Source organism: Brienomyrus brachyistius, chromosome 17, assembly GCF_023856365.1.
Source record: "Brienomyrus brachyistius isolate T26 chromosome 17, BBRACH_0.4, whole genome shotgun sequence".
NCBI lineage: Eukaryota > Metazoa > Chordata > Actinopteri > Osteoglossiformes > Mormyridae > Brienomyrus > Brienomyrus brachyistius.
This window is the reverse complement of record NC_064549.1, coordinates 13,157,588-13,445,945: the sequence shown is the minus strand read 5'-3', so window position 1 is coordinate 13,445,945 and position 288,358 is coordinate 13,157,588. Positions and strand designations below refer to the sequence as shown.

At 46.2% G+C, this 288,358-nt stretch overlaps 8 protein-coding genes and 1 long non-coding RNA gene across 27 annotated transcripts; 5 read left to right on the top strand and 4 right to left on the bottom strand.

The window, feature by feature from the left end:
* Window positions 1-308: 308 nt before the first annotated feature.
* esamb (endothelial cell adhesion molecule b) lies at window positions 309-23,597 on the top strand. Of its 2 annotated transcripts, XM_048980428.1 has the most exons (8): window positions 309-760; window positions 12,890-13,035; window positions 13,828-14,029; window positions 14,446-14,601; window positions 19,345-19,389; window positions 21,209-21,331; window positions 21,409-21,541; window positions 23,179-23,597. In XM_048980428.1, the coding sequence occupies exons 1-8, from the start codon at window positions 700-702 to the stop codon at window positions 23,588-23,590; spliced, it is 1,278 nt and encodes a 425-aa protein (XP_048836385.1). In that variant the 5' UTR covers window positions 309-699; the 3' UTR covers window positions 23,591-23,597. The 2 variants fall into 2 exon arrangements, with proteins under 2 accessions (XP_048836385.1, XP_048836386.1); XM_048980429.1 differs by lacking the exon at window positions 19,345-19,389 and having other exon boundaries at window positions 311-760.
* Window positions 23,598-24,742: 1,145 nt separating this feature from the next.
* LOC125711497 (V-set and immunoglobulin domain-containing protein 2-like) lies at window positions 24,743-27,857 on the top strand. Of its 2 annotated transcripts, XM_048980431.1 has the most exons (7): window positions 24,743-24,830; window positions 25,174-25,337; window positions 25,521-25,725; window positions 25,824-25,982; window positions 26,486-26,605; window positions 26,974-27,112; window positions 27,266-27,857. In XM_048980431.1, the coding sequence occupies exons 1-7, from the start codon at window positions 24,770-24,772 to the stop codon at window positions 27,384-27,386; spliced, it is 969 nt and encodes a 322-aa protein (XP_048836388.1). In that variant the 5' UTR covers window positions 24,743-24,769; the 3' UTR covers window positions 27,387-27,857. The 2 variants fall into 2 exon arrangements, with proteins under 2 accessions (XP_048836388.1, XP_048836387.1); XM_048980430.1 differs by having other exon boundaries at window positions 26,974-27,857.
* A 447-nt stretch (window positions 27,858-28,304) lies between these two features.
* On the bottom strand, window positions 28,305-33,339 carry acad8 (acyl-CoA dehydrogenase family, member 8). Its single transcript, XM_048980426.1, has 11 exons — window positions 33,177-33,339; window positions 32,326-32,426; window positions 31,979-32,148; window positions 31,749-31,858; window positions 30,755-30,831; window positions 30,537-30,674; window positions 30,084-30,219; window positions 29,862-29,959; window positions 29,213-29,365; window positions 28,813-28,915; window positions 28,305-28,611 (listed from the first exon to the last, which is right to left on the bottom strand). The coding sequence occupies exons 1-11, from the start codon at window positions 33,313-33,315 to the stop codon at window positions 28,556-28,558; spliced, it is 1,281 nt and encodes a 426-aa protein (XP_048836383.1). The 5' UTR covers window positions 33,316-33,339; the 3' UTR covers window positions 28,305-28,555.
* Window positions 33,340-33,599: 260 nt separating this feature from the next.
* On the top strand, window positions 33,600-37,390 carry thyn1 (thymocyte nuclear protein 1). 3 transcript variants are annotated; one of them, XM_048980434.1, is made up of 8 exons: window positions 33,600-33,672; window positions 34,302-34,345; window positions 34,844-35,028; window positions 35,114-35,182; window positions 35,261-35,353; window positions 35,680-35,775; window positions 35,990-36,140; window positions 37,006-37,390. In XM_048980434.1, the coding sequence occupies exons 2-8, from the start codon at window positions 34,312-34,314 to the stop codon at window positions 37,050-37,052; spliced, it is 675 nt and encodes a 224-aa protein (XP_048836391.1). In that variant the 5' UTR covers window positions 33,600-33,672; window positions 34,302-34,311; the 3' UTR covers window positions 37,053-37,390. The 3 variants fall into 3 exon arrangements, with proteins under 3 accessions (XP_048836391.1, XP_048836390.1, XP_048836392.1); XM_048980433.1 differs by having other exon boundaries at window positions 33,601-33,759; XM_048980435.1 differs by lacking the exon at window positions 33,600-33,672 and adding an exon at window positions 33,766-34,098.
* On the bottom strand, window positions 36,825-45,867 carry LOC125711498 (junctional adhesion molecule 3B-like). Its single transcript, XM_048980432.1, is given in 10 exon segments — window positions 36,825-38,937; window positions 39,115-39,169; window positions 39,633-39,762; window positions 40,977-41,076; window positions 41,184-41,386; window positions 41,601-41,691; window positions 41,693-41,754; window positions 42,051-42,164; window positions 42,286-42,351; window positions 45,741-45,867. Coding segments are annotated over 10 exon segments (906 nt in total). The 5' UTR covers window positions 45,790-45,867; the 3' UTR covers window positions 36,825-38,901.
* Window positions 45,477-86,067, top strand: igsf9ba (immunoglobulin superfamily, member 9Ba). Of its 4 annotated transcripts, none has more exons than XM_048980424.1 (18): window positions 45,477-45,945; window positions 68,247-68,444; window positions 69,676-69,822; window positions 70,606-70,757; window positions 71,583-71,700; window positions 72,000-72,141; window positions 72,705-72,850; window positions 75,585-75,727; window positions 76,125-76,265; window positions 76,504-76,623; window positions 77,030-77,180; window positions 77,522-77,645; window positions 79,199-79,371; window positions 79,478-79,704; window positions 80,567-80,651; window positions 80,882-81,043; window positions 81,152-81,197; window positions 81,841-86,067. In XM_048980424.1, exons 2-18 carry the CDS (start codon window positions 68,387-68,389, stop codon window positions 83,207-83,209), a joined length of 3,504 nt encoding a protein of 1,167 aa, XP_048836381.1. In that variant the 5' UTR covers window positions 45,477-45,945; window positions 68,247-68,386; the 3' UTR covers window positions 83,210-86,067. The 4 variants fall into 4 exon arrangements, with proteins under 4 accessions (XP_048836381.1, XP_048836380.1, XP_048836379.1 ...); XM_048980423.1 differs by lacking the exon at window positions 45,477-45,945 and adding an exon at window positions 58,755-59,423 and having other exon boundaries at window positions 77,522-77,633; XM_048980422.1 differs by lacking the exon at window positions 45,477-45,945 and adding an exon at window positions 58,755-59,423.
* Window positions 86,068-87,223: 1,156 nt separating this feature from the next.
* On the top strand, window positions 87,224-116,578 carry arhgap32a (Rho GTPase activating protein 32a). 6 transcript variants are annotated; one of them, XM_048980416.1, is made up of 23 exons: window positions 87,225-87,526; window positions 96,611-96,733; window positions 98,537-98,618; window positions 99,135-99,220; window positions 99,323-99,407; window positions 100,649-100,735; window positions 101,151-101,288; window positions 103,556-103,648; window positions 103,999-104,121; window positions 104,241-104,318; window positions 107,031-107,112; window positions 107,498-107,647; window positions 107,772-107,874; window positions 108,489-108,633; window positions 108,915-108,997; window positions 109,331-109,438; window positions 109,805-109,950; window positions 110,040-110,241; window positions 110,339-110,481; window positions 110,824-110,898; window positions 110,983-111,633; window positions 112,062-112,804; window positions 112,909-116,578. In XM_048980416.1, exons 1-23 carry the CDS (start codon window positions 87,282-87,284, stop codon window positions 114,769-114,771), a joined length of 5,634 nt encoding a protein of 1,877 aa, XP_048836373.1. In that variant the 5' UTR covers window positions 87,225-87,281; the 3' UTR covers window positions 114,772-116,578. The 6 variants fall into 6 exon arrangements, with proteins under 6 accessions (XP_048836372.1, XP_048836373.1, XP_048836374.1 ...); XM_048980415.1 differs by having other exon boundaries at window positions 87,224-87,526; window positions 99,135-99,407; XM_048980417.1 differs by lacking the exon at window positions 87,225-87,526 and adding an exon at window positions 87,533-87,940 and having other exon boundaries at window positions 99,135-99,407.
* Window positions 116,579-153,280: 36,702 nt separating this feature from the next.
* cadm1b (cell adhesion molecule 1b) lies at window positions 153,281-287,937 on the bottom strand. 7 transcript variants are annotated; one of them, XM_048980486.1, is made up of 12 exons: window positions 287,797-287,921; window positions 199,553-199,573; window positions 195,395-195,541; window positions 192,330-192,482; window positions 190,885-191,022; window positions 188,847-189,005; window positions 185,934-186,030; window positions 185,448-185,620; window positions 179,063-179,122; window positions 172,872-172,904; window positions 157,486-157,614; window positions 153,281-157,403 (listed from the first exon to the last, which is right to left on the bottom strand). In XM_048980486.1, the coding sequence occupies exons 1-12, from the start codon at window positions 287,870-287,872 to the stop codon at window positions 157,285-157,287; spliced, it is 1,305 nt and encodes a 434-aa protein (XP_048836443.1). In that variant the 5' UTR covers window positions 287,873-287,921; the 3' UTR covers window positions 153,281-157,284. The 7 variants fall into 7 exon arrangements, with proteins under 7 accessions (XP_048836443.1, XP_048836444.1, XP_048836445.1 ...); XM_048980487.1 differs by lacking the exon at window positions 199,553-199,573 and having other exon boundaries at window positions 287,797-287,937; XM_048980488.1 differs by lacking the exon at window positions 172,872-172,904.
* Window positions 176,230-178,935, bottom strand: LOC125711520 (uncharacterized). The gene is made up of 2 exons (XR_007383029.1): window positions 177,271-178,935; window positions 176,230-177,164 (listed from the first exon to the last, which is right to left on the bottom strand). It is a non-coding gene; the product is annotated as an uncharacterized LOC125711520 (long non-coding RNA).
* Window positions 287,938-288,358: the final 421 nt, after the last annotated feature.

Below are 288,358 nucleotides of genomic sequence, written 5' to 3'. Positions count from 1 at the left end.
AGTTCAAGACACTTCGATTTGTATCGCTATATGTATCATTAGGTTCATTTATGATTTCATCGCCGACATTTGAACATTTACAGGGAGCCTGTGGTTAGGAAAGAAGGACTTATTTTTAAACGATGTCAGTTTGATGTCATGCATAGTCCACATAACCCCGATTTGGAAGATGCAAGTGCATTTCACTGATTACTCTGAAGTTGTTAAAAAAAAACTAAAATGCGTGTCCTTCGTTTATTGAATTAAATGTATTTTCTTTGTTTTACAAAGAACAGTCACGATCGGCCCTATGCACCTGAGTGAAGGGCATCTTCAGCGGTCACAGGTGGGTAGGTGGGCGGTCCGGTGATTAGTGAGGACTCATACTGCGAGGTGAGAATCTCATTAAAAGAGGGGTTACTATAGACAGGAGAAAGTGAAGGAGACGCGAACAGTCAGTCGTCTGGTGGGATGAAGTTCATATCCCGAGCTGAACAAATGTGATCGAGCAGAGTTCAGTCGTTTGCGAAGCTGGAGGTGACTTCGGAGCCGTGCGCGTTTGGACCTTTGACGATCTGAACGCATTTCATTTGGCGCTGTTTGGGATGACTGATGCACGGTTGTTCGGGTGTTGAGAGTGCCTGGGAATAAACTGGACAGGCGGTGCGTCCGAAGGCTGCGATCCGAGAAGCGCGGCGGATTGAATGCTGGCTGACAGACATGCCGACTTCTGGGAAACTTGACGCTCTCGTGGTCCTGACTCTCCTTTGGGCTTGTCCAGGTACGTAAGGTTTGCAGAGGTTTACACCCTAAATTGCATCCACAGGTTAGAAACTGGGAACGATTTCAAGATAATGTACCGATCGTCCTTAACTGCAATTTGGCATCATCTACATCTACTTCATGATCTTGAGCGTCCTCAGTTACAGGGATCCGAGGATTTTCACCGTGTGTTAGACAAGTAATCCTAAGCAGTATCAGTTTTATAATCAATTCCTTACATCTTCTCCTACAAGAAGTATGTTTTTAAATAGCGCAGTTTAATGAATGTGCTATGATATGTCTTAGTCACGGTCCTTTATTGTATCCTAATTTTTAAACGCCTTATAGTGCGTTCATGTTTAACTGTTACAACTACCTGAAATTTATGCTTGATTTTCAAAATGATTTAAAGCTTGTGCAATGGCAAGATGTAATTGTACCTCTTCATAAAACGGCATTCATTAATTGTAAAATATCCCGTGTGAAAAAATAAGGGTTTCTACACATTTTCAGTGGGCATGATACCCCACATTTACGTCGATCGTTTTGAATTGTGTCGGACATTTACCAGTTGTAGACAGTAGGCAAAGCTGAGAAGGAAACGTAATGTTTAAATTTAATGGAAAGACGAGAGAGACTAGTGACTTGAAGGAGGTTTGTGGTAATGCGGGGGGGGGCATGTGCTTTGATTTTAAATCTTTCCTTTCTTCAGAGGTGTGTGTGTTGGGGGGGCGGTTCTATATAATATGGAACTGCGATCGTTTTCTAAGAAAAAATTGAAGAATCATCAATGTCATTTGATGAAGCTTCACAGCTTCGTTTCATGACTTCAGAATTGGGCAAATGTTTTTGTGCTTTCAACAGGCTTTGCATTTAATAGTAGATTCAGTCCCAATTGAGTTCGTCATTAATAAACTATTTGCCTAACCATTGCAACTTAAAATATCCAGTAAAATGGGCATATTTAGTCTGGTTGCTTCCCCCGAGTCCTCTCATTTGTTCAGTTCATTTTGCAAATGACCTGTAAAACGATACACTGCAGTTTTTGTGATATTGCTGTAAGGTGTTGGTCAGCTTCAGAAAGGAAACTTGCTTAAGTTATTGTTTTTCTGTGATGATCTTGTTCGCATGTCTCCAGAGTCCACCTCTCAAAGTCGGCAGCCTGTCCTCCTCCTGGGTTTACACCGTAAATGCTGGTTGTTACATATGCAGACAGGTGACTAGTTTTTATTCAGGTGGAAGGATGACTGATTTCTTGGGTTATTTTGGGCAGTGGTGGCTTAATGGTGAGGGAAGGGCACTCGTAATTGAAAGACTGCAGGTTCAAATCCCCAACCAACAAGGCACCATTGAGGTACCCTGCGCAAGGTACCGCCCCCAAGCACTGCTCCTCAGGCACTGAATTAGCTGCCCCCTGCTATGTCACGATGTCACATACAGGTTAAATGCAGAGGACACATTTCGTTGTTGTGCATTGTGTGCTGTGGCATGTCAGCAGTGACCGCTGACCACTATTCTTCTTCTTCTTTTTGAACTAGAGGCTGCTGTGTAAATATGTGATCCCATCATTCAGAACAACGGCCAAAATATTCCTTTGACTGTATTGGATAAATGGTTAGATGAATGAATGCTTCACTGTTTTGCTTAATGATGATTCCATGCGTCGGTTAAAGAATCATACGTAATGTGATGCATAATGTGCATGCTTTAACAGGAGTGGTTGTGGTTGGGGCAGGTTTTTTTTAGGTATTGTTGGCTTGTTCCACCTGCATGGTTAAAGCCGATTGTGAGAGAGTGCTTGCTATATGCTAGTGAGTCTCTAAAGACCCCGGGGAAGCTGCTGACCGCTAAACAGGATCTCCTCAGAATTAATGCCAGATTTAGCGGCTTGTTTGACTAACCTCTGATTAAAAACAAGCACCAGTGTGACGTCTGTGTCTACAGCTCTGGCTTTGTGCGTGTGTGAGTGGCTCCTTTAAACCTACCATCTATATGCAAGGACTTTAACTGTATTCTGACATCCTGAATGCGGAATCATCTTGGCTTTTCCCATAATTCTCCCTTTAACTTTGTACCTAAATAAATGTAACTATAGTGTACTAGCCAATCACTGGTGTCGCTTAACTTTAGCAAATCAATACTCCTGTACGCAGTGATTTCCAGGTTTTAATATATATATATATATATTTTGTGAAATCATATTTTCTGTCTTGTAATAAGTCTGTGTGATGCAGGGCTGCGCTGTGGCCTCATGTCTGCCAAGGGCGGGGAGTTCGAGTCTAACCGGCACAGCCTTCGTGGGGCTTTCATGTTCTCGCTAGGATTTTGTTCCTTTCCACTGTCCAAAACTGCGCTTTCAGTCAAACCTTTATGCCTTTTAATTCACCCACAGTGATTGTGCCTCTTGGAATAGGCTGGCATTCAGTACCCGCTGTCCCCTGCCTCATGTACCATTTCTCAGAGTTCCACCCTCAACCAGCCCCTGAACTGGATGGTGATGGAAGGAAAAGGTGGAAGGAAAAAAGCTGCAAGTTCTGATTTTCTTAGTATGGATGTTTTGTGTCTTCGCTCGCTCCCATTCTTGGGGCAAACGTATCAGAGTATCTTAGCTTGCCCCCGTGTCCATGCCTTCCTGTGTAATGGCATTAGCTGGTGTTCCCTGACATCGCTCTGTCTGGATGGGCTGGGTGGAGCCTTGCTGGGCCCAGGTGTGGGCTGGTCAGCGCTGGGGATTTGCCGGCTGTGACCCAAGCTGAACGGCAGAGCCGGGTCTGGTCGTGTGAGGCTAATGTGGGGTCCCTGGGTTGATCCAGCCCAGGACCTTGAGGAAGGGGGGGCATGCCTAGAGCAGCTGTTCATATCTCACAGATTAACGACATCATCTTCCCCCCCCCTCCACCCCCACCTTCCAGTGCTCCCATATTTAACCAGCTGTTGACTTGAGTTACCGTGGAGAAGCTCAGTCTGGCTGGTCTGCTACCCCAGCAGGGGCTCATTCCAGTCCCTCATGTACAGCCTTGATCACACAGCTGTGCTTTAGCCCTGCCAGCTCTACATGCTCCTGTTATAGCATGAAATTGGTCTTCACATGTATCCTTAAATTAGGCCGCCTCCTCCCTTGGGCAGAATTAAAAAAAAAAAAAAAACGACCGATTTTAATCATTAACAGCTCTTCATAAGACCAAATTTGGCTTCTTATGCAGTTGGAATAAATGTTCCAATTCATTTTCTAATTACAATAATACAATAGACGTAGTTTAAGTACTGCAAAGCATTTCAGTATGACCGTAGAAAGGTGTTTCTCAGCTTAGTGTCAGTATATGAGCATAGATTGAAAGTTCGTTTTTTTTTTAATCCACCCCGACAAATGTGAATGTATCTACATTTTAAATCCCTGAGCTGTGGAGTGGTAGCTCCTGTTGCGTGACCTGAATGACCTTGGGGGTGACTCTGTAGTATAGCACTGGTTATCATAATTAAACTCGGCCGATCTTCTAACATTTTCCTCAGTTTTTGTATTAAGAGCAGATTTGGTGGCGTAGACTGAGCCCTTTATGTCACTCAAGCCTCTGGGAAGGTTCGGGGCTCCCGCGGGGCCTTTCTGGCTGTATCGCTGGCTCCTGTACACATACAGCATTAAAGTGTTTGGGTTTTCCTATTTCTGGCCGTAATCATGCAGCTTCTAGTCTGTGGGAGTTTATTTTTCAGTTTTAATTGCTTGCTACTGTTTCAGAACAATCAGCATTTGAACAAATGTGAATCAAAGGTTATGTGCAACTAGACAGAATGGGCTCAGGAAGATGCTGGTGTGGATGAGATGGTCTACCTTCGTGTGTGTGTGTGTGTGTGTGTGTGTGTGTGTGTGTGTGTGTGTGTGCGCGTGTCTAAAATTAGATCAGAAGTTGGCTCCAGGTGGCAAACACGTGGAGACAATGTGACATTCGGCTTAAAATAAATGAAATCCTCACATGATTTGAGTTCATGAAAACGTGCCTTGTTGGATGTCATTCCTAAAGAATGCCTCACATTCTGTGTTGGGCTTTTAGGGAATTCCTCAGCTTCCCCCATTGATTCTTGAACCAATATACACTGGCAATGGTACAGGTCATACTCTTCCTTTGCTTAATGGTTAACCTCTTCTTCAAATGCATGAAGTACAACTTAAATCATTAGACATCAATGTTGCCGCCCAGTGCAATGTAGAGAGAGAAATGCTTCTTGGAACTGTTTAGCAATTTGCGTGTGTGTGTGTTTGTGGTGGACCCCCCCACCCCACCCCACCGTAATCCCCATGTGCCAAGTGCTGTTGAACACTCAATGTGGTAAATTAGCAGGCAGAGTGTGATTGGTGTGTTGACCGCATGTGGTAGCTTCTGAGAGAGAGTGACTGGCCACTCCTTCAATGCTTGTTTGGGTTTTAGGGGGGGTCAGATTTAAGATGCCTACCCACTCGAGCAGCTTTGTAGTCTCAAAGGCAGCTTGGGGGTTATAATAGGATTGATGGGTGGGGAGTCAGTTTAGCGACCTAGCCTAAGAAATATCACTCACTCGCCCCCCCCCCCCCCCCCTCACAGGAAGGGGGTGGCTGGGTGGAGGTCAGGGGCAACAAAAGGTGGAGGAGGCATACTGCCGAAGCTCATTTGACAGTCTTCTGTCACGCAGCAGAGCCGTTCCACAGGAGTCGTCCGTTCACGGTGCTGCTACCCGTCCAGCCCATTCAGCCATGTGTGGTACTTCCTCTCTGGATCCTTGACACTACCAGCCTCCTGGTCATTTGTAGCTTATTTAGCAGATATCATTCACATCTGCTTCAGTAAACTGCTGTGATGAATGGATTTCACAGTAACAACAACTTTATGTAATATAATCCAGGGAAGGGCAGCTATTGGAGGGCAAATTTTCCCTCCCTCATTTCATCTGATGAATCATTTGATTCAGAACGCAATTACATCTCTAATTAAGGAATAGAAAACCCACAACAAAAGTAGCGTGCCAAAACTGTTTTTTTCAGCAGACAAAAAGCTAAGTCTCTGGTAAAATAACACAAGTCCTGCAACTGAATTATTCATCAGACAGGTCCTGATACCCCTCCACAGTTTAATTTAAGCCAACCCAGAGGCTCGCTGATACATTAAGTGTGCGCTGCCGCTCTGATCTCTTATCAGTCTGTGGCTGAGCAAGATTAATGCCTTGTCTTCCTTATCTTGGATATTGACTTTTTTTGTCCTTCAAGGAGACAACCGGAATTCCATAGAATCTATGGGAGAACCTTGAAGAGCTGTTTAATTTTTCATCGCGGCTGCAGGTGGGCATCGGGAATTCAAAATGAAGCATGCTGGAACAAACACAGTGGACTCTGAAAGTGTCGTGCTCCACTGGGAGCACACACACATACCACACACACACACACGACATACACATACCACACACACACACGACATACACATACCACACACACACGACATACCACACACACACGACATACCACACACACACACACACATACCACACACACACACACGACACACACATACCACACACACACACACACGATATACACATACCACACACACACACACATACCACACACACGACACACACATACCACACACACACACGACATACACATACCACACACACACACACCACACGACACACACATACCACACACACACACGACATACACATACCACACACACACACACCACACACGATATACACATACCACACACACACACATACCACACACACACACGACACACACATACCACACACACACACACGACATACACATACCACACACACACACCACACGACATACACATACCACACACACCACACACATGACACACACATACCACACACACACGACATACACATACCACACACACGACATACCACACACACCACACACACATACCACACACATGACATACACATACCACACACACACCACACACACACCACACACACATACCACACACACACGACATACACATACCACACACACCACACACACACATACTACACACACACGACATGCACATACCACACACACACGACATACGCATACCACACACACATACCACACACACACACTCCACACACACACGACATACATACCACACACGTGCATGCATTCCCAGGTCTGAGATTTGGGGGGGGAGATGCGTGTGTAGTCAAAATCTTATCAATCCATTCAGTTTTCTTGGATCTTTTTATAATAATTGAGCATCAACCTTAATTAGAAACTTGAGCAAAAAGACAAAGCAGCCTGGGTACAGTGAGGGAGATGCTTTTTGACTTTGTGCTGAATTCTTAAATTGACCCATTAATAAAGAAATAAGTTTGTAGTTTCACTGGTAGATTTAACAGCAACAGTTTTTGTTGATAATCGTAAATCATTATGCAGCAGTTACAAGCCAATTTGTCATTTATCTAGGGAAATTAGTATTTCATCGCTTGGAACACATGCTTTAGTACTTTGTGGAATAACCAGTGTTTGCAAGAAGAGCTGTCAGACGTTTCTTGTAGTTGCTCACCAGGTTTGTACACAGCTCAGCAGGAATTCTCATCCACCCCTCTTTGCAGACCTCCTCCAGACCTTTAAGGTTTTTAGACTGTCACTTGCGCACATGAAGCTTGAGTTTCCTCCATAGGTTTTCTGTAGGATTAAGTTCCGGAGACTGGCTAGAGCCCCCCATGACTGACTTTAATATGCTTCTTCTTGAACCGCTCCTTTATTGCTTGGGCAGTATGCTTATGGTCATCTTGCTAGAAGCCGCACTCACAATGCATTTTCAGTGCCCTAGCAGAAAGAAGGAGGTTCTCATTCAAGATTTTACAGTACATGGCCCCGTCCATCTTTCCTTCGATGCAGTGAAGCCGTCCTGCACCCTTGGCAGAAAGACACCCCCAAAGCATAATGCTTCCACCTCCATGTAGAGATGCTGTACTTTTCCCTCCAAACAAGGTGAGTAGAGTTGATGCCAAACAGCTCGATTTTGGTCTCATCTGACCACCTCACATTCTTCCAACCCTCACTGGAATTATTCACTGGCATACTTCTGAAGGGCCTGAACATGGGCCCTCTTGAGCAGAGGTACTTTGTGAGCACTGCAGGATTTCAAACTATAACTGCATAGTGTGTTACTGATGGTTTTCTTGGTGACTGTGGTCCCTGCTGCTTTGAGATCATTAACGAGCTCCCCCTGTGTAGTTCTGGGTTACCCCTCACTGTTCTTAAGATCACTGACACTGCATGAGATTACATCTTCCTTGGGGCCCCAGACTGAGGGTGATTGACAATTATTTTGTCTTTCTTACATTTTCGAATAATTGCACCAACAGTTGTCACTGTCTCACCAAGCTGCCTGCTGATGGTCTTGTAGTCCATTTCACCTTTTGTGAAGGTCAACAGTCTTGTCTCTGATGTTCTTAGACAGCTCTTTGTATTTCCCATGGTGACAAGGTTGAAGATGTAGACAGGCTAGTGACTCAAGAACACTATTTAACAAAGTGATGCCATTTAATAAGACTGCTGGCTTGGAGTCTGTTTAATACTTAAGTACTATTTGTGTTGTGTTACTGCACATGTACAAAAGATTATTTCCCTAGATAAATGAGCAATTGATTTGTACCTGTTACATAATGATTTTTCTTGTTAGATTGTTTTTAAATCTTCTGATGTTAAAATAAACCTTCCATTGAAATTATACTCATTTCTCTACAAATGGGTCAACTTAGGAATTCAACAGGGGGTCAAATATTTTTTTCCCTCACTGTAACTGTAGATCTCCACTGAAGTACAAGCAGGCGTGGCATAGTTTATACTCTTAACCATAATGCTTTTTAGCTGCTAATTCTTTTTTTCAGTTGGCTAGGATTCATTGATGTATTTGCAGCTTCCACAGGGAATCGGATTAAATGTGATCTGAATCAGACCAGCAAGGTACTAAAGCGCAGCACCTTCCACATCATGGTGAAGAGAACCCCCACCCACTCGATGCAGGAACTTAATAGCTCATTAATTTCAGCCTCTAGCCTCCAGTGTGTGTGCGTGTGTGTGGCGGGGGTATTGTGTGTTCTTTTATTCTGCTTTAACATGGCCAATGGGAGGGATTTGCACTAAGAGACATAGTAGTGTCCCCCCCCCACTTTGCCTCTCCCTCTCACATCTATAACCGCGGTGCACACTGGCTATAGTGAGCGTCTCCATGCCGTTTCTCTGCCCCCCGAGGCGGTCCTTACCTCGTTCAGCCACGTCTTGCGGAGCGTGTCTGTCTCTCTCCTGGCTTGCGTGTCCTGGGGACTGTTTGGCAGACACACGCCGCAGCCCCTCTGTCCAAAAGTGCTGCCAGTGAAGCCCCCCCGGAATTCATTTCAACAGAAACAAAACTTTAGCAAGGATTTGAGGGCCATCTAATGAGACGGAACATGCAAAATGGCTGAAAATAACTGTCGAGATTAACCTCATGTAATCCAATTTAAAGGAGCCTCCGCAAATATTCTATATTTAAATGTTGCCTATAGTATGATTATTTTGTGGGGGCAGGGGGTAAAACCACTAAGGGGGGGGTGAGGTTGGAGGATAAGCTCATGGGATGGAAGCACAGATGGATCCAGGCATTTTTCTCAAACACACTAACAGTCATGGTTTTGTTTACAAAGCGGGCAAATTTGCGGGCAAGTGCCGTGTTAATACTTTTGCAAGATTTTTTCTGCAAGTTCTCAGTCTGTGATTTAAGGCTTTGGAAAGGAAAATCTAAAATGTAACATTCATCCTCAATTTGAGCTAGAACCTGATTGGAGACTGCTTTAACAAAGCATATGTTGGTAGCTTCATACCAATCAATGCTATGCAAGCTAACAAGGAAGTATACAAGCATCGCACAACATCCCAAAACGGAAGCGTAAGGTAAAACGCAATGCCAAGACATTAGCTGGGCTAGCTTAGCAGCGTGCTAGCCTGGAGACTCTAAAATTGTCTTACTGCTACTGGTCTGGGATTCCAATGTCAGGTCAGTTACACAATTCACTTTAGCCACGGAGCTTTAAAGGAGCTTTAATGACTTTCAGCGAGCAAATTTGGAACTTGACTTTCTTTTGAAGGTTTGCTGCCCCCTCTTGTTTGTTCTGGAGTTCTGCAGATAAGTTTGTCTTAGCTCCACATTTACGAGTTGTACTTTCCGTTGAATGATCTTCCAGCATTGTGATGCTGGTTTTTGTAGTTTGCAGAATGCTCCATTTCAGTTGTCAAACTTTTGTTTGGAGGGAGAGTGTTGACTGGGAGTTGTGGGTATTGTATTGCATATCTTTGGTACGAACCTCTCAAGATGGATCTCTTTCTTGTACCTGATCTGCTGTGACTCTGCTCGGAGTTTGATTTCTACTTGTCAACACTTCGGCCATGACTCCAGCAGTGTCCCTACGTGTGGCTTCTGCATTCCAGCTGCACCATCCTGCTGTCCTGCCACAGACTGTGCCAGATGAGGTCTGGGGGATTAGAACAGATTTTCCTTGATTTGTTTATTAAATCTCAGTGAAACGGTGCTGCAAGTTAAACCTGGCAGTAGAAGTGCAGAGAGCCAGGAACACGGCATGTCTAACCATTTTACCCTCCCTCAAGGGCAGGCAGGGCCTCTCTCACAGCGAATGGGAAAACCTGACTCCCTCAGCCTGCCTGAATGCAGATGGAGGAATGGCTCTGTGAAGATTTTACTCCTGGAAAAGATTAGCAGGGGACAACTAAGCACCCGGAAGTGGAAGCAATGTCGTCATCTTACAGTCACTGCAGCAGGGGCTTGATCCTGTATCTTCTCGTCTCATTTGATCATTCAGAGGAAAAGCAGGACATGACTTTAAGACACGGGGATGTTCACCAGCTGAGTGAATGCGTGCTAATTTCATGTGTATGAGATGGAGCTGAAGGACTTGGGGAGCAGGACTCGAAACATTGCCTGCAGTGATCGAGGAAGCATCACCACTTAAAGGCCGTGTATCTGCTGGCCCCATTTTAAGCCCAAAATGAGAAGCTTCTCCCACGATCACATTTGCTGAGCAGGGAGTCCAAAATCTATCCGGAAATCCAGGAGAAATCAATGAATGGGTTTACAAAAATGTTTGAGGGGGATCTGACACAAATGGGGGGTTCTAGAACCACCTATGGTTTATAACATTGTTTCCCAGCCCATTCCTGGGAGACACCACAGATCCCCAACCTGGGAGGAAGCAAAACCGTGGACTGTCTGGGGCCCTCAAGGACCGGGTTGGGGAAGTGCTGGTTGCTGCAGTTAAGTGGTTTACATACACTACCATTCAAAACACACATGATATGAATTTGAATAGGAAATATAGCTAAATAGTCATTGACAAAACTAGAAAATAATTTTTTAAATTAAAATAAGTGTTTTTCAAACTTTGCTTTCGTCAAAGAGTCCTCCATTTACAGGAATTACAGCCTTGTAGACCTTGGCCATTCTAGATGTCAGTTTGAGGTTATCTAGCAAGATTTCACCCCCTGCTTCCTGAAGCATCTTCCACAAGTTCGATGGGCTTGATGGGCACTTCTCACGTACCATTCGGTCAAGCTGCTCCCATAACCGCTCAATAGCATTGAAATCCGATGACTGCGCTGGTCACTCCATTATACACAGAATACCAGCTGACTGCTTCTTCCCTAAATAGTTCTTGCATAGTTTGGAGCTGTTTGGGTCATCGGTCTCTTGTAGTACGAAACTGGCTCCAATTAAGCGCCATCCACAGGGTATGGCATGGTGTTGCAAAATGGAGTGATAGCCTTCCTTCTTCAAGATCCCTTTTGCCTCATACAAATCTCCCACTTTACCATCACCAAAGCAGCCCCAGACCATCATACTGCCTCCACCACGCTTGATGGATGTTGTCGAGCGCTCCATCTTTTCATTGTGATCCGCATCTCAAACATTCTTTGTGATCTGGACACCTCAAACATAGATTTATCTATCCACAGCACTTTATTCATATTTTCCTCTCTCCATCGTCTGTGTTCATTTGCCCATCTCTGTCTATTCTTTTTATTGCCCATTCTGAGATACAGTTTTTTCTTTGCAAGTCTGTCTAGAAGACCAGCATCCCAGAGTTGCCTCTTCACTGTTGACGTTGAGACTGGTCTTTTGCAGGTACTATTTAATGAAGCTGCCCGTGGAAGACCTGCGATCTGTCTGTTTCTCAAACTACATACTCTAATGTATCTCCTCTTTCTACTATGGTTAGAGCCTGTTTGCGCTGCTCTTTGAAGGTAGCAGTACACAGCATTGCACAAGATTTACAGTTTCCTGGCAATTTCTCTCACATTCTCAAATAGCCTTCATTTCTCATAACCAGAATAGACTGGTGAGTTTCAGAAGACAGTTCTTTGTTTCTGACCATTTTGAGCTTGTAATCGAATCCACAATTGCTGATGCTCCAGATCCTCAGCTAGTCCAAAGAAGGTCAGTTTTATTGCTTCTTTAATCAGCACAACAATTTCCATCTGTGCTAACATAATTGTAAAAGGGTTTTCTAATGGTCAGTTAACCTTTTAAAATGATCAACTTCCATTAGCAAACGCAACATTCCACTGAAACACAGGACTAATTGTTGCTGATAATGGGCCTCGGTACACCTATGCGGATATTCCATTAAAAACACGGCCATTTCCAGCTCTGTCATTTACAATATTGATTAGATAGGCCGTGTAGACATTATTAATCTTTTTTAATGGACAAAACTTGCCTTTTCAAAAGCAAGGAAAGTGCCCCAAACTTTTAAAAGGTAGTGTGTTTTTTAGAATTACTTATCAGAATCGCTGTGTATAAACTTAGAAATCTGAAGTAGGATTATGACATGCTGGATGAGTTTCGGAAAATGTCAATGTGAATATAATTTGTCAGTGTGAACTTGGGTATATGGTTAAAGTTTAAATGAGTACACAATTTGATTTGACTCTTATCTGCCTCTGATCAGATCCTAATTGAAGGTCTAACAACTACGTAGTTTGGCCCCTAGCAACCTGTCTTCTGGGGCTTTGGTGTAGACTTTTCCAATGATGTGCTTCAGCCAGTGGCAGTAGGGTGAAATATAGCCTCCTGGAGAAGCTCTTCTGATTATAATCCATTATACTCCACAGGTGATAGCCAAAGAGTAGAGATGCCAAGAATGGATGTGGAAGTAGTCAAGGGCCAGATGGTCGTCCTTCAAGCCTGGTACAGTCCCACATCCGACATCAGCAAGAACACTGTCATCTGGAACTTCATGGCCAACGACTCCAAGCAGGTGAGTATGAAGCTTAAGTAGAAATGATGGAGCATGTTAAGTTGGCTGAAAATGGGACAGACCTTACCTCCAACATCTCAGGAGGCCAACCATCAAAAGCTAACTTGCAGCTAAAAATGAATGGTAGGCATTTTCATAATTTAAGAATAATTTAATCCTAATTTAAAATGCTAACCTTTTAGGGACATGCAAGCTTTCTTGACATAGCTATGCCAAAATCTTAACAGCAAGAAGGGTATTCTGTATGGAGCTTCTATTTCTTTACACTGCTATGCCTTTTTGCTATCAAATTCAACTCCCAATGCTCAGGTTTGTGCAAAACAAACAAGTGGAAAATCTATTTCCCCAGGCTTTAGCCTCCAGGACAGACGCACCTTATTCCATGTCAGGTATCCTTTTTTTGTGAGGGGGACTTTCTGTTAAATCTTTCAGGATTGTTCTATAAAGAGCAAAGGACCAAATTAGGGCCATATATCATGAGGTCATTCTTAAAAGCAAGGTGGTTACATCCACCTTAAGCCTAATTTACATCTACATTTTCAGTGAATGAATAAATTTCTCACTTGAATTCAAGCAGTAAAAAAATATTAAACTGAATGATTGGTGTACAATTTCGTTCATGAAGATGCCTCGATCATCCACTTTTATTTACTCTCAATTACTTCAATTAACATCTATTGAATTTCACTTTCTCCATGGTATCCGCATCAGTGTTATATGCAGGTTTAAATTTCAAGCACCACTTTAACTGATGGTATATTCGTATATTCCCCACGCGACCCTGCTCTTCAGGTCATCTCATACAGCTCTGGCCAGATCGGCATCGGGAGTCCGGACTTCAGAAGCCGAGTGGGCTTTGCCCTCTCCATGCCCTCCACCAACCTGTCCATCTTCATCAACAACACGCAGGAGGCCGACACTGGTCGCTATCTCTGCAACGTCATCGTTCCGGGGGCCCCTGGCCTTTCTGGCGAGCTCAGCCTCAACGTCAAGGGTACCGTTCATGATTTTTAATATGTGTGGTTATGTGTCACTTAACGCCATTCCGCACAACGTGCAATTCCCATGTAAGGTCTCATACGGTTAAAATGGTTGAAATATCCTGATCACCTTACGGCATATGGACGTACGCGGCCGTAGGGCACCACGTGTAGCCAGTGTGAACAAAGTGACTGCACTTCCAGTCTTGTAACAGTGCAGAACATATCTAACTTAATACCTGTAACACCTGACAGTGACATGCATTTACTGTATTTGTTGATACTGTAACATCTTGATGTCATTATGAATATTTGACACTCTCAGGGAAGGGTTTTGAACATGTGAAGATCCTAGAGTCCTATAATGATGGTAGTCATGATGTAGATGCTCCCACAGTAAAGCCCGCACTCCTCTGCCTGGCCTCTCTAGTGCCCCCTTCTGTCCCTGTGTGCGAGATGACAGGCACACCAGTGCTGAGGGGGAACGTGACCCTGAACTGCAGATCCACTGCTGGAAAGCCTGCACCTCACTACAAGTGGACCAAGAGCGCCCCCGTGGCCGAAGTTTTCTTTTCACCCACACAAAGTGAGTATGCTTTCTTCTTCTGCATTCAGGTAGCGTCCCTGCCTATTGTACCCCTCTTGTGAGGAAACGGGGAGCATTTGGATATCCGAAATACCCAACCAATCACAACCGGCCCTCAGCCTAGGCTAGTGTTTCTTAATCCTGTTCCTGATGGTTTTTGGTCAAACCCACATTGCTTACAACCTACTACCTTCATTATAAGACCTTTAACACTAGATTTACCGAGTTTTTATTCTCTGCTGAGAGTCCCAAGGTGTTTGTCACCCCTGCTGTGATTTTCGCAGGTCTTCAGCCCCATCCTCCTCCTGCTTTTGTTGTGCAAACACACCCATTACCTGTGAGGCCTGGCGCATTTGCATTTTTTACTCAGAGTAGCTCAAATCCAAGGCAGGCTAAACCTCTGTGTGTGACATGGAAACCTTCACAAAAGTCTGCCATATCTATACCAAATATCCCACACGCTGACTGACCTGCAAATATGAAAGACGCACATTCACAAAATATATGGAAACACAAGTCTGTGTTATTTATAAAACAAATTGAGTGAAAATAGAATGAAAAGTTGCTAATAGAATGAAATGAATAAAATGAAAACATGCTAACACTTCAGTCTCCAATGCATGTTTGTATATAAATGTCATAAGCTGAGTGAAGTCATGGTCCATGGTTTTTGACATGCTCATACACATACAGAATAAAATGTCATTTCATTTTCATTGGCCATCACTGAATTATAACACCAAAAGTGAATTTTGTTTTTGTGTGATCTCTCCAGCTTTGCATGTTTGGCTGTTCATGTAAAAATTGATGTATCCGTGCCTCAGTTCCAGGTTCATCTCTTCGTCATCTTTCTGCCTTTTGTCTCAGTGGTTACTGTCCCACACAGTCTGTCTATCTTTCAAAGTCTGTGTTTGCAGCGTTTGAAAACCCAGTGACCATCATCCCTGTATTTGGCAATGGAGTTCCTTGGCTAGAAGAATCGGAAACAATCTTCTTTTTCCTTTCCACCCTGTAGATGCTTTGTACAGAACGTAGGCATTCACCGCCACCAAGTCCAGCATGTTGTAAAACACAGCTACTGGCCACTTGCTTGTTGCTGCTCGTACTGAATACATGCGCGCCATTCTAAACACTGACGTGGAGAATTCCTCTCCCTGTGCAGTGTCCTTTGCCAATGGAGGAAGTTCACGGCAAACGTTATTCACCATGCCCACTAAAGTGAAGCAGTCTGTGTGACAGTGACAGTGAGGTGAAGAAATTGTCCATTGTGACATTTCTCCCGTCATCCAGAAATGACTCCATCAGACTCATGACCACGTTCTCTGCCAGCCTTCACCAAGAACTGTGCTGAAAGTTTCACTCCAGGAGAACACATGAACATAGATGTACAGCTGTTCTCGACCAAGGTTCATTGTCCATGCAGTATATTTACATTTACATTTACAGGATTTGGCAGACGCCCTTAGCCAGAGCGACTTACATAAGTGCTTTGAGACTCTGCAATGAATTTCCGATGCTAGCTCAATAAGGACCCCAGCTACGAATACTATCTCTGAGAACGCCATTGAGTAGTGCAGAATTTTTATTTTATTTTATTTTTTTAAAACACACACCAGAAAAAGAGTCGAGTAAGAATATAGAAGTTCTACGTCAGGTATTTCTGAAAAAGAAAAGTTTTGAGTCGTCGCTTGAAGACATTCAAGGATTCAGCTGTTCGGACATCTAGGGGGAGTTCATTCCATCAATTAGGTGCCAGGACAGAGAAGAGCCGAGATGCGTGTCTTCCTTGTGCCTTGAGGGGAGGTGGGACCAGTTAGAGCAGTGCTGGAGGATCGGAGAGATCGTGGTGCAGAGCGGGGTGTGATGAGGTCCTTTAGGTAGGATGGTGCCAGAGAATTTTTGGCTTTGTATGCGAGCATCAGTGTTTTGAATCTGATGCGTGCAGCTACAGGAAGCCAGTGGAGGGAGCGCAGCAAAGGAGTGGTGTGGGAGAACTTGGGAAGGATGAAAACAAGACGAGCAGCTGCATTCTGAATCAGTTGGAGGGGACGGATGGCGCTCAGTGGTAAACCCGCTAGAAGCGAGTTGCAGTAGTCAAGGCGTGAGATGACGAGGGACTGGACGAGTATCTGGGTAGCCTGGGTGGAAAGAAATGGACGTATCCTCCTGATGTTAAAGAGGAGAAACCGACAAGAGCGAGAAAGACTGGTGATATGTGAGGAAAATGACAACCGATCATCTATGGTAACTCCAAGGTTTCTAGCAGAAACCGAAGGACGGATCAGGGAGTTGTCAAAGGAGATCGCAAGGTCCTGGAGGGGGGATGAGTCAGCCGGGATGTAAAGCAACTCAGTTTTACTAGTTTTGAGTTTTAGCTGGTGAGTGGTAATCCAAGATGAGATGTCTGCCAAGCATGTAGAGATCTTAGTGGAGACATGAGTGTCTGAGGGAGGGAAGGAGAGGATGAGTTGAGTGTCATCGGCATAGCAGTGGTAGGAGAAGCCATGTGAGGATATAACTTCGCCAAGAGATTTAGTGTAGAGGGAGAATAGGAGAGGGCCAAGAACCGAGCCCTGAGGGACACCGGTGGAAAGACAACGTGGAGTAGATGTGGATCCATTCCATGTCACTTGGTATATCGCATCCAAGCCGGACAAATTTGGGATCAAGTTCTGGATGGCCACGGATTTGGAGACCAAATACGTCTGCAACGTGTCCCCTAACTTGGGAAAGGACCCCAGTCCCCAGAAAAGGGAGAGGCTGGCAGAGAACATGGTCATGAGTCTGATGGAGCCATTTCTGGATGACGGGAGAAATGTCACAACGGACAATTTCTTCACCTCACTGGCACTGTCACACAGACTGCTTCAGCGCAAAACAACACTACTGAGCACAGGGAATAAAGTTCGGTATGAACTTCCTCCAATTTCAAAGGACACTGCACAGCAAGAGGAATTCTCCGCGTCAGTGCTTAGAAGTGGCAGTGTCTCCTTGACAATTTATGCACCTAAAAAAACAAGATTGTGTGTGTTCTGAGTTCCTTGGACCAAGATGTGGCGATCTGTGAAGGCAGAAAGAGGAAACCCAACACGATAACAGACTATAACCACATGAAGGTATGTGAATGTGTGTATAATTTTACATCAGTGCTACAATGTTTTCTGATATGTACTATACAGGCCTATATAGAAAGAAGGTAGAAAAAAAGCAAATACACTCATGACTCTCTCTCTCTCTGCTGTTATAGTGTGGTGTAAATGTGTTGGACCAAATGGCGCGCATGTATTCCGTAAGAGCAGCAACATGCAGGTGGCCAGTAGCTGTATTTTACAACATGCTGGACCTGGTGGTGGCAAATTCCTACGTTCTGTACAAGGCATGTACAGGGTGGGAAGGCAAAAGAAGATTATTTTTGAGTCATCTAGCCAAGGAACTCCATTGCCAATTTATGCCACAAAAGGCTATGGGGACAGAGGAAGGCTGCTGCTGTGCCAGGACTTGTATGGACAACTCAGTGTCAGGTACAGGAGAACTGCAACAGAAACCGCAGCAGGTTAACCAGTGCAAAGTGTTACAAATTCACTTGCGCCAAATGCAGGGATGATGGTCACTGGGTCTGCAAACACTGCAAAGTTTGAAACACTCAATTTTTTTTATAAATAAAACAGACTTGTGCTTCCATATATTTTGTGAATGTGTGTCTTTCATATTTGCAGGTCAGTCAGCATGTGGGATATTTGGTATAGATATGGCAGACTTTTGTGAAGGTTTCCATGTCACACACAGAGGTTTAGCCTGCCTTGGATTTTAGCTGCTCTGAGTAAAAAAATGCAAATGCGCGAGGCCTCACAGGTAATGGGTGTGTTTGCACAACAAAAGCAGGAGGACAATGGCCCAAGAAACTCTCAGCAGGGATGCTAGTAGGTGTTAGGCCCAGGGAATTTACGCAAATTTGCGTAGATTTGGCAGTTCTAGTGTTAAGAAACACCTGATACTAAGGTCAGACTGCAGTGAAAACCTCCTGGGAGGTGGTTCTCCAGGAGCAGGACTGAGAAACATTGGCCTAAGCATCATGATCAGGACCTGCTAAATTCTGGGCTGTTTTGACAGCAGTCATTATACTGCCAATTTCCATTAAATGATTCATGGCAGAACAGACTATAAAGGTCAATTATAGACCTTTATTGAAATGGACAGGCAATGGCAAGGAGGGAGCGGCAGACACTTGTGATTCGATCACGCCGATGAAATGTAGTGAGCAGAGCCTCATTGCATGTTGATTTGATTCTCAGCTATATTCGAGACCTTGGCAATTGTCTGACCTGACCCCTCCTGAAGAGAGCGGATCGATGCGCTGCAGCTTCCCCGCGGCGGGGGCCTGGCTGGCATTGCTGACAGCAGGCGGGGTGCATCCTCTGTGGGATTAGAAGCTCATTTTTCCTCTTTTGAAGGTCCATCGACAGTTTAATACGTTTCTGCTCCTGGCTTTTGATACCGGAGGGAGAGAGGAGCAAATAAAACCAATCCTTTAAAAAAATCATATGGAGAGGCTTATTTTTTGCCACTCTAAAAATAAGATGTCTTGTACCTTTTTAGCTCTCATTAATCTTTTATCCTTCTGTCCTCGGTGGTACAAACTGGACATAGTGTGGGTCAGTTCCTGTCCCATGATCCTTCACACTCTCCCATTCGCTCGGCTCATGCTCAGTGTCACTGTCGCTTTTGTCTTCTGCGTGCGCACAGCCCGGAGAGCCTGTCCTCAGCCCCTGCTTGTGCTGGGGTATCTGGGTAAGGGATTGTCAGCTCTCCGCCTTCCCACTATGCCTGTGACCACAGCTGCTCTTCTCGGACATAGGGTTTAGCCAGGCCAGCCGTAAATCCTGCCAGGTGACCTCCAGCCGCTGCCCATTTTTCATATTGATTAGCCAAGCAGCAGAAACAATGAGTGTAAAACATGAAATTCAGTGTCTGTATGGTACAGCACTTATTAGTTTTGTCTTAGTGCCTGTGATTGTTGGTGTGAGACCCTGTTAGAAGAGCCAATTTGGGAGCCACTGGCCAGCCTACTCATGTTCTCTTTAGACGCTATGAAACGACCCTGCTGTGTGATCTGTAGAGTGACTTGTGAGTGCTGTTTGCTTTTAAGGGTTTATGCAGCTTGGTAATGAATGAACTTCTACCTGAAATCACTTGCGTGTCCGAGTTACCTGTCCACCCTCTTTCTGTGTGGCTAGAAATGCTTTACACTCCAACACCTAGGCCTGGCATGATAATTACTTTTGTTGGATGATACATTGTCCCAGAAATAACTACAGTAGAATGCCATTTTAACACCACTTTAAGCCACTAATATAATATTGCAAATACATCCTTTGAAAGAGCAATAAACTTAAGAATATTCAGACATTGGAGTGTCAATGTACATATAAAAAAAACTATAAAAAAAAATAGATGAAATGTGCTCTCAAGCTCTAAAATTACTTTAAATATTAAATATTGGCCACTGGGATATAGACAGTCAATCTTTCCTTAACCGGAAATATGCTGCCAACCCAGTTGGCTCAGGTCAACGACCCAAATGAACCTCAAATCGGTCATTGGCCAGAGAAAAGTAACAGGAAAGTAGTCGGACATACTGTACGTAAATGCCTTCTCTGCCCTCTATGATCAGAATAAAATGGCTAGTGGATTTGAAGAGTAGAAAAAAAAATACCAACATTTTATGATTTCTTGTTAAAGGATAATATAGACTCCTAGATGTATACAAGTTAAAATATGTTTGTACTGCAGCACTATACACTTGTGTACATTAGAGGACAGTTATAGTTTTTTTTTATTTCTATTTGAAATCTTATTTTTGGTTGCATTCATTTTTATTATAAAATATGTCGAGTAATTATACTTTACATTTTAGTAATTTTATTTCTAGGGATAAATGGAAGGTTGCAGGACTTTGTTGGCCACTGCACAATGCAGTGCAGTTGGTTGTTTCTATAGTTGAAGTGCACTGCATGAGAGAGATGCAAGGATCAATCATTTCTTCAGCTAAACAGTATTTCAAAATGATAATGGAAGTGTGTTATTCCGGTTGGTTTCTGAAGCAGCATCTTTGTCATTTACTTGCTGTTTTTCCAAATTTATGGAAGTGATTTTGTTAACGATATTGTGCGATAAGCCAATAATGTAATTATCATGACAGGCCTACCAAGACCACAGTTTAAAGCTTCACTATATGTGAAATAGTTTGCGGCTGCATGTGAGCTTCAGCTATCAGGATGAGCTATATTTTACTGGAATTGAAACCTTTTATAGGAGATCTCTGGAGTGTAGTATTGATGTTATCGCAAAATTGACCAAAATTGACTTGTGAAGTGTCAAATCTGAAGCTTGTCCTGTTAAGGGAATCCTCTGGTCTCCTATGCTTAATTTAGTGTAAATCTTAAATGCTAATTATGAACTGGCATGGAAAGCACCACATGGATCAGCTCCCTTGGACACCTGAAACTGCCTATCCCTGCTCCATGCACATGCAGCCTACAGAGGGCGCTATCGCACCAGATTCTGCTGGGCCAGGTGCTTCAGGTGACTCACCGGGGTTTTCTTGCAGATGAGAAGCAGGGCACCCTGCGTCTCAGTAACCTTAGCCAAGCCATGTCCGGGAAGTATGTGTGCCGAGCCAGCAACACGGCTGGGGCCGAGACCTGCTACGTCAACCTGGAGGTGTCTGTCCGTAAGTACTCGCTGTACGCACGCCCGCTTCTGATTGGACGACAGTTTAATCCGAATTATCTTGTGCTGGTGTCATAGCAACCAATGCAGGTATGATTGTTGGAGCCGCTTTGGGATCCATCCTGGGCCTGGTGGCCATCATCATCTTCCTGGTTTTTATTGTGAGGAAGAAGAGGGGGGAAAATGATGACGACATGGCTAATGAAATCAAGTAAGTGCTTGGTCACATGCACAGTGGTGTGGTGTCTTTGTGACTTTCTCCTGCTATATAAATAGTGATGTTCTGACCACCTTGTGGGAAGGAAGCTAAGGAGGTCCAGCAATGTTTCACTCTAGCTGGCTATAGGACGACTGAATCGCGATCCTTGGTTACTGTGGACAGTTCCTCCATCAGCCTGTATGTGCCAGGCTGTCATTGCAGGCTTTTGCACTGTAGATGATTCCTGAAATCTCCTCCCTCTATATTACACTTTATTTTTCCCCTCAGCTTGACTTCACCATTGGCTTCATTTGCAGTTCTGGTTAATATGTTCAGTTTAATAAAGTGACTTTAAAAATCAGAACCATGTGTGTTATCAAGCTCCATTCAAACAAAAGTTAGATAAGTGGGCGGATCAATCTTATTTCCATCAAAATGACCAGCTTTTAAGGAACACATCCATTAACAACTACTGGTCACTTATGAACTCAATGTGACTTTTTAAAGCACTGAGCAACTTTAATTCCCCCATTTGAGGCAGTGAAGACACACTGAGCTGTAATGAATGACCAACCCCATGTAAAAGAAACTTACTGGACTGGGTGATACAGCGAAATACCAATAAAGATAATTATCTCAATATAATGACTTTTTTTACTTCAATGCGCCATTATTGCTTAAAAATTCCATTCAAATAGTCAGATTCAGAACATGAAAAGGTGACAATTCACTGCAAACTGACATCTTTTTATGAAACGTTTCTGTCAGTCTAGAAAACACCAGGTACCTTTCTTTTTGCTGGGTTTCTTCTGTGACCTTCTGCCTTGCTGTTCGTTCCATGGAATGGGTTTGACTTAAGGCTGACACAACTTCTGGCAAATATCACTATTTTCCGAGATTTTCGCAATATTGAAACTTGTCGCAATATTTTAAACTTCACCTGCAGAAAACAGTAACATGACAGGTGGTTTGACTTTCAGATCATGACTGAATTGTTTTACTAAACTATGGAGCATGTGACTGGTGTAATAAAATATGGCAAAAACACTCATGCCTTGATGGGACTTGTGTAAAAATAGTTAAATAGTAAATTAAGGCTATATCACTTTACTCACAATATTCAAATTGTTCATAATTATGAAATTTTATCATTCATATCGATATAATGCCCAGCCCTAAGAAATTACCATAAAAACCTTACTTGCATCATTAAATTAATATTGAGGAGCAGTAACAGAGGCAGCATAACTCTGTACATGTAACACATTCCCATCTTAGTCACTGCATCCTTGTCCATGATAGCTATACATTGGGTGCCAGTTGATATTTTTGCAAAGTTACCAGGAACGTGCAGAAACCCGAAGCAGGAATATGTCAGTACTTGTGGCAATTGGAAGCCAGGACTTCCTAGAATGCAGTGAGTACAGCTCAATGCCCTCTGGTCGTGACGGATAGGGCCAGAACGCGGGCAGCAGCTGTTAAGCTAATCAGTTCATGAGAAGAGCAGCTCATTAACCTCCGGAAGAGAGGACAGGATACAATATGGCACACAACATAAGCAGACTAACGCTAGAAGGCTGGTTAATTAAATAGCAGAAGCAGGACACGGACGCAGAAGCCTAAGCAGATGACTTACCTGTTTCTGTCAGGGAGGACGCTCTGGCTCCCAGGCGAGTCTCCTGGGCGAGAAGCGGAGTGGGTACGGACGACACCTCCAAGAACAGTACCCTGTCCTCCATGGCTGGCAGACCCCGCCCAGAAAACCACTACCCCCACACGCTGGTGTCCAATGGCGGCTGTGTCACGGCGACGGGCAGCTGTGCGGGCTACCGGTTGCAGCTTCAGGACCCCAGCGTGCTGCAGGGCCTCCCGGGGTACACTGCCAGCGGCAGCCTGCCCCGCCTACCAACCCTGGTTCCACAGCACAGCAAGCCCATGCTCAGAACTGTCCCAGCCCAGCCTCAGGCCCCCTCCACCACCATCAGCCACGCAGCCAAGGCCCAGATGATCGCGGTGCCCGTCGCGGTGCCCGCTCGCAGCCAGGCAGGCTCTCTGGTGTAACTTTCCAGCCCCGGCAAAGTGAAAACACAGAACGTTTTGAGGTGACAGACTTTAAGACGGCGAGAGGTACAGAATAGCAAGATTACAGCAATGCAAATTACTTATGTGGTGTATCCTGATTCAGAAAACATTTTTATATTAAAAATGTATGTAATACGGAGTTGTATTATCTTCTTACAAAACACCACTTATTTAACATTACTTACAATGGCTACACTGAATTTTTAAAACCGTGTCCTGTGGAAGATTTGTACTTGCTGTTTTTCCTTGTGAAAAACCAATTTTATAAAACAGACCTATGACGTGAACATGAATGAATTAGGTGTTCTTGTTAAGTTCTTTGAATGTGACATGCTGTGTTTAAGGGAGGAGAGAGGCTCTGTCCAATAGGAGGAGGTTACATGTGAAATATAGTCAAACAACACTGGTGCCAGTCTGTTGCAACCAAAATGTGATTAAATACAACAATCACACTGACTTATAAATAAAATTTCTATTGCTGTATAACACTCACGTCTGTACTTGCAAATTGTATTTATATTGCACACATTATCGTAATTGCACTTATGAAGTATAACAAATTACATTCACATTGTAACATTAAATTAACATTTCATCCTTATTTAAATGAACCTGTTAATGGTGTGTGTCATTCCGTATCTGGAATTACGCAGTACTTTTGTGTGCAGGGTGACACCATTGTACAGAAGTATGCAGAACAAAACAGCAGGTTTATTTAGCGATAAGAGATCATAGCAGGTGGGACTAACAAGAGCTTCCAGTCAGACTGGCCAATCTCCCTTTGGTCACTTTATTAGTTCCCATTGGGTTAAACATGGCCGTCATTCGACAACATCCAGCAGTTCAAACTATCAAAATTTTATCAGCAGATCCCAAGACTTTCTCGACGGACAACTATGCGGCCCGCATGAAAAAGTGCATTTTTTATTATGTTTCTGACTTCATCGCAATAATCATAGAAAGTAAAAATAGCACATGCTTCCCAGCATACCTTATCCAACCATTTTTGATTTCCGAATCACCCAAAAATTGGGAAACCCCCATCATCCTCCAGTCACACCTCTGCTTTCGCCGGCCCCTTTGTCCTTTCGCTTAAACAGGAACACCCAGCCACTAGAGAGCCATTATCTCGATTAGTGAGCAAACAGTTGAAGCACGATGAATGCTCTGCCAGCTCTGTGCAGTTCATGGATCCTGTGGGCCGTCCTCTCCTGCTTCGGTAAGCTACCAAGCCGAAACCGCCACAGAAAAACGAATACGCAGTAACCCCGCTCACAGGTATAAATTTCTGCATTTCTGGGACTTTAGCTGATTTATAACATAGTTCTTCTTTTGCTTTAAGGTCACCACTGGTAAACGTTAAGCCTTGTTGCATGTTAAGGGCACAGTAAGAGCCACAAAACAGTAAATGGTGAAGAGATGCTTTCTCACCTCACGTGGTTAATTTCATCATGACTCTGTGGGGAGGATTTTATCCCACTTTGTGGCATCGTTCACTGGCCAGTGTGTTGTATGACGATGTCCTGGGCGGACCTGCATTCCTCTGTCTCTCCCCGGGGCAGGTTCCGTCTCCGGAGGACAACCAGTCACAGTGGAAAAGCAAGTGTTTGCCCGCACCGGGGAGCCAGCTGAGCTCACCTGTGATTACCGCACTCAGCCTGGCCTGGGATTCACCGTGGAGTGGCGCCATGCCCCGACGGGAACGCCTGCCATCGAGGCCCACAGGGTGAGGACCAGACCCCACAGAGGTCCTGACTGTATTAACCTCCATTCTGTGACATCTTCAGCTCTGGCTCTCATTTTATACCTGTACTCTACCTACAGTCGTCCTCTACCACACCTCTCTGTTCAGGTTACATTTTATTCGGGCTGGAATTTAGCTAAATATTCAGTGTTTTCCTTCATACAGGTGTTCTACTACAATGGGAAGGTGTACTGGGTTGAATCCTGGGAGAACCGGGGAGTGCTGGTCCAGAACCCACCCGTTCAAGGCTCCGCCTCCATCCGCATCCTCAGCGTGCAGCCATCTGATGCAGGGCTGTACGTCTGCGACGTCACCAACCCCAACGACTGGGCGGGAAGCGGCCAGGGACTGGTGAACTTCACAGTGCTCAGTGGGTATCTGCAGACAGCTCCCGCTACAGGTAGATTTTCCAGTCCGTGGCAAGTTGGCCATTCTAAGATCTGCCGCTGATTCTGCCGACTACTGCAGTGCCTCCATCCACACCGACGTGCTCCGTGAATGGAGACGCCTACCCAGGAAATGACATCACGCTCATGTGCGTCAGTTCCCATGCTGTTCCTGCCCCTACGTACACCTGGAGCCGCGAGAAGAACGCCATCCAGTTACCACTGCAAAACCTGGTAGAAGGTAGGGTGCGAAAAAGCAGGGCCATGCAGGGTTACCATACTCCCTAAATCAGGCCCAGGGGAGCCTTACCAAGGCTGGGGACACGTCCCCAGAACCATCGTGTAAGACGTGCAAATGGAGGCCAAGAACCTCCAAAACAAAATTAACTGCATCAGCAGCAGCACAAGTACATGGAAAGTTGGCTAGTTCCAGACCACAGTGCCTTTGTTCTTTACTCACGTTATATAGTGGGCAGGGGTGGCTTAATGCTTAGGGAAGCATTCTTGTAATCGAAAGATTGTAGGTTCGAATCCCCGACCAACAAGGCACCATTGATGTACCCTGAGCAAGGTACTGTACCCTGAGCAAGGTACTGCTCCCTGGGCGCTGCCCCCTGCTGTGTGACATTGTCACACAGAGAACACATTTCATGTTGTGTACTGTGGTGTGTCAACAATGACAATCACTTAATTCTAATTAATAGTACCAGCGATTATGTTCGATGCTCTTCCTTTCTCCTACAGACCAGCAGACAGGCTCCCTGATCTTGCGCAATCTCTCAGCACCCTTCTCAGGCACCTACACCTGCAGGGCCTCCAACGAGCTAGGGGGTGCCGTCTGCACTGTAGTGCTCAGCGTCAGCTGTAAGTACTCTGGGGTGGGCTCCCTTTGACCGCCATGCTTCGCCTGCACTCTGGAGCTCTGGCACACATTCCTGCCCCCATGTCAGCTTGTTTATCAGCTAAAATTAAATTACACAGATGCTAGAAGCTTCTAGCCGTCAACAACTGGCTGCATGGGAGGACGATAAACAAGTGTGGTCATATCTTCACTCTTACAGAGGGAAAGCAGAGGTCAAATGACAGATGGTCTGTTGTTAAACAGACAGTGTAATCTGCAAGTGTGTGTTTCATCAAAGCAGCTTAGCCCTGTGACCTGGTCCATGTCATGCAGTTTTTAAACCAGGGGAGTTGTGTCTGTGTCTATGAACCATCCTGTTTCTCCTTTTCAGACACCAGCAGTGCAATGGTTGCTGGTATTGCTGTGATTGTTACCATCATCCTCCTCCTCCTCCTCGGGGCAGTGATGGGCTACTTCCTGTGGTATAAGAAGAGAAATCGCAAAAGCACCGAGGAGGGCCACAACCCGAGGTGTGTTCTGTGTCTTTACAATCAGACTCACCAGCATGCTCCCTCGCCTAGCCCTAAGTCTGCTGGGGGCCGGGCCCACGTCCTGCCCCAGATATACTCCCGGAGGGTCCACAGCCGCCTCCGTCTGACTGTCTTGTGCTGCATGATCCACAGAGATCCACGGGAGACTGCTTCAGCCGCTCCATTAACACGGAGCCCTGGGGACCGGCCGGTCCACCTTTCGGGGGACGGGGAGGATCACCTCATCCCTACAAAGCCCAGCATCCTAGTATAGAGGAAGGCGGGTATGCAACTCACCATGTCTGACGAGGACAGTGTTTTCCAAAAATTCCAGCATCAATAAAGATTTTCCATGAATCAGTCACATATCATTAATGGCTGGCACCAATATAAGAAAATGTATATAAAAATAACATGGCGTAGGCTCACAATTTATACTGCACTGGATGACAGAGTGCAAAATTAGCAAGGCAATAACATCGTCAGTAATCATCTCTGAGCATACAGCCATATGGCTCTGCCTCATCGCATGACGTCTCGCACGCAGACCTGTGGCAGGGCTTCAAAGCAGATTACTTTGACCGATTAGGTTTGATTTGCTTGTTGTAAATGAGACGGGCCGCAGCAATGCAATTGCAATCAGAAGCCGCAGCGAGAAAACCAGGATATTGTGTTTTTGTGAGTTTTTAATGCTGTTTTCCAGATGCTGGTAACAAAGGTATGAATAAAGATCATACTTAATTGACCTAAGTTTTGACCATGTGATCATCAATATAAACAAACAGCAGCATGCATGAGTGATTATCTTATGGTGTAGAACAAATACGATCATCATATACAAGTACATGTAAGTGCTAGACACTCAACAAGCAATGACAGCCTCACCTTCCGTGTCCATCTCACATCAGTCACAAGCCCTTTTAACCAAGAACTACAGAACCTAGGCATCTCCATCCTCTTACAGCACTAGTAAAGTAAATGTACGCAGATTTCATCTTTTAAATATGGATTAAAGAGACCATAAAACAAGGAGAACAGAAGGTGCACAAACACAATTATGGGACGTGGGAAAGTGTGTGTAAATCATAACACACTATGAACAACTGCTTTCAGAGACAGGGATGAAGTCGATAAAACTGAAAAGGATAGACTTAAGAGGACGAAAGTCAACCGAAAAATGTTGACTAAAATAAAAATTTCGATGATTTTATTGAGAAATGCAGAGGTAACATTTTCGGTTGAAGCGGCTCCAATCCCAAACCCAGCGTCACAGCCGTAGGACCAGGGAAGACTGTAGCTCAGCTTGTGCAAGATTCTTGACATTATTCACCGCAAAACACTGAAGGGACATTTCTATATTTATCACTATATGACAACTGTGAAAACTAGACGTTCCTCCCACACAGTGATGTCAGAGACGGAGTCTTGTTTAGGTAGCACAGCTTACGAGTCCGTCAGCAGGCTCCTGGAGATGATCATACGCATCACTTCATTTGTACCTGAGGGAATGAGAAACCACATGAGTAACCACATGATCTAAGACCAGTCAATAATACCATCTGAACTGAGCAACAGATGACAGGGTACTAATTTACAGACACAAAATCTAACAAGCTTAATGTAAATCAGCAGGCTTCTGCTCAAGCACATCAACGCTCACTAACACTAAGTACGGAGGACGATTCTGGTTGCATTCTTACCTTCCAGAATCTGGTGCACCCTGAGGTCTCGCACGTACTGCTGGACAGGGAAGTCTTTGAGGTAACCATAGCCCCCAAACATCTGGAGAGCTTGGTTGCAGATCTGTGGAATGGGGAATCAATCTCGTCTTTTTAACAGTCACACAAAAGGGAGCAGACAACTTGCATCCGGAAGAGCGCTGCTGAGCATCATTATCTACTGGGTTAGGGAGCCACTTAAAAATAAGAAGCCTTCAGGACATCCACAGGCTACACCGGGAGGGACGCGTCAGCTTATTAAACTTGGGGAATAAAGAAAGTAAGCAATTTTTTTGCTAAAGACGCTGCCACCAATTTATTAGTATATTGGGTGACTGTAAAGTGTAATCCTTGTCTGAGCCAGTCGCCATGGGAACCTCACCGTGAAGCACTCATCCGTAGCAAAGAGCTTAGCCATGGAGCAGAGGGCCACAGCATCATCCCGGCCCTCCTGCAGTGAGGCAGCCGCCTGTCTCACCATCAGTCGCGACGCCACCAGCCGGGTCGCCATCTCAGCCAGGCGGAACTGCAGGAACTGAGGGGTGCCACTCAAAACTCACCCACCGCTCACACAGCCCAGCAGATCCCACCGCACTCGCCCACAATTCACCGCTCACACAGCCCAGCAGATCCCACCGCACTCGCCCACAACTCACCGCTCACACAGCCCAGCAGATCCCACTACACAATTCTACACCATTCCACCCTATCAATGTTGTCTGTTTTGCCATTCCAATTAATGAGGGGTTGATTGCGTCCTTAATTCCCCAAAAACAGTGAGTCAAAGCATGCAGAAAAACATGTTATTCACGAATAAGTACTGAATATAGCAGATTACCCTGAAGAAATTACATAAATTTCAAGCACAACAGTACTTAATATTTATCCACATCTAATTTTTTTTTTTACCATAAGTGTTGTCTATTAATGTTTATATTATAATAAGTTTATACAGCCGGCGCCGCGCGCAGCCGGCGCCGCATACAGCCGGCACCACGCGCAGCCGCCTGCCAAAAGGCCGTGTTCTGTACCTGGCTCTTAGACAGCGTCTCCCCAAACTGCTTCCGCACAGTCAGGTGTTCCCTGGCCAGCTGGACGGAGGCATGGGCGGCACCCAGGGAGCAGGAGGCTGAGGGAACCAGCGACCAACTCATACACATTCCTATCGCAGGGAACACCCCCCCCCCCCAACCCCCCAGACCTGAGCTTGCAGGACTACTGCACCTGCGACCCGGACGGCTGCACAAACCGACCGATGTTAATCCTGCCTCCGTTGAGGCCCTTCATGGCAATGTTGAATCCCTCGCCCTCCTGACCAAGTCGATTGGCTGCTGGCACAGTGCAGTCCTCGAATATGACGGCACGTGTTGGCTGGGAGTTCCAGCCTACCTGTTTTAAGCAAACAGGTTCTATCAGAACGACACATACTGGAGCATAGCATGAACACAGAGTCAACTCTGCCCTCTGGTGGACGTTTCCCTTTAAGTAAACATAATCCATCCATCCATTTTCTAAACCGCTTATCCTTCTGGATTGCGGGGGCCTATCCCGGAAGCTACGGGCACATTGCGGGAAACAACCCAAGACAGGAAAGTCGACATAATAGTTACTAAAAAGATCTGTGCCCTGGATCAGGGGGACAAACAAAAAATAAATGCACCAAAAGTAGTTTTTTTTTTTTTTTTTTAAAACATAAAATACGCAACCTTCTTCTCCTTCTTTCCAAAGCTCAATCCAGGTGTAGACTTCTCCACCACCAGACAGGAAATGCCCTTGGGTCCCTTTCCCCCAGTGCGGCACATGACCACATACACGTCTGACTCGCCCGCACCGCTGATGAAGGCCTGTAGAGGGCAAAGACAGGAGTGAATACAGGGGATAAGGGTCCCAGATCCCAGGTGACCTGTTCCGGCTTCCGCGGTACCTTGGAACCATTGAGGACATAGTGGTCGGCTTTGCGCTGAGCGCTGGTCAGCAAGGAGGCCGCATCGCTGCCACTTCCTGCAAATGCGGAAGGAAGCAGCTGCACGTTAGAGTAGACCTTCCACTTCTCCAGCAAACTCAAGTTTCATGTTTTATACTGTGTTCCATTTAAACTTGGTAGTCGGAAATTTCAAATGGAACGCCCTCTAAAGTCAGAATTCCGACTCTGAAAGTCGGAGACGCTTCTGCAACCCTGACCCTGAGAATTCAAGATGGCTGCGCCCTTCGTCAGCAGAAGTGAAAGCTCTGGTTATATACTGTTTATTAGCACTTAATTCTTATTTGAAGCTCATTAAATTGGTCATACACACAGTGTTGCTACAGTGTTTGTATGTGCAAAACACCACGTAATGTATTATCAGATGGTATTGCTAATAATGGCAAACAATTAACCTGTTTCAGAAAGCACGATTTCTTGCTTAGCCGGAAAACATGTTGGATTTAAGGCAGTCTGGGCTAAATTAAAGTGAATGAAGATAAAGTCCATGTAAACTTGGCTACGTTAAACCCGACAAGTAATCCAGGTACGCAAGAAATCCTGCTACTTGAAACGGGTCCCTGGCATTGCTAAATGGCTTTTCGGAATTGTTGTACTGGAACCAGCATGAGGTTATTCCCAGCTCTGAATTCTGACCTCCAAGGTAAATGGAACGCGGCATTACTGTCAAATGTTCCGAGGAACACGGTGAAATTCTTGCACTACAGTTGCAGGGTAGGGCATCGGGGAACAGAACAAACAGTAGAACAGGACAGGACAAATACAAGAACGACTCATGGGATTCAAGCTTGTGAAACAATCATCTGACACCGGAAGGACACACATCATTACGCAAAATAAACAGAAACAAATGCCTAGCAGCCTCAATGACTTTGTCTGGTCTCCTTTCTCCTTCACGGGGCGGGGGTGGGGGGGGGGGGGGTGGTGTTGTACTCACCAGGCTCAGTAAGGCAGTAGGAGGCAAATTTCTGCATGGAACAGAGATCAGGACAGTACGTCTTCCTCTGCTCAGGGCTGCCGAACGTGTCTATCATCCAGGCACACATGCTGCGGATAAAGCATCCGTCATGCACAGCCATTATTCCTGAGAGAAACAGGTGCCCCCTGAACACGAAAGGAGAGATGCGCCCAAGGTCACATTCAAAGGTCTACAATAAGGAGGCTCACTTGTGGATGCTCATGTAGGCCGTGGTACTGGTGCAGCCCGTGGATAGCGCCTCGAAGATGATGGACGTATCAAGGCGGGAAAGGCCCGACCCTCCCACGTCCGGCTGCACGTAGATCCCCCCAAACCCAAGCTGTGCTGCTTTCCGCATGGTCTCTACTGGGAACACTTCCTTTTGTACAGGGAAGGGGGTGCAACACAGTCATTTTCATATTCACATATCAACATCCAGAGAATATTATTCTATCATGCTATGAAATAAATCACATGCATCGTCAGTGTCAACCAGAATATCACCATTAGAGAGTCCCTACATGGGTCTCAGGACGATAAGAGATAATAAATTTACTTTCTCATCCCATTCAGCCATGTGTGGTGCCATTTCTTTGGCAGCAAAGTCAAAGGCCACTTTCTGGAACTCCTTCTGTTCATCTGAGAGTCCTATTGAAGCTGTAATCAGAAGACACTGCTACAGTCAAACACCTTCAAACGCCAAAATATGACCCTACACAATGCCTGTTCCCTGCACAGCTTTAGATTACTTTATACAAAACGTCAGTTTATGTGATTTAATCAATATACACGTTTACCAAGGTCACACTTGTCAATATTACAATAGGATATTCTTTTCACGAGTACTGTTGGTTTTTCTAAAAGTTTATCACCAAATCACAATAAACAACACATTCTGTGACTGATCCAGATGTAATATCTCGATGTTAAAGGGGCAAGGAAACCGATTGCTTGCTGATACACAACTGATGAACGTGGCAGTTAGTTTCAAAGATTTATTATCAATGACAGGCGGTTACAATACAGCCGACATGAACGCCGAATGGCTTCGCATTTCACAATTTAAAAATAACACACGGAATTTGGGGTTAATTTGCGCAAATATGTGTGCCTAGTCAACGCTATTAAGCTCATTCAGAAGCTGGAGTAAACCAGTTAGTGAAAACTCATGAATTAGCTATGTTGGTGAAACCAGTACTACCCACATACAGAAACAGTACGCCACTTCAATTAGTTACTCTTCACGTAGTTGGTTTATTAAACAACTTAGAAACGTGACATGCGCGTTTTATAAATCCACTTAGATCACGTTTGACTACATGGTCAACGTAAAGTCATTTGACTACAGGACATTTCGTAACCTTGGTTAACAAAAATTCCAAAACGATGTAAAGAAATAAGGCTTACGGTCTATGCACGATGCAATTCCTCGCCTTTGTACGCTACTAAATACTAAACCGATACTTCTACTAGTACAGTGCCTCAACCTAAACCCATTTAACAGCCTTCCAGCTAACGCCATGACTCCCAAGGATCTTTGGCGCATGTTCTGTATTATGGGTAATGTAGTTTCTGTAGTGTTTCAAAGGTTTACGACAACAATGACGATGGTCACCGCATACCCCCTCGGTTATGGGTAATGTAGTCTCACTGTTCAATGCGACAATATCTAGTCCATGGTTTCCCAGTTGCAGTCTTGCAGGACCAATTTGTAACATTTTACAGATTTCCCTACTGAGACACACCTACTAAACATGGTAATTGATTAATTGATAACTGATTAATATGTGTTTCAGCAGTGAAATCTGCCGACCCATGATCTAGCCTATGACGATCTAACCATCAGTTATGGGTAATGTAGTCTACATGGTTAAATTGGTCGATAGAGGGACTAACATTACCGGTAAATTAAATTTGCCCTTTTCGTTTTCATTGATTACAGTTCTTCTTTTAAAAATTATTTTCTCAAAATTCTCTTAGGACTAGCCTAGTAAGTATATGTTTTCCTTGCCTCTACTACTCTCGATTTCATGAGTTATGTTTGTAGATTGAGTCTCGTTGATCTGCGTCGTTTGCTTGCCGCATATTAACAATGAGGAGTGTATTTAATCTGCTTTGCAACGTGCAGTTTCACATTTCACACTTAATAACACCAAATAACAACTGTCTCGTTCTTGTGAATTTGAAAAGCACTGATTACTGCAGGGCTCGATACTTGGACAATTGAACAGTCAGTACAATGTGTTTGCAGCGTAAGAAATGCGTCACGCACGCAGCAACCATGCTTCGCGGAATATGTAGGTCAGTCATGACGCATCATACGTAAAAGGTATTTCTTTTTGGAAAGTGATGTTTTTTTGATCGACCTACATATTGTATGAGGTTTAAGTGAAATAGATTTCAAAATCATCTTAAATAAAACGTCATTACTCGGTTCGTGGTTAATTTGAATTCTTCGAAATCTATCGATGCCATGCCGTAATAACTATAGAATGCAAATGAAAAATAAAGGCCATTTGTTCTGTACAATAGAATATGCAACATGCCGCCTAAGAAGCGTGCTCGAGGAAGACCAGGTAAGTTACTTTTAAAGGGTAACATCCTTTATGGCGTGTTTTAAATACTCGCTTGGTATACATAGCAGCATACGTAGCGCACTTATCCATTGCATAGTGCATACAACGGGCAATTTAGAGATGTCAGTTCACATAGCGCCCTTTTTGCATTGCGGGAGTTTACCCACACAACACGCAGTAAACATGCGAATTCCACAGATGAAGCGGGGCTGTGATTTTAACCCTCAGGATTCAAGGTGTGCAGCTGCTGTGCTACCCAGAGCCACTTAGCTGCTAATATATGGTTTCTCTATATTTAATCAGAGAAGTTTGTAACATTATTCTATATAGTGCCCTAATAACATTAAACTATAGAAATTACAGGAAGGAAGAGATTTTCTATGTATAACTACATGAACGTCATGCACTTAACCAGCATTTATGTTGAATTAATACAAGAAAGCCATTGTTTTATATTTTAAAAACTAAATTTACCTATCTAAAATGGTGAATCCACAGCTAAATCTGCAGAGACCACCCCAGACCAGGAAACAGAGATTAGGAGGAAAAAGACTCAAAAATCCAAGTGTGCTGGGAAGGAGGAAGGGGCAAACAGAGATGCAGCAGTTGGTAAAGCGGCCTACTGCCACTGGCTGATGAAGTCAGAACCGGAGAGCCGCTTTGAAAATGGCGTAGATGTTAAGGTGATCTCCATGCCAACAGACTAGTCAGCCAGTCAGAATGTGCAACACAAGTGTGTCAAACTGTTTGTTTGTTTGGAATCTGCAGTTTGGAATCGAGGACCTCAAAGCTCTTCCCAGTCAGACAGGATGCTGGGATGGAGTTAGAAACTACCAGGTAAGAAGAGGGTTGTTTCTCTCACTTGTGAGGAGTAGGAGTATCCCCTAATGTTCAGTCGGTGACTCCTTCCTGCAGGCTCGAAACTTCATGAGGGACATGAAGGTAGAGCAGGTGGCCTTCTTCTACCACAGCAACTGTAAGGAGCCTGGAATCGCCGGGCTCATGAAGGTGTGAATGAGAGCTGTAATGTGGAGGCACCACACTGGGTTGTTAGACAGGAGAATGTGCCTGGAAGGATGCTGGTCCATCGCAGGCCAGATACTCTGTGCCACCAGTAACGGGGAAAAAATTATAATCATGATATAAATATAATTTGAAAATGGATTTGTCCAGTTATTTAAAATTCAAATCATGCAGCCTGTAACAAGTCTGTGTTTTACTTGCTTTAGGAAATAAACAAACTGATGTCCTAATTGGCCCAGGTTGAAGCATTATTATTTATTATTTTCACAGTATGATTTTAGACTATTTCACAAGCTGTGTTTGTTTTATAGATTGTCAAGGAGGCATATGTGGATCACACGCAGTTTGACAGGAGCGACGCCCACTACGATGCTTCCAGCAAGCTGGAAAACCCCAAGTGGTTTATGGTCAGGATTTTCTGTCTGATTTTATGTAAAAAAAATAGCAGAAAACTAGCTGCAGCCTAAATTGAAGCCATCTGTGTTTTGAGTGCGTGCGTTTTGTGCTTGCTGTTATCCCCCGCGTCTCGTCGGATCCGTCGATACCGGAGATCCTGTCTAGGTGGCCATGTGCCAGGTCCACTTCCACTCATTTTCCACATCCTCCCATGCTGCCATCCAGGTGGACGTGCGGTTTGAGAGGATGACCAAGCGCTTCCTCCCATTGGCTGAGCTGAAGAAGTACCACCTGCAGCATAAGGCGGAGGGCGGGGCCCTCAGGAAGCTGGCTCTCTGCACTAGAGCACGGCTGTCAGTGCAGCCGCTCACTGCAGGTCTGTACCTTAACCTTGTAGGGCCTTTATGTATGCGGTGAGATGTATGATATGTATGATTATCGATGTGTACGATATATAACAGATTTCTCAGTGCATATGTATATTAATTTATATATAGCGTATATACAAATTTGCTCATAATATAACCAATATATATATAATATATGTGTGTGTGTGTGTTTTTTTGTTTTGGGTGATAATTATCGATTGGTCACTTGAGGCACTGAGAATTGTCTTAGATCCACAATAGACCTGTCAAATACAGCTCTGGAGAAAATTAAGAGACCACAGCACACCTTTTTTTTGTTTCACTCAGTTTATGGGTTTGCGCCTATGAATAATGTGGTCCTTCTCTGTTTTCCGTTAACGAAGGGCTTCTTCCCTGCTTTATGGAACCTCAGTCCTGCTTCTAGGACCCTGACATGAGCTGTCCTAGCAGTGCACTTCACACCTGCACTTAATGTTTCCCATTCCTTTTGAAGGTCATTTGATATCATCCTAATATTCTTAAGAAACTGTCCACTCTGGCATTAGAAAGTCACTTCTGTTCTTCCGCACTACTGTCTTTAGAAATTTTGAGCTTGGAAGCAACCTCTTGGTCTCTTAATTTTTTTGCAGAGCTGTATATCTTCTATCCTGAAAGGCTAGAGGTCTATACCCTTCAATAAAGACACACAGACGTTTCGACAGTTGACTGCCCACAGTGTTTAATCAGCGAAGAGTCAACATGGTCAAAATACAAACTGCATTCACTGCACCGGATCCTAACACCTGCTGCACGCTGGCATGACTATTCGACGTGGCTGTAGCATGTACTGCTGCTGGTGTTTCTGATTCCTGTTTTGTTTTTCTGCTTTTTCAGAAGAGTTTGACTTTGTGCTGAGTCTGGAGGACAGAGATCCCATTTAGGGATGCAGGCCTGTTTCCCTCCCCTGGACAGACCGTGTGATGGCATCCCTTCAAGGGCATTTGCACTCTTTATAACAGTCTCTAGCCTGGGTGCATGTGATTGCTTTTTTCCTTCAAACTCTTCTTGTAACACTCAGTCCGGTAGTGTGTTTATTTTCCATGAATCCAAAACATAGCGACCAGTTATAAAGGCTAAAAGCTAGCTCACCTGTTACAGGTGCATAGATCAAATCATCAACATACATTTTCCAATGAAAAAAGAGTTGTAATGCTGCAGAGATTGTTTGCTGAAACCTTGAATGCCACAATTAAAGCACCGGCAGTAAATTTGTCCTGTATTTACTGGGTTGTGCAACTTGATTTTAGCACATTCTGTCTGGTACGAAATTCACTACTCTGGGCCAGATTTACTGGCATGGGCAGTAATATGGTATTTGGTTTGCTCAGAAAACCTCTTATTTTCAAGGACCAGAATTTCAGAAAATTTTCTGCACTGGAAATAAGATTCCATTTGGAATGATTTCTGGAATTAAGGGCTGTTCTCTTTGAAGTTGTTTTGGAAATTGTGAAGGATGAGAGGCATTTAGGAGCTTAAAGCTAGCAAACACTGACACCGTGAGAAGCTTTCATTATAAAATATGTACGCACAGTTTCACCCACAAGGGGGGTGACACTGAGATGGTCTGACCACTGGCAGGACATTCACTGTTAAGGACTGAATACAACAGTGTGTTGGAGAAGTTATACATGATCAGCAATGAACAAAGCAAGTTTTGGCTCCTAAAATTAAACGACTGTTGTAACACTGAAACCTGTAATAAGTATGCAGATCAGTAGGTGTTTGATTATGGCTTGAAGCAGTGATAAATTACAGCGGATGTGCCGAGATCAGAAGGTTATCAAGCATTATGAGCCTATGCATGATAATAATGATGGTGACACGTATGCAACTTATTACATTGCTAAATTGCAAGGAATCCATTGCAGTGATGGAATACAAAGATAAACATTACAGTCTGACTAGCATCCTGTCTGCTTCTACACTGCTTACAAGATGAGCTTGTATCTAAAAGTGGACACTCTATTTGAAGCCAAAGGTAATTAAGATTCTGCAGTCAAGTAAAACAGACAATTTACATGCATTTAAAAATAGACATTTCTCTTGAAACAGTGTAGCCAATGACTAAAAAACAGTCAATGTATTGGCTACAGAGTGCTGATGTTATCTAAAAGATAACTACTGACGAAGTGATAACGAAATCTATTAACCGATTAACGTATACAGAGTATGAAGAATGTCCCGTAGTACACCTGCTCAGTTGTTCATTGGGTAAAGTTTTATAAATATAAAATATAAGCTTAAATCTGGTTTTATAAAAAATACCATCAAAAGAGTCAGACAAGATTGTTGGAAAATTAACAGGCACCACGGACCCGGAGTTTAAGAATATGGTCTTAGAGTCTTGGGGGCAGAGCATCCTGAATTTGCCCAGTATATATATATATATATATATATATAGGTATATAAATGAATAAAATCATTGCTTTGGATACAAGCTTCAGCTCTGCTTAGCCGAAGAATAAAAAGGAACAGCATAATCACTGTCAGCTGTACAAACCAGATAAAAGAACTTTGTGGAAGACATGTTATTGATATATAAAACGGCTGATCTGTAAAAATGATTAGTTCACACAGTCGTAACACGGGAAGAAAACAAATCGTGGAATTTGCTGTGGGTTAGGTCACCTTTTTGGCACTCTGCTGCTGCCATAGAGCCTGGCCACCGGGCTGCAGGTCTACAGGCTCCACCCACACCACCTTCGCAAGCCTGCTTGACCCTCGTCCTCCTCAGATGATGAACGAGGATTTGTGTCGGAAACCGGCCTGCAGAAAGACACGTGAAAAGCAGGCTGTGTTGCTCACTTCTCGTCCCTCTTTCTCTGATACCTTCTGCACATTCTCAAAATGATCTTATCGCACAACTAATACTCGGGCACAAAGTTATACAGTAACATGTCACTTTAATGGTTTAAAATCTTGAGCCCCCTAGTGTTGTCTCACCTCATCTTCCGGTGTGATGCAATCCACCGGGTCTTTGCTCTCAGAAGCTTTGTAGCTGAAGGAAAATTCATCATCGATTGCATCAGGTTAGCATTTATAGCAGACTGTACGTGTCCTATCTGCCTTTCTAGAAAAGATGGATCTATATAAGACTATCGGGGACACAATTTGTCAATCTGCAAGAAATGCTTTAAAAATTCTATTTGTTTTTACATTTTGACGACATATTCAAACAACACAGTGACCCAGTACTAAATGAACAATGTGGAACATGGATGGATAGATAAGCTGTTTAATTCTAGTGTGTTGGAAATGTTAGGATGTTGCCAGAATTATGGAGGGAACCATTTGTATCGTGTGGCATTTCATATGCTATGCTAACCAGGTGTTGGTATGTTGTATGTTAAATAACGCTGTTGACTGTCCCAGCTTCGACTTCAAATGAGCTTTGGACAGTACTGAAGAAAAGAATGCTAACTACATGCACACATCTCGCTCCTCTCACTGTTCTGACTCACTTGTCTCTGGCCTCACTCCTCTGGACAAAATAACCTCCCTTATAGGCGTAACAGAAGCCCAGGGTGACGACCAGCAGGGCACCAACCAGCAGCAGCGCACCCAGAACCTTCCCCACCAAGCTGACTTCATCTGAAAAAGATGCAGACTCAGGTCTTCCCTGGGCATCTATACTGGGGGATTTCGAGCAGCATTTACCCACAGAACCTCTCTGGGCATCTATACTGGGGGAGTTAGACCGGCATTTATCTACAGAACCCCTCTAGGCATCTATACTGGGGGGATGTGAAACAGCACGTAGGCACCAGAACCTCGCTGGGAATCTATACTGGGGGGATGTGAAACAGCATGTAGGCACCAGAACCTCTCTGGGCATCTACACTGCGGGATGTGAAAGAGCGGGTAGGCACAGAACCTCACTGGGCATCTATACTGGGGGAGTTAGACCGGCATTTACCCACAGAACCTCTCTGGGCATCTACACTGGGGGATGTGAAACAGCAGGTAGGCACCAGAACCTCTCTGGGCATTAATACTGGGGGATTTCGAGCAGCATTTACCCAAAGAACCTCTCTGGGCATCTACACTGGGGGATGTGAAACAGCAGGTAGGCACCAGAACCTCTCTGGGCATTAATACTGGGGGATTTCGAGCAGCATTTACCCACAGAACCTCTCTGGGCATCTACACTGCGGGATGTGAAAGAGCGTGTAGGCATAGAACCTCACTGGGCATCTATACTGGGGGATGTGAAACAGCATGTAGGCACCAGAACCTCTCTGGGCATCTACATTGGGGGATGTGAAACAGCAGGTAGGCACCTGAACCTCTCTGGGCATCTACACTGGGGGATGTGAAACAGCGTGTAGGCACCAGAACCTCACTGGGCATCTATACTGGGGGATGTGAAACAGCGTGTAGGCACCAGAACCTCTCTGGGCATCTATATTGGGGGATGTGAAACAGCATGTAAGCACCAGAACCTCTCTGGGCATCTACACCGGGAGATGTGAAACAGCGTGTAGGCACAGAACCTCATCGGGCATCTATACTGGGGGATGTGAAACAGCGTGTAGGCACCAGAACCTCTCTGGGCATCTATATTGGGGGATGTGAAACAGCATGTAGGCACCAGAACCTCTCTGGGCATCTATATTGGGGGATGTGAAACAGCAGGTAGGCACAGAACCTCTCCAGACATCTACACTGGGGGAGTTACACCAGCATTTACCCACAGAACCCCTCTGGGCATCTATACTGGGGGGATGTGAAACAGCACGTAGGCACCAGAACCTCGCTGGGCATCTACATATACCTGGGGATGTGAAACAGCTATGTACACTCACACACTTCCATGGTCTGTGCAGCACACTCTGCGTGCCCAGCTTCATTCTTCGCCACACAGTGATACTCCCCCGAATCCTCCTTCCACACCACCCTGAATGACTGGAGAGGGAAAGCAACATTGTAACATTGCAACATTACTGTAAAGCCTGCCTAGGGCCCACTATCTCTCCACCCAAAAGCCCCGCCCGTCTGCCTCAGCAGCTCACCAACTTGCCGGTCTCCCTGTTCAGCGTGTACGAGGAGTTGAAGAACCGCGGGTTGCTCCTGGGGTCCAGGGGAATTTCCTCTCGGTTTCGAAACCAGTGGTACCGCGACTTCGGGAACCCCTCGCCCTCCGAGCAGCGTAGATCCGCTGGCCGACCCACAGGCACCGCCCGGGGCACCCCACACCTGGGTCCTACTGGTCGCACTGCAGTCCCACACACACGCGCCTCAGCTGAACTGACGTGGCTTTCACTCATGTGGCCAGTACATCTCAGGTTACAAACCTCAGAACAGCTCCTCAACATTTCTATGGTTACCAAAGACGCCTTAACGGTTCAATGCTTTTAAAAATGCTGCTAAAAATAAGCACAATCAATAACAGGAATTCAGTAATTCCAGGCTACAAAGGGTAAAGATACCTCTAACAACCAGGTCAATCAAAACTTCATCAAAGGTCCTCTGGTCCAAGTGGGCTGTGACCTCACAGCGGTACTGGGCAGTGTCCGAGCGGGGTAACATTGGTGATCACTAGAGTTGCAGGTTCTTTGAGGTATGCTCTGTTCTCCAAATCCCCTGCAAGTCAAACATTGAGCCCAACTGCTACTTAGAAGACATCAGCTTGAATGTATGGCTGTGACTTAGACACTTAAACAGATTAACACAACATGAAACGGCATCATTCTAACGTCAAGGTCAACGTGGTTTACAAACACCATGTTAAATTTCATGAGCTATGATGACTTATGTCATAAGCGTGGGGCACCTCCGATTTAAGTGCCACACAGCAGGTCCACTGCACCACCACTGCAAATTTTTCACACAAAAATGGATGCGTACACAAGCAGTGCCTGAAATGGATGTGAACTTACTCGAAATGTGTTTCTCAAAGTAAACATAGCTGGGTTTTCCATTTGTAATTTTCTTCCATTCAATTCTGGGATTGTTAGTGGAGATGGACTCGATCAGACAGGAGAGCTCAGTTGCTGGACAGGGAGAGGGGATGGATCTTATTTCCTCAGGTAATCACAAGCCGGAAACCACAAATGTTCAGTGACAAACATGCCGATTTCCATGCTCAGCCAGAGGCCTGCAGCTCATACTTACATTCATACTCATTAGCCCACAGGCTGCTGCTTGTGGTTCTGAGTATTACAGCAAATGTCGAGATGACTGGAAAAGAAAGACAATTTCAAACCCACATGCATTATCCATCCATGCATAAAAGCACCACTCAATGACAAAGTCTTTTTGCTCACTGCTCACTGGAATCTTTACAATGTATGCAGCGGACAAACTGTGTTGTACTTATTCGCACACTGGGTCATGGAGGCATCAAGTCCACTGTAGGAGACATAAGACTCAAGGGAGGGGACACTCTGGATAGAAAGCCAGTCCATTACAGGACACACACACAATAGCAAAGCACCCAGTGAAAAGCACCCAGATAAGAAGAGCACCCAGTGAAAGTGCATATAGCACAGCCAGAACATGCAAACGCCCAAGCCACCGAAAAGGGTACCGCCATGGAAACAATTTCTAATCAACACTATAATGCCTTATAACAATCAACAGAGATGCTATCATGCTCTATTACTTCTTATACTGACCATTATAATGCATTATGAAGGTATCTGTAGTGCATTATAGATGACAGCTTCATTGGAGCTTATGAAATATGATAATCAACACTATGACACATTATGAGTGTCATTAGAGATGCTATAATGCTTTATTAATTCTTTTACCGACCAATACAATGTATTATGGAGGATCTATTATAGCTCACAGCTTTAAGGTAAGTGTTACTGTAGTTTTTTTTTTTTAATCTCAGTATTGACATTAAAAATAAATGATTCCAGGTAAACTAATCACTCCGTGCTATAAATTGTCATTAGGAGCTACAGAACATATTTTCAATATCAATGTTTATTTTATACCTAGTAATTGTTTTGCGCTGTGATGCTCATCTAAGGGCAGATTCAAATCTTTTATTTGTTCAGCAAGAGCACAGTGTTAACCCACACGGCTGCACCTGGCAGTGTTTCAGATCCATTAAGATCATTTCGGCTCGATTCGATTTTGTTGCGAAGTGCCCTTCCCGAAGTGTGCAGTCCGCCAGACAGGTAAAAAGCATCGGGGTCTGTCTGCATCTGACTGTGTCTGACTCTCGCTGGTCTGGACACAGGGTTCATCCACAAAAAGCCCATAATGGAAATACGAGAAAGGGTAACCGATCAGTGAAACACAGTGAAAAAACAGCGTTTATGTTACAAACACATTATCAGATTGTTCCATTGCAACAGATCCCCAGTGTGGCCTGGCTTACAGACCTACAAGCTCAGACTTCGCAAAAAAGTGATCATTTTTAATATGCTTGGCCTTTCAGAACAACTACACTCTCATTACGGTGCAATTTCAGAAAACGGTTTAGAAAAAAAATCAGACACTGATGAATCAGCTCTTAAAATCAACTCCCCGCTTTCTACTGAACTGGAAAATTGGAACGTCCATCGTGCTCATGTAGAGATCAAAAACAAAAGGCTGAGAATGAATACAGCCCACATTCTGACCACTTTATGCTGGTTAGGGCAGCTTTGGGGACACATGAGCCCCAGTGTGTTGACTGTCAGAGTTAGCTGCTTGCTAGCCGCCATCCAAAGATTCTAACCCTAACCCCCAGGCCCTCCCAGAGAAGGTGGAGGCAGCTTCTGGGGCCAGTAACAATCGCTGAGATGGGAGAAAAAGAAGAGAGGCGCTAAGCTGTTTTACTCCATATTCTGGGGAGGTATTTTTGCATCCTCTTTCAGAGCACTAAAGACAGCTCATTACTCATTATGGGTTTTCAGGACCTGAAATTTCTGTGGATGATTAAACCCCCGGTCACACCACATTTACAATCAGGTTACATTTATGTTAGCGGTTTCACTGCTTCGTCATTGGTTTTAAAAAGTAACTTAAAACGTAATTTTTTTTCTAGAGCATTTCATGTTCAGAAGAAAATTGAGTTTGTGGAGCTGTGAGTTGTTACATGTTTTGTATTTTTATGTTTCGCAGGAGGAAATTCGTACGACAGTTTATACGCACCTTTGCCTTGTATGCTGTGTCCTGATTAGTGTGTTATCGTTCCACACTTGATTGATCCAAGTATTAAAATGAATCATAATGAAATATCATGTGGGTTATTTCAGATATGTGGTGTTTTTACATCTAAACATGGTTCCAGGCAGGTCAGACATGGAACAGATCTGCACAGTGACTGGGCAAAATGTTACTTGCATGTTCGCTCTGTGTTGACATGGGTCGGCTCTACGTACACCTCTTACAGTCCAAACCCATGTAATTGTCATTGGGTGACATCTGCCCAGACAAGGAGAAGCGCAGTCTTATGATAAAGTGGGCTGGGCCCACCCAGGACCCCCAAGGTAGCTGGCCCATGTAACCCATTACACACAACACAATACATGCAAATGTACTGTAGCCTGAAACAATAACTATGACATAAAAGCCCCACAGTATTTGCCTGTGGCCCAAACTGCATCCAGACACAACAACAGGCTTAGAATCTGTGCTGCCTGCATTACAGTAGATTTTATCTTTAGACATTCCCAAATTCAGCACTTTGGGACAACAGAATGGCAGTAGATCAAATCTCTAGTGCATTGTATTCACCAAAAGTAACATTCTTCCCAGTGATGATAATATAATGAACTTGCACAGTAATGAATGAAAAGTCTGAATCTTAAACATAGACAAGCTTCTTCTGCGTTGTCCTTGGCGTTGGTCCACAATGGAGAGCGATCAGTCCAACGCGGTCAGGTTCCCGCTTTCCAAACAACCGGTAGCTCGGATGCTTTAAAATAACTCCCGTCATGCCCTTGCTCATCTGATAATAACTGTTAGCTAGAATAACTATTTAACATACATTGCTAAAAATGAGTGTTCATGTTGTTCATCATGTGACGTTATTCATGACATAACGTATCACACTGAATATATAGCATTTACAGATGAGCACACGTTGGCAAATAGATGAGAAAAAAAATAATCTACAAATATATGGTCCAAATAGGTCCAAACTGATGGTATGGGGTTTGGACAATAGAATACTCAGGTCAGCCTGCTCGTAGTACCTGTCACCATAGTATATACTCAGATGGACACAGATAGACAACGTAAGTATCTGAAACTGCAAAATGCAACATCCACCAGTAAGCGCTAATAACATAATGGACAACAATAATAATAATAATAATAATAATAATAATAAGCAGGTGTGTCTGTTTTACCAGTAAATTGTATATCTCCTTTACCACTGTACTGCTGAATTACCAGCGTATATTAAACTGATTCGTAAACCTTGTTCTGATTACTTTACCAATAAATAAAACAGCATCTGATCCTAAGCTAATTATTTAGCTAGCCTATCCTTTAGCTAAGTGCATAATAATTTGCTATCTTTTGTATAAGTCCTAAATGAACTGCCGTGCACACTGGTGAAAACGATACAGGTACGATACGGATGCGATCCGCACTCCGCGACAAACGCGCCATTGACTCACGGTGCACTGAGAAGAGGATCGCAGCACCGACCGACCGTCGCATCGCCATCTTGGAGGAGATTATCGCTTTATTCCTGGGGTAATATGCGCATGTGGCAGCCGTTTGGGGCTATGGGGAGGATGCCAGGGTGTCCGCAGTCCTGCACGGCCATGTCCCTTTACAATGCATACACTGATGCGTTATTTTGACGGCGGAACAACTACGGTACGTACCTGTTGTGTATATTTTACACCGATTTAGTACTTTAATCATAAACTGTTTCATCAGAAACCATTTACTTATTGCTGCGCATTTTCTATGATGTCGGTACATGTATCCCCGTCCACGCCGTCGTTCTTGATGAATAATGCTTCCCAAATGAAAACATTTAAAATATATTTACTGGTTTGTTTTGGGTTTTATCGTTTGTTTTTTGCAAAATAAAGTCTGTGGCACCGACCTTCATCAAAGCACGATGCACTGTATGGAAACCTGCCTATGTTCAGCCAAAGCTGTTGTAAAACATTCCCTCAATGTGTGTCATGTATATTCTCACAATGCATATTCCAAATTAGCAAACTTCTTCCATCCCTAGTTTTGTTTGATAAATAATATTAATATTTCATACCAATATTTGGAAAATAGATCGAGAGATTTAAAATTAAAACGGAACATTTGCAAAATAAACAAGGGTCGTGGTCATAAAACTAGCAAGTGTAACACTGTTTCGCTTACCTGTTCATAGTCCTATAAAAGCTTATTTTAAGTGAGATTATTGAATTATAAGAATTTTATTTGGTTCAAAATGCAGATTTAGTTACAAGAGACGGTTGTCTGGCTTTCCCGTCACAGTGATGCAGCACGTAGCGACCAGTAACACTGTGTGCAGTCTGAAGACTGCACTACCAACAAGACCTGTACTGCATGTGTGTTTATATGTGTATGAACTGAATGATCAATTCACTGAATAAATTAGTCGAATAATTTTCGAATTGCGTCAGTCATCTTCATGTCAGTCTCACGAAATAATGCAAATAAGAAGTGGTGAAAGATTATGCATCTCCACCGTAATATGTTAGTGTGTGACACAGCCACAATGATTTATGTGTCAACCTGCAGACCCTCCGATAGATGGCGTCATTGGCTTGCTGCGTCACTGCATGACTCCCCTTCGAACACGGAGTGCTGTTAATGCTAATGTTGTGATAAAAAAATATTTACTTTGAGGAAGCAGAATTATAACACATTCACACGTTAAAATTACATAAACTCCGTCTTTTGTGCAGTTTTAATTGGATTCATTTAGCAGGATTGTACAAGACCCACTCACATTAAAGTAAGCCATAAATGTCGTAATTATTAGTTATTTTACATTAGTTATTATTCTGTTTATCAACTTACTATAATATCATGGGAATGAAAAATGCCATGGTACATTAATTGTGTATGCAAGATTTGAGGGTGTGGTGGTGGGGGTAGGGGGTGCTTAACCTTATATATGGCTGGACTGACTCACATCTCTAGTCACACATGTTGGTGTACATGAATCACAGTGAAGTGCACCGTGTTCCCGCCACACGCCCCGGGGGTGGGGGTGACATCAGCTCGCCTCGCTCCCCTCCCACCTCCCAGGTGTTGTTCTGCAGCTCTCCCCGGCCGAGCCCGTCCTTCTGATCCGGTTAGACCCGGGAAACCACGTGACTCGAATGTCGCCGTTCCCGGTGGCTAAAAAAGGAGTCCCTGTCTGCACAGATATTGTGATACGTGATAAATCCTTTCTGGAAATTTGCCATTTGGTTTTATGAATTATAATGCATCCACCGCTGACTGCAAATATACGATTGTTTCTGACTCTCCTTTATGGCAACGTCATTTTCTGTGCAGACGATCAATAATATTGATTAGTTTACAATGGCACGAAAGCATTTTTGGAGGGGTGCATTCAGAGCCACTCTCTTGTCCTGCTCCAAACGTGATTTCGCAGATTCACTGGCTGGTTAATTTATAGCACACAGAAGTTGGATTCTGCCTGGGCTTGGGACGCGGCCAAACCACCATTTAAATGGTGTGGGGAAGTGGAGTGACCGTGACTCCGCCGACGTATGTCGTGATTCTGGATTTAAAAATGTACTGTTTTTAATGTCTGTGTTGTTACTGAGTGCGATCCTTCCCTGTTTGGGACTTTTCATGGCTATTAGTTTAGGACCGGTTTCTTAACAGAGCTGTTAAAGATATCGTTTTAAGGCGAGTCAGATCACATGAAAGTTGTGATGGGGCTACTGAGGGAAACTTGCAAGAAATAGCGACCTGCAAAGGGCTGAGGTCGACGGCAGTTAAATTAAGCTTTCCATTAAGACGCCGGGGAATGGGTGGCGGCAGGGAGGTCATTGGCGTACTCAGGCCGGACACGGAGACTGTTCCTCCTGTTTATCTCTCAAGCTGACATTAACAGATGGCGGATCAGTGGTCTCGCCACATTTCAGCCACCATGCGGATATTTATATATTTATATGTTACTCCATAGCCTCTTCGTTTATCTAAAGCGAATTCATTAATTATAATATTTAAACAGCTGGATATTTTACCGGAGCATTCTAAGGTTAAGTGCCTTTATTGGGGGTATTATAGCCGTGTCCCACCTGGGATTTGAGCCAGCGACCTACAGGAGCGAGTCCTTTGCCAGTGTGCGACGGATCGGTAAAATGAGAAGTAACAGGAAGAGCTTGTTATTCCCGACACAATTTTGGTGGGATTAGACTGATAGTGATAAGGCAGATAAGCAATTTAGGGGAGATATTTTGGAAAAAGTGTTGCTTACGCTGCGAAAATGTTCTTCATGACTGTAAATATAAAAACACAATAAAAATGAAAATAATGCAATCTCCACAATAAAGCAGTGTAAGTTGCACCATTACTCTAATAAGTTTGAGTGCAAGCTGATGCTGTGGGAGGCGGGGGTTTGGGGGGGGGGGGGTTAGTGACTCACACTACATGTCTAATGCAAGTAGGTGGGACAGACCCGCTGCTCCACTGCGCCCCCAGCCCGCTCAGATGAGTCACTGAACATGCAGACGCACCTGTGAGTCAGCATCAGCCCGGGTCAGTTGGTGAGAGCGGGTGACAGCAGCCCAGGACACAGATCGCTCCTAGTCAGAGGACCCGAGGGAAGTGGCGTCCGAGGCATCTTCAGAAGAAGGCGCCGTGAATTTCCCGACGTGTCCTGGAGGCTCTGGTCACTTTACATCTGATGCTGTTACCAGTAGTGTGAGAAGGATGGAGAATCTAAACGATTTAAAAGGGAAGTCTTAAAAGCCAGAGTATACAAATGTTTCACCACCCATCCTCACCGATGTAGCGTAACACTGCCTAATAAACCAGCTAAGCAGCTCTTTTGGGAATAATTCTTCTGATCATCGATGCACAGTTCCAACATGCAATGTTGACGTTAACAATAGGTTTTTGACACATGTTGCAATAATATCTGTGCGATGAGTGATTTGCAAAAGGAAACAGAAGCTCTCGAGTGGGACGTGTAAACTCACGCGCGTGTTGGGTATGATGTAGGACCCCATGCACAGAAATGCGTTTCACGTGGCATCAGCACATGAAGGTTGCAGCCCTTGTGCCGTTACAGGAATATACCGCGGAGGCTCCGTGGATATCCAGAAAGATCGATAAGAGCCAGCTCAGCTGGAAGCAGAGCTAAATTAAATAAATGTCACATCTGACACGATAATTCCACAGAGCACTTTAGTTCCCCTTCAGACTTTCATCCATACAGTAGTGGAGAACCGTTTGCAGTTTGTCGCGCAATTTAGTCAAATTATTATAATTTGTGATTTGGAGCAGGGAATCTAATTTTTGAAGGGTCATTTGTTTTCTGTGGCGTGGTTGCTCAGAGCATTCAACACTACTGCCTAAAGCGTTCGGGTTGGTGGTCTGAATTCTGTACCCACTTTGTGTGTGTATGGGGGGCGTGGGTATGCATATCTATCATATTATGGCAATATGATAATAACCTTTTATTTTGATTTTTCGGGGACCAGTTTTTTTTGGTCCCCACTAGGGGAAACTTAATTTTATAATAATCTGTGACTAGTCAAAAAAATTGCCAAAAGTCTTGTATTTCATTTGGTTAATTATAATTAATGTTAGGGCTGGATAGGGGTTGAGGTTGGCATTGTTGGGATTAGAGTTTTTCTCGTAGAAATGGATGAATGCTTCCGATAATTATAAGAATACGAAAATGTGTGTCCGTGTTTGTTTGGAGAATGCACGTTCTCCCCATATTTGTATGTATTTCCTCCTGCAGTCGTTGCACCAAAACATTCACAATAAGTGGATAGAATATGGATAGATGATAACCTCAGTTATCAGTATTGGCAGCAATTTAAGTGACGAGCATTTAAGAGAAGAGAGCAGATGCTAATCCCACCGATCAGCACACTAACCAATAACGCTCCGTGACACCAGATTGCACGCTAATGCTAACCAGACACAGTCCAAATGGGTTGGGGAAGCGGAAGGGTGTGCATGGAAGCTGAGCCACTGGAGTGATCCCAGGCTGGCAGAAGACAGTTACACAGACCTAAGTCTGCTTTATTGCATAACCACGCTTGCCATTTTTAGCCAAAGGGATGGGGGGAATAGCCCAAGTTTCGGCTGCATGCTGTGTTTCTGAGTTATGTTTCGTTTCGTGACATCATGCCAACGAGCTCGGCGTGGCTAAAATATCATTTGTTAAAATTTGTACCGTTGAACTCCGTGCTGCGAGATTTTATACCGCTGAACGGCGCACCGTTAAAATACCAGTGTACCCTGTGATGTTAAACTGCAGTCAGGCTCTGCGGTACAATCGGGCTGTGGGGTCTGGATGAGCGACCCTGAGCTCCCGCAGATCATTCAGCAGCTGTGTGACTGGACCTGCTGCTGGTTCCGCGCCTGTTCCCGCTCTACGCTTTCATTCAGCTGCAGTGTGCTCTCCGTGACTCATCGTGTCACAGCTCGTGTGGCAGGCAGAGCAGGAGGAGGAACCGCCCACCGCGAGCGCAGAGCACAAGGCCGGCGATGCGGCCAAATGCAGCAGCCTGTCAGAGGGAGGGGCAGGGGCGGGACTTGGTGGCATGTGACTCAGCACAGCGCCCCCATGTCCCTGGAGGTGTCCCAAGACTCCCTGTCAGATTGGGGGGAGGGGGCAGAGGTGGGTGATCTCTGTGGGATGTCTAGGCCAGCCCCCCCAACCCCCTCACGCATAGAGGACTGTCCTTGTACACACTGTTCTAATACACAAATAAACTCACACGCAAACACAGTCATCGGGGCACACGCAATGATCAAAGACACTTTGCACACTACAAATTTGTGTTTTTATGGTAGTGGGGTCAAAACATTTCTTCAAAAAACATAAAAGCACCCCCAACACACACACACACACACACATACATTCATCTTACACAGCTTTAACACACTTTGCCTAAAGTGTGTTAGTAGTTCACACTTGGCTAATTTGGGAGGTGGGCTTCATTTCATATCTGCGATGTGGGATTATAAGAAATATGTGGAAGTTTTGTACTCAGACAAGTCACTAAGTAGAAGAGACATGGAACAGCCTAGTATAGCGTGTCAAGCGATGGAACATATGTATTCACCATCGTATTCATATATGCTTTCTTCAAGTATTTTGGTTCCCTCTTACAGCCCAAAAACACAGTTAGGTGTTTCTTTAATTGCGCCTTATGTGTGATTGTGTGTGACTATGTGTCCTGTGACGGAGTGGCATGCCACCTGGGGTACCTCTTGCTTTGAGTCCTGTGCTTTGCATGCTGGACTCCAGGATGAGGGTGGCCCTGTAGTGCAGAAGCAGGCAATCTTATCCAGAAAGGTCCTCACACCTGGGTTTGAAGAGCTGACCTACAGGTTATCCCAAGAACCTGCAGACACACCGGCCCTTTGCAGATAAGATTGGCCACGCCTGCTGTAGTCAGGGACGGATTATGGGTTGTGTGGCCCCCTGAGCAAAACGTTTGCGAGGGCCCCCCCCACCACCACCACCACCACCACCACCACCACCAGCACCACCACCACAACCACCACAATTCAAGGGCCCTTGGCAGCCAAACACCCTCCCTATAGGGTCAGGGGCCCTTGTAGGCAGAGGATCAAAGAATGTAGGCCCTCTAAAATAGACAAACGAAAATACATTGTTGATAAGCGTTGCAAATTGTTTTGGGCTAGGGGCCCCACAGGCCCCCTGTACCCCAAGGGCCCCTGGGCAGCGGCCCCGCTGGCCCGGTCCGTAATCCGTCCCTGGCTGTAGTGGATACACAGCTATAGAGATGGATGGATGTATTATTAAAGCATCTGTTTTATCTCATTGCTGTTTTTTTCTGTAGTTTTCTCACTGGTTGCGTGGTAAGTGTTGGACTTTGGAAGTTGTGGAGTCCTGAGCCCCTGGGAGGTGGTCAAGTGGCGTGTGACATCAAAGGCTGAGTCAAACACGCGATGGTGGTGTCCATCTGCGGGCCCCATGCTGAGATGGGCTCCATGCTTTGTGTCATCGACGGACGCCAGCAGCCAAGCCTCACACGGGGGCCGCCCTGGCAGCGATGGCACTCCCTTCTTCAGAGTATACCTTGCGGCGGATCTCTGTCCAATGACGGTGCCGCCTGTCGGAATCTTAATGCCACATGAGCCACGGCAATTGCGTAAATGGCTTTGGTGGGGATAATGCCACGGAGTGAATTCATTTTCAGTTGCTGAATATACATCCCACAGATGGCATGTCTATATTGTGTGTTTTAATGCCTAGTGGATAAACAGAAAGGAATTTGAAGAAGATCTCAGAGTCATATATGGAACCCAGCCCATCAATATCTCACATCTGAATAATACGGTCACTTATATTTCCTTAAACAGAAGACAGACAAAATTATTTACGGATTTAATGATTTGAAAATGTTCCAATGGATCGTCGCCTATTATTGTCATACCCATAATCCTCGTCGTCGTCATCATCACTCTGGTCACTGGCATCCCTTCATCACCCCCATCAGCCTCATCACCGCGATCACCGACACCTCCTTCGCCAGTATCTGTACTGTCGTCATCAGAGATCAGATCGGTGTGGTTTTTGCCACTGACTAGTTCATGTTGGAATCGATAATTTAAGGAGTGCGCATGTTACATCACTGTGTTTACAGTCTGGTGGGGTCTACACAGACCGTTTACGTATAATCGATCGAGATCCAAGATTCAGTACTGACGATGTTTTCTTTCCATGAGCAACACCCAGTACAAGAACAACAGTATGCAATGAATAAAGAATAAACAGCAGGCAAATAGACCTTTAATAGCAAAGGGAAGTTGGGTGACACACACACTACTATTCACATAAAGGACAGAGTGCAGTAATATTGTAGTTGTCCTGCTCAGACAAAAAGAACAGAGAAAAAACACACAGTATAACCAGAAAAAAATAAAAATGAGGACAAGCTGGATACAAATTGTCACCGTCAAATTGTCCCCATCTAGCTGGGGCCGGAGCAATCAACACTGCCAATTTAGGTCAGAAGGGGAGAAAAAATTCCTTAAACCTGGTCTACTTCAGGATATTCCCCCCTCTAACAGCAGAATAAGGGCCCCAGACTGGCTTCAGATTTGGCTTGTCTCACACTGTAAAAGCAGAGAACTTTACGGACCTGCTTCTTATAGGTGACATAAACCTTAACTGCAGGGGGGGTTTTATCATAAGTATGCAGCCCTCTCTGCGCTGCTGTGTCTCTTCATTTATTGCAATTCAGCCTTGGTGTAAGCAAGGAATATCATCAGTCAGCTCCTCCTGTCCAGCAATGCGCCGCACACACGTGGACACACACACTGCACACACTCACGCGGACACACACACTGCACACACACATGTGGACACACACACTGCACACACGCGGACACACACACTGCACACACTCACGCACACTACACAGCACACACACAGGCTGCACGCATGCACACTTAACACACACACTGCACACACGCACACCTACACAAACAGTGCATACACACACTATACACACTGCACACATACACACTTCACTCACACGCTTGGACACACACACTGCACACTACACGCACATTTCACATACATACACTGCGCGCATGCATACTACACCCACACACAGACACACTGGCTACATTACACATACACTTCGCACACACACTGCACACACACACACACACGGACACACATATTGCACGTATGCATACTACACACATGCACATTGCATACATGCACACTACACACACACGCATTGCATGCACACACACACAGCATGCACACAGTCACATGCACACAGTCACACACAGGCACAGAGTATGTACAACACACACAAAGCAACTCATCTAAAAGCATGATAGAGCTCAGGGGGGTTGGAGGGTCAGGATGGATCTCTCTTCTTCAGTGCGGGGGTGGGGGGGGGGGCGCAATCCTGGGCTTCTTGGAGATGGTCTGTTTCTAAACAATAATAAACAATAGCAATGACCATCACAGGGACCCTCCCTCACGGCGAGGCCCAACCGACAGCAGACACCACCCTAAAACAACGACAGCACGTATAGCTCTAATCATATCCCTCAGTAACATGCCAGCAGTACATATTAAAGAATAATACTTTCAGCAACATATCGCATGTCACCCTGGAACCGTGGCAATTACAGAGGCTTCAGCTTGGTATATTACACAGGCCCTGCAGAATATGTTACTATGGTTTCAGCCATATACATGACAGTGATTTAGCTCTATATTTAATAACGTTTCCAGACATGGCCCCGTGTAAAGCCCCAAAGCAACGTTTCCCTAGTCATGCACTGCCACTAGATTAAAAAGCTCTATTTACACAATTACGGCTTAAGCGCACTTTCACTCCATTGATTTCGGGTTGGCCCCAGTACCATATAAAACTGCGGACACCCCAGCAGCTGGGCCAGCTAACTAATAAGGCCAACCAGCGTGTGATGGAAATCAATGAGTCTTTCAACAAATTATCAGTCATATATCAAGGAGACCTCACATGAATCTCATGCCTGAAGTCCCACAACATCTATTACTTAGTAGAGATAAGGGCTACCTTGGACGGAGATGATGGACTGCCCATGCTTGCTACCGGCATTGTTCTTAGGAGGAGATAATTAGCCCTTCTTTGCATCAAAACCTGCAGCTCTTGCAAGGGACGAGAAACATGCTGACCTGCAAGAACGATTCACACCCAGGCTGCAGGGCCTTCAGTTCTCTCTAGGAGAGCCTCACCCATCCATCCATTCATCCATCCATAACTGCTAATCCAGTACAACCTCCCAGTGAGCCTAACCTAAGCAGCACAGGGCACCATTCCAGACGGGCTACCAGTCTACTGCAGGACACACAGACGTTCACACATTAAGGGCAGTTTAGAAGTTGCAGTTCACTTGAACTGCATGCTTTTGGACTGCAGGAGTAAACCTGTACAAAGAGTAAAGCATGTAGATTCTTTACACGCTGAAATTTGGGCTGATACCAGCAAAGTAGGTTTATCAACACACTGAAACAAAGATGCATTTGCAGATTTACATTAAGGGAACAATGCTCATATAACATCTTCCCTTATTCAAAAAACTGTCATTGGTCTCTCTCTAATTATGTGCCATGAAATTAGTCAGTTATGGTATGAAAAGGGCAAAACCGTCCCCATATCAGTCTGAAAACCTGCTGGTCTCAACATCCCCGTGAACCAACAGCCTGGTGACTGAGGCACAGCACAAACATGCATCTGAAATGTGCTGTTTTCCTACATTGGGAATAAAAGGAAGAATTGGGAAATACGATATTTGGGCAACAGGATTTACAAATATAAAGAAGAAGGAGGAAGATAGATGTTTTGGGATCATCACAAGGGAAGACACAGAAGAAGACAAAATGCGGGCTGGGCTGGGGAGAATGCAAAGGTGGGCTGCAGGTTTGGACTGCAGGGTCTGGGAGAAGAAGCAGACCTCAGTCTTACTGGATCGTTATTTCATTTTATGGGAACATGCTGGACTGTTGCCACCTGACTTCATTATAATCAGCCGTATCTTAAGGAGACTAAAAAAGAACTGCTTCTTAAAAGGTTTATTGTAAAACAATATAATCCATTTGCAATGGCAAATATAGCATCAGAAGTAATCATTAACCAAAAGGCCGGCGAAGCTGATTCCTGGCTTGGAGTAAATTTTTCTTGTCACACTGGGATTAATGGGAGTTTCCTAAGCCACTGGCTATGGCTTGCAGTGCCATTCATCAGGGACTCGCTGTAGCTGTACTACAAAACTGACTGTCATGACAGTTTGAAAACTACGACTCCGAATATCGATCGACTGCCGCTCCATGACCTAAAAGGATTCAGTGCTGTTTCAGCGGTTCTGGTTGGCTTCCGTACCATCTCAAGCTTACAGTCTTACAAGTGTATAAGATCCAGTTTCCTCTCTGTGACACTGACCAGACACATTAAGACATTCTCTCCGTTACAGTAACTAGACACATTAAGACATCCTCTCTGTTACAGTAACCAGAGACATTAAGACATCCTCTCTGTGACACTGACCAGAGACATTAAGACATCCTCTCTGGGACACTGACCGGACACATTAAGACATCCTCTCTGGGACACTGACCGGACACATTAAGACATCCTCTCTGGGACACTGACCGGACACATTAAGACATCCTCTCTGGGACACTGACCGGACACATTAAGACATCCTCTCTGGGACACTGACCGGAGACATTAAGACATCCTCTATGTTACACTGACCAGAGACATTAAGACATCCTCTCTGTTACACTGGCCAGACACATTAAGGTACCATCTCTGTTACATCATCACTGTTACCCTGACCAGACACAAAATAATATCCTATCTTTCAGAGAAATGAAAGGCAGAAACTTCTGTAACATCCTCCTTGTCACAGTAAGACCTTGTGACATCCGTTCTCCTATAGTGAGCATACTTAGTGAGGCATCCTCTGTTTTATAGTGACATCATCTCCAAAATCACCGTCTCTGTTACCATGACGCCCTCTGATCCTAAGAAAGGACATGCCTGTTACACTGGCATTCTGTGAAATCATGTTACGATAATGATCTCTAGCCTAAGAAATGCTCTCTGCTGGACTGGATGCCCCACAGAACACACACACACACACACACACACACACATACACACACACACACTGACATTCACATATACTGTAACAGCTATAAACAGCACTAGGTATGGTTTCCATCCAAAGAACAGTGCAAAGCTTCAGAATTCTACAGTCTTCCAAAATTCAGCCGAGGGGACAATATCCTTTTGTCATGACACATGTTATCTATATTAAAAAACAACATACAGAAACTAAAAGACATACATGTGGGTTTTATTGGATGAGTATTAAGTGATGTGGGAGACAGAAATAGCCAGGGCTTAATTAAATCCCACATATTGCAGTGATGATTCTTACAGCTAAATTTAAACATAAAGTCAATGTAAGCTACTGAATTTCAGTTCTTTTGCAGGTACAATGAACAAATATTGTGTGTGTTAAAGGCTTTCTTTACTATAAGACTAAATAGGACAATTAGAAGTATATGATTATAATTGAAACACTCCTACACACTTATTGTACCATCATTAAGCAGTTTTGTATAATGGAAGAACTGTATTTCTGATGGATTTATATTTGAAGTCACATTAGGATGCTGTACCACCAAGCAGGTGAAATGATTACATCATAAATTACCTTAAGTGACCAAAGGAGACGTTAGGGAAAATAATCCTAACGCCTCCAAGTCAGTCAAATTCCATTAGTGCTCATGCAATGTCGGGTCACCTGGAGCCGGGAGCACCCTGCACGGGATGGTAAATATTCATTTATACTCATGGGTCTAGGCTTCCAATGACAATCGAAAATCTTGTTGCGACTCTAGAGGATGAAATACTGCAAAAATGTTATCATTACCATCTTGACCGCACCCATTTCTGGATATAAATATTCTTTATGTGACCTCTGCCCACGCCATGTGAAACTCCGCTTTACATCAGACTCTAATTAGAGAAAAGACATTATACTTCGCAAGAACGTCCCATTATCTTAAGAAACGCACAGAAAGGACCGAGACTACGACTCGACGCTGTTCTCCAGAAATGTACTTTGTCCCAAGTGCCGCAACCCAACCCTCCTGTGGAAAAACATGAATGGCAGAACTGAAATATTTACATGACATTTTAAAATACCAGAAAATAAACGATGTAGAGAAACTTAATCTGAATTTCGCATGCGTCCTTACTGCGTTAATTGGACGACTAAGGAAACCTTGCTTCGTGAAGTGACAGCTGCGGACTTGTTCTAATGTAACTAGACAAACTTATTGTTATTCTCAATGTCCTCGGCAGCGAGAAATTTTAGGTGCAATGTCTACAAAAACAATTCATAAAATTATACATTTATAACTTTTATGATATTATATAATATTTTAAATCAGCCACTCCTTATTAAGAGCAACGTTTAATAGATTTGACGGTCTTTAGGCGGGGTTGATCGTATTATACGGGCCACAAATAACAAATGTACATTAAATATTTATCCTAATCCTCCAATTCCATATATTTCATATCAAAGGTAGGCTAATAGAAAGAATAGCAGCTTAACATGAAGTATAAAATGAACCAATACACCACGCAGAACAAAATCTAATTAGAAAACAAATGTAGCTAAAAATAAACTTATAACTGGTAGCGTTTATTGGTGACATATAAGTGCGGTGTAGAAAACGTGTAAATGCTTATCAAGATACAAAGTATTTCTATATCAACTGAGAAAATCATTGAAATGTTTTAATGAGAAGTTTGGAAACTAGGTAATGTCTAATAGTGACGTAGGGTACCCGGTGATGCTACGTATGGCAAAGAAGCCTAGACAGCTGTTTTCGGTGCCGCACCAAGAAGCCGGTGCCTGTTCCTTCTTTTTTAATAGTGACTGCTAGTAATGCGCTTGCGGTGCGAACATAAATATGGGCACAACCGAAAAGTTAAATGTCGTTTATAAACGGGAAGACTGCGTTGCCAAAACGTCTCCACGAACGCAAACGAGTTAATATGCATCGCGGCACTACGACAGTTATCGGACGAGCAGCTGACTGCCAGCGGTCGGCCACCGTCGTGGTCCTGCGTCGCAAACCCGCTCGAGCCGCAGCTAAGGCGCCGATCCGACTCTTCGCTATTGCGCATGATACTGCGGCTCTCGAGGCTGCCCCATCCTCAACTGATCTTGAATCAGAACAGCCTCGGAGCCGGCGACCACGCCCCCGATTCTCACCTGCCGACCAATGGGCGTGTAGCGGAGGCGGACCTAGTCGCTAAATACTCATGCATGGTTTTAGTGGGATTTGCCAACAGCTGCGCGGCCGCTTTCGGGACGTTCCGGTGTAAGTGCTCCGCTACGGAGAGAGCGTACGGATAGGAGGGGATGGTGACAGGGCACGAGTGAAAGGGTGCCACCGGGATCCATGGCCGAAGAGGCTCGGCAATGAAATATCTGTAGAACGGGACACTTTAAGATATGAAGAGGTTTCTTGCGGGTTGGCAATAGTACTATGATTTGGTATGTGGTCGTTTTGATAGCGTGTGTATTCAGCGCCGAAGGATCGTCTAAACAAGGTGAGTTGAAGCGCAATATTTGGGTTCTGTAAGTTGAACGATCGCTCAGTGCGTTTCCCATTAGTTTTGTTTATTCACCCGAAAAAAATGAATTTTCCGTTTCACTATTGTTTGCAGTAAAATTATATCAGTGTTTATATTATATTAAATGTAATAGATAAATATTTATGTTTTTTTCTCTTGGATTATTAATAACTTTTAAATACTAATTTAGTTACAGTTAAATTTACAAAAATCCTCTTTGAACGAATTTCATAATTTGAGGTTTTTTCTTGAAACGTAATAATATTTTCTGAAACGTTTCATAATAAAAAAATATCAGGTGTGCAGGTAAAACCGACAGGGGGATATTTTGAATACGACGAAAATGTACAGTAACTGTAATATACGTATTATTATGTAATTGCAAGGTAATTGTAAACGTTTTTCAGTATTCTTTCAGGTTATGTTCAAAGTCTCGACAACACTACACTACATTTTCCTTACTTACTAAAGATGTTGTTTTATTGCATTGGAAATTAAAGTTTAAATATTGGGATAAGAAAACGACGTGCTAGGATAAACAGAAACATACGTAGAATAACCATATTTAAATGCAAATATTCATGTATACCTTTTGGTCATTCATCCCTTTGAGAGAATATTTTTATAACCCCCGGAACAATTCGGTTGGAAACGTGAGAAGTGTGATACAGTGAAGCGCCGACGTTTTACATTTGACCCCGTCCTCGTGGACTTGCTTACCCTTGCTATTCCACCTTTAGCCAGAAGGGGGAGTATGCTTTTACGGTTACCTATAAGATTACATCAGTGGAGCGCCTCCTTAACAAACACGCAATTTGCTTCTTACGGAGGTATTCACTGCTGAAATATAATGCAATACGTTTTATTTTGCTTTTTCTGGCATTTTGTTAGTGTGTTATGTCATTGCTGGGTGTTTTTGAGGGACGTTATCTTGCTGTGAGGTGTTGAGTTGTTTTGGGATGTTCTGTTACAGTAGAAGCTGTCAGTGTGGGACATCCTGTCATTATAGGGTGTTGCATAATTATGGAACGTTCTGTCCCAGTAGGATGTTCTTTTCCTGAGATGTGAGCTGTGACTTAGGGACGCTCTGAGAGTGTGGGATGACCTGCTATTAACTGTATTAATTAAGAAAGGTTATTTTCCTGTGATGGAAGAAGCACAAGCCACAAGGAACGTCTCAGTGTATCTTGGCATAGGTCACATGTATGCACAGCCTCTGTTGCAAGGGCAGCACACAGACCGCCAGGAAGTCATTTTGATATGACTGAGTGTGAGCAAGTTTCACTCACTAGGGGTGGTGATGTGGATGCTTAGTGGTGCTCTTACCAGAACATGATTTATATGGGAACAGTTCTTATCAGTTTGTCATGCATTAGCACGTTAGCATGCAACAAGACCCTTTCATACCTCATAGTCACCCAGTTAGCTTTAGCACATTAGCATTCTGTAAGGCCTGATAGCATGCCACAGGTGTCCTGTCTGTGGACACAGGATACACTAGCTAATTTATTATATGCTCCAGTTAATGTGGCAATCACCAGACACTGTTCATTTGTGTGATTAATAGATATATATAATAGATAAGTATTTCTTTCTAGATAATTTATTAAAGTGAACTTTTAATTTAATATTTTAATCATTAGCTATATTGGGGCATAAGTAAACTATTCTGCAAATAAATAGCTCGCTTAAAATATTCTTATAAAATGCTATATTAAGGACTTCCTGTTTTTATATTGGCGTATAAAAATTCTTCGGTGTTTTCTCTCATTTGAAGTAAGCCTTGGATCTTCACATCAAACCTAGACGTTCGCTTTTGCGGCAGCTTCCTTCCTCGCGTGTCCCCCGCTGTTGTAGCTGGTCTGCAAGGCCCGGCCACCTTTCCTAAGCCGTATCCAGTGTCCCTGCTTGACGATCTTCTGTGAATCTGTGTGGCACTAGCCAGAACAGCCATCTCAGGATCGATTCTGTCACTGAGTACCTTGGCTTGACAACTAAATAGGATCAAGTTCAATTTCATTTCTTTTCCATATTTTAGCAGTGTCACTATTGTCTGGGATCATTTGTATTTAGCTAGGTTTAATCAATTGCTTCACCAAATACATAGATTGCTCCTATTTGCAGTTAATTGTCTATGGACATACATCCAGTTTCTTAGTTGCTTTTCCAGTTAGGGCCCTCATAGAATGGTGTCTGACACTGGTGTAACTTTACCCATGTTTCTTAAGGCCATCCAGCAGTGGTTTCACTCTTACTGTAAACCCCCCAGTTACTTGCGTATAATACAACGCAGCACTTCAATGTGCTGTAATTGAATAGTTATTTGTCATTTGGAAACCCTTTACAACCACAAACTAGACAAGCAGTTGGAAGATGCATGAATACAAGTCAACTGCAATGTATAACTCGACTAAGTAAGTCAGTATTTTGAGTCTCATTTGACTAAGTACCATTCAGTTGATACTGAGGGATTCTTGGTGCAAAACAGGTTTATTCTGTGAAGCTTACGGAGTTACCGAAAAGTATTTAACTCATCACATTAAATTGTTTGCAGAACACACTTAGCGTGGTGGTCTCGGTTTGTGGCTGTTGATATATTTTTATGTCCCAGTTTTTTTGGCAGGTGGTGTTTTGATGTGCCATTTTAATTGCTCTCTGTGTATGCATGCGCTCAATGTGTTTTCACATGAAACAGACGGAGAAGAGAGAGTGAGCCGCAGTTCCCGTCGAAGCCCTCGTGATGTTTGGAGGCTGTATCGTGTTTTTATTTTTTATTTTTTTACATTTTGTTTCTCAGCCGGTTTGCAAAACGTGGAGACCGGCGCCGTAATGAAGTACCAGGCATGCCTGTATCAGACGGCTGCCGGAAACACACTGCAGCGTGGGGATCAGGCAACAGCCCGTTGCTAAGCACTCTGGGTGTTTCTGAAATAGGGGAGCCGGTGGTGCATGTCTGGGTTCTGGAACTCCCCCTCCCCCTCCAGGGAGCTGCCAGACGAGCCTTGCTGTGTCAGAATGTCTCACGCTGACGTCCCTCCAGCCACGATACGGCAACAGGCCTTTAGCTTTCATGATGAAAGGTATCTGCTTATTTATATTCGTACTGATTTCAGGATGCTTTCGCTTTATTGTATGTTTCGTTTTGGTTGTTTTATGATCATGTTTTTTTTTTGGCACTTAATGATAGACATTCAAAAAATAAATAGCGACAATGGAATCGTATTAAATGTGATAAAATACTCGAGAGAGTTAAGACCTTCAGGGGTTTGCATGTTCTCCTCATGTCGTCGTGGGGTTTCCTCCGGGTACTCCGGTTTCCACCCACAATCCAAAAACATGCTGAGGCTAATTGGAGTTACTAAATTGCCCGTAGGTGTGCATGTGTGAGTGACTGGTGTGTAAGTGTGCCCTGCGATGGGCTGGCCCCCCATCCTGGGTTGTTCCCTGCCTCGTGCCCATTGCTTCCGGGATAGGCTCCCGACCCCCCCTGACCCAGTAGGATAAGCGGTTTGGAAAATGGATGGATGGATGAAGACCTTCAGAGACTTTTGTCTTGGTCTGGTATCTGTGTCTTGGACCTCATTTGAACTTTGGTCGTTTGATGCTTTGCTGGGCCTTCTAAGTTCTGTTCAGCCCATAGTGTTCCAGAATATTCTCAGTTCTCAGGTCCATATTGTGCCTTGTTCTGAACCTGCTCCATTTGCCTTCTTATGCTTGCACTTCTTATGCCGTCATTTCTCTCCTAACTCGTTCTTCAGTAGGATCCTCTGCAGTTTGGAACTGTATTGTTCTCTCGGAACATCCCTACCGTGTTTCTGTCCCATCTAAAGAATAGCTATAGAATCCAATAAATAAGTCAATGATATTAGATCTTTGTCTTGCAAAGAAAAATGAAATCTGCTTTAAAAATGTCTTTCTGATTCACTCCCTCACTCTTCCTTTCTGCCCGTGACTTTGCAGACCCCAGCTGAGTCCCACATTTTGAAAGTTATTGCTAAAGGACAGCTGGGAATTAAGACAGCCAGTCTCCTGACTGCAAAGCTCTGAATAAGAGGATTAGACATGGACAATATTTTGGCAATAATATAGGATTTGCACTGCTCGCTGGATACCAGAATTCCGTAATCCTCGTTTTCCAAAAAATGCTGTACCAGAATAATTTTCCTTTCACGTTATTTATTTTACAGAAACAAAAAGACGTTCAGTTTAGCCGGGGTGACCCGGTTGCAGAGAGGCACTCTGGGGGTGGGGGGGGGGGGATTGTATCCCACTGACCCTGAACACAGCAAGGCGTCTGCTACTGCGTCTCAGCCCGGCTGCCGGTGTGATGCAGAAGGCTGTGCAGAGTCTCAGCCGAATCCCCCTCAGACTCGACTGCTCGCCTCAACCACGTCACGCTTGTTTAAAATAGCGCACAGAGGCCTGACAAGCGCTATCTGTGAAAGCGAGGCCTTCCCGCCGTCTGAGGCCTGAAGGTTGCAGTTATAGACTGGATAGAGTGACTGGGGGCGTCCCAGTGGACTCATCTAAATACTGACTCTGCATATTCTGGGGGTGTTCGTGGACAGCTTGCCCCAATTTTAGGCTAGGTGTTCAATGTCAGTGGTCTGCTTAGCATTTAAATTGGATTTTCAATCCAAATAAATTGCGTGCATGATCTCTCTTTATGGTGGGTTGTAAGATCTGTCGCCGGCGATGATTGGGCCTGCCCTGAAGGGGGCGACGAGGGGCTCTATACATCATAGGAGAATGTAAGCAGGGCTATCTGTACTGGAATTCCAGAGGGGTAGATCTGTGAAATGCTGCAGTCAGCGCGAGCTGTGAATTTATCGCTCTACCCATTGACTTTTTCCAGTTTCCGTTCTTTCCCCTCCTGGGAGTAGCCAGGCAGTCACACAAAAACCAGTACAAAGCAAACTGGTTTTAGTTAAAAAAAAAAAGCAACCTATAATGAATAATTTTTTTAATGGCTATGGCTCCATTAAGAAAACGAGCGTGTTTCGACATTGTGTGGGTGTTGCTGATTTAGCTTTTGTTATAGATCCAGCTCTTGTTACAGTCTCGTAAAAAGGACAGTGTGGCGTTGAGGGTAATACATTATACCCAGCCTGTGTGGTGCCGCTAGGAGAGATCGGTCTTTGATTTACTGTCATGGTGTAGCATGCTAAATGCTAAATTCCCGTCAAACTGGGCCTTATGTGCTCTGCATGTGTCAGACGTTTCTTTAAAATATCGTAGGAATATCATTATTTCCACCGGAATTTCTTGGTGGACGGACAGCAATGGATTGAAATAGGGCGGCATCGTTAGAAACTAATGAGCAAAGCCCAGTCATTCTCTGACGCGAATGTGATGATGTGTTGACATTGATGATGGTGCCACTGACAGCGTAGAGCTGCTGTGAAAATATGTTTCTTTGCCAGGAGAAGATGATCACTGAACACAAGATTCTGCACGAGTTCATAAACAAGCTCAATCTTTATCGCCTGAATTCCCTTGATCACCAACTGGGTATTGTATCTGTGCTTTAAATTTGTTTACCTTTCTGGTCCAGACAGAATCCCTTCAGGTCCTTGTCTTACTTCAGGGCTCTACAAATCTGGATCCCAATTCCAAATTCAGGCCTTGTTTTCCATTCTCCCAGGTAGTTAGTTTAATAATTACTGGGGTGAGCTTTTCGAAGCCTTCTTAACGCTACGTCATTCGTAAGTTCTATCTTTTAACTCACTCTGATTCTGATTGGCCAGAGGCTTCACACCTGGCTCACAGGTAAAATAAGGCTGGAAAATCGGCAGTGCTTGGTCCTTGAGGACCGTGTTTCAAATTGCCCTGGCTTACACTGTATCATGACACTGGAAGGGCCACTGTAGCAGATGCTTTTACCCGATGTGATGCATACTTGAGAAATCAGGGTTAGCCAGGTCTTGGAACAGTTACGGTTAAGGGTCCTTGCTCAAGGGCCCAATGCTGGAATCACTTTGCTGACCATAGGTTTTGAACCAACGACCTTCTGACCATGGGTCTTAACCTACAGAGCTGCACACCACTCCCAGCTGGCATGGGTTTGGCCACAACGTGCTCCTTCAGTATGAATGTTGTTCTGGCTCAGTTAGGTGTGTGTTGGGGGGGGGGGGGGGAGAGCCTGGGCGTTTGGCTCAACGAATCAGATTAAGCACAGGAATGCAGTGGCTAAGGCAGCACCAGCAGCCAGGGAAAAGCTTGGGGGGGGGGGGGGAAGGACGAGCAGGAGCTCAGGCACACTGGCTCGATTCCAGACACTGTGAAAGGTTGGCTGTCCGAGAACTATGTTTATTGGTGCTTGTGATCCGAAACAGAAGAGGAGAATGACTTTCTTCATCGTGAGTCCTTTTCATTTCCGTGTTGGGAAAATGCAGAGGTGATGTGCGTAACTTCGCCTCATGTCTCAGTGAGCATCATGACCTTCATCTTCACGATTTGTCTTTTTTTGGTGTAGATCGATACAGCTCTGGTTGGTGTTGTACTCGCACACGGAAAGAGCGGCGCTTGGGAATGAACCCTAGCCGCGACCTCCAGACGCCGGGCCTCTCCGGTCCCTCCAGTACCACCCCTCTTCACAGAATTAATCTTTTATTAGAGTTTGGCCAGGAATTCAAGACCCTCCCTCCTTTCCAGTTCAAAACAGATCGGCAATCTTGTCCAAATCCGACCCGGTTTCATCGTCCCCTGGGCCCGAGGTACCACTGCCATCTCAGTCTAAGCTGCCTGCCCTGGATCTAAATGGCCTTTTTTGAAAATACATGGAAAGCCTTTAATTCTTATTTTAATGCCTTAAATAATTTTAATTGCTAGATGAATGTCAAGTATATTTTACCAAGCAGATCCATTTGTACCCATTTGTTATTTTTAATTTACAACAGTTTTTTTTTATTAATACCTTTGGTATTTCTTGAGTGCTTAAAGAGAGGTGAGAGATTTGAGGAAAACCTTGTTTTCATTGCTTCTGAAAGTCACAGCATGGCAGAAGGCCGCTCGTGCTAACGCCTCGTCCCACATGACACCTGTCTCAGATCTGACTGGACGACCGTTTAATGGGTGGGCGTTTCTGAGTCATGTGACCAGTCCTCCTCTGACTCTTAATTATTGGCCCATCAACTGTGAACTTCTTTGCTCTGTGGTTATTTCTGAAAGATAATGGATAGTTATTAGTTACTGCTGGATGGGATTAAGCTGCCCTCTCATCTTTGTGTCAAGTAGAAGCTCTGTAACGGATCTGGACTGAGGGGATAATCTCACCGTCTTCACTGGAACTGAGTGATAGGGGACTGAAATTCCATGCAGGTCTGGCGGCATTTCTGTAGGTCTCCGCCATTTGCATATTATTATACCGCGTCTTTTTAACTCGCAAGCACTGACATCATTTTTTTATACCGAATACATGCAAACTATGATAGACAGGTATGCCAGTGTGTCCCCTGCGTCAGCTCCATGGTGTAGACCAGGGGTGCCCAATACGTCGATCACAATCTACTGGTCGAAAAATAGAGGATGGATGACGCATTTGACCGCGCCAGCTGCTGTAAAACTCCAGCAGACTGAGTCGCCTCCAATTAGCCTCTAATTTATTTCTACTAAACTTAAGAAAGGATATAAAAATGAATGGGGGAGCCGGACCAGGTAAGAAGCCAAAAATCTATCACTTCCATACGGAATGGAAGGAGGAGTTTTTTCCCCACAGTGTCACATTCGAAGTGCGTTTGCTTCATCTGTCAGTCTGAAATTTCTATTCCGAAGACGGGAAATGTGGAGCGGCATTTTCGGACTGTTCATAAAAACTATGGCATTAACTTCCCTCTGAAAAGCGAGCTGAGAAAGAGAAAGGTGAAGGAACTAAAATCCCAGTTCAATTAACAAATGCTTTATTCATCCCAAAGGGAAATTACTAATAATAAAGAATAATAATAAAGAATACTAGGTATATTTATAAATAAATATATGTTTTGCATTTTTGTAGTAGGTAGATCATTTTGACTTCGTCATTTATAAGTAGCTCGTAAGCGGAAAAAGTGTGAGCATACCCAGCCTCACTGCGTCTCTGCACTGGAATATAGATGGGTGGGACGCATTTCCAATAAAACATCATAGATAATATGCTGTTTAGTCTACAGTGAAATGCTACCATTGAGAATTTTTTCTGGCTACTACTTTTTAGTTGATAATACCATTTGAAAATGCTGACTTTCTGCAAGATGTCAACAGTAGCAGAACGTTTGGGGGTTAGGGTTAGACCCTGTGGAGATCCAGTGATCGCTGAGGCAAATTGAAAATGTCCTATTATGAGCAGATGGCCAACAGCAGCAGTACGTGATTGGCAGTGAATGGGCTGGCTGGTCGGAACTGGTTTTGACTGGTTAGAACTGCTCTGAGCCACTCTTTTGTTCAGGTGCGATGTACATATACTGTACGTGTGAGTTGTTTCGGCACTGCAAATCCCCAGCTTGTGAGTCCTCTATGACCTCTGCGGCAAAGATAGATGGAGAGGTAGCTGGCTAGGTGGCTGCCAACCCCAGTATGCCGTTTCAGACTGTGTGAAGCCAGACAGTGGGTGTGTGGGCGGTAATGACAGCCTGTTCCCCTTCAAACACTCATAATTACTAACAATAGAATCCCACTGGGTCTCCTGACTGCCATCCAGTGCACCTTTCCTGCAGTTAATGGCATCAGTGTGTATAACCATGGAGTCTCCCACAGTGACCCCAGCATCATGGGGTTCTTGCAGTGACCTCCGTATCTCGCTGCCCCCTTGGTGACCCCCCTTAGGTCCCCGCAAAGCAAGAGAGGAGCCTCGGTTTGTGACAGCGCGTGCTGGTGAGAGCGTGGTGCTGGGATGTGACGTGTCCTGGCCCCTGAGTGGCCCACAGCCTGCCTATGTGGTGGAGTGGTTCCGGTCCGGCGTGCCTATGCCCTTCTTCATCAGTTTCCGCTTCTACCCGCCGCATGTGGACCCAGAGTATGCTGGTAAGTTTTCCTATTCGAGTCTCGAGGCTATTTCAAGACCCCTAGTTTTCCGAGTGTTAAAGAAATCACATATAAGTTGTGTTGCACAGACATGCTAAGTGTTCTCCAGGTGTGCTCTTAACTGCTTTATCGATGGTCTTGTTTGGGAAGTTACTGCACCAGATTCAAAGTCAAATGCGTCTCGCAAGACCTACAGACTCACAAGTCAGAGACTGTTAAGGAAAAAGAGGTGTGATTTCTTACAGTGTGTTTTCTGCCCTGTGTCTGGACAAGATTTTGGTCTCGGTCTCTGTTTTTGATCAAACTGTAAGAACTGACTGCAGAGAGCAGATCCATTAGCATTAATGTCTGTCTATGTCTAACTGAGGGTAAATAGCATCCACATTTGACTCTAATTGTTTACTGAATTTGTTCAATGACATGCTTGAGGTAACTGGATATTGGGTATGGACCATAATTAGCCTGCTAATAGCTATTGTTAATTGGCTACTGAGTAATATCTTGAGCATTTAGCTAGTAAATACAACTGTTTTGTAGCTAAACGGATATTAGATAAACATGTTCATACTACACTGCCCTCCCAACGACCTTCCCACAGGTGGCTGATGTCTAGCAAACTGGTACATTGATTCAGAGTGAGAGACTGACACCACAAACTGCAGTGTTAATAGAGCTAGATGGGCTCCAATAAAGTTAACAGGGTTAACACTGTACCCGGTACATTTTGGGCGCACATATGCGCCTGCTCAATGTGTCGAGGCTGTGAAATTCACTCATGGACGACAGCTGACAAGCCCCTGAAGCTCCTCGCCTGGCATCCGACGTGGGGATTTTCACTTTGTAATCGTGGCGAGATACATTTACGCTAGTGATTAAATTCCAATTTTCTGATACGACACACGGACAGAAGAAGGATGAATAAAAAAGTGTCGGACTCATAAAAACTGTGTCAGATTCGTTAAAATGGCAGTATGGTGGCTCATTGAGTAACCCTGAGGCCTCGCTGGGATAGACTCCAGGCTCCCTGCAATCCTGACAAGCATAATTGGTTAGAAGATGGATGAATGGTATATAGACTACTGTGAATCTGTATGAAATTTCATACACATCTTTATTCTGTACAAAGAGGGTAGATGAAAGTGTGAAGAAAAAAAATTACATTCAGAAAACAATTTCCTAGTGCAGTGCTACTGGATATCAGTGACTTTTAACCTCTGTTCTGGCACTGTAGGTAGAGTCACACTCCAGGGGAAGGCCTCGCTGCGGATCGAGCAGGTGCGCTCTGCAGACCAGGGCTGGTACGAGTGCAGGGTCCTGGTGCTGGAGCAGCAGACAGATCCATTCCAAAATGGCAGTTGGGTACACCTTACTGTCAAAGGTGAGCCAGCTCTGCTTGATGTCATATCTGTGCACCCATTGCAAATAGCGCACTAATTATAGGTGCATTCGGAATTGCGTACTTGTTTGCTATGTAGTAGTACAGAATACAGTATGCAAATTGAGCAGTATGTCCCAATCATTAGTATGGATGAGATAATAGATGAACAGTACCCGGATTACGAGCTGCATTCGGCCACGTTCCAAAGTGTTTAACCGGTGGATGCTACGCTATCCCACAAGGCCACTGCAGCTGCAACCAGAGATGAAGAATGTTGCTTGCTCAGACGTTTATGCCAAGATAGCGGAGGAAGTGCCATGTCTGTACAAAAGTCAGTAGTTACCCAGTTACATAAGTTAACTTGAATATGTATTTTTTTTTCGTTAATAGTTTTTAGCTTTTGTGGGGGTCAGGCTATGTTACTGGTAAACATCCGGGTCAAGTAACATGCAGTATATCCCAGGACATGCATACTATTCTCATGCATACATATAGTATGTACTATTTTAATAGTCAAGTAGTAGGCTTCTAAAGAAAGTCAGTATGTACTGTATAAGTATGTGATGTCATATGTGCCCTAAGTCTTTTAATTCACTTAGTTGATTGAAAGTTAACTCTGTGCTACAGGTACTTCCCTGCCCAATGCAATTAGACGTGACATCAATTTCCGCTAATGATAATGCAGGTAAAGATGAGCCTAGCTAATGATGCTAACGGTGAGTAATTGTACTTCATCTGCTCTCTTGGGCTCTCATTCGTTGACATAAACTCTTGCTCGTACAGCCCCGCCCACATTCACAGGTACACCCCCACAGTATGTGGAGGCCAGGGAAGGTGGCAGCGTGACCCTGAGCTGTGCCGCTGTGGGGAATCCCAAGCCCGTGGTGAGCTGGCAGAGGGAGGGCAAGCGGCTCGGAGACAGTGATAAGTACCAGGTAGCTGAACGGGAACTGTGAATCTTCTTGTAACACCATGTACAGCCCGGCCGAGTCCACCGGGCATGCTTTGCTGAATGCTGACTGAGCTTCAGTCCGATACGGATCTGCTCAGTCACAGATAATGGGCAAAAGTCGCTCATTTGTGAGTGTCTTTGGACCTGCACTGTGTCGAGGGTGGCAATCTTCCAGTGAGATCTGACTTCAAATCAGCGAATCATGGTCCTGTGGTGGCCACATATGACCCTAACACTGTTATCATAATAAGCAAAGAAATCTGTTTTCCAGATGATTTTCTATAAGTTCCTTCAGGTACCGATGATGGATGACTGTGGTTATATCGTAACCAGTCTACCTTATGAATGCCAAAATTAAAATATTTGCATTTTAGCTTCGAGATGTTTGAACAGGGGGATGGACGCGATTTAATAATCTCTCCGTGCACATATTAATTTCTGGGGTTGTGATGTTTGTATTCCATTTCCGGGAGGCGCCGGGAGCTGTTTTCTTTGACTGCTGGGCTGTCAGAGATAATCCAGCTTGTGGTGCCCTTAGCTTGAATGCCTCCTCTCATTTGAAGGCGAATCCTTTCTGCAGTAGCAGCAGCGGCAGTTTAGCAGTGTTCCCCACAAGTGCTTATCAGTGAATTACATCTCTTTTGATCAGTGAGTTATGCAGCCTTGGATTTCTTGGCCACAGATGTGAATGAGCTCCCAGCCCTTTGGTCTGTGCAATTGTAACCTATGCTGTAGATCGGTGACCTTGGAGACTCAGTGTAAGTAAGTGTGTAAGTCAAAGCAATTGTTTTGGCCACCTGCCTGGCAGGTGACCGACGGGCAGCTGACGGTCGTGTCGCTCCTGCGGGAGGACGGCGGTGTCTACGCTTGCCACGCCCACAGCCCTCAGGGGGAGGCCGTTCACTCCACCCACCTCCTCATTCAAGGTAATTACAAGTATGATGTCACTCAGATTGCCATAGAACCAAACTAATGCAATTCGTGATGTGTTTGGGATCTGTCTGTCTGTCTGTCTGTCTGTCTGTCTGTCTGTCTGTGTCTGTCTGTCTGCCTGCCTGCACATTCCAATTTGACAAGATGCAATGCGTCATTTGATCTTCTACCTGCTAGCTATTGTTTTGAAGGCCTGACAGAGTGATGGCAGTGATCTTTATGCAGGCTGTTTGGTGAGGAGTAACATATCTTCATGAAGGGAACCCATGACCATTTTCTGTGTTTTCCCTAGGGTCACCATTTATTGTTACACCACCCAAGAACATAACTGTAAACATATCTCAAAACGCATTCTTCACCTGCCAAGCAGAGGCATACCCTGCAAACCTGACCTACACCTGGTACTGGGAGGAGGACAACGTCTACTTCAAGAAGTAAAGTTATGATCGAGTTCCCTGTACTGCCGTTCATACACTGTTTATGCTCTATAACCCCCCCATCTGTTTTAGCTGTTGTTGTCCAAGTCTGCACTGGCCATTTTTCCCATTTGTCATTCATATCCCCCCAAATGCCCATTTCACATTGGGAGGGGTTGTTTATGCTGTCACCCACCCACCCTTGTTTGTTTATTCTGTGGGCTCCAGGCTTCTTCAAGTGACATGACACATTTCCACGAGAGCTCTACTTGCCTACTTCCACACGTAGCCCTGTAGGTGTCACTGTGGAGCTCCGCCAATTAACTCCTATGGCAGCCAGCTAATGCAACACAGTAGGGATTGAAGCCAGGTCCCAGTGTATGATGCACTTTGGTGTAATTAACATATTTAATTGTTTACTAGGGTTGCAGGGTCACCATATTAAAGCAGAGGAATGGGCACAAAAAAATGGAAATGAATGTACCAAAAACTGCATGCAATTTAGAAGCATTACATTGCAGAAGCTGTACATAGATAAATGCGTGACCGCCAGTGCCTCAGCCTGTTTGCTGTCCCTACAGCGACCTGAAGCTGCGGGTGCGAATCCTGATTGACGGGACCCTCATCATCTTTCGAGTGAAGCCGGAGGACACTGGGAAATATACCTGCAGTCCCAGCAACAGCTTAGGCCTGTCGCCCACAGCTTCGGCACACCTCATCGTCCAGTGTGAGTGGGGGGGGGATCCCCTCAATTTCGGGGCCCCCTGTAGGCCACAGACAGTCACTACACTAAATATTAAGAGGGAAAGGACATTTGTATAGCTAGGAGCAGCCATAGTTGCTGCTACTCAAATCACATATTTACATGGGGCCCCCTGTAGGCCACAGACAGTCACTACACTAAATATTAAATGAACATTCTTTATTTCGGAAATGCTGAAGCAGCATATTCAGCCGACCCATCAGCTGGTTATGATCTTCTGATTGCTCGCTATCTATTTATTCCGTTTTTTAAATATCTGAGTAGGTATGGGGGGTATCAAGTAGGTCCCCAGAAGCAAGAAATCCACCCCTGTGGACAGGTAGGGGGGGAATTCTCAATGGCCGCAAGGTCAGCTAAATGGCCACCCCTCCTGGGCATGTTTACCTTACGGATATCCAAATACCAGCAGGTATTGCACATTCTTGCTTGCGTATGTGTTCAGGTACAAGCATGTGCGTCAGTGACCTCCAGGCTGGCAGTGAGCTCTATAGCGTAAGGCTTCCACCAGCGTGCGAATCCGAGGACCTTCCCGAGTTAGGGCCAGCGGGATGCTCCAGGCCCCCACCCCAGAGATCAGGCTTCTGAGAGAAAGAAGAAGGGCCGATCTGATTCATACTAAATCTGCCTGAGCAAGCACTCTGCGCGAGATGGTGTAGCTGGAAAGCAACAGAAAGACAAACAAAAAATGTCCATTATCCACCTCGAATGTAATATGCAATAACTGCAGTAAACAAATATTAACTGATCGACACACTGCATAGCATAATATTTTAATAGCGAAACTCGTGTAACTGATTTTTTGTTAATTATAGATGTTCTAAATTTATTATTGGTTCACACTTCTCTGTGAAGCTATTTTTGTGGATCAGCTTATGGGCTGGCATCCCTTCCAGAATGTTCCCTGCCCTGTGCCTGTACTTCCTGGGACATGCTCCAGGATGGGTACGACTCTGTACTGGATTAGCTGTTATGGATGAATGGATGGCTGATAACTGAGGGGTGCCTTTATTTATGGATGCGTTTGATGTGTTTACTCTGCTATGGGGAATATTACACTTTCCACACACGCTAAATGGTGCTTGCATTAAACGGCCCTCTGCTAACTCTGTGAAGCTCTCCTCCGTGCCTCGGATGATGTGAAGTGATGGGCCTTTCCTCCACGCGCCAGAATCTTCCGATAATTAACAGTGCACTCTCCGGCAGGTCATTAGCACCCATGCCCCCGCTGACATTGACGTCAGCACCCCAGGCCCTGCCCGCTTGTTTGTTTCGTTTCGATTTCGGGATGTCCGGAAAGCCTTCGATGGATTGCCCTTGCGGAAATCTTTATTTGGAGAAGTATTGCCCCCACTTCTCATACTGGACATGTTGCTGTGGCTGGCTACTGGGTAGACTGGGAAACTGCTCTCTTGGGACTATTGCCAGAGATTTTCAAATAAGACCGAACATTCATATAACCCATGTGTCAACAGGCCGCTGATCTGTAATCAAGCTGGGAATTAGTGTGTCATGAATTACTGTGTTCCAGCAGATGGTCTGGACTAGTCCTCACCGTTATCTGTGATTTATTATTTAAGTGAAGTTACAATTTTGGATATTTTGCTAGATTTAGGTTAGTTAACGGTATTGGAGTAAGATCTCCCAAGTGCCAACCGACCATGTGCATAAACACTGCACTACCTGCTGGCCCAATTCTAACTAATTCTGTTAATGTATTTGTGTGAAGGGGTGTGTTGTCTCGGGGGGGGGGGCAGTCATGTGACCAGGATTTGGCATGGTGATTAATTCCTCCTGTCCCCCATTCCCTGTGAAGTATATAAATTGGTGTGTATTCTTTTTTTTTGGTCCCTGGTCACCTGAATGAAGTCTCAGGACTGTAAACATTTCCTGACTGTGCTGGCATACGGAATCATTCCTGTTCTATCCCCTGTGTTTCCTTTTCATGCTCCTGCCAGAATCTTTCATGTTTATGTGGATTTGTGTTTGCGTTTCCTCACATCCCGCTGTCCTTCCCGTTACTACCTGCTCCCCTTTCCCCAAATAAAGATCTCACGCCCCATACATCCCATCCACCTGCCAGTGCGACTGCAGGCTGTTTCACGTCCTGTAGTTCATACCGGGCTTCCGCCGAATTCTCCTCATTTGTCAGCTTGGCTGCCCCTCACTCTGCTGGTTTGGCATCATGCTCCGTTGAGTTTGAGATGGGATATAACAACCCGGTTCCTGCCTCTCCATCCATTTCGTCTTGTGGTTCCGTTCAGGTTTCTTCAGTCTGTCAGTCAGATCTATTTAGTGAAGCTCTTATAAATGAGCTAAGTATAAAACATGGCTAATTGAGAAATGGAAAAAACGCCAAGTGTCAAGATTAGGAACACAGAAGATTAATCCCTGATTCCGCCAAAGAAGCAATTCACTACAACCAAATAATTGAAAATTTTGTTTATGCTTTGTTTTTTTTTAAATGTAGTGAATAATACTGACCAATAAAACCTATAAAAAAAATTGATTTTGAGTGATAGATACAACAGTCTTGACACATGAGTCGTATGAATGTTGTCTTACTTCAAAATCTCTGGCAATATTCCCAAGAGAACAGCTTCCCACTCTACCCAGTATCAAGGATCAATGACCATACTTCCTTCTGTTATATAAGTTACACTTGTCTCCCCTGTACCTTATTTTCTGCTTTGTCCTCTAGATCCGGCCCGAGTGGTTAACATGCCCACTGTAATCTACGTCCCGAAGAGGATGACGGGTTACATCCGCTGTCCCACGGACGCCAGCCCTCCGGTGACATGGGTGAAGTGGGAAAAGGACGGTTTTCCTCTGAGGATAGAGAAGGTGCTTGACCTTCGTCCTCTGGGGTGTCATGTGCTTCTGTAGGAACAAATATATGCTGGTCAGTTTGGTAGCAAACATCAACAAAACAGGACAGTGTTAACAAGTGAGGCAAGCATTTGGCCAAATTATCACTGCATCACCATGAGTTACACTATTGCTTACCGAGGTATAATTACAGTATTGATGAACTGACACGTTTTATCGCTTTACCGGCAATAGCATGTCCCACTAAGCATAGCAGGTCAGGAAGAACCATAAAACAACATAAGGTCCCCTTCTGGCGTTTTGCCATAAAGGGTGGAAAGTCCAGTTCCCAGGAAGGGTCTGTGATTTCCATCGTGGAATTCGGATGGACACAGAGTCATTCTTCAGCCTCTCCCCTCTGCCTCCCCTCCAGCACCCAGGATGGAGTTTAACAGACGACGGAAGTATCCGTGTCACGGAGGTGACAGAGGAGTCAGTGGGCACCTACACCTGCATGCCTTACAACATCCTGGGTACCACCGGAAGGTCACTCCCCGCTAAACTGATACTAAAGGTATATGACTGCATCCAGCACAATGTGAAAGTGCCGGCTGATGGTTTGCATGAACTGGATAAGAGAGTCTCCAGCCTTGGATCCGGTCTGCCGCCACTGTCTAATTAATTTTGCAGTGCTTCAGTAGTATTCAAGGTTGCCCCGTGTTTCCGGAATAGAATGAGGTTGCAGGGATAAAGCGTATTTAGTTGCATGAATGGTGGAGTCTCTTAGTGCCGGATGCGTCTCTGGCCTCCAGGATCCGCCGTACTTCAGTGTGAGGCCCGGCCCAGAGTACAGACAGGATGCTGGGAAGCAACTGCTTATCCCCTGTGCTGCTTCTGGAGACCCGGAGGTCCCAGCAATCACATGGAGAAAGGTAGGACTGTACATCGGAATAACGATCAGCCCCTGGCCTCTGATTCACCCAGTGCCAGTCAACCTCTTAGTCAACATAGGTGGCCAGCTAGGGCGCCATCTTCTAATGGGGGCTGACTTAGCAACCGCTGGCGTCGCCCCCTCCGCCTCCCCCCCCCCACCTACCCATCCTGGACGACAACCTAAAATTGGGTGATAAAATGATGGTGAAGTTTGTTAAGGATTTCACACAGGCTTCAACCAGTATTGGTTATATCTGTAGAAAGTGAACGATGAAAGCTCTCTTATGCCTGTAGATGGTATAAGAACTCGCCCCGATAAAGGCTGATCCGTATCTAATGTAACACCTAGAGCGAGGCAGGTCTCGCGTTCCGGTGTCGCCCGCTGAGCACCGTGTCCTGTCTCAGGTAGGAAAGCCAAGCGTGAGCAAACACAGCGTCCTGCCCAACGGCAGCCTGCAGTTCCACTCCGTCAGCAAGGACGACCATGGCGAGTGGGAGTGCGTGGCCACCAACGTCGTCACCAGCATCACAGCCAGCACTCATCTCTTGGTGGCTGGTAGGGAGCTCTGCCAGACGTCGTCGCCTCCGGCTCTCAGTCATCTCAGTGATGACTGCACCCAGAATCACTCTGCCTGTGGTATTCGACCAGGAACTGGAAGGTTACTGACTGCCACACGATGGAACAACAGGGTTTATTGAACAAGCAATTAATACAAAATAGGGGCGAGGTCCCATTCGGAAAGACAAGCTTAAACTGAAAGTTACACGTAATATAATTAACTACCCGTGGAAAACAAATTAGCTAAATTAGACTAGTACAAATTGAAGATAAGGAGAATCCATCCTCCTGCTTCCCTTGATTCTCCACCAAAGTCCTCCTTCCCCCATGTCCTTCAGGCACGAGTCCGCACTCCCCAGTCAATCTCCGTGTGTCTCCTGCCATGACCTCAGCCAATGTATCCTGGGAGCCGGGCTATGACGGTGGATTCGAGCAGACATTTTCAGTCTGGTACGGCCCCGTGTGAGTCATCCCAGCATGCTTTGCTTCCAGCTTCTATCCTGTTTTTGAATGGAGCAGTCATGTGATGCCTTTTTGGTGTGGCGTACTTCTGATAATTTTTGTGTTTCTCAGCAAATGCAGCTGTATGTGTGTAGAACTTCTGTTCACCTTTCATATTCATATTTGTATACTTAATTATTTGAACCTGTGGTATTTGAATAAAGATTAATCTTGAGCTATTAATATTATAAAGCAGTTAACCATCGACCTGTAGTCATCGTCATAGCCATTGAATTGGTAGCCATCAGTCATGCTCAGTGTTGTTGTGTCATCTGTTTCATTGAAGTCCAAGATTTTGAAGCATGTTTGTCTTCACTTTTTGAAGGAAAACTGGGTATATATTACAGAACATGTAGAGTAAGTTTTAATATTGTTGTACATGAACTTTCAGCTAAATTGGATTAGACTCAAATTGCATCACACACAAAGTAAATCACAGGCAAAGTAGATCACAGGCAAAGTAGATCATGCATTAGAAGGTCAGGGCAACTGATTCTGCTCGGGTGTCAATGAAAATACACAAACAAAATTGTCTACAAGACAGTTTAGTGTAATTTAGCAACCCTCACAGTTTCATAGACATACAGGCAGGTTCTGTTGGTGCTTCTTGGAGAACCCAGCTGAATTTGAGAATACGTGGAGCACCTGGTGGTGGACCTCTTAGCTTGTGTTGGGCGTGGATCAGTGTGGAAGTTAAAAATAATTGTCTTGTTAGTGTGCAGAAAGGAGACATGAGGCCGAATCCCAACCTTGTTTCAGAGTTACTCAAAGACGACGCAGCTCAGACACAGATAGAGCCTCTCACCTGAGCTGCCAGGGTCGCTTTCACCAGTCCCAGCAAACAGCTAATGGTGTGGCCGAGCGTGGGGTGCTGCTCTGTGCTGAGAGCGGGCGTCATGATCTTGGGCTGGCCGACGGCACAGGGGAACCCTGGGTAACCACCATCATGCACCATCATGCCATACTGTGCTGGATAATTTATCAGCCAGTTTGCATGGTCTCCCAGTGTCTGTGTCGGGTTTTTCCCAGTACTCTATTTCCTTCCCACAGTCCAAAAATGTAATTTAGGTAAATTTATGTCTCTAAATTGCACATTTTGGGTATGAGTGTGTTGTGCCCCCAGTTGAGTAACATGCCACCCAGGGAGCCCTCCTGCCTGGTGCCCTGTGTTTCCTGGGAGAGATGCCAGGATCACGACAACCCTGTACTGGATAAGCAGTTATGGGTGATGTAAGGATGGGTGGATGGATGGATTTCATTGAATATATCCTGAATATTTTGGTAAATAACCCTCACATGCCTTTGGATGGACTGCACAATTGCTTTCGTGTAAATAAATAAATAATGCGCATTTTGAAAGTACATGGTAAAAAAAACCAGGACGTTACCAGTGAGGAGTGATGAAGGAGAGGTACGTCACGCTCCTGTGTTAATGAGTTATATGTAGTATTGATTGATGTTTTTTGCTGTGTCAGTATCTCGTTCCCTAAGAGGTGCTCCTGCCCCCCTCGCAGGGTGAAGAAGGCACGGCTGGGGCCACACGACTGGCAGTCCACTCCGGCTGGGCCCCACACCTCGCTGCTCATTCAGGGTTTGGAGCCCCACATGTCCTACCAGTTCAGCGTGCTGGCCCTAAACAAGCTGGGCACCGGTCCCTTTAGCGAGGTTGTCACTGCCACCACGCTGGGTCGGTAGCCCTCATGGATTCTCCTGGGATGGCATCTGGGGACAATCTTTTAATCGCTTATTCATGGTTGTTGCTGGTTACCCATTTGGGCCACTGTCATTCACAGCCTTCCCTAAGACTACCCCGGAACCACTGGTGCTACTGACTCCACCCAGGTGCCTCATAGCCAATCGGACGCAGCAAGGAATTCTGCTGGCCTGGCTCCCTCCGGCCAATCACACGTCACCGATCGAGCGCTACATCATGGAGCTCCGCCTCGGAGATCGGTGGGAAGTCCTGGACGAAGCGATCCCGGCCGGGGTGACAGAGCTGCTGGCGAGAGACCTAGTCCAGGTCAAGCGCTGTCACATGACGCTGGCAGAGACATGGACAGGGCGGATGTTCCGGAAATAGGGCTATGCAAAGGTCAGGAAAGATTTGTCAGAGAAGAATAACTACCAGCTGCTCCTGATGCATTGACAGATAAGTAGAGCAAACCTAATTCACAGCTGCAGTGTGGCTCTTTGTTTAGGTCCTAGAGCTTGACCATGTGTTCAGGCAGTCATGACTCGGTGAGCCATATTAAGTGAAGAAGCAACATAGTTTGTGTTAAATCATCGTCCGCAGTCCGAGACCCACTTAACAAGAAGCGACAGATAGTGTCTGTTCATTCAGCGCAGCCGCTTGGAAGATGTCAGTTTTAAAAGGCGGTTTTGGGGCTGACATTTGGGGGAGGTTATTCCCACAGCATCGGTACACCACAGGCTGATAGTGGGAAACACTGACCTGTGTTTCGAAATGTCTTTAAAATACGCCTTAATTGAATGAGGAGCACATGGTTTGCAGTACGGAAAGGCCTGGGTGGCTGTAAACACAGCCTCTGTTTGCAAACTGTAACGAGCCTTGGCAGACAGAAAGGCTTTCATCCCACCGACAGTCTGTGCCGTGCTGCGTTACTCTGCGACACAGTGCTGCGTTACGCTGTGACATGGTGCTGCCTTACGCCGCTAAACGGCGCTGCATTACGCCGCAATCAAACGGTGCTTCTCCCGCCGCGCTTTTCATTTACATCCGAACGGCTCTTTCCGTTCCCACAGATATGAACATTTATGCCGGGCCCTGGTTTTCAGCATTTACACGTATCAGGGTTGGTGTATGAGCCAGAAATATTGTAGTGAGGTGCAACTGGTGGATTTCTTGGGTGATCTCGCTGCAGGAGACGTGGTACGAGTTCCGAGTCATGGCCGTCATGGAAGACCTCATCAGTGAAAGCAGTAATGTAGTGGGAGTTTCAAGTACAGGTGAGCAGGTGCAAACATACTGATATGTAAGTCTTTATATGAGTGCATTTTTTACTTACAGAAATCACTCTGCTGCCCCCTGCTGTTTATTTATGAAAAAGTAAAATTTATTTATCCATAAATCTCTTCTGGTGTTGTATTTTAGCTACGTATGACAAGGATAAATACTACATCGTTTACGTCTGGGGTGTTCATCTCTGGCCCCCACCTTTTGTCTTTTTTTCCTGTAGAAATAGTCTTACCTCCAGAAGTAGCCGAGGAGGGACTTGCCCGCCCCGTAGTGGCAGGTGTGGTGGCCACACTCTGCTTCCTGGCTGCCGCGGTTCTCTTCAGCACCCTGGCGGCCTTCTTTGTCAACAAACAGCGGCGGCAGAAGCTGAAACGCAAGCCAGGTGCCAGCCGACAAGCGGGGCCACCTACTGGCTCCCCCGTGAACCTCCCCATCACTTCCAATCTGGGCAGCTATTTATTTTTACTCTCCACTTTTCCTTCCCCTCCAGATCCCCCTCTGTCTATTACACACTGCAGAAAAAGTGTGGAGACTGCGTAAGTAACCTCACACTACACGCCTTGCATTTTCTGCACGTAGCATTTGTCTGTAGAGTCTCGCAGGAAGATAAATTTAACAGCCTGGCCATGCTTTGAATAATTGCTATTTTAGATTTGGGCCCTTTTGGCACTGTATCACACAAGCACGCCACAAAGCGAAATTTAAATTGAATTTTTTTTCACTTCTTTTTATATAATTCAAGCATTGAGCTGCTGTCAGTCTCTACCCAACCGGGATTTCATTTTTCTTAAGTACCTGGAGAATAAATGTTCCTGTGCTTCAGATAATGGGTTTATATGGAATTAAATGGTACTCGGTTTCATGTGTGTTCGGCGAATAATATAATTAATTCCAGATGATCATGTTTAGCTCATGACGTCTACGTCTTGTCAGGTTTGACCAGTGGCACCTGCAGGAATCTATCATGTTTAGTCCATGACTGCTCCATGTTGGACACAAGCAGGGGTCTTGGAGTTAGGATCGAGTCTTTGTTGTGGATGTCATGCCTAGTCCATGTCTTAATATAGTGTAGCAAACATGGCCTGCAGCATGTGAAGAGGAAGATACCTGAAGCATAGAGGATGTAGCTGTATTCTGAGGGGGGGGGGGGGCTTTCTCTCTCTTTCTCTGGGCCTTCAGCTCTTCCTCGGGGAAAGCGAGTCCTGAAAGCCCGCGGTCTGTGGGCCCTCCGGCTGCCAAAGAAGGCCCCGCGGAGCGGGAGGTGAGCAAGCCAGCCGCGGCGGCCAAGCCCGAGTCCGCCCTACCCATCGAGCTGATCAGCCGCGGGCCGGACGGCCGCTTTGTCATGGAGCCACCCTTCCAACCGGGACGCATCCAGGGCTTCCCCTTTGTGGAGGAGTCGGACCAGTATCCGGAGTTCCGCCAGTCGGATGAGGAGAACGATGACCCGCCCCCCATGCCCTCCGCGGTGACCATGCTCAGGCTCTCACCCGTGTCATCCAGCCAGGAGTCCTACGGGCAGCCCCCCGCCTACAGCCCCCACCCCCAAAGCCCCATGACCGGCGTGAGCCTCATCGAGAGCCCAGCGCAGAATGGAGGAGGTCTCCATCCCATAACCCTGCCCCAAGGCCCGTACCGTGCCTACACAAGCAGGCCCGGAGCCCTGGAGCTCCCGTCGTCCTTCTACATGCCGGAGAGCAGCCCGGGCAGTTCCACTATGTCTTCACCTCCCCTGCTTCACGAGGCACGTTTCATCCAGCCCGGCCTTTTAGAGGAGAGATTCGTGGGTGAGATCCAGCACTTCGGTCCCCGCAGCAGTCCCCTCCTCCCTTTTGCTCCTCTCTCGGGACCCCAGTTGTTCTTCCCTCCTCACCAACATTTCCGCCTGTGTCCGGAGCTCCCGGAACCGTCGCTGCCTGTACCCCACATCACTCCACCGGAACATCTGCAGCCCTCCTTCTTCCAGGTGCCTTCATTCCCGGGGCCCATGCTGCTGGAGGCTCCCGTCGGCCCCCAGGTCCAGTCCCCCAGCAGGGCACTGCGTTCGATTGCTCAAGAGGCCCGTGTGCCGGGTCAGCTGAGACACACCAGCAACGGAATGGGCGTGCTGGTACTGCCTTCTCCCGCCCCGCAGCTGGCGGTTGACCTTCCCTGGTGGTCGGCAGCCCGACCTCAGCTCAGCCCCAGGGCGATGCGGCGTGCTGACGTGACCCTGGGTCAGGTGCTCTTGCGGCCCTCGTGCCTCTCCCCGCTCACTCAGAGCCCCTCCAAGTCCCACCAAGCCCCCCCGGAGAGTTTCGTCCGCCCTCGACCCCGGCCAGCCCTGGCCCTCCTTCCCATAAGGCCCGAGCTGGGGACGGTTGCTTTGCCCCCTCCCACAAGCGAATCTCCCACTCCCCCACGAGCCACCCCAACTTGCCAAGCCTCTATGGTGTTAGGAACAAGCTGCCCACCCCAATCCCCATCCCTTCCAAAAGATGGCAGCGAGACATTTGAACAGATGGCGTCCCAGAGAAGGACAGATGAAGAAGGCCAGTCATCAAAATAATCTCACCTTCTGCATTCAGATTCAGGGTAGGAAGTCATCGCTTTCAGCTTCAAGATAGGCAATACTTCTCTGTCGGCCAATATATGCAAACAGTCCTCATTTCTGTAGTATATCAACTGATATCATCAACCATTATGGAATAAACCCTCACAGAGAATATTGGCTGCTAGGTCCAATTTCTCTGTACAGCCACAAGGGGGCGACAACCAATTTCTAGTGCTCTTTGTTTCCATGCCTGGTGTGACCTTCTGTCAGTGAGCTGCCAAGCTGCCCTTTGTGGACTGGAAGACGGAGTCAGTCAGGCACATGCCCCAAAATTGGCCACTTACTTGACCATACTCCCTCATCTCCATTTAAAGTGTGACGATTTTTCTTTCTTTTTTTTTAATCACCATGTAAGACACCCTGTAGAACAGGAGCATTAATTTTGAGGTAAACCCCTTTTTAGAATATATTCTTAATCACATGACCAGTTCAGTTTGGTCACATGACCAAACCTGTCATGTGTTACGGATACATTTACTGTGTTCATTGCTATCTGATGGTTATGATTTTCTTCATTTCTGTGTCACCAAGAAAACACCATGTGCATCACAGGTAACTTCAGGTGGGCTTGCAGGTACAAGACAATTAAGATCCAGGAGCTCTAGGCTTCTCAGGTCCTCCAACTCGAAGAAACTCTACCTCTGCTAGACAGAGAAGGCCAGCCATGCACAGTCCATAGATCTGCTTCCCATTCCTGCTCTACCAACAGCAGACCTGGGAGCAGGCGTCCGCCAAGGACACCAAGTCAATGTGATTGCCTCCAATGGTACGACCCAACAAACAGGCTGGCCGAATAAATATGGCTGCTTCCCCTCAGACTGGCCAACAAACTTTGTGCTTGAGTCAAAATTGCTACATTATCCTCCCTCAACAAGACCAACTTGCCCGTTTTCCTCCATAACCATTGATCCAACATGAATGTCTCCATTAATACTGCCCGACCATCATGAAATCCCCCTGGCTCCCAACAAAGTTAATGATTTTCCCAACCTGTGTAAAGTCTTACTCCAATGCAGAGTTTCCGCTGCTTTGCTCCCTACAGTATATTGTCAACTGGATTCTGTCCTACCTCACAGTGCCAAAGAGTCATACAGTCATAAGTCACAGAATCACGTTATCTCTAATATGCTTCCTCGCGTAAAATTAACTGAAAACGAAGAAAACTTTAGCTGTTATTTGAATTCATGTGAATGATAAATAGGACGTTCCTACATGTCCTGTTGAATGATTTCACATTATGCCTAAATCCATGCCAAGAGCTTGACACCATGAAAGGAGTTGTGATTATTTACTGCACCTGAGAACAAAAAAATATTCATGATTATCTGCCGGACCAGTGGCTTCTTGTTCCTGACACTAAAGGCATGACATGGATGGAGTGGTTTGTGTACGGAATGTCAAAGCACAACATAACACATAAAAAAACACATCATGCTTTAATAGTAACTTCTCCTTGTTCTGGGTGGCAAACCAATGTGGTATCTTAGCTACTAACTATAGTCATGTTCATGCTGACAGACAACTGCGTTTCTTACTGTTAACTTTGTACAAAATTAGTATTGTCTGTCTTGCTTATTTATGATCGGAAGTTCTTCTCTTTAGATGCGTTGGAATAACTCGTTGTGTGCTGGGCCCGTAGAACATGGGAACGATGGTCACTACCCTGGATGTGGAACTCGTGTATAGTTTACAGGCGGAGGAACATTGCAATAGGAATGCCAGAGATCTTCCATTCTATAATATCACAGCTGGTCAGGAATACTCCCTATCGTAGGACCCTGTGGCTGGGAGTCCACTGCTTGGTTCACAGGCTTTTTGCTTTCCTTCGATGGAAAATCTAGAGGCACCTTTTAGAATTTACTCGTATCACTTTTCCACTTCTTTCGATGCATTCATTTTAATTAAATTGCAGCATAAGCGATGTTTCCCTGGAGAAATAACTTCATCAGGATTCAAGCTTGGCGCAGGTGCTCCGAACAATTGTACACTTGGAAACTCGCAGTGTTTAGAGGTAAATATTTCCACATCCGGCGGTTTTATTTTGTACTGAATGCTTTTGTTATTGTATTACTGTTTCTTTTGAATGAGTCCCAGTCATCCCATTAAATGATGCTTCCTGGGTGTCAACTACCCTCCCCTCCCCAATACTGACACAATTGTTACGGATGAAAAAATTTAATAGATTGTTTATTCGGCCTGACAAACCTTATTGAACTTGGATGGCATTTTCTTGGCTGAAGTGGTGCTGTGGACAGAACTTGGTGCTACGTCTTTTTAAGCCTCCCATGGTGCTCTATCTGAATGGAAAATGGACCAGCAGAGCAACGCCGAACAGAGTGAGGAGGTACTACCACTGTCCCAGTGGTGACGTGCTTCGTACAGTGATACAGTGACAATACAGAAATCGAATTGATGAAATCAGAATTGGATGACCGATTGTATTGTTGTACTTTGATTCTGAAACACTGTTCGCTCTTTTGTGTAACACTTGTGCTGCTTCTTCCTCTTTTGGAAATCGGGACAATCACAAATGGGTTTTCTTTCAATCACTCGTGTTTTTTTGCGTTTTGTTTCCGTCACTCCAAATTTTCTGCTATTGGTCCCTGTCAGTCAGAATTCAAATTAGAAGTGTAGTAAGAAAAGTATGTTAACGCTCATGCTAAAACTGAAAGTAAATGCACTGTTGTGTGTGCTTCAAACAGCATGTTTTCATAATGCTTACCTTGAGTATTATTTTAATGTCTTCTGTGATGGCGCTAATGTATTAACGATAAACTTATGAAATATTCATATTAAATGCCATGTTCCACGTGTTACTGTACATTTTTAATTTGGAAAACAAAGTAGCCCTATTTCTGTTCTATTTGTTTCGTATTCGGGTTTCGTCCTTGCTTAAAAGTGTATGCTTTTATGTGCAATATAAAACTCACGGATTACGCTTGTTCCCAAAATTTAGATGAAATGCTAAACAGTGGTGCTTCTATTTTTGCTCACTTTCACTGATCAACACTTTTTCTCCCCATCAGTTTTAGCTCACTCCAGCACTATTGTTTCCAGCCGTTTTCCCGTTTGAAAACTGATTGGAACCATTGCTTTTATTTTCTCTCGATGCAGCACCGTTTGCACCTTTGTTTTTCACCCATTTTCACTCGTTTCAGTGCTGATCAGCACTGTTGTTTTTTGCCAGTTTTCCACCTACTTCAGCCCTGTTCGTGAAGACATTATTAAACACCCTGGATCCAGCTGGTATTTTTTTTCAGATTATAATAGACAAAGAGGCTTATTGTGGAGGTTGTGGATGTTTCCGTAGCAGTAATTCTGACATACAGATGTTTGTATTTTCATATAATAAAAACCATAAAAAATATCTTTTCAAATTTGCTTTTAGTTGAAGAGTTGAAGCTATTCCCACTGCCTTTTGTGCCTTTCCCCCCAAATTAATAATTATAACTTTTATTTTCCAAAATATACAAGAAGTAACGTACTTTCTTTTGAAGCTTGAAGTGAACTAGTTACTGTAGTGGAGGCCTATTTTTTGCACCCAGGCAAAGACGTGATGCAGTTTTAATATTATCCCCTAGATGGCCGAATTGTACATTACTGCAAAAGGCTAATTTGACCACAAGCAAACTTAAAAGGACAGTTCTGCAAAGTATTTAGTTTTTTTTTAGAGAATTGCACCAAATATATATTCCAAAGCGTTTGTGATTAGCAAGTTTAGTGTGTTGCTTTGGGTAAAAGGGTCTCCTAACAAAGTAGTTCTGTAACTCTATATTCTGATAATTGTCTGTAGTATGTCAAATAATAAATATTTATGAAAATTAAATACGATTCCCCTTCCCATTTAGATTCATATTATCTATCAATGCAATTAATGGGCCTATGAAACCACAATTTTTAAACTACATGGCGATGATTCTATTCCAAAAATGCTTACGCCCCACTTTGCAATTTCATATAACACCCGCGCACCCAGAACCGGTGCAATGTAATATTTAATAGTGAGCTACTTAGACTAGACTTATTGATGACTGGAAATATTACCAATATTTCACACAAAACACACGTTCAACAATTATCGGAATGCACAAACTACAGTAAATGTTATAACTTTTGTTTTCATAAGTTTTTCATAATAGGAGATACATATATAGCTTATAGAGTCGTTCACACAGCGTGCAACGCCTCGCTGTGCCACCAACCCACTTGGATCCTGCAGCGCGTGCTCGGGAGCCCTTTGCGCGTTCACGCTGGCGTACACGCTGTGGAGAGGTGAGCGCAGAAATCGCTGCACTGATGTTTCTATGTACAGTTGGGAGAGAGAGGTCCAGTCTACCGCATCCTGGCTTTCAGTCCGAAACACGCTCCCATGTCAACGAATAGAGGAAGAAGTCTGTGTTATTGGCCACGTGTTTTTATCTTGAAGGATTACCGCTGATCAAGTAGCGCCTTTACGTAAACGGATCTTTTTATATATTAAAAAAAGAAGGACGAAGAGGCGTCTTTTGTAGGGATGCATTTTCCCACCGTTCACTAATACATCACTACTTCGTCCAGCCGGGCATTTGTGTGTAGTATTATGCGGGCATCTGGGGAAGGCTGAGCGGGCAGAGCTGCCGCAGCGGCAGGAGAAGATCTAAGGGGGAAAACCACCATTTAAACTGGGAGAAATCCGCAGGTTCTCTGGTAAGTGGAGGTCGCATGCCAGTGATCACTGTCCCGGGAAGCGTATTTTCCTCTTGACAGACTGCACACGTTCTTGTCATTGAACGACTACTTATACAAGGGTATTTCCTGGTAGTTCTTAATGACACGCGTTTTATATTTTCCAAACAGAAAGTTTGATTGCATTTGGTATGTTGGATTTAATAAGAAATGTCATAGATGCTAATCTCAACTTCACCCCTAACATACCTTACAGGTGGCGAGACAGAAACGCAGGCATATAAATTAATGACGTAATAGGCGAAACCTAAAAAGTGACATATGTGTGTTATCCAAACTGCAGATGGGTGAATGCGTCAGACAGTTAGTCGTGTATTAAGTTTCTTTTAAAAATTCGTTAACAGCGATGTCACGTGTATTATGTATTACCAACTGAAGTTAACCAAGCCGCAGGAAATGAGTACTGCATAGTGAGATCAGTGTAACAAGGAACATGGTGTTAGAAAGTGGGTTTGAAATACTGATGCAATGTACGAATGTGTAAATTCGCTTGCGCTCGCCGAAGGGAAAAGGCCAGGAGTTAATGTATGGAGCATGTCTGCGTTTTTTTTTCTGAGGAACCTAAATGTCTTTGGCTGTATAATATGGTTTCATGAGAGCATAACTGGTTGACGATCACACCAAGTGCAAAAAGGTTTTCACTTGGGGAAGCGATTAAACAAATTCACCATAAATAAGAAAAGTTTTCTTTATTTAAAAGTCAACTTTATTCCTCATGTATTTTGTGTGTTTTACCTCTTGTGTTCTTTTAAAATATTGATTACACCACAATATATGTCAGTATAAATACACAATACATAAACAATGTCATTATATATATATATATATATATATATATATATATATATATATATATATATGTATATATATATATATGTATGTATGTATATATATGTATATATATGTATATATATATAATGATAATAAATAAATTATGTGTGTGTGTGTGTGTGTATACACATTTTGCAAATCCATTTTTATTCCAGTGTATCTGTAACAGTATAGTGTAAATTAATTATAGATCATATGTTTTCATTCAAGTTATCACTTTCATTATGTAATTTCTTTTACATAAGGTTCATAGGTAGTACATGTCACACTCGGGAAATGGTAGTTTTTGAAGTCTTTTTACTCATTAGTTGAATGTGCTTTTGCTGTTGTACACATTGGGGTACAAGTCTCTTTCTGTGTGAGCATGCATGAGTTGTCTGTATAGATTACCTGTGTGTAGTAGGTCTGGAAGGTGCCCTTGTGGCATACATTTATTTTTGATAATTGCTTATTCAATGCAAGGCCCTGCTTCTGGAATCCATCCTAAGTTAGAGACGGCAAAGCATGAATGTATGCCTATCCATAGCAGGGCCACACGCACTATGAGAGAGAGAGAGAGAGAGAGAGAGAGAGAGAGACCAGTTTACATAATCGCATGTTCTTGGACCCAGATGCAACCCACACAAACACTGTGAGAACATGTGCGCATACACACAGCGCGCCGGGAGCAGGAATCAAACCCACGACCCTCAAGGCGTGAGGCTACATCGCTACCCAGTGCGCCACCGTGCCACCTCCGTATGACACATTTCTGCAAAGAATTCTCTTCCTGAACAAATTCAGATATTATTTTAGTGCATTCATGAGGTGCGACCAAGAAGTGTGATCTCACTAACAACTTGTTCCTGAAATGTTTTCGTGAGCACAGCAGAAATAGGGCTTGAGGTGCTGGACGCACTAAGGGCTCTGTTGGGTCATAGCCTGTGCTTATTTGGTCATGTGTCCGTGAATGAACCAATCGCACGTAGGTTCAGTTTTTGGGACAAATTGAGGATGCTGCTTCCCTTGCACAGGGGTTTGATTACGAAGATAGATTTCTAATGCCCTTGGGTTGGGGTTAGCGCTGGTCATGGTGCTGATGGTGGGGGAGGGGCTTGTTACCTCTTGACTGCACCGTTCTCAAATTTCCCTTGTTCAGCTCTCCTTGAACATGCGCAGTGTTCTGTGCATCTCAAGCTCCGTGGCTCTGGTTGCGCATCTTCCATGTTCTCGACTGGCCAGAAGGGTAGAAGGAAGTTATGTAATAATAAACTATTACTAGAAAAAACTAAAGACCATCTGCAGACTCCTTTATATATGTACTATCGTAATATATATTGTACTCCTGGAAAAAAAAAGTTTCTACAGAGTATTTGAATAAAAGGTGCAGTGGTGTAAATTATTTGTAAAGTATTAAGGCAGACAGTGATTTGGGGGACAGCAATCAATGAAGGTGTGATGATCGAAGTCTGGGAGGCAGACTGAGAGAGAGCTGGTGAGTCCACCTGGTCCTGCTGACGTGTGGCTTCACCCTCTAATGTTGGCAGACTTTGACGTGACTTCAGATGATCATCGGTTTGCTCAGTCAGATTGCTACTTCTGAAGTGGTAATTCCACTGCTGATAACATGGTGTGGGAGAAAATTGACCCCCCTACCAAGGGGAAAATGAGGATGTTCCCCACCTAACAATTTACAGGAGGCAAGTAATTACAAATAATGACTAGGACAACTATTTAACATGATAGTGTCTAAGCTGTCAGTATTGTAATCTCTACTGCAGTACTGAGTGGTGATTACCTTTGATTTGTGCTGGTTTGATTTGGTCAATTTTGGGTCAAATTTTTTTCCTCTGCAAGTGGATTAGCTGGAGCCTGGAGCATTGGTCGGATTTTACAGCACTTGGAGTGTCCTCTGTCTATATTTATGATCTCACAGAATAAGGACTGTTACTCTTTTATTTGGAGTCCTTGTGACACACGTGTACCTGAGTGGTAGGCAGAATGAAAGCGGTAGGAAAGGCCAGAGGTATGCAAATAAATCATGGTGCATAATGAATTCTTTGAATGAATAGGATGTGCTGCAGATTTATTCCTAAAATATTAATCTCTTTGAATTCAGTTGATTAATATCTTGCATTGTTGAGCCAGGTCTTCCAAATTCTGAATATAAGACAGCAATATGGAGGAATTCTACCTAATTGTTGGCCTCTGAGTAGATAAATGCTGTTTTATCATCAAGGATAATGTCTCAGGTTGGCAGAGATACAAAGTAGGACAGAGTGGTGGTACTAAAAATGTTGCATGCCTGGCCTCATTTGAGTTTATTTCTGAAAATTGTTAAAAGAGTTTAGACCTATTTAATTAGCTATTTTAATTGCATGTGCATGACTGGAGTTCCTGTTCAGTGTTTGACGTTGCCTGCGGTGAGAAAGTTAATGTTGCAGTGACTCCTCCCACATTGAGACTTACGTCCAATAGGTTAGTCTGACCTTACCCGGTGAAATCTCAGTGACCAATGGGCCGCCCTGACTTTACCTGCTGTATTGTCACATCTCATGGGTATGTTTGGGATGAACACCACACGGCCTATCCTTCGTCATTACACGAAAACACATCCACGAGTAAACACTCCCGAGGTTCGTTAGCAGTAATTAAATACTTTGGCTGTTCAGCACATTTTCTTCCCTGGCAGAAGTCAGTTTTGGTTCTGCACTCACAATTTTAATTATATTTCAGGCAGGAAAGGCAGGTGAATCTGAGGAATATGTGCTGGGGGACTCCACGTCGTTTCTGCACTTTCATCTCTAAGGGACTTTCAACTCTTTTTCCTCCTTTATGATTTGTGGTTGTGGTTATCTCCACTTATCGCCTTTTGAGTTATACCAAGGTGTTTCACATCACCTTGCTCTCATGGCTCCTTGCCCAGAAGTCTTTCTGGAAACTGGTTGTGGTTGTAGCAGAGAATCTGTTTCCTTTCCTTGATGTGATTTGAACAAAAAGACCAGTGGATGCTGTTTGGCCTTTGTAAATAGGGCCGTAATACCACAGCCACCCCAACCATGAGGATGAACCCACCCATTCAAACAGTGAAGAGGGATGAGTTTCTGTAGCTCTGCATGTTGGTTCTTATCATATTCAGTTTCCCTTTCATGACACAGTTACGTTTCAGACCTGCTTGCTGCAATATTTCAGTAAGACACTAATTGACCAGGTAGTGTGTACCAATTATAGGTATGTATCACGTAATATCTTCACCACTGAATGAGCAGAGGACTATCCTGACTTAATCTCAGATTCCGCTAACTGCATTAATGCTCATCTTATCCCTAAGACAAAGATACTTTGCAGCTATTGCCGTTGTTCTTGTTAAATTAAACTTCAACAGCGTCATCATATATTACTAGGTTCAAGGTTACTACTGGGTGATCAGCTTTAACTAATTCACACTAAAAGAGGGTGACTCCATTAAGGCAGCTGATATTTAACTAAATTAATGCCTTAGACGGATGAGGCTGTGGAAGCAGATTCCTGAGCTCTGCTCAGTGATCCCAGTCCAAACATTTTTCAGGTATTCCCTGGAACTCATTGCCAAATTTTTCATATGAAAACATTCTTTCTTTCTTTCTTTTTTATATATATATATATATGCAGTCCATCTATGGTGTGTGTATGTGGGGGGGGGGGGGGGGGGGGACTCGTTGCCATGGAAACAGGTGGAATATGTCTGCTGGTTGAAAAAGGCGGCAGTTTCAGAGCAAAGGACTAAGATACAGAGAGGAAGACTGAGGAACACAAAGTACCATAAGGGGCAGCAGCACCACCACAAAGCATATTTACCCTGCAGTGTTTGTGGTATGACTTCCCCCGAAATGCTCACACAAGAGGCACCTGTTACATACAGCTACTCCCCACAAAGACGCAAATAATCTGCCATACATACGTGAATGTTTGGTTTACCTCATTAAAAAAAACATAAAAAAAATAGGTTGAGGTGTTGTATTTTTTGAGGTCCTGGCCTTGTAGCTATGGCAACCCGACGGTACTCTTTCTGCTTTTCTGTAGGCAAATAATACAAGCTTGTCAGGCAGATTGTTAGTACTCTCTGTTCTCCAGGCTCCCAAGCCCACACAGCAGTCAGAACAATCAGCTCTGCTGAATATGAACCGGGACGGGATTCAGGGCAAAGATGGGGCCCATCTAAAGTGAGAGGTGCTGTGGGACTTCTGGATGGTGACAAACCCATTTAAGTAAATTTAGGGTACGGAAGAACCCCCCATCCATCTATCCATCCATCGTCCATCCACCCTGTATGTAGGGAAGCTGCCCTTATGTAAAGCAGCCTATATGTGAAGCACCCCGTATGTGAAGCAGCCCGTATGTAGGGAAGCACCCAGTATGTGAAGCAGCCCGTATGTAGGGAAGCAGCCCATATGTAGGGAAGCACCCAATATGTGAAGCAGCCCGTATGTAGGGAAGCACCCAGTATGTGAAGCAGCCCGTATGTAGGGAAGCACCCAGTATGTGAAGCAGCCCGTATGTAGGGAAGCACCCAGTATGTGAAGCAGCCCGTATGTAGGGAAGCACCCAGTATGTGAAGCAGCCCGTATGTAGGGAAGCACCCAGTATGTGAAGCAGCCCGTATGTAGGGAAGCAGCCCGTATGTAGGGAAGCACCCAGTATGTGAAGCAGCCCGTATGTAGGGAAGCACCCAGTATGTGAAGCAGCCCGTATGTAGGGAAGCACCCAGTATGTGAAGCAGCCCGTATGTGAAGCAGCCCGTATGTAGGGAAGCACCCAGTATGTGAAGCAGCCCGTATGTAGGGAAGCACCCAGTATGTGAAGCAGCCCGTATGTGAAGCAGCCCGTATGTAGGGAAGCACCCAGTATGTGAAGCAGCCCGTATGTAGGGAAGCACCCAGTATGTGAAGCAGCCCGTATGTGAAGCAGCCCGTATGTAGGGAAGCACCCAGTATGTGAAGCAGCCCGTATGTAGGGAAGCACCCAGTATGTGAAGCAGCCCGTATGTAGGGAAGCAGCCCGTATGTAGGGAAGCACCCAGTATGTGAAGCAGCCCGTATGTAGGGAAGCACCCAGTATGTGAAGCAGCCCGTATGTAGGGAAGCAGCCCGTATGTAGGGAAGCACCCAGTATGTGAAGCAGCCCGTATGTAGGGAAGCACCCAGTATGTGAAGCAGCCCGTATGTGAAGCAGCCCGTATGTAGGGAAGCAGCCCGTATGTAGGGAAGCACCCAGTATGTGAAGCAGCCCGTATGTAGGGAAGCACCCAGTATGTGAAGCAGCCCGTATGTAGGGAAGCACCCAGTATGTGAAGCAGCCCGTATGTCAAGCAGCCCGGTGCCAGCACATGTGCGTATGCACTATGCTGCGGTGCCTCCCTGATCGCGACTCGGCTCGCTCCTGTGGGCTCTGCCCTACTTCGGCTGGCTGCTGCTATAAACTGCTCGGTGTGCGAGCGCTGCAACGTGTATTGGGGTCACTTCCTTTCAAGGGAGCAGGTCGAACGCAGTTTTAAATGGTCACAATTTCGCCTAGCGCACCCACAAACGACTATGCTTCGTGTCTCATCACTGTGCCCTACCATTGTCACATTTATCGACTTCTGCAGGCGACAGGTACCTGCCAATGCTCTGGGGTCCCAAAGGCCTGTTCCCTTCCCATTCCATGCGTCTGAGGGAGGGAGGGTAGAACAGGACGTGACTGATTCAGGCTTTATTTGCTGCTCTGGGATTCTCTATCTTAGTCTGCTTGGTCGAGTCTGGGGCTTCTATACTGTTGTGGGACCCTAAGTATTCGTGCTTTAATGGGGAATTTCATAATCTAATGGTCACTGCCACCTTCCTCATCAATGACTTAATCAGATTGTTCTCCAGTTTTTCATTACGACCTTTGTATTTCATCACTGCTAGGCTGACATTCTCTAGTGGGACGAAAACGATCTTACTGCATGAATTCTGTATCGCTTAATAAAGGCCCACTCAGTTCGTGCTCCAAGACACAAGAACGAGACACAGGGGAAAGAAAGTAGAGACCTGAGACAGATGAATCCTCTGAAAGGCTTCACAATCTGTAAACAAGGCCTGATTGCCTTATTTTCACCTTAAGTTTAATCTTACCTTCTGATCTTTTTGACAGAATAGTATCGCTCAACGAAAGTGTATAAAAAATACTGTTTTAAACTCTGGTTCTGACCTTGTCAACATGAAGCCCTCTCTGAAGTGTAGCAGGGTTTAGAAAAAGGTTGGGTTAAACTTTAATGCTAATTAACAACCCGGATGGACCCTCGAGTGACCTTGGGTCTTTCTGAAAACCTTAGGGCTTGAACACAGTCCGTCCACAGTCACCTTAGTCTGACCAAATTTAGTATGTGGGACAGTGTAATAAAAAAGGTCAGTTTTATACAAAGGTTCAGTTGTTATAAGTGTATAGTCCCAGTGGAATTCCGACTTCAGAATAGGATGCAGCAGCCCGGCCATGGAGTTGACGACGGAACACAGAGTGCTGCAGAGGTCCACAGGGAAGCGGATTCTGCCTGGAGCTTCTCCCTGCAAGTAGGGCTGGTGACAGAAGCTTCTGGGAGCCTGCAGAGGGCATTTGTCTCACTCTCATCCTCAAGAATCCTGCTTATGGAGTATTTGTTGAGCGTGCAAAGGGACTTCAGGGGTGCGGTTCCTCAGAGGGGTAACGTCAAGGCCGCATGTGTCCTGGAGAGTTGGTTGGGTTTTCTCTGGGCATCCCTGCTGAGGACCATTGGTCACGTCCCTGAAATGTGGGGTCAGCTTCCCTTCTGCTGAAGCTGCTGTTGGTGCTTCTGTAATAAGGGGGGGGGGGGGTGTTCTCTATTACTGAAGCTGTACCTACTGCTTAAATGGCTGCTGGTCTTCTGTTCCTTCTGTCCAAAGTGTGACCTTCCATGGTGTTTGATATGTGAAGTGCAACACAGCTGCTCACTTCGGCCTGCCGGCTTCATCGGGTTAGTATTTTAATCATCTCATCACCTGCCGCAGTGCTGATCGCTCCTCAGACTCACTTCGCTGAGTAAGACTCCCTGGAATTACCGTAGCCTTCCCAGAATCACTAACACTTAGACAGCAAACACAGCTATAAATCAGTTTACCAGGCACGTGGTTCCCTCAGGCTCCTCCCCTGATTGGACAAGCACCGATGACAAGGCTATTTGAATTTTCGCAGTGAGTAATTAACTAAACTAAGATTGGTTATCTTGACAAACAGCTTTCAGTAAAAAGTATATCATTAATGACATTTAATGCGATGTACTATGCAAGTGCAGGAACACACAATGTTTCTCCTTCCTTTTCTGTCCATTTACAACTGATACTGGTATTCTGCTGACTTCTTTATAGGTCAAATTGAAGTTTCTTATGAACCTGGAGCTCTTCGGTTGAGAGTTGTTCTTTAGTCAGCATGCAGCTTGAATTTGCTCTTGGGTTGTTGGTTGAAGTTCCGTTTGGAAAAATGAGGAATGCAGTCTTTGATTTTCGGTAGTGAGGCGGGGGGGGTAGCAGGGTTGTGGTCATGATGAAGCACGGACTTAAGGCTCAGAGGGGGAAATAGATAATTGACCTGGAAGAGGAGATGACATAATGGAAGAAAGAGTTGGGCTCCTCGTAATTTTTTCAGTCAGAGAATTGCTGCTGTCCTGTTGACCTCTAGAGAACCTTAATTGCTTTTCTTAGTCTATGTTAGTCACTGGGTTAATGTATCTCCTAAGCAATTAAAATATAAAATATTAGCCCACGGTAGGAGACTGAACTAGTTAATGACTGTTCTGTCTCCCTGCAGGAACCTGATCTCCGAATCCAGCCCTCCCACTTTCTGCTGCCCAGCAATGGAGGTAGTCAGTGAGAATGTGACATCACCACTGGGATCACTGGGTGCCTCAGGAAGCCACCATACCCCCAAAAGGTAAGAGAGCCTCTCACTTGGTAAAGTAACCCCAAACAGTCACACAGTAGGCAGGACACCCCGGTAACTAGGCAGTAGTATGTTTTTTTAAACAGGGACCATGGAGGACTTCGTGTTCATGTTGCTCTTGCTCCTTGTTTGATTACTCCTTCTGGGAAGCAGGATACTGCACATCTGCATGGATGCAGTGAAATAAGCTCTAGTGACTGTAAGCCTTTTGAGGTAGATTCTGGGTCTGAGTTACCTCCGCCAGGTTCAGTATTAGCTTTCCTTGGCTCTAGGCCATAGTAACGTCCCAGTGTTTTCAAGGCTTCTGACTGCCTACAGATTCTATACACCGTTACCATGGTAGCCACACCAGAGCCTGAAACCCGCATGAAAGAGAAGGCTAAAGTTTATCTGTGGACAAATCTGTAGTTTAGCTACAAATTCAGGAAAATGTGTGATGTTGCATATGCTGACTCAAGGGCTTGGTTATGCTGCAGTGTGTCTGAGATCTGGATTTGTGGATGCACCAGTGAAATATCGTCAGTATTGACTGTTGTCCATATTTCTGCTTAGAGATCTGTCCTTCATGTCATTGTTAGCATCATTAGCATCATTAGCATGGTCTGTTCTTGACCTTGTTAGTATGACCCGCTCTTTCTGACCACGTTAGAATGATCTGCAGATCTCAGTATGCAATGAACACTTCTGTTTCCAGTCACATGAGGGATTATTGTTAATTTTCTGTCCAACAAGGCCTTGGCGTCACATGAATGTTTGATTTGTGCGATGTTAGCATTGCTCCTTAGAGTAATTGCATTTGTTCAAGTAGTCTAATAGTCCCACTGGTGGCAAATGTTCTGGAAGCTTCCTGTTCAACATGTCAGATTTAAGGCTGACGATTGCCTGTGAAATGAAATGGCTTGGATGCATTTAGTAATGTGCGAGCGCTCTGCAAATGCCCCGCAGAGCGTGGGCAGTGCTATCACTGATTCCTCTTCCAACAACTCCACCAACACGGCCCTAGGGTCGCAAGGCGTCAATTGCGCTCAGAGGGATTTTTTTCGGTTTTAAGCTGTTGCAGTGTTGTTGCGAGATGACTTGTCTGCTGAGTGCAAATTGTCATGGAAACTGCAAAAGGATGAATACTGGTTTTCCATCATGCCTTTGAAGGGGAATACTGAATATGGATTTTGCTGTGCTTGTTGCATAATTCGCCTCTTCGATTGATATCATTCCGGGCGTTTGTTGAAGGCATTGTTGACTGATTTGAGTCGAACCATCTGTATATAGCTGCACGTTACTCTCAGGAAGAGCATTACTAAATCAGTTTCAATTGTTATTCAAAAGGTGATTGTTTCTTCAACGTAAGACAGTCGGACGGTCTCTATACATGCTGAAGACTCCCACATCAGGCTGTGGCTGGTCAAGCCTTAACCCTGACAGGTCATTCATTGAGTCCCCTGACCTTTCACACAACAGCTTGTCATGTGTTTGATCCAGAAGCTTCACACCAACAGCATCCTGCTCTACTTGCTTCCCGTTCCTGTGTCCCACTAAATAAGGATGCCACATCCTGAGGAGTTTAATGTCACTGATACAAAAATACCATCGGAGTTATGTGTGAAGGTGTAGGGTAATGTGAGGCATCACTGATAGTGTTTGCATTGGAAGCTTCTACAGTGGATGTGAAAGAGTGGGTAGAACTCCCGTCCTCCTGCCAAGGTCTGGGAGCTCCGCCCCCATAATCCCAGAATAATTAGAGATGCACACAGATGGAGACTTTATGTTATCTTCACTGACGTGTTTGTCCCCCAGGGAGGATTCCACGGCACCAAAAAGCTCCAAGATCATCCACCCCGGGGTGAGATCTGACTGGGAGGACACAATCAGTGCCATGGTAGGTTCCTATGCTATGCTTGCTATGGCCAGTAGGTGGCGATGATGGGCTGACTGCGATTACAGTCAGTTTTAAAGAGTCTGTTGCACAACACAATACATTGGAACTTTTTCAGGGGGTGTCAGACTATAGAAGTTTAATTTCTACACCCCTCCCCCCCCAGTGTTCAGCTGCAGCTATACCTTCCTCTGGATTACTGGTCAGATGTTTACTGAGCTATACGCCGCTCTTTTTTCCTCAAACCTCCCAGACACATTCTACTAATGCACAAGTATGGCTTGTTATATCAGTGAATGGCAATATTATTCTGTGAGAATTGAGAGTTTTATCCATCATCTCTAACAGGTAAAAAATGTCACTGGTCTTTAGTTGTTTGATTTGCTGCCTGCATTTCCAGTGATGCTGAATATGGGCTTGCTTGGCACTGTCCGTAGATTGATTGGTATTGCCTGAATCTCCATGCCTAGGCATGCGGATCTGTGGATTGATTGGTATTGTCTGAATCTCCATGCTTAGGCACGCGGATCCGAAGATCTGACCAATGAACCTCTCGTTCGATCCGGCATCAGCACAGCCAGCATGAAAGTCAAGACCGTGAGAAAGTCAGTGATTCCAGCTGCCTTGGCTGTCGTGGGTCTTGCTAGTCTTTGGGTGATTCAAGACTGCAGAAGAATGCTAATTGGGGGGGTCTTGTGTTTTTTCAGGCTGTCTATCACAAAGGGCCACTTCCCCAAACTGGCAGAATGTGCCCATTTCCACTATGACAATGTTGAGTTTGGCACTGTGCAGGTAAAGATCATAAATGCATTAACAACGTGAGCACGTCACATGTCCTACCCATACTAATCTTAGTACATCGGCTTCCTATTGTATTTTGGGACTTTTTTTAAAATGCCCATGTCTGCAAAGCAGTGAACGGCTGAGTAGACAGAGGGGCAGGTGCTACAGCGGTGACCCCCCTGGAGATGAATAATGACATCAGATATGAGCCCTTTGTGTTTCTGACTGCACTTAACGGGTCAGTTCTGCTACTGAAAGGTGACTTCTATTGGAAAACAGAATGGAAAGTACATACAGAATCCCCTTCCTGCACTATACCATATTTTTAGTACTTACGTACATAGTATAGTATGACTGTATATTCCAGTACGGCCCTCAGTATGAATATACTCCATTATGCTCTTCTTATTTTGGATATACAGTACTCTGCTATAATTCCCTCAGTATAAATATATTCTGTTATACTTTAAAATATGAGTATAGTCTGTTATGCTTACCTGTATACGGGTATAGCCTTCCATAGCACGCTCTGGTCGCTCTGTGAGACCAGTTGTGAAGGAGGCTGAGGTACAGACAGATCTGTCACCGTACACTGGTGATGAAGGGAGACCAGTAATCACAGCCCGTGGGCAGTGTCTCGTCACATGAATCAGTGTCAGCACGGCCCCTTCTGAAGTGTATGTGCGTGGGGGGAGAGTGTGTACGCCTGCTGTGTGGCTGAAGAGCATTCGTAGGAGGTGCGTGCACAGCTTCTCCTGCTGCCTGGCAACGGGGCAGTAATGGCATGGGATTATGGGAAAGTGTTTCTTTGTAGAATGTGGATAGAACTTTGGGGGCAGCTACCAAAAAAAAAAAAAAGACAGGAGAGGCCTGAATTGGGAGTAACTCTTTTACTCAGGAGTGAGGTGTGATAAAAATATTTATATTCTCCAATTTACTCTGAGGCTTTTAACCACAGGCAGTGAAAAAAGAGCAGAGACAGTGATAAATGTTTTTGCGGAGTGTACCAGACAGCAGAGATTTACCTCCTGAAGACTGTTGTCCTCATAACCGTGGGCCCTGGAACGCAGGGTTGAGTTAGCGTCCTTCTATTATTCACAGTATGTATGCACCTGAACACCTCTCTCTATCTGAACACCTCTCTCTACCTGAACACCTCTCTCTCCCACCCACACGCTCTGCCTCTGTCCCATCCTCTCACACCTTTTCTCTTGCTGTCCTTCTCACTTATTCCCTCCCTCCGCCTACAGCTGGCTCTGGCAGATGAGCAGAAGGAAATGGTACGGAACGGCTTCGAGTCGCAGGAGCTGCTGCATCTGGTCCACATCGGTTGCCAGGTAGGACCGACTCCGTTCCTCACCTCGCCTCCATCCACTCCCTCTCGGCCCGGTCTCTGCCCTCTGCATTTTGAGCTTAGTGCTGATGTAGGATGAGATGTATATTTAGCTGACTGTTAGAGGATTTATTCTTCACAGCAAATGGCAGGTCACAGAAACAACACAAACCATCACAGTTTTGACTCTGACTCTCTGCTTTCTGCTTTCTCGTTATCTTGACTCGTGCTCAGCCTCTCGCCTGCACCCGCTCTGACTCGTGCTCTCTGAGTCACGCAGCCTCTCGCCTTTTACTACTCTGACTCATGCTCCCTGACTCGCTCAGCCTCTGGCATGCACTTAGTCTGACTTGTGCTCGCTGACCAGCTCAGCCTCTCCCCTTCATCTGCTCTCTCACTTGGATACCCTCATTCTCCAGGGTAACAGTTGGGTCGTGAGGCGTACTTACGAGGACTTCCGTGTCCTTGACAAACACCTCCACCTATGCATCTTTGACCGGCACTTCTCTCAGCTCGCAGAGCTGCCCCGATTGGACAGCCTGAAGGACAATCCCGAGGTACGTAACTGCCCTGCACAGGTATCCCCGTCACTGGTGTGCGGCAGGCAGGAAGATAGCCAACAGAAATCTGTGTTGTCTAGAAAACATTGGGATTCATTTCAGGACTGTAAGAACGTTAAAGTACTTCACACTGCTAAACAGACATGAAATAATGTGGCCAAAACTTCTCAGATGCGTCAAACACACCTACTCTACTTATCAAAAAAGGCTTAAAAGCCATAGTTCAGTAAACAAAGAAATAAAAGCAAGTATATCGAGGTTAAAAATGTGATATTTCTTTTGTGTTTAGTTAGCACTGACATCATAAAATTATTTATATTTCTAGTGATCAGATCACAGTCCATCTGATATAACAATATAGACACACACACACACACAGACACACACATACACACAGACACACACAGACACACACAGAAGTGCACATCCTCTTACACACGGTCACACACAGACACAGACAGACAGACACACACAGACAGACAGACACGCACACAGATGCAGACAGACAGACATGCACGCACACACACACACAGACACACATACCCATACGTACACCAATCAGCTAAAATTTGACACCACCATGTGAAGTGAATAATGTTGATTATGTAGTAAAAAAGGGGCATGTCAAGGTCTGGGATGTATTAGACAGTAAGCTGACATTGGGCTCTCATAGTCGACGTGTTGAATGCAGGAGAAATGGACAGGGTGGAGATCTGAGTGACACGGGCTAAATCAATATTGCCAGACAGCAAGGTCAGAGAATGTCGTAAACGGCAGTGTTTGTGGGGTGCTGACGGTCAGCCGTGGTGGGTACTCTGTGAGAGAGGTCCGAAGAGGGGAAAACCACGAACCGCGACAGGGTGGGCAGCTAAGAAGTCATGTTGCATCCTTAATCCCGACCCAGGCCTGACTTTAACCTCAATTAACCAAAACGAAATACAAGACTTCTCGCATTCTTACTTTTTTGACTGCATTCACATATTTTTATAAAATTGAGGTCATCCAAATCGGGACTTGAAATAAGTTTCAGGTTTTGCCACACCGGTGATATTTTGGTTCCGAAATGTGATCTGTGCAAACACACACGCACACACACACGCACACAAGTTGGTCTTCCTATCTAAATGGGGACCGTCCATCCATTTCTATGGGAAAAACCCTAATCCCGATCATGACACCCTTAACCCCCACCCAGCCCCAACCTTAACCATAAGTAACCAATCAAAATACAAGACTTTTGGCACTTTTACTTTTTTGATTGCATTCACAGATTTTTATAAAGTTCAGGTTATCCAAATGGGGACCTGAAGAAGTGTCCCCAAAAGGAAGGAAGTTTCAGGTTTTACCGCATTTTGGGTACCGCACTTCGCATTTTGGTCCCCAAATGTGATCTATGCAACCCCCCCCCCCCCACCCACACACACACTCTCAGACACACACATATATACACACACCTTGAAGTTTTCTAATATTTAATACTGAAATCTGATGTTTTTTACATTTATCTGCAATGTTCTGTTGCCTATGTAGGTGCAGAAAGTTTTACATAGAACCACCAGGAGGTGCAACAAATGAGATACACAGACTGAGAACCAAGAATTTTTCTCTGCATTCAGAGAGAACTGCAGTACCTCCCATAGTTATATAGTTATAACAACAATATATAAAAAGTTGATTATTATCGTACTAGGAACTAGTGTTTATTCACGTTTACCAGTGTATACAGAAGCTTTTCAGCATCATAAAATTGAATTGTTGATGCTCTGTGGACGTTGTGTAATACTCGATGTGGACCATTTATCATTTAGTGCTTTTATCCAGTGAGTCATCGGCTCACTGGATGTTTACGGGGATGAGTGTATTTTGGACTCTGGTTGTAAGAGACTGAGCTGTGTGCCTCTGATCTTTATTTGCTGGGGAAACTGAAACTTCATATTTGTTGTCTGTACACAGAGAAGGGGATTTCTGCCTGCGCTATAATGGGTTAGAGGTTTATAATTAAACTGTAATGATATCTTGCAGTAATGGGGGCTTTGTGGACATTCCTCTGTGTCATTTCTCCTGAACTTCGGGCTCAGGGGCACTGTGTGTTCTGAACTGACATTTTCTATCTGCTTCGTTGTACACTGATGCTTTGTCCTGCATGCTGGAAAGGGCCCTAGTTCCCACGTAGTACATTGTCTCTCTCTGTACTCAGATGGCCATTTTTTGGCTTATGATAAGCATTTTGTTTTTCTGCCTGTCTTTGTCCTTTTCCCTTCCAGGCAGTTTTCCAGATGTTGATTGCCTATCTTTCACGGCTGTCGGCGATCGCTGACAACAAAATTAACTGTGGACCCGCACTGACGTGGATGGAGGTACACCCACCCTATTTTCTTGTCTTATTTTTCTCCACATATATCTGTTGATTCTGACTTTCTCTCATACCTTACTTGTACTACTCTGTCACAATGATATTTTAAGGCAGCAATTTCGCTAACAATTTGCTAACTGCCCCAGCTTTATGGGTTAACTGTGGTTACCAGCCAAGGAACACACAGTGAGGTGTCAAAGGCTGCCCAGTGGGCACCAAGTAGACTGTATCCAATCTTTTTCTACAGCCAAATGAGCAAAAACCATCGTAAAACACCTCCTGTTATCCACTAGGGGGACAGCATTTTGTTATGTGTCCTACCAGCCATCAAGGTTAATGTAATTTTGTTCCCAGATTGATAACAAAGGGAACCATCTTCTGGGGCATGATGAGTCCTCCATTAACGTTCCTGCCATTGCTGCTGCACACGTCATCAAGCGATACAGCGCCCAGGCGGCCGATGAGCTATCCTTTGAGGTGATTGGCTAGGCTCAGGTGAAAAATATCAAACTGGGGTTTACTTGTATGCTTAGTTTAAAATATAGTACAGAACTGTGTAAAAAAACTGGAGAGAACTGACAAAATCTCTTTTTCAGGTAGGAGACATGGTGTCTGTAATTGACATGCCCCCAAAGGAGGACACTACTTGGTGGAGAGGAAAGCACGGCTTTCAGGTGAAACAAAAAGCATGTAACCTGTGGATTATTATTGATCCTGTTTGCATTTCATTTTGGTGAGAATGTAACAGGACTTCCTGTTGGCTCTGTTATCATCCCATTTCTGTGTGAATGTAACAGGACTTCCTATTGGCTCTGTTATCGTCCCATTTCTGTGTGAATATAACAGGACTTCCTATTGGCTCTGTTATCATCCCATTTCTGTGTGAATGTAACAGGACTTCCTATTGGCTCTGTTATCATCCAATTTCTGTGTGAATGTAACAGGACTTCCTATTGGCTCTGTTATCATCCCATTTCTGTGTGAATGTAACAGGACTTCCTATTGGCTCTGTTATTGTCCTATTTCTGTGTGAATGTAACAGGACTTCCTATTGGCTCTGTTATCATCCCATTTCTGTGTGAATGTAACAGGACTTCCTATTGGCTCTGTTATCATGCAATTTCTGTGTGAATGTAACAGGACTTCTTCTTGGTCCTGTTGGTATCATTACATTTCTCTGTGAATGTAAAAGAGTTTGTTTTGTTTATTTCCCAAGTTAATTGTGTTGATTTGTACCCCTGACCCTTGTTAGTAAGTAAAATTTGCTGTGTTCTATCATGTTCAAAAGTTTGGGGCCTGTTCTGCTTATCTTGTCCACCAAAATGATTTTACTTTTTATATTGTATTGTACATGTTCCTCTCTGTCCCCCATAAATCCAGAAAATAAAAATTCTGCCATTCCCGCCTAATTAAACCATCAGACAATTCCTTTGCCTTTCCAGACCAGACTGATTTAAATTTCTTTTATCTGTCAGTGCTCGTATTGGTCTTATCTTGGAATTTCTTTGTGAATGTAAGAGAGCTTTTTATTGGTTATCACCCCATTTCTCTGTGAATGTAAGAGAGCTTTTTATTGGCTATCACCCCATTTCTCTGTGAATGTAAGAGAGCTTTTTATTGGTTATCACCCCATTTCTCTGTGAATGTAAGAGAGCTTTTTATTGGCTATCACCCCATTTCTCTGTGAATGTAAGAGAGCTTTTTATTGGTTATCACCCCATTTCTCTGTGAATGTAAGAGAGCTTTTTATTGGTTATCACCCCATTTCTCTGTGAATGTAAGAGAGCTTTTTATTGGTTATCACCCCATTTCTCTGTGACCGATGCATCATTACTAGATTCTTTGTCAGATTAAAGGTACACTATGTTCCAGTATTCTGTGCCCACTAGGCGGCACTGTTTTCCTTAACAGCCTGGACTGGCATGGCACAGGTAGAAAGGGTCTGAGGTAGGAGCACATGTAGCATTGCCGTGAGAGAGCCACACCAGCCTGGACTCATGGCGTCCACAGAGCATAAGATCTCATCTGCTAACACTGGACTGATGTATCCATCTGTTGTTGCCTGTGAAGGATCAGATTAGAAGAACTATGACAGGAAGGGTAAGGACACGAATAGCCACTGTTTGGTCTTTCTCAGTTGTTCAGCCTCGGGGTTCTCCATGGAGTAAGCGTCTGGGTTCACACTCCATGTGGTTCTTCCGTTTGTGGGATCACTGCATACATTATGGTTTCTAATATATTTATATTTTAGCTTCTGAGATAATAGAGCTGCTACAGTATATCAAAAGAAATATATAAAATGCACATTTAGTTTTTGGTTGTGATGTTTTAAGTAAGCTTTGGTTTTGTTATGTTTTGCTTGCAATAACTTAATCCCAAATTATTTTAAATTATGTAACTTTAAATAAGCAACAGTAACATACAGTTTGCATATGTTAAACAGGGTTATTGTTAGTAATATTTGCGTATGCTAAACAGGTTTAATGCTGTTCACATTTGCAGACATTACAATGGATTAATGTTGTTTGCACACTGAACATATGCTTATCATCCTGAATAGGGACCTTTTGTTTTTTTGTGGTTTTGAAACCTGTGCGAAACACTATACTGTGATTTGACAGCATTGTTTGAGACTACAGAAGCTGCTCCATAACCTCCTGTGATCTGTAAACTGTCATGTACTGTCATACTTTATATCTCAGAATCATTCCTGCCGTTGAGGACCTTTCACCCTTGAAGAGTAGTATTTCTAATAATTCATTAACTAGGCTTAACAATACATGATCACCTTCGGGTATAAATATCACCACATATCACCTACCATTTTCAATATGTAACCTCCCCGACTTCATGAGGTCTGCCATTCATTTATTGAAGATATGGCTGCTAAAAGAATATTTAAAGTATGCAGTCTAGTACCATATAGTACTGAGTAGACTTTCAGCTCCTTGGGTCCTCCTTTACTGAAAGGCATGACATCTTAATAGGCAGCCGTGTCATAAAGTAGCTCCGCCGTGGGACTCTACGATATAAAGCATCTCCGCCGTGGGACTCATCGTATAAAGCAGCTCCTCCATGGGACCCATTTCATAAAGTGGTTTCACTGTGGGGTTCATTCTACAAAGCAGCTGCACTGTAGGACCCACATCATAAAATAGCTGCACGGTGAAGCCTGTGCCATAAATCTGCTCTGCGGTGGGACTCATGACTTATGCATTCTGGTAGTGTCTGAATCATTATCATTCTTCTACTAGCCTTCCATTGTGATATCATTGCCTGGGAGCTTTCTTGCGAAGTTCTTCGTTGGACCACCCAAGGGCTACAATGCTAAATAGGCATTATGTCATCATGCCTCTACTCACTATGGTCTCCCCTATTGTGTGCAGGTGGGCTTTTTCCCCAGTGAGTGTGTGGAACTGATAAACGACAAACTCCCTCAGTCCGTCACCAGTGCTGTGCCAAAACCAGGTACTTCCTCCTTGCTGGCAGATACTGGCTCATAAACAGTGTGCAGCGTGTCTCGATACTCATAAAATGTGTCTCAAAGGCTTATGGCAACTCATATATTTCTTTCAAGGAAAATTAGCAGTTTTAAACTGATCCTCAGATTTGCTAAAATCTGATCTGAGCTATTCTGGTCTGCCACTGTTTTTAGTTCAGGACATAATTTAAGTCAAAGTCAGCTGTACTAACTATCATTCTCATTGCTTTTGGTGTGTCTGTGAGCCTGTGTGAAAAGCAGTAAAATGACTGAGGTGTACCGTAGTAATGGCAAGCTAGCGATGCTCTGCGTTGTCCTGATTGAGCTATCGCATGTCTCTCGCTGGCTGCCACCCCTGTCGGCATCCACCAGTGTGTAAGAAGCACGGGAAGATCATCACATTCCTACGCAGCTTCATGAAGTCGCGACCCAGCAAGCAGAAGCTGAAGCAGAGGGGAATCCTTCGGGAAAGGGTGTTTGGCTGCGACCTGGGGGAGCACCTGCTCAACTCGGGCCAGGATGGTAAGTGTGCTTTCGCCGTGATTAAGACAACCACCGTAACCACAGTAATGACAGCCAGAGAACTGGCCTCACGTCCTATACATTTACCCAAAACCTAGACCCTGCGGGATTTTCCCTCTTTCAGTACCCCAGGTACTGAAGAGCTGCACGGAGTTCATAGAGAAGCACGGCGTGGTCGATGGAATATACCGGCTATCTGGAATTGCCTCCAACATCCAGAAGCTGCGGTAGGACTTGCAGACTTGACCTTTCGCCAAGACAATGCCAGGCTTGCACCACTGAGGACAGGGCTGGGCAGTATAGCGACTTTTCATGATATGTGGATATATTTTCAAAAAATACAGTGCCATTTATATCAATATACGTTCCTTGTGCATTAAAATTAGGGCAGTGAAAAGCGTACACATTAACGTGTAAGTGTTCATTTTAAAGTGACAATGCAATATTTCTTTCATTGCCGTAATGCATGTGGTATTTTAATAGCTAAATGGAAGAATAGCAAAAGCAAACAATTTTAGAATTGCAGTTCTCACAACTGCAAAATCACCTAATGACGTATTTATCAGAAAATATCCCTGTTGTTAAGTAACACACGACTGTATGGATTTTGGTACGTGGAACTACACTACATGCATTATTCAAATGCTAGCGTGGGTGGAGCTGGAGTCTGTGGGACGGAATAGCAAGTCCACTGCACTCCGTGGTTTCAACTAAGGTGTGGGGTGTCAAAGGTCGACAAAGGCTGTAAACAAGTCCATTAATGTATATTGCAAGTGTGACTTTGGAGCTGCCTGTGTGACCTCACTGTGTTTGTGTGTGTTTGTCCCTCCTCTGAATTAAGGCATGAGTTTGACTCGGAGCAGATTCCGGACCTGACTAAGGATGTGTATCTCCAGGACATCCACTGCGTGGGCTCCCTGTGCAAGCTCTACTTCCGCGAACTGCCCAACCCACTTCTCACCTATCAGCTTTATCACAAGTTCTCCGTAAGCCGCGCTCATGGACTGCGTGCACTGCATTCTGGGAATTTTGCTTATCCCCAGCTCACACTGTATGCTGGGATTGCTGTATATTCTGTATATTATCTCACGTTTCATAAACAACATAAAAATGCAAATATAATTCATACAAAATGTACAAATATGTTTCTATAGAGAAATATGTAAGTAATTACTGTGGAGACAATCTGAGCAAAGAATGAAGACAGATTCCGGCTGATTCAGACACCCCAGGTCTCACGATGTCTGACTCACCTGCTCATCTGCAGGATGCTGTGACTGCAGCCACAGATGAGGAGCGTCTCATTAAAATCCATGATGTCATTCAGCAGCTGCCTCCTCCACATTACAGGTCAGTGCTGGCTCGCAGCGCCCTCTGCTGGCCAAAAACAAGAACTGCGAACCCACACATTTTGATTTTTTTTTTGCGTACATTTGAGTAATAACTCTAATGCTATTAATTTGAAAAGAACAGAGAGGCTGAGTAAATTCTCCTCACATTGTGAATGACCTCACATTGTGGTGGTGTGTCTTAAATGGCTGGTAAGTGTGAGATCAGTAACTGAAACCACTAGTTGCAGAACCCGTCCACAACTGGAGAAGAGGGGGGGGGAGGGTTTGGCAGGTATGGGATGACACCGGCAGGCTTTGGTAACTAAAAGTGACTTCCTGTGTTTCTTTGCAGAACCTTCGAGTTTCTCATGAAACACCTGTCCCATTTGGCGACCTTCAGCAGTGTCACCAACATGCACACCAAAAACCTGGCCATCGTCTGGGCCCCGAACCTCCTCAGGTCCTTTGCAGTCACATCTCCACGTAACACATCCATGTTCCAGCCGCTTATGCAATACAGTGTCATTCCGGACCCTGTCACAGACAGTGGGGGACATCTTGGATGGGATGCCCATCCATTACAAAATACAGAAAAAAAATGCATGATGGGAAATTTAAGCAGTGGCATTTCATCTAGCTGTGTGCTGTGAGAGGACACTGGAAAAGCCAGAGAAAATCTGCACAACATGGGGGGAACATGGAAACTGCACACACACACTCAGCAGGGGTCGCATTTACACCCCCCAGTATGTCTATATGTGTTTGTGGACATCTGTGCATGCGACTGCTGGGAGTAATGAACTAGCGTCACACTCGCCCTGCCCAGGTCCAAGCAGATCGAGTCGGCCTGTTTCGGGGGCACGGCGGCCTTCATGGAGGTCCGCATCCAGTCCGTGGTGATGGAGTTCATCCTGAACCACGTGGACTCGCTCTTCAGCTCCAAGCTGAGCTCCGTCATCCGTGAAGGCGCAGGTGCACACCGGTCCGACCGTGTCAGGGCGCACGTACATGTGCCTCGTGTCCAAAAAAAAAAAACAATCCGCTTCTCTGTCCTTCCATAGGTCAGGGCTCCTTGTCCCGACCCAAGTCCTTGTTGGTGTCGTCCCCGTCCAGTAAGCTTCTGACGCTGGAAGAAGCCCAGGCCCGGACACAGGTCCAGATGAACTCCCCTGACCTGGAGGGCAGCCAGTACATTGAAGTGGGAGACGGCCCGGGAGCCCTGCAGGGCAAGTTTCACACCGTCATCGAGCTTCCCACTGAGAGGTAGAACCTTACAACCTTGCTGCTTGCCTGTGCTGCTGCGGACCACATACAGCTGCCAGACAACACAGCGCTTCTGCTTCTGCAATCATCCATACAGGAAGAGGTCCTCCAGTAAGCTCAAGATGTCCCCCGTGGGTGGCTGGCGAGCCTTCTTCTCTCTGGGGAAGTCGCAGGCAGGACGGCGGAAGCCGCGCCGCAATCCCAGCATGCCTGCCCAGACAAAGGGACTGGAACATAGTGGTGAGAGTATGGCTGCCTAGCCGGCATATACATGCTAATCCATATTCACACAGCTGCATATAGCAGTAAACAGACTCATGTCAGTTACCGTATACTCCCTACTATTAGAGCTATGAGAAAATTAAACTATTCTATTATTATTCCATCCATCTTCTACAATTCAGGCTAAGTGCCTTTCTCAAGGGTACAAAAACAAAACCCTTTCCTGGGGCTTTAACCAGCACCTGTCACAGCATGGACTTTTCCCCTTCATAAAGTTATTATGAAGTTAATCGTATTACATATGAGCATTAGAATACAGAATAGGAAATGGCAACTTGCTTACTCCTCTTTGGCCTGTAGGGGGCAGAGCGGACAGGGGCTCTTTGCGATCTGCTAGAAGTGAGGAGTCGCTGACCTCACTCCAGGGCACAGAAGGTAACGGTGATGCTGTGTGTGTTTGGCAGGGGGGGTGTTCTGTGCCTCATCGGCTGTCAGTTTTACCCAGAGTTTTTGTCCCAGGAACTTCAGGGGAGTTTCGATCCCGAAGGCCCCGCTCCAGCAGCGACGCCCCCTCCGCCTTATTCAGCACCTACAACAGCACTACCCAGGGCCAGAATGACGCCAGTAAGGGCCCCATAACGGTGCCTGTCCTCATCTCTTCCCCCTGCTTCACTGATGATGTCGACCTCATCCTCCCCGACATGAGTGTGGGCTCCCTGGACTTTGACCCCATGTCCTTCCAGTTTAGCACACTCAGTCCACGCCCCTCAAGAAGCATGGGCAGTACCAGCAGCTCTGAACTATTCTCGTCCTCTCCCCCAGGACATGCTAGCCCCCTGCTGTCCCTGGACTGCAGCCCAGACCCAAATCTGCCCCTTACCCAACAGTCATCGGATTCTCCCCGTGAAGGAATCCGGCAAACCCTCAGGTCCCCCCTTCAGGGTGCCTCGGAGCCCAAGGCCCGATCCCAAATCGATCAGGCCTCTGAGAGCCAGAGCGGGCAGATTACTTGTCCTGCCTTGACCTCGGCCCGGGCGGCCTTGAGCCCTGGCGTTCTGCGTTCGAGTGAGGAGAGCCAGCATAGTGAGGACAGAGTCCCCACCCCCTCCCAGAATCCACCAGTCACCTGCAACCAGAACTATGCGCCCCCCTGCTGGCAGAATCAACCAGGTCAGTGGTTTAGCAGTGCCGGTGCTAGGCAGCAAGCCCGGTAGCCTCAGCTGGAGCGTCTCTTACTCAGCCCGGTTGGCCCCGGATTACCGGCTAAAAAGTTAACTTTCCTATTCATTAGTATCAATCATGGAAGTGATGTGGGGAAATGGACTTATATCTGGAAGGCTTTGGCCTTAAAGTAATCTAAACAATGTGATGTGTTACAAGGAAGACTTCATTTTGCTCTACAATGTGATGCATAATAAAATATCTTTTAGAAGGGCTATAGTCAACTTGGGATGGGTCAGGTGAGTTTAGAAAATTGAGATGGAACAGTGTGACCGGGCACCAGGCAGTCCTCTCCCTTTTGGCCTCTGCTCAGCCTACCTTTCCAGTCCCTGTCCTCAGTGTCCTTGCCCTCATGCCATTGTTTTGTCCCTCCCCAGGAGATATAGCTCTGGACCTCCCACAAGGCCCTGCTCTTGTTGGCCCAGTAACCCTCCTCCCTCCCCCACCCCTTCCAAAGGGTGCAGCCCACATGCAAGCTACAACTCTGGTCCAATCTCAGAACCGGCCGACCGATACCCCTATGGCCATGCCTCCACCCCGACAACACGCACCGCCTGACACCCGGGATTGGTCATTCCCACCCACCCTACAGCCCCAGAGGCCTGCTGAGGTGGCTAAGAGAAACATAGCTTCTACAGAAGCCTCCTACTCCTTTCCCTCAGCCACCAACCCTGGAGGGGGGCTGTCTATGGTAGCAAATCTGCGCTCACAGTCAATAATCAACAGATCCAGAGGTACAAATGCCAGCACTGTCTTGCCTCATTTTACACAACGACCACTAGCCCGTGTTCTGCCCACACATGGCGTATCAGAGAGGACACAATCCACAAAGACACAAGTCCCAGCTACAGGCCAAGAGCCCGCAACCAGCCATGTCTTTGGAATGGGAAAAGAACCTCTGAAGGTCCGTGTCTTTGCAGTCAGCCAAGAACCTGTGGTAGAACAAAGTAACATCTCTGTAGTTAGACAAGAATCTTCAATGGGTCAAGAACATCCAGTTGATAGGGAACCTACAGTGAATCAAGTTCCTGTAGAAGGTCAGGAACTTGTCTCAGTCGTCAAATCATCTTTGCTTACGCCTACAAAGGAGGCAGGTGAAGTGCAACAGCTAAACCTAAAGGTGAGTGACCTCAAAACAGGCACACTGTCAGTAAGTCCGCTACTTGGAAAACATCTGCTTCACATGCTCCAAACTCTTCTTGTTTTGTGTAATTTTATCTCCAGATGCAGCGGAATATAAACCCACTCTCTCTCACGCACTCAGAGTTTGAGGACAAATCAGCAACACCGACGGAGCATCAAGTGAGAATTTCCCCTGCCCAAGGAGTGTGTAACAGAGTTTGCCCAGTGCAAGAGCCCTGGAACACCCTAAAGCATAATCCCCCTATTGCTGAACCCTCTTCCCCGCGGAATGGCTATGAGACCACACCTCCAATTCCCTCAGCCCAAAGCAAGAGTGCTAACTCTGCATTCATCCCTGCAGAGCCCAGGTGTCTCCTCAGTGTTTCCCCATTCAGGGCCGGAGAGACCTTCACTCAGCCTATGTTGCCGCTGTGCAACCTGCCTTCCCCTTCCCAATGTCCTCCACAACCTGCTGGGAAGCTAAACTACAACAAGCAGTCTTCTCCCACCAGGAGTTCCCCCAAGGTCTGCCAGAGCCAACCTGAGAACATCCCCTTACACGCTTCCTATGCTTCTAAAACTGACCCTCATAACCTTTACATCCTCAGCCCTGACGATAAACTCAGGCTCAGGTCCTTCCACCATTCCATAAAGTTTCGAGACCCTCGGCAGTTGGAACTCCCTTCCACCGTGTACGACAGTCCGGTGCTCAGGACTGGCAGTGGAGTCACAACACACCCCGCCATCCGCCGGGTCCGCTCTCTTCATGCAGCTCCTACAATGCTCCCCAAGGTGGCGGCTGTGCAAGCAAAATTTCCAACAGAGACACCACAGTTCTGGCTGCCAGTCAACCCATGCGCGTCCTTCGAGAAATCTTGCCAGTCGCCCTTCCACATCACAAAGCTGCAGCCGTCGTTTGAGAACGGGAGAGTTCAGTATCACTACCAGCCCTATCGATCCAACGCGGCCCCAGAAAAGGCTGCAGATTATTGTCCTTCACATGATACCTTTCCTGTCAGAAGAGAACACAGCTTCATAAGCCGGGACATACCTCCTGTGCTGGAGTCAAGAGGGCCAGCTGTCCGTGCGACCTGGGACCCCAAGGAGCGCAGCAGCATTAAAATGCAGAATAGTGCCTGGATGAAGTCTAAAGCCCATTTTACCTTACAGTGCAACAACACAAACCCACTGCCACCCGATGACCTGGACTATATGGAGGTCTTGCGGCTGTGTGGTAAACTGGATAGTGAAAAACCCGTAGGTCTGACATCCAAGAAAAAGGATGACATGCTGCCATCGATAAGGAGTAACTGTAGGAGTCAGCCCTCTGATCTTAATGTCCCCATGGCCAAAAAGGTAGAGAGGCACAGTCAGAGGAGCAGGCCGGCTTCACCGCCAAAACTGCCATCCGGGTCTCCACTGCACCGCCTTCCACAATTCCAGTCACCACAAAGGAGTTCAGTTCGGACTGAAGAATGGTCCCCCCCCGCCAAAAGCAAGGTGCCGGACAAGTGGTGGACTGAAGATAATAACAGTAAGAGTGGGCAAAAAACCCAGAGCAGACCGGCTTATTCTCAGAACCCGATCCAGGACCGACATATTGACAGGGTCCGAACTGCTGCTGGTCGCCATGCGGCAGACCCAGCACTGGGGCTGGAGGTGTCCGCCCCTTGTCCGGCTGACAATCACGACTCTCACTCCAGGGGAGGCTACAATTCTCCTCAACACCCGGAGAAGGAAAGCAGCAAGACAAGCATATGGATCAGTCACGTCAGTCCAGACCACCGTCGTCATGTAGAGTCCAAAAAGCTCATGTTTGCTCAAGAAAGCGGCAGCCTTACCCCTGCCTCTCCGTTTGGCTCTCCCCTCAGCACCAAAGTGTATTCCACTGCTTTGGGGCAAGGGTGCTTCCTCTCATCCAGACTACTCATACCAAGACCCGAAGCTGAGGTCCACACCCAGTGACACACCTGAGAACCCAGAGCAGATCCCAGTAAACCTGTGTGGGTGTAAACAGGCCAATCAGCAGCCTCTGCGGGACAGATTGTCTGCTATTTATTTGCTGTTTACTTTATATGTTGTTTTTTATGAAATTGAAACAAAATGGAGAGAACAAAGATATTTTAAAAAAGAACAATTACTGAGAGTGGCTGAAAAAAACAAAATTTTAAAGTAACTAAATGGTTTTTAAAAATGATGACTACATAAGGCGTGCGATTGGTTATATGCATGTTGTAAGCATTTATTTAGTATTTGATTGCTTTAGTGCTGTTTCTGGATATCAGAAAATCACAAGGACGTTTGTGTAACAAAATAGCCTCCCGATTTGTCGTGTGTATCAGGTGACTTGAAGCGTGTACACTGAGTGACATCATGCCCTGTTGATTTCCTGTATCACGTGTCCGTGATGTGTGTACACTGACAAAATGCACTTTTGATTTTCTGTGCCAGCCACTTTGTGGTGTTAAAGATATAAGGGGTGTGCTAAATTTTAAAGTGTTTTAAGCATATAATGCTATTGTGCATTTTTATATGGTATTTTTTAATGGTGCAGTTTTAATTATGTCGCAAGTGCTGTATATATTTTTGCCAAACATTTAAAATCAGTGTTTGGATATCTTTCAAACTGGAGATACCAGGGCTTGTAGTATTAGGAAACTTTCAAACACCTGTATTTCCATTCATAATATTTAAGACAAATATTTTTTCATCTCAGTGAACAGGTGTACGCTACAGAATGTGAAATGTATCGCTTTGTAAGTTTTTAATACATTTTAAAATTCAAAGTGATTTTCTCTGCACTACATAGCAATTAAAATATTTTGTATATTCTACATGAATCCAGATCCTAATCAAAGCAAAATAATGTATGAGTTTAATAAGATGTTAGTACGGTATTGTGTAAATGAGCTGTATGAAAAAAAAAATCAGTATTTCCTCCATTACATATATCAATACGGGCTCCAGTGTCCATCCAGGGAATTACATAATCAGGATCAATGCCATTTTATATGCAGTTACATTGCACATTGAGTCAGTACTGATTTCTGTAATACCAGCCATACTGTTAAATTCAGACGGATCTAACAATTGTAAAAATGTGCCACCTACAGCAAACCAATGATTGGAACATTTCCAGTAGTTAGTACAGAAATAACAAGTTTAGCATTCTGCTGCAGGTGACACAGACTGTACAGAGTAAAGACGGGTAAGGTGCAGCTAACCTGTTAAGTAAATGTGGTACTAGTATGCTGTGGTCAAACTGCGAGCACAGGACCGGGATATATATGCTATATGAAACACCTTCCCAGCAGTACTCTATCATGTCTTTATTAGCTGTACTGCTGTGCCTCGAGTCTGGAATTAAGAAGACATTTATGGATGTATTCAAACACTGAGTATGATACATATTTATTGTCATATATTTTTTATGAGATGTTGGAGTGTTTATCAGAACAGGAAGTATACTTGTACTGTTTAGGTTGCCAGTGAGGTTGAAATAAACGCATTCACCAGAAGAAAACGTATACTTTATTGGGAGAAAATGCATTTGTATATATTTATATAAAGTAAAATATGTATGTCATCCACTCAACCAAAATGAATGTAATAAACAGTGATAAATTATTTGTGTTGTGTTTGTTAAAAATTGTACATGTTAATCTATTCCTTGATGCCTACAGATGTATTAAGAGGTCTAATATAAAGCCCACATCAGGCTTGTGTTCGTTCTTAAAAATTAAACAAAATAAATGTATGGTATTTCATTTAAGGTCCGTCTTAATCTCTTATTTCAGTTTAAAGTAAAACTGGCTCCGTTATATTCGGACTTTAAGTCAATGTACCCGTTTCCAAAGCTTTGTACTGTCAGACATAATCCGCTTTCAAATAAACCAGATTGGTTTTAAAAGCATTTCGCTACTAAATATATCAGACCTTTTCTTTGAATACGTTAATGGTTGTCGGCCAGAGTCGTGCACCACAAACACGCACAGCCCTAATTAAACCCGACCAACCCGTCGACAGCAAAGGACCACCAGACCGTCCGCCTTTAGTACGCTCCCTCTGTGAGGCCGACGCCTGGGCTCGGGGTCTTGAGAGGCTCCCAAAAACAGCAGCAAATCACACCAAAACTACAGAATGACTGGTAAAAAAGCATTTCAAAATCATCAAAAGGTCACACTGACAATAAGCCCAAGTAATTAACCACGTGAAAGAACCACGTGAAAATTAATCTTGCATTGTAGGGCTATACAATCAATAAAATCTACTTGAAAAATAAAACGCCAAAAAAAAGCACAACGTTTGGCTGGTAGATGGTTTTAACATTTAAGAAGGTGATTTTCAACTTCCTCTGACTTCTGTGTATGTCAGGTTTGGACTGGATGCCATGTTAATAAAAATGACGAAAGGTAACTTTAAGCCTTATAGTGTATTCTAATTTCAACAAATTTAGGCTTGTTTAGAGGTGATTTATCGCGTCCGTGTTTTCCAAGATTTTTGTTTCTGGGTAAAATGCCTCCAAATGTAAATCAAGAAATATTATCCTTTATTTTGGGAATCGTCAATATTAGTTTTAGTTTATTTCGGTCTATGTAACAAACTGCCAAATACTGTACTTTAGAAATCGCACGGTAGGGGGCACTGCGGTTCAACTGAATGAAGGCAATGTGTCTCACAGAATTGAAGCAGTTACCTTTCACCCTGTGGTTCGTGTCATTAATCTACTGATTCTTGTATTACAAATGGAATGCTACGAATGTAACATTTGAAGGCTTTATCCAAACTTCAAGGAAGGGAATCTAGCTTAGTACGGAAGCCGCAGTTAACTTCTAGGTCAAGCAACGCTTCCTGTAACATTTGTGTATGGGATATTTGTTACCAACCTGACCGTTATTATAAAAACAGAGAGATGTTTGTCAGAAGAAATATAGTAATAATATAAAAAAGACTTTAACCATTATTTTTCTCATATTCCTTTGAGTCAAGATTCAAAGATGGGTTTTAAGATGTGTCCATTTTTGTGCATTTATGCTTCACGTACAGGAATATTACCTTCTTTTTTCACTGCACTGGGATGCATTCTGAAAGTTCCTCATACATTTTAAGTGCATACGAAGAAGCCAGCGAATGACTGCTTTCGTGTCGCATTTTTTGGATACTTGGAGTGACCAGAAGGATAGGGCAGGTGGATGCTTCAGAAGCTCCGATGGCTACGGTGAGGCGAGAAGCCAACCGTGCAAAGCAATGCTTAAAATGTGCTGCTAATTTATAAACGAGCTCCCCTTGCTGCAGAATCTGTGGCTATTTTGCCCAACCGCCACCTGACTGTATGAATACAGTCTCTATGGCAACAGCCCCTGAAATCTTAACAGATTTCTGCAGGGAGGCCAAGGAGGGCCGCATCTCCTTGATGGAGCGCTCATGCATATAAACAAAAAGTCAGAAAGGCCGCAGCCGGGCCAGGGACGCTGCGCTGAAAGCCGCTAGACTGAGAGGCGGTCGCAGCGGGCGGATGCGGGTGTGTGCGCGGTGGCCTCTCTTTGGCAGTCCGGGCAGTCCTCGTTTATTATTTAGCAGCAATTGTAACCATATAAAACAAAATTGTGCCTCTGACCACTGGGAAGGCGACGGAAAAGGTCGTTCAGTTGCCCTCCCCCGACTTTGGAAGTAAAAAAATATTGTAAAAGTTGTTGGCCAGGTGGGGGTGTGGCAGCGGTAAAATTACTTCAACTTTCTCGTCCACTCTGCAGCACATTGCAGCAAATTAATTTTAAAAAGAGGGGAGAAAAAACTTAACACAAAATTAACACAACCGATGCGCTTTCTAAAAAGCGTTACGCGGACGACTCGCTGGCTCCAAGCGAGCTTCTAGTAGCTCACGATCAACATGCTGGCGAACACTGCTCTAGCGTTTTTGTTTTTCTAATTAAGTTGACATTAAATTGAATTTCTCCCGGATTTCTGAAACCAAAAGCTGGTATGAACGTTTACCTTTATGGAATCATTTGTTGTAAGGAAACAATGGGGCTTTGTGTAGTTGTTGCTTGTTGTGTTAAAATAAGACCTTTTCTTTGTGTGTTGCATTGTTTTAAGTGCCATCTGCTGTAAGATGTCCTTCCAGTCTTTCCTATGCATCACGAACTGAGAAAAAGTATTTAACATTTTAATAGTTATAATAGTATTTTAGGCAGCCAGTTTTGTTGATCATTTTTCATTTGTTGCTCAGAAAAAAACTATTATGAATGCCTGGTCTGTCCAAAGATGCATTTGATCAATTTTAGCCTCCATCATGTCGCCCATTTAGGGCTGGATTAGATGCTGGCAGGCTTGGAAAAACAATTACCTTGCCAGGCAAATCAGGAGAAATGTGTCCTGTCACTTTATGAAACAGCCCTGGAGAAGCCGTCTGCCGCTGCTTCAGACGGGAGTTGACATTCCGGACGTGCTCCGTGAGCCGCTCCATCCTAATAAACAAAGACTTTTGCTTCGTTCAAGGTGGAGTTAGCCTTCCTGTAGTCAGTCTTTTTTTTTTAATTAAAAAAGGTTACAGTCTCTCACTAATTCCAGCTAACATGCAATGTGGGAGAGCTGGATTTTATTCAATTTTTTGGCCTGTAATACAAGTCCTTGTAAACAGATTTAATCTGATCACCGAGGACTGTGATGTAAGCTTCAGTAACGCGGTGTAATCAGCCGTGCCTTTTGTAATGGCTCAATCTGATTTTAATTGTGAGGTCCTCCTTTAAACGGGAGGAAATGATTCTGTCTTGGCCGCATGTGATTGTGACTGCCGATGATGGCAATATGACTTACACATGTAACTGACAGGCGCTGAATCTCTGGAGTGATGTGTGGCTTTTGGTTGAACAAACATTAGCAAGCGATAGCCTTTATCCATTCTGGTGTCTTATCCAGGGTAACAGTTAGGCTGTACACTATACCAGGAGGCATAGAACATAGCTTGGGACACCCTCAATGGCATAACAGCCCATGACAGCGGACAGCGATAACCTTTTTATCCAAATAATAACTCATTACTCAATGCTTTGACATACACGCCCTCCTTTGAGCCAGAGGGTAAATCTTTGCCTTTAGAGTGCAAACAGAGGAGGATTTATTTGTTCAGGAGCAGCACAAAGGTAGCTCCATCAATAGGGTGAACAGCAGCCTGTCATCATGGAGAAGCATGGGCCTGAAGGGCGCCTCACATGGGATGTCATTCCCAAGCGTTCTGGAAAGTTCTCCCCCTGCGAAAAAGCATATGGATGCAGAACTGTGATTCTGCTCAAGGTTGCCCCTGCTTTGGCGGACGCTCAGAAACCATGACACAGCACGACAAGCAGAAGCCCAGTTAGAGTTGGCCCACACTCAGTCCACCAATGAGACGACATATATTTACAGTTGATGGCGAAATATGCAAATTGCCCAACGTAACGAAGTGTGCCTTCACTCTCATGCTGATCTTCCCTCCGGTGTGCTGTTTATTATTCTGAACCCACTGTCACAATGGGAAACCCCATATGTTCGGTAAGGTTGACTGAATCACAGCCTATAGTTTCACATTAGCCTTTTGCTAAAGTTTATATTTGGCATTCAGCTGTCTGCTGCCATCTCTTACTCTGCTGTTTGGGTCTGATGTATTTTTTTATTTAGAGCTATTGAAATGTATATTGCATTTGACAGGACAGCCTGGCTTCGTAGAAATATGATGTCACTAAATATACATATATATAAATATATATATATATGTATATATAATATTCAAAATTTGTCCTGTCCTTTTCGGGACAGGGAACGTTGGAAAAGAACAGGATGTCAGAGACGAATCTAATTACTGAAACAGGCTATTAGGTAGTGAAGTGGCCTTCCTCCCTTCAATTAATCAGATACAGCCAGACTTGTATGCCTTATTTAATTGGGATTTATCAAGGATGGCGTTGTGGAGGTTGGTCACGACACACGACGATGAGCGTGAAATATTCAAATATCACTTTTATCCTCATACAAGACACCAAAAACTGCAGAAAAGATCATTTGTAACACACAAGAGTGGGTGGGAAAATATTAAAATGCTTTGCTTATGCGTATTACGGAATCAGCCACAGATTTTTATCTATCCATCCATCCATAACACTAAAATAAAATTTTGAATGGATCAAATTGTGTCCATGGATAGTATTATGAAAGGAAATATGCATCATTTTCTCAAGGTAAATTACCAAGGGGTTTCTCAAAGTTGTAGCATCCCTGTGTCTTCCTCCAAAAACATTCAAGGTACTAATTAAATTTGTTGAATGCAGTGTGCCAAAGCTAATGGGTCATAGATGATTAACAGCATTCTTAAATATATTCTTAAATGGGGAATGCAGATAAAATGGACAAAGGGGTATCTGTAATGGAGTGTGAAATCTGGCCACTTTGCTACCATGTGAATACATCAATTTGGGTACAAAAATTTTAAAAATTGTCAGAATTCTCGTAAGAACAATATTTCTCTGTCAGTTGCTCCATCGCCTTTGGAAGTAGATGGATCCATTCAGTTTTGTAGTTAAAGTGTTTGAGAATTCCAGAATATTTCCAACAAGGTAATGGGCTCAGTTTTGGGCACCATACAGATGCGGTGTGTCTCCCGTAATTTCCTGGGGTGGGGGCATTACATACTGCCAGCTGTGAAGGTGCTTTAACATGAGCCTTTGTTCCACACATGCTAACGATGCTGCCAGCTGCCTTGTGACATTTCAGTTGAAGGTGGCAGGCACTGTGGACGACCTCAGTTTCCCGCTCAGCTCCGTGCAGGAACTCAGACCCAGGTTTGAACTCATTGCTGAGGCAGCTCGACAGTTTTTCTAAAGGTTCCCCTTTCCTTCGATAATTTTCTAGCCACTAAAATGTTAGAGGGTCTCAAGGGGTTTGGCGTCCCGTTCGTCATCTATGCCGCCATTTTGCTCAGGTATTCTTACATGACATTTGTCATTCAATAGAGCCTTTGATGTTCTCCGTACGTGTTCCCTTTGACGACGAGGATCTACGGACATCTGTGTATCATGAATACTGTCGGCCATTTCATGTACATCCCTTTGTTCTGCGGTCGATTCCTGTTATCATCTGCGGTGTGACATGAGCTCGTCGGCCTGTTTTTTTAGATCAAATGCTAGGCTGTGTATCCATGGAGACGATTTAAAGTAAACGATTACACGTTAATAAGCAGCTAATATGACACTGTAGATTCCTGGAGGCTGTGAAAGTTGTCTGTTCTTTGTTTCCTTCTGAATATGTTTGTGTTGAATTAACAACTTTCAGTTTGACTTGACGTTCTAATTATTTGTAATTTTAGCGATATCCCGCATATTTTAGCAATATCGTTAATGTAAGCCTGGCTGTGTACAGCTGTATCTGGTCACATTTGAGTTTCTCCCTGCATAACCTGCATCCTGTGAGATATCAAAAACGTACAAGATCTTCCCTGTTTAATTAAGAACGATAATTAATACCTTTCAAAATAAAAATGTTTCCATTAAAATGTCTTTGAAATGTACTTTTTGCCACTTTATAACTTCTGTATAGTTACATAATTACAAAACATAAGAATTTAAAAATGTCTCTAAAATTTAACTGGGAAGATTTTTATTATTATACTCTCACTAAAGTCTGTGCTGTATATAGACATGGCTGGGTAGTGGCTGTTCCCCTTGGCTGGAAATGGCTTAATGATGATGATGATTATTATTATTATATGGCAGCATCAGAATTGCATTACATTTGATGTTATCATTCCTTGAGGTGTAAATATTGTTTTAAAATGCTTGTATATTGCACACATGGTGCAGTATGCCTCATCCAAGCCCGGGCCCCATCCCGCTCATTCTTAAACATGAATTTGTTGCTTGAAAGCAATACGTGTCTTTTTGAAACCACGTTAAGTCAGGATACGTCAAAAGAAAATGATTTTTTTTCTGCACTCTCTCTGCAATGATGTCCTTACATTGACTACACAAAAAAAAAAACTTTTATCACAATTACAACAATTCCTTTATGTATAAAAAGTACAGGGAGCTGAGAATGTTCTATAGTGAAAATTGCAGTCTAAGGCTGCAAAGAGACTTTTCTGTTCTGGTTTGTAATGGACATCTATGGCGTATATTAGCCCTGCAAAATGTCAGCATTTCTCTGATCTCTGTACCAGAACCTGCCACATTATTCCTGACTGTCTTCTGTTAGCTGATGTACTCAACGTTTTGAAACATCATTTCCACACTGATGAATGCGATATGTGATACGTATAGTAATGGAAAATGCCTGCGGCCTCCTATTTTTTTTTTATATAATCCCCGTTTCCTTGAATCGTGGGTGCTAGGAACTGCTGAAGGTAGCTGGATAACTGCTTACTGTGGAGTAGTTTGACCCTGGCAGGTACCACCCCTGAACCACTCCCTGATGTAAATTGGGAGACGTAGAAATGCTGCTTGCATTGGCTTTCATAGAACTTTTACCTCGTTAAAGCAGAAGAGGTGTTAGATCCCCTGTTCTCATGACGGGACGCACGGAAGAACTCATATGATGCTTACATTTCAACAGAATCCCACCTTGTAAGGTCTGTTGTGTTTTTTAAAATAACGTATGTCGTAGATTTCCATTTATCACTGATGACTGCATGTGAAGAGCAAAGGTCCATTAAAGCCACGATTAGCTGCCCTCTTTAACACTGATTAGATTAGCGTTTCCGTTAGCGGGGATACATGTTAAGAGCTGAGTGGAGAGGTATTGGTATATTTGTGCCTACTGCTCTATAGTAGTTAATATGCAGTCAATACACCAGCTTTTATAAATAACTGTTGCTTAGAAATTGTCCTTGGATTTCAATTTGCTCTGCTTGAAAGTGGCCTGTGGAAATGGAATGGTTAGGCGCTCCGTCTTACAACGGGGTGTTTTTGTTTTGTTTTAGGCGCGACTGAGATGGTGAAGGTAATAACAGAAATGCATCCCGTTAAAAAGTGAAGCTGTGACTCGCATCGTAATGATACTGGTGGGTCCAGGGCTCCGGTTGCTGAGAGCCATGCGGAATTCTGGGAAGGAGGCGGCCAGCGGTCCAGACAGTTATTGACAAATGCTGGGTTTCCTGCAGGCGCTCTGCATTACTCCCGCAGTCTGAAGAAATGCTGTTAGATGAACTGGCATTTGTAAATTGCCCTGAGTGTATGACTGTGGGCTCCCGCGTCATGCCCACTGCTGCCTAGGATAAGCTCCACCCATCCACCAACCCATGGACGGACGGATGGATGCAAACGGCTTTTCTTGTATATCCTAAAATGCTGTTTGACACTGTTCCCAGAATCGCATTTTTAATCAAAGCACGTCACCCTTTTCACAAAACCATGCAGTGCCTGTCTTGTGCAAATGTTTTCACATGTTCTTGTTAATTTTTTTCTGTTGCTGTATGGTGGTACTTGAAGCTTAGCAGCCACTTTTTGCTTACTCCAAATCTGCAGCTTAGCAAACAAGAACAAAGCACAGATTACCCACAAGTCACATAATAAGATTCATACTTGGGGAAAAGTCTCTGTACTGCTTCTTTTTATACATTATTTTATATTTTAAAATAATGCATGAAAAGAATCAGTGAAGAGGATTTTCCCACATATTAATTTTAATAAGTGACTTGCGAATTTTGGAGTAACGCAAATCAAAGATGTTTCCAGTCGTGTTTTCTCGAGGTTAATAACCTCAGAAGAAAAGCCATTTCCCTGTGAGATACAGAACTAGGGAGGATTCTTGACGTGGGTGGTTCAGTAAAATGTTACCGTGTATGATTTAGTTCTGAATTTCCAAGTCTATTCTGGTAGAATATATTTGCTCACCTTGACATAATTGCATTGAGCAGATCTGTTAAATGTTCGCTTTTGCATCTGACAGCTAAGCAACAGTTTAAATAGTATATTTTGTTATAGCTTATGAATTATGTCTTTAACATGCCAAACGTGCCAATAAATGCCACTTGAGCAGATCATAATGGGGGGGGGGGGGGGGGGTGTCGATCGAAATGTCGCCACGAGGCAAGCGGCTCAATCTAACGGGCTTATAAGGCGCTTTTGCCGTTGATCGGGGCGTCGAATTCTGCGCTTCCTCGGCTCACTGTGATGTTTTTCTTCTTTCCCCTTGAACTTCTTCAATTGCGCAAGACTTGGAGGTCGCCTGCCGTGCCGAAGTGTGTGGGCCACGTAACGGTGTGAGGAAACGGGGGGAGGTAGCGAGGCCAGCAGCTTTCTGCATAGATTAAAAGAAAACATTTTTCTTTTCTCCCCGGACAATTAAATGTCCTGGCCGAGCCGCTTTCTCACGCACTCCGTTTTGTTACGATCTGTATGAGCTCCTCTGTGCCATATCCATGCTCCGCTTTGTCATGTGCATTAGTGCACTATTATCGTATAACTTGTTGCATTAGTGGAGAAAAAAAATCCTAGTGACATACATTGATCGGTGTTTTTTCCCAGAAAATGAAAATTCCATTAAAACAAATTTCTTGCCTAAGGGTATTGTGTTATTCAGTAAAGTCTTATTGTAAACATCAGTCTATCCAGTCTACTGGGGGGGGGGTCAGCACAGGGAACAAGGCTGGAGTGCGCCTTGGATGTGGTGCTAGTCCATCATAGAGCACACATACATACACATAGACACACACACACACACCTACATACAGATGCACACATACATACAGGCTCAATGGACAATTTAGGTACTAATTGCATGCATACAGAGAAAAAGGCTGAAGGAGTCAATCTATGGTGTAGCAGCAGATTGGACAGACCAGGGACATATCCTTAATTTTGGTTTTCATTTTGAGATGAACTGTTTCTGACAGTCGTTTGAAGCCTTGGATGACGCTACTTAGAATTTAAGATCTGAGATCCTCTGTGAGGCAGCGAGGGGTGAGACGGACTGCAGTCCTTCCGCTTCAGCTACACAGCACCCTATTCCATGCCGCGTAATGAGAGCTGTTCCCGGCAGCTCGCTGAGAAATTTGCCTTTCCTCCCCTGCAATCAGCCAAGAGGGCCGGCCGCCTGGGACTCGGAGTGCGAATGAAGGCAGTCGGCTTCGCACACCAGCGGGTTCCCGTCTCACACCCGTGGGGAGCGAGGCACCTGCGGGTGAGCCGAAAGGAGGATGGTGCCGTTTCCGGGGGGGGGGAGGTGTCTGAGTCAGGCGGGACCCCTGCCGGCACCCAGTACCTTGGTGCCCGCATTGTGCTTGAGTCACTTTTGTGCTAGCGTTAAGGCGAGTCAGCCCTCTTGTCAGTGGATATGGAGATATCATAGAAAGGAGCATCGAGGAGATGTGCAGCGGGAACTAGGCAATTTTTGTTTCTTTTTTGTGTCGAACGGTGACCAAGTCATGTAGACCTTACCCAATAGAACCTAATGGTGGTCACTGTAGCCCAACTCCGCCCACAGGCCCCGAAACTCACTGTGATTGGTCAGTCTGCCCTTCCCCACCCATATCATAGCACTGATATTCTTCAGGTATGAGTCTAGAGTTGGCTCCTTTGACTCATTGCCTCATCTCCCGACGTATTTCCCCATTTAACTATGTCAGAACAGAGGCCTAACCAGCGGATTGTCAGTCCGCAGCGTCTGGGATCAAAGTGGTGCTGTGTTCGGCGTTAAGATTTCAGAAAGTTTATCAAAGGACTGAGAAATAGAGAGTGCCGGTTCGCCTTTGCATTGCCGGGGGCCTTGGACTTGTATAAGCTCGTCTTGCAGAAGGCTGGAGTCACCGTTACTGTGTACCTCCTGGGTGCTGGTCTGTTGTTGCTTTACCTTTACGCACATATTTTTACAACCATTATTCTCTTCATGCACTGACTGCTTGAAGCACTGACCCCTTATCATGGAGTAGCAGCTACCATTGAACAAGATTGGCGGTTTTATGTTTTTCTTTATTGATTTCTTTAAATGTAATCATACAGTGCATCGCAGGTAATGAATCGACTACAATTGCAGATGCGGAGGTACGCGTCCACTTCAAAATGAATAAATACGTTCATAAGTAAGCAAGTAGAGATTATCATGATCTGTTTATAAATGGAACATGAAAATATTCCAGCACTATTCATGATGTGGAGGAGGCCGCCTCAGTTTTAAAGTTTAAATAATGTCAAAATAAGCATGTTTAAATTTTGAGAGAATAAAACTTTTTTGTAATTTCTCCACCATACTTTTATTTGAAGAGAAATTAAAAATGAATATGTACAGTAGAATAAAGATATCCTTATATTTATGGGCCCTGACTGTTGATATTCTTCATTAGTGTTAGATGGGTAGTGCGTAGGCTTTTGGATGGCGATTATGACCCAGCATGACTTGTTATAACTCTGTTACGAAGGTGCCATGGTCTCGCTGTCAGGCAGCATTAGCACGCGACATTAAGTGGCGGTTAGCGTCATGTTCGGCCTGACAGTGGAAGGCTTCTGTAGCTTTGATGAATTTCTCTGTGTTCTAAAATGGCACTAATTGCAATTACGGGCCTGCAGTTACTGTCTTTTCACACTGAGCCGGACATGTTTAGTAGGCTTTTATACCAGTGGGTCAACAGGAATAGCTGACAGCCTGCGAAAGTGTGACTCTGCTAGTGCTTGTAAGATTTTCACGCTCCGGCTTTTAAAATAAAATGCGAATTTTAGTTAATATTACATTGCACGTTGATGTTATCGTACCATTGAAGACCATATTAAAGTGAAATATCTATCTTATTCCGAGCATAACTATGCACCGAAATATTGTAAGATTGTGCTATTGACTGTTGAATAATCCATTCAAAGAAGGAATATAATTGTATATTATTATTATAAAAAGGGGTAACAATTAACGTTTTTTTCCCCAGTATGTGATTTATTTATTTGCAGGGGCGGCGTTGCGTCTTAGTGGCAGCCGACCGCCTCACACATCCCAGGTTCGGGATTCGGGTCACGCCTCTGCTCGGTGTGCAGGGTTTGCACATCTTGGCACGTCTTTCCTCCAGATACTCAAGTTTCCTGCCACAGTCCAAATACATACAGTTGGGCTCATTGGTGTCTCTGATTTGTCTGTAGCATGTCACTGTGTGTGTCTAAGTGTGTGCGTGTGCCCTGGCATCCCGTCCATGCTGGACTCTAACATTTGCCTTGTGTACCTGGGGACAGACGCCATATACTGGATCACCGGTTGGAAGGTGCATGGATGGATGGATGTATTTGAAATTTATGTTGTACAGCATTCTAGTGTAATCATTAAGTCTTGCGAAATAGTAATTTTAGCTCTGTTAAACAATTTCTTCCTGATAAATGTCTAATATCAGATTTCTGTTTTTTAAGACCTGAAATGCTGCTGGGTTTGTAAAACATCGACGGGGCTGATTTCGCAGATGAGTGGCTGTTGTACTCTGGTCATTTTGAAAACACAGTCCATCTCATTCCCTAAATGGAACCAGACATGACTTCAGCGTTAAAAGAATCCTGTTATCATTATTCACTGACGCTAAAACGCTGCCTTTTTTGACGTCACCATCGAAATTCCCCTGTGGTCTTCCGACGGACGACACCGGGACACGGTTTGGTGTGGCCAAATAAAACTAAGTAATTACATTTTTAGAAAGCAGCCTTTTCTCTTTTTAAAATAAACTTCAAAAGATCACTGGAAGCTGTGTTTGGTATGAGGGGAGTGAGAGAGCACATTTTCTGTAACTCAGTCTTTTTAATGGTCAAGACGAGAATGTAGCAGATTGCCCTAATATGTTTTGATGCCATTAGATGAAATTGGTCGCCTTTTCGTGTACACATCCCATCCCTGCAGGACTGTGACTCTTTCATCATGCGACTGGCTTCCTGCAGCATGCATGGTAATTACAGAGACATAATGAGGTATTACGTAAGTGTGACACGCTTCAAAAATATTACCCAGAATGCAGTTCTAAATCACTCAGGGTTAGGTTATAGGAAGATTCGTGCATTCTGCGATGCTACAACTAGTCATCGTGTAGAAATTTTAATAAAAGAAAACAGCTAACACAAACCTTACTTTTCCTAATTGAGGTTGGCATTACGGTAACAACTTGCGGTTACACAACGAATGGTATAAGCCAGGTTTTGTAGCTATTTAAAATGCTTTTGTAATCTGTTCAAAATTAGATTCGCTTTGTATGGTGTGTAATGTTTCTTTAGACTGTTGTATCAGTCTCATGGATTCATTAGCTTTAATTTATTTAAGGAGTGGGAGTGTGGGGTCTAGGTGAAATTTTATGTGGTCCTGATGAGAGTGTGTAAGCAGGGTTAGGGTTGAATTCCCTGGCCAGTGAGAGTCTCCCCTTTGTGAATTTCTGCGCAAAAATGAATTTTTACCATTTTTTTAGAATCTTATCCATTAGGACATTAGCCTTCCGAGGCGTCTTAAAAACGTCAGGTTAATAGTGTCCTGTACGGTGTGAGATGCCTTAAGCTTCATGTGGACTGGAACATCACAGCAAGTTCACTTTCTAAAATTAACACTTCAAAGAACCTGAAACTTACTGACTATTGAGAAGTCAAAGAGTAAACTACTACTTCAGATGTAATATTTATGTATAAAAAGTCTGCCAATAGTCACTAATTTTACAAGTGCTTGACTTTATTCATTCTAATGTGTTCCAAAAGGAAAGGTACTTTAGCTAAGTATGGCTGCAGAGATTTTGAAAAGTGAAACATATTTGCTTGTTTTTTTTCTAAAAGACCTATTTGAAGATAAGAAGTAGTGTTTTAAAAGCTGGATATAAGAACAAGTTGATTGATATGTGCACGTTTTGAATGTACTGTTGATTTTTTTAAAATATAAACAGTTACTCTGAGAAAATACTGGAATATTTAGGGCAAGATGCAGAATGATAGTCTGCACTAAATTATGTATCAATGATTCTTAAGACTCGTGTAAGTATGGCATCATGTTCCTAACTACAGAAGCTATGGTTTCTGTCAGAACCATAGAAAAAGTATTTCAGTGCATCTGCAGTTAGTCGCGATTTCTGTGATATGCAAGCAGTGAATTAGGCCTTAAGCCCATGTGTACTAAAAGAAATATACTTTATGAACTGGGTTTCACACTTAAAAATGGGCCCAGTAAACAGTTACTAAATTAAAATATGTGGTGACCGATTATTTTCACTGTTAAATGGGGACGATCCACATTTTTAAAGATCCGATTCCGGTGCACAACAGGCGACTGTAAATCGCTACTAGTTGCTGTTAAAATGGTAAAAACACCCCCATCGCTTCTTATCTTCTTATCTTTGCTACCCACTTGAGTGGCAGCTTTAGCGTTCAGCTTGACTGCCGCAAAAAGCTCGTCTAAAATGAGAAAGAGCTGTCATGTGACTGATTGTACAAACAGATTTAACACAAAATAGGAGCCATGTTTTTAGAGACCGCCAGAAACCAAATGAGTATCGGACGTGAATCGGTCACGTACGGCCGATACCCGATCCGTCATATATGTCTGGATCCGCTGATACCAATGTGATATGTGCATCTCTACTGATAGCATTGACTGCAGTGGGGTGTAATATTCTACAGCATTTCTCAGCCAAGCTAGTGAAAACACGGAGCTCACCTTTGAAGTGCACCGAGTCCTCATTTCACCCACGGCCTATAAGCGGAGTGCGTGTATATTTAGATGTTGTCAAGACCACAGATGTCTTTGTTTCAAACCGTGACCAGATGGTAACAGGGGAGTTCCGTCGTCCTTTTGTGCGCCTCTCACCTAATGTTTATTCAACTGCCTCCGCAGTAATAATTATGATTTAACAATCTATCCATCCATTTCCTGCAACCACACATCATAGGATCACTGCAGCCTGAAGCGTATGCCTTGGGCAGGATGCCAGTCTGTCACAAGGTGTGTGTGATCGGTATTCACACACGATGCTTTGCCTATGGCACACGGCTTTGCACTGGTGGGGGGAGGGAGGGGGGGGGCGTAGGGTGGCCACTGGAAAGCAACACTCGGAGAGAACACGCAAACTCCAGACACAGAGCCGGGAGCCAGACTCGAACCCAAATCCCATGAGGTATGAAGTTGCAATAAGCAAGTAATAAATTATCATGCAGAACGCTTACACTTATGTAACAGGAGTGTAATTCCAAGATTTTTTGTTATATTCAAATGGATTTACTTTGATCTTGTTCACACAAAGTTCAGTTCCAAAAGAATCCTTTTTCCGGAAAGCCTGAGAAACCGCTTCCTGTCCAAGGTATCTTCAGAGGTGCCTAATAAGTAATTAACCAGGGAAACGTTGAGATGGACTGAATTATATAATAATATATACATAAATGTTTGCCCCCGCTCTCTCTTGGATTAAGGCTTATCACGGACAAGGCTGGGGCACACCGTCATCTATCACCGTGCCTCTGTGGGCATTTCTGAGATGCCCGATCGCTTGTAGTAAGTACACGTCTGGTTTGTGGGTGGTAACCGGCATGTCACGAGAAGCACACACAATCTCTACACAAAAAAATAGTTCTGAAAACTGTTAACTGATAATTATTCTTGTTTGCAGAGAAGGGATGTGAATGTGTCTGGAGGATGCAAGCTTTTAGAAAAGTATTTTTATCCGAATCTCCAGTGAATATTCCTTTAATAGCAGATAGTTACCCTTGATTTCCATCGCTAATGCTAAGCATAGGAGTATCATATTCGAGACCCAGTGGTCTCCATGTTTGGATTGTGGATTGTCACGTTTCCTCTCAGCTGTAGTGGGTCTGCGTGCAGCAGCATGGCATCGAGCGCCATTCCATTCGGACTGAGCGGCTCTCCTGTGGGGGTTGTTAGCGCCAGCCACGTGGGCTTCCTGCCCGGGCACAGAGATAATAAGACAGGCTCGCTTTCTGCCAGACACTTGGTCAATATTGTTCTCCGTGCTCGGAGTGAGACGCCCGCTCGCGCGATGGATGCATGGCCTGAATTCGTCTGAGCTGCCCCCCTCCCACCTAGGGGCCCCACAGAAAAAGACAGCAGTGGGGCAGGTGAGGGGATTTCTGATGGAGCGTCTGGCAGAAGGTTTTAAGGAACACTTCAGGAAATGCCTTCCTCCACCCCTGTAACCCTGGAAAGGGCTTCCTTACTGATATGTACGACCACAACGAACAATTAAAAGAATTATGTGATCGACAGTATTAGGTAAGAGAATGGCATAATGAAACAAATAGGATAGATTAAAAAAATAATTCACTCTCCAAACTACAGAAGATCTTTCTTGAAAGATTTTTTTTTTACATAAGATCTGTATTTTAGTTTGTGTGTGCCTGTAGCTTCTATTATTATCTTATTTTTGGACTGCAGGTGGAATAGTGGTCAAAAAACTGGAGTGACCCTGCTGTTTGCGGGAGCCGAATTAGTGTTGCATTCTGAGTAAACTACAATCCTTCCTTTAAATATTGAGCTGTGTGACTAGTAAAGGTGTGGGTGTAGATTCCTATATAAACAAACCTAAATTAGAAGAAATATTCTGTACTGCTGGTTTGCAAACTATGTCTTTCAGGCATGTGGGGCTCCAGCCTCATGCTAAAGGTAATAAGATGGAGCCCTTTGTTCATCAGCTGCTTGGTCAATATTGTTCTCTGTGGTGAAACTGAGCTGCCTAGTTGTGTGGTAGATGTGTGACCTGAATTTGTCTGGGACCAGCCTCTGGGGCCACAGAGAAGAACATGAGGTTCAGCAGCAGGTGTGGAATTTCCTACGACACGTCTGTGCTTAGGAAACCGATGAAGACCCCACCCCCCCCAAAAAAAAAAATTACATATAGCTTACATGTAGCTGCTGTGCAATAGAGGGGTTTTACAACGTCTCGCATTTTTAAAAACACCGTTTTCCATCAAGCAGGTTGGAATCGATGGAGGAAAATGCTGCCTGGTTTGTTTTGCGATTAATTATATGTCATTAAGCATCTCTTTTGTTAGATGAAATCTTAATGTTTTAATTCGTGTCTGTTTAATTAATCTTGTCGCTTTTAATAACCAGTCCAATCAGTTTTACAAGGGGGCAAAGCGGCTTTGAATTGCCAATAATTGCGGACAGAGGTGGCTTTACAGCTTCTGATGTCAGCAAAAACCTAGAGTTTTATTACCTCCCAATTACGTAAATATGGTCTGTCTATAAATATCTGCGATGTAAATAAATTTTATTGGGGCCTTTGGTATAATTGCTACTAAGTAAATTAATACAAGCAATAAAACAACAGCTTAAATGACACAAGAGAGGAAAACGGAAAAAACAGGCAAGTAAAACTGGATAACACTGAATAGATTACAGGTGCTGTGATCTTTTGTTTTATGTACAATATTTAATAATGTAATATGACTATAATGTGGTCAACTCTATTGACTTGCAATTACTCATATTTAAAGAGAGAATTGCAAGCTTGTGTTTATGTAAAGTCATCTGCATGTGTGTGTTTAAACTGTAGTTGTAATGTTTTTGCTAACTTGCAAACCTTGGCTGCTTTAGTAATATTAGCACAGAGATTTGAGTTGGTGGTTTGCAATATGGGCCGAAAAATACATTACAAGAGTCAATAGGGATCGGTCACAAATCTAGATATGTGCACTTGCATAGTGGGATGTGTGCGTGTATTTTCATGTATATGTGGATTATGTTTATATTACATTGAGCGGACCAAATGTTTCCCACAAAGAAATAAGAACCTGTTCTTCTGATGTTGTGGGGACCATTTTTCAGTTCCAAAAATTAAAAATGCCAAAAGTCTCGTATTTTTGTTAGGTTACTTATGGTTAAGGTTAGGGCTGGATAGTGGTTAAGGTCGTCATGTTGGGATTAGAGTTTTCCCCATAGAAATAGAAATGGAGAGTCCCCACAAAGATACAATTAAAAACCTCTGTGTGTGTGTGTGTGTGTGTGTGTGACAGAGAGTGGGTAAAATGGCAGTGCTGGTGCCCAGAGTTGGGAATTGGATTGGTAGCTGTTTCAAGCTGGTTTGGGCCACATCCAGCATCTAAGCCTGATCCGGTCCTGACCTTGTGCTCCACTCTCATACCCGTCGGCTGCTTTGGCACTCCATTCGTGTGCCTGTGTGCGCTTGTGTGTGTCTCCCAATTCTCCTTCTGCTTGATAGCGATGGAGGGAGCACAGGTGAGTGCCGAGGGCGGGTGCCTGTCATGGGCCAGGGGCTCGAGAAGCAGGCGCAGCTGATGGGCTAATAAGCAAGTATAGAGGAGAAGAATGAAGCAGAAATGAGCAGCCGCAAGGGGCCACCCTGAAGAAGGAAAGAAGCAGATGGCAATAACATAAGACGGCGAGGAGGCGAGCGTAGATCTGCGAGCACAGAGCGCCTGGACACTCTTAAGAAGAAAGACACCCAGGGAGGAAATCTTACAGAAATTGCTTTAAAAAATGGTCAATACTTGAGTTGGACTGCATAGCAGAATGGGAGTAAGCTATGGCAGTTTGACTGATTAGCTGGGGGAAGAGGGCCGATCGACAGACTCTGAGGTCAGTTCGAGAATGAAGAATCATAATTAGCCATATAGATTTCTATACCAACAAAAGCGGTGAGTAGGAGAAGGTTTTCCTGACCAGAATGTTTATGTCAGGTGCTCTCCGCACCTGCTGTTCATAACGCAACTCCCTCTGGGACATGTCAGGGGCAATTCTAGGGTTTTAGGGTGGGTCGTATACTAGGGGTCATAAAGTATACAGAGGCTCCAGCCAATGATATGTTTTGAATGTATGAGTGACAGGGGAGGGGCACTCCTGCGGCCAATCAGCTTTCAGCTGGAGCCAGTGCCCCTATGGCCCCCACCCCTATATACGCCCGTATGATTGTACACCTTCATTGTTGAGTTGTGATTTAAAATGGTATATAAAATGTATCCAAATTGCAAAGAAAATGAAAAGCACTAGAACCTTAAAATCTGCCGATGTTCCCAAGTAGGAGGACAGAAAAACAGGCTGGTGATTCAGAACATATCTATTGGAATGACTAGGGTTAGAATGTGTGCTGGACTGTGTGTGTTAGCTTATCTGTGGCACTTTCTTTAACGCTCCTGGTGCTCTAGCGTCATTGCTGCTAAGACGTCCGGTCCGATTCTCTGGCTTCTTCAGACACCCAGCCAAAATCCTCGCTTTCAGTCAGTGGGGCATCTTCACATGGTTATCAGCTGAGTACCATCACAAGGCGCACACCTTTTCTGGCTGCGGGTGGAGGGGAGGAGTTTCAAAAGGCAGTCGGAATAAATATTGTCCCAGCTATTGAAGCTGCCCCTATTAATGCCTTCCCCTAATTTACCTAATGCCATCAAGTCAGCAGAGTCAAACGCTGTAATTAAATTTAATTCCCTGCATTGGGATGCTGTGACCCGTATGTGCAGACATAGTAGGAGGGAATTCTCACACGCCGTGGTCAATGCCAGCACGCATACTAATATTGCCCCCCCCCCCAGGAGCAAATTCGGAAAACCCAACCAACAGTGCCAGCCATTTTCCAGCAGATCCGGATAGACGGCCGAGGCATCCCAAGCCATCGCATCGTCACGGAACTCCACGAGCGGCATCTGTCTGAAAGCCGAAAGGCGTCACGGCAGCCGACTATGAATGATGATGCGAGAACATTTGTTGAGTGTTCATCTACATTTCTGGCTCGTTTAATGAAAGAAGACTTTTCAGCAGCTGCCTGAACGCCTGATTGACGGCAAATTTCTTGCCTTTGTTATGCGTGATTCCATTAATTTGACACTGAGAGCTTTTGTTTTATCGCAGTAATTAACCACGGTCGGCACCATATTCACTTCCTTTCATAAGACATATTCAACATTCTCATGCTGCCTGATACCAAAGCCTCACCATTTAATATCTAAAACGTAATTTTTTTATGCGCTTCGAGTCACGATCTCCGGCAATTGTAAAGAAAAAATTATGCAAATATACAGATGTTTAAGAAGCATGTGAATGGGCGTATCCATTGCTGGGCAGATGCTCACTGTAGTGTTGTTTTGTTCTGCTTGTATGGCCTCCCCAGATACCCCATCCGGGTGCAGCTATTCTGTCCTTATCAGCTTAGACCCCTGCAGTCTTTGCACATCATCAGTAAGACTGCAAGAGCCGCTTTCGCCACAAGGGAACCTTCCAGGACAATAGAAAACTCTACCTGTTATGCTTATTGTTTTCCCAACTTTTTCAGAGTTGATCCCTTATTTTTTTTTTTACTAAACATTGACAGGGAGTCATAGCCGTCTTAGTCTTGGTCTGCACACCCATCTTTATTGTTGATATACTCTGCACCTTACCAGTATCTATACTCATGTCAATTTGCACATCCTCATTCCCATAATGCATTTCCTACAAATTACTGATTGTTCACTTTTTTGCATATTGTATTGTCCTGTATATGTTTATGTTTTTATGCGTGCTTTTGTTCATTAGTGCTACACTTAGTGTGGCCAATCCCATCTTGAGCAGTGACAATAAAGACATTGATCCCTGGCACTGTCTCTCCTGCTGTGCCCTCGTGCACCCAGCCCCTCGCTCTGCAACTGTGGCACAAGAATTTCACTGTGTTCTTCACCAAAACCTACATTCAACAACACATGATCAACCTGAACACATATCAGCTATATTAGTCTTAAATTCACATTGAGAAATTACAACTTAATTGCGGTAAGTATAATTTACTTTATGGCACAATGATGGTCATGCCAGTGACAGAATCACTGTTTACCGGGAAGGTCCAGTTACATACATACACAGTAGTATTGTGTAAACCTGATGACCCTGACTTTCATCATACTGGAAAATGAAATTAAACTGAGTGCTGCATAAATCTCGACTAGAGCAGTGGGTTAAAACACAGATTTCACAAATATAGTCCAAAACAGCACCCAAACTGGGCCATCCATCCACAATGTCAGGTCTCCTAAAGGCAACACAGGTGGACTGCTGCTTCATGGGCAGGTCCGGTACGAGTGGCATGAAGGGCAGTGCAGAGCAACAAGAACCAGGACCCAAAACACAGGAAGGTGGGCTGAGTCACATGACATCCCACTTTGCTGATGAAAATTTGTGTTTTTGTATTAAGTTTTATACACAACATAATACAGAGTGAAATCAAATTGAAAACTTAATTTCAATTTAAAAAAACTAAATGGCCTGAAATGAAAGTTGCAGTTTATATTATTGACTGAGGAAAAAAGGCCTCTCTCACTCAGCAGATACAGCAAACAGGTTTAGGCAAGACTGGTGATGGAAGAACATTTCCTGCTAAGATGGGTCCAACACCTGCACCTCTCTCTCAGCGTGTGAGTGGATTGAGCCTCCTCTGATGGTCAGATACTCCACAGTGACTGTTCCTCACCTCCCCCAGCAAGAATCCTTCCTAGTGTCTGAAAAAAATACTTACATTCATTGCTACTACTACCTGATTTCCCACCATCTGATGGGCAGTGTACTTTTTAGCCAACGCTGGGGCACTTTCACTGTGGATTCGCCCAGAATCACTGGGGTCATGGAGGTAGGCCAACCAGAACTGGCAAAGGCCTGTCATGTCCACTGCGATGTACACCAAGGTTTGTAATTATATCTTTGTGGGGACTCTCCAATCATTTCTATGGGGAAACTTCTAACCCCAACATGATGACATTAACCCCCACCCAGCCCTAACCTTAACCATAAACATAAAAAGCAAAATAAATATGAGGCTTTTGGCATTTTTAGTTTGTTGATTTCAGTCAGATCTTTGTGGGGACCTGAAAAATAGTCCCCACAGTGTCAAAATAACAGGTTTTTATTACATTGTGGTCGACCTAATTCACAGACACAAACATATAAGAGCACATTCTGAAGATACAAATATGGCGGCATTGAGCACCATGTGATAAAATGCCATTGCCCTTTTCATCCATACCTATATTCAAATAGAAAGCTCTGATCTGTACTGCCACTTATATACGCAAAGAGTAATAATATATTAGCAACTTTCAGCAAAGCTTTGTCCAACTTTGGCGAGCAAAGCAGAGAAGAAGAAGGCTCTACACCACCCACTAATCAACTACACCTATTCACCTGCCCCACCCACTGTCTGCATTCACCCGCTCACCTCCACCACTCGCCCCTGCAGTCCAGCTGTGAAGAACAGCTCTTTCATCTCCATGTTGAGAGTGAAGCTGCCCCACACTGGGTTCAGCAGGCCCTGATATAACCTATAAGTGAAAGTGGCTGGGTTCTTGGCACTCAGTGACGGAGATGAGAACTTTACACTTGGTTACTGTGGAGTATCTAGACTGTAATCCCCAGATAACTGGCTATCTTGGCTCTGATATAGGATTATACAGTCAGCTCTCACAGAGGTTCTGTGTTGCCTTATCATGCACCTTCTCTGCAGTCACCTTTTCTGAGATTGAGGTAGATGTACATTAGGGCTTGCTGTCACTGGACAGCTGTGTGTGAGATATCCGGTCAAGCCTACGGATGATTGGTGCTTCATCACCAGCGCTGAGTGACCCCCTCTTGTGTCTTCCTTATCCTGCTGTACGACCTCTGATGGGTTTTAGTATTAAACCCTTACGAAATGTAAAAGAATGATCCTTAAGGTTTGTTCTATTGATCGTAGAATTGCTAGTGGGTTTATCCCAGTTTTGCAGTATTTAAGGTTTTGATCAGTCAATGCAGTCTTGATAGAGTTAACCTGTTATCAAAGTGAAATAAAGCAAGGAGATTGTCTTTGGTTAAAGCTGCGGTTTACTTTGTTGATGGCGAGGAAATGGCCTCGCTCACTCAGCAGCTATAGCAAACACGTTTGGACAGGGTTCTGGATACTGAAGAACATTTCCTGCTAAGATGGGAACGCCATCTGCACCTCTCTCGGGGTACGAGTGGGTCGACGGTCCTCTATTGGAGGAACAGAGAAGATCTCAACCTGACCTGCAAGAGGAAACTGCTGTTAGAATTCCAACTGGCACTCTCTCACACATCCTTAGCCTTTTAAACTACCTGTGTGCCATATTCCACTACAGCGAACTAGAGGATCACAACCCAACATGTAATGTATACTCACCGGGAGCGCTGTGGGTCATATCCCAGGGGGGCGGGGCAACCGTTGATTTCTTCCATCCCTGACAAAGACACATTATGACTATTAGATAACTATGTGTTTACTGCTGAGTAATCACAGGTGATTCATAAATGTAATCAAATGTGTAGTGCTGACTATGGAAGTCTGCTAATGTCAAAGAGCCTGATATATCTTACTTGAAATATTAATTCTTGGGCTGTTTAATGGCTTTAAAGTGTCTTAGTCTTTAGCTTGATCTTTAGGATCCTTCGCAAGAAACCAAATGCTCTGCTCTTGAGTCCATTCACACCATCGGATGGGATTATGGGAGATTTGGTTTTGATGGGGCTACTGGCAATGGCTAAAAAATAAAACATCACTACACTAGCCTTTGCCCGAGCAGCAGGAAATCCTGTCTGAAGCAGACTTTCTCCTCCTGCCAGGTGAAGGAACCGCTTCACATATTTGGCAATGATTACATCGCTATGTGCACTGAGTGTGGGCACCAAGGACGGATGAATTTTTCTGGGGGCCCTAAGCTAACATAGGTAGGGGGCCCCATAACTGAGCCATTTGAGCTGTTTTTTGGAGCTGAAAGAGAAATGAGAGGGAATTAAAAATGATGGAACATCAATAATATGCTAATCAAAGTGCAGGGTGCCAGGGGTAAAACTTACTGATCAGGGTGGAGGGGGGGAGTGATGTCAGTAAAATTAGCCATTCAGTGGGAGGGGGTATTATGCCAATATATTACTATGGATTATAATATTTTAACCAAAATTGTTAAATAAATGGTTTGGAGTGGACATTTGATTTATGTGTTTTGTTGCAAAAAAAAAAAAAACTGACGATCAGCCGGGGACACCCCAGAGTGCCGGGCTCGAGGTTGTTGGCCCCCCCACTAAATTCCCTCGCAGTGGGGTACCCTTTACTTTCGCACTGGATGTTGACAGTGCCCCCAGAGCCGCCTTGGTGGTGTGGCCGATCTGCTTGCTGATTTTATCCTCCACGAAGGTAACCTCAGACTTCGGTGGTATTCTGCAGAGCATAGCAGTGAAGGAGGCGGGACAGGGGGGAAGGGCACGGCCCTGGCCCTGGACCTTGGGAGCACGTCCTCCCGGTTCCCTCTTTCCACCAATGGCTCCTCCTCACTGCTTTCTGTCTGCTGGGCATGTCAGTATATCCCCTTAATCTGACTGGCACAGCATGCGGCATTTCCCCCACAGCCGGATCCAGTTCCACATTGTTGCCCCTGCTGCTTGGTGTGGAACAGTTAGGCAAACACAGTGATGACTGGCTCTCCGAAGGGGCTAGTTTCCTGTCCCTTTCAGACACCACAGCCAGTGACCTGCAATTAAAACAAATTAATGCTCATTATTTCTTACCATAATATGAAGTGTTGCGACGTATGTCTTACATTTTATGCACGCACTTAATATTCAGACCGTCAACAAACAACAAAGAGGCAACTCTGTCCCGTACTTTCGCAGTAGTGGTACTGCCAGAATGCTCCTCTACTCCCCAGGTAGGGAACTGTGAAGGAGGAAAAACGTGCATCGACTGTGGGTCCCCGAGGGTTAAGGCTTCTTTGTCCACAGGTACAATAACAGCAGGAGTATACAGTCTCTCAGTCTTAAAAAACTCTTTTGATCTTTTCAAAACATGAAAGGGTTCAATGCATATTTTGTATGCCATAATTTCAGTACTTATGTTCACATCCACCTTGGAACAGCTGAAATATCATTCTCTGGAAGAAATCGTTTTTAATTACTTACGAGTGTTTAGAATCTTATTTTCACATATGATTTCACATTAGGGGTGGCACAGTGGTGCACTGGGTAGCACTATTGCCTCACACTTCTGGGATCAGGCTCTCTGTCTCTCAAGTCTCTGCTTTGGAGTTTGCATGTTCTCCCTATATCATTGTGAGGCTTCTTCTAGGTACTCAAGTTTCCTCACCACAGTCCAAAAAAGTTAATTGGAGTAACCAAATTGCTCATAGGTGTGAATGGTGTGTGAGTGATTGTAATGTGAGTGATTGGTGTGTGAGTAATTGATATGTCAGTGATTGATATGTTAGTGAATGGTGTGTGAGTGACTGGTGTGTGATTGATTGATGAGTGATTTATATGTGAGTGATTGATATGTGAGTGAATGGTGTGTGAGTGATTGGTGTGTGTGAGTGATTGATGTGTGAGTGAAAGGTGTGTGATTGATGAGTGATTTGTGTGTGAGTGAATGGTGTGTGAGTGAATGGTCTGTGAGTGATTGGTGTGTGAGTGAATGGTGTGTGAGTGAATGGTGTGTGAGTGAATGGTGTGAGTGTGCCCTGTGATAAGTTGGTTTCCCATCCTGGGTTGTTCCCTAGCTTCTGCCCATAGGCTCTGGATTTCACATTAATACAACAGAGCTTAATTTCAAAGGCTCATTCTTTCAACCATATTACTGTACATATTTTAAGGATTTTTGGTGATTATTAGGGATTTATTCATCATTAGTTACTGTGGAACAGCTCTGACACTCCAGATCACCTGTATTCACGTCCATGTTTATTCTGCAAGATTCTCTTGTATGTGGCAGTTCAACATCAGAAATTTCTCCCGCTCTTTCTGAACGATGGAGGAGAATTAATTAGTTTTATCTCATCAGTCTCCCTTTATTACATTCACTTTTTCATACTGTTTCATAATTTCATGCTTCTTTCTCTCAGAGAGAATAAAACCATGATCATATGGAAGCAAATAAAACCATATAGGTCAAACCATTTGTGGCTGCCCCACTTCTCATTATAATAATCTAGTTATAGACAGTCACATAAAGGCAGTCATGTGCAATTTTCAAAAGCAAAGGAAGGGATGCTTGGCTTTGCTGACGAATAATTACTACAGTGTTTATAGGAGCAATGCAGTTTAACTAAATGGGTACAGCATGAAGTCATAAGTACTACAATCAGCTACCGACTATTGTACATATTTTTACATACAATACGTACACTAATTTGTTAAATTGAACCTTGTCTTATGTAAACTGATATACATATCAACATAAAAATATGAAAATTTGAGATAAAAATCCTTTCACTGTTTGCAAAAGGAAACAGTTTTTCTGCTAAAATTGGTGAAAACCAATACCAGCACAAGTCTCACTAGTTTCAGCACAAGTCAGTACAATCGCTTTGCCTAATGCAGATTTTATCTGGAATTCTTCCAGCATTGTAGAAGAACTCTTTGAAATTCATATCATAAACGGAAGTTATTATGAGTATTTGCAGGGGTGAATCTTTCACAAAATCACAAATTTTTACAGCAATGAAATAAAACAGCAAATTGCTAAAAGCAAGTTCTTAACATAACGGTATAAAAACACTCATTGATTTCAAAAAGTGTGGGGAAAATGTTGTTGAAAATGTTATCATAATGATCGACATTTAACATTCCATGTAATATGATGCAATTTGAGACATCTGAGTGAATGTGAATTGAGAGCTTAAGGTTGACATAGAACTTACCTCCTGAATTCATAATGGTGACTTTTGACCTGTCAGCAGCCTCAGTGGCATTTTGACCTTACATGTTAAGGTACTTTTACTCTGAGAATGTGTTACTTGCAGTATCCTAAGCTCTCTTCACATTCCCGCACCAGCAGTTCAGCCTCTTTCCCCAAGCCGTCAGGTCGCTAAACATCTGGTGACCTGCAACCATCTCCCGATTACATTCCCATTTGCACATTACTGTTCATATACCACGTTTATGCACTTTGTCAGCATACTGGTATCAATTTGCACATGCTTATCCTCATACTGTATTGGCTATTTAATGCGCATTTATTGTTCACCTATACTTATATTGCACTACCTTGTCTTGAGGTCCCATGATGCACTGCTTTTTGTCCCCTCATGCACCAATCCCCTACACTGCAACTGTGGCACACAAACACTTGACAATGAAACTTGACACCTGGAAGTGCTGATGATTGCATCAGTCACGGCCAGACCCAAAGCCTCCAGCCTCGGCCTGCCATCAGAAGCGTGACCGCCCAATGGCGGTGAGAACCCTGCTGCTATGGTCATGCTGATGAGGTCCCGTCGACCTTTAATGACCCCCGTCAGCCTGCCGCTCAGAGGTAGCCCTGTCTGGGCCGAGGGACCCGTGGCAGCAGTGGGGCCGGTGAGGTCCGTGTGACCTTTACGGCCGCCTCAGCCAGAAGCCGCGTGAACTTTGATCAGAGGGCCATTGTTCCCAGTTGGCTTTTAGCGGCCCTGATTAACTATGGAGAAGAAGAGGGCCTGACATTCTCTGTCCGTGTGATGCAACAGATCAGCACACTACACAGAAATCGATGTTGATGAGGGATCGTTAATGCAAGGACCACTTTTAATTCATCTTTTATTCTCGTTTTAATAAATTAGGACCCAACAAGAAACTGCAATGATTTTGCTTTATGCAGACACTTTAATTGCATGTCCTTTCAAGGATTTATTTAAGGCGTCGCTTTGTCTGTTACAGTGTCTTTAAGCTGCTTTCCATGACAATCAGCTTATTGTTCAAAAATGTTCAGTGATACGTTGCTTTGTTAGTGTGAAAAATGCCCAGTGACAGAACACTGATCCAGGCTGTTTAGTGTGAAGATTACCCAGCGACAAAATGGTGATCCAGGAAACTGCCCAGTGGCAGACTGCTGATCCTGGGTCACTAATATAAACACGCCCAGTGGCAGAATGCTGATCCTGGATCGCTAATATAAAAACTGCCCAGTGGCAGAATGCTGATCCTGGGTTGCTAATATAAAAACTGCCCAGTAGTAGAATTCTGATCCTGGGTTGCTAATATAAAAACTCCCCAGTGGCAGACTGCTGATCCTGGGTCGCTAATATAAAAACTGCCCAGTGGCAGAATGCTGATCCTGGATCGCTAATATAAAAACTCCCCAGTGGCAGACTGCTGATCCTGGGTCGCTATTATAAAAACTGCCCAGTTGGCAGAATGCTGATCCTGGGTCACTAATATAAAAACGCCCAGTGGCAGAATGCTGATCCTGGATCGCTAATATAAAAACTGCCCAGTGGCGGAATGCTGATCCTGGGTCGCTAGTATAAAAACGCCCAGTGGCAGAATACTGATCCTGGGATGCTATGTAAAAACTGCCCAGTGGCAGACTGCTGATTCTGGATCGCTAATATAAAAACTGCCCAGTGGCAGAATGCTGATCCTGGATCGCTAATATAAAAACTGCCCAGTGGCAGAATGCTGATCCTGGGTTGCTAATGTAAAAACTGCCCAGTGGCAGAATGCTGATCCTGGGACGCTATATAAAAATTTCCCAGTGACATATTGCTAATCCTGGTTCACTAACATGAGAATTGCCCAGTGGCAGAATGCTGATTGTTAATGGGCACAGCTCCTTCTGAGGCATTCGCAATGGTCTCATCCGGCTGAGTTTGTTTGCAAAAGACCATTTACAGCAGGAAGATAGTGCACACCACAGGTGTGTCACTAAATATAAGGTATATTTTAAAAAGCCAGCAGGGAGGGGAAACAAGCATGTAAGATCCAGTTGGTGTTGAAGCAGAGGTTGGATTTAAGATAGAAACCCCCCAGCCCTCATGCTCGGGGTCACAGATCTTCCACTCCAGCACATGTATCCGTTGTCCTTCCGGGTCTTCCTCACCATTTCGGTTCCTTTCTGCTGTGAACGCCGAGAGCAGCACGAGGTTGGGATCCTCTCGACTACACGGAATGCATCGTAATCATCCCCATAAAAAAAGAGAAAGGAGCTGGCCTTGCTGTCTATATACTGAGCCTTGACTAACGTTAGAAAGCCTTAGAAATGCGGGCAGGCCTTTCTCTTGGCATCGCTAATTACTTTTCCACGATAAAAATCATTTTTACTGGGGAGCTGAAGTGAAATAAACCACGAGACGGTTATCAAGGCTGATAAAGATTTCTTAAATGGGCCTATTCAAACACTAGTTATTCCTAATAGTTCCTTCTGTGCCCACAGGCTAAACCGTTGTGTTAGCTCTGGACACCATTAGATTATATTGAGGGGAAAAATGGCAAGATGGTTAGTAAGCGGGTTTCTGGATATATCGCCCTGTGTCCTCATCACATGAGTCGCCCATGAGAGATGTGGGGCAAGGGCTTTACACAATTTTAAATTGACAAATGTAATAATTATGTGCTAGTTCTGTTTCCCTCACCCCTCCTCCACCCACCCCGCAGGTGGAGGTAAATAATGAGAGACATTAAGGGTTTTTTTTCCCACATTAAAGCAGGCATTCATTATGTCTTGGCCCGGCAGGCCCCGTTGTGTACATGGTGTGCTGACAAAGCTGTCCTCCCCCTCCCCCCTCCTGTCCCTCCCCTGCCCATAGGCCAGTTTGACGTGCCCCCCCACCCCCACCTCCTCCCGGCACCTGGCTGCATCGAGGAGGATCATCCGTCTCCCAGTAACTCCCCCCCCCCCCCCTCGCCCCACAGCTCCTTGTAAGAGATTCACAAACAGGTTGCGTCTGATATCCTTAAGTTCACCTTAAAAGCAGAACTGTACTGCTAATATCTGTGTCATATTTTCAAGTCAGCATTGTATTCAAATAGAAGGATGATTTATATATAACACAATATAGACATAATTCTTAAACAGCGAATGGATCACATATTTATTTCTTTTTTTAAACGTGCATGACTAGCACAGTCCCTGAGAGCTAAGATATACACCACACTTGCCGCTGGAATCGGAGGGCAAGTTGAGCTTCTTCTCATAGACGTATGAGCGCCTGTGTGTTTCAGTCAGGATCACTTGACAGCTTAGAGACAGAATGATCTCCCTCTGCTCTATCATTTACTGACTTTCTACGGAACAGTGTTACCTCTCCTTGAGATGTCGGTTCTCTTTGCCGGATCATACAGGTATTAATCTGACATAAGTACATGATTATTATCCCGTTTCCACCAATTCTGTGCTGGTGCTGGACTTTTTCCCAATCTGGAGCTGGTTCTGTGTGTTTCCACCGCAAGAAAAATGACCCCGGGGCCAGAGAAAAGCAGCTCCAGCACGGCACCACGGTGAAGATGGTCTCAGAACTTGGAACCGTAAGGTCAGTGGAAGTGGGACTGGCTATAGCATCCAAATAAACAAAAAAAAAAATCATAGTAATTGCCACAGTAACATCAGTAAAAGTATTTGTTAAAGCATCGTATGAAGGATTCCTGTGGCTAATTCAAATTATGTTACATCACCGTCCAATCAATGGTAAAAAAAAAATGAAAAAGGTTATATGACTGTCATTTTGAGAGCATTCACTGTGAATTATTAATGCTGCTTGATGTTATTATTAAAATCAAACTCCCATCCGTAACTTGTAGCGTCTTTAAAAGTAAAAAAAACATAGATAAAAGCAAAGCATTTTCTTACCCCCATGTCTCCCATGACAGTTCACACCCCCCCAGTTTTTTTTTTTTGCTTTTTTGATTGTGAAGTTGAAATATACAAACAATTCGGCCTCATATGAGAGAAATGATATTCTGTATAAAAGGACACACTATGGAAGAACAAGAGGACACTTCATCTCAGTACGGTACTCTCACTTCCGCCTTTGTAACATTACTGTTCCGTTCTGTTTTGAAACTGGTGGAAATGCGGGCAGGTTCTCAAAAGGCACCAATTGAGAATCAGCCCAGCTCTTTCAGCACCGGGACCAGCTTCACATTGGTGTCATCTCTACTAAAAGACACGCAATTTGAAACTCACATATGTGGTATTTGTCATTCATATACATGTTTCATCGGTGCAAATTGCACTTTGTTACCCATTTATTTGCTGGGACATACTGTGGTGTGACATGCATTTTTCAGCACAAAAGCAATAATTTTTTTGTCTATAATATTGCTTCTGCTCCTCACAGCTGGTAAACGATTCAGTTGTACTTTGAGGTTGATTAACAGGAGTACTTGAAGGTCTGGGCTGAAATGCATGCAGTTGCTTTCTGGTATTAATGTTGGACAATGTTATTTCTTCTCAGGGCAGGCAGGCATGGTAAATTTCTCCCTTGAAGCACATTATAGTCCATAATGCAGCAACTGAATCCTCCATCTCAGGACCATTGAGGGTATTTGAGATTCATACAGCTGCCTTGGGGATGTGGTTGAACTCAGCGGATCACGGTCATCTTGGAGGGCGTTGTGTGTCAGCTTCAGAACCGTGTGAGGCCAGTGCTTTATTATTTGGCTTGAGATTAAAATAAATTTTAATTTTACAGTGGGGGACAGAAGGAGAACATAAATCACCTCGATAGTTTATCGCCAAGTACGTCAGTGGGCATTAATGGCTGACGGTGAGCAAGGCAGACGTGACCAGCGCTGATAAATGTCTGCTATTGTTTCCCAGGACATGGCTAATTTGGGAGTTCTATGTAAAGTACAAGATGCCGATACAAAGGTCTTTAGTCATCTGGCTGGGCTAATTTCTTCTTGATTTCCACTGAAGGGGGAAGCTTTTTTTTCTCTCCTCATTGAACTTTGACAGCAATTATCTAAATTCGGTAGCAAGACATGTACGCTGTCGTGTGAAATAATGCAGCTCGCTGTCAGTTTTATTCCATCTTCTGGTCTTTCCATGTGTGATCGTTTGCTTTTGTCTGATTTTGACATGGTTGACACCGATCTCTATAGACCTGACCAGGTAACCACTTCGGGGAGACAGAGACTCGAGTGTAAAAGTAATAATGTGTAAAAAAAAAACTTTTCTTCACAATTTAGCTAAAACTATAGCAATTAATACTATGCCATTGTACTTGTTCTGTGTGCAACAGGCTGTGAACATGGTTTTGTAGGTGTCTCTCCTGAAAAAGTTCTGGCAGTTGTGGTGAAGAACTTCCTCTGAAGGAGAGGGACGCTTACTCTGGTCAAGATTTTTTCGCACACCACATGCTCCATATTTTTTTTTCCTAATCACTTCTGACCATCTGTGGACTCAGCTGATGAAGGTGACAGAGGTTTAGATTTCTCTCACACTGCAAAAGAATGAGCTGGATTTGTGGATCTGTGGAAAGGATGTGACATTCCTGGTGGTCAGTCGACCATTAGAGGGAGCTCCAGCCCCTGCAAGAACCCAGGTGAGTCAATGCATACATGTGGCATGAAGGTGAAGGAGGGTATGTGCATATCCACGGATTACAGAGGACAGAAGTCGTGAAGGTTTCTAACGCAGGGGGGGCAAGCAGGCCTTGCTATAGCTGACGTAGCCTCAAATGTATGCATGAAGTGCTGTTCCTTTGGCCCGTGTTGCAGTGTGACACCGCAGCCTGTGCCCCACCCTCGGCGTGTGTCTGCATGGTGTGCCAACCCGCCGATCAGAGAGATTAGCGGCACCGTACAGGGCATGCAGGCAGAGTCAGCCCACATCTCCTCCGATGGCCAGTGCGGATTGGGAGCACCGTGTCTGTGTTCTAGGACGACTGCCAGGAACACTTGAAATGTCCCTGCTCATCGCAAGTCCATTGAAATTCGCTACTTACTACTCACTGCAGCCACTTCCTAGAAACCGTGAGCCCTTATACAATGTTTTTCATCATGCCAGCATACTTGAAAATTTGCATTATATTAATATTTTCGAACTTTTACTTTATAAATTACTACTGTTGTCGGCTACAGGCATGTTGATGAATGGTATCTTTACCTACATCCAGAGAACAAATCCTGTCTCTTTACCTCCTTTGGGTTATGCTAAAGCAGGTCAATCAAGCCTTAACATCCTCTGTGAACCCAATGGCCTTTAATATATTGCTTTGCTCAGGTTTTACGCTATATGCAGTGTGTGACATTAAAGGCCTGTTGGGCTTAATGGCTGTCTGACAGATGAACATTTGCTGAAGTGAACTTCTGCTAACTCCTCCAGCTGACAGGAGTACTGTGAACATCCTTCTCCCCAAAGATTAGCAATATACTATGTGACCTACACCCCTAGAGGAACAACCTGCCTGTGAGAGAGCCACTCCCAGAGGACACGCTCCCTGGTATGGGATATCCACTCCCAGAGGACATGCTCACTGCTATGGAATAGCCACTCCCAGAGGACACGCCCCCTGGTATGGAATAGCCACTCCCAGAGGACACGCCCCCTGGTATGGAATAGCCACTCCCAGAGGATATGCCCCCTGGTATGGGATATCCACTCCCAGAGGACACGCCCCTGCCATGGGATATCCACTCCCAGAGGACACGCCCCCTGGCATGGAATAGCCACTCCCAGAGGACACGCCCCCTGGTATGGAATAGCCACTCCCAGAGGACACACCCCCTGGTATGGAATAGCCACTCCCAGAGGATACGCCCCCTGGTATGGGATATCCACTCCCAGAGGACACGCCCCTGCCATGGGATATCCACTCCCAGAGGACACGCCCTACGCTATGGGATAGCAACTCCCAGAGGACACGCCCTACGCTATGGAATAGCAACTCCCAGAGGACACGCAATACGCTATGAGATAGCAAATCCCAGAGGACACGCCCTACGCTATGGGATAGCAACTCTCAGAGGACACGCCCTACGCTATGGGATAGCAACTCCCAGAGGACACGCAATATGCTATGAGATATCCACTCCCAGAGGACACGCAATACGCTATTGGATAGTAACTCCCAGAGGGCACGCCCTACGCTATGGGATAGCAACTCCCAGAGGACACGCCCTACGCTATGGGATAGCCACTCCTATAGGATCACCAGCCCTATGGTTCCACTATCTCCAAAGGATAAGCCAGGGGTTCCCAGCTCCCGGTCTGGTGCTAGTATCCCGCTGGGTTGCTGCAAAACATTAGGGGTTTGGGGGAGGGGTAGGCAAATATAAAGGCAAACTTAATATTTTCAAGTTGCACCTTTATTTTGAACAAACCCTGGCGTTCTCATCACATTAATAAATGAAATTAATGGAAATGGCTAAACTTAGTAAATCTGCCCCTCCCAGTCGACTGCCAGCACCTCATTCCCACCCCTGGTTGAGTTTAACCAGTCTGTGAAGTCTTTGCACAGCACATGGTGGTCCGTGGTCATGGAAAGGTTGGGAACACCTTGGATAACCTACCCATAGGGCCTTTACTAATATGGGGTTGGCAATGAGAAAGCTTGTGGACTTTGGTCAGCGGTGGATTCGGAATAGTGGTTTCCATGGAGACGGCAGTCAGGGCCCGAGAGCATGTAAGTGTCACTTTGAGACATCCGTTCAGTCTAAGCTGAGGCCAGGGGGCAGACGTGTCATCGTTATCAGTCACTTTCAATATGATAATCTCATTCTGGGCTTTTTTTAAGCATTCGGAAAAAATACCTTTTTGTTGATTGGTTTATAAGCACATTTTGAGGGTTTATTGGAGAGTAAATAGTTTAATCTGAGGGGAAAAGTTTTAGATGCAATGAAAAGATTGCTAGGGCAGACCTTCACGCTGACAACAATAGGGTATCTTCGCAGTATGTGCTTGAGAGGTTAAAAACGCCCAAAGATGACAGAAACATAATATAAATCAGTTTAAGGCTTAAGCAACTGTCAGAAAGATCCCAGAAAGAACTGTGTTTCCTGTAATTTGCTCTAAGAGTGAGATATCTCTCATTGTTCCTTGATAATTGGAATAGTGCCATTTCTATGCAGAACAAATTAAATGTCAATCCAGCCCATGATATAAAAACATTTAATTTCATCGCCAGGATAGAAATCAAGTATATCGCCTAAAATGTGAGCCTTCACCAATTAAGGATGTGACTCAAACTACAGTGTAACAATGGTACTCTCCTGAGGAGTGACCCTAGCCTTCCCAAACTCCCTTCGTAAGCCTGTAAGAGCATTAATTAGATTCTAATTAAAACCCTAATTAATTTAAAAACTAATTACAACTTGACAATACTAAATAAGATAAAGGAAAGATATTGGATTAACACAGGTTCCGTTAAGCTTTGATAAAGCATTGGGGCTGTGGGGCCTTAAACTAAGGTGGCCATTTTTCAGGAAGCGTTTCGAATTCCTTGGCCTCCCTGCAAGCGTGTTAGCTGGAGACCGGGGGCAACGCGGCGCAGTGTGCAGTAAGAGGCTCGCGTGCTTCTGCTTAGGGCGTTACATTATTAACTCCTGCTCGTAATTGTCTGGGACCTTTGGTGGCGATATGACATCTCCCACAAATAAGATGAGGCTGGTGTGGCGCCGTTAGGGAGGATAAACAGGGCTCTCGTTAGAGCTGCCAGTCTGCAGCAGTGACGAGGGACGACTCTCAGCTGAGAGAAGCACGCGGGCCCAGTGCTGCTGTCTGTGTGGGTGGCCACTGACGCAATGTGCAAATAGAATATGTGCCGGAAACACACACCTCTAAGCCCGACGGTGCCTCATGGGCCGCTGTAATGGGACCTGCAGGTCGGTACCCCTGACAGCGTCTCCAAGGACACCTGTCGCAGCTGGTGGCCCTAGGTGACGTGGCAGCGTGATATCATCATTCACTACCTTACCAGGACAGCAGGAGTGCTGCCAATTTACAGAACTGCAACCAAGTTACCCAGTCAACCTGTAAGGCGTGATTTACAGAATTTAAACCAAGTTACCCAGTCAACCTGTAAGGCAGGGGTCGGGAACCTGATCCATGGAGAGCCAGTGTGGGTGCAGGTTTTTGGGATGACCTCTCAGTCAGCCAATAATAAAGCAGCGATTCTCAACTCCAGTCCTTGGAATCCACTGTTATTGGCTGATTGAGAGGCCATCCCAAAAACCCACACCCATACCGGCTCTCCATGGATCAGGTTCCCTACCCCTGCTGTAAGGCGTGATTTACAGAATTACAACCAGATTACCAAGTCCAGCCTGTCAGGTAAACCTACAATGCTTCAGGCAGGAGTCCTGGCAGATTGGAAAGCCAAGTAGCAGGACATGTCCCCTCTAAACCATCATGGAACGGAAAGATTCAGGAGGTTGAAATGGTAACCTCGCTGGCTTCATACTGAAACTCGTCTTGTTGTTTTCACCTCTAAGCTGCACTGTAAAGAAAAAATAAAATGGTGCCCCTTAGAGGAGGGTTTGTGTGCTGTGCTTTGTTGGGGTCATGTTTTGGGTCCTTGATGTTACCTGTAATGGACCTGGGCCGTCTCAAGACGGCCGGTGCGGAAATCTGTTTTCACGTATTCTCTATGCGAACGGATCTATAGAAAGTTTTCTTTTTTGTGAGTAGATTTGCTTGCCCACGTGCTGTGGGATGTAGGTCCCAGGGAGTCTGAGATAAGGTGGGTAAATCCCCCAATGGCAGGCTGTGAATTTAGGATATGCTTGTGTTACAGTATGGAAAACCCAAACCAGGCCGAAATGCCCATCCTCCTGCCTTTGTGCGGTTGGGAATGTCGACTAAGTGCTTTTCTGGTCCATTAATGAGGGAAGCGCTGCGCTTTGTGTGCCTAAATTGGAAGCTAATGCTAGCGTGTAGTGTCGCTGGAATGAAAGCCTCACGTGGATTTTTAAAATGTACTTTTTTGTTAAATAAGAATTGCCTCTATAATCAACAAAAAGGTTTTTTGTTGATAGCTCTGGTGCTGAGGTGTGAAAACGGCTTTGTATTTTTTTTTGTGCAAATCAAACTTTTTTTCTTGATGAAAATATACAGACAGGAGCTGTAATTGTGGCTCTTTCACATGCATTTTAATACATTTTTATTTATCAGCCACATTCAGTCACGGTTTCTGACGGTGTCAGACACGGACTCTGTATTTCTGTAAATCATTGGGTTTGTGTGAAAAGCACAATATTATATTTCTGAGCTCTAACCAGCAGTGACTTAAGCATTCACAATGAAAACGTAAGGCTCTATATATAATTTTTGCATGATTTCCTCTTCCTGCCCATCGCCTTCCAGCCCCATGGACGTATCTGCACCAGCTTCCAGATTCAGAGGGTTAATCTGAGGCCTGTGGCCGTTGGATGGGACCAGAGTTAATCACGATGAGTAGAAGCAGGATTTGGTGACTTTCAGAGTGTCTGCTTCAGTCTGTTATTGTCACGACTGCTAGTCTGTCCGATGTCCTGGGGGGTCTACGACCGTTTCCTTTAAATTCACATTTTGAAGCAGTACATGCTGAAAGCACTTTTGACTTGCTGGTAATGGTGTCACTGACCTCCCAGCACCTGGGTAAAAGGCCTGCCAACTGAAGAATTGATGTCCCCCTGTCAGGAAAAGTCCCGGACCCCCCTCCCTGAGTTTCCATTCAAGCACAGACCACAAGTCGCTCTCTCACAAAGAGGGGCCATGAGATGGAAGTCCTGGGACGCAACCACACTCTGCCTGTCCTAGATATTCTATAAATCTTTCTGAATATGGAACTTCCATGCATAGGTGTCTCCCAAGTTGTATCACAGAAAACCCACCAGTTAGTGTAAAAATAAAAAATGGCCAAACAACATGTACTTTGAACATTAATAACTCTTTTATTAAGACAAGTACTCTCTCTTTTTATTTTTTTTTTGTAAAAATGTCTTTTTATGAACCAATACAAAATGTGTATGGGAACATGTTGATATTTTTTCATCATTAATACACAGTAACATTGCCCAAGTACAGCAGAAAGACAGAATCTACCTAAACCTCATCAAGGGCCAACTTTCCTGGGCCAAAAATCCTCAGCAGCCCCGAGCTTCCAGGACGTGGCACCTTTCTAGTGATTGTAGCACAGCAAGCCGGCTTGTCTCTATCACAGAACGACTGGAGTCTTTCTTTTGTGAACTAGGTCTATGCAAAGTAATACTCAACACGTTTAAAACAGTGCACTGTATTCCAAGAACACGTAAACATGTACAACTAAAACCCAGAACTTTTGCCACGTGATTCTGCGATTTCCGTTTCATTGGTGAGTGGGGTGGAAACGTTGCATTCTACCTGAGATGCAAGACGTACTGTTTGAGATCCGTGGAGCTGGCTGAATTGGGGCGGAGGAGATGTGGCACACGGCCGGTCCTCCAGCACCCTGAATAACACCGTTTATACAGAAGGGGAGGGAAGAAACAGTGGAGAAAAAACTGACAGCCAGTTCTGTCATCCGTCTAAATTGTCTGTGGAAAATGTCTGTTTTATAGTCTGTCTTGTACATTGTGGGCTTCATCCTGCTGACTGTTTTCATTTTCAAACAAGCCAATGCTCATTTTTAGTGCAGTGGGCAGAAACTAGTTTCACAACTTCTAAGATCCATTCTGTTCCCAGATAGTCTTGGCTGTGGCTATGAAACTGTTAAATGCAACCAAAATGGGTTTGGTATATAAAACCAAACGTATTCACCCTGTCTGCAGTTGCTATTATCAACAGATCGCCAGCATTTAAATAATGAATACTGTGTTTAGAGAATAAAATCTGAATATTCAGCTTAAGAAGAGACTGGCACACGTTTGACTCAAGACGAATAATAATCACTATGAAATATGTCACATAATCTCAAATCGTATGTGAAAATACCTTTATAGGCTCAATTTACACTGTCACATGTGAACAGAGGAAATGGAGATGGAGACAAATGATTTGTTTTCTTATAGTGTAAAAGCCATGATACATTACTTTTTAAGGCAGTGGCTCCTTCGTTTCAAAGAATTTATTTTGGAAATTAAAAACAAAACAAAAACAAAATAGTGAATGTTACTACATTCCCTTGCTTTTAAGCAGAATGTTTAGAGGACATTAACCTTGGTGTCATGTTTACGGAAGCGGGGAGTCAAGCGGGAGATCCGTCATGGAGACCTACGGGTTCGCCTTCGACGGAGAAAACTAAGCGACAAAGCCCTCCTTCGACACGCTGGAAATGCTGCAAAGGTATTCCTCTGTTTTGTTGGCATTTCTGGCAGTTTAAAATAAAATTGACTAGAGGAAACGTAGGAAGATCCGGTGGCAGCTTGGTATCACAGAAGCACAGAGAGGCTAATCGTGTAGTACAGTAAGGGGTACAGTGAGAGCATGAGGCGTGTCTATGGTATGGAGAGGGCGGGCCCATGACAAGGAGGGGTGTGTTTATAGTATGAAGAGGGCGGGCCCATGGCAAGGAGGGGTGTGTTTATAGTATGAAGAGGGCGGGCCCATGGCAAGGAGGGGTGTGTTTATAGTATGAAGAGGGCGGGCCCATGACAAGGAGGGGTGTGTTTATAGTATGAAGAGGGCGGGCCCATGGCAAGGAGGGGTGTGTTTATAGTATGGAGAGGGCGGGCCCATGACAAGGAGGGGTGTGTTTATAGTATGGAGAGGGTGGGCCCATGTCAAGGAGGGATGTGTCCATGGTATGGAGAAGGCGGGCCCAGGTCAAGGAGGGGTGTGTTTATAGTATGGAGAGGGTGGGCCCATGTCAAGGAGGGGTGTGTTTATAGTATGGAGAGGGTGGGCCCATGACAAGGAGGGGTGTGTTTATAGTATGGAGAGGGCGGGCCCATGACAAGGAGGGGTGTGTTTATAGTATGGAGAGGGTGGGCCCATGTCAAGGAGGGATGTGTCCATGGTATGGAGAGGGCGGGCCCAGGTCAAGGAGGGGTGTGTTTATAGTATGGAGAGGGTGGGCCCATGTCAAGGAGGGGTGTGTCCAGAATATGGAGAGGGCGGGCCCATGGCAAGGAGGGGTGTGCCCATGGTATGTAGAGGGCGTGTTCATGCTATGGTGAGGGTGTGTCTATGTACAGAGAAAATGTGTTTATTGTATGGTGATGGCATGCAGAGAGAGAGATATGTGCATGGGATGGAAAAGGCATACTCATGGTCACCGAAACGTGCCCATGGCATTACAGAAGCAGGAAGGGGTATGTCCTCTTGGTCTTCCTTGCTGAAGCTAATAGAGTTGAATGAATATAGTTAATTACTGTATATATTACTGAACACGTGTGATTTGCAGAGATTTTTGCCAGTTGCAAAGTATTTCTGCTCTGTAGTTAGAAAGCAGGAGAATTACTACAGTAATAAAATTTATGGTATCATAGAAAGGAATGAGTTTAAAGTTGGGAATAATATTCAGTATTTAAGATTTTAACATATTCTGATAGAAACTTTATTTTACATTAAAATATATTACTGTTTTGGCTGTAGTTAAAGAATCACAATGCAACACTAACTCCAAATAAATATATAACAATATATTGCCTGTTTTGTAAAACACATCATAATATTAAAATAATACATTGTATAATTATATTAATAGAGAATGGCGAGGATTACACTGTAAAAGCAGTGTTTTTTAACCTGTTATTCTGTAATTAAAGTGTGCTAATGAGGGGAAAAATCAAGTCAAAATCCTTTATTTGACTTTACTGTTTTTAATGGATTTTTAATTATTTTTTTAATAAGAACATGTCCTGAGGGTTACTACTTTTTGGGAACCTGCTTTTGGTAGCTGTCAAATCTTCAGACTGTCAGTGGTTTCAAATCTGTGTGCAAGTTTTTGATAAAAAATGCCTGTCAGTTAGGAAGACCAATGGAAAAAAATGATACTCAACAATCCTATACAAGAAAGCTGTTTTCCAGTCCCAGGGCTGGTACACATGCTAAAGTAAACACACACAAACACTGCTGTAACCGCAGTGCCTTTGTTAGGTTTCATACAATCTGTCTGAGAAACTGGAACAGCGTTTTTTTTTTTTAGAAAAAAAACATCCAATTTGAACAGAGAACTTCACTGCAGCTAAAACAAAAATGTGGTTATTTCTGTGGTTATTCTGGATGGTGGAAATTGGTAGGACACTTTACACTGGTGAGTCTTTAGAAAAAAATGTTTTAAAAGAGTCCATGTTAAACTGGAGGGGAAAAAAGCAAGAATGTTTGACATGGGAGCTCCTCTGGCCTCCACCATGAAAGCCAATGAGATGTTTTGATGTTAACTACAGCTTCTCCTTAACGCGCCGAAGCCTCTCTGTATTGGATTCAGAGAAGCTACAGCAGTGTGCGACACAGGGACCCAGCTCCCAGCAGAATCTGGTACCGTCTGGCAGGGGGGTGGGGGGTCCACAATGCAACGCACAAGTGTTCTGTAATCTGACTTCACAAGACCAGTAACATGTGAAGGACTAGAGCTTGGGAATTGGCTATAGTGTGATGGGGGAGGGGGGATGATAAAAAGAAATGGGGGGCGGGGGAGGGAGAGAAAAAAACAAGGCACAGAATTTTCTGCAGATGGTTGAACTAAAGAAAACCCGGGCGGGGGGGGGCTGAATGATAAAGCTGTCTATGATGATTTCTGATGATGTCTCTCTCTGTGTTTCCCAACCCTCTTCTTCCCTCGAGTCTAAATTGCCCCCCCCCACCCTTTCCCAGCACACTTTACTTTCTCAGATGCACAGGCTGGAGTTAAAATCGTCAGGTCCGCCCCTTCCCACCCCCAGGACCCTGCTCAACCCTCCCCACCCCTCCCTGCCCCAAACAGCTCAGTGTCCGATATGAGGTGGCCCAGCCGGTCAGATGTAGTACTCCTTCTTCTCGTCTGAGTTGTTGTGGCCACCCTCGGCGTTGATGATGGCCGTGTCAGCGTCTGCAGCGTCGTCCGCCCCTTTGGCCTCGTGGGTGAAGTACGTGCCTGTCGTGAAGGGGCGGCCCCGTGTCAGCCACGCCCCCAGGGAAAGCCTCTCGCCTACGATTGGCCACGGCGGAGCTCTTACCTTTGTGCCTGGCGAAGTAACGGCCCAGCACGATGAGCAGGCAGAGCATGGCGAAGACCACCACCGCCACCACCCCGCCCACCACCGCGTGGTCCATCTTCTGCGGCGCTCCCTCGCCCGCTCGCGAGTCTGAAAGAGCGAGCGGCAGCCGTCACACTGAGGCCTAGTCTCACGGGACGTATCCTGGAAGCTTCCGTCCGAGATTCCACGACAAATCAAAAAGTCACATAGAAATAACCACACATCCTAAATTAGAAAGGAAAAGAATTCGCATATAGGGGGAAAACATTCATGTGGTTATGGTCATTTGATAATTTCAAGGAGGAATGATTGCATGGTTATCTCACGCTACAGAGAATGGGAGTCTCCTGTTAATGCTGGTGTGATCAGAAAGGGTGATTCCTCCATTATCCCTGGCTGAAGACAATCACAGAGATGGCGAAAAGGCAGATGGCGGCACACAGATATGCCACGATGACATTTAGGTGTAAAGCTGAAACAAGGAGCCTGTCAGTATTTCTGACTGCCGTAAAGACTAACTGTAATTCACCCACCACACACTGGAATTGTCTTTCATATTTAATTGCTTTTTCATTTATTTTTAATCTGGTCTGATGTCTATAATTTATTTGGTTTTCTTTTTTTGGGGAGGGGGGGTGTAGGTGACCATGATATCTGTGCTAATTCTCCCCACCTGCTTTCATCCCTAGGTGCAATTCTTTCTGCTGCAGCCTCACCTGCCTCTCTTTGGGTATTATTTTCCATTTTGTTCTTAACTGTTGTGCTGTGTTGGTTCCATCCACACCTCATGCCTATTACTCCTCAAAAGGATGAACTTATACCTGCCATTTAATGCCAGATCCCAGGGTCACGTTTCTGTTTGCCCTCCAATCAGAACACACCTTCTCCCGTCATGTGACATTCTCCCTCCAGCAATCCAAGATAATTTCCCACCTATTTAATTTGTCTGTTCTTGCATTAAAGCCAGACTATTGCATTTTCTTTATATGAACTGCTCTTCCATTTTATTGGAAGCAAAACATTCTTGATGTATTATTATGCATTTTGTCGTGCTTATGAATACTGAGCTGTTGGCTGAAAGACAATGGCAGCGCTTTGCATAGCACCTGCTGTGATATTGTGCTACTTTTACATTATAGGCTCATTATCCGCTCGTAAAGCTGCTTTTGTGTTATATCAGCTCGTACAGCCGGCTTGTGCTCTGCAGCACGGCGGCACGATGCTGCCCCAGAGCCTTTAATGGGAGCAGACCCAGCAACCTTCATGGTACTGAACGGCTTCGCTTCAGATCACCGTTCCCACGTTTAAATGACCCCGGCCGCTTGATGACCATCTCAACAACGAACAGAAATGTGACGCGAATGATGGATGGCATTCAAACTGAGAACGTATGACTCCTGTCGGGCCGAGGATCAAGCAAAACAGGTCATTCTCATACGATTTAGCCAAGCCGCCATTAAAGGGCTCAACACAGAGGTGTAGGGACAGGAGGGGATGGGGGAAGTGTGTACCAGCCCGGTTTTTAATTTGGCTTTAAAAACTCCCCAAAAATGTATTAAGCTGTGTTCCCTTCAATATCAAACTCTCTCATACCATCTTGGATCCACAGCTAAACAGTCTCCCCTTTATGTAGGAATGGGGGATTTGTATTGTGCTTAGTATGTATTTCCAATCTCCCATTGGGTACCTATGGTAAGAGTCTCTTGGGTTTCCTAGTGGAATCTTGTCCATGACAGTTCCATTAAAGTGATGTACGGGGCATACCCTGAAATTTAAACAGAGCGGGGCCTCAAACCGTAAAATATTCGTGCACACCCATGATTTGTGGAGTTATACCGGAAGGTTTTTAGCTTCCATCTCAGACTATAAATCAGCCGCTCTACACTGTCTCCAAGTAAAAAGGGGCAGGTGGGAGGAAAGGAAAAAAATATACATTTGTCCGACTGGTCTAGAACTGGGAAACAGACTCCATTTAAACGAACGATTTATATCCCCGGCACCAATTGTGAGTAGAGCTTTAAAACTCCAGAGCCTAATCATATTTGAAACTTATTGATCAAGTGTAGGTACCCATGATAAGTGACGTTAGAGAGCCAAGAAAGGTGGTGGTCCCATTCTGCATAAAGAATATGTTTATCTCAGTGGTGCTCATCTCCCGTCGACATGACCTGCTTTTGATGGGAGATGAGGGGAAGGCAAGAAACGAGACAGTTCTCTAAAGTAAAATGAATACGGACACAGGCTCCATCAGGATTTCATATTAGCGATGCACTCTCAAAGGCCAGATCTGACAGACTATGATGTATAAAGGGATTGGGGTACAAACAACAGAATAATACCAGCCAAAATCACCAAGAGGCACTCGTGCATCCTGCCACAGCATAATAACCTAAAACACAACCACACGTTAATCTTGCATCCTGCCACAGCAGAGTTCTCCAAATACAACCATGAGTCATTCACGTATCCTGCCACAGCATGATTGCCCAAACACAACCACGAGTTCATCACACATCCAGCTACAGCACAGCCCTCTGAACACAACAATGAGACACTTGCACATTCTGCCACAGCATGATTGCCCAAACAAAACCACGAGTTCATCACACATCCAGCCACAGCACAGTCCTCTGAACACAACCATAAGTCACTCACGCATCCTGCCACAGCATGACTGACCAAACACCACCACAAATCAGTCACAAACACTGCCTCAGCCATTGTGCTCGTCGCTCACCTTTCAAACAGAGATTCCTGGAGGACCTTGAACTAAATGTCATCCCGGCGAATGTCATTCATAATCAAACACATTCCAACAAAAACTCCATCAAAAGAATAACTGAATGTGAAATAGTGTTTGAGGCCTAAATTGACATGTTCTAAATTTCTTTGACGTGCAAGAAGTATTATATTAACATCAACATTTCAATGTTCAATGTGCCCATTTTAATACTTCAAAATAATTAAATACTATGTCCAAGTTTCTTTGGTACACAATTATTTAGCTTTGCGTTCACAGCAACTTGGGGCACAGATCTCGTCAGCTGTCATTATTGTTATCATCTGAGTGCAAGGCCCCGGCTCCCATACGGAGATCTGAAAGACGTCCACGTGATAACAAAGGTCTCTTCCCGCTTCCCTTTCTTATCTGTCAGAAGCACAGTATACAGGCGCGGATGTGTCTAGATTCGAATCTGCGAGTTTAAAGTCTTCAAAACCACCCTTAAAAGTCTCCAACTCGACCCGTGAATCTGTTAAGCCCCTGCTGGTTTAAAGAGCGTGCAGGGGAATTATGAACTAAAGACAATAGGCATCTCAAAGAATCTACTTTTCAATTTAGGAACAATAAAAAGTGAGGGAGAAATCCATGTGACATTTGCTTCAAAGAGCTAAAGATGGAGAGAAGAATCAGTTAAAAGTCTCCAAAAGCCCCCAGGCTTCGGGATTTGGGCAATATGGCAGCACACTGTGCATCCAGACCCACAAGTGAACTGGCTCGTAGCATTTGGAGAATCTGCATTCAGTTCCCTTTCGTTTTGGGTCTCCTGTGTGGATTCTGGATTAAGTTCCTTGCAGTAGGTTTTTGTTGGAACCCTTCATGGAGTTGTTAACTGTGGAGCATAGGAACCTAGTGAAGACAAGCAGGCCAACCATGGTCTCCCACAGCAATGTCCTGCCTGGTCACTTCATCATCACCCAGATCGCGTGCTGGGGACACCTGGGAGTGCCAGAAGACAGCAGGCTGCTCCTCAGTTTTAGAGCTAAAATGCTCATCACTCTCCGCCTTCCCCTTCTTTCAACGTAGCTCAGAAAGTAGAAGATATCCTGGTTATGCGTCTGCTAAGGAGTTTCACATTTCACACATCAGCTTTTATGGTTAGCAGGGGGAAGAAAAAAAAACCTCTTCTATTCCTTTCACCTAAAGCAGAGCTGCCCCAACATCAGAAAGATCCTCGCTACGGTCCCTCTCCATGAGGAGTTGTGTGACAGCGTGCCTCAGCGTATGCTAATTTCTGCTGATGAAAGGACATACAAGATGAGCAAGGAATTACAGTATCTGGACGGGAACCTTTTGACGAAGTGCCAGTTTGGCCGTCTGAAGCCTCACCGCTCCCTCAGCTTGTTTGCCTGTGAAGGGACCCTCCTTTCCAAGTCCCAGCTGAAGAATGCAGAAGCGCTGCTTCTCTGTTCTGCGCCTTAAGTGAGCTAGCTCGTCTGCTTCATCTTGCTCTCAAAGTCAATTACTTCATTTCCTCGGGATAAGGCCGTTGTTGTTTCTAACCATCACTAAGGCGTCGGCTGCCAAGTTCTAATAACTTCCTCAAATGAAACACATTCAGCATCAGATGGTATCCCCTGGTGAACAATTACAATCGTATCTCGCTGGTCTGTTACTCCTTTTTCTTCCCAGCTTGCCTTTCAGCATTTTAAAGGAAATGCTTACAGTACGGTTCCTTGATGAGAATCTTTAGCCGTTAACGTCTCGAACGACGGTGACGCGCAGGAGCAGCTGTGCTGTCAGTTATTGATCTCTAAATAACGGCTCGGTGATACCCGATGCAATATTTTGTTATAAGGCATGACGGTTGCATTTCCTGTCCCATGTGAGCCAGGAGGCGGGAGGGGGGCTGTTTTTATCCTCCAGTGATCTACCCTGATCCATTGGGAACTTAAAGCGTGACGTGGGAGACGATGGCCTCGCACTGAACCTGCCACGTGTCTAATATGAGAAAGGAGGAGAATCCGGTAACTCGCATTAAATCCATAAAAAGAGTTCCACTGCGTAGAATTGGAAATTGATTTTCTTAATGTCCCATTTTCGGTGAAGTGATTCTTTACCCATGTACACGGGCGACGCCTCTCCTGTGGTCCACCTTCTCCCCAGGATCCCTGCATCATCCCGTCTCCCACAGCATTAATTAGTCAGCGATACATCAACGTCCCAAAATTTGCGGCCCTCCATCTGGGGACGGGTAAAATCAGGAAGTGCAGAAAGAGAGAGAGGTGCATGTGGCTGCAAATGCACATCGCGGACACAGTGTCAGGGCCGTGACTACGGGCAGCTACAGCCAGCTCGCTGCTGCGGAAGACCCTGGTGGCAGAAATCAGGAGGTGTCAGCTGGACTGTCTTATCTGCAACTGACCTACCCTACAGGGACCTTTCAGTGATCCAGCGGTTGAGATACCATCTGAATTGTAACAATATTTAAATGAAATGATGCTTCATTTGGCATTCGCACAAGTACATTGGTATGCTTCTTTTCGTACATCCTTCCTTAGAGACACACACACGTACAGGTGAGGGAAGCTTGGGGTCCGACCGCAGGGTCAAGCCTCTTATGTGGCGGCTCAGGAACATTTCGAAGCTTAAAGGCCTTACTTAAGAGCCCAGCGGACATTTGACTATTCTGCTGGGGACAGAAGACAAACCAGCGGCATCGTGTCACAGTCACACATTCCCATTCCAGCGACCTACACCTTGCCGCCCTTTATGATATTATCTCCTGAGTGTTTCTGCAAGTTTGATTATTATGTTATGTACATTAATTAGTACATTTTCTAATAATGTCTGGCTAATTATGATCAATTTAGCTATTTATTATAATTAATTTTCTATTATTTATTTCATTGTCATCATCAGCAGCTCCATCTGGGGATATGAGGCAGGTACCTGCCTGAATAACGGCACTGGTGGCATCTTTGTCCGGGCAAGAAAAAAAAAATATTAGAGGAGTGAAGAAGCTCACCTGTAAAGAGAAGGCAACAGCAGATGTCAAGGGAGGCCAGGGTTTGAGAGAGAATGACCGGCACCGCTTTCAAAGCAGAGAAGAATGGAGAGGAAGGAGATCATTCAGAGCCAGAGCAATTAAGTGGTTGGGAACTTGAAGCAGACGTGCTCTCGAGGAAGGGAAGGTGGACGGAATACGTAAAAACGCAGGCCGAGACCACAGTTTAGAGCGGCAGACCGAGTGTGACGGAAGTGGCTTGAATATATAAAGGAACAGAGTGCAATGACGGAGCCGGCTTCCCATTAAACGCGGGGGCTGCTTTCATCAAATTAACCCAAAGAAAGCAATGGAGCCAGATGACCTTGCTGTAAAAACTAATTAAACACTGAGGGGGAAAAAAATGAATTTTCAAAAACTGACACTGAACATCATGAAGGGCTGGAGCCGGTCCCTCAGAGACCCATCTCCCTGTCAGAGAAATAACAGGCGCAACCTTATTTCCAGCCCGTCAAAAAGTGTATTATTTTCCTTTGATCATCCCTCGCAGCCATAGGTCATTATGTGAATGGCAATGTTAGAATAAAGGAACGTGATTAATTCCTAACTTTCTGTCTTAGGCCGGAAAAAAGCCAAGGCACCAGCAGGAACATCGGTTGGGGGGGGGGGCACAGCACCAGGGAATTGCACTTAAGTTGGATCCTGGGATGTTGGTTTGACCATGTTCTGCTTCTACAGAGCAAAAAACACCTGGTTTCCAAATGTCACGGCATTCGGATCGATGAAGTGCTGCAATTCTCTAAATAAAAACCTTCCGCGATGTTAGAACATGGCTGCTGGCGTGTTTCTAATGGAGGCCCTCCGAGGTAACGACTGCAGGTTTATAAAAGATCTCATGGGCTTCCCCGATGCGCTCGGCCTTTATGGAGTTTGCCGGGATCTAACGCTGAGCCGTCTTCCCGGAAAATAAAAGGCCATAGACAAATCAGCCTGTGCTAGGGAAAGGAGGAGTGATGACTCACAAGGTTAACGTCAAATCCGCCTTTTATTACCCCTTGCTATCCCTTCGTCATGGCAACTGTATCGCCCTTCCCTGCTCTGCGAACATCAGTGCCTCAGAGGCTCCATATTTACAGGCCAAAAGGCTTTGCTCGGTCAGGTGATCAGCCTACACTCAGCATGCTGGGTAAACAGGTTGGATTAGCTTTGTCTGGAAGTCGAGAAAGGTACCTCTCATATGAGCTAATTAACGACACTGTTAATCTCCTTCTGCTGGCTGAGAAACAACATCCTCAGGTAGAATGGGCTGCATGTGGAGCGCCGGGGTCTTGTGCTGTTCTACTGTCCTATCAGCTCTCATCCACAGCACAGAAGCACACAGTCTATTATTACAAAGAGTATCATGAACGGTGTTACAAAGTGAATATCGTGAATATGTCTTTTGAACATTGCCAATACAAATGTTCCCCTTTAGTTCTTCCTCAAGAATTTTTATTAGGAAAATACTACATTTCTGTGGGTTTTGAGGGCATCTGTGGGAATTTCCTTTATTACTACCTCTCCCATGTATGCCAGGATTTTAGTATGCAAGGCCTATTTGGACGTTTTGAGCCTAGGCGTCCGAGCTACCTCCCACTCATCCACACTTTCATTTGCCTCCCTGTCTCTATTCTACCAATTATTAAAGAAAAAATGCACAGATAATGAGCCTTGCCATGTAATTTTCTCGTGCTTGAGACAGTCCTCCCAAATGTCAATCAGTCCAGACAAAACACCCTACCCAAGATGCATCTGAGCGCTGGAGAAGTGGAGGCGAGCTTCGGGGATAATCTGGGTCCTGACAGGGCTGACTCGGATAGAGGGGCAGGCCGTGGCATCCTGCCCCACCACTGTCTGATTCCCCCTGGGCTGTGAAATCGGGAATAATCCCCCACAAGCCCATCCGTCCAAGACCGGCCTCCAGCAGACGACGAGCCATCTTGAGCCACAGGGTTACTGCAGAGGCATGCAGTGGTGACAGCTCATTTAAATGTTGTGCTGTTTGACTTATCCTCTTGCCCGATAACTTAATCGTCTCCAAAGATTTCGGTGTGCTCAGCTGGGCACAGGAGAGTCCGCTTGCCGACAGGGACCCAAGATGTCCATCGGCATGGAAGTGACAGGGACACAGATGGCTCGGTGATGGATAGTGGCGAACGCAGTGTCACACTGCGGAGGAGTCTCTGTGCCCTGGGACAGTCTCATTCTCTGAGGTTTTTGTCATTGCTGTTGGAGCTGTCGCACTGCAATCCAGTGACCTAGTGCTGTCTACTCCACACGGTCACGTGACCTGCTGCTGTCAAACAGCACAGACCCGTGAAGCGTGAGTTTGGTCATGTGACCCGGGGCTGTCGACCCACTGCGGTCACACGGCCTGCTCCTGTCGCACAGTGTGTCCTGTGATCTCGGGCAGTCAGTAGACTGTGGTCACATGACCTGCGAGTGGTGTTATAAACCCCCACTATCTGCTCTTTTCAGCAAGCCCCCGTTTCTAACTCGTCACAAAGAAAAGAAGAAAGAGGCTTGTGCACCCCCCTCCAAAACCTCCGCTCACCCAGAAGCCCCTGCTCTTATGCGCCGCTTGAAAGGAGCTCTTTTAAGTTTGACGCGCTGTGGTATTCACCCTGCGCTGGCTTGCGGCTTGAAGATAGCGCTAATACAGCCTCGGTAACATTCTAAAGGGCCCGTCAGCCGCTCCGAATCACCCCGACGCTCCATTACAAGCGTCACACGGGGGCCCTTCATTTGGCATCCTTTCTCCTGGACGTGGCTGTACGGGCGCGATACTCGGGGCCTTCCTGTGACGATGCCCACCGGCTGGTTCTCTATGTCCCGGTGAAGGGGCCGGACACCTCCATCGCATGGTAGGCAGAAGACACAGCTGTGTGTGCAGGATCCCGGCACGGCAATCCAGCCCCCCCCCCCTTGATGCAGCTAGCTTCCAAGACGGCTTATCCGCACGCAGCCAGTGTGTTTATCTCGGTAAAGGGTGGGACCTCACTGATTAGGCGTCCTGACACAGTGCCACACACCCCCCCAGCCCTGACTTGTGTCACAGCGATGGAGTGCAGGGCGTAGGACAGCTTCCAAACTATCACTGCAGCCCACACAGTTCCAAGTGCTGCCATGCGTCAAATCACGCCCCTGTGCGCGTGCGTACGATGACGCCCGTGTATAATCACCACCCTGCACTGCTGCAGACTATGCCCGCCCGCCGACCTGCGAGAAAGAACACTGTGTCACAACAATGGCCGGACAACGTGGAGGAAGGATCAGGATCCCCTCAGAAAATAATTGAGAAGTAATTCCTCCAGCCAAGAGAAACGGCAAGAAAACAGACTCACGGATGAGAATCCCACACATCTGAAGATTAATTCCTCAGCCATGTGGCTAAGAAATATGTGGGTTAAAGAAAAGAAATCACATACGATGGATTTCCTAAATCACTGTGCCTAACGTAATCCTGCTTGTCCTGCTCAGAATCGAAAAGGTCAAATTTCTATGCAGAGGTATGAAATGAATGTGACCCAAATTTTAAATCCCCTCTTTGCGATGAGATGGTCCACCCCCCAGGCAGAAGACATCACAGAGATGTTTACCAAGGTCAAGAGCACTCAATGGAAAGAGGTAATGGTGTTTCAAAGATGTAAGGTCCTGAAATTGTGATCACAGAGAGCTGGAAGATCGTGCTGGTTCTGGTTTTGAAAGCAGCCTCTGAAATGTCTCCACAGCACTGACCGCGGTCATCAGCCAATATGGAGAAGGCCAGATGAAGGTCACTCGGATGGACCCTCAGTTGCATCACGCATACAAAGCAAAAGAAACACACACACAGAACCTCTGACAATAAGCGGTTTTGTGGGGGGAAAATAGATCCAACTCAAATTGTACTGTCAGGACGGTTGGCACAAGATCTTAGCCTGTAGAGGTCAGAGCAGCTCAAAGAAAGCCATACAGAGAAAAGTGATGCCATAATTACCTAACAGAAGTTACCGTGGCTATAACATCACAAAACTAGCTGAATACTATGACAATCCATGTTTCTTTGTCTGCCTGATGTCACGACACAAAAATCGCAGCATTTCAAAGCTCCCCCATAACTGCAGAAAATGTTTCTATAGGCTGATGATCTGTGGGCTTTAAGAGAGTATTTCACAAAACTGGAAAATGTCTGTTAGCCGGCTGTCTCTTGCTGCATAACCACTTGGGGTTTTTGAGTGGTGGGGCAGGGGGGTATCGCAAAGCCGTATAACCCCAGTTAGCTCGTTGAGACCTTGGAGGAGATACTGCTGTGGGAGATACCCCCACTTTAATGCAGGCATCTGTCATGGGTACTGCACCACATGGGACCTGCCGCAGCCACAGAGAGAGTAACGGCTGGGGGATCTCAAGCAGTGGCTTAGGGTTAATGCGGTCAAAGTGCACCAGGTGAATCTGGAAAGGCTGCCGAATAGCAGATCCGTTGGCGCAGCCACTGCTAATCTATAGGGCTTTTTTAAAGCTTGTGCTTAATGCATGTGACCATTGTTTGTAAACACTGAAGCGAATGTATGAGACTCCCGGAGTGGCATGCAGCCCACATCCCTGTCCTGAGCCAATCGAACGGCAGCCTCTGAGAGTGAGCATGGCAGCTTCCCCGGGCCTTGGCAGGCTGCGGTATCGCCATGGTGACGCTCCGGAGGGTGAGGAGCCCCGGGCGTGCGAAGCAGACGGCCGCAGCGGTCCCAGAATCCTGGATCTGTGCAGGGTCCAGCCTGCCGCTATCACACGCACATCATTCACGACCCGACCGCGGCGTTTCGACACTGCGATGTCGGACAGGTGTCACATTAGCGATCAGTCATCGGTTTGGTTCTCAGGAACATACAGAATCTTCACGTCCAGAACATTGTGTTCGAATATTCCCATCTTCAGACAGACATTTGTAAAACAATTATAAATCTACCCAAAATGTAGTGACGCAACCTACACATCATCGTGACTCTTCCCACGGCAATACAAAATGGTATTCCTGACTTCATTTGAAGCCTTTGAGACACATATAACACACACACACACACACACACACACACACACACACACACACACACAGACCTGTATTCATATCTTTGTGGGGACTGTCCATTCATTTCTATGGGTAAATCCCTAATCCCAACAAAGACAATCTTAACCCCTACCCAGCCCTAACCTTAATCATAAGTAACCCAAACAAGATACAAGTCTTTTGGCATTTCTTGTTTTTTTATTGCAGTCACAGATTTTTATTAAATTGTGGGGACCCACAACTTCTAAATAATAGGTTTTTATCACTCGTGTGACATTTGGTCCCCACAATGTAATGTATATCGGACACACACACACACACACACACACACACACACACACACACACACACACACACACACACACACACACACACACACTACAGAGGGCTCATCACATCATCCTTCTGAAAAGCCGAAAAACCTGCTTAGACCCTCCCCCCCCCATGCACTGACAGGAAAATGCATTATGATCTGCGGAGTCCATCGGCATAGGATCACAGCCAACTGGCTCTGCAGTGGCTACAACCAAACGAAGGAATGGAGGGTGAAATCAAGCTCTCCCTGCTAATCAGAGGCCTCTGCTAACAGGAGAGGAGGAACAGCTGTTTAATTTGCCCCCCCCCCACGTGAGAGCGACGAGGGGGTGGTGCTGTAGAATCGCAGATACTGCAAAAAGACCGACGCGTGACGACGCAGATTAAGGAAGCTCATCAGCATCTGGGCGTTCCCATCCAGCAGGTGACAGAACTGGAATCAGTCAGGGACAGTGGAACACAGGCAGAGGCCCCGGAGCCTTGGGTAAGCTTGGGGTGGGGGTGGGGGGGGTGATGGACACAGCGGGAGCGCCCACATACGGACGCTACTTTTCAGGAGCTGAAAAGCTTTGAGAAGAAAAGAAAAACAACATGAGAGACGTGGCCGAAGGGCCGCTGGTGCCCCTGTGCAGGCGGCAGTGTGCGGCAAACCCACGCCTCCGTACAGTAAGGCCCACTCCTGCCTTGAACCTTTGCCTGTTGCTAGGCTACGCAAAAAGGGTAAAAGGAAAACACTTATCCGTGGATGAAAAAGCCCCAAAAGAGTGAGTGATTCACTCTGTGGAAATAAAAGACTTTATCGCGGCAGGCAATACGGCAACACAAAGATGTGTGTCTGCATGCAAGCGGTGTGACATATTTAATACCAAAGGAGCCTTTCCAAAATGCTGAAAGAGCAGCCTTGAAACATCAGGGACATGGTAGTGCCCCCAAAAAGCCCTACAAAGGCAGGGGGCATTCAGCCTTGTAGCTGCACTCAGGTCACTCTGTGCCTGCGTGGGACTTCTACAGGTGGCTGCAAGCCTACGAGTAATAGCAATGTTCATCGCACATATTTAAACTGAAATGTACACTGTTCCGGACTGTTGATATTGGATAACTGGTTGAGCGTGCTGTAGTATTTCACACAGCTACACATTGAGCATGCTGTAGTATCTCAAACAGCACAGGCTGAGTGTGTTATAGTATATCAAGCAGAAACACGCTGCGTGTGCTATAGTACTTCACACAGCCAGATATTGAGCTTGCTCCAGTATTTCACACAGCCACACACTGAGCGTGCTGTAGTATTTCACACAGCACAGGCTGAGTGTGCTGTAGTATTTCACGTAGCAACACGTTGAGTTTGCTGTAGTATTTCACACAGCCACACACTGAGCGTGCTGTAGTATTTCACACAGCACAGGCTGAGCGTGCTATAGTATTTCACGTAGCAACACATTGAGTGTGCTGTAGTATTTCACATAGCCACATGTTGTATGAGCTGTAGTATTTCACACAGCCACACACTGAGTATGCTGTAGTATTTCACATAATACAGGTTGAGCGTGCTATAGTATTTCACACAGCCACACACTGAGTATGCTGTAGTATTTCACATAATACAGGTTGAGCGTGCTGTAGTATTTCACACAGTCACACATTGAGTGTGTTCTGGTATTTCACACAACACACATGCACTCTGGGCTGAACATGCTGTGTTAACCCACATGACTATAGATGTAATACTGGTTCAAGTGTGTTTGATTAACCACACATGAAAAATGTAGAGCTCTCTCAGATACTGCGGAACACATTTAGGGCTCTCACTAACACTACATAACTCATACTCGGCTCTCACAGACACTGCACAATGCACTCATACTCAGGACTCTGTCAGACACTGCACAACTCACACTCTCATGGACACTGCATAACTCAGAGCTCTCACATGCTTTGCTTCTACCAATGTGGTGCTGGAGCTGGTGCCTGACTTTTTCTCAATCTGGAACTGGTTCCACGCTTTTCCACTGCAAAAAAACTGGCCCTGGGCCAGAAAAAACGGCACCAGCACGGCACCACAGAAAAGCTGGTCTCAGAATTTGGAACTGTCATGTCAGTGAAAGTGGGACAGGATATCGCATCCAAACCTTCTGCATACCCTGAAAATTCAATCCATAAATGATATAGTTTTGTCTAATATCACCGGTGCTGGCAGTGAAACAACTTGCGAGCTTATTAACAGTATAACGTTATATCTTTTTTTATTCTGCGGAAAATGAAAGATTGATTTGCTGGCGAGATTTAATAATAAATTACTAACATGTCGCAGGTCGAATAAATAAAATATTGTGGCGCTAGAGTGGCGAAAAGGTCATAAAAGATGCAACATTTTACCAGATTCTTATTACGTAATCTTTAAAAGGACAGTGGTAAAGCAGCGAAAGAGAATAAGCTTACTTACACAGACAGATGCGGGAGGCTTTAAGGAGACAAAAGTGGATACAGGCAATATAGAAAGAGAACAACAAGTCATACTTTTTTTCAGTTTGGCAGCTTATGAAAACTTAAAATCCGAAACAGATCAAAATAAATTCAAAAAACTGAATACATATGAACCTTTACTCTCAATTCCGTCTACATAAAAAATCCATCCTGTTCTGTTTGAAACAGGTGGAAATGCGGACAGGCACCAAGTGAGTACCAGCCCAGCCCCGGGACCTGCAGGGGCACCAGCACCAGCACTGGCTCCGTGTTGGTGGAAATAAGACACCAGACACTGCATAACTCACACTCAGGGTTCTTACAGACACTGCATAACTCACACTCAGGGTTCTTATAGACACTGCATAACTCACACTCAGGGTTCTTATAGACACTGCATAACTCACACTCAGGGTTCTTACAGACACTGCATAACTCACACTCAGGGTTCTTACAGACACTGCATAACTCACACTCAGGGTTCTTACAGACACTGCATAACTCATATTCAGTGCTCTCAAAGATAATACATAATTTATTGTAAGGGTTCTTGCAGACTGCACAAATGACACTTAGGACTCTCACAGACACTGCATAACTCGCACTCAGGGTTCTCACAGGCTCTACATAACATACTCAGTGCTCTCAGAAACACTGCACAACTCACACTCAGGGCTCTCAAAGATACAACATAACTCACACTCAATGCTCTCACAGTCACTGTACAACTCACATTGTACACATTCAGGACCTCTCACAGACACCGTATACCACATATGTATATCTCTCACAGACAGTTCACAACTCGCATTCATATCCAGGACATTTTACAGACAGCGCATAACTCAACTCAACTAACACTAAGGCCTCTCACAGACACTACCTCATACTCAGAGCTCTAAAAAACACTGCACAAGTCACACTCAGGGCTCTCACAGACACTGCACAAGTCATACTCAGTGCTCTTAAAGACACTGTACAACTTACACCAAGAGCTCTCACAGTCACTGCACAAATTACATTCATATTCAGGACCTCTCACAGACACCATATACTGTAATTCATACTCAGAGCTCTCACAGACACTGCATAACTCACACTTAGTGCTCTCATGGACACTGGATAATTCACACTCAGGGGTCTCACAGACCCTCCATAACTCATACTCAAATCTCTCTGTCCAGAAAACAGTTGAGTCCTGCACAGGTTACAGAGCACTGTGACAAGATACACATTTTCTCACAAAATATACTCCACAGTACAAGGTACAAATACTTGAAATAAATTGCAAATGTCTGAACAGTTTTGAACAGAGAAGCCACTTTTGACCGTTTTGACATTACTGAAATCAGCATGCGTTTTTTTACACATACATTTACACACACAACCCGTAAACATGCACACATATGAACAGTTGCAAATGTACACACAGTTAATCACAGACATCAAGATGCTTCACTCCTGCAGCTGGATAGACTCTACATTTAGACATCAAGGGTTTTTCCATGCATACACTGAAGTTCAGTGAAGGCAATAAAGGAGTGAGGTGAGGGACACACTGAAATACAGTGAAAGCCATAAAGAACTGATGTGAGGGATAAACTGGGATGCAGTGAAGTCTATTAAGTAAAGTGCAGTGGGGGATACACTGGGATGCAGTAAAGTCTATTAAACAAAGTGTAGTGAGAGCTATACTCCGGATGCAGGAAGGGTTACAAAGGAGGTGCAATGAGGGCTAGAGAGGAGTGTGTGTGGAGGTCCAGTCGAAGGATACCCACCGTGGGCCGCAGGGTCCAAGTCGGACGTGGCATCTGGACACACGGAGAGGGGAGAAGAGGAACGGAACAGGAGGAAGAGCATGCAAAAAAAGAAAAGCGAAATAAATGGGAGATCAGCCATGATGCGCAGCCACACGCTGAGCACGCAAACAGGCACGGGAGCACACAGGACGGAGCAGACGGCCTGCAAAGCGGAGGCCCGGCCCAGCCAATCACAGGAGTCCTGGCATATTCAGCTGGTCCTGTGTGTCAGCAACGGGAAGCTCTATTCATCCATCTGGCAGAGTGTGCCTCAGGAGCCCGTACTGACATCCACTCATACACACAGGAACGCACGCATGGACACGCAGGCAGCAGACGCTGGAGAGCCAGGCTCAACCGTGCCAAGCGGAGGTGCGGAACTGCCGTGAAAACGTCAGAGCCAGAGCCCGAGGCGTCCTTTTGCCCCGGAGAGCTCGTATCGGATCGGACGCTTATCTGATTCGGTCAGCTACCGGTTTAAGCTGCTTCCTCAGCATTTACCAGCCGTCTGTGTGGGAATTGCTGGATGTTTAATTGACTCTAGGCGGCTAGTAGAGATTAGAGCGGAGAGTGGAGCGCAGCTGTGCCGTATCGAAGATAAAGGGCGTTACCGGGACGCAGTGTTGGGTAGGACAGAGTGTGTTGCTAGGCAAAGCCATCCCTCAACCGTCTGGGCTTGATACAGGCTGATGGAAGTCAGTAAGAAATTATTAACGATTATGTTGGTTATCTACCAAACTGGCGTCGAGCGCGTGCTCCGACTATTATTAAATATGATCTCCCTAAAACTCTGCTGAAGGTTGCCGGAGCCTTGCAGCAAGTCCTCGCCTTTTAATTTTCACCTTCAACAGAAGGACGGGCTTATCCACCAAATAATGTCATTATCGCACAGTCATTATCGATCTCTCCGTATATCCAAAGGCACACAATGGAGATGAAAATGAGAAGGGGGGGTGGGGGGGGCATACGCGCTCACCACAAGGAGCCAGCCCGCCCTAATTCCAAGACATTGTGGAGATCATGCAGAAGGCTGAGGGCCTCTGATCAAACCACCAGGCACCATCCTAGAGTCATGGTGGCAATCAGGCTCTGCTATAGAGACTGAGCCAGTGTCGAAGCCTCAGGGCTTACTGAACTGTTGAGCGCCCCCTAGCTGACTTCTATTGAACTTGCCTGACTATCATATGTGGTGCCAAGATACTGTTAACCACTGGAGGAATTCTTCAACCAGACATAAACCAGGTCAACCACTTTGCTTGAGGCGAAGTGGTTAGAAAGACATTTTAACCAAAAGAAAGCTCCATAATTCTAGCAGGCATACATGCAGCCTGATTACAGAGAAGATGAGACACTCTCATGACCACCCCCACCTCCCTAATTGCCTCTCGGTCTTTCTCATCCTAACAGGGAGGTTCTGTTTGAAGACAGAAGGAGAGGGGCAATCAAAGAAGAGCAGGCAATGCCATCCAAAATAGGAATGAGAAAAAAACCTCAGGCTATTACTTTCTGGATGACTTCATAATGTATCACAGGAAATGGCAAACAAGAGGACATATGACCCCAAAAAAATAACACGGGCGACTGGACTGTAACTTTTATTTTAACAGGACACAGTGTAACCAACCATAGTGTCTATTATTTGTCCATGCTCCAGACTCCAAAATCCAATGACTATCTCCAATTGTTTGACTCATCAAGCCTAATGATTATCTCCAAGTTCTCCAAACTCATTGAGTCTAATTACTCCTTCCATACCCCCAACTCACAGAGCCTAATTACGATCTCCAAGTTCTCCAAACTCATTGAGTCTAATGACTATATCCAGATTCTCAAAACTCGTGGAGTCTAATTACTATCTCCAGGTCCTTCTGCCCACCAAGTCTAATAACCATCTCCAGGTCTTCCAACTCCCTAATCCTAATGACCATCTCCCAGTCGTCCAACTCACTGGATCTAATGACTATCACCAGGTGCTCTGACTCACTGAATGCGATTACTGTCTCCAAATCTTCCAGCTGACTGTGACTCACTAGAACAAGTGTTCCCCCCCCCGCCCACACAGTGGATGATGGGAGTTAACCAAGAAGTCACTTGCTAACCATGGTGGATACCATTGTCCATGATTACACAAATGACCATGTATATCAACTGGCATGTGCTTTCGCTAACGGGTGTGTTAGGGTATATGGATTTGATCCAGTTATAGTACAGCTTCCTGGCTAATTCTGCAATATGGAGAACCCAGCACTATCCCAATTGTTATAATTTGATAGGGAAAAAAATTACTATGAAATAAGCCTTGGGTTAGCATGAAGCTAAGCACTAACCACTTTCCCTTAGCTTTGCTTTTATTAATTTTTAATGGCGATATCCATCTTTCCTAAAGGTAATGCTGTTGACCTTTAGATCACCACTCCCCCTCTTCACCAGCAAAGCTTCTCTGCATCTTCTCCCATTAGACAGGGGGATAAATGAGAAAACCAGCACCTGTGAAAAACCAATTTATTGACTTAATTCACACCGTTCGTCCATCCAATTTACGCAATGACAGCCAGCTTCCTTTGTTTGCGTGGGTTGACCATTACTTTCACGTCACTTAAATTAAAACTGCAAATAAACTGCTTTCTTGCGAAGAAGTGTGCAATAAGACACGAATTTCTCATTAAAATAATTACACAGCGTGCAGGTTCTCCAAGCTACTCATGGAACAGCAACAACATTGTGTTACTGTGATCTTCCAGTCTCAGTTACTGCAGGGTCGCCTCATGGCCACACTTTGACATCACATGAACAGATCTACTGCGCTATGCAACTTCCGGACAATACAGATAAGATAAGGCTTGTATGTCCGATACGGGGAGTGGATGGCGTGGCGGGGTGGATGCGGTGGGGGGGTGGGGGTCACCCAGCAACCTTCACATCAGCTAGAGATGTGGTGAAATACAGCTCCCTTCTCCAGCATCAGAAAAAAGCACATTTTCAAATATAAATAAATGTGCATTTCAAAGCTGCGCTTAGTGGAACAAAAACAACCCAAGCCGTAGTTAATGACATCTCTCCTCGCTGCAGATAGCAGAAAGCCGGATTCGTCCATTTAGCCATTTATTTTGTGGGATAAATGGCAATTTAGTCATCGCTAAATGCCACCTCCCATGGCTGCTGGGTAATTCTGCCCCACATTGGGTTTAATAGATTTTTTTAAGTGCACACACACCCCTAGTCCATTGCTCTTGGATCTACTTTATCAAAAATGTATTACATTTCAAAGCAGCCTCTACCCCTCCGTGCGGATAAATGCATTAGGTGTTCCAGATCTATACTCATCCCACAACAATCTGGGGGGGGGGGGGGGGGGCAGGGGGTGTGTTTGGAAAGGGAAGGTCTGAGAGTGACTGGGGACTGAAGCATAACACAGGCGTTAAATACACACAAAGAAGGAAATTATCATGGGATGATTAAATAATAATAATGATTATTGTTATTGTTATTATTATTATTATAGAAGATTGAAAAGAAAGAGGTTCAAGGGACAGACTGGGGAGTATTGGGATAAAGATCTAGAGATGAAGAGGTTAGCATTATGCATACCAGTTGGTATCAGGGAGTAAAACCAATGGGATTATAGTGGGTGAGGGGAGTGGCTTCTATAAAAATGCCTGCTTCCCTGAAACAGACAAGCAGAAAGCTGAAAGGTACAACACAGACCCTGGTCACAGGATGGGGAGGAGAATGACTGCTCATCCTGATAAGATTGAGAAGAATGGAGATGGGCTTAGAAGTGAGATCTGTAACACAAACAGTCCATGAAAATCAGTGGTGTCTGGGGGGGGGGGGGTATAAAATGCCCTAATGGCAGGAGGGGGCAGGAGCAGGGGGCAATGCATATTGTGACATTGCGATGTGCACGCATGCTATAATGCAGGTGTGGGCAATCTTATCTGCAAAGGGCCCTTGTATATGCAGGATTTTGGGGTAACCTTTAGGTCAGCTGTACAAACCCAGGTGTGAGGCCTCTTCAGCCAATCAGTCCTCTAATATGTAATCTAATTAGGGAGTTGCAAACACACTGGCCCTTTGTGGATAAGACTGCATACCCCTGCTAGAGTCACATTGTGAAACTATGTCATATAACAGATTTTAAAATATTTCTTGAACAGTAAAGATTTCATCATTTAAAATAAGAGTGACACTGTTTACTAAACATAACTAAAAAAAATAACTGGACTATCACTGTAAAAACAGAAACCTTATCACAGAGGGCTGACACTATACCTGGGCTATCATTGTAAGAACAGGGATTTTATCACAGAGAGCTGAAAATGTACTTGGGCTAGTACTGCAAGAATAGAGACCATATCACAAAGGGCTGACACTGTACCCAGGCTATCACCGTAAGAACAGGAATCTTATCACAGACGACTGACATTGTTCCTGGGTTATCAATGTAAGAATAGGAACCTTATCACAGATGGCTGACACTGTACCTGGGCTATCACTATAAGAACAGGGAAACTTTTCACAAAGGGCTGACACTGTACCTGGGCTATCACTGTATGAATAGGGACCTTATTACTGAGGGCTGACATTGTACCCAGGCTATTGTGTAAGAACAGGGTTCTTATCACAGAGGGCTATCACTGTACCTGGGCCATCACTATAAGAACAGGGAAACTATTCACAAAGGGCTGACACTGTACCTGGGCTATCACTGTAAGAATAGGGACCTTATTACTGAGGGCTGACATTGTACCCAGGCTATTGTGTAAGAACAGGGTTCTTATCACAGAGGGCTGTCACTGTACCTGGGCCATCACTATAAGAACAGGGAAACTTTTCACAAAGGGCTGACACTGCACCTGGGCTATCACTGTAAGAACAAGGACCTTATTACTGAGGGCTATCAAAATGAGAACACCTACCTCGAGATTATATTCCCTTATCAGATATTGGTAATACAGAGGAACACATACTCCAGAAAAACTCACACATTCACACTGACAGATGTTCTCTGACACACACATGCACCACATGTTTGCATTCATATGTTTGTAGGGATTGTCCTTTAGTTTTTATGGGAAAAGCCCTAATTTGCTTTTCCACTGGCATACAGGAACCGACCCCTACCCGACTCGTACCTCGAAAAGAGACCAATCACTGCACGGTTCCAGCTTGCTTCAGTTTCCCATCATAGCAAGCTCAGCTCAATACTGGCATTTTTAAATTTGGAGAGTGACAGTGATGTAATAGCAAAGAAAAGCTTATTTACTGTTCACATAGCGTACTTCATGATTTACTACGTGCAATTATTATTTTTTTACTGTATGCTAATTTTCGCTAGCATGTCTGTAAGAATCACCGCATGATACAAGTACGAAACGCTACCATAATTAGCATTCGCTTGTGAAAATTTGCATTACGAATCTATTCCGTTCAACTGTTCTATAATACTTATTAATAGAAGGTTAGAAATTCTCTAGTTCTAGAATAAAAGCTTTATCCTTCAGATAATACATGTATCCGGGATAGGCCCCAGATCCCCCGCGACCCTGAAAAGGACAAGCGGTTTCAGAAAATGGATGGATGGATGATCCGTGTGTAGAACACTGGTATCTCTGTGCATTTAGACCAATCAGATGGGGGTAACTGAACCAGCTCAGTTTGGTCGTGCTTTTGATCCTGCTAGTAAGCAGGACCATGTGAGCTCAGTACGCCTCAGGTGCGGCTCACATAATTTACAGTGGAAAACTGACGTAGCTAAACCTTAACCCCCACCCAGCCCCAACCTTTACCATAAGAAACCAAACAAAATACAAGCATTTTGACAATTTTAGTTTTTTGATTGCAAGTCACAAATCTTTATAAAATTGAGTTTCCCTTGTGGAGACAAAAAAATGGTCCCCACAACATCAAAATAGCAAGTTTTATCACATTAATTCCCCCGTATATATGCAAACCCCCCCACACACAGACACAGACATACACACACATACACACACACACACACACACACACACACACACACACACACACACACACACACACACACACACACACACATCATGTTCTGGGGACATTGTGTCCCCATAAGGCAAGGTATACCCGCTCACATACACACACACACACACACACACACACACACACACACACACACACACACAGTGCTACCATACCTCGGCTTCCGTCTGGGACAGGGGTCTTGGAAGTGGGAACAGAAGTGGTGGTGAGAACATCTGGATGGAGAAATAAAAACACTGATGACACAACAAAAATGAGGAAAATAAGCAGAACAAAAGCAGCTGTACAGCAGGATCGGGAACATGGATGGGAAGGAAATGCTGATGCACATCAAGCAGTGTTACTGTGATGTATGGAAAAATGTTATGTATGGAAAATGTAGGTGAACAGAAGCTCCTCAATCTTCCATCCTTCCCAGGAATGATAACTGTCTGGCAAACGGCTCTCACTAACTTCAGTCAACGAAACTCACTGAAACTCATTTCAAGAGCAAGAGGAAGGAGCCCAGAATGCATAGCGGTTCCTGTTTCACACCGCTGGACGATCAACACCGCAGTAACTAGTCAATAACCATTAATGATTACTGGCAGAAAGCACATTCCTTTATGGACTCTTGATAAGATTCCACCATAATGCCTGACACTGAAAGCGGACAGAGATTTAATTCATACAGTATCAACCACAATTCTGGGAACAGGGGTACACGAAAAGTGTGCTGCGCAGTAAGATGATGCTGAGGGGCAGTGTGCTTGGAGAGCTGAAGACTGGCAATAACTGTGATCTGAGTGTCAGTGCTGAGGGCGCAGCCCCCCCCCCCCAGGGCACAGCCTAGACAAGCCTTCAAGTGTTTGAGGCCAAAACCTGCCCCCTGCCTTCCTGTGAGAATACAGGTGATCTTTGCTCTATTTCCCAGGTGTCAGCCGGTATCAGGGTCGGTCACATGTGCAATCACTACCAGAGTCACACAATAACAGCCAGATTTCGAGGTCCCACAAGAACATCTCTGTGACTCAGCCTGACTGCCAGAACACTGAACAGTAACACCAACCAAAGCCCACTAGACTTCTAACTAAAATATGTTTTTTAAATCTGGCCATACGAATGTGAAATCGTTAGTGCAGACTAGGCTGTCCCCAGGCCTGTATCCTGTCAGAGAAACCCATTTCATGAGCAGGCGGAAGAGTCTATAACAGTGGCCGTATTTCTCCTACTGAACAATGAAGGCGAGGTCGAGGTCCCACGGCCCCCTGCGTTAGGGGGTGAACGACAGCCAGCAGGGAAGGGCCTGGTGCTAGGAGCATTGTGGCATGCGGCACTGCGCCCCCCCCCCGCCCCCACCCCCCCATGATGGAAGAATAGTGCGGGACTGACTGCCGAGCAACCAGTCCGTGGGAAACCGGAAGCCCGAGCAGACCGAAGCCAACGCGCGGCATTCAGAGCAGACCGGAAAGGAAAGAAGAGTTCGCACCAGAAGCAGGCTGGGCGGGATGGCATGGGGTGGACCGCGGCCTGCAGTGCGAGCTGTGAGGGGCGTGGGTGTGTGCGCCTGCCACGCTGAGGCAGGGCGGTAGTGGGGGGTGACATCAGCAGCAAAGGTGGCAGACTGAAGGCTCCCTGCGCCCTGTGAAAGCAACTGCTGCTATCTGACTTGGCTAACACCTCCGGAGGGAGGCCATCTTGTCCTCACTATGATTTTCCACTACAGATAAATACATATTAAATGCAGCACTAATTTGAGATGTGACCTTCTCAAGTACTTTCAAAATGGAATAATTCTAAAAATTGCAATGAACACAAAAATATAAATGAAGGAGCTCTAGTCGTGTTAAGATGTGTTTTAATTTTACTAATATCGCTAATTATTCCTATTTTCCCAGCTGGGCCTCAGCACTCGAGGGAAAGACGTACGGAGTAGGACAACGTAGGGGGTGAGGAGGGGAGGTTGAGGTCTGCTCGGGTATGTTAGGTGTTGTAAGAAGCATGGAGCTCTCTTTTAAGAGCTATAGCAGTGCAGTGCAGTGCAGTGCAGTGCAGTGCAGTGCTTTGAAGACCCCAGCGCAAATGGGGTGGGGGAAGGGGAGGGGGTACAGAGACTCTCCATAGATGGGAGTATTATCAACTGGTTTAGGCAACGCAAAAAGTATTAAGGGGGCACTATCAAACTATAACCTCCCCCTGCTCCAATTCCTGAGTTCTTAGTTATTTACTCTTTTGTGTGATCAGTTTTTAGTGGTGGTGTGGGGGGTGGGACCAGCACGGGTCGGCATTCATTTGGGAGCCCCTTGTTTACAAAGGCTGAAAATCCCTGGCATGATAATATCAAACCCAATGGGAGAAATAAAGCGTAAATGACAGCTGTGTGTTACTCCTGCAGCGCTGAGTGGCCGCATGGTGCTCCGCGCCTCTGACGCCGGGAGGCTCCTGCAGATCTGTATGAGGACCATGCTGATAAAGCTCTCACATAGATCATAAGTTGTCACAGGAAAGTTGCTAGCTGTCGCAAACTACAGTGATTCACGGTACAGGACTGTCAGGTCAATTACTCTCTTTCTATTCCATGAAACTCTCCTATCTGCTGCTCCTGCCAGTGGACAGAAAGTGGAGGAGGGCTCAGCTCTCCCAAAAACAGTCTGCCAAAAAGAATCCCACTCCAGGATGTTTTAGGAAGGCATACAAGGGTCAAGCTAGTATTTATTTTTTACAAAAAAAATTTAAATCCATCCATCCGACCATCTTCCAACAACTTAGTCATTCGTGGGTGGACATAGAGCCTATTCCAAGCAGCACATGGCACAAGGTAGGGGATACCCTGGACAGGATGCCGGTCTGTCACAGGGTACAAGGCGGGGGACACCCTAGACAAGATGCCGGTCTGTCACAGGGTACAAGGCGGGGGACACCCTGGACAGGATGCCGGTCTGTCACAGGGTACAAGGCGGGGGACACCCTGGACAGGATGCCGGTCTGTCACAGGGTACAAGGCGGGGGACACCCTGAACAGGATGCCGGTATGTCACAGGGTACAAGGCGGGGGACACCCTGGACAGGATGCCGGTCTGTCACAGGGTACAAGGCGGGGGACACCCTGGACAGGATGCCGGTCTGTCACAGGGTACAAGGCGGGGGACACCCTGGACAGAATGTCGGTCTGTCGCAGGGTACATAGACTATGGGCAAGTTAGGGACAGCAAACCAGTTAATTGCATGTCTTTGGACTGTGGGGTGAAACCTGAGCACCAGAACGAATGCCATTTACATTAATTCATGGGGGAAAAAAAAAGAGTAAAATGAAAAAAATAAAAAGTACTTAAAAATACTCAGCCTGAAGACCACCTGCACCTGCAGTGAGAGAAATTTGAATAAATATGCATTTAAAGCATAAAAATAATATTCAACATATATGTGATAAACAACTATTAAATTTGGTCTGGGGCAAATACTCAACACATTGCTAAAATTCTGAGATATACTCGGCCCATATATGGTGTAAATGTCAGCCAAGTCCTGCCCAGCTGGCAGGAAGCTGAAAGCTCTGCTTAAGAAGGGCCAAATACATGAAAGCTGCAACAGGCTCCTACAAACAAATTAGCAACGACCTCTTGAAGGATTCGGAGCTTACTGATGTCTACTGGGGACTGATCGTGAATCGATCTAACTGTTTGGACTTTAACGAGCAGGCTCATTAAATCTGTGTCTGGCTGGGTTTGGGGACATCCCCGAGGACAGTGAGGGCTGGACATTTTCAGGGCAGGCTAATGGAGGATTGGACCTCCTTGTGAACCCTTCTTATTATCCCTACAAGTTCTATGTTCGTGTGTGTGTGTCTGTCTGTCTGTCTGTCCCCCGAGTGGATGATTTGTGGTCATATGCCACGATTAGTGCCACTTAATGCATCTGCGTCAGGCAGAACATTCAGAGACCCCGGCTGTTTGTGCTAGAGTAAAAGCTCAGCAAAGCTCAGCCTCTGATGACTGACAGAACAGATGACCAGTCTCTGCTCAGACAGTCCCTCTGTGAAGTTAGCTAATAGGGAATGAGCTCTGTGAAAAACACACACAACACAATCTAGGTGAACACATCTATCTCACCAGAAAAATGTGTAATAACAGTTTACGATAATAAGTTCAAGTGCAAAACAGAAAGGAAAGAATACTCTACAGTGGGCGAGTAGAGTGGAAGGTCACTGTATTATTCGGGCAGTTCAAGTGACACCCATGCGTGAGAGGCTGGGTGAGCTTAATTTTCAAAGGCAGCCTGTCCCGTCACTTATCCTGGGGAAGATATTGGATAGACAGAGCAGACAATTTGTCTGGGGAATAAAGGAGCCCTACATATTACAGAGTCCAGGTGCTCTGAAGTGAACTCAGACAGAAGCGACAGTGACTCTTCCTACATCCCCTTATGGGAAACCTGAAAAACAAAGATACAAGAGATGGAGAGCAAATCAAAACACATGAGGAATTTGGCTTTCCAATGTTTGTCAAGCTCCACATGGGAATGTTAGTCTGTAAGGGCACGTTTTTTTTTTTTTTATCTTTCCTATAGACTGACGCAGCCACCTTATTGAATATGCTCGGGCACAGGCCAGCACACAGACACCTCGGAGATTTTACAGTTAAAACCTAATACAAAAAAGAGAGAGGGAGACACTTTCTCCTTCCACCGAATTGATTTAAGTGACCCGAATGAGTCACCGACGAAGGCTGGGAGAGAGACGGAAAGCACCTGTGCTCAAATTCGCCGAAAGCAAAAGAGAAAGGGGGAGCTGTCAGCACACAGGACATGTGGACGGCCTCACCGAAACCACGGGGGTTAGGGTTTGCTGGTATCCTCGTTCCCATACAGCGGCGGCCCGCCGGCGAGTCTGAACCCTGTCACAGACGCCTAAAAGGACATCGGTCTTTTCTGTGATTATGGCAGAGAACGCTGGCCGCCTTGGGACCGAGGCACGACTACATTATTCATGTGAGGAGGAGAAGCAGAAGCGCAAAGTAAGCAGGCTGCCACGAGTCACCACGACGGGTTAGCAGGCGGTGCTGCCGCGGACAGCCCCGGAGACAGACAGGAAGTTACATAAACGCCCACGTGAGCTTCCCTGTCATACGACATCCACAGCAATGGTCTGTTGCAGAGTGACCAAGCCCCAAGCGACCGCTGATGGAGGAAATCCCAAAAACGTCCCATTTCGCAAGAGACATTAGTTAAGGCGAGACACTGAGGATGGACTGAGGGCCACTTTTATAAGGTTAGGACAAGTCTAAATGCATTATAGGCTCCTCGGAGCCGGGCGCTGTCCCACTCCAGGGCTCTTAACGTGGGTGTGTAAATTGCTTTTGAGATGCATCTCAAAGAATCCATTTTTCCACCGTAACCAGATTAGGGAGCATGCTCCATCAGCGAGAGCGGTGATTCTCAGACACAAGCTCGCTCAGGCACATCCATCACGGCCCCGATCTCGGCTCACTGGCCGGTCTCCGAAGAGGAATTGTGGTTAACGCTATTGCTGATGGCACAGTTTTCGGATTTCCCGAATTCTGGTGAACGTTATGCTTGGTATTTTGGTGGATGGGCAGATCTATAGCAGGCAGGCTGGGGTTGGAATGATTGCGAGTAAAATTCTGGTCTCAGATAACAGAAACGGTCATGCCGAATCAGACCAACTGCAGGCCAGGAGCAGAGCTGGAAACATAGACAAGCAAAGTCACAGAGTTCAGACGAGCTCCCCGTTACGGCGTCCTCAGCTATCAGTCTCATCCAAACCTGGACATAAGCTAAGAGTCCCAAAGGAGCCTGGACAACAGCTATGAGCCCCCATCCAAAAACTGGACTTGGAAGACAGGAAGACAAGACTCACCCATGGCACCAATCTCATCCATACCTCGTCCTCAGTAATGGTTCTAATCCAAGCCAGGACTACAGCAGTAGGTTGACCCCTAGTAGCTATTTCATCCATATGAGAACCTGCCTGGTCCTCAGCCACATCACTCATTCTGCACCTAAATTACCCCTAAATCCTGTCCCTGCTCTCCTGATGGTCAGTACTATCTTAGAAAATACAAGCCTAATGGCTCTGGTGAAGCAGTGCCTTTAGTTGACAGCGTTTCATCTACTGTTAAAGAAAACATGACAATGATCTTGTCCATACACATCTCCATTTGCTAATTTTGAGCAAGAAAGGCCAATGTGGTTTTAAGCCCTTGCTGAAGTGTGTCCCTCTATTGTATCCATTGTGAAGTCTTTTATAGAACACCTATTCGGGTATTTCAGTTCTCACAGAAATATAACCTTTGCAAAAATTGATTTTTTTCAATCTATTGATCCTTTGCTAAAGAAGTAGAGCCAACCCATCCCTGCAGAGGTTTTATAATACAATAGGCGATGTCAGAGTACATCCAGAGCCAAAAGGGGGGCAGCGTTCTCCCGCGAGGTAGGAAACCTCTTTGGGTCAGACTAGGAGAACAACATCATATAATATTTCTGACACACCGGGAGGAGGAGCGGCGGCCCATTCTTCCGGAGCCGGGCCCCCGACCTACATACCGTAGACGTAGAGGATGTAATCATCATAGGACTCGCCCACGGAGTTGGTGGCCACGCAGCGGTACGTGCCGTTGTACGACTTGTTGAGGTTCTCGATGAGGAGGTCCGAGCCCTTTATTACTGCATGCGAGGGAACATCGTCGTCTAGTTTCACCCAGTTAATCTGCTGTGGCCTGGAAGACCGAAAACACAGGGGCATTTGCTCGGCTGGGTCCATACTGCCGACCTCATCATTATTGCCAAGGCTGCTTTGGGGAACATTTCCCATCAGTATATATTAGATTAACACAAGCTTTAGGTCCAGATGACTTACAGTGCCTATGTTACATTGCTTACTGACACTGACCACGTGCAAAACGGATCTGACCATCAGCCTCGGGGACAGAGTAGATCTGGGGTGATCTGCTTGTGATTTTGAACTTATGGGCCGTTCCCAAAGAGGAGAGCAAGCAGGTGTTTATTTGTGGCGACTGAGAGTGGACGTACTGAGGTTTGCCTTTGGCTTTGCAGGTTAGCTCAAGGTTCTCTCCTTCTCTGGTCAAGCCTTCGGGAAACTCCACAATGATCTTCACTTCTGGCTTGTCTGTCCGGCAGGAAGAACAATTCATGAGTGCAAACCGACGTGTTACTCTGGGTTCCTGCAGCTGAATCTCAGCAAAGCTACAACCTGCAGGTGTTTATATAAACACGTATAGTTATTACCCACAATGCTTCAGCATCCCAAGAACAATACAAATTGATTTCCGTTAACAAGGTGTAATTCTAGTCCTGCTAGACACACTACCAATTGTGTGCTCAGCAGACACAGTAACATTGTATTTCATTCATTTGTTCTCATACAGAACCGCTCACTTAAAGAGTGACACACAATCCCTGTATTTACACGCTGGCTGAGTCTCTCGCATTACAGCACTGTGAAAACAAATTCTTGAGCTGCGAGGTTCTTGTCCATTGGTCACCCAAACAAACAAACACTAAACTGGCGGGCTGTACAACTCTGGAGGATCAAAGGTCCAAGTTACTGGCTCAGCCTGGATGATCCAAGGTTACTTTCTGGATCTACTGTAAGGACCTCTCTGCCCCTTGCACCCTCCCCCATCAACTTCATCTTCACCTTCACCACTGCTTAAGATAGGCTATTACAACCAGCAGGGATTGGTCTATAGCCCAGCGTCCCCCCCAAAATAAGACTCAGTGCTGGCTTCACCGAGCAGATATATGACCTAAATGAGAAATAAAAACTCTAAAAACAGACAGCATAATTTTTATTTCTTCCACCACAGTGCTGTGATGATAGGGTGTGTGACTGTCTAGATGATCAACAAGCACTAGTGTAAGTTTACACTGTAATTAAAAAGGAACTCATGTATGTCATGCCAGGAGACTAAACTGACTGTCCAGTGTGGGCTGCAGTTATATGGGAACTGCACTGATTGGTTTCAGGAACTGAGATGCCGTGAGTTTTTCCAAACCACAAGGATCTTCTGGTGCAGGGCTAGAACCTATTTTGACGTCTCAAGTGCATATAGCATGCATGAGTGAGCGAGTTTCAATCCAGCTGAAGCACTTTGGCGCTTACAGATCTAACACATCACCACATTGTTACTGTGATACAGCCACAATGGTCAATCTCTCTCTCTCTCTCTCTCTCTCTCTCTCTCTCTCTCTCTCTCACACACACACACACACAGACACACGGATTTGTAGTTATATCTTTGTGGGGACTCTCCACTCATATCTTTGCCGAAAACTCCTATTTCCAACATGACAACCTTAACCCCTAACCAGCCCGAACTGTAATCATAAGTAACCAAACAAAATACGAGACTTTCGGCATTTTTAGTTTTTTGATTGCATATCACTGTATTCACAGATCCTTCTGGGGACCTGAAAAATGGTCCTTACAACGTCATAATAACAGGTTTTTATTACATTGTAGGAGAAACACATACTCACACACGCACAAACACACATATTAATTGTATTTCACTGGACGAGACGTATAAATCCACACCACCCACAGGATGATCTGCTTAATCATGCAGAAATCTAACGCGCTAAATGAAATTCACAAAACCACGAGTAGGGAGCCTCACCATCCTTTATAATCAGCAGGCAAGTGTAGACATCAAGCGTTCATCTGCAGACCGACACCACGGCCTAATTGTGGACGGCAAATTAATTTAATAGTAACTGAATAAGAAGGGCACCAAAAAAGACAGCCCTGTCCTTGAAGGATCTGAGCTCAATACTTTTAATCCCTTGAGAAAGAGATCCAGAAGTTTCGGCTGAAGATCCACGTGGTCCCATCATGCCGTGTTTTGGTCCCAGAAAAGTGCCTTGTGTCACATTCCCAGGTGCCCTCTCACCCCAACATGCTGCCACCTGCAGGTCATCAGTGCTTCTCAGCCAGTTCCAAGGACCACCAGACAGTCCACACTGCTCCCTCCCAGCACTCTGAGTAACACCAAAGAGCTGGTACAGGGCTGCTGGCGGCTGGGAGGAGCATGAATGTGGACAGCCTGGGGGTCCCTGAGGACTGGCGCAGATACATGCGGACACCTGTTACAAGACAATTAATTCAACGCGAAATGTGCCAGTCCCATTTGGAAAGCCACTCATGACACTCCTGGCCTGTGTTTTGTGCATTCGGCCACGATATACACCACTTAATATCCTTTTGCACCCCCAAACTGACAGTACGCTGCCCTGCAGAGATCACGTCATCCATCTCAGTGGCCCGAACACTCCTGCGTGTCGAATGACTCGCGGATCACGACTTGGGCACCGGCAGAGTTGGCTCGTGGAGCTTTCACAGGACACTCCCCCCAAAGTCCGCTGAACTCGGGCCCCCCCCATCTCAAGCTCCTCTTTAAAGTGTTGCTCTCGCCCCCCAGAACACCTCCTTCTCCTGGCGGGACTCCAGTGCCAAGACCCTGGCCGATAATTTAGCAGTGCGCTAAACGTCCCCCCCCTCCCCTTATCAGCGGTAATCCAAGATTGCAAAAATGTCAAGCTGTTGTGGCGAAGCTGATCCTTCCTGTCTTTTATGTGGAAAGGTCAGAGAGATCCTCCTCTTTCAGAATAAACGAATCTGCTGCAAAAGGGTAGGTTAACCTTTACCAGACTCACCAGAGAACATACACTTAGATACACTGCTGCTTTTAATCAATACGCTTATATAAGAGTCTGTTACATCGCCCTAAACAGCTCAGGCTCCCTCTTAACCCTTAAGGGCCAAATCGGTCACTCTGCGTGAAGTGGCTTGGTTTCAGGGTGGAGGTGGAGTTAGGGTGACGCAGGCAGGCAAGGTGGGGGTGGAGATCCACAGGCAAGGTGAGGGTGGAGTTCCATAGGCATGGTGAGGATGGAGTTCAGAGCTGGGTCAGCTGTACTCACACTGCACCTCCAAGTACGTCTGGGCCTGGAGATCCTTCACCGCCGGATGGTCCACTATGCAGATGATTGGCACACCGTCGTCTTCCCTGGTGACTGTGAGTGAGAGTCGGCTGGTGACGGTGAACATGTGGTCATAGGTCTCCTCCACCATGGTCTCTCCTGGAGGTGCGAGGCAGCATGGTAAGAAGATGGAGCAAAACTCTCACTCAAGAGGCTATTTTGACCAGTTCTAGTGCCAAATGTCCTTCACACACAACAGGACTAACACAGATTTAACATAATGTTTTGTACTTTACATATAAAATTATATACCACTACAAAGAGTACATAAATAAAACACAAACCAATATCTTGGCAAAGTTCTCAAAGAAGCTCAAAGGACATATGAATATTTAAAAAATCAAATGAGTATGCTTAACATATTCTTTTGGTGGACATCCCCTTTAAATATTCAAAAGCTTAATATAACTTTTGGATGGACATCACCTTTAAAGGAAACATCCTCCCAGATGTCTACATGTGTGATTAACATTAACGGGCCAGCTCCAGGTCTTCTGTCCAAGCATCTCCACGCTCAGGTAAAGAGGCTTCTGTCTTCGGCCGCGCGCCCTTTGCTCAATCACAAAAACTTCACCGAAATGTCACGCCCTTCTAAAGGTCATCGCATGACCCGATATTTCCAAACCATGCCAGATGCATGCGCAGTACAGTGATGGTAGTGTGTGGCCCTGCTGGGGGCCAGGAGCTCAAAGGTAAAAAAAAAAGAGGCATTGGGTAACCCATAAGGAAGGGGTACCCATGGGCATCCCATCCATGCCTGGGTCTTTGTGCACGATGCCACGCCTGATCGTAGCAGTGCTTTCTAAGAAGGACTATAAAAAGACATGATAAATGCAGAAATCGATACCATCTCCCAAGGCACTAATCCAAAACTACTCCCACTTGGAGCCTCAGGTTAAGAAGTATGAAGTAATTCTTGACATTAAGGGAGCTTCCCCTAACCCCGAAGCCTGGAGGTCCAGGTCCCAGGAGACAGTCCCCGCCCCCCAATAAGGCCTTTCTCCTGGTCGTCTAGGTCAGACCTACCAGTTTCTGGTTATAGTACGCTGCACCCCCCCCCCCCCCCCCCCAATCGAGCTTTACGGTAAGCAGGAGACACAAAATGGGAACACTAGCACTGCTATTTAAATGAGTTCAGGATAAAAATGACTAAATTATGTGGAAGTAAACAGCTTTGCATATCAGGATGGCAGTGTTTACACTCCCTAGTTAAGTTGCTGTAACCTTTGAACAATATTTAAAAAAAAAAAACAGGCTTAAACATCTTATAAGCAATTAGGTTGAAAGATGAACATGTTTAATTAAATCGAAATCCCCCAGCAGGACGGCCAAAAGCAATTTACTGGCAGGGACCGCCGAGATCCGTGCGGCAAAGCAGAGGCTTGCTGCTTCACGCCTCCTCGCCGCTCCGTATCTCTCCTCACCATGGCGACGGGGTGCGCACGCACAGACCGGTGCGGGCATGGCAGCCCAGCTACCCTCGTGTAAACATGCCGCGGCACGCTCAGGCTGCTACCACCGGCCCTTAGCCCCTCCTACAGCGGCTCGTGTGACTTTTAATTTCATTTTTTCAAGATTCAATTTTCATTCAGAAAGTTCTCCTTGCAGCAGAAAATGAAAAATAAATTGACACACCAACATCAGAACAATATACTGAAGCACAGTTTGGCAAATGAAAAGTCATTTTAAGAAACTCTCATGTAATTAACAATGAGCGTGATATTTGCAAATATTTCACCGATGTCATCCCGCAGAATATCCAAGGTGCTTCACGAAGCAGACACCCATACCGTACTGGACCTGAGCCGGCGGTTGGTACTAGTGCAGAAGCCGCAGATGATACCCTGCAGCAGATACCCTGCAGTAGATGCCTAGCAGGAGTTCCTCCCAGCTCCGCCCATTGGGCTCCCTGCTTGACAGGCTGCATCGGAGCAGCTGACCGGGTCGACCTGATGAGGCATCGCCTAGGGCAACCCACCCTGCAGTTCTTCGGGGCCCTTCATCCAGCGGATGGAGGCGGCGGGTTTGCTGCCCATGGTGGTGCAGCTCAGCTCTGTCTCGTTGCCCTCGCTCACCAGGTCGTCTCGCGCCTCCAGAATGGGGGGACTGGGGGGAACTGCCGTGGAGGGAGGCAGAACAGAGGTGTGAAGAAAGAAGGGACCACAGAACCTGTACCCTGGTAGTAAATGCATGTATATAAGTCTGAGACCACGTAAGCATTCATGCATGTGTGTAAATCAGAATGAGGCCACGTGAACATGCAAGTATGCGTGTAAATGAGCGAGGCCACGTAAACATGCACACGTATATAAATGAGCGTGAGGCCACGTGAACATGCAAGTATGCGTGTAAATGAGCGAGGCCACGTAAACATGCACACATATATAAATGAGCGTGAGGCCACGTAAACATGCACACGTATATAAATGAGCGTGAGGCCACGTAAACATGCACACGTATATAAATGAGCGTGAGGCCACGTAAACATGCACACGTATATAAATGAGCGTGAGGCCACGTAAACATGCACACGTATATAAATGAGCGTGAGGCCACGTAAACATGCACACGTATATAAATGAGCGTGAGGCCACGTAAACATGCACACGTATATAAATGAGCGTGAGGCCACGTGAACATGCAAGTATGCGTGTAAATGAGCGAGGCCACGTAAACATGCACACGTATATAAATGAGCGTGAGGCCACGTAAACATGCACACGTATATAAGTGTGCGTGAGGCCACGTAAACATGCACACGTATATAAATGAGCGTGAGGCCACGTAAACATGCACACGTATATAAATGAGCGTGAGGCCACGTAAACATGCACACGTATATAAATGAGCGTGAGGCCACGTAAACATGCACACGTATATAAATGAGCGTGAGGCCACGTAAACATGCACACGTATATAAATGAGCGTGAGGCCACGTAAACATGCACACGTATATAAATGAGCGTGAGGCCACGTAAACATGCACAAGTATATAAATGAGCGTGAGGCCACGTAAACATGCACACGTATATAAATGAGCGTGAATCTACATAAACATTCATGCATGTGTAAAAATGGACGCGAGCCATGTAAACATGCGTGTATGCACATAAATGAGTGTGGACCTACGTAAAGATTCATTCACGTGTGTAAATGAGCACGAGGCCATGTAAATATGCATGCATGTGTGTAAATGAATCCAAAGCCAAGGCTGAACACACATGCATGCATGTAAATCACAGTGAGGCCATGTAAACATCTGCATGTAATCATATGTATGAGAGAACCTGTATAAGAATATGTATCAGACTGCAAATATGCATATATGAGACTCAAGCATGCGTATATAGTTGTATGTGTGCTGCAGCGTAAACATATTAGTGATGCATGCATACACACGTGTGTGCGTGCTTGAGGCCATACCCAGCACAGTGATGTCGGCATAGGCTTCCTGGGGCGGGTCGGTGTACAGCTGACAGACGTATCGGCCCTCATCGGACAGCGACACGTTGGACAGGGACACGCGCAGCTCGTTGTCCGTGAAGTTGACCAGCTGGAACCTTCCGTCCTTCAGGGCTGCGGAGGCAGAGAGGCGACAGAGGAAGCTGAGGAATGCATCTCTGCTCTGTGAATATTTCATGCTGCCTCCATGCCAGCGAAGGGATGGAGTCTGGGGTCAGACTCGAGAACTGTAAGTTCACCCGAACGAGCAGAAGCACAGCTGGGCAATTCAATATTTTATGAAGTCGTCTATTTTCTTTGTTTTTTTTTTTTCCCTCTACTGAGGAAGTTTTGGCCAGAAATGCAGCAGTGAACATTCCAGCTCTGAGGTCTTACAGCTGGAGTGTGGGTTACTCTGTCTTAATGAGATGGGAAGTTGAGGAAACGGACGCACTCTCAGAGTTGCCATCCCTCAGGAATGCTGACGAGCCCATTAGAGCGAAATGTCCGTGTGTCTCAGGAGCCCAACAACGACGACGTGCGAGCCGGCCTGTGGAAGCCACCGCGTGCAGGCAGCATCTGACAGTCGAGGAGGGGGCAGATAAGCCCACGTTTGAACACAGGCGCACTGCGCACTCCCTGTGCCCTGCTCCTCAGTTCCAGCATCGGTTATCTCAAAGGAAAACACCCAAAAAAAAACCACATTAATAAATAGCATCCTGAATCTGTGGGGGTGGGCCACAGAGACGGGAAAAAGAGGAGGAAGAAAGGTGAGAGGGTCTAATTAACAAATGACCTTTCCTAAAACTGTGAAATTAAACAGCAAAGAACAAGAGAGGGTCAAAGGTGAAAGAGTCAGGCCTGCAGATGCATCTTTACATGCCGCCCGAAGCAGGTATTTCACCCTAGGAAGAACGATAGATAAAAATGGATAGAATTACTGTATAACTTTGTCTTCGGCGTAATGTTTCCACATAGTCTTAGGAATAGTACCTACAGTGTCCGACTGGATATTATTTTTAATTTTTGATCTACTCGAGCTGGTGCAGTCACAGACGCTCAAAGTTTTTTTGATGAGCTGTTTCCGTCCATGGTGCATTGAAATAACACAGGGCTAATTATAGGCACAGATAAACAAGGTGATGACATCATTAAGAGGAGGGTGCTAAAGGTCTGACTGAAGGTGGTGGGGGGGGGGGGGCAGGGCAGGGCAGGGCAAAAGGCACCGCAAGTGATCTGAGTGGCTGAAGTCCAGTAGAAACAACAAAACAAGAAAAATTAAGTCATTAGTGAAATGTGAGTGACTGTAATGACAGGACTGGGAGAGGAAATGTGGGAGGAATGAATAGGCGATGGCTTCACACCCACACCTAAAAGGAAGCAGGGATCCCATGGCACTGAGAAGGACACATCCTGGAAGGAAAAGGCAGTAGCAGCTTCCAATGACAGCTGACCAATTTTTATTATTAAGTAAATATTCATTATTAAGGTAAGAGACTTTACTTTAACACTGCTGAGGACTAAATGGGTGGCACAGTTGCTGGTGTTAATGCTGGCCTTGGTGCAGGGTTCAGAGGTGTGTGTGTGGGTGGTGTTATTGGCATTGGCAGCATTATCCAGGTCAGTGCTGGTAGGGCTACTGCTCTGGGTGTTTGTGGTGGTGGAGGGTGGTGGTGTTAAGTAGTGTCAGCAGGAGCAAAGCTCTCAGAGAGAGAGCCAGAGAGAGACAGACATAGAGAGAGAGACAAAGAGGGAGAGAGACAGAGAGAGAGCCAAAGAGGGAGAGAGACAGAGAGAGACGGAGAGAGAGAGAGACATAGAGAGAGAGACAAAGAGGGAGAGAGACAGAGAGAGGGCCAGAGAGAGAGACAAAGAGGGAGAGAGACAGAGAGAGACGGAGAGAGAGAGAGACAGTCACAAACAGAGACAAAGAGGGAGAGAGACAGAGAGAGAGACAGTCATATAGATAGAGACAAAGAGGGAGAGAGACAGAGAGAAAGAGAGACAGACAGTTAGAGGGACAGAAAGAAAGAGACAGTAAGAGAGAGACAAAGAGAGAGCCAGAGAGAGAGACAGACATAGAGAGAGAGACAAAGAGGGAGAGAGACAGAGAGAGAGCCAGAGAGAGAGACAAAGAGGGAGAGAGACAGAGAGAGACGGAGAGAGAGAGAGACAGTCACAAACAGAGACAAAGAGGGAGAGAGACAGAGAGAGAGACAGTCATATAGATAGAGACAAAGAGGGAGAGAGACAGACAGATAGAGGGACAGAAAGAAAGAGACAGACATACAGAGCGTAAGAGAGAGACAAAGAGAGAGTCAGAGAGAGAGCCAGACTTAGAGAGATAGAGGGATAGAAAGAAAGAGAAAGGCATTTAAAGACAGACATATAGACAAAGACAAAGAGAGAGAAAGAGAGACAGACAGACAGTGAGGGGGGGATATGGCAGGCTCTACATTTTCAGGGGCCTAGGCAAAGCTTTCCTTGGGAGGCCCCCTACCAAGAATATTCATCATCATTTCACTTCCTCCAGAAAGCAGGTAATTCGGGGGCCCTGAGCAGCTCCCCATTCTGCCTACAGGTGGAGCCAGTCATAAAGAGGACATGTTTAGTGGACACTAATTGGGGCTCCATACTGACGGTAGCCAGGGAGCCTCCCGTCCCAAAGCCATCACCATCTGTCACCTGCTGTCTGGACTGAATTCACATGTCAAACCACATCACTCTGAAAGCGTTCATTTTACTGTGCAAGTCAGGTATTAGAAACATAAATAGAGAAATGCAGAAAATGTTTAAGCTGTATAACTGGGAAATGGGGGGTGGGAGTTATTGACTCACTGTATGCATCTCATGATTTTTTTTTGGGGGGGGGGGTTCCTTCACCAGCTGACTATCTCTGATAGGCTGGATCATCCAGGACACATCACAGCTGCCTGGCCCCAGGTCAAGGTAACAATGTGAGAAATATCATTTGAAATGCAGCCCAAACACGTCCTGCTCCGTGAGACTGCGATGACACAGGAATGAGGAGAGCCGACCAGACGTACGTCGCACGTCCTTAAAGTAGATGGTCTGTCTGTTGGGGTTGAGAAGCTGGATCACGGAGTCGTCATTGTTCCTCACTCTGCAGCTGATGATGGCCACCTCTCCCTCCACCACGGAGATGTTGTCCGTCACCAGATTCTGCCCCTGAACTGAGGAGAGGGGAGATGTGATTCAGGACCTAGGCTGATAGAGACACACACAGTCACACAGAGAGACACATACGCATGTGTAAAGACACATGGATACAGACAAACAGAGATACACAGACACACACGCACACACACACACACACACAGACACCTGTACACACACACACAGAAAGAAAGACAGACAGACACCACATAGAAATCATATGCATTTCCCAAAACCCGCTTTTGGTGCACATACACTTTGGCACTCCCTTGTTTTCCACTTGAAGGGATGCTAAAGCAGACGGCGCCTTGTTCTAAATTTACCCAGGATCCCCCACAGGCAGGGAGGTGGATGCAAATGGAGAAAGAGTTTAAACGCTCCGGAATCTTCCCCAGCGGGACATGAAAGCCCACAGCGCAAAACTGCGGGACCTCAAATGTGGATGCGCATGGCTGGCTTGTCAGACGGCCCCCATCCTCGCTGACACCTACAGGGCTGGAGGAGCCGGTGCGGACGCATTCGGAGAAGAGCGCAGTGCACAGTTCACACGACAGCCCGTACAGCTTCACCCACAGGGAGTCAAGCACCTATCTATATGACCTCTGACTTTTTTGAGAAGGTTAAAAATGAGTGGAAGCTGTCTTGAAGGCTGGTGTGTGGCTCCGAAATCACTATCTGGGCAGTCATGACAAAAAGGACCAATCACAGAGCATGAGCAAGCTCCATTAATAGAGCAGGTAATGAAAACGTGCCTCACTTCACAAATAAGGGTTGGGGCCCTCGATGATGAGGCCCTTGATTCTTAGGGAACTACAGACAGAGGAACACTGCTTGACTGGCACACACTCCTCAGGGTGAAGCAATTTATCAAAACAACTAAAAACAACCAAAAAACATCATCAGCCTGGATTCTTTTGTGCTCAGGTTTTAGTCAAGTAAAAACTAAATAAAAGTTCTGTATAAAAAATTAACTTTTTTATCAAACAGATGACAAATCATTACTTCTGTGGGGCAAACTCTGGTATTACTGATAAAGAATCCGTCTGACAGCTTTACCACTCAAGTAAGCAGAAAGGAAGTTGTTTTGATTTTAAGCTACATGCTAAATCTCGGGAGAACACAGTTCTTAAGAAAATGTACCACTAGAGGGCACCATATTGTCAAAACCAATTAGCGTAGCATTTGTGTCTTCTGTGTGAAGTATACCCACGTGGTGCCTTGTGATAACTGTGACGGATAGGCTGTCCAACTTGGATTGTACCATGCAGTTTAATTACATTCATTTCTTTTAGATTCAATTAACATTCTAGGTGTCTGGGCGAGTTTGTCCATTCTAGACTCTGTCTGCTCTCTTTGCGATGGCAAGCTAGGTCCAAAGCAAAGAAGAGGACCTCTGACTTGAGAGGGGCAGTACGCCTCTCATTCTACCATGACCCTGGTGTCCATCTCAGGTGGGGTCGGACTACATATTTTCTGAGTGCTGAGAGAGCTCTTCAAGCAAACCAGCTGCACAGTGGTCTACAGTCCTGGGTTTGGACGTGCTGCAAGCCCACGAGATGATCAAAAATCAACAGTAAAATGACCACACCACTCTACATAATGTAGAGGAGTTTTAGCAGGGAGTGTGGTCACCCCAATGTTATAAGACCTAAGTCTCAACAATTGGTCCCAAAAGTCACTGCTATGGGAATCACTAGGGGATTGTGTGAGATATTCATCACATGGGTGGCGGTTATCTAAGGTGGCAATGGCACTGTTATGCAATGATGTCGGACTGAATAATTGACTTTTTGATAGTCAAGCTCAAATTAGATCAATGAACAATAATATATCTTTGGTCTTTTTTCCCAGGAAATTTTGCTTATACAATTTCAAAAGGGTGTTCCTGTCACAGCATGCAGAAGAAGAGCCCTCAAACCATCTGAGCCATGGATGCAGACGTTAACGCAGATGTGCTCACGGCTTACAAGCACGTGGCACGTCTCCAACGCTACTTTGTCTTCAGTTATGATCTACGGTCCTGTGTTCTGGCTTCGCCCGAGTCCTGCCACAGCACGAGTCGTATCAATCATGAGGAGCAAAGGGAACTACTAAATTAGTGGCAGCGAGATCAAAACCTGACAGTGAATGAGAAGCTTAGGTGATCAAACAAACAGCTACACAGCCACGGTTCCATCATAGCTAGAGGCCATAGTCTGACTTCTGAAGTCCAGCCTCAAAGACCTTCTAGAAGGAAATCTCAGTACAGGGTTTTCCCTCCACAAAAGCAGACGTTTATGCAAAGTTCCTGTTAAAGCCAGAGATTACCTGAAATATCTTACAAAGCACAACCCCCCCCCCCCCCCCAAAAAAAGGCCATCAGAAAAGAGCAGGAAAGGTGTCACTGCAAGACGTGTACATGGCCCTGAACATCGGATTAATTTCCTGCTCTGCAGCCAGCAAGTTAGGGTGATGGCAGGGGACGCTAATCAGCTAGTTAGGTAGAACCCGCCAAAGCCCAAGTACAACAAACACTTAATCTTCGCTCTCGTGAGAGGAGAGCAGTCCGGACACCCATGGCACATCAAGAGGAAGCTGGTTGGAAAACACGTTACAGGTTCAGGCCATGTCTCGGATGAGGAGCGGTCAGCCATAAGGCAGCCTCGGACGTGGCCGGGAAATGCGAAAGCGCGGATAATGGATTACAAGGAGGCCCCTGCCGAGTGGGACTTGCTGTCGCTCCTGTTGAGCGTTACCTAGCCCCCATTTATCCTCCAGATGTGGCAGTTTTCAGCGCGGTTTCACCCTCTGACAGCCCTCTGTGGCGGGTGACATTTAGCTACCGGGGAAACTCTGTGACTCGCTCTGAGAACCCCATTAACTCACACCGTGTATTAAACAGCGGGAAAAAAAAATAAAAAACACAAAAACAACTGAAAGGGTGGAAATAATAAGTAGCTGTCAAGGAAAAATATTGCAAATAAATGACAAATTAACCGAAGCTCCACATCTATAAAACAAACATTCATCTTTCGTGGTCTCTATCAGGCCAGTTTATAAGGGCAAATTTAACTGCACACGGGCAGCGAGTAAAGAGCGGTGGTCCACTTTGGCACAAACGGGCCGCATCCAGCCACGTGTCGGAGAAACCGACAGGACGTAGGGCAGACATATGCCGCTCCTCCTAGTGTGGACTGCTCTGAACAGTCGTCATAGCCGATTGACTGAGCTGACAGTCACGACCCAATTGATGGTCCTGGCCGGAGTGGGTCTGGCCATCTGATGATTTCAGTGCCCCAGCCACAGTCACCTACGTGATCCCAGTTGTTTTGCCATTTCATTTAGACGCCGTCCACACTAATTACAGTACTACATTTATCTTTATTTTATTAGCCAATTTTTCCCATGCGGCGTGAAATGTTTACTGCTCACTGCATGCGCTTTGCTATTTTGTTCACCGATGGAGGGGGCAGAGGGTGGGAGCTGATATCTCAGCCTGGACGATGGCAGCTCGGTGAGGTACAAGATCACAAGGACATCAGCAGCTTTGACAGGAGAGGGGACAACTGTGTCACTGTTTGCCCAAGGAGAGAACGTGGGCGATAAGATGTCATCAGGACCTGGGGGGGGGGGGGGGGGGGGGCTTCCGGGCTCCTGCTGTCAGCATCCTCATTCAGGTCTGAAGGCGTTTAACGTGACACGGGGAGCATGCTGGGGGGAGACCCGCAAGGGCATGCTACGGGTCCCCGAAGTCATGCTGTTACTGTGACAAAACACGAGCGGCATGTGACACAGCCGCACTGGTTACATACAGTCAATGGGCGATGAGGAAATGGTGAATCTGTGGTTATACTCATGCCCGACTAAAAGACCAACCGGGCAGCTCATGCGGGTCACAGTTGACGTCACACACGTGGGATTATCCCAGTGCGGTCTGGCTCAGATGACATGGGCGGAACCCGAAGGCTCCGCGTCACGATGGCAGGATTCTCGGGAATGGGGGAGCATGACAGGTGAGGACATGTAGGAATAAAAGGTGATCTTTATACCTGGAAGGATCTGAGCTGCTCCTACGACATCATTAGAAAAAGCGAGGAGAGAAAGGGAAGAGTTAAGGTCAGCTTCATGTTATAGTCAACTGTGTGGAGCAGGCCTTAGGGGGCGCTGCGGAGTCATGGTTATCAGAGGATTCAGGTGTCAGCACGAAAAAAGGATCGCTCGATATTTGTCACTCGTGTAAATCTCGTGTAAAGTCTTTTAAAAGTTCTCTGAAGATCACACAACAGTTCTAGTGAACTCCAACTCTTATGGTCTTCAAGATATAGAACTGTCACAGAAGTGTTACAAATCAGGCTTGGCAGGGGATTGAACTGGCAGCAGCCCAGGATCCAGAGCAAGCAGTAGAGATGGCTGTCCAGGGGGGTAATTCCACAAAGTAGAATTTCCCAGTTAGCTGGGTAACTTAAGCCAAATGTGAAAAGCGCCCAATATGAGGAGAGGTACAGTAAATATGATTCCTATGGATAATCCTTACTTTTGGCTTAAGTTATCTGGCTAACGAGTAGACCCTGCTTTTGAGGAATACCCCCTAGGCCGTATACACCTTCCACACACCATTTCACGCAGAGTGTATATATCATCTATTTAACACTGATTTGTTTACCCACCAGCCCACATGGCATGAAACCAAACATCACCAAAAGCAGGACAATCCCTCCAGAGGCAATAAAGAGCAGTGGGTCAGCTGATGGCCACACCCACCGCTGCCTGACCCCTGACCCCGGGGACCGGAACACGCCTTAACAGGCGCCAGGGCAATCACAAGCAGACATCCCCTAGTGCCCACGCAGCCGAAGACAGGCACCCGGAGGCTCGGAGCAACAATTTTACAAAGCGGAATATTAACAACTCTGTAGGGCAAAGTCGAAGGAAAATGTGTCCTAATCAGATTAATCAATACGTACAGACGGCCATGTTTCAACAACATAAAAAATCACTCCGACATTTTTATTACATTATAGATAAAAGATAAAATCTGCTCACAATACCCTAGTCTCAGAAAGACAAATTCACTGGCCAAATTTAAAATGACAATCACACCTTCTCCATTTCCTAAAGGCTTTTAAAAGTGTTAGTATTATACATTTATATATATAAACTTTTGTTTCAGCCAAAACCAATCTAATGTGCTTAATCTCTCTAATTTTGAATTAACGGCAGCATTTAATCCATTGGTGACTCGTATGATGTAAGCAGCGGTCACATTTCACCCTCATACCTCAGATTGGACTGGAATACGACATCCCGTAGCCTGAGTCATCTCAGCTCAGGGCTATGTGTGGGGATCCCATTATGGGGGGGTTGGGGGGTGGAGGAAGGTAGGTTAGTCTGACGATGGGCCGCTTTATCAGAGACTGTATAATTCACAGGACGACCCATCCTTCAGGACACAAAATCTGCAGAACAGAATTGATACGCTGAATGTATTGGTTGTCTAAATTCAAAAGGGGTGAGAAAATAGGCCAGAAGTAATACTCTCATGTCTTTATGCATACGAGAATTGTCATTTGAGAAGAGTAAAGCGTGAAGAACAAATCGGCTTGTGATTACAGAGCATCCAGGAAAGGAAATTCTTTATTTCTCCAATCTTGGTACGAAAGACAATTTCGGCTTTTTTCTTTCCGAGCCACGAGTCCGGTAGTGCCCCGACGTGACCTCAGCTCCGCTTCTCGTTTTGCTAAAAGGTTGCGAGACAAGATGCAACATCTTAGCATAATGTTTCAGAAAGACCTAAACGTGTGGCGATGAGAGTCTGCTGCTGGACAACGAGGTATCAAACCATGTGACCTTCAAAAAAACAAAGCAAAAAACTTAAGTAGCACAGGATATCCAGAGATTGTTTAGTGCAATGCTGACAGTTTCCTTATCAAAACTCTGGGAGATGTTAATTGATGCGTGTAAATATTTCAATTTTTAATGTTTCATTGTCATATTCCACTTTTTGAGTCCTGCACATCTCACCACGGAGCGCTGTTCCCTCTCGCTCCGGTCCGGGGAGACGACATTTTAAAAGGCGTAGAAACTGTTTTCAGCAGTCAGCAGAGCTTAATCCCCTCACAGATAGACAGACGGATCTCGGAGCATCACAGAGCGAGAGAGAGGCCCAGAAGATTAATAGAGAACTTGCCCCTGCGTGGTTCTGAACTCGCGGACACATTCCTGTCGATCGCGCCTAAACTCCTGACAGCTCAATACTTTTCCCAGCCTCCTTTGGAATGTGTCTCTCTCTCAGAGGCCCATCTGGATTTGAAGCCCCCCCCCACCCTTCCAAATATCCCCAAGGGCTGAAATTCACTCAACCAAAAGAGAGATCTGTGATGGTCGCCTTCAACCCAAGCTGAACCAAACAGACTCCCGGTGAAGAGTCCCAACATGTCACTGAGTGACGTAGTCAGGGGTGAGCTGAGGGCTGGGATGGCAGGCGCATGTGTCTGAGGCCCAAACAGAACGAGAAAATCCTGAGCGTAAAAATAGTGCGGCCCCATCTGCCTCGTGTCCAATCACGTTAGCATTACGCGCCTGCTGAGCGCCACCTGCACACGCGTGCTACCAGCCCGGCCGCGTCCGCATGCAGCGCTGGTGGCTAAAGGGCAGTGTGCACTGGGAGGGTGGGGGGAGGGCCACCAATCAGCAAACGCCATTTCTGCAACGTCAGCTTGGCAGCCTGGGATGGGACTGCATCACCTGGACTGCGGGCGGACTCGGAGACTGCAGATATGCTTGCCAGCGCCAGGATGTACCACGTCGCAGTGGCGGAGGGGTGCTCAGTTTTCAACGTCCCTCTTTGTCCTCCCTCCACCTCTCTGCCGCCCCTTTTTAGTGACCAGGGAGCGTGTAATTAAATCTGGTGAGAAGACATGAGCAGATACAAGGAGGACAGAGAAGCAAACATCTGCCACACTGTACAGTAAGATAAGGAACTAGAAACGACAGGTCTACTGCTTGTGCTGTACTGTTGTGTGTGTGTGTGCTGTGTAGTACGCAGGTTTAGCTGGAGTGAAAAAATGCAGCAGTTTGCTTTCTATAAATGTAAAAATATTACCACAATTTACCAGCACTATTTTTATTGACGCCATGTCTGTGTTTGTTCAACTATCACCATTTTCAGTGGGTAGGGATAATTAGTTATGGTGAAACCATGATCAGCCCCCACCACTATGATATTACATTGCTGTGTTTCTGTGGGTCGGGGGGTGGGGTGGGATAATCAGGTCGGAGGACGTCACTGGGTCCCGGCAGTGGCTCCATGTCCAGCTTATTTATCTGTGCTTGACTGGGCTGCTGTTGCTTGATTCAAACCATAATCTACAGCTGAGGTCTGGTTTTGATCTTTTTAATTCTGTACAGTCTCTACATTTTTTTCTTCCTTTTTGCCCTTTAAAATAATGTTAGAATATTGTGCAGTTTTTCTTAATTAATTAACAACCGTGACAATCACATGCTGAATCAGGCTTAAACTTTGGATCATTTACAAAATGAAGTCAATCATCTCAGCCGGATATTAAGTTCCATAAGTACTTGGTAAAGATGGTTGTGTTTCAGGTAGAAAAGCCACAACGCGAATTCCATTCGACCATTCGCTATGTAAGACTGCAGCTAGAGGAAACAGTGGGAATCCGTTTGGAACAGGCTTCACGCGGTCTGCACATCCCAGGAGAGAAACTTCAAGCTCCATAACAGTGTAGATTCTGCTACCTATGAACTCCAGATTGGGCCGAGCAACACCGAACCCAAGGAATCCCTATTCCAGATCTTTCCATTGTGGTTCTGCAGTCACAGAGTTAGTGCAGTGTTTGTGGTTTGGTGTTGGGTGCAATGTCACGGGGAGGGGCAGTGTTACTACCGAAAACAATGGGATGTTCCGTCTATGGAGGTGAACAAACACTTGGCGTTGAGTTAGACGATTGATTGGTTGCTTGGACTGATCTTTTTTGCTGTGGTGGCGAGGTAGAAATGTTACCTGCAGAAAAACAATGAGTGCAGAAGGAAAGGAAGATTTTGAAGAAGAGGAATCTTTCCAACCATTTACAAGGAAAAAGTCTGATGTAATGAAGATCTTCTAGATCCATAAACAGGGACAGTAATGGTAGTACCCCCCCGGGCACACGGTCTGACTGGGATGTTGCCATGGGCCTCATCCAAAACCAATCACGTGACTTTATTTTGCAACTCTATTACTTGAGGCTCACATGACTTTCTCAATACGGATACACAAACAGGCATAGATCCATTCCCTAATATGTAAACACAGGAAATAAACGCAAAGAATTAAGACAAATCTATACAAGCAAAATCAGATCCAAACAGAACATTGCTGCTCTTCGCACACTGGATCTTTCCTCACTGCTTAATTTGGGCTCAAAGGTCTGAGGGCTGTAGCTGAGGTCCATCCCGTGCAGGTGACACGCCTCGCACACCGCGGGAAGGAGCAATAATGAGCCTGGGTAACCCGGTCACGGCCAAAAATAAGAAAATTTAATAAATTTAAAAAAAATACTCCGGTCGCTTTTGTCTGGTTTCAGAGAGTCAAGCGAATGGAACAAAATAATAATAAGAAAATAAAAAAAGAAAGAAAGCTGTATTCCATACAGACACTTTCTGAAGATCAAGGCTGAAGGAACATGAAGGTGTTTGAGAGATCACAGATTCCTGCGCTCTTTGCATCAGCCCCGCGGACGGCAGCTGCGTGTTACACACAGGTGGGGGGGGGGGGGGGGGGCTGTTATTCCTGCCTAGCGACTCGCTTCTCCACTGGGGATGGAGGCAGCGGGCAGGAAAAACAAAAGCGTGATCACTGCACCAAGCACCCGGGGACGGCGTCGGAGCACGTGCACGATAAGATGGCAAAGGGGGGGGCTGCCACCAGCGTCAAGGCCTCAAAACCCCAGCCCCCGCCGGGGAGGGCGGCCGCCTGATGCTCCCGCGGCATTGAGCATGGGGACAGAGGTGGGGGGACAGAGGTGAACACCATGGGCAAGCGGCAAGTGTGGTGTCAACACTGAATGGGCAGCCTGAGAATGCAAACTTTGTCTGGAGAGCCACGAACCGGGTCAGGCACCCGCATCTCCCACTGGGCATGTTTCCCTGCTCAGGAGGTGCGGTCTGGCTGGCAGTGGGGTCTAGGGGGCCCCAGAGAGCAGAGCCAACGCCACCACAACATGTTGATACATACGTACAACCTGTGTCCAGCAGTATTTCCAGCTGGGTCTCGATCCTACAATCCTACAGGCTCACACTTGTAAGGCCCTGTCTTTGACCCCACAATGAACAACCTGCTTCAGTTGAACGTAGCTACCAAAACAAACCTGAGGTCTCACGAGCGTCAGGTCCATTTAAGCGGAATGGTGCGTGGGCATGACCCCATCCTGTGGAGCGTGTCACTGCTTTTCATTTGTGTCTCTATCTACTTTCTTTCAACGTGGAAGCAGGGCAAAAACTCATTCCTTTTGAAAACACGTCTCTGCAGCCACTGGGGATAATTCACGAGGCTTTTTTTTCGCTGCCCTGTCAATGCAACAAAGAATCTGACACGGTTCTCGCTCAATACACGGCAGGTTGTTGGTCCTGAATAGGTCACTCCCGGCTACCCCCGCCCCAGTGAAATTTGGAACCTTGTATGTTTTGAGTGCCTTGGACAGAGCTTACCACGTGATGCATAAATCTATGCTGTTTAATGTTAATTCATTTGATTTCATTTGTAAGTGTCGTCCTACTTTTGTGTACCAGTCGGACAGGACACATCTAAGCACGGGGGGTTGTCACTGAGGCATGAAAGGAGACTGATATAATTAGCTCGTCGGGAATGGCTGATGTGGGAGGAGGGGGGACATTGTCAATGCGGCTTGCCCAGCCGACAGGGGGGTGGCCTTTTGATGACAAACATTTCTTGTCTTCAGCAACTCAAAGGAAATGCAATAGTACTGTCGTTTGGTGTGGTGCCCGCGGCTCGGGGCTCCGCACGGGCATTGAGCTGGCACTCGTGTTCCTCATCAGAGGACACTTGCACCCAAGCGGCATGTGGGTGAAATCCAGGCCTCTGGCCTTTAATCTGCGCATGGCAGCATCTTAGCATACAGGGCTGCTCCTATTCACAGCTGACAAGGACAGTTCTTTAATTAACTGAGGGGAACGAGAGGAACACAAAGGGGAACTGGCACGCTGCCGATATGGAGTTCACAGCGGACTCCTACGTGCCACCCACGTCGGCCAGCCACCCAAGCTAATCCCAAGGGCTAAAGGAACCCTACACTAACTATGGAACTTAAAAGGACACCATGCTAACCTCAGGCCCGTAAGGGAACCTGATTCTAACTATGATACTTGAAAGACATCCATGCTAATGTCAGGCGCTAATGAGAACCCCATGCTAACTGCAGTTGCTGAGGGAATTCAGTCATCCTAGCTGATAGGAGAAATCCCATGCAAATTCCAGAGGCCAAAGAAATTCTGTGCTAACCCAGAGAAGAGGAATCTCATACTCAAAAAATGATTAGTAACCTCCCCATACACGCCTTTAAGCAAGAAGTGATCTCTTCATACACACCTTTCAGCAGGGAGTGATTTCCCTACACACACCTTTCAGCAGGAAGTAATCTCCCCAAACATGCATTTCAGAAGGAAGTGATCTCCCCACATATGCCTTTCAGAAGGAAGTGATCTCCCCACATGTACATATGAGTAGGAAGTGATCTTCCCACATGTACCTTTCAGTAGGAAGCAAACTTCTCCCACATGCCTTTTAGCAGAAAGTGATCTCCCCCACGTGCACTTTTCAGTAGGAAGTGATCTCCCCAGACGTGCATTTTAGCAGAAAGTGATCTCCCCCACGTGCACTTTTCAGTAGGAAGTGATCTCCCCACACGTGCCTTTCAGCAGAAAGTGATCTCCCCCACGTGCACTTTTCAGTAGGAAGTGATCTCCCCACACATGCCTTTTAGCAGAAAGTGATCTCCCCCACGTGCACTTTTCAGTAGGAAGTGATCTCCCCACACGTGCCTTTCAGCAGAAAGTGATCTCCCCCACGTGCACTTTTCAGTAGGAAGTGATCTCCCCACACGTGCCTTTCAGCAGAAAGTGATCTCCCCCACGTGCACTTTTCAGTAAGAAGTGATCTCCCCACATGTGCCTTTCAGCAGAAAGTGATCTACCTACGTGCACTTTTTAGTAGGAAATGATCTCCCTATAGGTCTATTATGTAGGACATTGTAGGTTACTGTACATCATCTGACTCTCAGTTAGAGCAGTTTCTTGTATATAAACCTTTCAGGTCTTTGTATCTCTGAAGGCACCAAGAGACAATATTCCAGGGAGGAATTCTCTCTTATTTGAGTCATTGTATGTATTCTACCTACTGTGACACTTAAATGTACATTGACCTTGCAAAAATGGTGTTAACATATTCAAACACCTTGTTAGAACCAGAAAAAAAATACCAAGAGACAGGTTCTTACTTCATACATCTCATAGTGCAGGTTCGTGGTTATAGTTACAAGCGTGTACATATAGAACTGAAGAGTTTTGCATTATGGGTAATATGAGCATTGCAATATAAGAGCAATTATTGGTGCGAGTGACTATAACCTTTAGAGGTTTCATAACAGAACAGAGTGAGCAATTTACCCATCACCGAAATGGGCCTGATTACGACACAGCCAGTGACGCGGTCACACAGCCGCTGTGTTGCTACTGGCGTGTGGGAATTGAGCGGCGGTGAGTCCTGCTAGTGCTCCTGACTGCACTCGCTCCATTCGGCCACCCAATCATTTCCCTAGCTAATAACATCCATCTGCCCCAGCACCAAATCATGGGTGACCTGCAGAATGCATCAATTTGTTTGCGATTCAATGTCTCTTTACGAGGCTCAACCAAATACCTGTCACAAACACCTGCTGCCCATTCGATGGTCTATAAACCCGGGGAGGGGGGCTTTTTACCCATTCTCCTTCATCATCTCCATTCTTCTCTTTGTCTCAGTCCCTCTTTCTGGGGAAAATATCCACGGCCTCACAAGGCTCTCCCAACGAAGATGCCGCAGAGACCAAGCTTTGATCCAAAGATGAAAATGTCATTCGCACGTGTGATCAGATACGGATCAGATACACCACCTGGAGGCCAAAGTGGAGCCTTTGCCTGCTGGACAGGTCAGTGGTATGGAAACACAGGAACCCCCCCCCCAGTGAAGAGTGGCTGGTACCAGAGGTACTCAGAGGCGCAGACATGGGAGACTAATCAAATCTATGACCATTTTTATTTTCTGAGGGAAAAAAGAAACAAAATTCCTTCTTAAACGCTTTGCGTATGACACTCTATGCTGACACTAGCAGATCGCACAAAGCCAAACAGGGTTTGGCACAATAAATGTAATATTAATAGTATATTATGAACAGAAATTAATCATTCACAATATCCAAATACGCTCAAGCTCGCGTATCTAGAGCTCGATCAGATGGCGAAAGGGAAGGGGGAGCATGGTGATTTGATAGGGATGGGCGTTATGTATCGCATAGACAGGATTATTAAAGCAAATAGACCTATGGGGGGGATGCTTAGGGATGCGCCATCCGGCAGCACATTTTGTTCCCCAACCTGGTCCTCGGGGATCCCCAGTCAGTTCACGTTTTTGCTCCTTCCCAGCTCCCTGCCAAGCAGTCCATGTTTTTGTGACTTGGTAGCCCTGCCCCGGAGCCCAGAGAGTCACTCGCACTTTGCTATGAAGTCCCGCGTTCCTGTCTGAAAACATCTCTGCCCGAGAAAATTACGGTGTGGATGTAAAGGAGGGGGGGGGGGGGTGAATGGTGTTGCACATGGAGCATGAAAGGGACTATAAAATTCAGGGCGAGATGGCGGTGAGATGGTGAGGAAGTGGAAGGACGTGGATGGAAAGCAGCAGCACCAAAGTAAAAATCCATAAACGTCCACAGCAGTCTGACATGAAAACGACGCTGTTCGCTTAATTAAAAAACAAAGGAACGTGCCGAGATACAGAGGATGAGAAATCTCGCTATTACTTCATTTCTCGGCTAATGGCTTTAAAGGAGCGGCAAGGTTACTCCTGCTAATCAAACCTTTCTTTCTTCCTCCTGAAAGTGCTGCTTCTTTAGTTAAAAAAACACTGTGGTTGCAACAAAAAGGAAATCAATGGACACGAAGCCAAAAAAAGATGATTAACCGTTATACAAAACATTTCATAGAGAGTAGACATACACTGTCAGACATGTGCACTCAAAAAAACACGATATCAGGGGTAGCTGGTGAGCACTAACACTAGGTCACACTAATACTGTGAACACCAACACTCAAGACTGAACATTAATGACAGAGAGTGAGTACTGACACACCAGAGACTGTAAGCACTGACACAAGAGACTGAACATCAGATACAGAGAGTGAGTACTGACACACCAGAGACTGTAAGCACTGACACAACAGACAGAACATCAGATACAGAGAGTGAGTACTGACACACCAGAGACTGTAAGCACTGACACACAAGACTGAACATCAGATACAGAGAGTGAGTACTGACACACCAGAGACTGTAAGCACTGACACACAAGACTGAACATCAGATACAGAGAGTGAGTACTGACACACCAGAGACTGTAAGCACTGACACAACAGACAGAACATCAGATACAGAGATTAAGTACTGACACACCAGAGACTGTAAGCACTGACACACGAGACTGAACATCAGATACAGAGAGTGAGTACTGACACACCAGAGACTGTAAGCACTGACACAACAGACAGAACATCAGATACAGAGAGGGAGTACTGACACACCAGCGTTGTCAGTTCTCACAGTCAACTCTGACACACCCTTCCACCGGCCTGTAGTGAGCGGACGCTCGCCCCATGGCACTTCACATTACTCCGGCAAGCCCGCCGCGCTGTGTAGTGTAGATACTGAAAGTCCATCTGTCACTGCCTTCCTCCTGAAACGATGGATGCTTTTCCAGCGCTTTGCTTTCAAAGCTCAAGGGCGGCTGGGCCTGCAGACGGGGGCTCAGCAGAAGGAAGCTGATTTCTCTCCCCCAAAGCTAAACAAACAGAGATGATGCCAGAGGAACCAAACGCCGTTTATAACACCAAAACGATATGGATACAGGTGCGACCTGTCGGTGTTTGTGGTGTTTTTTTTTTCTTAATTGTGCCAACTTCAAGAAAAACCTGATGAGATCTAAGAGCATTCAAGCATCAACATGAGAACTGACACTCAGAGAACTCACACTAATACACAGGACATGAGAACAGACACTCATCAAGTACCTCTGTACAGTGATCATTCATGACAAGCCCAGGAACCCAAAGCAGTTCTGGACCACATTGTTCATGTATGATGAGTGATGTTCCAGATGTTTCTATGACAGAAATAAATCCTTGGTGGAAAGCCAGGCTCTCATGGGCCAGCAGGACACAAGTGGCCCTTTTGAGAAAGGCAGCCAGGCGAAGCTGACCCACTGGGTGAAGACAATCTCCAGCCCAAATCAGCCTGATAATGGCGGGTGGCAGATCCCCTCACTACTAACGCTAAGCCAGGAAGGTGAGGAGGCCGTGTGGTGGGGATGGCGCAGCGTGGTGGGACTCGTCTCCGCAGGCCAGAGTCTCCCTGCTTGCCTCCCTCTCAGCTTCCACCAGTTCCTTTGTCCTCATCGACAAATCTTGGGGCCCATTCAAACGCCACCCCCCCCCCCCCCCAACCCCCGCCACCTCCGCATTCGCTCAGTGGCGCGTGCCTGTTTGAATCCCACCGACACACATGGTTGATTTTCGACAGTATCTGAGATCCGCTTAAAGGCGTCTCCATTTACTGGCAGGTATATTTACTACAACAGCGAAATGCGCAACCGCAGGAATTCTCTCGTACCAGTCATGCATTGTGACACCCCACCTCCCGGCACATGAGTGCAAACCGCAGCAGAGATACTCAACATCACCGCTCAGGATTCTGGGTGTGTAGAAAGGATTCTGCCATCCAGCCCCTTATCAGAACCAATCCTGTTTTTGAAGCTCACACTGGGAAGCCAGGAGCAGCCAGGAGCAGCCCGGAGCAGCCAGGAGCAGCCCGGAGCAGCCAGGAGCAGCCAGGAGCAGCCCGGAGGAGCCAGGAGCAGCCCGGAGCAGCCAGGAGCAGCCCGGAGCAGCCAGGATTAGCCTGGAGCAGCAAGGAGCAGCGTCCTGACCAAGCCCCAAGCCCCCGCCGGCACCACCCTGACAAGCAGATTACAGCCGCAAAGGCAGCCAGCCGCACGCTAGGTCACATCCACAATGTGTGGGGGGGGGTCCTATCCCGCACCATTCTCCCGTGTGGACGAGGGCCAGCTGGAATGTGCCACGGCTCGGATCTGGCCAAACATTTACAATCGATACCGTCACGTCTGTGTGCGATGGGAAACCGGTCCTGGGTCCTGCCCAGGAAACATAAACTCTGTCTCAAGCACTTAAATGTGAGAACAAATACTTTGTCACTCGTTTTAAAATCATTCCTCCAGGTTCATTCCACTACGATGAAAAAAACAGGACATTGGTGCCTATTAGCAATAACCGCAACAAGCCATCATCAGACAAGTTCTCTGGGGTCAGTGCCTGGAAAGTGGGATTTCCCAAGGAACAGTGACAACGCTTTCCTGCTTAGCTGATCCGAGGTGTTCCCATCTTGACCCTGAATTGTGCGGAGATGCTGCACTCCCCATCGTACTTGGCAACCAGTGTTTACATGCTGCCTATCCTACAAGCGCAGTATCCTGATCAGGATATCTTGACTTGTCCTATTCAGGGTCAGAGCCTATGGGCAGGGCACACACACACACACACACACACACACACACACATCATTCACTCACACATGCACACCTACCGAAAACTGGCAACTCCGACTTACCTTAGCTTGTTTTTGGACCAGAGTGCCCAGAGGAAACCCCACGAGGACACGAGGAGAACACACAAACTCCACGCACACAAACCCTGGTACCAGAAGTTTGAGGCAACAACACTGAACACTGCGCCAAGGTGCCTCACCCACCAAAAACATATTCTTAGATGACATGGTGAAACCAAAATCCATACAGGCCACATCCATTCTTTTTAAGAAAATGAAAAAATGAATAAGACTATGGGCATAAACATCAATACGAGAAGATTCTGCTGAAGAAGAGGTGCTGAGAAATGCCTCCTCATTTTAGGTCACAGTGGTGGTGGATACTCCCAAGCCTGCCCTCAGGTGCGCAGACCTCTACATTTCCTCCGGCTTTGTATATGAGAAAACACCAAATAAAAGACACTGCACACTGTGTATTACACTCGAGGTCATTTCCTGCACTCAGTACAATAACAAATGCTACTGTTATAACATGGGGTAGATGTCCCGGGGCGGGTGAACTGAATGCGCTGAGCGCATTCGTTCACTATCGCGACGCCTTACCACAGATCATAAACAGCAGTGGGTTCTGCCTCTTTGCTCAGCGTCAGAACAGAACCTGGGACCCTGGTCGCCATTCCCACACCCAGCCGTCATCCTTTCACAAGCCCTGACAGCCATTTCGTCCTCTGTATTTCTTTTGTGATGTCAGCTCGGTCCTTTTCTTCCCTCCCCAACCCCTTTTGATAAACCCGTCTGCTCTGCTATTCCGTCCCTATTCTTACTCCAGTACTCAGGACAAGTCACTCTTTTCTTTTCTTTTTTTGTTGTTTGTCCTAATTTTTTGCCTTGAAAATATGTCATTTTCTGCTCAAAAGTCCTGTCGAACTGAATAAGACACAGACTGACGCAAAACAAGTTTACTTTGTGGTGCTAACATAACAGCCTATTAGGTATATGGAGTGGTGTGTGCTCTGTATGTATGGCTGCAAGCACTTTTAATCGGGGGGGGGGCATGCAGTTTTAAAAGAGAGAAAACACAGTAAAAATGTATGAGACAAACTGAGGAAGAAAACGCAGCCGCTAACGATGCACTGCCTGGCAGAAAGAGAACATGTGATACAGCCAGGACGACAGGGGCACTCGGAGAACATCGCTGAGACCATCACTTCAGCAGATACTCCCAGCTAACACCAGCTGGGCCACCGGCTGTCAGACACTGCCATTGTAAATTAGGCCACTGAGGGGACTGAGGCAGGGATTGATGAGGGAATTGATGAGTGATGAATGAGGAAGAACCTGGGGGAGATAACTTGTGTGTGTGTGAGGAAACTGGGAAGCGGTGTGATGAGTGACCTGGGGATTAATGGGGGATTGATGGGTAATGAATAAAGAAGGAACTGGGAGTGAAAACAGGTGTGCGATGGGGAAATTGGGATGGGGAGAAGCAAGTGACCGGGGGGTTTGTGTTGGGATCGATGGGTAATGAAAGAGGAAGTGGGGGGGGATGACTGGTGTGTGATTGATTACAAAGGGACGTGAAGTGCAGGTTAGTACAATTTACATTCACATCTTTTTTTAGCAGACACCAGCTGGGCCACTGGCTGTCAGACACTGCCATTGTAAATTAGGCCACTGAGGGGACTGAGGCAGGGATTGATGAGGGAATTGATGAGTGATGAATGAGGAAGAACCTGGGGGAGATAACTTGTGTGTGTGTGTGAGGAAACTGGGAAGCGGTGTGATGAGTGACCTGGGGATTAATGGGGGATTGATGGGTAATGAATAAAGAAGGAACTGGGAGTGAAAACAGGTGTGCGATGGGGAAATTGGGATGGGGAGAAGCAAGTGACCGGGGGGTTTGTGTTGGGATCGATGGGTAATGAAAGAGGAAGTGGGGGGGGATGACTGGTGTGTGATTGATTACAAAGGGACGTGAAGTGCAGGTTAGTACAATTTACATTCACATCTTTTTTTAGCAGACACCAGCTGGGCCACTGGCTGTCAGACACCAACATAGTAAATTAGGGCACGGGAGGTGCAGGGATTGGTGAGGGGATTGATGGGTGATGATTGGTGTGTACATGGGGAAATTGGGGAGGGGAGTGACCAGTGTCCTGGGGATTTATGAAGGGTCTGATGAGTAATGAATGAGGAAGATGGAGAGATGATTGGTGTGTAATGGAGAAGCTGGGGAAGGGGGTTATGAGTGACCTAGGGATTGATAACTAAGGGGTCAATTATGAAATGTGGTTTAGGATAATTTACATTTGGGAGACACTTTTTACCCAAAGAAATATACATTTTTGAGAAAGCTGGATGAATCGATTCCTGAAGCAACTGAGGTAAAGGGCCCAAAGGTGAAATCATTCCCAGGGATTTGAAACAGTTAAAGGAAGAATGTCCCAACCTGCTGAACCACACACTGCTAATGAAAAGGTCTGTAGTAAGCACGCACTTCTCGACGTGTGAAGGAAGATGGCCGGACATTACCAAGCAGGGCTCCCGGTAGGAGGCTGCTCATCGGCTGGCTCTGATGCCGCCTGACGCATCCACAGTCTAAGAATGGCTATCTTATCAGCGTCCGTTCTGAGGGGCACAGATGTGACGTGCATGTACCCGCGACTGGAGAGGGCAGCTCATGCCAGCTATCCCCCGAGAAACAGGCCCTGTTTTGGGGAGTCCTCAGGCAGACAGAAGGTGGAACAGAATGGGCATTTAGGGCTGGTGGTCGTCCTCCTTCCTAATGGGCGCCTACTTCTGCTAATGGGAAACAAACGGCTAATTATGCCAGATGACCACCAATCTGGTCTTTTACTTTAAATAAATTCAATTATTTAATATGGCTTGACTACCCCCTTGAACCCAGCAAAGTCTGGCAGGAGGCAGGGCCTCGCCAACCAGAGAACCTTGCAGTGTTTCGTCATCAGCTGGGGAAAAAAAATCTACTACTAACATCTTTCTGTCTTTCTGGGGCAGAACATCGAAATCCTGAGAAGTCAGTGAGCACAGAAGGGGCTGGTCAAAGGACCAGCTCTGGTTCCCCACATGTTGATATGTACAGGAGCGTTGGTCCGCGTGACGAGCTGTAGGGGGCAGCGGATATCCCACGCAGGCGTGCGGAGCCGGCCGACGGCTGATGTCACTGGGTGGCAATCGAGGCTCAGTGCCGAGGCTCATCAGCCAGTGCCAGGGCGGGGGCGCTCATGTCAGGCCCCCCAGAAGCCAGCCAGCCTCCCCCGCGCACCTTGGGGAATGAGTAGGCCCACAGGGCGTGTCATGGGCAGTGAAGCCCACGCTCTCACCGAGGTGGATGGGACATCTGCTCCACCGAATGATGACCGGCGACCCCCTTCCGGGCATCGATCAGCAGGGAGATGCTGACCAGCTGAGAGCCGGCTTCCATGCATGCGAGGAACCTACTGGCGCCATTCGAAAATCGACTGCCGAAAGTCTTCAGCTGTTGCCTGGAAACAATATCGCCGCAGAATAATGGAAAAGAGGATGGAAGGATATGAAGCGTAATTCTGGCAATCCCTGCGTCCACATGGAAGGAGGCAGCCTGGAGTCTGCTTTGGGCTTGCTCAGGCTGGGCAAGCACCAACTGGGTTGATTGAAACCGGTTTAGGTCAGTTTGGGCAGGTTTAGCCCGGTGACAGGCTTTCGTAAGCACATCCCAAGAGGCCTTGTGTGATACTCTCCAGCTTCCCTGTGTGTGTTTTTTTAAACTCCAATCTGTCAGCAGCATTTGCTTTTTTCTGATCCGAAGCGGCACCGTCAGGCCCAAAGTGTTCTGTCATCGCTCTGCTCAGTGTTTCCAGCGTAACAGGTAGGGAGAAGGGAGCACCCAGCCCTTCCCGCAGACACAGAATTAAGCATGACAGACATAAGACTAATCACCCTCCCCAGTACAGTCCCGGATTCATCTATTCGCTGGCTGGTGACCCAAGAGGTTGCTATGGTAACAAACAAAGTTCCTTTATCCGCGACTCACATTTGCATTATTGTTTGATAGTGGCTGTTTGGTGCCTTTTGTTGGGCTTAATGTGAAGAATCACCGGATGACTGAGAGGCTGCAACGCAGCATAAGAGGAACAGATTTCACGGTGCCTCACTTGGAGGAAATTCACCATTTACTCCCTGTTCATTGTACGCGCACATGTGTAATCTGCCTCATTGCGACCAAGAGCGGCACCCACAGAGTGATGGCCCCCTGGAAGCGGGATGGCCGTGACCGGGCTGCTCCTGGGTGGCGAACCTCCCCCGGAGTGACTGACAGGCAGAGGTGCCAGTAGAGATTCTGGGTCCCATGAAAGCATATCACCAAACCAGAAAAATCCAATTAGGTTCCAAATTTTATAGACCGTGTCATTCAGGGCCCTCGGAATCATCGTAAACCCCCCCCCGCCCCACCCTTACTGCACCCCTGCTGACAGAAGAGAACAAGCCCTAACATCCCTTCATGGGAGGAGGCACCTGGCTGACTCTAACACGTGCACACACACACACACACACACACACACACACACACGCACATACACGCACATACACGCATACACACACACACATTGTAAGTTGGTCTTCCTATCTAAATAGGTCCCTCCATTTCTATGGGAAAAACCCTAACCCCAATCACGACTCCCTTAACCCCCACCCAGCCCCAACCTTAACTATAAGTAACCAACCAAAATACAAGATTTTTGGCACTTTTACTTTTCTGATTGCATTCACAGATTTTTATAAAACTGAGGTTATCCAAATGGGGACATGTCCTCAAAAGCAAGGAAGTTTCAGGTTCTACCACACTTTGGTCCCCAAATGTGATCTATGCAAACCCCCCCGCCCCCCCACATACGTACAGTAGTCTCATCAATTGGCTGTCATATGCCTGAAAAACAACATTGGGGCTTTTAGATTTCAGAGACCTACAGCAAAGAACAACAGAAATACATTCCACCACATTTACTAATGAGATTACTCAAGTCTATTTTAACGATGCAAAAAAAGGTGCCCTTTAAGCTTAAAAAAAGAAATCTGCTTAAAGTAATCATGCCTTACAAAGGACAAATTCATTCCCTTTACAGCACTCTTCGATTTAAATTAATTTACAGTCACTCAATTAGTCCTACATTTAGATCAGGCGCAGTCAGATAATTAAATCACGGCAGACCTCATTAGGAAAATACACAGCCCAAATAACGAGAATTATTAGAAACAGACAAACGAGCCAGGTATTCTGAAGGCTTTAAATGAGGTGTGAATATCAGAGCGCTGTTTACAGAGGTGCGGCAAAATGTCAGCTAAGAGTTAGCGGATGTTTCATTTCGGCAAGTGGATCATTCCCGAAACAGACTGAGACCGAAGTGAACGAGATACAGAGAAATGGGGATCTATTAGAAGGTCTCTGGGCAGGAGGGAGTGAGACAAAGAAATTCTTACAGGAGATAAAGACTAACACAAGGTAAACTATCCATGTTGATCTGCTCCATCTGAGAGTAACGCAGAGCATTCTGGGTAAATATCGGCGAGCAGCAACAAGCCAAGAGCACTTGGCAGAGGTGATGGGGAGTTTAAACACAGTGTACAATCCATTACTCAGTCCCCTCTGCTGTGCTACAGGGTGGGCAAAACACACTCCGACAGCAGATCCCGGCTCACGCCTCCGCAGGCCGGTGCAGAAATCCGATCCCCCTTCTCTGAAAGGACCTGGGAAGAGCGCGCGGCAAGGCACAATTCCGCTCTAAGGGCAAGACGCTAAACGTGAGGCAACGGCTCTGGGTTTACGCGAGAGAGAGAGAATGTGGTGTGGAGGCTTGGTATTCACAGCTCCTGGCGGCTCCCTCCCGGCCGGGCATCGCAAACCTGCCTTTTCGTCATTGAACTGAGGGGCGGTCGGCTAAAGAGACTGAAGTGCCAGCCTGCAGCCTGTCCCCCCCCCAGCACACACAGCCAGCAGCCACTGGGGCTGTGGTCCTACTGGGCCATAGCGGGCCCCACTAAAGGACAGCGCCACTTATCTCACGCCACAGGCATCTGGGACGGTACCTAACGCCTGCCGACCACCTGAATATCAGCGTGGCCTCCGAAGGGACGCTGCACGGCCCAAAGCTGACCCGATACCGTGCCACTGGCGCTGCCACTCGAGCCTGACGAGGCGAAACCCGAAGCCGGCCCGTGATCCACACGCGAATCGCTGTCACTGCTCGTCAGGCAGGCCACGGGGTGCACGTCTCTGCGATGGGGATGGGGGTGTCTCTGCCTTTCACGAGAATCGGCTCCGACCCGAGATCCATAATTACCCAAGAATATGCGTCGAAACAGGCCACAGCCTGGTGCTGCCACAGAGATGAGATCAGGAGCGTCAGAAACATTGTGAATGTGGGGGGGGACATACTGGCATAAAACGAATATTTCGTGTTAAAAGTGGGGGGGGGTCCAAACGAATAATTATGAAATGTGAGGGGGACACATCCCCCTCAGATTTATTGGCGGCGACGCCCATGGATGAGACCCTTGGGGGGGGGGGGGGGGGGGGGGGGCTCTGTGAAGGAAGGAGGAGAGGAGAGGGGAGCGGAGGAGGAAAGAGGCGGAGACGAGGACAGAAGGCAGCCATACTTTTGATTTCGTAACAAACACCACAAGAATAGCAGCAGCTCATGTCCGACAAAACAACCTAACATTATATATCTACAATCAAATATCCAAGACCGACACATGACCATGAACTCTACTGGAGGGGGTGGGGGGTGTCATATTTTAAAGGGAGGGGGCCCAGTGGTTTGTTACCACCCCCATGACTTATTGTGTGGGGGAGGACATGCCCACTCCCCTGCCGGAGCGTCCCCCTGTTTCTGACTGGCTCCCACGGGTACGGAGACCACGCCCTAGAGGCCCATGCCTGATGTCACTCAGCAGCACATCTAACAGACAGCTATCGCCATTGGCAGGCAGGGGGCTGCAGCTCAGACTCGCTGCACTCTGTATGTATTCTAAACACCACCCTTCACAATGAAAAGGATCCCTTTAATGCAGGTTTAACAATTTAAAAGAGTGAAAATCTTTGTAAATCAACAGCCACTCCAGATCAGGGACCATTCAGGGACCATTCAGTCCCTCACAGGGTATACACATACTATAAGCAAATTTGGAGATGACCTAAACCACATGTTTTTGGAAACCCATAGATTTAAACACACAGATCAGGGACCGGGACTCAAACCCACAACTCCGCAGGTGTACGGCGACAGCGCTGCTCAAAAATTCCACAGAAAGTTCTCACATCTCACTATGGCGACTCGAAAGGAGAAGCCAGGGATCTGGGAGGTCTGCAGCAGCTCCGGGCCTGAACGTCGCCGTTAATCAGCTGGGGTCACCAGCACACACCAGCCCCAGTGAAGACGGAGCTACTGATGAGGCCGGCAGAGAGATCTCCCCCCCGCCACATTAGCCCCTCATTTACGCGGCCGCTTTACCCTCCAGACAACAATCCAGCACATATTAGTCGTGGCATATTTGTGTGTGATAACCGAGGCTGGGTGACATCTGTTCCTCAGCTGAGTGAATGTAGGCCTGTCAAAGCAGGGTAGGGGGGGGGCAAATCTGATGAAATTTGGTGAAATAGGGGAGCCGGCAGATAGTTCAGACAGACGACGGCAGAGAAGGAAGCGGCGGGTGCGCAAGAGAGTGGCGTCCCGACCGGCAAGTAAATTGGCGTACTACAGACACAGAAGACGCGAACGGAGAAAATGAGGTTTTCATGTGCTAATTACGGGCAGATACAGCTGTACTGCCACAAAAGCACCCAAAAGGTTCCTTATTTAAATACTGGGACATCAAAAAAAAAAACGAAGGAGACACACAGACACAGACACACAGACTTGAAAGGTTCCTTTCCAGTCCACCGGCACCATTAAAAAGCAGTTATTAGTCTCCGTCTCTCAGACCTGTGCGACGTGGGGGAAGCCTGTCTCTTGGAGACCAGAGGAGCACCCCCCCCTCCAGGGTGTGATGCAGAACGTCAGCAACCGGTCAGCAACCGTGGCACTTCTCTGCCCCATCATTAAAGTGATTATCCACGGCTCTCGAACCCGCGCTGCCAGGGCGACCTGCGGCCATCTGCACGCGGCCCTGAGGGATCACCTTGGCCGGGGACGCCGGGACTGGATCCCAGCGCTAACCCTCGGTGACCGGCCAGATCACACCAGCTCAGCTTCTCGTGCACCATTCAGGATTCTCAAATGCTCTCATGGCACATAACTGTCCAGAACTGCTTCCCGTCAGTCCTCCTGGGGGCTATACTCCACTTAAATACCCCCTCCATACATAATGAAGACTTGTAGGTTCATTTATTTAGGGGGCGGGCCAGGTAATTCGCCAGGATTCATTAAATCTCTCTCTAAATGATGAATAATCGTATTGGCATTTACGAGGGCACTTGCCCCGTGCTTCCAGGGATACTCTCCAGAATCTCTGCAACACTGCTGGATAAGTAACTGGATGGATGGGTGGATGGTGGGAGGGATAGATGGATGGATGGATGGATGGATGGATTTAAGAGGGCATACATGTTAGTGAGTGGCCTGGCATACAGGATGGTGACATGTGCCCATGTGCCATTCCTACAGGGCCCAGTTCCTTGATGTCATGCAGAGATTTTGTTTTCCTCTCATTCGACACCCCCCACCCTTGGAGCAGCCGACTTCCAGGCATAAGCGGTAAACATGGCAGCTAGAAGCAGCTCGTCGGAGAGCCTCACCCAGACCAAGGCGCACCCAGACTCTCCCCTCTGCCCTCAGTCAGTCAAGACTTGCCAGTAATGATTGTGACTATGCAGAACACACGCGCACATCACTCGCAGGCAGGAGACCCTGAGGTGTCCGGCACCTCATGCGGAGGTGCTCACCACGCGCAGAGAGGCTTCACTGGCGCTAGAGCCTGCCCCTGTAGCAGCTGTGCTAGCACACTTCCAGCATGCTTCCTGTATTCCAGAAATCATGTAACACCACAGCCTTACAAGTTACCTATACTGAGAGGAAAGGGGAGTAGGCACTCGGGTCTCTTACTGCTATTATTGATTTTGCAGGTTTTAGGTTTTAATCCGCAGTAAAAACTCAAGCTTCCAAAGGTTCTTTTCTCCCAAAAAGTTCATTTTAGTCTAATGCCTCCTGATAAATCCTTGATATCACTTAACACCAGTCCACACTACCTGCTTTAATGGCTGTTTTCCTTCCACAGACCTCCCCATCACAGCGTTCTGCCCGCCACCCAGCCCTAAGTAAGTATTACAGCCATAGTGACTAAAGCTGCCAGCTGAATTTACATAACGTATAGACAGCACGGCCTGAACTGAAGAATCCCCAAAACCACATTCATACAGAATAAACGGAAGATAAAATGATAAAGCCTGAATAAAAGAGCCCTTACAATTTCAACAGAGGAGGAAAAAAGACACAGAGGTCACAGAGAGTTAATGTCCCCACAGCACTGTGACTCTGTAGTTGCAGAGGACTCCGACAGTCAGCGTCACCCTCGGCACTATGACTCCCTAATTGCAGAGGACTTCGCGAGTCAGTGTCACCATCGGCACTATGACTCCCTAATTGCAGAAGATTCCGAGAGTCATTGTCACCCATGGCACTGTGACCCCCTCATTGCAGCAGGCTCCGAGAGTCAACATCACCCTCGTCACTATAACTCCCTAGTTGCACAGGGCTCCGAGAGTCAGCATCACCCTTGCCACTGTGACTCCCTAGTTGCAGAGGGCTCCGAGATTCAGCATCACCCTCGGCACTGATCCGGGGGAATGTGATAAGCACCATCTCACTTTATAAGGCAGACCCAGCCAAGCGATCCAGTCAAAACAATCACAGCACAACCAAAAGCATCATCCTCTCATACACCACTGTGATTCCTTTGTCCTCCATCACCTTCTCTCACAACGTGTTAGGAAGATGGCCACCTGGCAAAGACAGATGGGAAAATAACAGCCAGGAGGAGAGAAAGGAAAGAAAATCAGACACTCGAGGATGAAGCAGACCTGACAACGGCTGTCTGGATGGCCCGCTAGCCGTGCTCTTCTCGACAGAGCGACGCCTCTCCCCAGAAACACAGCCCATCGAAAACGATCTTTCTCCACTCGCCAAAACTGGGAACCTCAAACACACAGCCAGCACGAAAACAACACCATGCTGCTAAAAGAACCTGGGCGATCCTTCATCGCAGAGTTCTCACCACTTTACGCACTGCTCAGCTCTAGGAGGATAATTGCACTTTGAAAATTTACCAGGAGTGCTTTTTATAATCGAGAAGCCAGAGCTGCTAATATTCCCCCTCAAACTCCCTGCACTTCCCCAGGATAACCGCTCTCTCCGCCGCATTTACCGATTCCAAACAACCACGGCAAATACTTTCTTTATCAAATATACTTCCGCTCATTGGCACCATTCTGAAGTCGACCAACTGATTTGCTTGTTCATTTCTATGGAAGGAAGACGATCCAAAATCCGCAAACCAGGGAAAAAAAGCAAGCGATTAAGATGGGTAGAAAACATCTGGGGAAAAAAGGGGGGATTAAGTTATTCTACAATGATTTGGTAAAATCTGAAATGCAGTGTGATAAACAGGCCGCCGTTTTCACGGTCGGTTAAAATCCCTGAAAGATGCGTGTGTTTATTTCACTAGTAATTGCTCATGGTATCTTTAGCGATGCTCCAGATGTAAACTGAAATGAATGAGTGAAATTAAGCTGCCATTTTTATTGCAGTAACTAAAGGCATGAAAAAGGACACACACAGCGAAATACCATCAGTGATCAGGGGGAGACACACACACAGCGAAATACCATCAGCGATCAGTGACGCACACACACACAAACATAGAATAAAATACCACCTGCAGCCAGTGAGACGCACACAGCAAAATACCATCAGCGATCAGCGACGCACACAGCGAAATACCATCAGTGATTAGTAACGCACACACCAGGAAATTACATTAGCGATCAGCGACACACACAAATACACACACACACAAAGCGTACTGTCACCACAGTTCAGCAGTGCACAGGCACGCACACAGACACAAACACCCGCACAGCGAAATACTATCACGATCAGCAGCATGCACACACACACACACACACATTTTTATTCATATCTTTGTAGGGGCATAACCCTAATCCCAACAATGACAACCTTAACTCCTGCCCATCCATAACCTTAAACATAAGAAACCAAACAAAATACAAGACTTTTGACATTTTTAGTTGTCTGATTTCAGCCACAGATTCTTTTTTTTATAAAACTGAGATTCCCCTTTTGGGGACCGAAAAGGTGGTCACATTATATACCTCACATGGGCTTTAATAAGCGGCAGAGGTATGGGAACGTGGAGCATAGCAGCAGGGGTAGGGTAGTCTACTCAGGGGAACAAGGCCTGATGTGGAAGACTGACAGGGCATGGCAAACCAAGGGTGGAGCTGCAGGATGGAGACAGGAAGACACATCAGGTAAAGGATGTAACAGAGAGGATGCAGCAGACAGGGGATGGAGTAGAGAGAATACAGGAGATGGGGGTGGAGCCAAGAAAATACAGGAAACAAGGAGTGTAGCAGAGAGGAAATAGGCTGGAGCAGAAAGTATAGAGGAGACGGGGTGCAGCAGAGCAGATACAGGAGACTGGGTGGAGAGGTGTGGATATAGGAAAGGGGGGGGTGGAACAGAGCAGATACAGGAGACAGTGGGTGGAGCAAAGAGAATACAGGATGAAGGCAAGGATGGAGCAGAGCAGATGAAACATAAGAGCAAAGGGTGGCATACAGACAATGCTGGATGAAGAAAAGCAGATTATAGTGGTTAGAGAGAGGAGCAAAGCTCACAGGAGGAGCCATGTGGCCTCGGCATCTCCCAGCACCTCTAAGCAGGGCTGGGGGCATCACATCGATATTATATCGCGCATGTGTAACAGTCACCAGGGCTTCAAATGATGGGCCAAACATTTGGCTGGACACCAGCTTTTCGGTACTATACGGACATTTAATTATGCTCACAATTTGGTAAGCAGATTAGTAGTGTGCCTAAAATATTAATGAGGCATTTTATGACACCCGAAAGTTAGTTATCAGTATAAATTCAGCATATCCTTAGGTCTAATAAACGTGTCAGATTTTAAACTGTAAAAAAGTACTGCAACACCACCAATGCCATTTTCCCTTGTTTATCCGCAAGATAATACGTCGTGGCTGCTGAGCTGCTCCTTTCTTCACCGCCATTATACCAATTCTAGTATACCACACCATAGTATACCAAAACAGCATTACGTGGTGTGTTCTGCTTACCCAATATAATAAACACAGAGATATGCCAAGTTTACACAGATTATTAACTTGTGGGTATGATTTTACACAACACAAATTTAAAAATACATATCTGTGGATAGTTAAATACTTGTGGATTGTCTTCTGTGGGTTATAAATGATAAAGTCCAATAAAAACATACAAAGAAGTGCCACATCCCATGTGATGACGTGTAACATTGCATCCAAAACATGAAAAAATGTTGCCGTAAACAATGCATTTTGCGGCACCACAAAATTAATGACAGAGCATAATATGAAATGATAGGCATTCAGCGTCATCTGATGTATGTCGTCATATCGCACAGCCTTAGCCCGTATTGTACCATGAAGCTTCCACATGGTCAAAGGTTTTGACTGTCATCTACAGCCCTGTGATGATGAGCGATATAATACCAATGTGATATTGCCTAGCCCTACCTCTCAGCATCTCCCAGCATCTCCAAGGGCCCAAACCCCCAACAACCCCTTAGAGAAACCCATTCAAGCAGCTGAGTCGTTAATGGGGGCCGTGCGTTACAGAAAACAGCAGATCTCCCGCTGCATTAAGTAAATAACTATTTAATTACATCGCCATGAGCAGACTTCAGCTACGTCTGACGTCAAATTCGCATAAACAAAGTGAGCAGCTATACTGCAATGCCTATTTGTGTCGCATTTTTCAAAGACGCGCTCTTCTCGGCCCGCAGCCGGCAGATGGTTAATTGTTAGTGTGTAATTCCAGGAGCAGTGAATCATTAGCCTCTCATTAATTAGTTATATGCACTCTCCAGAGTTACAAAAAACCCTTCAGTTCTAAGGGCAAATATCAGGCTGCATTCATCCCCCAACCCTGTTCTAGCTTAGAAATATGCTGATCAGACTGGCTAGTGGATTATCAGTTTATTAAATTTATACAAATGGTGTTGGCCAAACAGCACACACGGCAGCGGAAGTTAAAGGACAAAAAGGATGTGGAAAAACTGTGCGGATGACATGCAACACTCGGTGTCACCTGACGAAGCGAGCAGCGTCTGATAATCCCGTTACGGTGCAGAGTCTTCGGAGCCCAGGACCAGTTCCGTCACCTCCACAAACCTGCTGTACCCTCGCACTATACATTAGCAGATTAAAAGAGGAGGGGGACCACCTCTAAACAGCATGAGGGGAGGTCATGCCCTTACTGAAGGGAGAACTAGGCTGGCGTGTTAGGATGCACTGGCAGTGTCCGAGAGGTAAGCAAAGTGATCACAGGTATACCGTGGCACGGTTATTTATCTATTTTTGTGGTGGTCTAGGCGAGTTCTGCGTTCCGTTAAGAGATATCACAGCTACGCCCGCTCCACCAGCCGATAAACCTAGTCGAGTTCTGCGTTCCGTTCACAGGTATCACAGCTACGCCCGCTCCACCAGCCTATAAACCTAGGCGAGTTCTGCGTTCCGTTCACAGGTATCACAGCTACGCTCGCTCCACCAGCCTATAAACCGAGGCGAGTTCTGCGTTCCGTTCACAGGTATCACAGCTACGCCCGCTCCACCTGCCTATAAACCTAGGCGAGTTCTGCGTTCTGTTCACAGGTATCACAGCTACGCCCGCTCCACCAGCCTATAAACCGAGGCGAGTTCTGCGTTCCGTTCACAGGTATCACAGCTACGCCCGCTCCACCTGCCTATAAACCTAGGCGAGTTCTGCGTTCCGTTCACAGGTATCACAGCTACGTCCGCTCCACCTGCCTATAAACCTAGGCGAGTTCTGCGTTCTGTTCACAGGTATCACAGCTACGCCCACTCCACCAGCCTATAAACCGAGGCGAGTTCTGCGTTCCATTCACAGGTATCACAGCTACGCCCGCTCCACCTGCCTATAAACCTAGGCGAGTTCTGCGTTCCGTTCACAGGTATCACAGCTACGCCCGCTCCACCAGCCTATAAACCTAGGCGAGTTCTGCGTTCCGTTCACAGATATCACAGCTACGCCCGCTTCACCAGCGTATAAACCTAGGCGAGTTCTGCGTTCCGTTCACAGGTATCACAGCTACGCCCGCTCCACCAGCCTATAAACCTAGGCGAGTTCTGCGTTCCGTTCACAGGTATCACAGCTACGCCCGCTCCACCAGCCTATAAACCTAGGCGAGTTCTGCGTTCCGTTCACAGGTATCACAGCTACGCCCGCTCCACCAGCCTATAAACCTAGGCGAGTTCTGCGTTCCGTTCACAGGTATCACAGCTACGCCCGCTCCACCTGCCTATAAACCTAGGCGAGTTCTGCGTTCCGTTCACAGGTATCACAGCTACGCCCGCTCCACCAGCCTATAAACCTAGGCGAGTTCTGCGTTCCGTTCACAGGTATCACAGCTACGCCCGCTCCACCAGCCTATAAACCTAGGCGAGTTCTGCGTTCCGTTCACAGGTATCACAGCTATGCCCGCTCCACCAGCCTATAAACCTAGGCGAGTTCTGCGTTCTGTTCACAGGTATCACAGCTACGCCCGCTCCACCAGCCTATAAACCTAGGCGAGTTCTGCGTTTGTTCACAGGTATCACAGCTACGCCCGCTCCACCAGCCTATAAACCTAGGCGAGTTCTGCGTTCCGTTCACAGGTATCACAGCTACGCCTGCTCCACTAGCCAACAGCTCCAAAAACATCCAGCTAACTGAGGGCTCGGGCTCCACACTGTCTTACACAGGGACCGCAGCCCTTTCCTTAAGACTCACCAGAATAACAACAATAATTATCTACACAAAAATACTTTCAACAAAAAGAAAAACATGAACAAATCTCCCAATGAAATAGAAACACTTTACGGCAGACATGATACCATCACCCACATGAACAGTAAACATGTCAAAATGCCGGTCAAAACGTCCGTGTGGTATTTCCGACTAAAATGGTTGAGAAGCACAACCGCTGCCTAGCATAAGGCACTGGAACGGACTTGGACTAGTGACCCCAGGGCTAACCTGCAGAACACATTTCCAGGATTATTCTCTGTACACCCAGGCTCGACCCACAGATTCGGCCTCCATGACCACGGCACTGAAACTGCCCCTGGTGCAACCTCCAAGGCCCACATCAGCACCGTTCCTCATGCTACACTTTTATCAGTGAAGGACAACGGCTGGGTACACAGAGCTCTAGGCAAAGACAGCATTCATACTGCATCCATTTTTTACTTAATACGTAAGTGTCTTGCCTGACCGATATGTACATCGAGACGGGATGTAAAATTAGCCAGGCTAACAAGTGCTACTGTTTTAATGATGTCTGAGGGGATTAGGCAACACTCTCAAAGTACAAACCCCCACCTCCAGATGCATCAAGTTTCTTCAGGCTACAGACCATTCCTTTAGGAGGTAAAATAGTAGGAGCTAGCCCCAAAAAACAGACCTTCACCCGTCCTAACCTGAGAATAGGGCCGGCCCCCCTGACAGAATCGGAGCCCGCAGCCAATGGGGTTCCTGGGTCCAAATTACTGGCCAGCTCCCGGCCAGCCGCGAATCCAGCGGAAGTCTTGCTCGGAGAACTTCACTCCATCAGCAGGGCCGCCTGCCAAGGCCTCATTTACAGTCGGAAAACAGTTCCCCACAGTCAGATTTAACAAGAGTCAAATGAGGCATGGATTTATTCAACACAAATCCGTATTCCCAGGCATGTTCCGCCAGTCAGTGCAGGAGGCCGACACAGCCATGTGCACTGGAAATTGGGCCACAGTGGGCCGGTAGGGTGGGTGGCTGGGTGGGGGTGGGGGGGGTAGGAGGCTAGATCATCCTGATGGGGGACTGTCTCCACATCCTCTGAGAGGATGGCTTCCATGACTGGGATAATTCATTCAATAATTTCTGTGCTGGGGTGCCCTGCATATACTCTTAGCATAAACTCAATCATTTATAATAATGTTTAATAATAATCTTTTCAAAGTCAAGGTTACATTTGATTCTGTATGTTGAAAAAAAATCAGAAAATAACACTGTAATAAATGCACTCTAAGCTATGTGCACACATAATATTCCATCATACCAGCATCCTGCCCAGTGTGCCTCCCTGTCTCACTACCCCCTGGGATAGGTTCTGGGTTCACTGTGACCCGGAAGATGGATGGATATGTGTGACTTTCACTGCAAAGAGGAAAGCAGCTCTTGTAATCCCCGCAAACCTCAGTGGGGCGCTAGCGAGGCAGAGCCATACATAAGTGATTAAACGATAAACAGCGTTTGAGCCGTATCTGGGCCAGCCGCTAGCGGGGTGACACAGAGCTCACGCTCTGACGAGTTCAAAGCAGCGGGGATGCGGGAGGGTGGGTGAGGGGGAGATTTCCTTACTTCTGTGCTATTTCCAGGCTTCCTCTGGAAGCGTGTTTTAAGCATGCCCGCAGGGGAAGACGAACGCTGGGAACGGACAGACAAAAGCAAACCACCACGGTCCACAACCTGGTCGCACCTACAGCTGGGTGCGCCCCCCCCCCTCCCTGAGATCTGCAGGATGGGAGAGGTACTCCCCCTGGAAAAAAGAACCGGCCCTTTGTTTTGGGTTCCAGCCCCGGCAACACAATCGAGGAAGCACCGACTGAGGCGTTGAGGGATTCCATAAGCGGGGCAAGGGGTCAAACCCCATGGCATATCTGTAACTCAAAGTGGAACTGCATTTTGGGAGGGAGGTAACATCGCAGGAGGAGCCCAGGCGTGATGCCATGGGGAGGTATAAAGGAGCTTCACGCTGGGGGGCGGGATTTGACATCTCAAGGGTCTGGCAGTTCCACCTCCCAGCGGTTCACTTTTAGAGAACCCAAACGACCGTGATGTTCAGGTCCTCAAGCGAGGAGCTCCTGCCAGGGGAGCTAAAGGGGGCAGCTTATTTCAGCCGGGTGGGCGGGCGGCCACCCACTGGAGCACCACGCCGATGACGGAGCCGTCCGCGCAGGGCCTGTCCTTCCCCGCCGACGTGAGGCAATCAGCACTGACGCTGACGCATCCAGATCAATATTAAATCACTACACCGGTACCTCTGCATGCCGTATGTCACTTTTTCTTTAAGCAGAGGGAATGTATTTAAGCTTTCGAGCAGAATGAAGTAGATTATCTTCACAATTATCTTCATGCTTGAGAGTTTCTGAGATACCAACCCAAACACCAGCAGCCTGACGCACTGTCAGAATTCAGAAAAAAAAAACCTTCGTTTCCTCTGTTCAAAAATTAAATAATACAGCCTAATTAGTCTGCATAATGTGGAGAGGCAGGAGATAAAGTTGCTACCCTTGATGGAATAAAATAACAAGGTAGTGGGAGACAGAGCGCGAAGCTTTAAACTAACTCCCCAAACAAACGGCAGTCATATTTCTCAACAGGAAGCGGGCAGGTCTGGTTCCCAGCTCCGGCTGGACCGGAGCTTATTCTCTCCGCTTAATTAGGGCCAACAATCCTATAATCCATGTGAGAGCAGGGCCACAACCCTCACCCCTCCCCCCGGTGCAACGTTCTTCAAACGATCCCCACTCCTGGGCTTCACCCCAACAGCCTTCTGTTTGTGTAACCTTTGGGAAGCTCTCATTAACCAGCTGCCCTCCCCCCTCAACCCACCCCACCCCACCCCACCCCTATAGGGGAGGCCGGATTGTGGGGAGACGGTAAATTAGTGCGACGGCCAGCCATGTCCGTAACGAAGGCCCTGGGCCTCATAAGCAGGCTGGTTTAAGCCCGTTCAGCCTTAAGCTAAAAATAGCAGCAGGAGCGCTAAGCGACGTAGCGACCGGCGGCTCCTCTCTGACCCTCTCTGACTCTGCGTCGCTCCCTCCACTCAGTTTGTTTTGGCCCAGTCACCGTCCACACACCCCGAAATCCCTCTGGCCAGCTTCTGGAATGGCCCGGAAAACACCTGAACTGCCATGTCGTCATCACCCAGCATGAGCGGTGGGGGGGGGGGGGGGGGGGGGGGGGGCGGAATGCAGAGGCCATAACCCTGCAGCCTAATTAAGCGCTTCGACGATCGGGCGCATAGCTGAACACGGGGCAGCCACCGCAGTACGTTAATCAGCCCAAAAACGGCCCGTTCCATTGTGAGCCTTGGCTTTTATTTGTACGTTTTTCCACAACATTAACTTGTAATCACTTGCTAATGGCTAGGGATGGGTGGCGGGCCTGCTCAGGTGAAGCGGTGATGAACGCAGAGGCTGCTGCACGCTGGAAGCAGCGTACAGTCTGGCCTCAGAGGATTCCGCTGCGGCCATGTGGAGAGGCAGCCGCGGTGGACAGAGGCCCGCATATCAGAAGGGCTCGGGGAGCTCCCGGCTGGGCCTGGATCAGATGCAGCCTCTGCCCCCCTCCCTCCCTGAGCCTGACTCTGTGGAGCAGGCAGGGAGAGCATGAGGAGCCCAGAAACACTCACAGGATCCACACAGATGGACTCAGAACAGAGTGAGACTCAGTGAGACCCTCGAGACACAGTGTAGAGACTGGCCCAGATACCACTGCACACTGACAGGGCAACCTGAGCCCGCAGAGCAAGGCACAGACACTTCAGAAGTCTGTATATGTGCTTTTAAATGTCAATTATTACATCAATATTATGACAGCCGACCCCCCCCCCCCCCCCCCCGGAGACTGAGCCAGCATCAGCTAGCAAACCCCAACTGCCACGAACGCCAGACCACTGGTGAACCGAGTGGGTGGACTGGAGAGCGTTTAATTAACCTTTTCCGTCAGGGACAGCGAGCCGGATGTGAAGAGGGGGAGAGAGCTGGAAGGCAGCCCCCCCCCCACCGCTGCGGACATGCCGAAGGGAAGGCTGTCTGCGTCTTTAAAGAGAGCGCTTCACAGCCACGGGAAAGAGGGACCCTCTTTGGTGTACGTGTCGTCAGCGCAGGGCGAAGCAGGTGGCAGAAGCAACCCCATCAACAAAGCATTTCACAATCGTATATCAAGACTTAAATCTGCAAAAAGAATCGGCTGCTTCTAATGTCACACTTAAGTAAACAGCCACATCAGGGCATTCAGCAGGCAGAGGGCCCCACCGGACCTAAACAGTATTATTATTCTTTATTTTCCATTTCTGTGCCCTCTGACTAAGTCCATATTCTGGCCGTAAACTCTTTTTTTTTTTTTTTCCTGGCCTGGATTCTCGGCTCCAGCCACACAACCTCTGACTCTCACACATCTGCTCGGCCCGCAAACGCACGGGGCCGACAGTCCCCATGACAACCGGAGGCATCCCATAGCAGAGTGGCGGCTGGGGTAGGTCGCCTCCGTTTCCACCTGCTGACTTCCCTCCTCCCCAGGGTCCCGTCTCCTTCGCTCCATTTTCACCGGACCGTGTCATGGTTGTTTACCGACTTTGAGGAAAAGCCTTCAAACCTGCCGCTTCCCAAAAGGCTTCAGGGCCTCGACCATCTGTCATCGACATCACCCAAAGGGGCCATGAGTCACATGAGGGGGTCCGAGCCCATGTGGGAGGGACTCAACTGCAAGGGCTTCCCATGTGAGCTAACCAGGGCTAAACTGAACCGCTAGTCCTCCATGAAAACCAAGGGCAACCGACGGACATAGAGAACCGTGTCCACCGGCCAACAGACGCTGGATAATATTAGCCACCGCTAGTCTGCCCCCCACCACATGAACAGCTTGAAAACACAACCACACGCATCAACACCAACAGCGAACAGCCAGCTTCAGCGCGCGCAGGAACTACTGGCACCTTTCACAAGAATAAGCAAAAATGATTCATCAATGAGCAAATATTATATATATTGACTGAAAAAGTTCTGCTCAAGCATTTGGGGAAGTCTATTCTAACAGAATTTTCCGAGCACAAAACATTTTATTCAGTGGTACAATTTATTTTTCTGAAAAATAGTGGTTTCAAAATGATTGGCTCCCCTACATTTAATATTTGGCAAAGCCCACTGTGGGGAGGGAAACAGCACTGAGTCTCTTCTTGTAAAGTGTGTCAAAGCTGGAGCAGGACCGACAATAGACGGAGGATGGCTCAGCAGGCTAGTGCTCTCCAGTGCTGTCCTCTCCCGTGGTCGGGAAGGTGCACGGACAAACCCCGTGGTCGGTTTCACGATCTCACCGCTGGGCTCTTGAGCGAGGCCCTTAACCTTAATTGCTCCAGGGACTGGCTGACCCTGCTCTTTCAATTATATGTCGCTGTGGATGAAAGTGTCTGTTAAATAAATGTAAATGATAGGCTTAGGTTTGGGATTGCAGACTGCCCTCTTCAAATCACGACACAGGATTTCAGACAGACTGGAGCCCAGAGGCTGAGGCGGCTGAGGATTTTGTGTTTCCACAACTATTTCCGTCTTGATGTGGATGGATACTTGGAAGTAATTGTCTTTCTGAAAGGTTACTCTGTGCTCTCCGCCGTGGCTCCATGAGTGTGGAGTTTGCATGTTCTCCCGGCCATTGTAGGGTTTCCTCAAGGTACTCCGGTTTCTCCCCATAGTAGATGTTTGTGTGTGTGTGTGTGTGTGTGTGTGCGCCCTGCAATGGGTTGGCGCCCCATCCTGAGTTGTTCCTTGTCTTGTGCCCATAGCCTCTGGGATAGGCTCTGGACCCATTGCAATGCTGAATAAAACAAGCAGCTACAAAAATGGGATGGATGGATGGATGGATGGATGGATGGATGGATGGCACAGAATGGTCAACGTCCATGTAAAGATAAGCACAGTTTGGGCTACAATATCCCGGTGCTTCATGCGATTCATAATGCCACTGATCTCAAAACCCCAAAGAATCAATGATCCACCAGCACATATGACTGGGGTGCTTGTCCTTGTATCTGGTCCTCTTCTGATGCCAAACAAGCTAATGGACCGCATATCTACAGAGTGCAATTGTAGTCTCGTCGGACCGCAGTGTACGATTCCAGTTGTGTTTCCAATGACACTTAACAAAATCTGATTTTTTTTCACGTCATTTGTGTGCTATGCTCAGTAAGGGCTTCTTTTGTGCAGACCTGCCCACACGTGGTGCACAATGATTGATTCTGACACTTTGTAACCACCAAACTCTGCAGTTATGAAACTGTGATTCAATTTTCTCTTGCTTCCTCACTAAAGCACTATGCACAAGCAATGCTTATTGCCGGCTTCTTTGATCATTACCCTGATGATGCGTAGTGATACATCAAACTGGTCTTATACATATATTTTTTCATATCTGTTACTTGACATGTACAGGCCACATTTCAGCTGCAAGCTCTTTGCTTTTCCTCCCATGCTGATAAATGACAAAGTGTTTTTACATATGCAGCCTCATATTTAATCCATAGGGACACAGGAAGTGATGAAAGGCAGCAATACCTTTCCTGACCACTGAGACCAACTAAACAGAACAGAATTTCATAAGAGAAACCACTTTGGCTTCATTTCAGATATGCTTTTTGCCAATACACCCATGAAGAAAAAAAGACAACGTACCATTCAAAAAGCTTCGCATTTGAGAAATTATTGTTAAAATAGATGTACATGGCTACTCAGACACATGCAGAGAATGGATCATTATGGTAATTTGTTTAACATATTTTCTGCTCATTTTTATGAACAGTGACTGTATTTCTTGAGCTGACTGTACATGAGACATACTCTCCGAGTGTTTATTGGATCGGTGCTTGTTCCAGCTTGCTTACAGCATGTCTGATTGCTGCCAGACCATGTGATCATTTAGCACTGTACCTGGGTAACGTCCTGAATCTACCTCCCCAAGCTGTGCTCTGCTGAGTATCCCACCATGAGTGCCTCTCTGAATGACACTGGGCACATTACGTACCCTGCACTCCTTCTCAATCCAAATGCAAATGTAAATCTATTCCTTTAAAACCCTTATTTGTTCATTGAAGATTTTTTTTAAAGGTTAACTCGACTGCCGATAATCACACCTGCTTAAGAAATATGAAAAAAGGTTTATAAAAACATATCCACAGGCCATGTCATCAAAAGTGAAAGACATCAAGATGAATATAAACATTTTATCACTGAACACATACTGGACTTACCTTGACAAGTGTAAAGGTTTTTAACAGACAAAGGGGAAGACTTATAAGATCATTTTGAGCTTTTTAAATGGAGAAGCAGAATCCGTGCCAAACTCTTATGGGTCCACGACGTCCACACCAGTTCCAACCTGTCACCTTTCTCATTTCTTCATGGGTCTCTTCATACAAGCGTCACGGATGAACCCTAATCAACTAGGCTGCAACCTCAGTACAAGACAACATAAAGTGTTTGGAATTTCCCCCCCCAACGGAGAGAAAAACCGGTTGATTCGACCACAAAATAAATCTTTCACGAGGACTTTAAGTCTGACAACCAGGGGTGACTAATGGCACCTCTCCAGAAGGACCAAAAAAAGACAGAATTAAATCAAATCAGAGCAGCATCTGTCCTTGTCTTCCCATTGCATTACGAAATGCCGCCTCTGGTGACTTATACCAGCTGATGTTCCGAGCACATCGGCAGTGGATCATTAAACCTCCGCAACCCTGATGTTGTTATACTCACCGCAATAAATAAATAAATCAATAAACAAACAAACAAATAAATAGATAACGCTGGCCTTGCTTTCTGTAGGTGCTGCCCACAGACACATGCGGCGATGCACATTCCACACCCGCCTGAAACTTCGCATCACATTATCTTTGCTTTTTAGTGCAATGATAGTGCATTCATGGTGAACTGCGACAGAACAAAGCTGGCCACGGTGGAGGGGGCAGAAAAATGCGACGCTTCCTTCATCGCATCTCGCCTCATCTTCCAAACACGCTCGCTTTAAGATTATCATTCGAGGAAACGGGGGCTCATTAAATTTCGTAAAAAATGCCTGCCAATTGCAACTGCCTTAATTTGAAGTTACCACTGGGAATATAAATAGTGTGGGGGGGGGAAATAATAATAACATGGCTTTTGTGCGAGAGACAAAGCTTTGTGTAGATAAGAGACCTTACCCGTATTTGGAAGGTAAAATAGAAACTCAGGACAGAGATTAAGCCATTACTTAATTAGCCTACGCTAAGAAACGGCGCTACATCACACGCCACTATTATACAACATATCACCGCTTAATTATCTGCTCAGATCAAATTTAAATGAACAAGCAGCGAACCCGGAGTAAAAACCAGCGATGCGGCAAGGACGCCGTCTGCGTGCAGCGTGTCAGTCCTCGCCGGAGGAGGCGGCGGGATTCTGCCCCTCCGCTGACGGGGACAGAAATGGGTTTGGACTAACAGGCGTGTGCACCAGTTCCCTGGGACTGCTGGAGTAAGCAGGAGGAATCCCTGAGCTGCCTTGACCGCGCATGATCGCGCCAGTGGCAGAAGATGGTAATAATGCCTCGCTGCTTAATGTCGCACTGCAATGCAGATGGGCACCTCCTCCGAGCGAGGAGCCAGGCATTACTGTGGGGAAGGAATGTCCCCAGACCCCAAGCTTAGACCTTTCTGCCCACTGCTACTGCTATTATTATTTTTATTATTATTTTTACATTAAACAGGAAAAGCACCAGTTAGTTTTAATTTAAAGTGCTGAGACAAAGGCTCTCTTTTGAACAGTATCACAAAAGACAACACAAGTGGCTGATATTCAATGAAACGGGGCTCTGTAACTGGTAATTTAACTGGTACCCACTGCTACACAACTTGAAAACTGATGTTCATCCTACAGTGCAGCTCTAAGCTAACCTGCAGTTTCAATGTTTCAACTGCAATAAAGATATTAAATTGGAGCTTCGCAGTGGAACACAGCTGCAAAGCTTCAGATGTCACTGCAAAAGAGCCACGAGGCTGCAGTTCTGACTTCCAACTTAAATACTGTAATTGAGATACAGCTGGGGCTTGGAGATGCACAGAGGTGTTCTTGTGTTCGTCCTGTCAGGTGATTGTGAACCAGGAAGCGATCGCGCAGGAAATCGAGTGTGAGGACCGTGTTCGAGTTGCCGCAGAAACACTCCGCTAAGGGGATGTTCATACCCAGACTACGAAGCGCTCATAGCAAAGCTAATCTCAGCCGTGGTACGAGGGAGTCCGGTATGACGACGGAAAGGGCCATTGGGTGGGAAGCAAGGCCGTGGATCCGGCTACGCGATTTGCATAACGTGTTGCCAAAAAGCAGAGCTTACATGGGCAGAAGGGAATAACCTCTGCAGAAATCAGACTGCCGGGAAATTCAGAGACCACCCACTGATATCCAATATAGCTCACCTCGGAGGGTCTCTGTTAAATTAATCTAAATGTGGGAATCCATTTAAACAAAACGCCCTTCACACGCCACCGACTGACAGCGGCACGTGCCACGCTGCGCCGTGCCAGGTCTGACGTGTAGGGAAGCAACGCATGAACCGCAAGAAGGGACGCACCTAGCCCGCCGCCACAGAGGAAGGAAGACACGCAGGAGGACTCGGATCCTCTCGAAATTAAAGGAAGTGCGGCGCTCAAGACCCGAGGACGAGGTGCTTCAAACAGGCGGCGTCTCCCACCCCCCGCCACCCTCATTTAGAGAACGCGGCAAGTCCCAAGGTGGCCAATTATCTGCTACACGATCTGACAATTTATTTATGCCACCAAAAGTCCAGCTCTGGCCCGTAATGCATCTTGGGTTTCAAAAAGATCTTTCCCTAGATGAGAGACTAGTGTGTGTCGCGTATGGTCCTTCAGACAGAACTTTGTACCAACATCGCTCGCTGGTACTTGATCACAGTCCCATTTATTAGAAATAGTACCACATTCCTTCCTGGGTCATTAAGCCATTGGTCACATTCCTTCCTGGGTCATTACGCCATTGGTCACATTCCTTCCTGGGTCATTATGCCATTGGGCACATTCTTTCCCGGATCATTATTCCATTGGTCACATTAGTCTATCCTGTGTCGACAAGGCATTGGTCACATTGTTTCACTTCCTTCCCTAAGTCACTGTGCCTTAGTTGCTTTACTTCCTTACCCTTTTGTTTGCACGACTCATGTGTAAACAAGGAGTGACTAAGTGGCCCTGGGAGACACTGATAAACGTGCTGGGTTTGCCAGGCTCATCACCGCTGGGCACCAGGGCAAACACGAGAACAATGCCCATTAAAGCCCACAGCAGCTGACATCAGCCCCCCTGCGCCCGACAGGCCCCGCCAGCCCGAAGCCAGGCCAAAGAAGAGCCACATTTCTGCTTTTTTGGGATGGGAGGGGGGCGTCCTCCTGTTCCTGTGGAGGCCTCATGCTGGCAAGCCACCCCTGAGCTGCACCGCAGGCCAAACTCCAAATCCTCGTCTGCTGTCTGGGGGGTATCTGCAGCGCGGTTTGGGGGCGGAGGGGTATTAGACGCCAGCACACAGCCAGCCGGGGGGACTACAGGGCCACACTCTCCCTATCGGCCATCAGACGTGCCGATGCAAGAAAACTGACCATAACAGGAAGGAAATGAGGCCGCAGCAGGCCTGACCCTCAGAGACAGAGGCTGTGGCCCCAGAGCCCAGAAAGCCGTGTGGGGGGGGAACGGCTCCCAGCGGCCGGGCCGGTCCGGCCAGCCTCCCGCCTAATGGACTCGCCTTTCATCTTCTGCTGCTCTCTCACTCGTCATGGCAGGAGGCCAGAGGAGGCACGGCTGGATTCATGCCTGCTGGTTTCCCAGGGAAGTCAGGGCCTTAAGGCATTTATTCATTGGTCTTTTAAAAGCCCAAAGCTCTTTAATATATTACGTCTCCTGTCCGGCTCTTCAGGAAATTTTAAAAGCACCATTGTGGATTCCATGCGAAGTCAAAAAAACACGCAGTTAGGCTAACTGGAATTTCTAAATTGCCCATAGTGGGTCAACGTGTGTGTGTGCGTTCCCTGGTTAGTGTGCACCCCAGGGCTTGTGCCCTGTGCTGCCTCGGAGAGGCGCCAGGCCACCCTGCAACCCTGATTGGGATATACTGTTGGACAGAGAGACGGATGGATGGATGGATGGATATCAAAAATGTGAGAAAGTGTAGTCTACAACAGTTAAACATAAGCAACACCCTAACAGCCCGTCCTTAGGCCAGTATAAATATCAGCAAAGCACTAGGTGTCTTTGCACCCCAAAATGTCTAGTCGCCCCCGTCTGGTATCTGGCTTTAACCTCATAACTACCCCACATGGCTGGGAAATCTTTCCTTTTTTATCATCCTTTATCCTTTTCTCTTTCATATTTTGAAGCTGTTATGCAAAGCGCCTGCAAAATTGGACATCAGCTAAATTGAACTACGTGAGGTGAGGCGAACAGCGGGTGGCTGATGGACAGTACAGGGAGCCATGTACAGCCCCAAAGCGTGCAGGGGATTATGGGAGAGAGGGACCCTGCATGGCAACCACTGCATGAGCTATGTGAAGCAGGAAGGAGTAAGGAGTGATTTCTTTTCATTTCTGATTATTGGTTTTTGTTTGTTGAAGTGTGTCAGACTGCGGTGAATGATGATGTTTTATTCTGGGATGTTTTTATATTGCGAGGTCACGCCAAGCTGGCCTTGATCACAAGGCAGCGGAGGGAAGGCCATGCAAACCGAGGCCATTTTCAAAAGGCTCTTCAGCGCTGCTGCATCCTGCACAAGGGATGCATGGGGAAGCCAACATAATGGACAAGTGCCTTTCGCGTCAGCGGTAACTGACCGACGGAATGTTCTGCGGGACAGCGAGTGTGAGAATGCGACAATGGAAGGTTCGCGTTGGAAGCTCGGGGAGAGGATAACACAGGAGAGAGACCTGCTGAGGAAGCATTTTCATAATAGCTTGACATCAATACAACACTGTTATAAGGCTCCTTCCCTAAGGCATTCATCAACCCCCATAATCAACATGGTTCTCTCGGTTAATACATGTCAGCTTGGTGAGGGCTTCGTGCAGACAAAGCACACAAATAAGTCTTCGATCCCCCTCTGATCTTGACAGCCATTTCCTCACTCTGACGGACACCAGACCATAAGCCGATATCCCGCCTCAGCCGTTTCCAATAGATCGGCCACGTTTTCGCCGCCTTGATTGCGGCCTCACGCCTCGAGCCGTGGTTGGCGTCTTCCCTGGACACGGACCGCTACGCGGATAAACACGGCCCGATAGCTCTCGACAGCTCGTACGTGAAGGCTACTTAGTGTAAGGAATAAATCAGAGGAGATGATGAAATAAATAAATAAGTTTAAAGCCAGGGCCGGCTGAGGGTTGCCAAGGACTGTTTATGGGAAGCGGCTTTCAGATCTTAACGCGGAATCTCAGCGGGATTTAATTCAGGACTTTGACTGGACAACTGAAGGACGCCAGGAGACCGTGGCTCTGACTTTATTCTGGTAAAGTGGCAGGTGAACTTTTCCGGAAGTTTGTAGACATGCAGGGGCTGATGAAACACATAAACATGCCAAATTTTTCAAGTTTTTACTATTTATTTTTAACAGAGAAGTCTCTGCCATTGCATGTAGTCAAGATGAAGCGGTAATAGCAGGGCGACGTCGATGATGACTCCGGTCAGTTTGTTACTGTAATGTGATTATGGAAGACGGCACCGGAGAAAACGATCACAGAGACATCTTAAACACTCCAAAGGATGCATCAGGGTGGACACCTGCATCAATATAAGAAATACTTAAGATTTTCTTATGTTGCAATGAAAACGCTCGGCACTGGAGCTGCTGGTGAACATCTTCCGCTGCTAATCGGCGGAGCGACAGGCCTTTAGTTCTCCGGCCGGCCGCTTCCTGCTAACGAGGCGGCACTCAGCTGGGCTGCAATTTTCATTTGCTTATCAACAAGCATGCTAATGTAACCTTTAATATCGCAAACAAAATTATTAATGGGACTGAGGACTGAGCAGAGGGGTTGCAGAGCTCTGTGCTCCACTTCTACTCGCACCTCCGGCCGTCTCCGCGAGGATGAAGGAGCAGCTGCCGACAATGAGCGCTGTTTATTACATTATGGGACCCAGATTTCCCCACAATGTCATAAAAACCTGTAACTTTCTACCTTGTAGGGACAATTTTTTTGCTCCTCACAAGAGGAAACTCATTTTTTAAAATCTGTAAATGCAATCAAAAATCTAAAAATGTCAGCAGTCTTGTATTTTGCTTGGTTACTTATGGTTAAGGTTAGGGCTGGGTAGAGGTTAAGGGTCTCGTGATTGGGGTTAGGGTTATGCCCATAAAAAGATATGAATAAAAACGCGTGTATGTGTTTGTGTGTTACTCTGTGTGTATGTGTATGTGTATGTGTTTGCGTGTTACTCTGTGTGTATGTGTATGTGTTTGCGTGTTACTCTGTGTATGTGTATGTGTTTGCGTGTTACTCTGTGTGTATGTGTATGTGTTTGCGTGTTACTCTGTGTGTGTATGTGTTTGCATGTGTTTGTGTGTTACTCTGTGTGTGTATGTGTTTGCGTGTTACTCTGTGTGTGTATGTGTTTGCGTGTTACTCTGTGTGTGTATGCGTTACACTGCCACCCCACTCTACCCAGGTCATTTCCTTCCAGATAACCCACCTACAGCTCCACCTACAGTTCTCACACACTAACTGTATATCGAACCTCATTTTCACACGACACAGCTCCCAACCCAAACCACGGCCAAAGTGCGTTATCATATCTGTGAATTTCCCCAGTTACAAAGAAATAGGATTAAAAAGCCCTAAAGAGCACCCAGCGCCCCCTACAGGCCAGCCTCTCCTACATGCAGGCGCGTGTGATGTCACCAAAGCGGAGATGAACGCTCTGAGAGAACAGCAGAGCATCAGCCACACTGAGGTTAAGCTGCTGGCCCTGAGAAAATCAGACATAAATCCAATTAGCCGCACAACCGTGATACAAACGAATGTGCCCACGATAACAAAATATATATATATAAAGAGCACACACAGCCTGAGCGCCAGCCAGACACAAGCTGGCTGCATGTGAGACGAGTTCAGCAAGGTGCTTCTGGGGTGGCCTGGAGCAGTAACATGGGAGGGAGAGGGAGGGGGTCGCCGTGGTGATGTATAGCAGCGGATATGGGTGGAGCTTACTCAGGACCACATATGCACGAGCACACAAATACTATCACCAGGAGCACCTCAGCCTGAAACGATTCCAGTTGGAAACCTAACATTACAGAAGCAGCAGGTCCGGGATTGACAGCGATTCATCCGGAATCATGAAACATCCACTTGATCAGAGCTTCAGACCGCCATTAGGTTCCTGTCAAACACAGCTTGATATGTGCTGGTTACCGGAGGTTGGAATGAATCTGATTCGCAGAGCACCTCAAATCTATTTACATAAATAATTGTAAACTTCTCGCATCCGATGATTGGCCCGATTCAGACCGTTGGTGCTTGAGGGCGTCATTTTTAAGTAACGGGCTGCTCAGAGTCTATTGTAGCTTCCGCCGGCATCAGATGATGAATCAAAACCTTCAGGATTTCGCTCCGGCATTGCTTTCTGAAAGAGCCCAAGGAAGATGTCAGGGGAACTGCAATCCCGCTGGAACACAAACGCTTTTTTTTTTTTTTAAAGTGACTGACACCATAAATGCATCCGGTACAATAACCGGGACAACTAATCTTAACCAGCTCTGTTCTGGCAGCTGCTGACATTAGTTTGCAACATTACCTGGTGTGAGAAACGCTCATTATTTAAACACAGAGGGCGGAAAAAAATAGACGTAACTCTGTCAACATCTTCATTTTGTCAGCAGGATTTAAAAGGGTCGGGTTACATAACTGCAAATCAACACAACCTGTCTAAAATCCGACCAGAAATCTCCCGAAAGGTACCAGGTGATCATAACAACACTAATAAAAGACAGAAAACTCCCTATTTTGGTAGTCGGAGGCAATATCCACCGACTTCCTTCATTTTGGGGGTAAACAAGACAGCGAGCGGCCCAGAGGAGACCTCATCTGCAGAGGGCAGCGATTAAATAGCCCTGACATGCGAACAGCGCCCCCGCCCCCGACAGGTGACTGCGTCCGGGGCCCGCAAGGAGAAACACGCCACGGCAGTCAGCAGACCACGGCAGCCTGATGGAGGGACTTCCGGGCGTTGGCCACCATCTGCTTCACGCCATCTTGGCGGGAGATAGGAGGAACCCCCGGCACACACGATCGCCCACCCAAATGGCCCCCCTGCACCGTCCGTGCCCTGCCCTTCAGAAAAAGTCACGCGATCAGACGTTCAACAGTCAGGGCACTGCGGCTTCCTGCTAGGCAAATGCTATGCAATTAAACTGCAAGAGACACGACTCTCTTATTCTGTATTAGAAATCAGACTCATTATTGACGCCGTTACTGATAAAATGTAGGATGTCGTCCACACTGACCCGCCGCATCCTGTCAGTCAACCTCACGGGGTGTGTGGAAGCGAGGGAGGCCGGCCACCCCGCTGCCCCAATCAGTCTCACACCTCCTGTGGGATGAGAGACCGGCCTGCCCCGTCACCTCAATTAGTCCCCCCGCTGCCCGGAGAGTGAAGGAGCCCAGGCTGGTGTCCCAGAAGCCACTGCAGTTACCGGAGAAGCAGGACAAACTGCTTACCTAGAAGAAAAAAAAACAAAACAAACAGGATTAGCAAGGGAGTGCATGCTAACGGCATCAGCAGAAAGGTTGCTCTCCCAAGCAGCGTCCCATCCCCCAGCACTGCGACGGGTCACATGACAGGAAGTGAGACCAAAGCAGTAGCATGGATGCTCGCTTGCTCGCCGCGTGTTCGTTTTTCTTTTCCAGGTGACTGCGGGCCGATTGTTTTCCCCCAAACACAGATGTTTACGAGAGCGGCAACGCACCTGCGCACGCCCGGCGACACCGAGCCGCTCGATAAGCGCTTACGGTTATAAATCGCCGCTGCCTCTGCTCTACTCTTGATTTATTTGAGCACAAAACTCTGGGGTGAACATCCAGAACTGCCAGATAGATTGCCACCGTGACATCGCGCCACTCCTTTGCGAAGGATGTTTATCTCCCTGGAAAAAATGATTCATTGTCTCCATATGAGGGCATCTATAATCCAGGTAAACAGCTAACGTGAAATGCACAAAATACCTCCCCACATTATTACTAGGAATAACATATGCAGCATTCTTGTTTTTCAATGTCAGTTTTCCCAGAATGCACGCAAGGCTATATCTGTCTGAATAAGAGTATGGAGCTGGGGGGTCAGCGACATAAATATTTATGCATATTTATGCATTTTTAATGTCTATTTTGCAGCCCCTTTGTTACATAAATAACTGGGAGGCATATTTACAGTGACAGGCTGTGGGGTGGGGGGGGGGGGGGCGTCCATGGTTCCTGCACAAGTTGGTCCAACTGCCGTTTCCGAGGCCGCAGATTGGAGGCCGTCTCCCGAGAGCTCTCAGGGCTTCCAAGGAGCCATTAAAGCAATCAGTGTGGATCGGAGCCCAGCGGCTACGCCATACTTCCAAGGACACCCCCCACCAGTCACCGCCCCCCCATGTGGGAAGGTACCTGCAGTTGAGCCGCTCGCACTCCACCTGCTGTTCCCACACCAAGGCCAACAAAGCCAGGCGGCTCTGGCAGTTAAGAGCTGCGAATCGCCTCCCCTCCGCCGCTCTCCATCAGCCGGCCTGGAGAGCAGCACAGAGCTCGGAACACCAGCGGACAGCCGGACTGCCCTCTCTGCCCCATGGAACTCCGTGGCGACCCCTTTACCCCACGCCGGAAAGCCCCATGTCCTCCGGCTATCAAGCCGCAATCCCCTAAATTACACCTGGGCCTTTATGCGCCACGCAGCTACGTGCTATTCACGTCTGCGGGGAGAGGACAAGATGAGAGAGAGAGAGAGAGAGAGAGAGAGAGGGAGAGAGGGGGAAACATCCCTCGGCAGAAACCTCAAAGCCAACAGCAGGCACAGAGCTGCTGCTTTACAATGGGCAGAAACACATTGTTTAGTTAAAGCTGACAGCATCAATGCAGTCAAAAGAGTGAAAAAAGTCCCCCTTTCAGCTGTATACTATACGCCATAAAAGAAGAGCTAAAGACCCTGACAGAAGCTGACAGCTCTGCAGACGGTAATTTGCTTAAGAGGCAGCGTGCGGCACCCAATCAGCCTCTCACCTCCTCCCGCCGTAAATTATTCATGCCAGCGATGGCGCGGTTTTGGGAGGCACCCCTAGGAGGTAAGCGCAGGCTGTGGACGGCAAGCGGCAGGGCAGGTGCGCACACATGCATGCATGCACGCCCGCATCTACAGCGTCACCACGTTAGCCACGCTGATGCAGCGCAAGGTGGTGAAAGAAGACACCCTGACTCATCCTCCCCGTGACCTTGTTTGGATCATCCCAAGGGGGTGTCAGCGGGGGGGGCGCGTTACTTAGGGGGGGCTGCTTCTAGGTCATTACAGAGGTACAACCCCAGACCCTCAAACAACCACTCTCTGTTTACCTGGACAGCCCCCACCCCACGAGCAGAAGCCTCCAGCTAAACTCCGTGCTTGGAGCCATGTCTGGGTGTTTATCCCACCTCGCACTGGCATCAGCTTCGTTCCCCGGGGGCGGGGGTGGGGGGGGGCGGCCCTCCTCCTCCATGACAGGAGGCAGACTCACAGGAGGTTAATGGGATGGCTTTCAGTGTGGAGACTCTCTTATCTCCCCTGGTGCAGCTCTATATTTCTGCTTATGCACCCTTTAATTGTTCTCGCACCCGACTCCCAGAAGGCTGGATATGTGCTGCATTAAAAGCCTTCATCTGTCTCCGGAAGCTTCTGCGGCTTGATGCCTGCCTGTGTTTTCAGAGTCCCTCGCACTGAAAACGGCGCCCATTTAACAGGCCCCGTTTGTAACCTGCTCTCTAACAGCCTGCCGGATAGATGTGGTTGCCAGGGAAAGTTTTGTCCGGGGGCGTCGGGGAGCTACGAGGCAGGGGGAGGCTCACCGGGGGAGTAAAAAGCCCCCCCTCACCCAATAGGAGAGACCCCATTATCACTCCGTACACCATCACACATCATGGAGGGGCATTGAGGGGTTCATTATAGACCTCCTACCGCAGCATCTCCCACTGCTTCATCCCAGCAGCCTCCCGAAAGTCAATCTTGGCGTCGTGACACAGGAGCAGACCTGACATCACGGCGGTTCCCTGCCCCCACCTCCCCAGCACACATAAATCTACCTGGCCAGCCCCCGGGTTAATTCCACTACGGTGTTCTGAGTGCCACGCATTGCTCCCCACGGCCCCCCGATGGCACGCTAGTTACCCGTCGCTCTCCTTATTTATATGACCATTTAGACACCAGCCAGCCCACAAGACTCTCAGTAATATAAAAACCCTGGGTGATGTGGCCCCCATGCCGCTTCCCTCCGCGCTCCTCAGCCCGCCACGCAGCTCCATCCCTCCACTACTGCCGCACGATTTATTGAACGCGATTAAATCGCCAAAACCGCCCTGCGCACATTCTTCAGAAAATGCCAACCTTTCGGGGCACAGGAAAACATCTGCGAAATCCAGCACTGAGAATCCACTCCCAAAATCTTAATAAAACCGTAAGGTCGGGCACAGAACTCTACCCCAGAGAACGAGCAACATGTTCCAGTGTGGCGACCTTTGCCGTTACGGAGATGAAATATTCCGGCGAACCTCCAGGGCTGAACCAGTCCTTCAGCATTTGATGCAACGTTGGCTTTAATAGTATGGACAACATCGCCACACGTTACCGACAAACAGAACCCATGAAGCTTTGAGTGATAGATGTATAGAAAGGGCACCAGCAGGTATAGCTGTGAGCCAGGCACTGACGAAAAGTAACGATCAGAAAAATCATAAACAGAGCTATGAGAGGCCCTAATCCGATAATTTAGATAACGATAATGGGATAGATGATTGTTATGACTGCAATGGGATACAGCTCAGATAAATCGCCATTTTCTGATGGTTAAATATCAAGCGGAGAGAACCTTCCTGTCGTGTATGTCTATGGGGGAGGGAAGCCCACAGACGATTAGTCACCCACAGCTGGCTCTCGTTAGAAGGGGCTTGGGTGGGTGTGAACTAAGAGCCGAATCCAGGAGTAACTTCAGCAGTAGGAAGACCTCCCAGGAGACCGTATAAGACAAGTAGTTTGTAAGCGTTTTGTAATTCCCTTTGACAAGCATCACATCCAGGCTTAGGTCCAGATGGTTCCATTTCCATCCGATGCATCCCGTCACGCCTCAGGGAATTTCTCAAATAAAAAAAAGAATCTGCAGAGTTGGGTTTCTCTGGGAGAAGATCAATTCCACATTAAAGCCCCATGGTCTGCTCTCCCGAGGCAGAGTGGGACGGCCCGGGTCTGACAGGCAGCTGCCTGATGGCAACGTGCCGTCAAGCCCATGCCTCCATGTCCACTGGCACCGCCCCCTACTGGGGGAAATCAGCCAAGCATGGGCATCGAGAGCACATAACTCAGACTCTCTCTGGAATGCCCCCCCGCGCCCCCCGCCCGCCTGCCTGCTCGCCATTAAGTGATGAATCTGTGCACAAAAGATTCATACTTATTATTCCCTAAGTTTCTCATACTTCTGAGTCACCTTAAACAAACAGCCTCCCCGCAGCTGTCAGGAGGGCCCCAGTTTCGCCATCTGCCCTGGAGTCGGCATCCTGCAATTCCGGGGCCCGACCTCGGGGCCAAAGGGCTGCCGTCGCAGCCCGTGTCGCGGCAGCGAAGCACGACGCCTCCAGAGTGACCACGCAGACGAACTCCGCTTCAACCCCTCCCATCCACATTAACGACCCCGACTGCTTAATTAAAGTCAGCCAAGCTCTCCCTGCCAGGAGATGGGTAGGGAAAAAAAAAGGAAAGCGAGAGGACTGAGATTTGCTGGCCATACACTGCTTCAAACTGTGCTTCTCTGCAAGTAAACATCGCAGGCAGTACGGACATACAATCCAAACCCAATTACCAGCACATTCATTACATAACCCAAAGCCAATTAGAGGCATCACACACAGCCTTCATTATGTAACCTAAAGCCAATTAGTGACAGATCTCGCACCATCTTCATTATGTAACCCGAACCCAAATCCTGCCAGATAACGCTCCCTCTTCACTCTATAACCCAAACACTGAGCCCACCAGCACCATCACGATTCCGGGGGTTTTACATCGGCAACTCGACACCTTCCGGAAAAATCCAAATCCCCCAGCCTGATTCCCTCCATATTCGTTCTACCATAACAACAGCAATCATCCTACCGACATGATACCGTTACCCTTTCCCTACAGCAGCCCAAGAGTCAGACCGATGTGAGGTTCGTGAGCAATATCAATTCAGATTTTAAAGAGTTAAAAAATTCTGATAAGGGATCATCTACAATCTTAAAATAATCGCCTGTAATCTTAAAACAACAGAGTGAACTCTCACTATGTTGACTCTCAAACGAAATCAAATTTCAAGTAGGCCTATATTGTCAGTTCTACTTAACAAAAGCCCATTAAAAATGTGATTTGACCATGGTATAATACAATACCTGGGTGGTGTGTGGTACTGCAGGTCAGGACTTGATCTAAAGGTTGCTGGTTCAAACCTCTTGGCAGGCAGAGTGATGTCAGATCTGGGCCCTTGAGCAAGGACCTTACTCCAATAGCTCTAGCGGTGCCGATTGACCCAATTCTCTGACCCTCATATGTACGTCGCTTTGGACGAATGTGTCTAATAAATAAATAAAATGCAAATTAATTTCTATTCCCAGTCAAACTCTTTAACTAAACTGATAATCCCAGCCTATGAGCTTCTCTGAATTTTCTCCTTTTCTCACTGTAAGTGTATAGAGACATTACCGCTACTCTATTGACAAGGATGCATCCGCAGGACCGTAAGGCTTAAATTGGATATAATCAGTCGGCCTCCAGTTCACATGACCATCTGGACAGCGCTGTTATAACAATGAGATAATGAGAACGAATCAAAGGCTACAGGAGAGCATAGACGCATCTCATTGGTGAAAAAGGGGCCAGCAGCGTATTAGATGCAGAACAGGCATTAAAACACGCATGCGACTGTAAGCCTGGTTGGTTCGAGCGAAGGCCGCTCCAGATTCAGAGCCAACAAGATGAATCACAGACAGGGCAGCTGCCAGGAGTTCACTGTGATCATTTACTGACATGAGAAGCCCAGGGGGTGAGAACCGTCCTCAAGAAAAATTAACATGAAAAATAGAGTGACCAGCGAGGCACGCGCTGCATTAAAACAACATCATTTGTTATGGTTAGCATGTAAGGGAGAGAATTATTATTTACTCGCAGGGAACGTACTGTCAGCAATAAGAGGAGCATAGTGTGACACTTGTTTAAATTAATTATTGTCACTTGTGTTGTTTTAATTACTTTAAAGTGAGTGGAAACAGGACAGACCCTGCTTCCTGGGGCCACAGTGTAATATTTTAAACATTTTAAACTGCTATTTCTATGAATAAAATCTCCTTCCACTGTCACACACACAGACATTCACACACACACACCAGCCCTGAATGGTTGCCACTAGCCGAACATAAATTAGCCTGCTGGGAGGGGGGGGGGTGGGGGTGGGAGATTTCCCCAGGGGATATATAAAGGTGCAGTCTGTCCACAGGGACGATTTCATCGTTTAGCCATAACGAGGGCATGACCCCATCGGCGCTAGGGGAACAGTCACCGTGGAAACAAGAATGCTCCCTTATTGGCTCCAGTGGAAGGTGTAGCAAAATAAGACCAGAAACAGCCGGTTAATTAATCCCCCTTAATTTATTGCCTAAATGCACACATAAATATATACATTAATTACACATATTGACATTGTGACATCAGGAGGGAGATGGATGCTGGAGCAGCAGGGAAAGCACTCGGCTGCCATCATCAGTTAATCAGTGACATGTTGGGAACGGAGCGGGACGCAGGCCCCAAGAGGTCGGGGGGGGACGGACGGGGGCATCACGGGAGGGACTGGCAATGACGAGGCCACACAGTTAACGAGTAATTAGGGGCTCCTCAGAAGGGCGAGCGCCCGGGAGAGGGCCATCAAAAACGCTCATTGTGGCGAAGTTTGAAAAACTACCCAGAGCCAGCACTGCCCACTGGAGGAAAGGGCCCAGCAAGGTGGCACAAAGGGGATCTGGAAGAGGTCGGTCTGGATCTTTCAGAACAGGCTGAGAGAGAAAGGCTCCTTCTGCTCAGAGTAGCCTGTCAGGGGGAGCTTAGCAGCTACAGGTTTAACAGCTGGTTCTGCGGATAATGTTTTTTTTTTTTTTTTGTAAAATAAATAAATAAATAAATAAAAACAACTCACAGCAGAGGGGATAGCGGTTGATGAGCTGCTATGAACTGAAGGAGGTGCACACTCACCACAGTACAGACACGCTGAAGGAGGTGCACACTCACTACAGTACAGACACGCTGAAGAAGGTACACACTCACCACAGTACAGACACGCTGAAGGAGGTGCACACTCCCCGAAGTACAGACACACTGAAGGAGGTGCACACCCACCGCTGTACAGACACACTGAAGGAGATGTACACTCACCGCAGTACAGACACGCTTAAGGAGGTTTACACTCACCGCAGTACAGACACGCTGAAGGAGGTACACACCCACTGCAGTACAGACACGCTGAAGGAGGTGTACACTCACTGCGGTACAGACACGCTGAAGGAGGTGTACACTCACTGCGGTACAGACACGCTGAAGGAGGTGTACACTCACCGCAGTACAGACACGCTGAAGGAGGTGCACACTCAGAGTACAGACACGGCATAGCTAGTGGTATACACGGCACACATCCAGCGCTGTCAGAAAAGCCGAAGTGAGAACAAAGTCTCCCGAGCCTTCGAGGGATTGGACGTCAGCCAGGCACTGTGGCCACACCCAGCAGAGTGGAGGGCCTGGGTGGGCACCCTTAGCAGCCCCTGATTGTAATACTAGGGTGCGGTACTCTAATCACACTGCGGGGCTTCACTGCTGGTCTGATTTCAGGCCCCCGCCCCCCTGCGGACCTTTATGTTCAATAAGGACCTTTAGTGGCACAGCTGGGGGCTAATGGTACTAATCTGCGTTTTCTGACCTACCCGCCCCCCAGCTCCAAGTCAACCTCCACCGGTCCAGTCCCACCCCCACTGTGGGAGAGAGGAGCAGAGGCAGAGGGATGGAGTCCACATATTAAGGCATCTGGAGAGGGGCGGAGTCCCGACATTAAAACAGCGGGAGAGGGGCGGAGTCCCCGCATTAAAGCAGCTGAAGAGGGGTGGAGTCCCAAAATTAAAGCAGGGGGAGAGGGGCGGAGTCCCTGTATTAAAGCAGCTGAAGAGGGGTGGAGTCCTGATATTAAAGCAGCTGAAGAGGCGTGGAGTCCCAATATTAAAGCAACGGGAGAGGGGTGGAGTCCCCTTATTAAAGCAGGAGGAAAAGGGTGGAATCCCGCTATTAAAGCAGCAGGAGAAGGGTGGAGTCCCCTTATTAAAGCAGAGGGAGAGGGGTGGAGTCCCCTTATTAAAGCAGCAGGAGAGGGGTGGAGTCCTCTTATTAAAGCAGCGGGAGAAGGGTGGAGTCCCCTTATTAAAGCAGCGGGAGAAGGGTGGAGTCCCCTTATTAAAGCAGTGAGAGAAGGGTGGAGTCCCCTTATTAAAGCTGTGAAAGAAGGATGGAGTCCCCTTATTAAAGCAGCGAGAGAAGGGTGGAGTCCCCTTATTAAAGCAGAGGGAGAGGGGTGGAGTCCCCTTATTAAAGCAGAGGGAGAGGGGTGGAGTCCCCATATTACAGCAGTGGAAGAGTGGAGTCCCCTTATTAAAGCAGAGGGAGAAGGGTGGAGTCCCCTTATTAAAGCAGTGGGAGACGGGTGGAGTCCCCTTATTAAATCTGCAGGAGAGGGGTGGAGTCCCCTTATTAAAGCAGCGGGAAAGGGGTGGAGTCCTGATATTAAAGCATAGGGAGAGGGGTGGAGTCCCCATATTACAGCAGCGGGAGCGGGACAGAGTCCACATATTAAAGTGATGCCAAGGGACAGCATCCAGAAGGGGCTTTAAAACTTAACACAAGCGATATCAGCAAGCAAAAATGGGTCACTGTAGAATAAGTAATGAAGGCAGTCTGTAATTACAGACAGGTGTGGCGAGCAAGGAGGGGGTGTCGGGAATCTGTGCGAGGGCAGGGCCTTATACACGCGGGGGCTTCCCAGACACAATAATGGCTCATTAGCACCAAACAGTGCATACCAAAAGGCGGCCAGGCCTCTGACTTTGACTGTCACCTCAGACCTAAGGAACTGCACCAATGAGTAACAATCTCACGTTTGGGACACCTGCAAAGGCAGCCGGGCCTCTGACTCCTGACTCTGACTCTGAAGCTGTCCGTTCTCACCTCCGACGCAAGAAACCACACAGATAAATAACAATCGCAGGTTTTAGACACCTGCATTCCCGCAAAATGCCCGCAAATTCATGTGATAGGTCTTGCTACTTGGGGGGGGGGGAATAAAAGCAGCTGAGAGCCACGGCGGCACTGCAATCTGTCACTCAGTCACTCGGCATCGACGCCTCAGGAGCGAGCAGACAAACATAGCAGCATTAAAACAAACAAGCACCCTAATCCATCACAGGCGCCCCGTCATCACAGAACAGCACGCGGTCGGCCCCACCAGTAATTAACTTATTTCGGTTTGACCAGAAAAAAAGAAAAAGATATATAAACGCTCAAAAACAAAGTGAACGAGGGGAGGAAGTTGCCATGGAGACTCGAATCATCTGGCAGCGTCCCTGGTCAGGCTGCTTGGGTTTCGAGGGGCCTCTGCTGCCTGCAATTCCTTCCCGCATGCGAACACATACTTTCATTTGTATTTTTAAACACCACTGTACTGTTTTGCAGCTGTATGGGAACCAAAGTGTCTTTGGGAACAGTGACTCCAACCTGCCACATCATCCCGGGCGCCTGTTTGTTTCTCCGCGGTACCAGCGGGGTGCCGGATCCACACACACACACACAGACATCCCTAACCCGCCAGTGGCTGTGGGGATGGCGTTGTCCAGGAGGAGGCAGCGGTCAGCAGCACTAATTCGTGGCGTGCGCCGTGCCGTAAGGTCTCCGTGGGTTTGCCGACTACAAGCCGCGCAAATTACGCCCGTAGAGAGGAGGATTAGCTAATGAAACCATCAACAGCAGGAAGACTCCCGGGGCAGGCTGGGGACAGCTGTGCGGATGTGAGGCACTGGCGCGAGACTCTGGTGTGGTAAAAAACAAAAAACAACAGCCATTAATGGCCACACAAGGGCGTTTGCGCCCAAAAGCCCACAGAGGGCAATTAGCGAGAAAAGGCGCAAATCTAAGGAAGGAGCTTCACCATCCCCCAAAACGGTGACGTGTCCGCGTGAGGGGATGCATTTCACCTCACGAGAGCGACCTAATTATCAAAGTGCTCTGTAACGCTGCTCTGGCCACGAGGTGCAGGCAGGTCTCCCAACTGGCGGACAGCTACCAAAACACCTAACACAGCCGGACATCGGCTTCCCTTTGACCCCAGGCACAACAAAGGATGGGGGAGGCTTTGACTGAACCGTGGATAGCAGGAACACTGAGACAGAGAGAAGAAAGGAGCAGAGAGAGGGGAAGAGCATGGGAGGAAAAAAAGAGGAGCACAGACACACTAGAGGAACAGAGCAGGAACACAGATACAAAGGTGGAGAACAGACATACTGGAGGAGCACAGACACTAGAGGAACTCAGAGGAGCACAGAAATACATGAGGAGCATAAAGAGAGCAGAGCACAGGTACAGAGGAGGAGCACAGAGAGAGCAGAAACATGGATATACAGGAGGAGCACAGAGAAAACAGGAGCACAGATACAGAGGAGGAGCACACACATAGCAGGAGCACAGCAGGAGCGGAGAGAGCTGAAACAGCTGAAGCAGAGATACAGAAGACAGATAGAGGAGTAGCACAGAGGTGACACACAGAAGGAATGCAGAAGGTCACACAGAGCTGAAACCCAGTTACAAAGAAACATAGGAGTGAAACACAGAGAGCCGGTCAGAGAGCATTGAGCTGCTACCTGGCACAGTCCATGTGTTCATATCTTTATGGGGGCCGTCCATTCATTGCTATGTCCATAACCATAATCCCAACTATGGCAACCATAACCCCAACCCAGCCCCATCCTTAACCATGAATAACCAAACAAAACACCAGACCGGAAAATCAGATCCCCACAATGTTGTAAGCACAAACCCACACAGACACAGGCGCACACACAGACACACACACACACACACACACACACATTACTGTGGAAACAACAAGCAGGTGACCTGAAACCGGCACGCACCTCTGCAGTCTCCCGACTACTCTGAGGTGTGGATACTGCCCCCCCTCCCACCCCCCACCATTACAGTCATCTTATTTGCAGTCTGTTGTGTAAGTCAACCATAAGAGAACCTCTCCCTCCCCAGCTGGAAGGGGGACCCTGGCAGTTCAGCTCCTCGGTCTCTGTGGGCAGAGATCCTTGCATGCCGCTCCAAACTAATTAGTGTAACGACGGGCCTGAAGCGAGGCCGTCTCTGTGAGGTCAGCAGGGGTCAGCACAGGCCCGAGTGTGAGCTCTGGGATGGAGTGCTGCAATGGCTTGTTAAGGGTGTCTGCGGCCGGGGTGGGGACACATCCAGTACCTCTCTGACCCGCTATATGCTTTGTGCTTAAAGAAGCCCATCTCTGCGATCACACAACGTACAGGTTAAACCCATATTTTTTTGTCAGCAATTTAACGCGGACACTGTTCTGCTTGCAGCCATTTTTAAATTACTGTTTCGTCACATTGAACTCCGGATCTGACTCTGACTTTCACTCATTACTTTTTCGTTATTGTCCATATTATTCCTGTCCACCCCCGTCTCTTTACAGCGGTGTCAGAGTACAGCCCACATGTGTATGTGTGTGTCAGATATATAAAGTACATTGTGGGGACCAAATAAGAAGCTGTTATTTTCACGTTTGGGGAGGAATTGAGGGAATTGAGGGAAAACTGAATTTTATAAAAATCTGTGACTGCAATCAAAATAGTAAAAATGTCAAGTCTTGTATCTTGGTTGGTTACTTATGCTTAAGGTTAGGGCTGGGTAGAGGTCAAAGGTGTTGTGATTGGGATTAGGGTTTTTCCCATAGACATGAATGGACGGTCCCGACAAAGAAATGGCCTGGCTTCTTTCCGGCCGGACACCGCAATCCGGCTCAGTTTTCCCTACTCTGCAGACAGGGAGTCCCCTCATCTCATTTTCATAATCACTTACCTTGCTGCATCGTCCAATCCGCCAGGTTAAATGACAAAAGCCAGCTCAGCTGTCCAAACTGCCCACACTACACAATTCTGTACAATAACTCGCCCATGTTTGGCTAGGGCTTCCCCAAGCCTTCCTCACATCATGTGACCCATGACTCATCCCTGTTGTGCCACACAGCATAACCACAACCTCCGACTCACGTTTATTATTTCGCTGAACTGGGCCGTGAGGAAAAAATCGTGACATCTGCACCAAGCAGTGTTTGGCTTCCTGTCGGAGGTTAAAATATCACAGTGTAGGTATGGCAGGAGGGGATCGGCACACCTGTGGATTTCGGAACGGACACCCGAACCCATAATTCCGGTCCTTCCCACCCTTTTCCCGGGTCTTAAAGTCACTGTGATCGGAACATGGATGTTTCCAAAGGGAAGCACATGTCTACCACAACCACATGCTCAACAGCTGAGATGGTCTCCACACCTCTTCAGCTCCCATTTCATCCTCCTTTTCTGCAAACTCCCCGTCTTTTTTCCTTTGTTACGTTTTTCTAACGCTCCACCCCAACATGAGCGAGGACATATGCAAGATGCGGTTCACGCCGATTCCCGACAGGCCCCACAAAGGCTCCATCTTTGCTCGCTCCCCTCTCCGGTCCGCAGGCTCGCCATCTTCCCATGCGATCTGTGGAAGCGTTTCAGTCACTGAGGCAATTTGACGTGACGGATCGAGCGGCTCGCAGAGAGGCCCGCGGCTCACACTGTCGAATGAGTAACAGCTAACTGACAGCCACAGAAGGCGACTGCAGGCCCATTCCGGGGCGTGAGGCCGTCTCCAAGAGACGGCTAGAAATCAATACATGCTGTGTGGCTGTACGGAGCGATCACCCTTTTAGCGAGCATCTCCCACAATTAGATGGCTTAATCAGACAGAACGGCCGACATGCTGCATTTATGGCCTCAGTCTGGCAAAGGCACACCTTCTAGGCCTAAAAGCCATCATGGCAGCCTCCCCAGTGGCACGCCGTTAAAAACAAATGGTCCGTCTCCCCTAGGCAGGGGACAGATTCATCTTACTCCCACTGGCCCATAGTGTCATTCAATGGGCATCGCAGAAACACAGCCAAGTCTGCAGGAGGCGCTGTTAGCCAGAGCCACAAACCCAGGAGCTTTCCAGACCTTTGCCCAGACATACAGGGTGAATCTCAATATGCGTTCTTGGCCGTACTTGTGTTCTCATGTACCCGTTTTACGTCATCTTCCATTGCCAGGGACTAGTTCACATACTAAGAACAGAGAAGTACAGAGGACGGAAAAAAAAATCCCGGGATGTGGATCTTGCTCCGCCCCAAATATCAAGGATACATCAGTTGCATTGTAGCCAAATGAGACCGATCCCATGATTCATTGCGCACCAAGTTCGTTCTTGGAAGGCAAGTTAGCAAGCCTGTTCTTGCAAAGACCACAAAGTATGAAGTGTTTGCGTTCTTGGTATTCAGATTCACCCACAGAAGCTCAACAGGGCCAGAGCGAGCACATGGAGCCCTGACCCTCCAGCTGATCACCACAGGGGGGGCGCTCATCTTATATGCCAATAGTACCATGTTCCAAACGTGGGGCTCCCTTGACATGTAACACACACCATGTAACAAGGGTAAGGTTAATTAAATATGTAAAATATGCAATAAATCAAGAATGTAATTTATTTAACATGCAAAATAGAGGTAAATAAAACACTACTTTATTTCTGCTGGATTTGCTCAGTTTGAAGATGGAGTGGAGCTGGTACGGTAGTGGGTCGGGAATACTGCAGCCCACCGGGGAGGGTCAGCTTTGTCAGGGAGGGCAAACGTCCGGTTCTGACATGACCTGGGGGCTCAGAGGCCCAAATGTGCTCTGATACGGAGGAGAGGAACGTTGCCTAAGAAACAGATGCAGGGAGGAGAGAAGAAAGGGGCAGCCTCTGCAACCAGCAGTCTGACGCGTGTTTAACATTCCTTAATGGCAAGTGTACATGGGAGAATTTAAATACACATAAGTAAGCAGACAACGTGCCAAGTATCACAGGGAGAGGACAGCAGGAAATGCCCCCGGGGATGCAGGCCGTCCACTCCGGCCCTCAATTTGCATTTAAAGAAGCAACGGTGAGACCAGGGTGGCAGGAGAGACACATCCCATAATATATGGCAGACTGCTCTGTGAGGCTTAGGAGGATGCTGGGAAGTACCAACGAGAGGGTCAGAACCAAAGGGTGCATTCAGTCACAGAGAAGAGTTCAGTGAATGTGATATAGGGGCGACTGATCAAACACGGACACACATATGTAAGCACATATACACAGCGCAAAGTCAAACATGTACACATGCCCTCATGTATACATACACAGAGCAATATCAGACAGGCATGGACAATGCAAACACACTCGAATGAGCACTCTGCTAGTCACTTTCATCCACGACAGGGTCTAGCAGATACATCAGCAGAACAGCTAGACCTACTCTCTGGATCGTGACCACAGAGAAGACCTTCCCAACTTCAACCCCCAAAAATAATCTTACCAACTGCAATCTGTCACCAACTGCCAATGAAGCTTCAAGTCACTCCGTTGATGCGTTACAATCGCAAAGCAATCGAACGATCTGTCACTAGCCACGAATCCCCTTAGCAATCATGCAAACACAGCAGCCGAGGCAAATTAATAAATAAATAAATGGATATTATTAGCGGACACTTGTTTTAAGATACTATATAGTTTTAAATGCTTTTTGTATTTAAATATACTGCTGTTGCATTAAAACAAATCAATAAATAGTGAATGAGACCAGACTAAGCAATGGCATGAATATGTAACAGTTTGACTTAAAGATCAGATGCCGCTTTCTTGAGAAAAATATCCTTGAGACAGATCTTCACACTGGACACTGAGGCGAGTTAACACATGAGAAATATGATCATTGCTTCATCAAGGAATCCGCCCACATGCGCTCAGAAGCTCCAACATGGCAACCAGCCCATCCCCCCCAAAACCCCGACCTGGCTCTGCCTGTCCCCCCTCCCGAACACAGAGCAGGGAAAGGGCCAGATAAGTCCTCGCTTATCTCCTTCAATCGATTGCTGTGGGACACCCTCTCCCCACTGACATCTCTGCTGTTGAGCTTGAACTTGCAGAAAATTTTAATAATCATTCCTCAGTGGCTTAATAGCCAAGGCAGCCCAAAGCGACTTTCACAGCTCGAAGAAACTCCCAATCGATATGGCAACACATGCATGTTTGTTAACGACGACGAATTGGACGGAGACCGGCACAGATCACAGCTTAGGAGCCATTAGCACAGAAATCCTGCTCTTTCCAAAGAGTTCACAGCTAAATTCCTGGGTGCAAGGCTGTACGCTGAAGAAACTAGTCTTACTGGACAAACGAAAAGTTAAATGTTGGGTATTTTTCACAACTTTCATTGAATGCACAAAAAAAACTAACATTCACCATTTGTGCCACATGCGGCAACGCATGTGATCCCTAAACGTCAAAAAAATGCTGAAAAAGTTTTATTATCTTCTGAAACATTTTTATATCGTCATTCTTCACTTAATGGCTTACGTAAGTATTCAGCCTTAAATTTTTCATAATATTTCCTTAAAAGGACTCCATCCTCTCTCATGCGCAGCCAGACGACGGAACTCATGGCAGATTTTCACTGGAATCACGTCTAGCGGAGTTTGTTTTCAAAGCGCTTCCCAGCTTTAATTATTCTCCATATTCCGACTCACTCTACAGGATTTAGTTCTGCACTTACACAACAAAAAAAGTAAAATAAAAAAAAAAAAACTTTTGGTTGCCAGACAAAAAAAAAAGAGAAGCAAGTTCAAAAGAAAACAATTGTCTTGCTCAACGTTGCGTCAGAAGGGAGAGATTCTCTGTCAGGGTTGCAGGAAAGTACATCATCTACAAATCAGGGACGCTTAAAAACATCAAGGAAGACCTGGATGATCTCTTTATGGTGTAATCATCTTCTCTTCCTCTTTCCATCACCTCCTCTATGGCGGCTGAAGGGATGTGACGGTTAACCGATAATGGGCAGTTAAAACAGACAGACAGACCGACCCCAGATTGTTTTGAAATAGCCACCTGTCCAAAAGTGGCAGATGGAACTGCAGAATGATATGGAGGCCGGCACGGTCTCAGGACCGCATGGCAGGTGAGCAGGTTACAATAATTACGATCTGGAGATGGGAGCCAGAAGTATTCTGCAAATCAAGCTGGAAGAGTCTCTCTCCTCCGAGGACAGTCTGTCACATGTGACCAGCGGGAATACGAACCGGCGCAAAGCATAAAGCTCAGAATACTGCGGCATGCTGTAGGGGGGAGGCGGCAGGACCTCAGCTTGGTAAACGAGGGATGTATGGATGGACAGACATAAGAGAAGCACGTTAAGGAACAATGGGCGGAAGTTGGTAACCAAGTGTGGCGTAAATAACAGAGTCTCCCCCCCTGCGTTATTCTGCAAATCAACCGCATGCTAACTCACAAATCTGATGAGCCCCCCCCAACCCAAAAAAAAAAAATAAATAAATAAATATGGCTTAAAAAATGCTGTGGGTAAAATTCTAAAAATAAGTGTCCCTGATGAGCTGCAGCAATTGCTACAATAGGGACGGTGGCGGGATCCCAGGTCCCATTCGCTCGGCTCGGCTGCGCAGTGCGGCTAAGCAGGTTAGCGTGACCTTTGGCGCCGGCGCCAACACGCGCGTCTCCACCGTCTGTTCGCGCATGTGGCCGCTCTGCTCACCGTGGCTTAAGGACGTCAATCGCACAGGCCTAAGCAAGCCTCCCCCCCCCCAGTAACCGCACGTGGCTCCCACACAGACATAAACACAGGGCGTTTCCCCCCTCTAGGAGAGCAAAATAGGACCTTTCTATTTCTGTATCAGCAGATGTGGTCATCTCTGCCATTTCATGCTCCTCCCCCACCCACTGGAACCCTCGGTCTCCTAGGAGACGACCAACGGGTGGTACTCAGCTGCGGATACTTGAGGTCGAGACCCATGACACTGAAAGCAAACTGGACCCACAGGTATGTGCTTCGTGTTAGCAGTGACCACAAGAAGAGGTGGACTATTTAAGTTTCTCTTTTGTCAGCAGGATATCTTCTGGAAAAGCTGCAATTTGAGGGTAGTGGTAGCAGCCATGGGTCACTTATCTACTGACCAGATGAGACACGAGGAGTAGGACTCTGCTAGCAGAAGGAGCAGGCGGTGAAGGAGAGTGCTCAGATCACCTTTCTGTGGGGGCCAAACGGCCCTTCACTGACCGGCTGTCAGGTTAACCAAATATGGGGGCTGTAGGCAGATGTGGTGCGAGATGAAGGGCCATGAGAGGTAATGTGACCCTTCAGCCCACGCAGAACGGCAGCACCAAGCTGAGATGATGCCTCACGCCAGATGGGGCAAAGAGAGCTCCAGTTTAAGGAACCACCTGCAGCCAGACTGCAGATACTGAGATACTGAGGGCCAGGACTCCACCCTTTACTGCAGAACCAGGACAAAATGTCTCAACATTGCAAAATAAGGAAAGACAGAAGGGTTTTTTTACTGGATACCCAAACGTTTAAAGCACTCTTACTCTATACACCATCACTGTGTACGACATACACCCTTAATTACATTGTGTTTACAGAATCTGGCATGACACACATTCTAAACTCAAGCACACACAAGGAGATCTGGGAGAGATTATGTCTTTACATTTAATTATATTAACAGGCCGCGTCGTAGCCGAGCACTGAGATGACATGTAATCGGTAAAGCGGCTCGTGTGACATCCCCGGTGAAGCAGACATTTCCTGCCGCTCCGCAGGCAGGCAGACATTCTGTTGTTCTTCACGCTTTAATTGGGATCACGTCAGGCAGTTTAATGCCGTTATTACCATGTCAACCCATCAGTTAGCCCGCACTAAGCCGCCTGTTTACCGCGCACAAGGCCGGCCGGTGCCAGCTTGCGTCTCCCGAAAATAAGCGCTCGGGACGGATGGCGAAGAGCTTTGTTTCTCCGCAACGAAAGATCTCAGATCAAAACCGGCTTCGCACAGCCTCCACCCTGCTGCTTAACTCGTTTTTTGATTCGTCTTTTGTCGAGCTATTCTTTCGCCCAGGTCAAACTGCGACCCACAAGCTGATCTGAGGACTTGTTCTCCGTCTCCTCCGTAACCCACGGCAATGGAGAATCAGCCCCGTGCCCTGTAAAGGACTCCCTAATCCCACACAGAAGAGAAAACCTTCTGCACAGCCTCCAGCAATCCTGGCTGTTTCCTCTGTGCCAGAAGGTCACTGCGTACCCTATTCTGATCTATTATATATCTGGAGCGCCTCTGAGCTCGAATTTCTGACCAGCAAGTGCAGGAGCTCATCAGAAATGCACTAGGAGCTGGCCAGAGCTACAGCCCCCGCCGCAGCTAAATAATGCAGCTATCAGCCCCTCCTTCTAAGCTTGTGGGGGAAAGCCTCTCGATGACGACACGGCCGCCTGGTTTCACGTGGACACCTGCAAGCGTCCCCTGGGCTCTGGTGGGTATCGGCCGACGTGGAAGCGGGGATCGTCGTGACGCGTCCCATCTGCCGAGCCGGCGTGCGAGCGGGCGTGCGGCCGCACTACGGAGTGCCGAAGCACCTTCTGTCAGCTTTGTGAGCATCTCATGATCAAATGACAAACAGAACAAACGGGCACCCACACCCTACCCCCTAAGCTTAGCACATGGTCAACTTGCCAGCCAATCAGCAGCCCTTGAATTTCGGGGGCAGGATCGGGAGATATGGTGGTTTCTTTGTGGCCATCACCAGGGACACTTGCTCCTTGACCTATGTAAGCCTTTAACAGTGCAGCCACAAGAGCCAATCACTGGTGCAGTTTTCCTACACAGCTCACCCCTAGGCCAACATCATTCAATCACTACCACAGGTTTTCCACACACTCCACCCCTTGGCCAACACCAGCCAATCACTACCACAGGTTTTCTGCATAGTCCATCCCAATGCCAACATCAGCCAATCATTAACACAGGTTTTCCACACTGCCCATCCCAAGGTCAACATCAGCCAATCATTGATGCAGACTTTTTAGCCTCCTTAGGGCTTGTCAGGCATTACAGTTCTTGATCTGTTTCAACCACACATAAAAATAACTAACTGCATCTAAGGACAGATCTGTGGCTCTCTCAAATATTAATCAAGAAGTGATATAGTGGGGAGATTACACTCAGAGTTATGCGCAGACTGCTGTACAGTGAGGTGAACCCTACCCTACAGTCCCTACCCTACCATACTTCACTTAAAAGTAAAAACTTTATGCTTAACCCTTTATTTATGAGGGACATTCCGTACTCCTGCCTGTACCCCGTGAAGCTTGGGATTACATGATGTCATCCAGGGTAAGCATTTGGAAAAGGGATGGATGTTTATGGATGCCAAATTGTCTGGGCTACTCATTCCATTGTTTAAATATCAAAATATAGGTTGATCAACCTTCATTATTTTTGATTATTAACTTGAAGCACTGCCTGGATTATAGACTGTGACACTAATGCATCACAATCTAGATGGAGGTTAGAGGTTAACTGCTGCTTCCCTCACAAAGGTGAGCCAGACGTCCACGACAGAGATCCCAGGCGGTATGTGACTGAAGCTCGCGTGATTTCCCCATCTCCTATGATGATGAGCTGAGCCCAGAAGAATGCTTTAGTCAGTTATCGTCACGCGAGCAAAGACACAGGTGTCACAGTGGTGCCGAGAGAAGCTGTGATGGACGTGCGCATCATCTATGTAACCACTGGAAGCATGAGTAGGGTCAGAGTAAGCTGGAGGACTTTCAGCCCATGCAGTTCTGCTAGGTGAGCAGACTGGCTGAGCAGAACTCCGCACTGAGGCAGCAGAAAACTGTCAAGCTCTACAGCTGGAGAAAAACAGCTTTTCTTTTCCAAAAGAGGCTCTGGGAAGTGGGCAGGATCATACCGGAATGTGACAAGCTTCCCAAACGCAGATTACAGTCATTCATAGGTGTTCGTTAAGCCAGCGGGACCCCACGGAGCTTCGTGCGTTTCCCGGAAACGTCGCGCGCACCTGCGGGGACCGAGGAATGTTTATGGAACATCGCGACATCCAATACGCTGATGTGAGGAACTGCAGGACCCGATGCCTTTCTGAAGTGCAGAGCTCTCCCCTCCGACCCATCCGTGGTGCAGCCACGCATAATTACACAGGGCCTTTAAATGCGGAAACTCCCACACCATCCGTCACGGTAATGGGACCGCGGCCACAAATCTGTTGCTCCGGCATGGTGGCGTGGCATCGAGGGCTGGTCACCGGCTTGATTGAGGGCTCCATGCAAATGAAGTAATCAGCTGACAGCGCCCCCAGCAGGACGATCCATTTACCGCAGTCCACAACACATGGCTCAACGGCAACTCAATTCAGTGGAATTCACGCGGCCAGGACGGGTTCCTCCACACCCCTCCACCAATCATGCCATAACATTACCACTCACTACCAGTCTCCAGTACTGACTATCAGCTTAGGGGGGGGTTGTAAACACGACTGAGATTTTAGGTGGGAGGTAGCACATCCAAGGGATGGGGGAGTCTGATTCACGCTCGGCACCATGATTCTGCACTCCGTTCCCCCTGAGAGCACCGAGGGCGGGAGTCGGCCACTGAAGTAAGGCGGACACATGGCAGCTAAGGGCCCCTCTCTGCTTCAGCGACCCGCTACTCAGTACAGTACTGCAGACATGCTGCTCTAAATATATTACAACACAAAGACAGATATTCAGTGTATTAAATAGAGCTGTAATTCAGACCCCCAGTAGTCTTTTGAGCAAAATGAGCATAGAATGTGGGGTTCAGTCTAGTTGCAATAGGGCTGGCTGGTGTGGACCAAAAAGGATTCCCCTGTATCTTTGGGCGGAACAGCAACACACAACATATATCTTGGTATTTTCTCAGTTGTATGTCAAAGCCACATGTGACACGTCACAGACACTATCATCAAAACACTGTGATCAAAAATAACATGCAAATACATGGTTTCCTTCCATGTTGGTAAATGAAAAACTACAGCTATTCAGCAGAGAAGTATATTTATTCTAAAGAGAAGTTCTGAAATACAAAAATAAATAATGCCCTTAAATCGGTGTTGCATGAGTCAAATAAAGCAGCTACGATATAAAAGCATCTCACTTCACTGTCCACCAACAGACTTTTTTCCCCCTCAGTTCATGACATTGAATTTCTGTTTTAGGAGCAATGTTTAGGTACAAAAAAAACTACATCTAAACCCTATCTGGCAAATGGCTCTTAAAAACAGAATTCTGACAAGCATTGAAAGTGCATTAAATAACCGGAAAAATCCTCATTTTAAGGTATCAGTCTCTATAAAAGGAAACAAATCTTGCAAATTACGATTTTTTTACCCGTGAAGCGTTTTGCTGTGTTTTAATATGAAATGAACCAGGTAAGGATGCTTTCTCGCCTTTCCCCTCCACCGGTTCCCCTGTGAGATTGCCGCTAACTGAATGGTTTATGGTTTGAATGCAGCTGTGAATTTTGGGATTTGGGGCAACAAACTGAAGCTTGGTGTTCACAACCAAGAAGGAATACCATGCGTTTCTATTAAATATATCCGACAGAACCCTGATTTTAATGCACGACAAACGTATGCCGATACAGTCTTATTCTATATTTCATCTGAAAATATCAAACTACCAAATGTGCGGTATTGTTTGTGGATGGGAGGAGATCCACTCGGAAGGAGTGGCATTGATATGTGTTTGTTAGATTGAATATTTTAATATTTATTAATTATTTCAGTTCAGGGTCTACACATCATCCGAGTGCTTATTCCAAGCAGGTAAGAGTCATACTCTGCTCATACACCACAGAGACTTTCGTGTCACCCATTCACTCTGTGGACTGCAGCAGGAAACTGGAATAGCACAGAATCCGCACAGACACAGAGAAGAGGCAGGGTTCGAACCCCCAACCCCCCAGCATCCATCCAGGAAAACTGATCTTATATCCTGGTCATTCCCCTTAGGATGGCACAGCATCTCTCGTTACATCCTTGGAGGATCACCATGTCATTTTTTGGGGTGAAAAAAAAAGCATACCCGTTAACACAGACAGATTGGTATTACACAGGGATTATGGGAAAATGTGCTAAATGCAGGGCAATCCACTGGGCCACTCCGATATCTTACGGACAGCCTGACCCTCTAAACAGCATCTAAACAGCTCCAGGGGGAAGAACACTAAAATTAACTCTACCCATAATTCCAAGGCTGCTGAGGTGACACCCAAGGTGGCAGCAGCCGCTGTTACCGTAGCGGCAGACCGGCAGGCGGGGTTTATGCCACCATGGCGACGGTGGCCAGAAGCTGCCCACTGCCAAACAGAAGGAGCAGCTCCAAGGCACTGAGGGAATTAAGGCAGAGCGGGTGCTCTGCTCACCGTCACGCCGCCTTGGGACGACCATGCGCAGACAGGCGCGGTGTCACATCTTCTCAGAGCCAGGGAGGTTTAACTCTAAGACCCCAGGCAGTGAAAAGCTGACAGGATGAGCTGCAGAGATCCTCCAGTTCACATGACCCCAACTGCTGCCTGGGATTCTGTTGAGCGTCCCTAATCAGTGGCGTTTAATTTAAATGTCATACATTTAAAAAAGCCAACAGCTTCACAACAATTACGTAATGCTTGGGGTCTCACTGGGTAGGTTAACTGAAGGGGGGGTGGCTGGAATCCAACAATTCAGGCAAAAACATTCCTATGTGAAAAGCATAAACCATCTTCCGATAAAAACACCATTGGGCATCATGCCTTCACAACAGTCGTTGGGGGGGGGGGGGGAAATCATACTTGAAGACTTTGCCCTTTTAAAGTTCTAATGAGTTAAAGTGATTTAAAAACAAACCAAGCAGCAAACTAACTAAAACCACAGCATCTCTGACAGCAGGAAAGATTAAGTGTGTTTAGGAAAACGAGAGGCTGAGTTAAGCCTGCACAGAGGTTGTCTCCATCTCCAAATTTCCATTAAATTCTGCTCCCATTTTATTGTGAGAAAGCGTGCCATGCTCACTCAGATTAATCCAGGGGATAAAGAGAGCAAACGAAAGCAGAACAACATGACTCCAGAGTGAGGAAGTCTGGATGAACTTATAAAGAGACACAGTAAAGAAGTCGAGATGCAGTACTGATCCACACAGTGTAAAGGACACGCACCTTTCGGCGCCCCCTGCAGCAAGTGGAGGTGACCGACGCCCAAAACAGCTGTGTGGCAGTATCAATGAGGGCTAGAGGAATCCCTCCGGTGTCCATCAGGTAAGCAAGGTGTCAGGTCCCAAAGTGTCAGACCATAGAGGACAGGGACAGGAAATCACCATAAATACCAGTAAAACCCACCTCATCAGCAGATATACAGGGCAGCAAATCAGCAATTAGCAATTAGCATGGTGGCAGGAAGTCTGATCACTTCCTCTTTATAATTTGCATATAGATTTTTTCCCGCCATCTTCAGTGAGCAACTACCTCCAGCATTAATACATAGAGGAAAACAATATCGCATTTGGGAACACATGGAGAGATGCTGCAGAAGAGGTGCAAGAGGAGATACCGAGGAGGAGGTGCCAGAGGATATAACATGGAGGAGGTGCAAGGGGAGATGCAATGAAGGAGGCACGAGTGGAAGCACCGTGGAAGGTGGCACATGGGAAGACATGAGGAGAGACTCCACAAAGGAGCAACAAGGGGAGACGCCATGGAGGAGGCATGAGGGGATATGCTGCGGAGGAGGCACGAGGGGAGACGCCGCGGAGGAGGCACGAGGGGAGACGCCACGGAGGAGGCACGAGGGGAGACGCCGCGGAGGAGGCACGAGGGGAGAAAGCTGTGAAGGAGATGTAAGGGATGACTGACGTAAGAACAGGGGTCAAATACCCCCTCACTCCCAAGTGTATTTGGCCTCTGTGTGATCTCACACTGAGCAGCATGAGATCACCCCCCCAACCCCCCCCCCCCCCACACACACACACACACACACACACACACACACATACACACACTTATGTAAATGGGCCTCACTGCTGCCCTGCCCTGCCCCCGCAATGATGAAAGCTTGGCGAGGAGCGGCACGCCCCCGCAAACGATCCAGCTTCCACGGCCGCAAACCAATTACAGCGACCGAGATAACCTCCTTCCTGTCTGGGGGGGGGCAGCACCATGCCCACAAACACACACAGCTCATATATTCCTACCATTGAGGGGACTCTCCATTCACTTCTATGGGCATGACCCCAATCCAAGCTTAACCTTAATCATAAGTAACCAAACAAGACTTTTGATATTTATAGTTTTTTGATTGCAGCCACAAATTTTTATAAAATCAAGGGTTATATTCTAGGCACCAGAGAAATGCAACCACAAGCTAAAAAAATAGAGGTGCAGCGATCCAGTATTTGGATCAGTATCGGCACCGATCCAGACCTATTCGACGGATCAGGTATCGACCATATGTGACCAATCCACGCCCAAAACTTACTTATTTAGATTTCAGCAGCCTGTACAAAGATAAGCTCCTATTTCTTGTCAAATCGATTTGTACAATCAGCTGCACGACAGCTCTATCCTATTTCAGATATTTTTTGCAGCATCCAAGCTGAATGCTAACAGCATCAGATAAGCGTAAGAACATCAGATAAGATGGTGATAAGAATTTCACGATTTTATCAAGTAGTGCCGCTATTTGTAGTCTTTGTTAAAAACTAAGTTTTGAGAGGTGGAAGTAGTGTTTATTGAAACATTTCCCCAAACAAAGCACACGTAATTGGGTGAGACAACGTAAGAAATATGAAAACAGCAGTGGATGATTTGGGAGTTGTTAGCTTGGGCTGTTTTGCACACTCGCTACCATTTGTGATACACGAGGAGCTGCTGTCACAACTAAGTGTAACTGACGTTGTTGCCAATGGGAGAAAAGCTGTGGGGTTTTTTAAGCATTCGCCACTTGCCTAGATGATATTTAAATTATTCAAAAATGCTTAAAACACGATGTACAAACGAGATGGAAGTTTCTAGTAGCCCAATTAAATTTTTTTTTCTCAATTTACTAATTTACTCATTTAAAAATAATAATAATATATAAAGCATAATTATACGTTATATACATTTAATAAATAGAATATTAAAGTAAAAAGAATCTGCAGTGGAATCTGTATTGGCAGTTGTGTATCGGAATCGGATTGGAACAGAAGAAAATGTGTATCGGCCCACCCCTAGTGAAAAGTAAGACGTTTTACCACAATATGGTCCATACAAAGCCACACACACACACACACTCAGAGCTTGGCCCGCTGACACCAAACCCCCGTTTATGCTAAACACATTATTTACATTTCTCACTGAGACTTATTTACATTCCGCTATAAAAGTCTAAAGTGATGAATGTCATCTCAGAATCTCCAACCAGTAACTCACTCTGCTCTGAAATCACTTCTTATGTTTTTTCTTTGTTGGGCAAAAAGTTTTGGAAATGCCAGACATGTGCAGACTCACAGGGTCAGCGACGCCCCGCCGGCCCTGGTCTGTCACACTCGGGGACCAGGCCTTGCTCTCCTTCCAAGGCCCACCTGGTCAGCAGCCACGGGCCCTAATTTCATGCAGCATGTCATTTAAACACGAGAGGGGAAATCTTCAGAGTGACAGAGAGACATGAAACCATGTAAGAGATGCTTCACCTTCATCCTGCACAGCCCTTGCACCCCCCGTATACATTCAACCGCCTCATCCTCATGCCTCAGGGGGGTGGATCTTCGATCTGTCCCACTCGTGACTGACAGCAGGGAGGGCCCCCCCACACCCTGGGTCAGGGTGCGAGTCCCACATCTGTTACAGCCAGATGGCTCCCTTTGAAGGAGGAGTCAATGGAATCTTGGCACTAAGAGTAAGTCTGCACATTACTGCCTGTGTACATGACACACATGCATGTATATGATGTGTGTAACAACTGCTATAAACGTGTCAACTTTGCTCCTGGCTTGTCTTGTCCGGGTAAAATGTCGCCTGCGATACCAATTAATCTAAACAACTGTTATTCACATGGAGGACGTGTTCACTCACAGTAAACAGGAACACATTAGAGGGGGCTAGGAACTCAGCACACCCCTTTACCATGGCTTCTGTAAGCAGAGTGAGTGCATCAGGCTGGAGTCACATGCAGTATTAACTCTCCATCCAGTCTGCGCTCACTGATCTCGAGGAATCTGCAGCAGCCCGGATTACGCAGAGTCTGTGAAACCACAGGGAGGAAAAGCAGTTCCCTAGCCTGACTGATCTGGAAAATACCGATGTAACAAAGTAAGGAATTCTGAGAAACACAAGCCGGAAAATCAGGAATTCTAGATAAAACACGCCCCCCCCCCAGCAGCACCAATTTCATCCCGATCTCAAAACATTCATCTACGTAAAATAGCATCAGTAAATTGTATGTAGCATGTTCCCTGCAAAGGACAAGCACCTGCTTGTGAAGAACAGGCACCCCTGCCCACTGGCACGGCCTGGGACACTCGTCCCTACGCTGGATGCTGTTCTGATTAAATCTGATCTGCACGCCCCCCAAAGCACAATGGACATAATTCATCACCTGCACAGAAACCTTGTCTTCTACTATAACAAAATCAACAACCCAGTTCTGTCAGAGACCGAAAAGGCTCCCGCCACCTCCCCCCCCCCCCCCCCCCCCCCAAAAAAAAACAAAAGAAAAACAAAAAATGTTAGCAAGTTTTTACACCATGTTCATGCTAGGAGCTAGACAGGAGCTGCTCGGATTGCATGAGTCCGCAGTCAAGTCAGCAAAGTTTACAGCCATTGCTGAAATGCACGTGATTACAGTCCGCATCCTTAAAATCCTATTAGGATCGAATCAGCTCGGCCATCTTTAGTCGTCTTTTGTTTTGCCAGAAACTGTGTGCAATTTCTTTAAAGGAAGCCATGCATTACAGGAACAATGCAGTCAAAACATTTAGCAAAACGTCTTACTCTAAGACTTTAAGGAAGGATTCATTTTAATTCTGATAGGTTTCATATATTCTGATACGTTTCCCAGCTGTCGGCATACTCACTTCAACATTTTTACATCAAAAAAGCCTGAATTCTGTTTAATAAAAAAACAAATAAATAGGTGACATTAAATTTAAACAACGACAAGCTTCCCCCGCCGCCTCAAAATGCTCCTTCAGCTGCCCTCCACCTGGCCGGACCCGGTCCTCCATGGGCCTAAACGAAAACTGCACTCTAGAAGTGTTCAGGCTTCTCCCGGAGCGTGCCTTACCCCCAGGCTCACAGCAAAGCCCCCGCTGATGCCATGACCTTCTTCCTTTACCCCATACTGACAAACAAGCACAATGAGACCCTCGCCTTAGCCGCATGAGTCTTCGGTGGAGCTGCACGCTACAGGCACACGCAGAACAGAAATAAAGGGCCGGCTGCTGGCATCTGAGGCACCCCCACGGCAAGGACCCCTACCCCCCTCCCCAATCCCCCAGCTCTGAATGAAGATGAGACAGCCAAAGCAGCACGGCTGCTGTCTCAGCATTTGGAATCCGACTCGCTGAACCCGAACAGAGATGCATGCATGGCTCACAAGCAGCGGGCTGCCAGCAAAACACCTTCAGCAGAGAACCCCAGCAGTAGTCCTCTGCACCCCCCCCAGGCCGTATTTTTGGGCTAGTCCACCACCTGCACAGCTGACCCAGGCAATAAAGAGCTGGGGGAGTCGAGAATCACTGGCATAAATGTTCCCTTGTGCTCGATCATCTCGGCAGCTTCACGAAATCACCCTCAGCCACCTTCCAGGTACTGCACCCCGCTCCCCGCCCACCTGCCCAGCAATGACTGCAGCCAGGAAAACACCAGTTCTTCACTATCATCGACCAGGAGTCCCTGGTGACTCATCGGTTTATCATTCGCCAGAGCTCTCCATCCGCGTCGGGTCAGGCTGGGGATTACCCCCCTCCCCCTCCCTCCCTGTCCCTCCCCCCGCCCCAAGCGAATGGGCGATCAATAGCCTGGATCGGTGAGGGAACCTTCATGTCGTGCAGAGATTTGCACTGTGACGACTCTGTGGCAGTCATTAGGACAGACTTGTGGGGGTAATTAACAATGTTCATTAAGTTGTCCAGACCCCCAAAAAAATAAAACAAAACAAATCTGAGGTGATTACTTCAAAATAAACAGCACAGTCATAAACAGTGCCTAAATACGGCAAAAATATAAAAATGATAAAAAGTGTGTGATATGGAAAGATGAGAGATACAGTCGTCCCTTGGTATCCGTGGGGGAGGGTCCTGGAACCAATCCCCCACGGATACAGAGGAACGATAGTGACGATCCCCAGATGCTCAAGTCCCTTATACAAGATGTTGCAGTATTTGTATATAACCGACACACATCCTCCCATGTACTTCATCCCTAGATTAGTTATAATACATAACACAATGCAAATGATATGTAAATAGTTGTTATACTGTTCACTGTTTAGGGAATAACAACAAGAAAAATGTCCGTAAATGCTCAGTACAGACGTAACCATTGTGCACTTTGGCAACAATGTAACATATTCTTTCAACATTTAAAGATTGCTTTTGTTTAATGACCTCAACACACAGAATATTTAAAATACAAACATACATACAAAATATAACTATACATAGAGAAAACAAAAATTCATTTTCTCTCTCTGGAATTTTTTTTTTACATTTTTTTTAAACCGCGACTGGCTGCAGGTTCCGCGACAGAGGGCCGACGGTAGAGACAGAGTGATCGTAAGTGGTATCTTACAATTTCCGTATGCCGGAGGATGGAGATGTCGACATCATTAACGGCCCGCAGGATGTGAAAATACCATTTGGGCGCGACGCCTCGCACGCCGCACATCAAACGGGGAGCCGGTCCCCTAGCTTCTGCCTCTTTAAATCTGTCCATCCTTCTGTTCTATTACAGTCAAAGTCACCCAGGAACGGTAAAATAATCACGAGAACAATATTAAATGCCTCAGTGCCTTTTTTTTTGCAAGAAGCCATGGGCCTCAGGGCTCAGGAGACAATAAATAACCATTTAATTTGCCTACAGCCTCCCCCCCAGTCCCCAAAGCGGCTTTGTGTTTTAAAACTGTGTTAAATACACACACCCTGCTGGTTCTCTGTTCTCCTCGCCTTCCCCACACAGCCGTGGCACGCGATATGGAGAGCAGACACCCGGCGTAATAGCCGGAGACGTTGTGCTTTGAGCGCGAGCTCGCTCCTACTCCCAACGTGACACATTTTTAATCTTGGGCATATGGAGGAAGAGGAGAGCAGTTGTGTGGGCCAGCACTGAGGGACAATCACAGTGCTGTACATGTGACCTGTAGAATTTTTCCAGAATAGACCGATAGGACCCCCATGCTGACAAATGCTAATCTTCAGCTGGGCTGCTTCTATCTACAGGCAGTTGCTTAGAGCCCCCAAATTACCTGGTTTGCTGAAGAAGTTTTATGTTCATCAATTTTCTCGGAATGGGGGGGTCTTCCAAGTGAAATTTTGCCATGGGCCTTGAAAATGTCGAGTCAGCCAGTGACATTGGTCCAAAACAGTAGACAGTAAAGGACGACCCACTCCAGCTGACTGGCCGCAAACGAAAGACGAAACAGACAAAAGCAACTGACAACCTACTCCACCCAACTCACCATAAATGAAAGACGACATCACTACACAGTTCCTCCCTGGAACCTGAACATGGGGTCAAACACATCTGGGTCCTTGAGAACCTGTGAAAGCCAGACTCCCAGCTGCATCAGAATGAAGTCAAGGTCATCCACCCCAAGCTCGATTACTATTACACAATGCCCCATGTCTCCATGCAATGTGGGATGCATCACACAGAAAGAGGGAGGGGAGCAAGAGCACATTACACTTGATCTGGAATTAAATTAAAGCCAAGGAAGAAAGGAGAGATACCAGGAAGGACGGAATCATAGACCCGCCGTAATTGGCCTGTAGAAACTAACCACATCAAATACGTCTTCCATGAGTAACGCTCTTAAATTATTCAGCGCTCCTCAAGACGTCCACTTACTCATAACCACAGTAATGGGGAAGTAAATGGAATTACAGCAAAAATGATTAATGAGAAAGGGACACGCCAGAGAGGCAGCAAGTAACCAAAATCAAGGTAGCATCAGTCATGTGACTGGGCCCCATCGTGCGTGCGGAGGAGCGAGCCCTAAAGGATGTGGCCAGATGTGTCACAAGCTTGTTGGGTGGGTCTGATGTATGTGGACAACAGTCACAAAATAGGCAAAAGTCATTCGTCAACTGATACCTTGGGAGTTTGCAACAACAATTGCCTAAAACGGTTAAACTCGAGAAATTTTATCAATAAAAAGTGAACAATAGAAGAGTGACATGACATAAATGGATCCTCTACCTTATGACTAGAGTTTCCTGGAATAAGCTGTAGGCTCACCAAGATGTGTGGTTGGAAGAGAAATGGATGGACGGATGGATGGATGGATGGATGGATGGTTAAAGCAAAATATAGGTGGACACTAAGTAAGATGGAGCAGATGGTTGGCCCCACACATCTCAGAGGTCACCGCTGTCACCAGAGGTGCTGTGAACACTCAACGGCCAACTCCATCAGCAAAGCAGATGTGCTGGGTTAGTCACTCCCGCCAAAGCGCTAGGGATTCGCCAGTCTCCTGCAGTGCTAAAGGATGTTGACGGCTTGCTCATAAACACATTCTCTTCTGCCACACCTGCAAAGCCCGGGTCCTCATTACTTTCTCGATTCCTCAGCATCGACGTTCAGCTGTAACAAACAAACCTGCCCTACATGCTAACTGTGTCATCGCACCGGGGCTCTGACAGACAGCAGAAAAGGTCTCAACAAGGTCAGTATCTACGCTGCAAAATTATCCATTATTTCATTATTAATCCAGCCAAAGACAGAATAACGGAACGGGAATCTTGTGATGCGGAGGCAACTGATCACCAGCTCAGCCTAGTCAGACCCAGCCGACTCTGACCGAACCGATGACCTTGTCAAGGTACATACAGGATAAACTGGACAACTTGAGGAGGATTAGGGAGTCAGGCCTGTACCCCATGAGAATGGTGTGATACATGTGGTTTAATTACCAGAATGACGTGTTCACTTAATTACAAAGGGCACTTTAATTATTTAGGTATCTACATATTGATTTTATTGATTTTTGGTAAAAGGCCCCACTTTGCGATAGATCTAAAAGGCCCCCCATCTTCTGTTAATTAATATTTTAATTTTATTGGCAGACATAAAGCAGAGCTGCGGAAGTTTGCAGAAATACGGAAAGGTATCTTCATTTCTGTAGGCATCATGGTATATCAACATACACAGACAACCAACAGCCAGAGAGCAACGGAGTTGGTCTCCCCCCCCCCCCAAGCAGGCAGGTTCTTAGGGTGGGGCTGATGGATTGTCACCTGGAAGTCAGACCATGTCCACGTGCCACAACCAGCCCCCCCGCCCCCCCCGGCGCCAAGCCTGTCAGACAGTCTAACAAGCTGCAAAGTGGGTCACAGCTTAGTAGGCTTTCAAACAATGTCATCACTTTCTCATGGCCCCCCCGCTGCCCCCGTCCCCGCCCCTCGGCCCGGTCGGGGCAGACTTTTCACAGCACTTCCCTTTCATCTAGGTCACTGTGCCTCCTCCATGCCGGCGGGCGTTTAACGTCACTGGAGCCTTGCTGCGCCCAGGAGACGTGCCTCCATAACAAGCGGGACAGGTGGGGGCCACAAACGTACCTCTTAGATCATGTGCATATAGCTTGAGTCACCACAGCGAGGGACAGGATTGGCCGAGCCAGGTCACCTGGGGATCAATCACCTGGGTCAGTATTCCAAGTAAACACTGCATTCCAGCAACTCAGTAAAGCCAGTGAGGCCGGGATCAGAACCCAGTGAACCCAGTAGAACTCCGGACCTCTGAATCCCACCCCTGCACTTCCATGGGTGAACATGTACGTTTAATCTGCAGTAGATTCCTGCAGATGTCCATTTTAGCTCTTTGTGTAAAACTTAAAAATGAAAGTTCATATTCGGTCAGGCATACTGCTTGTTTTCCAATAAACCAAATGGCAGAGATCTGTCAGAATGTCCATATTAAAAAGATTAATCGAGCAACCCGAGCGGACTGAGAGACACCAACGCTAATGAAGTTCCTCATAAGGCCCTCCTTCTGGGTCACGCAGACTGACGGTCCCTGCTCCATTTCGGGTCTCCATCTGCTCGGCGGGACATTTTAAATCCTGGCGGAATGATCCGTGTGTCACCTGGAGCAATTTTGGGAATGACACTGGATAGAAAAAAAACCATCTGCGAAAAATAAAGAGCAGTCAAATGAGACGAGTTACGACAGGTCGCACCTAGAAGAGGAGACGCGTTTCCCTTCGAACCCTCACACTAACTTTGGTAAATTACTATAGCCAGAGGAATTAGTTTTTTTTCCCCTTCATTTCCGACCGGCATCACTTTTCATTATTTAATGTATTCTGTCTTCCAAGGAGGTAATTTGTGGTCTATGTCTTTGGATCGAAGGCCCTTCACCCTCTTACTAGCTCCTCCGCCCATGTGAGAGGCAGCGAGACTCAGGCAGCAGAGAAACCGCACGAAGGAAAACGGCAGCCTGTTTAATCTCGGTGCGCGGGACGCGCCTCCGACTCCAGCGATGGGCCCTTGGCTCATCCCAGACATACACACGCACTCACACCTTATTTATAGCGGGAATTTTATTGCTGCGTTTTCCATTACCGTCTCGATGTCGGAAAACCCCAGTCGGCAGAGCAGGCTGGGGGAAACAAGGAGGCCATCCCGATCCGGTGCTGTGCGGCAGTTATACGCAGGGGGAACTGTGGCCCTGCTCATTAGCCCCTCACTGACATGAATGTGGCTGCCTCCCACTCCCCTCCCCGCCCCCAATGCCCACAGCGTCAATGCCATCTTCCTTCAGGCAGCGGGCTCTCCTGTTTTCCCTCCCAACAATCTTGTCGTTGGGCTCGGGCTCCTCGAGGGCTGTGCTCAATGGGCTGTGACGGTGACAGTCACATGACAGTCACATGACAGCCACCTCACGCCTGATAGCGCTACAGCATAGCAGCACTTTGCACAGACCCCTGGCTTTAAACTGCCAGCGACAGTTTCACTCACATTCCAACAGGAAGCTTAATCATTTATGATCGTTTTCCTTTACCTGAAGTTTCCCGATGAGACTATGAAAGCAACCAGGCCGCTGTGCATTCGATCGCATGGACAGACCATAAGCCTTTAAATCTTCAACAACCCTAAGAGTGCTGCTGTGCGATGAACAGCTAATAGGTTAAAGAAGAGAGCAGGCAGAAAACACCCATAATCTCAACATCTAAACTTTGATTTTCTCATAAATTACATTTAAGAATCAAACCAGTAGTTTGCGCTCTGCTGACATGTTTTTATAGTAACGTAGTAAAGTTTTCAAATGATGTCCCCAGAGATAAAAAATAATCAAAAAAAAATTAAGCAAACGTGGAAAAGAATCCATTTTCGTTCTAAATTTAAACATCTGACCTCCGGCGTCTGGCAACCCACTTTGGGGCGAATCTGCGAGGATCCGTGTGAAGTAAAGACCCTTTGAACAGATTTCTTTTCCCCATTTATCTCATAAAGGCAAACAGCAGCATATCCAAGAGTGAATAGCGACTTGGAAATATAGGCAGCTTATAACATTTTCCTTCATAAATCAATGTAGTCTGCATGCATTTGCAAACGAAACTCCTCAAAACAAAATGCCTCAAAAATCAGAGGCAACATTCAACCTCAACGGAGAAGTAGGAACAACATTTGTAAAGGAAAGCTGAAGCTGAGGAGCTGGTCCAGAAACAATGACAAGCGATGAGATTCGAGAGCTGAAACCCAAGATCCAACCACGATACTGGAAACTTACAAAACAGAAATCATAAGCAATCAATCCAGAAATGGGCTCGACACTTGGCTCCTGAACTTAACTGGGCAGTAATTAATGATAAATTATGAATATACTTTTGGTTATAAATTAAGCATGCTAATCTGACTCTATCAAAAACCTCAGCACGAGTCGGGAGAGGGAGGAAACGCCGGCTCCGTCACGCAGACGCTAACTGACACCCACTGCGCTGTCCATCAAAGTCAATTAAACACATTTTAATAACCTGCTGTTATCCGAAGAAACACAGTAATGCATCAAAGTTTATTTAGCGAAACACATTTTTCCTAACAAGCTGCCACAAACAGCACAGACCCCCCCCCCCCCCCCCCCCCCCCACACACACACACACACACTGCTGTTTCTTTCTCCCCTTTATCACAGTGCATAATCAGGATTATTACCCTGAATAGCCACAGCCATTTAAGGACGTATGGGTCTTCCACAGAGCCCCAGCATGGCTTTCTGTACTGATCATTTATTCACCAAGCCCTGAATACTCATGAGCATTCATAAGGGGGTTCTCCATGACATCTATCCTGTTTATTTGGAGATTCACTAGATTGTGTGTCTGGGGGAGGGTGTCTTGTTAGAGACAGGGTGTCACTGGCTGCAGGCCCCTGGCAAATCTGAGCTGGAAAGGCAGTTATAGAACACAACAGGTAGACAGATGGGCAGATGGATGGATGGACAGATGGATGATATACTATACTGTACTGTATACTCATCCAGCAGCTTTCCTGCCGTGCCAGGTGAGGGACCAAGCCGCAACGCCAGGCAGCCAAAGCGCAGCCCGTTTGATGGGATAAGAAGTGATTTACAGGGACCCTCTCTGGCCCCGTGAGGTAGAGAGAGAGCGAGGAAGAGGGAGGGGTCAGGGAAGCGCGCTTGGGGCTCAGGGGGGCTGGGTAATGAAGGTGAGAGCCAGCGCACTCACAGGGAAGTCCATCCACGGAGGGGGGCGCTCTGCGGCACTGGCTCCCCTGTACCCAGCCCATCACCCAGCTATATGCTTAACTCCCCCAGCACGTAGATATAAAGGCCCCCATAGTGCCACCTACAGCTTGCATCAGATCGTAACACTCCACGCTGTCCGACGGCCCCACCTGAGGACAGGCAGGCCACACCTCCAAAATGTTTATAATGGTAGCGCGCCCACATACAAGTCACCCACAAAGCGTGTCTCTCAGCTACCGAAAGCCAACACTAGCATCAGACAGCTTCACTGGATGTGGCTGACATGCTCTGTGGGCAACTCGACGTGGCCCTGGGTCCTGCCTCCTGCGCAGGGATGGCAGGTGCCTCAGAATGTCCAGCCGGTGCCACTGTGGGCACACTGGGCTGCAGTGAGGCACCCCAGGAAGCAGCCTCCAAAAACCAGCAACTAGGGGGTCCAGCAGTAAATACTGACATACCTACCCAGGGCTCGGAAGCAGGCCCACAAACACACACTAAATTAATAATGACTGCTAAACAGCTTATTCATCACATATACCATCTGGGAGGAAGAGGAGAGACACTGAAACTGCAGGACAAACAGACGTTTCAGGACCGAAAAGAACAAAGGGTTCAAGTCGACCACAGCAGAGGCAGCTATACAAATGCAGTGCTGATGAAATATAGAAATAGAAATAGAAATAGAAAGCCTTTATAGTCATTATACTGGAGCGCGGATGATACATGTACAACAAAATTGCAGGATATACAGAGCTGGCCGAATAGACCACCCAAACCGAGGATCACATGCAAAAAGGAGAGAACAGAAAGTATGGGACAGTGAAAACGTTCAAAGTATTCAAAAAAAACATTCACATTAATGGCCCGACGGAAACGGAGGGTGAAGAACAGACAGGGCTACATTTTCAGTAGGAACCAATAAAGAGTAAGAGACTTATACAGTCGCCGGCCCACCCAGCGAGGCCGCTCGATTCACAAGGGCCGCTCGATCGCCCTCAGTCATTACGAATCGATGCGCGTTCCACCGATGGGAGCATCAAACAAGATCACGAACAAAAATGACATGTGTTCCTTAGTCACAAGATGAAGCCTGATTAAGCGTGTGTAGGGGGGGTTAATGACCTTCAAAGGATGCTCGCTTTAAAGAGACAAGTGTTGTCAAGCAGCGAACAGACGGCTGCGAAAACATTCCATCTTGCTTTTTGGGACCATTTGATCGAGCCGATGCTCATTTTACAGCGTGGATGAGTGTAAGTGGGACTCCGTGAACCGTGATTACTGCTCCTCCCATACCACCCCCTGCACCCCCCCCCCCCCCCCCACCATCGCCACAACTACCACGCAGGAGAAGGCGAGGGCATCCACACAGACGGGTTGCCGGGGCGATGCCTGCCCTGTCCCGCCCCTCCATCTGCTCGTCAAAGACAGCTTGAGTCCTTTCCTGTGGGTACATCTTCCCTCACGTTTTCGGCACATTCTTCACGACATCGGCGAATCACAAAACAGAAGCCGGGCGCGCCAAGGAAGTCCGTTCCCACAGATCTTGTCCGTGCAGCCCTCTCCGTCTAAGGGCCAACTTACCCTCTCCCTCAATTTAATGGCACTAATTACATTACTAAACGGCTGAATCAGAGATGATGAATATCAGAAGGAATCTGGGTGATGTTGCTAATTGAGGATAAGTAGGCCTACTTTTACAGCAAACGAGGTTTCGGGAGCAGAGGACAGGAGCTCTGCATGAGGTCTGACCAAGCGACGACAAGTGGGATCCAACAAAATATCTTCCTGATGGAAAGAGGGACACACTCAGAATGCAACTCCGACGAGCCAAACAAGGAGCACTGCTGTCCGGCTGAGAGGACAGCAGGGGAACGGTAAGCTCAGCCTCATTGGAATGACTGACATGGGCAGAGATTCAGCCTCAGGAACAAATGATGCAGCTGGGAGGAAAAATCTCTGAGCAGATACTCCCCAGGAAGGAGGAAAAAGAAAAATGTATTGTGGACATCGGTTGATTTTGTATATGTTAGCACACAATAAAAAAAGTGGGATTTTTTGGCAAAGACGAGAACAGTGTTCCCATCTCGCATTTCCAAAGCCAAAGCCGACGTCTCCTGTGAGCCGCCTGACCCCACTGAGCCGCTTAAGAGATCTTAACGGGAAATTAATTAGGATCACAACAAAGTCAGCGGCCCACGAGCAGAACTTAAAACCCAAGCCTGAGCCGCAGCTCGGATGGGCTCCCGATGACAATGAGAGTATTAAACGGCAACATCGTGTTAAAGCATCTCTCAGGCAGGGAATGAACGGCACAGGCTAAGATTATTACACAGCACTGAACTACACAGCACTGAACTACACAGCACTGAACTACACAGCACTGAACTACACAGCACTGTTTACACTGACTTCCTGATTTGATCTGAGAGAAAACAGACGGGTCCGGAACTGGACCCAAGAGCACGAAACAGTCACAACCACCACCAGGGGCCAGCGGGCCTTATTTTCATACCAGGGCTCATTTCGATCGAGGTAGACATGTCCCATAGGTTGAGTTCCTTAACTATTCTGCCCCCATCTGGCCGGATTTGGGCAATGGAGCAGAGCAAATACAGAGTGATCATCCTCCTCTGCCTGTCTTCTCTCGTATTCACACTTGGCTTGGGCAGTATTAAATTTTTCATACTGTCCAGACATTATACCACAGTATACAGAATTTGACAGTATTTTCAAATATAACACTATTGCAGTATTTGGCATTAGGTTTGCCCGAACTTGCATTCCCCAATGATAAAATTTACTGAGAGGCGGGTCGAGGGTCATTGTGGAGATCAGATGTTGAGTAAGATTTCAAAACACGTCCAAAATACCACGGTATACTATATCACCATAATACTGTCCAAGCCTTATTCAGACTAGCCAGTTTTCACATATCCATGGTTATGGAAGCGTACGACAGCCCACCGATAGCTTTACAAAGGGCAAGCACTGTAAACAATAGTGTAAAGCAACTGCTTGTCTGAGACCAACACTGAGTGATCTCTCGTCTCGCTTGCAGGTCAGAGTGGGGTAGATCGCCAGAAAGAAACAAACCATTGTTTTCCCCAACGACTACTGAACTCTACAGGAGAACTGCAAATATCGTTCTGGGACTTTCACACTTACGAGCCCACAAACACCAAAATCATTACTGAACACCCTTAAAGGAACAGTGATGCCCCCCCCCCCCCCTCCGCGGCCAATCTTAGAGAGATCTAGATGGCAGCGTCCTTTGTTTGGGTTTCATCAGCGAAGTAAAAAAAATAAAAACATCAATTGGAGCACACGGCGTGTCCCGACAGCACACAAAGCGCACACCCAGACATAACACGCTTCCAGGTCAGCAGCGTAACACGTGGAGCGTTCGAGAACTGGAACGGCGCGGATTACACAAGCGCTGCTCTAAAAAAGCTCGTTCATGCTTCTCAGCCAAAAAGACGTTCTCAGGATTCGCCCGCCTTCATCTCCATGCCTCCATAAGAGCCTTACCCCCCCCACCCCCCTCCAAAAGCAGCTCTTATTAGAGCAGACAATACGAACAATCAAATAAAGCATTGCCATACGTGGGGTGGGAGGGGGAGGGGGATCAGTTAGCTTCCAACTTCCAGTTTAATGTCTCCGTCACTGTTTCAAGAAGGCTGAGCAGTGAAGAGGCTTCCGTCTCGGGGATTCCATGCAGGGTGCACAGTGCTCTGCCTGCCCGCGATTCCACACAAATGATACACTCCTAAAAGTATTTAATAAGCAATATATCCAAGAGAAGGCTTATAATACATTTTCTGTACCCATGGCTCCTGGAATCCCCCTGCCACATGAAATGGTTTCACTTTACCATCGATCCATCTTCCAACCATTTATCCGGCACACTCACAGGGGAAAACCGGTACATTGTTCATAAGGATTAAACTTGCCACACTAAACGAATGCTTATTTCTGTGCATGACTCACTTATTTCCCCTGATTATGGCACAGACGGCTCGTATATACATCTTAAATCAATCACAGTATGTCTCCCGCAGATCTGATCGGCAAGGCAATAACTCCACACAATGACATATCCTCTTCTGCTAAAAAAGGGCTGCTTCTCCTAAAATTCAAGTCCGTTAAAAGAAGCATCCCAGGGCTTGGTTTAAATACCATGGCAACAAGCCTACCTTGAAAGCCCATAATCCCTTAATACTGGGGGAAAAAAATAAAAATTAAAAAAAAAAAGATTTGTTGTCAGTTGTCAATAATCCCCAAAGCTCTCAGACACTCAGAAACATTACTTGTTTCAGAAACATTACTTTTAAAGCCATTTTATCTCTTGCGTCATTCATATTGCAATTCTTACAAACAGTATATATACACATGAATATATATACATGCACACACACTACATATTTTCACTTGCGGTAAAGAAACTCGCCACGTTTACTTTTTAACTCATTTATCCAACACTTTTATCCAAGACCATTTACAGTATAAGGAAAGACAACCATTTATATTATATTATATTATATTATATTATATTATATTATATTATATTATATTATATTATACAGGTTTGTATTTATATCTTTGTGGGGACTGAAAAACTGATGCCCACAAAATCAAAAGTACACACACACACACACACATACACATACACATACAGACCACTCTATAGTTTTAATCAAATCTGCATTTTTAAATCCTGGTTTAATTGTGATTCTGCTGACAGAAGACTATATTGAGCAACAGATCGCTTCCTTGTTCAAAATGTGTAAGACAGCAGTACACATGAATAAGGTGAAGCAGGAAACACTGGGAATGATCAGAAACCAGCCAGGTAAAGGGCGCAAACGACTTTCTAATGGAGGAGACCGTTAACTTACGAACAGTTTCACATCAAGTGACCTTCCAAAGGAATGGGAAACATTAAGTGCAGGTGTGAAGTGCACTGCTAGGACAGCTCATGTCAGGGTCCTAGAAGCAGGACTGAAGTCCCATAAAGCTGAGAAGAAGTGCCTCATCAACGGAGAAACGGAGAAGAAGGGTGCAGTTTACAAAGATATATATATATGTATTATTCACAGATGCATATCAATAAATTGAGAAATGAGTGAAACAAAAAATTGTGCTGTGGTCTCTTAATTTTTTCCATGGCTGTATATAAGATTACAGTCATTTACTGTCTGCCCCTCAGACAGAAAGACAGCAACACCAGGCCTCTATGGACAGGCATCCCGCAGGACAGCCTAGGGGTGGGGGCCTGAGGGTCTCGGCAGGCACCCAGGGAGCGAGGCTGGATCGAACTCCTGCCGCCTCACCGACTGACTGGAGCTGAGCCGCTGTTTACACAATCAAAGTCCAGAGCAGCTGAAAAACTCACCGGTTTCCCAGAGGCTTAAGTGCTGTGACAAAATGACATTCTAAATTTAAGTCCTGTTTTTTCTTCCTGGGCCGCACAACATGAATGCAGATGAGGACGAGTCCTTAGAAGTGAACACAGCCCTCGAGGGCCAGGGGAACTGGCTCTGGGAACCCTACACGTCCAGCAGGGAGATCCAAAGCGCCCGGAGCAGAGGCAGCGAGCCGGCCAAACGCAGGAGTGCCTTCCTCCGGCAGACCCGGCGTCGCTGCCATAGCCCACACCATGCACATGCCAGCAATTCATTTGGTGACACTCATCCACTCCATACTTCAGATGTTAAAACAGCTGTTCGATATGAGGGCCATAAATCTTCGAAAGCAGGACATTTTTTATCATTCCAAGGCCGACAAAGTACGGAATGTCATTAAGTTGGGGATGGGGACTGTAACCCACTGTAACATAGCTGACGTTCCTAACTGGGAAGGGGAGGGACCAAACGCCCACTGCAGTGCCAAACATTAACAGGGGCAAAGGGCAAAGATGCCCCAAGAAGTCACAGAATGCCACTAAAAACACTTCCCCCCAGGATTTAAAACAAAAAAAAAAAACATATAAATACTATATTTACCAGTTTAGGCTAATATCCTAATCCTCTATTAAGCCATCATTTTATTTGCATTCATTTAATTTCATTTTCATTTCTAAAACACACACATACAAATGTATGTACATAGCATAACACGCAACTTTAACTGCATACTACTATGTAACACCATTATAACACCTGGCAGAGGCCAATATTATTCTTTAATAAAGGCGTTCATCCAAAAACAAATAAGCCGATCTCTGCTGGGGGCGTGGCTTCAGATCGTCTGCTTACCCGCGGCTTCACCACCTGCCCGTCAACACCGTTCACAGTCACCTAGGGCTGGGCAGCGTCTCGAATTTTCATGGTGTATTCATGTACTTTCAAAAGAAGATACAGGATGACACGATACCGTTTATATCGATATACCTTTTATTGTGTGTGAAAACCAAAAGTATTCCTTCCTGTGTGCAAATAAGAAGAGACCATTGGTCGTGCTGTTGGGCAGACTCCCGGAATTCACAGCTAAAATTAAACCGTGGCTCACAGGTAGTTGACGGAGGCAAAGAAAAATTGGTACTTGTCTCATTTCATCTTAAAACATTGCTGAATGGCTCACAGGTTAAAAATATCGCAATTTTCAATATTTGTTTTATTTTGTTGAAGGCACTGGTTTGCATTTACAGCTGTGAAACACTGCCTTTTAAATTTCCAAAATAAAAGAGGATGTTTAAAAAAAGACTGTAAACTATTTTCATTTGAAAAACTGTGATGAAGTTTTCACTTTATCTATAAACTAATGGATTATACATATAACCAAAGGTTATTAAGAGCTAAATAAAAGCCTAAATAGTTAGAACTGCCTCCTGTTTTCTCCCTCATACAGACGGTGTTCTGTATGCATACAGATGACTGAACACTTCTCTTTGGAGCAGCAACATTCTGTTTATTATTTACTCATATTGGCACAAGGTGGTCATTACTGTATGCATTTTAATCTGGGCTCATTTCACATTAAAAATAAACTTTATGCATAAATGACTATTTTTAAAAACCCAACATTTCATAAATTTGGCCCCCAAAATAGTTTTCGAATTCCCTACACTGCCCCGTGTGGCTGAGGTCCCTCACTGGCTGGGATAACCGTCCCTTTAACAATTTACCGCTGAGTTTATAATCGATGACGGATCACTGCAGAGGCACCCTTCACACATAACCAGCCTTAGAGCACACAAACACCCGCTCCCTGCAATCTCTTTTCACCCACAGCTAACTATGTGCCAACACTGCATCCTGGAGAAACCTCGTTAGCACCAATGACAGGGGCATCCTCTGACGAGCACACCTCGTTAACGTGCCCCATGGTCCGAGCACGCCGGCCGAAAGGAAAAAGCGGGAAGAGAACAGACTACAGCTTACGTTCTGAAGGAAAACTGACTAGACAGGGATTAGAAAAGGATAAACGGGATAAAACGGGTGAGAGCGTGAGGCCCATGGGTGTGCCTAAAGAGAGGAGCCATTTCAAAGCAGGCGTCCCGGACGGGGAAGCCAGACAAAGCGGCCGCTCGCCGCCGACGGGCCCCGCGGAAAACAGACCTTCGCTTTCACTCTCTCTCTCTTTCTATAAACCAACACCCCTCTCCAAAGAGAACAAAATGGCAAAGAAACTATTTAAATCACTGGGTGATGAGGGCTTTCAGATAAACACGGGAAGAGAATAATACAACCGAATATTGTTAAAAAGCTCTTTTTTTTTTAAAAAAAAAAAAAGACATTTAATTGGGGAGGATACTGTCAATTATATTGACTGGAATAATCATGTACAAAACTGAAAACACCAACAAACGCCAATCCTTTCCAAAGAATAAACAAGGTTCTTTTTCCGATACAAATCTATACATGAAATAACATGCACACAGACAGGCGTGCGCGCACACACACGCTTTGCAGGAATTTTAATTATTCACGGACACTTTTAGGTTTTGGCCAAAGGTTTCTCCCGTCAGATACTCCGGACAAAGACGGAATACTAATCGGGATTCTTACAAGGAGCTGCATGAGTTCTGCGATTGCCCGACACGTGTTAAGGCTATAGTTTTCTTCTAGGTTATCCAGGTACCGGGAGATCACGAAAAAGAAGCAAGAAATATTACCCGTCAGAGGCTCTATCAATAAACATGTCTGCCCATTCATTCCACCGTTGGCAGGGAAATAAACTAGGGATACTGGGGTAAACGATGGATTAACTGGAATCTAGGAATGATTTTTAAAATCCATCAGGAAAAACATTTATGCAGATCCATCACTCTGAGCCTGCCAGCATACGCAGGAAGACGAACGGTCTGCATGTAGCCTGTGCTGAGGATGTGGCTGGTTGGCGTGGGTTCGAATCCAGCTTCTCTCAGCCATTAAGAGACACCAAGTTCTGCTCTTCAGCAAGGACAAATGTATGGCTTAAGTTAGCAGTACCAAGCTTCACCTGCCTACAGGTGTCATAAGAGGCAGGATTATTCACCCACAGGTCCTGATGGGCTGTAGCATGAAAGCAGACATGCCTGAAACACTCCAGGGGAATGTATCATACCCACCATACAAACTCAATAATAAGCTGCACCACGCAGGAAACACCCTAAACAGGAAGTCCTGTTTTGGACTGGCAAACTTTCTTTTAACTTAAGTCTTTTCAGTATTTATAGTTTAATAATAATAATGCTTAACATTCTACATCAGACCACATGACCATTTATATCCAACGACCATTTACAGGACACAGCGGACCTTCCGAGAAACCACGTGGGCATGCAGCATGATAACCGTCAGTGGAGATCCCCCCGGAAGTCCCCCGATCAAGGGCATAGGTTTGGTTTCAATATAGGAAGGGAACCAAATCAGCCGCGAACCGCGCGCCCTTAAACGCTTCCACGTCATTGGTAGGGATATGCCCCACGGTCCATACCTAAATCTATGCCTTTGTCCCGTATATCATAGGCTCTGTACTGCAGGGGGAGAGGGGTAGTGCTTTACATCCACGACTATCTTCTCTTTTTTATTCATTTTTTGTAACTTTAAATCGATAGGACGCTATTTCGATTCGGGCCGGCGCTCGATAAAAAAGTATCGTCCCGCAGCGAATATCTCTGCTGTAGGTGCTAAGCATGTAAACAGGCTGCCTTCGCGATGCTCGCCGGCCCAGGAGTCCAAGATAAGGCTAACCCCCTCCGCTTCAACAGGTTTTCGTAACCATGACACGTAAGCCCACGGAGGAAATCCCAAACCAGACAAAGTGAAAATACCTAAGCCCAGTGGCGAAATGAAAATACTGTAACGTGATGTACATTGGTAAAAAGAGTAAAGAATCTCTCTTTAGTCCGATGTGTCACGGTACTGTCCTAAACCCCTTTAATGTGCAGCTTAACTTTAGTTTATCTGACAAAGGCGCGGTCTACACAGCACAAGAAGATCGGCATAATACGCGTGTCGCACTACAATCCTCAAGACTGCGATTTTATTCATTCATTTTGTTCAGCCCTCCAGCCAGCAAGTCAAATCAAACACTGTCCTCTTCGTTTCCGACAAAATCACAGATGAGAGTATTGTGCTCTGGGAGGCTATAGCCCAGCGTCCAATCCAAAATGCACGTAAATGCAAACACATATACACGTGTGTGTGTGTGTGTGTGTGTGTGTGTGTGTCTAGAAGTGGCACTAAAATACGACACAGTATGCATAACCATTTGCTTCGGTATAATCCCTAAATTACATTTTCACCCAGGCAGCTCGCTGCATGTTTAAATAACACTTCCGCAAACCCGCAAGATATCTGCCATAGTTATTTCTCCTCCAACTGTTGCTTGCATACCGCGATGATAAATGCATTAAAACATCTGAACACATACGCTGCAATAACCCGCTACGTTCATGCAACGCACTTCTCACTCCCGTTCGCAATAACGAAACGCTTTCCCTTATTATCCGTAAAACTACTTTGGAAACTGCAATGTCACCTCTGTGCGTAAAAAAGTGAAAGCAAATAAATGCTAGATTTGTGGATCCGGTGCTTTACCATCTTCATGCATACAGCTGCGTTTCATTCCTATAACACTGGCTGCCGGCATCCTGAGCTACAAGTGAGGTCTCCCGCATGAATAAATAGCACCTCCTCGGGGCATTTAAATGGCTAAAAAGCGCCCGGCTCTGCGCCGAAGCATGTCCAGCAACCGTGCCGCACGGTAAACTGGATTGGTGAGTGTCCGGAAAGGGTGCCCCAGTAGCGGGGTGCTGCACGGACAGCAAGGAGCCAGAGCTCAAATACACAAGGACACGGTAACGGGACTCAAGCTGCTGCATCCCTAGGAATCCCGTTTCTCCAATCGGTTAAGTACCGCAAGCGCTTTGATACACTTCTCTTGAAATTTACATTGGGAGGGGGGCTGTGTCAACCTTAAGTTAAAAAAAATAACGATAATGATGATGACATAAATCCAGCTGTGAGACTGGAACAGATGTTTCATGTTTACGTCTATGTTAATCTTCTGCTGTTTGCGGACAATCTGCAACACTAGTTAACCATCCTGGACATCTGTTTCTCTGAGTCAAACATGAGGAAACGTGCAGGGGCCGGCGCAATCGCCGCAGTGGTTTCAACAGGCAAGCGTTCGGGTTTCTTTCACTTGCCAAATAACTCGGTCTGCTCCCTTCTGTCATCGCTCTTACGACAAGCGGTCACTTGTTAACTCGGTTTACCTAGAAGCGCAGCCCTCCGCCAGGATGAGCCTGGTTCCCCATCCCGCTAGCGCGCATCCCTCCAGTCACGCACCGATCCCTCCTCGCATTTCTGCGGACAGAACACCGCCGACGTGTCGCTATTCTCCATTTGCACTTTCTTAGGGGTCTTTTCTGTCACTTTACGACCTACCTTTGAGAAGAATAGCTGCCGAAACCAGGAAGAAAGAAAGAGTTGTGGCGAGACATCGACTCCCCGCGTTCGCCATGTTGAACACCTGCCTTAATGTGGCGGCGCTGCTGGTTCACCTAGCGCTGAGCATGGGCTAATGAGATGCGGGGGGGGGGGGAGGGAGCTACCGCGTATTCGGGAGCAAGGGATGCGGGAGGCAGGCGAACGACGGGATAATGAGATGAGGAGTGGGAGGGAACGCCTGGGGATAATGAGATGCTACAATTTGAGGGAGGATGTTGGCGTAATAAGCTGCAAGGGGGCGTCGCAGTCAAATACGAGAGCAGAAGGCGCGGAAGTTATGGAATAATATGATAAAAAGGGGGAGGGACGCGGAGGGGGGGCAGTGGAATATTCAATACAAAGGCTAATTAGATGCAAAAGGAGGGGAGAAATGAGGGGATAATTAAATGAAAAATAGGAACGAAGGTGATGGGGGTAATTATATGCAAAAAAGGGGTGGGGTAATGCAAAGATAATCGGGCAGGTACTATATCTTTCACGAGCAGGATTTAGATTTTTG

Coding starts and splice junctions, on each gene's coding strand:
- LOC125711497 (XM_048980430.1), top strand. CDS start 24,770: ATGAATGCTCTGCCAGCTCTGTGCAGTTCATGGATCCTGTGGGCCGTC. Junction 25,338..25,520: donor CTGCCATCGAGGCCCACAGG/GTGAGGACCAGA, acceptor TCCTTCATACAG/GTGTTCTACTACAATGGGAA. Junction 25,983..26,485: donor ACTGCAAAACCTGGTAGAAG/GTAGGGTGCGAA, acceptor TTTCTCCTACAG/ACCAGCAGACAGGCTCCCTG.
- acad8 (XM_048980426.1), bottom strand. CDS start 33,315: ATGCGCCAAAGATCCTTGGGAGTCATGGCGTTAGCTGGAAGGCTGTTA. Junction 29,960..30,083: donor CGGAGGCAGGATTAACATCG/GTCGGTTTGTGC, acceptor TGGTTCCCTCAG/CCTCCTGCTCCCTGGGTGCC. Junction 28,612..28,812: donor GGTGCACCAGATTCTGGAAG/GTAAGAATGCAA, acceptor TCATTCCCTCAG/GTACAAATGAAGTGATGCGT.
- cadm1b (XM_048980486.1), bottom strand. CDS start 287,872: ATGGCGAACGCGGGGAGTCGATGTCTCGCCACAACTCTTTCTTTCTTC. Junction 199,574..287,796: donor GGCAGCTATTCTTCTCAAAG/GTAGGTCGTAAA, acceptor ATGATGTCGTAG/GAGCAGCTCAGATCCTTCCA. Junction 195,542..199,552: donor AGCAGCTCAGATCCTTCCAG/GTATAAAGATCA, acceptor CCCTCTCCTCAG/TTCAGGGGCAGAATCTGGTG.
- thyn1 (XM_048980434.1), top strand. CDS start 34,312: ATGCCGCCTAAGAAGCGTGCTCGAGGAAGACCAG. Junction 35,029..35,113: donor AAAATGGCGTAGATGTTAAG/GTGATCTCCATG, acceptor TGGAATCTGCAG/TTTGGAATCGAGGACCTCAA. Junction 35,183..35,260: donor ATGGAGTTAGAAACTACCAG/GTAAGAAGAGGG, acceptor TCCTTCCTGCAG/GCTCGAAACTTCATGAGGGA.
- igsf9ba (XM_048980422.1), top strand. CDS start 59,360: ATGATTTGGTATGTGGTCGTTTTGATAGCGTGTGTATTCAGCGCCGAA. Junction 68,445..69,675: donor TGTGGACCCAGAGTATGCTG/GTAAGTTTTCCT, acceptor CTGGCACTGTAG/GTAGAGTCACACTCCAGGGG. Junction 76,624..77,029: donor CAGCAATCACATGGAGAAAG/GTAGGACTGTAC, acceptor GTCCTGTCTCAG/GTAGGAAAGCCAAGCGTGAG.
- esamb (XM_048980428.1), top strand. CDS start 700: ATGCCGACTTCTGGGAAACTTGACGCTCTCGTGGTCCTGACTCTCCTT. Junction 14,030..14,445: donor GCTCAGCCTCAACGTCAAGG/GTACCGTTCATG, acceptor TGGCCTCTCTAG/TGCCCCCTTCTGTCCCTGTG. Junction 21,542..23,178: donor GACATGGCTAATGAAATCAA/GTAAGTGCTTGG, acceptor TGTTTCTGTCAG/GGAGGACGCTCTGGCTCCCA.
- arhgap32a (XM_048980415.1), top strand. CDS start 87,282: ATGACTGGAAATATTACCAATATTTCACACAAAACACACGTTCAACAA. Junction 96,734..98,536: donor AGCCACCATACCCCCAAAAG/GTAAGAGAGCCT, acceptor TTTGTCCCCCAG/GGAGGATTCCACGGCACCAA. Junction 110,242..110,338: donor ATCGAGCTTCCCACTGAGAG/GTAGAACCTTAC, acceptor TCATCCATACAG/GAAGAGGTCCTCCAGTAAGC.